Source organism: Pongo abelii, chromosome 1, assembly GCF_028885655.2.
Source record: "Pongo abelii isolate AG06213 chromosome 1, NHGRI_mPonAbe1-v2.0_pri, whole genome shotgun sequence".
NCBI lineage: Eukaryota > Metazoa > Chordata > Mammalia > Primates > Hominidae > Pongo > Pongo abelii.
The window spans coordinates 213,680,398-213,894,679 of NC_071985.2; the positions used below are offsets into that span (position 1 = coordinate 213,680,398).

At 47.6% G+C, this 214,282-nt stretch overlaps 3 protein-coding genes across 23 annotated transcripts; 2 read left to right on the forward strand and 1 right to left on the reverse strand.

Moving 5' to 3' along the window:
• The first annotated feature begins 59,205 nt into the window (after positions 1-59,205).
• RNF186 (ring finger protein 186) lies at positions 59,206-60,459 on the forward strand. The gene has a single exon (XM_002811361.4). The coding sequence runs from the start codon at positions 59,388-59,390 to the stop codon at positions 60,069-60,071; it is 684 nt and encodes a 227-aa protein (XP_002811407.2). The 5' UTR covers positions 59,206-59,387; the 3' UTR covers positions 60,072-60,459.
• Positions 60,460-74,521: 14,062 nt separating this feature from the next.
• On the forward strand, positions 74,522-195,854 carry TMCO4 (transmembrane and coiled-coil domains 4). 21 transcript variants are annotated; one of them, XM_054540536.2, is made up of 17 exons: positions 74,640-74,711; positions 76,677-76,755; positions 87,560-87,664; positions 93,904-94,090; positions 103,137-103,311; positions 104,053-104,080; positions 114,169-114,402; positions 120,383-120,515; positions 128,926-129,023; positions 129,587-129,730; positions 130,534-130,653; positions 135,202-135,366; positions 136,183-136,319; positions 140,455-140,539; positions 177,062-177,179; positions 183,401-183,518; positions 194,626-195,854. In XM_054540536.2, the coding sequence occupies exons 4-17, from the start codon at positions 93,912-93,914 to the stop codon at positions 195,028-195,030; spliced, it is 2,139 nt and encodes a 712-aa protein (XP_054396511.1). In that variant the 5' UTR covers positions 74,640-74,711; positions 76,677-76,755; positions 87,560-87,664; positions 93,904-93,911; the 3' UTR covers positions 195,031-195,854. The 21 variants fall into 21 exon arrangements, with proteins under 21 accessions (XP_063570689.1, XP_054396548.1, XP_063570685.1 ...); XM_054540547.2 differs by lacking the exon at positions 74,640-74,711 and adding an exon at positions 74,748-74,765; XM_054540540.2 differs by lacking the exon at positions 74,640-74,711 and adding an exon at positions 74,968-75,058.
• Positions 195,855-197,092: 1,238 nt separating this feature from the next.
• HTR6 (5-hydroxytryptamine receptor 6) lies at positions 197,093-213,192 on the reverse strand. The gene is made up of 3 exons (XM_003775783.3): positions 211,589-213,192; positions 199,360-199,518; positions 197,093-199,168 (listed from the first exon to the last, which is right to left on the reverse strand). Exons 1-3 carry the CDS (start codon positions 212,300-212,302, stop codon positions 198,719-198,721), a joined length of 1,323 nt encoding a protein of 440 aa, XP_003775831.3. The 5' UTR covers positions 212,303-213,192; the 3' UTR covers positions 197,093-198,718.
• Positions 213,193-214,282: the final 1,090 nt, after the last annotated feature.

A 214,282-nucleotide genomic window follows, 5' to 3' on the forward strand; every position in this document is an offset into this window, starting at 1 on the left:
AGTATCCTAATAGGGCACAGGGAAGAATGTAACTCAACGAAAGTCTTTTTTTCCCTCTTTCACTCACCCTGTGTTTCTGCTTCTGCTTAGATGGTGGTGGTGGTGATGGTGGTGGTGGTGGTGATGGTGGTGGTGGTGATGGTGGTGGTGATGATAGTAATAGTGACGTTGAGGGCATGTGTGTGTTTGCATATACGCGCACACACGTGTGGAATTCTCTGACCCGTTTTTCTCTCTCTCGCTCTTTTTTTTTTGAGATGGTGTCTTGCTCTGTCACCCACTCTGGAGTGCAGTGGTGCAATCTTGACTCACCACAACCTTCGCCTCCCGGGCTCAAGCGATTCTTCTGCCTCAGCCTCCCAAGTAGCTGGGACTATAGGCACGTGCCACCACGCCTGGCTAATTTGTATGTATTTTTAGTAGAGATGGAATTTCACCATGTTAGCCAGCCTGGTCTTGAACTCCTGACCTCAGATAATCCACTTGCCTTGACCTCCCAAAGTGCTGGGATTACAGGCATGAGCCACCGCGCCCAGCCTCCCCTGTCTCTTTCTGCTAGCAGTTCCCGTTCTTGATGGCCATGGGTCATCCTCCGTGTGCCTCTGCCTGTCCCACTTTCCCTCTCCAACTTCGTCCTCTTCCTCTGCATTTCCAGTGCTCCTTTTATCTCACTCACTTAGCATAGGGTGGACCAAAATAAAAAATAAAACAACCAGTTTTGGAGTGGTCAGACAGAACTGAGTCCAGTTCCCACTTCTTACAAGCTGTGTGGCCAGCATTGTTTTCCATAATCATTCTGAGCTCTAGTTTCTTCGTGTGGAAAAATGAGAGTAGTCGGGGCTTCTTCTCTGGGTTGTTCTGAGGTATTGATATCACAACTCCAGCAAAGTCCCTGGCACCATAAGTGTTAGTTTCCCTCCTCCTCTTTCCCTTAATTTCTGGGCTTTTTTTTTTTTTTTCCTTCCTCACCACTGCCCATTCTCTCTACTTTCTCCTAAATGGCTGTAAGACCAAACTATATTATGTATACTAAATTATTCATACGTGTGAAATGAAGGGTTTAATATCCTTCATTATTCCTTTTCCTAGCCACTAGAAATTGCTGGAAACCTGGCCAGGTACTGTGGCTCACGCCTGTAATCCCAGCACTTTGGGAGGCTGAAGCAGGTGGATCACGACGTCAGGAGTTCAAGACAAGCCTGGCCAAGATGGTGGAACCCCGTCTCTACTAAAATACAAAAATTAGCTGGGCATAGTGGCGGCCGCCTGTGATCTCAGCTACTTAGGAAGCTGAGGCAGAGAGTTGCTTGAACTCAGGAGGCAGAGGTTGCATTAAGCCGACATCATGCCACTGCACTCCAGCCTAGGCGACAGAGCGTGACTCCGTCTCAAAAAAAAAAAAAAAGAAAGAAAGAAAGAAAGAAATAGAACATTCTGCATTTCTCTCAAGGACAATAAAACATCAGCTATTGTTTGTATGTGACCCTCACTTGATCCATTTCATCAGTGGCCCTTAATGGGGAAAATATGGTTATGGGGTGGCAGTGGAGGACTCCTCTTCCTCATGCTCATTCAGTGAACTTGCTGGGACCTCGAGCTGTGGGATTTATCTTTTACAGCTCCATAGCAATGTCTTTGTTTGGTGTCTGTGCCAGAGATCCTAATGGCCCACAGTATTTGCAATCATCGTCATCCTGTGTAAACTCATTACTTACAACTGCATCATCAGCACCTGTGCCAGGACCCCACCCTGGGGCACAAATGAACTAACCAGGGAGGTGACGGGAAGTGGAAGCCTGTTCCGCAGGCCACACGAGGGGGCAGCAGAAAGACATATTTTGTGATGTGGAGATGAACCGCTGTCAACTCAACTTTCCCCCACATCTAAGGGAATAGACTTGGCATAAAGCAAAAAAGGTTTATAGAACAGAAAAGCACATTGGAAATGATCCTTTTCCAACTTTGCTGTTTTATAGATGGAGAGATTGAGGCCCCAAGAAGGTAAAGTGGATCTGTTGGTCACATTAGCTGGTTACTAGCAGAGCAGGAACTGGAACACAACCTTCTCTCCCCTCATCATCCCACACTGCCAGGCATGAAGTCCCGTCCCCAAGGTGGGCCCAACAACTTTCTCTTTTCTCTCAATATACATGGATATTTTTCTGATATGAAAAATACATGTCAGCCGGGAGTGGTGGCTCATGCCTATAATCCCAGCACTTTGGGAGGCCGAGGTGGGTGGATCAACTGAGGTCAGGAGTTCAAGACCAGCCTGGGCAACATGGTGAAACCCTGTCTCTACTAAAAATTCAAAAATTAGCCAGGCGTTGTGGCACGCACCTGTAGTTCCAGCTACTTGGGAGGCTGAAGCAGAAGAATCACTTAAACCTGGGAGGCGTAGGTTGTAGTGAGCTGAGGTCACGCCATTGACCTCCAGCCTGGGCATCAGAGCAAGACTCCGTCTCAAAAAAAAAAAAAAAAAAAAAAAGAGAGAGAGAGAGAAATACATGTTCATGATAGAAAACCAAAAAAGACATTAAAAATTTAAAAGAAAACAAAATCACCCATACTTACACTCTCAGAAATAATGATTGTTGCCATTTTGATGTATGAGGTTGAACCATATGAAATTGCTGATATTTGACCATTTTCAACCTACAAAAATGACAATTTCATATGGTTTAACCTAATATTTCCTCCCACCTTTTCTCCATGACAAACATAAAACCGTTTTAAACTATAAAACGAGGATGTGACTACATGTGTATATTTGTGTGTATTTCTTTAGAGCCTACCTTTTTTTTTTTTTTTTTTTTTTGGAGATGCAGTCTTACTCTGTCACCCAGGCTGGAGTGCAGTGGCATGATCTCTGCTCACTACAACCTCCGCCTCCTGAGTTCAAGAGATTCTCTCCTGCCTCAGCCTCCCGAGTAGCTGGGATTACAAGCATGTGCCACCCTGCCCGGCTAATTTTTTGTATTTTTAGTAGAGACGGGTTTCACTATATTGGCTAGGCTGGTCTTGAACTCCTGACCTTGTGATCCACCCGCCTCGGCCTCCCAAAGTTCTGAGATTACAGGCGTGATCCACCATGCCTGGCCTACAGCCTATCTTTTAAAGTGAAATATTAGCAATTACAAATATATAAAGAGAATAATGCCACATGCACTCACATGTCTCCCACTCTTCCCCTGAGAAATAAGATGTCACATATACAATTGAAGCCCGCTATCCACCTTTCCCCAACAGGAGTTCCTCCCTATCACCTTGAGGTAACCACAATCATCACTTTGGTATTTATCACACATAGGTTTGTATCACTAAATCATATGCAGTATTGTTTAGCGTTTTTAACTTTATATAAATGAGACCAAGGTAGATGTATCTTCCATGACTTTTATTGTTTATAAAGGATTATATGTATGTGTGTATATATATATATATTTTTTTTTTTTGTGAGACAAAGTCTTACTCTGTTGCCCAGGCTGGAGTGCAGTGTTGTGATCTTTGCCCACTACAACCTCTGCCTCCCAGGTTCAAGCGATTCTCCTGCCTCAGCCTCCCAAATAGCTGGGATTACAGGCACATGCCACCATGCCCTGCTAATTTTTGTATTTTTAGTAGAGACGGTGTTTCGCCATGTTGGCCAGGCTGGTCTCGAACTCCTAACCTCAGGTGATCCACCCACCTTGGCCTCCCAAAGTGCTGGGATTACAGGCCTGAACCACCACACCCAGCTGAATTTTATGTTTTTGAAACTTATCCATGTTGATGATACATGTAGCTTTTGTTCACTCACTTTCAATTTTTTGCTATTAAATATTCAGATTTACTATCTGCCTGCCTCCACTAGACAGGAATCTTCCGCGGTGGAGACTCTGTCTTAGTTATCCATGGCACCCAGGAGGCCCCAGAAATGGCCATTGAGTGGAATGGACAGATGCAGGAAGTGAAAAGCTGAAAATCACTTTGCCAGATAAGCCCAGACTCATCTGTTGAGCACTCAAGGCAGACAGCACTGAGAAGAAGGCCCTTGTATCTGGAAGAGGCAGACGTCAAAGCTGAACATTTCTTTATGATGCCTCTCTCAAGTGACAGATTTAGAGTTCTAAGGCATCTGATCCAGAACTGGAGGGGAGGACGGGAGCATCAGGAAAAGCTCCCAGACAGCCCAGAGCTCATTCCTGAAGGATGAATAGGTTCCTCTCTTCATGGCAACCAGAACCAGAAGCCCAAATTTATTTTTTATTCTTTATTTTTTTTAGAGAGACAAGCTCTCATTCTGCTACCCAGGCTGGGTTCAGTGGCATGATCATAGCTCATTATAACTTTGAGTTCCTGGGCTCAAGCAATCCTCCCACTTCAGTCCCCCAAATAGCTGGGACTACAGGCACACACCATTATGCCTGGCTAATTTTTTAATTTTTTTGTAGATAAAGGGTCTCACTATGTTGCCCAGGTTGGTCTCAAACACCTGGCCTCAAGCCATCCTCCCACCTCAGCTTCCCAAAGCACTGGGATTACAGGTGTGAGTCATCGCCCCCAGCCCACATTTTTAGATAAAGGCATTTACTTATATGTCCTCAGGATTCTTTGGTTATAGGCATAAAACCAAGTTTTTCAGACCATTAACATGTATGATTGGTAGAAAAATGGCATTGCTGGAGCCATAAAACACAGACAACGAAAAATAACAATTCCTTTGTCAAAATCTACCCACCTCTGATGAGTTCAAAGTTACAGGAATAGTAACAAGTCACAGTGGCAATGAGGCATAGAGGCAAGAGTTTAGGGGCTCTGGAATCAGATGGAGCTAAATCAGAATCCTGGCTCATCCACTTCCTAAATGTGTGACCCTGGGCAAGTCATTCACCTCATTCAGTTTCTATCTCTTCATCTGCAAAATAGAGATGCAAATGTCTACCTTGCAAGTTGATGGATGTAACCTGCCTGGCATATAGTGTGTATCCTATAAATGGGAGGAAATCCTACGATCAAACTGGGTTGGCAGAGAACTGCCTTTGACTATTGAAGGTGGTCATGGTTGATGAGAGAGTAAACGCCTCACAGCCATGAAAACCCTGCATCTCGCTGTGACTGCCGATACAAGCCTCTGGTCCTGTAGAGTAGCTGGGAATCATTCTCAGCCCTCCTCAAGAACACGCCTGTCCTGTGAAGAAGATACATCTAGGCTGGATGCAGTGGCTTACACCTGTAATCCCAGCACTTTGGGAGGCCAAGGTGGGTAGATCACCTAAGGTCAGGAGTTTGAAACCAGCCTGGCCAACATGGTGAAACACCATCTCTATTAAAAATACAAAAATTAGCCAGGCGTGGTGGCAGGTTCATGTAATCTCAGCTACTCAGGAGGCTGAGGCAGGAGAATCACTTGAACCTGGGAGACAGAGATTGCAGTGAGCCAAGATTGGGCCACTGCACTCCAGCATGGGTGACAGAGCAAGAGTCCATCTCAAAAAAAAAAGAAGACACATCTGCTGATAGCCCAAGAAGCTGCTTCCTTTGGCTCTGTGTGCATTTCTCTTCTTGGAGAAGATGAAAGGAATAAACAGGTATGTATTATATCGGTAAAGTCTAGGAGAGACCCAGTCCTAGAGAGAGGATCTCTCAAATAAAGCAGAAGATTTCCAAGCCCACTTAAAAGTTTGCAAAAATTTTCGCATGCAAAAGCATAAACCTAAGCATCCTGAAAGGAGGGGAAATCCGGTGTTTCCACTACCTACTACTTCCCAGGTGAATATCTCTATTGTTTTCCATTAGAAGAAAGAATTGCAGTCAAAATGACCCCCTTGCAGTAGATCTATTCAAAGAAAAGAACATTTAATTTTTGTATTTACAGCTAATCATAATATCACGCTCAGTCTCTCCACTCACACACACTTTAAATTAACCTTTATTTCAATTTGCACAGCTGGAACTACTAGAGTTTCTCCATTTTGCTGGTGAAAAAAAAAAAATGCCACGATTTAAAAGGTGCACACCAGGCCGGGCATGATGGCTCACACCTGTAGTCCCAGCACTTCGGGAGGCCAAAGCAGGCAGATCACTTGAGGCCAGGAGTTCAAGACCAGCCTGGCCAACATGGTGAAACCCCATCTCTACAAAAAATACAAAAATTAGTTGGGGGTGGTGGGACATGCCTGTAATGCCAGGTACTCGGGCTGCTGAGGCACAAGAATCACTTGAACCTGGGAGGCAGAGGTTGCAGTGAGCCAAGATCATGGTATTGCACTCCAGCCAGGGCAACAGAGCAAGATTCTGTCTCAAAAAAAATTAAATTAAATTAAAGCTCCACACCATTTGACTCAATACCTAGCCTCAGAAATAATCATTCAGGCGTGTATTTTCATGGGAAAGATGACAAGCAACTTAAAGGCCTACCCCATAGGGGCTTTTTCAAATAAACAAGGAATTCCGCCATATCATAGAATAATCAGTAACCAATGAAAATAGTCTCATAGACAATGATGGATCAAATGAAATGAAACGGTGTATGCAATGTGTTATTGGGTGAAAACAGAAGTTTGCAAAGAGGTGAGGCTCCCATTTTTGGAAAAAGACACACACGTACATACATGCAGGGAGAGAGAGAGAGAATGAAAGAATAGGCATCAAATTAAGTTGATTACCTCTGGGCTCTTAGAAATGGACATGACTTTTACTTTGTTTTGTTTGCATTTTTTGCATGTTTGTATTTTTCTAAATTTCAGACATTAAAATTTTGTTACAGTGTTTTTTTTTTAAATAAAAAGCATCCCAAAGAAGATGTGAACAACTTTTGGAACACCTGGCCATTTGCTCTAAGCCTGTTCTCTAAGCTTTCGTCAGCACCAGACCGCAACAATTCCAGGGCTGGAGCAGCCTCTCATAGGAAAAGATCAACTATTTCATTCTCCAGCAGCCAACCCTAACTTTGATTCTGTCAGGTATGTCATTCATGACATTATATAAGCATATTTATTGGTACCAGGAATTGACGTAGCTGCCATACTCATTGGCTTGACTTGTCCAAAAAGAAAACTGGAGAATACAACTCAGATTTTTAAGAAACACATTGAGTACTGTTCCTTGGGGACACCCCACTCAGGCTTACAGCTGTGACATTGGCATTGCTGTAGCATCAGGAATTTGAGATGGGCTGACCGTCACATGGGTGGCTGAGTCACTTAATTATAGACTAACAAAAGCTACCAGCACTTTGCTATGAAGCTAGAACCCGCCCTTGCTCCCCTCTGAGACAGAAATGACCAGCCCACTTTGTGCCATGGTGAATCTATTACGTAATCCTTAGATTCTTTATAACATTCAAGAGCTTTGCAGTTATAAAATGGTAGCCAGGCTGGTTTTCTTCCCAACAACGGTAGTTTACAAAGGTAGTGAGAGCAATGCATTTGGGAACAGATCAAGTGAAAATGTAAAAGTGTCCAAAGAATTAATATGACACCCCTTTCCCCAACCCAAAAATACTCCCTCCAGCTCTAACATCAACACCTACAGGAAGCCTGTCAGGGTTTCCCAAGCTACTCTTAGACCAAGAACTATCATCTCTTTGTCCCCAGATGAGGCCCTGACTTTTGAGAGTCTACAGATGAATGAATGAATGAATGAGTATGTGACTCTGCAAGTACATGAGAGAATGAATATGAGAATGAGTAAGTGAATGTATCTGCTTCAGCAGCATTTGGTAGATATATCTGCTCATTTATTTCACAAAAATCAATCAAGGATTTACTCTATGCCAGATTCTATGATGGGTACTGGGATACTAACAAGATAGACAGGTCCCTGCTTTCAGAGAGTTTATATTCTAGCTGGGGAGATAGTCGACACACAAAGAAACAAATGTGTGTGTGATTTCAGATGGTGATAGCACTATGAAGAAAACACATGGGGGTATATGAGACAGAGTGCCTGGGGGTGCTGAATGGCTAGAAGATAAGGGCAGCAGGGAAGTCTTCCTTTTGAAGGTGGAATCTAAGCTCTGACTTAGAATGACTGTGTAAGCACTTCTTATGGGCATGTGTGACAATACCTTTTTCCTGGGGGGCTCTGGGGAGAATGACTACATCTTATTCATCATTGCATGCTATCAGGTTACAGTAGCAAGCACATGGGATTTGCAACCAGACTACCTGAGTTCAAATTCTGCTTCTACCACTTACTAGCTATGGACCTTGGGTAAGTTACCTAAACATTGAAATCTCAGTTTCCCCACCCAAAGGGGTAGGGAATGATGATTATTATGATGATGATAATGATAATACATTTCTAAAAGATATTGCTGTCTGCCCAAAACTCATGCCTCCCCTTCCATAGTGTGAAGTTGTTGCTGAAAAGCAGCTGCCCAAACCTGGGTTCCATTTTCCAGTCCTCTTGCACCCAGATGCAGCCATGGGACAAATTTCTGCCACGGGGACATGAACAGAAGTGACGTGTGTCATCATCCAGGCCTGGATCCCTGAGTCACCATATGGAGGAAAACTACCCATTGACCAATAACAACTTCATTGGACTAAGTGAGAGAAAAATGAACTTCTATTGTGTTAAACCTCTGAAATTTTAGGGCTTCTGAAACTTTAGCATCTAGTATAACACAAATTAACACAACCTTTAAGTGCTGTAAAAATCAAATGGGTGTGTCACACAATGCCTACACAAAATGGGCACCAGAGGTTGCTGGCATAAAACAACCGAGGACAGGGCTTTGGGTCCTTTCAAATCAGCCTCATGAGATTTTGACCATGCACCCCTTCTTGTCTTTCTAGAAGGGGATGTTTTTTACTGAACTGGATATTTATTTCTGGGAAGGTTACTGATTATAGGAAGAGTAACATTAGGCCAGAATTACTAACAATCCCTATGGCCTTACGGCTTTGCAGACTTTTGCATCATCCAGAAAAATGTTTTAATTGACTGAGCATACAAGAGGTAATCCTGCTCAACAAAATCATCGCTCTCTACTTCAGCCCAGAGCTTGGAGCAGAGCTTGAAAATCAAGAGCTTCCCCCAGGATATAAAACATTTTTTCTCTTTCTCCTTCCTCTTCCTCCAGGACAGTTCTTCTATGATGAGGTCTCTGTAAGACTTTTGGTTCTCAGGCATCTAAGAGTGAAGAAAAGAATTATATGCTTCATGTTTTCATCTACTTGAAAATGAGATAATGAATATAAATCTCCTAACACAGCCAATTACACATCATAGGAATTCAACAAATGGGCATCCTTTTAGTTCATTTAACCCTCACTGTCAACTGTGACATGCTTGATATCTTGTCTCGGCCCATAATAAAAATGACCCAATGGGTATTATTGTCTCCATTTGACAAATAAAAAAACAGAGGCTTAGGGAGTTCAACTATATAGCATTACTGTGTCAAGAAATGTCTGGTACACCAGTTTCATCTGATTTAATTCTCACAATCATGTAGAGAATGCATGAGATTGGTATTATTGTCCCCATTTTGTGGATGAGAAAACTGAGGCTCAAATAATTTAGATAACTTTAATTCTTGGACAAACATTTTCCAGTACTTTTCTGCGTGCCAGGCTGTGTGCTGAGATGCTAGGGAACCACAATAAAGACATATTCCCTACCCTCCTAGAGCTCACAGTCTGGTGTTAAGAGTTAAGATAAAGAGGCAATGTCGGGCCAGGCGCCGTGTCTCATGCCGATAATCCCAGCACTTTGGGAGGCCGAGGAGGGTGGATCACGAGGTCAGGAGTTCAAGACCAAGCTGGCCAACATGGTGAAACTCCGTCTCTACTAAAAATCGTGCGCCTGTAATCCCACCTACTCGGGAGCCTGAAGCAGGAGAATTGCTTGAACCCGGGAGGCAGAGGTTGCAGTGAGCCAAGATCACGCCACTGCACTCCAGCCTGGGCAACAGAGAAAGACTACGTCTCAGGAAAAAAAAAAAAAAAAAAAAAAGAGGCAATGTCAAGTATGATTTGCTAGAAAATCCAAGTAAGCCTAGGATGTTTTGGGAATAAAGAGGAGGGTCCACCTAACTCAGAACTGGGGAGAGGAGGAGAAACATGAAGTATTTTAGTTTACATTAGATGTAAGATAAGATGTGCCCTTGGATAAGATTTAGCTAGAAAGGTCATTGTGAAAGACTGTTCCAAGAATAGGAATCACTGGGGCAGTTTCATCATTAGGTGTGGATTTCTTCCTGTTTATTCTTGGGCTTCTTTAAACAAAAGGGAATTGTTGGGCTTCTTGTGTCTGTGAAGAAATGTATTGTCATCTCTGGCACCTTTTTTTTTTTTTAGACGGAGTTTCGCTCTTGTTGCCCAGGCTGGAGTGCAATGGTGCGATCTCAGCTCACCGCAACCTCCGCCTCCCGGGTTCAAGCGATTCTCATGCCTCAGCTTCCCGAGTAGCTGGGATTACAGGCATGTGCCACCACGCCCAGCTAATTTTGTATTTTTAGTAGGGATGGGATTTCTCCATGTTGGCCAGGCTGGTTTCGAACTCTTAACTTCAGGTGATCCGCCCGCCTCAGCCACCCAAAGTGCTGGGATTACAGGTGTGAGCCACTGCGTCTGGCCTCTGGCACTTTTTTAGTCATTATTTTCAAACATAACCTGTGCTCCATTGTCTTTTTCCTTCTGAGACTCTAATTAAGTTAGACATTTCATGTCATTTACTTCTTCTATATTTCCTGCCTTTTTAATTCCCCATACTGTATTTTAAAAGATTGTCTTTTGACCTGTTTTGACCTTTACAGTTCGTTGCTATTTTTTCTTTAGCTGTGTCTAATCTAACACTAAAACCATCCATTGCATTCTTAGTTTTGGTTCTTATATTTTTCAGTTATGAAATTTCTATTGGTTCTTTTTCAAATATGCTATCACTTTTTATCACTTTCCCGTTTTCTGACAACATCTTCCAACTTGTATCTCCTTGAATGTAGTAAGCATGGTTGTTTTCTGATTGGTCTCTGTTAATTCCATCAACAGTAGTTCCTGTGGATCTGTTTCTGCTGTCAGTTGTTTCTCTTGACTCTCGTTCATGGTGTCTCGTCTTTTTTTTGAGATGGAGTCTTGCTCTGTTGCCCAGGCTGGAGTGCAATGGCATGATCTTGGCTCACTGCAACCTCCACCTCCCGGGTTCAAGAGATTCTCCTGCCTTAGCCTCCCCAGTAGCTGGGAATACAGGCATGCGCCACCAGCCCTGGCTAATTTTTTTTTATTTTTAGTAAAGATGGGGTTTTACCATGTTGACCAGGCTGGTCTCAAATCCCTGACCTCAAGTGATCCTCCCACCTCAGCCTCCCAAAGTGCTGGGATTACATCCATGTGCCACCACACCTGGCTAATTTTTGTATTTTTACTAAAGATGGGGTTTTACTATGTTGGTCAGGCTGGTCTCAAACTCCTGACCTCAGGTGATCTGCCAGCCTCAGCCTCCCCAGTAGCTGGGATTACAGGCATGCGTTACCATGCCCAGCTAATTTTTGTATTTTTAGTAAAGATGGGGTTTCACCATGTTGGTCAGGCTGGTCTTGAACTTCTGACCTTGTGATCTGCCCGCCTTGGCCTCCCGAAGTGCTGGGATTACAGGCGTGAAAAGGCAATGTCTTGTCTTTTCATGAGCCTAGATATCTTTCGTTGCTTATTGGATACTGTATTTTAAAACATAATTATTAAAATAATTTGAGGCCAAGGATGATGTTCTGTTCTTCCAAAGGGGATTGTCATTAGCTTCTGTCAAACACCTGAGGCTACTGTCTTAGATGATTTAATCAAATTCAAAACATTGAGATTTTCTGGGCCACCCTGATGACTCAAAGACCAGCTACAGTTCAAGCTAGAGTTGGTTTACTTCCATTTCACCCTTTCTCCTGAAGTATGGGCTTTCTGGACCTCAGCTAAAAATTAGAATGGTTTACCAGAATCCCTACCCTTTACGGGATTCAAAATCCTACTCTAGTTCCCTCTCAGATCTCTACAGGCTGACAAAATTACAGCTCAATCATTTAGTGCCTATTCAACATCAGCCAATGTTCCTGGACAAAAGCAGCCTGGAGTATTGGGCTCACCTCTCTGAGATCCTGTCTTTTCCCAGATCTCAGCCAGTCTTCCTCAGTGTCTTGTTAGCTCTTTGACACTTTAAAGATGTTGTTGTATTTTATACAGCTTATTTAGGTATCATCATCTTTCAGCCATTAGATACAGAAACTGAGGGACAGTATGTGCAAAGGCCCAGAGGTCACAAAACTTCTGAGTAGTCAGGCATGATTGGAACTCAGGGTGTAACTGTTTCAAATCCCAGATTCTTACTTCTACACAGCACTGCTCAGTCCATATCATGATGATATACATGGATAAGCTGATGTATAGATGGATAAAAGCTAATACTTACTTACCAAGCCTTTGGCTATGTCAAACACTCTGTAAGCTTTAGATTTTTAAAACTCATTTAATACTGAAAACAATCGTATGAGTTAGGTATTGTCATTACTTCTATTTTACATATAAGGAAACTGAGGCTCAGAAAGATTAGCAAACTGGCCCAAGGTCACACAGCTAGCAACAGTTGAGCTGGAATTCAAACCTGAGAGTCCAGCTCAGAGCCTGTGCCCTGACCACAGAGTTTTGAATAAAAGTTCCTTGTTGCCAAGGGTCTGAGAATCATTTATCCTACCACATAGATTCAGGTACAAATACTAACCTTAGGACCATTGGTTCTCCAAGATTGACCTTCCCAGGTAGTACTATACTATTTGTACCTACACTTGCCTGAGTCCAGACATAACAAAGTCTTCAATTCCACGTATTGGGAAGCGTTGCTTTGAAATCTTCAGTTCTGAAAACTGTAACCATCCTCACTGCCTCCATCAGATGTTTTTCTCCAAGGGAGACCAGAACAGTTTACAAGCTAATCAGTTCCTGCCAGACTCATAAATTGGGAGACAAGGGAGGGGCAGTGAAGGGGGAAATGCTTTATTATCCCCATTTTGCAAAGGCAAGTTCCAAGCCAAAGCAGGTGAGTCATCCACAGAGATCAGAATCCAACACCCATTCTGTTCCACCCCCTGAATTCCCCCCTGGAGTAGAGGACTTTACCCCACAGATAAAGCCACTTCTCTTCTCTGCTAGGAAATATGCAAAGTAGACTGTGGTCCCCCCAGGGAGCCAGTGGTGGGAGACAGGTGCATGCCAGGTCCACGAGCCTCCCTAAGAATTGATTGGTCTTATATCCTGAATTTTTGGGGCATGAATAATGATCCAAGCTACTATTAATTAAGCATTTACCACTGTGCTAAAGCATTTTCAAGAGTGATTTCATTTAATCCTCCCACAACCCTCTGAAGATTCTATCGTTACCCTCACTTTCAGATTAACAAACTGAAGCCTGGGAAGGTAAAGCATTTGCCATGGCCACCTACTTAGGAAGCAACAGGTCTTTGGGTTGACATTTTGAAGTCATTCATCTGACATTCCTTCCCACTGTCTTTCCTTCCCACCTACAGATGTGCTTCTAAACACTAAGAGAAAGGGTCCAGGACAGAGGATTTCTGTGGGATCTGTGCTCACTCAAAGTCATGGTCGAGGAAGCTAAATCCCAGAGCAAAGGACACCAGGAAGAGGAGAGGGTTTCTCTGCAAACAGCAGGGTAGGTGCAGGCTGACGTGCTTATTGACATGGCAACCTGAACACACCTGGAGACACCTGCTCCACCACCCAGATGGCCACGAATGGGGCAAGTTCTTCCCACTGTTGCTCTCTTCTCTTTTCTGCAAAGTTACACAAGGGTCAAGTCCCATCAAGGGTCCCATCTCCATCTTATCTCAAGATGAAGCTGGAAGTCATCTTGCCACAGGGATCCACCCTTTGGAAAGACCTCTGCCCGGACAAGGAAAGTGCTGCCTCAATTGCATGATTTGAGTGACTTTGGGAGGGTATTCCTGTCCCCAAATAGACCTCCTCTCCTGACATGTCACACTGGCCGAAATTCCACTATTAGAGCTGTTCTTTTCAGGTAAAAAGAAATGAAACCTCTTTCTAAATATAAACACTCCCAGAAAGGGTACTTGATGATTGTCATTTGTAATTTTTTCTCACATAAAGATGTTTTTTCCCAGACTTTTAGAATTTCCTTCCATCTGTCTGCTGAGTCTGACTCATTAAAAAAACCCAATAAATATAGTATCTGTTGAATGCTCAAAAAGGACTACACAAATAAACAAGTAGCAGCCCCACATTAGAGAGAAAAGGCAAAGAAAGCCATGCTTAGTCTAACCTGTTTTCTAAACTGAGTTGAACACAGATGTGACATCGTTGCATTAACTTGTTCTTTGTTTTGTTTTTGTTTTTGTTTTTGTCTGAGATGGAGTCTTGCTTTGTCACCCAGGCTGGAGTGCAGTGACACGATCTCGGCTCACTGCAACCTCTGCCTCCTGGGTTCAAGCGATTCTCCTGCCTCAGCCTCCCGAGTAGCTGGGACTACAGGCACATCCTACCATGCCCGGCTAATTTTTTGTATTTTCAGTAAAGATGGGGTTTCACCATGTTAGCCAGGATGGCCTCGATCTCCTGACCTCATGATCTGCTCATCTTGGCCTCCCAAAGTGCTGGGATTACAGGCATGAGGCACTGCACTCAACCTGCTAGATGGCTTTTTTTTTTTTGAGACGGAGTGTCACTCTTGTTGCCCAGGCTGGTGTGCAATGGTGTGATCTCGGCTCATGGCAACCTCTGCCTTCCAGGTTCAAGTGATTCCCCTGCCTCAGCCTCCCAAGTAGCTGGGATTATAGGCACACACCACCACGCCCAGCTAATTTTGTATTTTTAGTAGAGACAGTGTTTCTCCATGTTGGTCAGGCTGGTCTTGAACTCCTGACCTCGGGTGATCTACCCGCCTCGGCCTCCCAAAGTGCTAGGATTACAGGTGTGAGCCACCATGCCCAACCCTGCTAGATGGTTTTTAATGCCTCTTTCTAGTGCTCTGTAAGAGAAGAATAGTAAAGAGGAAAGAAAGAGAGCATATGATGGGGAGGAACAATCTGAAAGCCTAAATGGAGATACCAAGCCCATTGGGGCTATTTTGCTTATCTCATGTATTGTATGAGGTCTACAGATTTTACAACACAGAAAGCAGAAGCAAGAACAGTGACCATAAAGACATCATCCTGTCATCTCAGCCTGCACTTCCTGCTATAGCCTTGTCTGTTCAGGGTCTATGCCAAGCAGCCAACACAGTTCCCAGGACATGGTAGCTGTCCTACAAATGTGTGTTGGTTCAAACATAATTATGCTTTCATCTTTGAAAATGTGGGGGAAATACAAACAAGTATAAAGAAAAAATAACCATTATTCATGATCCCACCTCAAGAAACAGTAACAGAAAATGATAACTAACAGTTATTGAGTGAATATCACGCACTAAGCACTTTACAAGATCTCTCTCATTTACTATTTATATAACCACTGTCAACATTTTAGATTTCCTTCCAGGGTTTTTCTTCTATACATGCCACATATGTATTTTTTCTATACATGCTACATATATATGTATATATGTATGTATGTATACATATATGTGTGCGTATATATGTAGCATGTACAGAAAAATATATATATTCAGTAGTTGTACTGTGCCCTGTACATATACTTTCTTTTTATTCTTCTCATTTTTTCTGATTATCCTCACAAGAGACTTTTGAAATATTGACTTTTTTCCTCCCATTTTACAGATGAAAACACAGAAGCTCAGGAGATAAATTGCCTAAGGTCAGACAGCTAATAAATGGCAGAGCTGGGATTTGATCCAAAGCCAGACTGGCAATAATGCCTGTGATTTCACCCCTCACCTACTCTCACCCTTCTTTTCCCAGGTGCTCTTCAGTGTATTGCATAATTGAGAGGTGATGGGCTGCATTTCCCAGGGCATCCTAAAGACTGGTCTTTAACACAGGGCAGGGTGTGGTAATTGCTGTAAATGGCCCAAGAGACCCTTGATTCATACTGCCCTTCTGATGAGGAGACAGCCTGTTGATATCCAGGGACCCAATCGGACCATGAGCAGTGCCAGGGTTCATCCAGGGCTGCTATGATGGGAAGCAGGACCAAACTAGCAATAACTATGATCTGATGAGCATCACTCTTATGACCACCTGGACAGCTCAGCCAGGCAGAGGAGAGAACTTGCCAAGGTCATGAGTCTAGGGCTGGCAGATAAAATCCAGGAGGACACCCAGTTAAATTTGAATTTAGTCACTTGTTTAACCACTGTCAATATTATAGACATATGTCTAAGTATGGTGACATGCTTATACTAAAATGCTATCTGTTCTTTATCTGATATTCAAATTTAACTTGGAGTCCTATATTTTTATTTGCTAAACATGGCAACCAGAGTAAATGATCCCCCTTTTGCTTTATTTTATTTTTTCCTCTTCCCCTTCACCCTCCATTTCCACTTCTGTCCTTCTTCCCCACCATAAATACTCAAACTGATTCTGTTTAACCTAGGTCCATCTAACTTATCTTCCATTTGTCTATTTTGATATATGTGTAACTCTTTTCACTGTATGGTATTGATTTTTTTTTTAATTCACACAAATAGAACCACACTATAAATCTCATTTTGTTCCTACTTTTTTCCTCAACACTTTCTTCTTGAGATCTATTCATGTTGTGATATGTAAATCTGGATCATGAGTTCTAGATTTTACAAAACAGTTCATCGAATATATAGGCCAGGTTTTACTTAACAGTTCCCCAGTGGTAGACACCTAGGTAGCCTCCATCTTCTTGTTCCAGACAATTCTGGGTTAAAGTGTGTGCACATCTGATGGGTGTCAGGTCAATCTCTCATTATTGTAGTTATTTATATTTATCTGGTTATCTTACAGATGTGTGTGAAACACTTTCTCTAGGGTACATTCTCAGAAGTGGGATAGCTGTTTCATAGGGTATATGTGTGTGATATTCAAAATATTTAACAACTGGCTAGGTGCAGAGGCTCACACCTATAATCCCAGCATTTTAGGAGGCCGAGGGGGGCGGATCACCTTAGGTTGGGAGTTCGAGACCAGCCTGGCCAACATGGCAAAACACTAAAAATACAAAAATTAGCCAGGTGTGGTGGAGCATGCCTGTAATCCCAGCTACTCAGGAGGCTAAGGCAAGAGAATCGCTTGAACCCGGGAGGCAGAGGTTGCAGTGAGTTGAGATCGCACCACTGCACTCCAGACTGGGCAGCAAGAGCAAGACTCTGTCTCAAAAAATAAATAAATAAAAATGTTAACATCCATCAACGTGCAGCACTGACCACTTGGAACAGGCGTTGCTGGTGTGCCGTACTGGTATACACCTACCGAATATCTGCCTTGCATACACACAAACATAGTTTCATTGGTACAACTGGAATTACTCAGGAATGGCTTTGCCGGTCTAGGGTCCCATCAGCATTGCATGAAGATCCTCTTTTTTTCACATGCTTGTTACCATTTGAAAGTATATTTAAGTTTTGCCAATGTGTTGGCTGCCAAATAAATCTCATCATTGCATTTGTTTATAGTCCTCTGAGTATTTATGAGATTGAATATTTTTCATATACTTATTAGCTATTTAGGTTTCCCCTTTTGTGAATCATCTGTTAATACATTTTGTCCATTTCCCTCTTGCATTTCCATTTTTTCCTTCTGGCAGATATTTAGGAGTTTCTTATATAGCCTGAAACAGTGCTATCCAACAGAAATATAATGTGAGCCACATATGTAATAACAAATGTTCTAATAGCCATAGTTACAACGTAAAAAGAAACATACAATTAATTTTAACGATATATTTTGGCCAGGCATGGTGATTCGCGCCTGTAATCCTATTACTTTTGGAGTTCGAGGCAGGTGGGTTGCTTGAGGTCAGGAGTTCAAGACCAGCTTGGGCAACATGTCACTACAAAAAATACAAAAATTAGCCAGGCATGGTAGCTCGCATCTGTAGTCCCGGCTACATGGTGGAGCTGAGGCAGGAGGATTGCTTGAGCCCAAGAAGTGGAGGTTGCAGTGAGCTGAGATTGCAACACTGAACTCCAGCCTAGGCAACAGAGTGAGAACTTACCTCAAAAAAAAAAAATATATATATATATATATTTCACCTAACATAATGTGTCTAATCTATCATTTCAACATATAGTCAATACAAAAAATTATTAAGCTACATTACAGTCCTTTGTGCATGCTAAGACATTGAAATTTGGTTATATATTTTACACTTCAGCACATCTCAATTTTGATTATCAGTTGCTCAATACTACATATGGCTGGTAGCAACCATATTGAACAGTGCAGGCCTAGAATCTAAACTCTAGATATTAATTCCCTATTGGTTTTAGGTTGAAAATATCTTCTCTGGTCCATCCATCTGTTAATTTTGCTATGGTATCCTTTGTTTAAAACACATGTTAATTTTTAGGCTGGGCACGGTGGTTCACGCCTGTAATCTCAGCACTTTGGGAGGCCGAGGCAGGCAGATCACAAGTTCAGGAGTTTGAGACTATCCTGGCCAACATGGCAAACCCCGTTTCTACTAAAAATACAAAAAAGTAGCCAGGCGTGGTGGCAGGCACTTGTGATCACAGCTACTTGGAAGGCTGAGCCAGGAGAATTGCTTGAACCCAGGAGGCAGAGGTTGCAGTGAGCTGAGATCACGACATTGCACTCCAGCCGGGGTGACACAGTGAGACTCCACCTCAAAAAAAAAAAAAAAAAAAAGCTAATGTTTAATGTAGCTGAGTCCATTAATTTTTCCCCTAAAATTTGTGTTTTGGACTCCTGTTTTTAAAATTCATACTTATGTCAAAATGTCCAAGATATGATCTTACATTTTTCTTCTATTAGTTTTATAGTTTTTATCTTTCTTGGGTAGGTCTTTAAGCTATTTAAGGACTTTTTTTTCATATTGTAGGAATTAGGGTTCCAACTTTTTCTCTTATAGAGTGAGTTGGTTTCCCCAGCACCATCTACTAAATAACCAACCTGTCCTTTCTCTACTCATTTGTGAAGCCACTTCTATCATATATTAGTCTCTCATAGAAACAAGTCTGCTTCTGAGTTCTGTATTTAATATTTAATGCATTATTATATTAATATATTAATGTATTATAATATTAATTTAATATTTAATCATCATAGTAACCCTTGTTTTGTGAATACGATTAAATTGCAGAGAATTTGGATAATTTGCCCAAAGTCACCCAAATAGTAAGTGTTAGAGTCATGATTTGAACCCAGGTATGACTGATGCTGTACCAGTTCAGATTGTACTTGGCTCCACGTTACAGAAATCAGACTATAGTGGCTAGAACAAAGGGGCTTATTTTTCTCACATAACAAGAATTCTGGAAATAGGCCATTCAGTACAGGTATGGTGGCCCCATAATGCCACCCACCCGGGATCCATGCGCCTTTTATCTTTCCGATAAACCATATTAACCTGTGGCTTTTGTCCTCATGGTACCAAGATGGCTGCCATCTCCTGGAATCTGTCGTCATTCCAAGAAAGGAGAAAGGGAAAGAGCAAAGGCAAAGGAGAGTTCCAGGGGAGCCTGTCCCTCTTAATCGGGGAAACATTTGTTTTTCTATAAGTTGTAATAGACTTCATTAACATTGAGTGGACCAGAAGTAGGTCATTTGGCCATGTCTCACTGCAAGAGAACCCAGGAAATGGAGGGCTATTTATTATTATTTTAAAGCTGGAAACAGTGCCACCCAAATAAAATTTGTGTTCTATTAAGAATTAAGCAGTGGGGAATGGGTATTGGGTAAGCGTTAGAGTAGGTTTACTGAAAAGCTAATGAAGCTCAAGCTTCGGGGCATCTTGCTTGTCAGGCCCCCTTCCAGTGCCTTATATCTAATTGGTTTTTTTGTTCATTTGTTTTGTTTTTGTTTTGAGAAGGAGTCTTGCTCTATCTCCCAGGCTGCAGTGCAGTGGTACAATCTTGGCTCACTACAACCTCCGCCTCCCGGGTTCAAGCAATTCGCCTGCCTCGGCCTCCCGAGTAGCTGGGATTACAGGCACACACCACCACACCTGGCTAATTTTTGTATTTTTTTCGTAGAGACAGGGTTTCACCATGTTAGCCAGGCTGGTCTTGAACTCCTGACCTTGTGATCCACCCACCTCGGACTCCCAAAGTGCTGGGATTACAGGTGTGAGCCACTGTGCCCAGCCTTATATCTAATTGTATATACTTAGTTGTATATTATTTTTCTCCACCCACCCACCCAAAAATGCATAAATTTCAGGTTCCACAAAACCTGGATTTTACCCCAGGTGGGCATCTAGCAGTGCCTGCCACACAGGCCGAAGCCCACATTCTCCATTTTGCTATGGATTTTTCTGGTTGTAGTGGGAGACAAAGTGTATGGTCAGGTTGCCAAGTTAAGTGCACATTTTCAACTCATTCCCTTAAGATCTACATTTATGGTTTTTTTGACCAGGACAAGGGCCTGTCCAGGAGTGTTCGTCTAAGAAAATAATATAGTAATAATAATAACTGTCCATTTTTGAGTGCCAACTACATGCCAGACACTGTGCTAGGAGCTTTCCCATATGTTTCTTTTTTTTTTTTTTTTTTTGAGACAGAGTCTTGCTCTGTCGCCCAGGCTGGAGTGCAGTGGTGCGATCTTGGCTCACTGCAAGCTCCACCTCCCAGGTTCACGCCATTCTCCTGCCTCAGCCTCCCGAGTAGCTGGGACCACAGGCGCCTGCCACCACGCCCAGCTAATTTTTTGTATTTTTAGTAGAGACAGGGTTTCACTGTGTTAGTCAGGATGGTCTCGATCTCCTGACCTTGTGATCCACCCGCCTCGGCCTCCCAAAGTGCTGGGATTACAGGCGTGAGCCACCGTGCCTGGCCTCCATATGTTTCAATTAATTTTTATTACAACTCTTTGTGGCTCAGAGTTGTTAAGTAACTTGTCCAAGGTCACAAAGTCTGTAAGTGGCCAAATTAGAATGTTAACCTAATATCAAAACGTTTTGCCTGGGTGCAGTGGCTCACACCTGTGAGCACTTTGGGAGGCTGAGGTGGGAGGATCACTTGTGGCCAGGAGATTGAGACCAGCCTAGGCAACACAGCAAAACCCTGTCTCTACAAAAAAAAAAAAAATAGCTTATGTGGTGGTGCATGCCTGTGGTCCCAGTTACTCAGGAGGCTGAGGAGGGAGGATCTCTTGAGCCTGGGAGGTTGAGGCTGTAGTGAGCCATGATCACACCACTACACTGCAGCCTGGGAAACAAAGTGAGATCCTGTCTCAAACAAAACAAAACAAAAAAGCAAAGAAAAAAAAACCTTTTCCGTGCTTTTCACTATACCATGGTTAAATTTTTCCTAAGGGCTTTGGACCCATGTAGGACTGTAAGCTTCAGCAAATAAAAATACAGATAAGAAATGAATAGTTTTTTAGTATAAGCATTATTTGTTGCTTATCTGAAATTTAAATTTAACTGGCCACCCTAGATTTCATCTGGCAACCCTTCTTTTACAGACAGTTGCTAGTTCCATGAAATGAAGAGTACAGAAACTCTGTGTATACATATTTCTTAAAAGTTAAGCAAGATAGTCGGGCACGGTGGCTCACGCCTATAATCCCAGCACTTTAGGAGGCCGAGGCAGGTGGATCACCTGAGGTCAGGAGTTCAAGACCAGCCTGGCCAAAATGGCAAAGTCCCGTCTCTACTAAAAATAAAAAAAATTAGCCAGGTGTGGTGACGGGCGCCTGTAATCCCAGCTACTCATGAGGCTGAGGCAGGAGAATCTCTTGCACCTAGGAAGCAGGGGTTGCAGTGAGCTGAGATTGTGCCACTGCACTCCAGCCTGGGCGACAGAGCAGAACTCCGTCTCAAAAAAAAAGAAAAAAGAACAAAAGTTAAACAAGATAAAGTTTGTAAAGTTTCTGGATTTCACTGAAGCTTAACCCCTTGGTACTGGGCCTTAAGAAGGGGTTGTAGCTGTAGCTGGGTGAGTAGGACAAGCCATTTTCTCTCCCTGGGTTCAGTTTCCCCTTCTATACGAAGCTCCAGCCCTCTCTCAGGATCCTGAATCTGCATTGTCCTATGGCAGCCTGTCAACTCCATCATCTCCACTTATGAAGAAAGGGACTTTTCCTGTTGGGAAGGGTGTATCAGCTTAGTTTTCCCTTTGGCTGCTTTCAGAGACCAGGATTACCCTGGTGGTGGTCAGCAACCATGTGGTGAAAAGCTGGAATGTCTTCAGCTGTAATGAAACCACAGATGAGTTTCTGAAAACTTTCTGCTTCCACTTAGCTATGGAAGATGCTCTGCCTAAAAGGGGAAGAGGAGGTTCTATGATCAAATAAGTTTGGGAAACAATATAATACACATTGACCCCACATGCTCCTTGGCAATTCAAATGCATGTGTTTGTGTAAGAAGAAATGTGGTAGCAAATCCTGTTACAGGGTCATTTCCCGGGCTTTTCCCACAGAATCTCTTGTTTGCAAAACATCTCCTGCAATGGTTGTTCCAAGGGACTCACTCTAGGAGACTGAGCTGCAAGAAGTAGTGTCAGAGGCATGTGAACCAGCACAACTCCATCTTAAATAGGAGCTGGGTAAAATGAGGCTGAAACCTACTGGGCTGCATTCCCATACGGTCAAGGCATTCTAAATCACAGAATAAGATAGGAGGTCACCACAAAATACAAGTCATAAAGACCTTGCTGATAAAACAGGTGACAGTAAAGGAACCGGCCAAAACCCACCAAAACCAAAATGGCGATGAGACTGACCTCTGGTCATCCTCACTGCTACACTCCCACCAGTGCCCTGACAGTTTACAAATGCCATGGCAACGTCAGGAAGTTACCCTATATGGTCTAAAAAGGGGAGGTATGCCGGGTACGGTGGCTCACGCCTGTAATCCCAGCACTTTGGGAGGCCAAGGCTGGTGGATCACGAGGTCAGCAGTTCGAGACCAGCCTGACCAACATGATGAAACCCTGTCTCTACTTAAAATACAAAAAAATTAGCTGGGCGTGGTGGCAGGCACCTGTAATCTCAGCAACCTGGGAGGCTGAGGCAGGAGAATCGCTTGAAACCAGAAAGTGGAGGTTGCAGTGAGCCAAGATTGTGCCACTGCACTCTAGCTGGGCAATAAGAGCAAAACTCCATCTCACAAAAAAAAAAAAAAAAAAAAAAAAAAAAGGAGACATGAATAATCCACCTCTTGTTTAGCATATTATCAAAAAATACCCAGAAAAATGGCAAACAGTGGCCCTCGGGGCTGCTCTGTCTATGGAACAGCCATTCTTTTATTCCTTTACTTTCTAAATAAACTTGCTTTCACTTTGCACTGCGGACTCGCCCTGAATTCTTTCTTGCACAAGATCCAAGAACCCTCTCTTGGAATGTGAATCAGGACCCCTTTCCTGTAACATATATCTGGCGACCGCAACTATAGTGCAGAAACCCTGACCCAACAGCTACCTTTGGGCAAGTGTTGGGGTCCTGTAACATATACTAAAGCGAGCCCCCAACCCAAAGGAGATAGACTGGAGCACTGGTTGTACAACTTTGGGTAAGTAACGGGGTACCCGGGTAAAAAATGAGATTGGGTTAAAGGCCCAACTTAGAGGAGTTAGAGTCTCTCCTAAGACAGAGTGGGTTAGAGGGCCCTCTTAATAAAAGGCAAGATTGTTTGACCGACCTCAGGTTAGGGGCCCAACTTAGGAGGGTTAGAGTCCCTTCTAAAATTTAGGGGGTTAGAGGCCCCCCTTGGTAAAGTCCCTTTAAGAACAGTTTTGCCACTACAGGGTGTTAACTGTTATTCTCTTTGGAGTCATCTGCCTTGTACTCTTTGCTAATGGCTGTGGGTGACAGGATTAGGCAGGTACAGAATCGTGGGACATGGGGAGCTTTTTCCTCCCTAAAAGGGAAAACTTGAAAGTGAATGGGATGGCTGGAAAAGATCCCTTTGCTACCGAGAAGCAGCCGCAGCTGCCTGAACTGTGGTTGCAATGGGTGGGTCTTTCTCTGGCCTCCCTGATCATTTCGCCTTCCCCACCCTGCCTCAGGCAATACTTTTCTCTCTCTCCTTTCCTTTTTTTTTTTTTCAATCTTTTCTGTTACTCAGGGTAACCATCTTGCCCAGAGACCACATGTTGAAACTCCAAGTGGGAGGTTGGATTAAAGATGATGGGGCCCATCTGGGGGCAAATTTAAGACTTGCCAGTTTAATATTGGGTACTAAGCAAAGTGGCAAATGTCTATATTTTATCACACTATTTTGCTCTGGCTAGAAGGAAAAAAAAAAAACAAAACTTTCCTTTATAATGCGGCTTGGCCCCCAGGACGATGGTGCGGCAAGCCGGATCACTAGGGCCTCTCAAAGAAAGGGAACCCAGAACCCTGGAATGCCAGCAAAAGGGTAAGAATTTCTTACCAGTCAAATTTCTGGCTCCTTTCTGTCTGGGCAAATGGTTGAATGAATGTTAAAAAATAAAATAAAATAAAAATAAAAAATAAATAAATCAGTGTTTATCTCCTCTGTAAAGTTTTAATTAATGTGAAAAAGAATTCTAAGGCTAGTCTTAAGCTGGTGTATTTTGTGCTATAAATTCGTTTTTCAGTGTCGAGGGGTACTTCAAGATAAAACATGGGCTTAGAACACCTGTAAGCCCACTTTTCAAGACAACCCAGCAAGTTGGTCAGTAACAAACTTGGCTGCAGTTCCTTGAAACAAACAAGAAACTGCATGAAGTCTCCACGTTGTTTTATGCCCTTGGAAGCTTGACCTTTTAACCACGTGGCAGGACTTTCTTTTGGTCTCTGCTTCAGGGAACAATAATTCTAGGGTTCATATCATATTTAGCTCTAAAAATCATAATAAATAGTTAAAAGCCTTTGCAAGCTCAAAATTAAGTACTCTAGACCTCTTCTGGGAAACAATATGAGAACTGTCCCATCCTGTAGCTCAATACCCAAAGTTTTGCACTTTCAGAGTGGCGGTCCAGGTTCAATTCCCCACCCAGAAAGTAAGTTGTTTCTGGTTTAATATCTGTGTGACCTTGTCTTTTCTCTTCTCCATGGACTGTCTTTTTTTTTTTCCTTTCTTTTTTCCTTTCTCTAAGCACCTAGGAGGTTACCTTTGGTACAGTTCAAAAGCTAAGAATATTGGCCGCTTGGCAAGGCTAAAGTCAGGTAAGAAGAAATCTAAAAGGATTTATTTTTTAAAGAGCACTATGGTTTAAAGTCAGCTTAATTAAAAGTGAATTAAAAAGCTATAAAGATACTTAAAAGGCCTCTGTTTTTCTCTTCTTGGAACTTGTTTTTCTGAAAAAAAGTTTTTTCTTCTCAATCAACTAAATCATTTTTCTCCATTTTTTTTTCTTGCCACTTTTGTTTTTTTGGGTTTTTTGAGACGGAGTTTCACTCTTTTTGCCCAGGCTAGAGTGCAACGGCACGATCTCGGCTCTTCACGAGCTCCGCCTCCCGGGTTCAAGCGATTCTCCTGCTTCAACCTCCTGAGTAGCTTGGATTACAAGCATGCGCCACCACGCCTGGCTAATTTTGTATTTTTAGTAGAGATGGAGTTTCTCCGTGTTGGTCAGGCTGGTCTCGAACTCCCGACCTCAAGTGATCCGCTGGCCTCGGCCTCCCAAAGTGCTGGGATTACAGGCGTGAGCCACCGCACCCGGCCTTCTTGCCACTCTTAATGCACACATGAAAGGCCTTACAATAACTTCTGGTAGCCTGGGACTCCTTAGGAAAAACAGAGGAGGCACCCCAGACCCCGTTTTGGAAAAAAAGCCTCTGTTTTCCTCATGAAACCCCAGGAATTAAAAGCAGATACATCCCTCTCAAAATCAAAGGCTCTGTTCTGTTTTGTGTTGTGTTATCTGATGGTTTTGAGTTTTGGGGGAATCAAAATTTACTTCGCATTATAAGAGAGCTTTGGTATATAATAACCAGATAAGAAATATACTTTAAGGGATGGCTAATAGTAGTTACGGAGGGAGACTTGACTCTTTGCACACTTAAATCAGAGAAGCATGCTCTTAGCCACCTGAAAGATAAGGAAACATTCTTACCTCCAATGGGAGATAAAACTCCCACGAGGAATGGGCTGATTACAAAATGGGCTAATTGGCTTTGAGTTGCTTTGCAGTGCAATGCAAAGAAGGACTGCACTGTCTTATCCCATAGTATTTCCCTCCTTCTGGGGATCCAGGATCCAGTATAAAATGGCATCCTTAATTTTAAGACTCTGTCTTTGCCTTCAGCTGCTTATTTGCAGCTTATTTGGCCCTAGAAACCAAGCTTTCCCAGCCTTGTTCCTCCAAGGGCTCCACCCTGAAGCCACTCATCCAATTAAGAAACTGGCAAATGAAAAATCTTACAAGTGCTGAATCTTCTGTCTGTGTATTTATATGTGTTGTATGTTTATATATAAAAAGCTCTAATTAATTGGGTTAAAAAATAAGCACTTAAATATTTTGTCAAAAAAATAGAAACTTTAATGCCTTTTTGTTCATGTGACTTTAGGAATCTCAAAAATAAAGACAGTTTTTTAAATTACTGGTAAAATAAAATGTCTTTAAAATATAAACATTAGTCTAAATTAAGGTCAAACATCAGATTTGCTAAATGCTTTAAGGTCAAACTATTTCTTTAACTTTTATTTTATTTTATTTATTTAAGACAGGGTCTCACTCTGTCACCCAGGCTGGAGTGCAGTGGCACTCCAGGTAACATCAGGAAGTTACCCTATATGGTCTAAAAAGAGGCGGCATGAATAATCCACCCCTTGTTTAGCATATTATCAAAAAAAACCCATAAAAATGGGCAACCAGCCGCCCTCGGGGCTGCTCTGTCTATGGAGTAGCCATTCTTTTATTCCTTTACTTTATTAATAAACTTGCTTTCGTTTTCCACTGCGGACTAACCCTGAATTCTTTCTTGCACGAGATCCAAGAACCCTCTCTTGGGGTCTGGATCCAGACCCCTTTCCGGTAACCCTAGGGCTGCTCTTCTAATAATGTATCTAAGATAACAGTCAAAACTGAGTTCTTACTCCTGGAGTGACTTTAAGTCAGGGCAGATAGCAACATGCAACTTGGGATTCAGAGAAATGCAGCATAGCTTTTCTTTTAACATTGACCTTATTTTCTGCTTGGAATGGATGGAGAACCTGGAAACTGTGTAAGGCAACCCAGTGGAGTTAGGCACAGAGCAGAGACTTGGACTCAGAGAAGGAAAGTGTGAATCCCTGTACTCCCACTTCCTAGCTGGGTGATGTTGGGAGCATTCCTTAACCTTCCTGAACCTTAGGTTCCACATCTAAAAACCAGGCACAGTTATACCTCTTACATAAGAGTAATGAGGGACTGGATGAGAATGCCTTGCACATACCTGACACATGGGAGATGCTCATTCTATGTTTTTTAATCTGAACAAGTTGAAACAAAGAAAGGAGTGTCCTCATATTGAAAAGATTATAATTGACTGGGATCATAGCCAAGCATGGAGTATTGATGGAGAACAGACACAGGGTTCCCTTGTATGCACAAGGCAAGGCTGATCAAAGCAATGGGAGTTACAGAGTCAAAATTTTGGCAAAGGTTAGGCCAGAAGTGCTGGTAGCCAAACTTAGGGTTGAATGGGATAACGTGGGACCCAACCAAGGGCTCCCAAGACACAGGAAAGAGGCATGAAAGACCCATTCATGGCTCAGCTTTCCTCTGAGCTTCAGCAAATTAGACAATATGAACCTTATTCACTGTCAAAGCATGATGTGAGGATAAAATGAGGTTTTATGTGTGAAAGGGCTTTATTGGACTCTTTTAAAGTATTAAATGGAATACACCCATACAAATAAAATTTGAAAGTAGAAGGTGCATAAAAATTGTTATGTGGATCAAAGTTGGTGTTTATATAATGGGTGTGCATTGAATTCCTTCACCATCAGGTATAAGAAAATGCTCATTTTCTGTAAGAGCTAACGAGCCCCACCTCCCTGGTTGTTGGAAAATTCCAACTCAGTCACATTTCGGGAGGCACTACTTTCTCTAGGGTTGTGCAAAAGTCCTCCGAAGCCTGTGCTGAGACCCTACCATCAGCAGCCTGCACTGGACCATTGTCCCAGCCTACCTTGAAGGTGGTATTTATGCTGCCTTGGAGCCAAACTGGAGCACAGGAGGTCTTTGCCCAAGCCAGAGATCTCTGTGCCTGGGATCAGAACTCCCTCAGCTCAGCCCACAATCATCCCCATCAGAGGTTCTGCTAGCTCCACTTTTCTCTCTGTTCTACGTTTCCTATTTTCTGGTGAGCTTTCCCAAATTTCTCCTCTCCCCCTTCTCTACTAAGGGATTTTATCGGCTTGTTCCATCTTTTCCAACCCTTGAAGCCCTGCTCCCTCTCACACAATCCCACTCTGGCCACCCAGGGGAACCCAACTCCTAGGCATGGGTAGGGGAGGGCTTTGATTTGAGGGGTCCTAGAAACTCCTGCTTCTGGCTACCTGCTTGGGATGAAGGAGGGGAGACCACCATTATGAGAATAAAAATACAACTTAATATCTCAGTAAGCTATACAAGTAGTATGCTCATTGTAGAGCATTCAATAAGTAGTAGGTTCTTCACACTCCTTAAGCAAAGTATAATTTAAGGTTAGTTTAGATTGAGTTCTACTTGATTTTTTTTTTTTTTGGAGATAGAGTCTTGCTCTTTCACCCAGGCTGGGGTGCAGTGACGCAATCTCAGCTCACAGCAACCTCCTCCTCCTGGGTTCAAGTGATTCTCCTGCCTCAGCCTCTCATGTAGCTGGGACTATAGGCATGTGCCACCACGCCCGGCTAATTTTTGTATTTTTAGTAGAGACAGGATTTCACCATGTTGGCCAGGCTGGTCTTGGTCTCATGACCCCAGGCTATTCACCTGTCTCGGCCTCCCAAACTGCTAGGATTACAGGCATGAGCCACAGCACCCAGCCTATTTTAGTTCTGTGTTCTTACTACAAATGAGAGATCCATTCGTTTTTCAAGCAAATCGTGTTTTTGGCAGAAAGCCGATACTACCAACCATGAGCTCTGACCTAGGTCTCAGCTCTCACTGGAGGAAGGTCTCTCTGTTGCCGACTCAGTTGTTTCAGGAAACAAATGTCTTGGAGATGAATGGGTAATACTGACTTTATAGAGTAAAGACAGTCCCCTTTCTTTGATTAACAAAGAAAGGAAAATATTCCAAGCTCTACCCCTCACTCCCTCACCCTCTCATCCTCTCACCCTTGAATTCTGTATCACATTTGGAAAACATTGTGTCTTTCTTTCCTCCCCTTTTCAGTCATGGTTGTTTATTTTAGAGCACGAGGTCACTGTCAAGGAAAAACTGAACAACTGCGGGTTTTTTTTTTTTTTTTTTTTCTGTAACACGGGGCCGAAGCTGGAGCCAAGACTACAGCCTAGGACTTTACTCTGGGATGGAAATAAATCTCCAGAGGCCTCTGTGCAGAGGAGGGTGGTTCGATTGCCAGTGAAACAACTTTGTGTATTTTTTATGAAAGAGGGAAGAAAAAATCAAGGTCAACAATCTGAGGATAGAAGAAAGGGAGAAGGTGGTGGAGCTCACTCCCAGGGAAAATGCTAATGCTCGGGATTGTCACAGCTGGCCATGAACTTGCCATCAGTGTGGTTTAGAGCAAAACAAAAATGCGTAGAAAAAGGCCTGGAGGAGAACACTGGACTGATGAGGAAGGCTGCTCATGTAGAGGGGACTGAGACTGGGCCCTTGGAGAAGTGGGTACACGTAATAAAGGATAAATTAGGCTTCTCTTCAGTGCGTTAATTTTTTTTTTTTTTTTTTTTAGAGAGACAGGGTCTCACCATGTTGCCCAGGCTGGTCTCAAACTCCTGAGCTCAAACCTCTCAAAGTGCTGAGATTATAGGCATGAGCCACTGCACCTGGCCTATTGTGTTAAATTTATTTATTTATTTATTTTTGAGACAGAGTCTTGCTCTGTTACCCAGGCTAGAGTGCAGTGGCGTAATCTCAGCTCACTGCAACCTCCGCCTCCCGCGTTCAAGCAATTCTCTGCCTCAGCCTCCCGAGTAGCTGGGATTACCAGTGCCGGCCACCATGCCCGGCTAATTTTTAGTACAGATGGGGTTGCATCATCTTGGCCAGGCTGGTCTTGAATTCCTGACCTCGTGATCTACCCACCTCAGCCTCCCAGAGTGCTGGGATTACAGGCGTGAGCCACTGCACCTGGCCTACTGTGTTACATTTTATGATTGAATATATATTCATGCAGTACTTGTGTGATTAAAACTAATATTTAAAAGTTTATCTTAAAAAAGCAAGTACATGAGATTTAGAGTCATAAATTCTGGGTATGAGATTTGCCTTTTCCACTTGGAGATGGTCAGCCATCATTTATTGAGCAACTATCACATGCCAAGGAATATGCCAGGAAATTTATCCAAGTCTCCATTTACTTGTCTCTACAAGGGGTGTGATAATTTCAACTTCACAGGATTATCAAGAATAGGGCTGGGCACAGTAGCTCACGCCTGTAATCCCAGCACTTTGGGACGCCGAGGTGGGCATATCACTTGAGGTCAGGAGTTCAAGTAGCCTGGCCAACATGGTGAAACCCTGTCTCTACTAAAAATACAAAAAATTAGCCAGGCATGGTGGCACGTGTCTGTAATCCCAGCTATTCAAGAGGCTGAAGCAGGAGAATGGCTTGAACCTGGGAGGTGGAGGTTGGTGTGAGCCAAGGTTGTGCCACTGCGCTCCAGCCTGGGCGATAAAGCAAGACTCCGTCTCAAAAAAAAAAAAAGAGAGAATATTAAGTGAAAGCATAGAGTTAGGTTAAAACACAAATGCCTGTTATACATTTATTGTAAGCCTTGCTCAAAAGAAGGTTTAAAGCGGTACTTATTAACTTCTTTCTATTTTTTTAGTTTAATATATTTTTAACAGAGACAGGGTCTCACTATGTTGGCCAAGCTGGTCTTGATCTCCTGGCCTCAATCAATCCTCCTGCCTCGGCCTCCCAAAGTGCTAGGATTACAGGCATGAACCACCATGCTTGGCCAAGTTAATAATTTTTTGAAACAATCACAAATTTATTAAAAATCTGGAAAGATGGTACAAAGAACAGTGTGCTGGTGAATGTTAAACAATTGGCTGTCCAGAGGGAAAAAAGACTGGAGTTGTAATATTTGCCAATTTCCATGGTGTAAATACTCCCACTACAGGCAATTTCATGCTGCCAACATGAGGTCACTGCACGCAGAGTTGGAAAGATGTTGAGCATAACCGACTTTAGTGCACTACTGACACACATAACTTTCTTCCTTGAACCATTTGAGAATAAGTTACCAACCTGATACATCACTCCCAAATACTAGAGTATGTAGTTCCTACAAACACAGACATTCCACAATTCCATACAACCACAAGGAACCCTGAAAAATCAGGAAATTAACATGAACACCATCTAATCCAGAGGCCTCATGCAAGTTTCACCAACTGTCCCAACAACGTCCTTGATAGTAAAAAAAAATCCAGTTCAGCATCTCATGTTGTGTTTCACGGTAAAGTCTCCCTAGACTCCCCTTAAACCTGGAGCAGTTCCTCAGTTTGTCCTTGACTTGCACGGACATGACATTTTTGAAGATGGCATGTCAGTTAATTTATAGAAAGTCCCTCAATTTGGGTTTGACTGATATTTCCTTATGATTTTATTGAGGTTTTGCATCATTGGCAGGAATGCCACAGAAGCAAGGTTGAGTTCTTCTCCTTGCATCCTCTTAGAAGAAGTAATTTTTTTTTTTTTTTTGAGATGGAGTCTAGCTCTGTCACCCAAGCTGGCATGCAGTGGTGCAAAACTGGCTCACTGCAACCTCCGCCTCCTGGGTTCAAGCGATTCTCCTGCCTCAGCCTCCCGAGTAGCTGGGATTACAGGTGCCCGCCACCAAGCCCAGCTAATTTTTGTATTTTTAGTAGAGACGGAGTTTCACTGTGTTGGCCAGGGTGGTCTTGATCTGCCTGCCTCGTCCTCCCAAAGTGCTGGGATTACAAGCGTGAGCCACTGCGCCTGGCCTAGGTAGAGTAGTTTTTAGATCCATCCCGTTATTTATGATGTTCTTTATTATTAAGTTTCTGTCTGCCTGACTTTTCCACTATAATGTTATTCTTTTTCCTTTTGTAATTAGTAAGTATTGTGTAAAGAAGTACTTTGAAACTGTGTAAATACCCTATTCCTCCTGACATTTGTAAATTTTTTTTTAAGACGGAGTTTCACTCTTGTTGCCCAGGCTGGAGTGCAGTGGCATAGTCTTGGCTCACTGCAACCTCCGTCTCCCAGGTTCAAGTGATTCTCCTGCCTCGGCCTCCCGAGTAGCTGGGATTACAGGCATGCGTCACCATGCCTGGCTAATTTTGTATTTTAGGAGAGACAGGGTTTCGCCATGTTGGTCAGGCTGGTCTCAAACTCCTGACCTCAGGTGATCCACCACCTCGGCCTCCCAAAGTGCTGGGATTACAGGGGTGAGCCACCACGCCCAGCCCCTCCTGACATTTTCAATGTATTATTTTATTGACTTACATATGTATAGACTCATGGTTTTCTACTTTATTCCATTAGTTTGAATCCATTATTATCATTGCTTATTTTGATACCAAATTGTCTCTGATTTGAACAGTGGGACGGAATTCTTTGAGTACTTCCTTACTTTGTAGCACAACATGTTTCAGATTCATCATGCACTGTCTCCACTCTAGCCTTGGAATCAGCCATTTTTCTGAGTTGTCCTGGTTCCTTGGACTCCTTATTAGAATCCTCGGTAGAGAATGGAATTTATTTATTTATTTATTTTTATTTTTTTTTTCTTGAGACGGAGTCTCACTCTGTCACCTAGGCTCGAATGCAGTGGTGCAATCTCAGCTCACTGCAGCTTCCACCTCCCGGATTCAAGCGATTCTTCTGCCTCAGCCCTGCAAGTAGCTGGGACCACAGGCACGTGCCACCATGCCCGGCTAATTTTTTTGTATTTTTAGTAGCAATGAGGTTTTGCCATGTTGGCCAGGCTGGTCTCAAACTCCTGGCCTCAAGTGATCCGCCTGCCTCGGCCTGCCAAATTGCTGGGATTATAGGCATGAGCCACCGTGCCCAGCCAAGAATGTAATTTAGAAACCAAGTTCTGTGCTCATTTCTGATGTCACTGTTCCCAGGCCCCCGTGGACAGTGATAAGGAATGTACACACACTTGCATGCACACATTTAAATCTATCTTTATTTCCATATTTATCCATCTATGTCTATTGAAAGCCACAAGTTCACGCACAAATCTCCAATTTCAATTCAGAACCAGAGTTTCTTAGTGATTTCTCCCTTTCCATACTTGTCTCTTCCTTCTCCAATAGTGAGGAATTAGGCCCATTTTAAAATTAAGACATAATTCACATACCGTAAAAGTCGCCTGTTTAAATTATACTGTATGGTGTTTTTCAGTATATTTGCAAGATTGTACAACCATCATCACTATCTAATTCCAGAATATTTCCATCACCCCAAAAAGAAACCCCAAACCCATTAGCAACAACTCCCCACATCTCTCCAGCCTAATTCACTAATCCCCCAGGAACCACCAATCTACTTCCTGACTCTATGTATTTGCCTGTTCTGGACACTATAAATGGGATCATATATGTGGGTCTTTTACGTCTGCCTTCTGTTAGTTAGTATAATGTTTTCAAGGTTTATCCATGTTATAGCCCGTGTCCATACTTCATTCATTTTATAGCTGAATAATATTCCATTGTATTGATAGATGACATTTTGTTTATCCATTCATCAGTTGATAGACATTTGGGTTGTTCCCACTTTCCAGCTATTATGAATAATGATACTATGAGCATTCATGTATGAGTTTTTATATGAACATGTTTTCAATTCTCTTGAGTATATACCTAGGAATGGAATTGCTGAGTCATATGAGAATTCCATTTTTAGCTTTCTGAGGAGATGACAAAATGTTTTCCAAATCATGTGGTTGAATAATTTTACTTTCTCACCAATAATGTATGATATGAGGGTTCCAATTTCTCCACATTTCCCCCAACACCTGTTATTGTCTGTCTTTCTGATAATAGTTATTCTGGTGGGTGGGAAATGATATCTCATTGTGGTTTGGGTTTGCACCTTTTCACCTGCTTATTGGTCCTTTACATATCTTCTTGGGAGAAATGTCTGTTCAAATTCTTTGCCCATTTTTAAATTGAGCTATTTGTATTTTACTGTTAAATTGTAAGAGTTTATTACATATTCTGAATCTGGACTCTTTCAGTTATAGAATTTGCAAATATTTTCTTTCATTCTGTGGGTTTTTTTTTCACTTTTGTGATAGTGCCTTTGGAACAGAAACTTTTTATTTATTTATTTATTTTTGAGACAGAGTCTCACTCTGTCATTCAGGTTGGAGGGGAATGGTGTGGTCACGGCTCACTGCAGCCTTTGCCTCACAGGAGCAAGCCATCCTCCCACCTTAGCCTCGAGTAGCTGGGACCATAGGCACACGCCACCATGCCCAGATAATTTTTTGTGTTTCTTGTGGTAGAAACAGGGTTTCACTATGTTGCCCCAGCTGGTCTCAAACTCCTGAACTCATGCGATCCATCCACCTCGGCCTCCCAAAGTGCTAGGATTATAGGTGTTAGCCACTGCTCCCAAAAAGATTTTTAATCTTGATGAAGTCATTTTATTTTTTTTCAGTTGCTTGTGCTTTGTGTGTGACATCTGAGTAGCCGCTGATTATTCCAAGGTCATAAAGATTTACACCTATGTTTTCTTCTAAGAATGTTACACTTTTAGCTCTTACATTTAGGTCTTTGATGCATTTTGAGCTAATTTTGGTAAATTATGTCCAACTTCTTTCTTCTAAATGTGGATATCCAGCTATTCCAGCACCATTTGTTGAAAAGACTATTCTTTCCCTCATTGAATTGTGTTAGCATCACTGTTGAAAATCAATTCACAAATGTATGAGTTTATTTCTGGGCTTCCAACTCTATTCAGTTTATCTATACATCTATTCTTATACCAGTGCCTCATGGTCTTGACTACTACAGCTCCTTGTGGTAAGTTTTGAAACTGGGAAGTGTGAGTTCTCCTATTCGAAATTGTTTTTGCTATTCTGGATCCCTTGAATTTCCATATAAATTTTAAGATTAACTTGTCAATTTCTGCAAAAATAAAGCCAGGTAGGTTTTCTATAGGAATTGCATTGAATTGGTAGATTAATTTGGGGTGTGTGGCTATTTTAACAATATTAAGACTTACAATCCATAAACATAGGATATCTTTCCATTCATTTAGGTGTTCTTTAATTTCCTTCAACAACGTTTTGTAGTTTTTAGAGTATGTATTTTGCACTTCTTCTGCTAAATGTATTCATATTTCATTTTTGTGATGCTATTACAAATGGAATTTTTTAAATTTCATTTTGGAGTTGTTAATTTCTAATGTATAAAAATAGAATTGATTTCGTATATTGATCTTGTATCCTCAGTCTTGCTGAACCTATTTATTAGCTATAATAATATATATGTGGGAGTGTCTGGGAATGTATTCCTTAGGATATTTTATATAAAAGATCATGTAATATGCAAATAGAAATAGTTTTACTTCTTCCTTTTCAATCTACATGACTTTCTTTGCCTTTCCTCTCCTTTCCTTTCCTTCCTCTTTCCTCTCTTTCTTTCTTCCTTTCTTCCTTTTTTTCTTTTTCCTAACTGCTCTGTCTAGAACTTCCACAATTATGTTAATAGAAATTGCAATAATGTGGCTGGGCACGGTGGCTCACTCCTGTAATCCCAGCACTTTGGGAGGCCGAGGCAGATGGATCACTTGAGGCCAGGAGTTCGAGACCAGTCTGGCCAACATGGTGAAAACCTGTCTCTACTAAAAATACAAAAATTAGCCGGGCATGGTGGTGGGTGCCTGTAATCCTAGCTACTTGGGAGGCTGAGGCAGGAGAATCTCTTGAACCTAGGAGGTTGAGATTGCAGTGAGCCAAGGTCGTGCCATTGCACTCCAGCTTGGGTGACAGAGTGGAAAAAAAAAAAGAAGAAAGAAAAAGAAAGGAAGGAAGGAGAAGGAAGGAGTGGGCAATAATGAACATGCTTGTCTTGTTCCTCATGTTAGGGAGAACACTTTCAGTCTTTCACTATTATGCTCTTAGCTCTGGCTTTTTTTTTTTTTTTTTTTTTTTTTTTTTGGTAGGTGCTCTTTATCAGATTTAGGAAGTTCCCTTCTAGTTCCCTAGTTTCCTGAATGTTTTGTTTGTTTGTGTTTGTTTTTGTTTTGTCGAGGCAGAGTCTCCATATGTTGCCCAAGCTGAACTTGAACCCCTGGGCTCAAGCAATCCTTTCATCTCAGCCTCCTGAGTAGTTGGTACTACAAGCACGTGCCACCGTGCCTGGCATCTTGAGTGTTTTTTATCTTGAAAATGTGTTGGATTTTGCTACTTTCTCTGTAGCTATTGAGATGATCATACAGTTTTTGTCTTTTTCTATTAAAATAGTGTATCACATTAATTGAGTTTTGATATGTTGAACCAACTTTGCATTCCTGGAATACACCACACCTGATTGTGGTGCATAATCCTTTTTATATATTGCTGGATTTGGTTTGCTGGCTTTTTGTTCAGGAATTTTGCATCTATATTCATCAGGAATATTGGTCTATTTTGTTTCGTTTTTCTTGTGATATCTTGGTCTGGTTTCGGTATTAGGGTAATACTGGCCTCAAAATATGAGTTAGGAAGTATTCTCTTCCCTTCTATTTTTTGGAAGAGTTTGTGAAGAGTTGTTGTTAATTCTTCTTTAAACATTTGATAGAATTCATCAGTGAAGCCATCTGCTCCTGTATTTTTTTTATAAGAAATATTTTAAAGTATTAATTCAATATCCTTACTTGTTATAGATCTATTCAGATTTTTTATTTCTTATTGAGTCAGTTTAATAATATGTGTCTTCCTAGGAGATTGTCCATTTCATTTAGATTATCTAATTTGTTGGTATACAGTTGTTCATAATATTCCCTCATATTACTTTTATTTCTGTAAGGTCAGTAATAATGCTTTTTCATTCATTGTTTTAGTAATTTAGGTCTTCTTTCTTTTTCTCTTGGTCAATCTAGACAAAGGTTTGTCAATTATGTTGATGTTTACAAAGAGGCATCTTTTAATTTCATTAATTTTTCTCTATTATTTTATAGCCTCAATTTTACTTATTTCTACTACAATCTTTATGATTTCCTTCCTTCTGCTTTCTTTGGATTTAGTTTCTCCTCCTCCTTCTCTTTCTTCCTCTTCCTCCTTTGTTTTCTTGAAGTGGAAGTTTAGGTCATTGACATGAGATTTTTCTTCATGTTTAACGTATACACTTACACCTATAAATGTCCTTCTAATCAACTGCTTTAGCTGCATACCATTAGTTTTAGTGTGTTGTGATTTTGTTTTCTTTCATCTCAAGGTATTTCCTAATTTCCTCTGTGATTTCTTTTTTGACTCATTGGCTATTTCAGAATTCATTGCTTAATTACCACATATTTGCGAATGTCCCAAATTTTCTTCTATTATTGATTTTTAATTTTCTTCCTTTGTGGTCAGAGAACATAACTTGTGATTTCAAACCTCTTACACTTATTGTGACTTTTTTTTTTTTTTTTTTTTTTTTGAGACAGAGTCTTGCTCTGTTGTCCAGGCCAGAGTGCAGTGGCGTGATCTTGGCTCATCACAACCTCTGCCTCCCAGGTTCAAGCAATTCTCCTGCCTCAGCCTCCCGAGTAGGTGGGACTACAGGTGTGTGCCACCATGTCCGCTAATTTTTGTATTTTTAGTAGAGACGGGGTTTCACTATGTTGGCCAGGCTGGTCTCAAACTCCTGACCTCATGATCCACCCGCCTCGGCCACCCAAAGTGCTGGGATTACAGGCATGAGCCACCACGCCCAGCCTTTTCTTTTCTTTTGTTTTTTGTTTGTCATTTACAGACAGGATCTTGCCCTGTCACACAGGCTAGAATACAGTGGCATGATCATAGCTCACTACAGCCTCAAACTCCTGGGCTTAAGCAGTTTCAACCTCCTGAGTGTCTAGGATTACAGGCACACACCACCACACCTGGCTAGATTTCTTTTTTTTTTTTTTTTGAGATGGAGTCTCGCTCTTGTTGCCCAGGCTGGAATGCAATGGCATGATCTTGGCTCACTACAACCTCCACCTCCCAGGTTCAAGCGATTCTCCTGCCTCAGCCTCCCAAGTAGCTGGGATTACAGGCACCTGCCACCACGCCTGGCTAATTTTTGTATTTTTAGTAGAGATGGGGTTTCACCATGTTGGCCAGGCTGGTCTGGAACTCCTGACCTCAGGTGATCCACCCCCTCGGCCTCCCAAAGTGTTGGGATTACAGGTGTGAGCCACTGCGACCAGCCTAAATTTTTTAAAAAAATTTTTGTGTAGATAGGGTCTCACTATAGGCTTCAAGCGGTCCTCCCACTTTGCCGTCTCAAAGTGGTGACTTGTCTTATGGCCTAACGTGTGGTCTATTCTGGAATGTGTCTTACGTGCCCTTGAGAAGAATTTATATTCTGCAGTTGTTGGGTGGAGGCTTCTACAGGTGTCTGTTTGGTCTAATTTGCTTTGTAGTGTTATTCAAGTCATCTGTTTCCTTGTTGATCCTCTAATTATTCTATCCATTGTTTAAAGTGGGGCTTTGAAGTCTTCAACTATTACTTTTGAATTGTCTATTTCTCCCTTCAATCTGGCAGCTGTTGCTTCACATATTTGGGGTCTCCGTTGTTAATGCATGTATGTCTATAATTGATAGATCTTCTTAATGGATTGACTCTTTTCTCATTATAAAATGTCCTTTGTCTCTAATAATGATTGTTGTCTTAAAGTCTGTTTGGTTAGATATTAGTGTAGCCATTCCAGCTCTCCTTTAGTTACTATTTCATGGTAGATAGTTTTTTCCACCCTTTTACTTTTAACTTGTTTGTGCTCTTGAATCTAAATTGTATCTCTTATAGATAGCATATAGTTGAATCATATTTTTATCCAATCTTCCAATCTCTGCTTTTTAATTAGAGTAGTTAATCAATTTATATTTATTGTAGTTGCCAGTAACATAGGCTTTACATCTGCCATTTTGCTATTTGTTTTTTATACATCATGTCTTTTTTGTTCCTCTACTCTACTACTGTCTTCTTTTGTGTTAACCAGATATTTTCTTTTTTGTTTGTTTGTTTGTTTGTTTGTTATGAGACAGAGTCTCGCTCCGTCGCCCAGGCTGGAGTGCAGTGGCACGATCTTGGCTCACTGCGACCTCCACCACCCAGGTTCAAGCGATTCTCCTGCCTCAGCTTCCTGAGTAGCTGGGATTGCAGGCACCTGCCACTACAGCCGGCTAATTTTTGTATTTTTAGTAGAGACGGGGTTTCACCATGTTGGGCAAGCTGGTCTCGAACTCCTGACCTCAGGTGATCCACCTGCCTTGGCCTCCCAAAGTGCTGGGATTATAGGCGTGAGCCACCACGCCCAGCCTAAACAGATATTTTCTAGTGTTCTATTTTAATTCCCTTGTCATTTTTTGCACTACATTTATTTTTAGTGTTTGATTTATTTATTTATTTTTTAATTTTTTTGAGGTGGAATTTTGCTCTTATTGCCCAGGCTGGAGTGCAATGGCGCGATCTTGGCTCACTGCAACCTCTGCCTTACAGGTTCAAGAGATTCTCCTGCCTCGGCCCACCGAGTAGCTGGGATTACAGGCGCCCGCCACCATGCCTGGCTAATTTTTTTATCTTTAGTAGAGATGAGGTTTCACCATGTTGGCCAGACTGATCTCCAACTTCTGACCTTGTGATCCGCCCACCTTGGCCTCCCAAAGTGCTGATATTACAGAAATGAGCCACTGCGCCCAGCCAATTTTTAGTTATTTTCTTAGTGGTTGTCCTGATGATTACATTTAACATTTCAATTTATCATTATGTAGGTAAGATTAATTCTAACTTAATTTCAATAGTATACAAAAACTTTTCTCCATATAACTCCATTTCATTCCCTCCCCTTTCTGCTGTTATTGCCATATAAATTATATCTGTATTCATTTTATGCCCATCAACACATATTTATAATTATTTTTATGAGGTTGTCTTCTAACTCAGGAGAAAAAAGGGTTACAAACACAAAATACAATTATATTGTTTTTTATATTTACCTATGTTACTATTTTTACTAGTGCTCTTTATTTCTTCTTGTAGATCTAGGTTACTAGACAGTGTCTAGTGTTTAGTGTCTAGTGTACTTTCATTTTAGCTTGAAGGATTCCCTTTAGTATCTTTGTAAGGCAAGTCTATAAGTGATGAATTCTCTGAGTTTTTGTTTGTTTGTTTATCTGAAAGTGCCTTAATTTCTTTTTTTTCTTTCTTTTTTTGAGACAGAGTTTTGCTCTTGTTGCCCAGACTGGAGTGCAATGGCTCAATCTAGGCTCACCACAACCTCAACCTCCCAGGTTCAAGCAATTCTCCTGCCTCAGCCTCTTGAGTAGCTGGGATTACAGGCATGCGCTACCACGTCCGGCTAATTTTGTATTTTTAGTAGAGACGGGGTTTCTCCATGTTGGTCAGGCTGGTCTCAAACTCCCGACCTCATGTGATCTGCCCGCCTTGGCCTCCCAAAGTGCTGGGATTACAGGCATGAGGCACCACACCTGGCCTTTTTCTCTTTCTCCCTTTTTTTTTTTTTTTTTTTTTTTTTGAGATAGAGTCTCGCTGTGTCGCCCAGGCTGGAGTGCACCAGTGTGATCTTGGCTCATTGCAACCTCTGCCCCCCGAGTTCAAGTGACTCTCCTGCCTTAGCCTCCTGAGTAGTTGAGACTATAGGCGCCTGTCACCACAGCCGGCTAATTTTTTTATTTTTAGTAGAGACGGGGTTTCACCATGTTGGCCAGGCTGGTCTTGAACTCCTGACCTCAGGATCCACCCACCTTGGCCTCCCAAAGTGCTAGGATTACAGGCATGAGCCACCATGCCTGGCCGAGAGTGATTTAATTTCACCTTCAATTTTGAATGATAGTTGTGCTAGATACAGAGTTATTGGTTGACAAGTCTTTTTTCTCCTTGTACTTTAAATGTTCTGTACATTACATTACCTTCTAACCTCCATGATTTGTGATGAGATATCAGCTGTTAAATTTGTTGAAGATCCATTGTACATGATGAGTAACTTATCTCTTGCTGCTTTCAATATTTTTCTTCTTGTCTTTTAAAAGTTTGATTATGATGTGTGTAGATGTGGAACTCCTTGAGTTTCTCCTTCTTGGAGTTGATTGAACTTCTTAGATATGTAGATTCTAGTTTTTCATCAAATTTGGGAAGTTTTCAGTCATTTTTCTTCAAATATTTTATCTGCTGTTTTTTTTCTCCTACTTGGACCCTCATTATTCATATATTGGTACATGTGATAGTGTCTCATTGCCCTCTGAGGCTCTGTTCATTTTTCTTCATTTTTTTCTTTCTGTTCCTCCAAATGGATAATCTCAATTGATCTATCATCAGGGTCACTAATTCTTTCTTCCACCTGCTCAAATCTGCTATTGAGCATCCCTCATTGATTTTTAACTTCTGTTATTATACTTTTTGGTTCCTTCTCTTATTATTTCTATCTTTATATTAATAATCTCTACTTGGTGAGACATTGTTCTCATACTTTCCTTTATTTCTTTTTTTCTGAGACAGAGTCTTGCTGTGTCACCCAGGCTGGAGTGCAGTGGCACAATCTCAGGTCACTGCAAGCTCCACTTCCTAGATTCATGCCATTCTCCTGCCTCAGCCTCCTGAGTAGCTGGGAATACAGGCACCTGCCACCACACCCGGCTAATTTTTTTGTATTTTTTTAGTACAGATGGAGTTTCACTGTGTTAGCCAGGATAGTTTCGATCTCCTGACCTTGTGATCCACCCGCCTCGGCCTCCCAAAGCGCTGGGATTGCAGGCGTGAGCCCCCGCGCCTGGCCCATACTTTCCTTTATTTCTATAGACTTATTTTCCTTTAGTTCTTTGAACATATTTTAAAAAGTTGATTTAAAGTCTTTGTCTATTAAGTTCAGCATCTGGGGTTTTCCTCAGGGAAGAATTCTAGTGATTGCCTTTTTCCTGTGTATGGGCCGTACTTTACTGTCTCTTTGTATGTCTCATAAATTAATGTTTAAAACTGGACATTTTAAGCAATATAATGTGGCAATTCTGGGCATGAGATTTCTCCTCCCTCCTGAGGATTTGTTGGTGGTGCTGTCTGTTGTTATTGCAGTTGTTGCCTATTTCATGACTTTTCTGAACTAATTCTGTAAAGCCTTATTCTTTGTTGTGTGTAGTCACTAAAGCCTTTCCTTGGTAAGCTTAGCGATCTGTCAGTCATTGGACAGAGATTTTCTTAATCACCAAGAACTTATAAGTTCTCCAATCTTTGTCAAGGGGCTCTGTGTGTGTGTGCTGGGGCATTCTTTCAACATTCAGCCAGATTGCTAAAAACTCTGCCTTAGTCTTCACTTCCTACTTGTGCAGAGCCTCAAGGCCAAACAGAGTTAAGAGCGTAGGGTCTTCCTACGTTTTTCCTGAGTACATGCATAGCCCTTGGCATACTCACAGCTGTGTGCATACATGTGGTTTTCTAGGTTCTCAGGTATATGTCAGAGTTTTTCATAGCCCCTGTGAATACCTTATTTCCTGTATTTTTTTTCCTTTCAAGCATTTCAAATAGCCTATTGCTCACACCAACAGTTACCCACTATTTCAGGCAACCACAAAGTTAAATAATTTCTTCTAAATGTTTCTGCCAAACACCTCTGGGAAAAAGGCTTTAAACATTGGATAAGCTCCAAGTCAAGACAAATAAAGGGAGTGTTGCAAAGAGGGTCTTCCAGTGAACCACCACACAAATCAAATAATGACAATTCTCTGAGAACGGCATTTTGAAGAAGCTCCAACCCCAGCTTCCCCTTCTTGTGGCTGTCTGGCTGCTGGTTTTTACCATCATTGTGGGCTGTTGATTTTCATGACTACCCCAGCATTAGAGAGAGGGTAATGAAAATAGTGCAAGTTAAAATACCATAGAGCTTGCTTTTATCATTAAGATTCAGCTATTTTTCTTGAATAAACACTTCCCATATTGCTGCACGCCTTTGGTTAATTTCCAAAGTTCTGAAGAGTTGATTCTGACATATTTTTGCCTATTTTATTCTTGCTTTTATGGAGGAGAGAATTTTCAAACATCTTTACTTCCATTTTTAAATCATTGCTGTTTAATGTCTGGTGAGTTGAGAATATGTAGGGGGACAAGGGTGGTAGCAAGAGGGCCTATCAGGGGGCTATCACCAATAATCCAGGAGTGAGATGATGGTGGCTTCAACAAGGGTAGTAGCAGTGGCAATGGTGAGAAGTAATTAGATTCAGGATATATATTGAAGATAGAGCCAATTAGATTTCTGACCAATTGGCTATAGAGCGTGAAAGGCAGAGAAGAATCAAAAACAACTCCAAGGTTTTCCATCTGAGCAACTTGAAGAATGGACTTGTCATCAACTGAAAAGGGGAAAAGTTGAAATGAATCTAGACACAGACCTTATATCTATCACAAAAACTGACTCAAAATAGAACATAAATCTAAAAATAAAATGCAAAACTATAAAACTCCTAGAAAATAATATAGGAGAAAACCTAAATAACCTTGGGTATGATGATGGCTTTTTAGATAGAACAGAGTCACAATCAGTGAAACAAATAATGATAAGCTGGACATCATTAAAATTAAAAAAAAAAAAAAAAGCAGGGCGTAGTGACTCACGCCTATAATTCCAGCACTTTGGGAGGCTGAGGCAGGTAGATTACCTGAGGTCGGGGGTTCAAGACCAGCCTGACCAACATGGCAAAACCCTGTCTCTACTAAAAATACAAAAATTAGCCAGATGTGGTGGCGCACACCTGTAATTCCAGCTACTCGGGAGGCTGAGGCAGGAGAATCACTTGAACCCAAGAGGCAGAGGTTGCAGTGAGCTGAGATCGCACCACTGCACTCGAGCCTGGGCAACAAAGTGAGACTCCATCTCAAAAAACAAAAACAAATGAACAAACAAAAATTTTTTAAAATCTGCCCTATGGAAGACATTGTCAAGAGAATGAGAAGACAAACATGGACTGGGGGAAGAAAAACAAAAGACATAGCTGACAGAGGACTGTTATCCAAAATATATAAAGAATCCTTAAAACTCACCAATAAGAAAACAAACAGCCTGATTTTAAAATGGGCCAAATGGCTGGGTGCAGTGGCTCATGCCTGTAATCCCAGCACTTTGGGAGGCCGAGATGTGTGGCTCACTTGAGGTCAGGAGTTCAAGACCAGCCTGGCCAACATGGTGAAATCCTGTCTCTACTAAAAACACAAAAAATTAACCAGGCATGGTGGCATACATCTGTAATCCCAGTTAATAGGGAGGCTGAGGCAGGAGAGTAGCTTGAACCCAGGGAGGCGGAGGTTGCAGGGAGGCGGAGGTTGCAATGAGCCGAGATTGCACCACCTCACCCCAGCCTGGGCAACAAGCAAGACTCCATCTCAAAAATTAAATAAATAAATAAATAAATAAATAAAGGCCAAAGACTTTAACAGATACCTCATCAAAGAAGATATACAGATGGCAAATAAGCATATAAAAAGATACTCCATACCACATGGCGTCAGGGAAATACAAATTAAAACACGCGATATTACTACACATCTATTAGAATGGCCAAAATCTGAAACACTCACAACACCAAAAGCTGACAAGGATGTGAAGCAACAGGAACTCTCACTCATGGCTGGTAGGAAGGCAAAATGATACAACCACTTTGGAAGATGGTTTGGCAGTTTCTTACAAAACTAAACATACTCTTACTACATGATCCAGAAACCATGTTGCTTAGTATTTATTCAAAGGAGTTGAAAACTTATGTCCACACAAAAACCTGCACACAAGTGTTTTTTGCAGCTTTATTCATAATTGCCAAAAGTTGGTAGCAACCAAGATGTCCTTTAGTAGGTGAATGGATAAACAAACTGTGGTACATCCAGACAATGAAATATTATTCAGTGCTAAAAAGGAATGCACTATCAAGCCACGAAAAGACATGCAGAAACCTAAAATGCATATTACCAAGTGAAGGAAGTCAGACTGAAAAGGTTGCAGAGTGTGTGATTCCAACTCTATTACATTCTGGAAAAGGCAAAACTACGATTACGGTAAAAAGATCAGAGGTTGCCAAGGTTGATGGGTGGGGTGGGGAGGGTGGTCAGAAAGCAATGAATCATTAAGCACCAATCATTAAGGAAATGTAAATCAAAACTACAGTGAGATACCACCTCACACCCATTAGGATGGTGGCTATCAAAAAAAAAAAAACCGGAAACAGCTTGTTAGTGAGGATATAGACAAATTAGACCTTTGAGCACTGTTGGTAGGAATGTACAATGATACAACTGCTGTGGAAAACAGTATGGAGTTTCCTTTGAAAAAAATTAAGAATAGAATTACTGCCGGGCATGGTGACTCACATCTGTAATCTCAACAACTTGGGAGGCTGAGGAGGGTTGCTTGCTTGAGTCCAGGAGTTTAAGATTGCAGTAAGCTATGATTGTGCAACTGCACTCCAGCCTGGGTGACAGGTGAGAGAGCAAGACCCTGAATCTAAAAAAAAAAAAGAAAAAAAGAAAAGAAAAGAAATAGAATTACCATGTGATCCAGCAATCCCATGTCTGGGTATACACTCAAAAGAATTGAAAGCCGGGTCTTGCAGAGATACTTGTACACCCATGTTCATAGCAGCATTATTCATAATAGCTAAAATGTAGAGGCAACCTAAGTGTCCATCAGATGAATAGAGAAGCAAAATGTGGTATATCCATACAGCGGAATGTTACTCAGCCTCAAAAAGGAAGAAAATTCTGCAATATGCTGCAACATGGATGAAACTTGAGGATATTACGCTAAATGAATAAGCCAGTCACAAAAAGATAAATACTGTATGGTTTCGTATATATAAGGCACTTAGAATAGTCAAAATCATGGACAGAAAGTAAAGTGGTGGTTCCAGGGGTTGGGAGGAGAGGGGAATGGGGAGTTATTGTTTAATGGGTGTAGAATTTCAGTTTTGCAAGATGAAGAGTATGGAGATGGATGGTGGTGAGGGTTGCACAGCATTATGAAAGTATTTAATACCACTGAATTATCCACTGAAAAATGGTTAAAATGGGCTGGCCATGGTGGCTCACGCCTGTAATCCCAGCACTTTGGGAGGCCAAGATGGGCAGATCACCTGAGGTCGGGAGTTCGAGATCAGCCTGACCAACATGGTGAAACCCCGTCTCTACTAAAAATACAAAATTAGCCAGGTGTGGTGGCACACGCCTGTAATCCCAGCTACTCAGGAGGCTGAGGCAGGAGAATCGCTTGAACTCAGGAGGTGGAGGTTGCAGGGAGCCAAGATCGTGCCATTGCACTCCAGTCTGGGCAACAAGAGCAAAACTCCATCTCAAAAAAAAAAAAAAAGGTTAAAATGATAAATTTTCTGTTATATATATTTTATCATAATGAAAAAGGAGAAAAATACTGTAAAGGTGAAAGAATTCTGGCCAGGTGTGGTGGCTCACACCTGTAATCCTAGCACTTTGGGAGGCCAAGATGGGCAGATCACCTGAGGTCAGGAGTTCGAGACCAGCCTGGACAACATGGTGAAAACCCATCTCTACTAAAAATACAAAAATTAGCCAGGCATGGTGGCGCATGCCTGTAATCCTAGCTACTCGGGAGGCTGAGGCAGGGGAATCGCTTGAACCCAGGAAGCAGAGGTTGCAGTAAGCCGAGATCGTACCACTGCACTTTAGCCTGCTCCATGGAGTGAGACTGTGTATTAAAAAAAAAAAAAAAAGAAGACGAAGAAGTTTATGGTGCATACCACTATATCCACTGCCTAGATTCTACCATCAATATTGTATTATACTTGCTTCATTGCTTATCTAATCATCCTTCTAACCATTCATCAACTCATCTTATTTTTTTATGCAATTCAAAGTAAATTGCAGATGCCAATACACTTCTCCTTAAATTTTTTAGTATGCGTGTCATTATCTATTATACAATATTTGTTTACATTTCTTTTCTTTTGAGGCAAAATTTACATACAATGAAATGCACAAATTCTGGGTATATATTCCTCTTCTCTTAAAATTATTAAATCAGGCTTTCCCACCATTCCACCAATGACCTCCATGTTAAATTCAATGGGCAAATCTTTAGCCCTTGATTTACTTATGCAATAGAAGCAGCATTTGTCCTGGTTGATCACTCCCTCCTTTCTTTCTTTCTTTGACTCCCAGAACACCATCTTTTTCTCTTATCTCATGGGTTACTTCTCAGGGGTTGGGCTTTGAGGAGCGAGCAGAGGGTGTGAAAAAACAAAGTGGAGAAGGGACAGTGAATGGTCTAGGAACATAGTGGGTACTTGCCTAGCAGCATTGAAGGCTCATTGGAAGATCCCAGTTGAAATTTTAAAGTGAGGCCAAGCCGGGCGCAGTGGTTCATGTCTATCATCCTAAAACTTTGGGTGGCAGAGGTGGGAGGTGGAGGCCAGCAGTTCAAGACCAGCCTGAGCAACATAGTGAGACTCTGTCTCCATGAAAAAAATAAAAATAAAAAAAACTGGGCACAGAGGTGTACCTGCAGTCCCAGCTACTCCGGAGGCGGAGATGGGAGGATCGCTTAAGCCCAGAAAGTGGAGGCTGCAGTGAGCTATGATCCATCACTGCACTCCAGCCTGGACAATAGAAGAAGATCTTGTCTCAAAATATATATACCTAATATAATAAATATAACCCTCTCTCAAAAATAATAAATAAAGTGTGGAGAATTGGCTTGTATCAAAGAGTTGGTGATTGTAATAATTGGGATTATTAAATATTGGAGAAGGCAAGGCATGAGGACATTGAGGGTTGGGGGGCCATGAAACTCTCACAGGAACACTGGGGGTGCCAATGTCCAAGGATTGTCAGAGTTCGAGGACTAAAGAGAATGGGCTAGAAAGATAGGAAATGGCAGGTAGAGAGCTGGATGCATGAAGCTGATACTACGACTTATCAGTAAAAACAAAATATGCTCATTGGAGCAAGGGGCTGAGGTGGAGTGGAGGTTGAGATCACTGGGGGAGCGATGGGGAAGAACTGAAGGCCTGGGGTTTGGAGATCACCCACATGTGAAATCATCATGAATTAAGGCTGGAGTCGGGGGAGAAAGCATCGGTGAGCTGGGAGCCCAGACCATGGAAGAAAGAGGGAGAATGAGCGAGAAGTCAGCAGAAGACAAGGACAAAGGCCAGGTGCAGTGGCTTACACCTGTAATCTCAGCACTTTGGAAGGGCAAGGCGGACGGATCATTTGCAGTCAGGAGTTCAAGACCAGCCTAGCCAACATGGCGAAACCCTTGTCTGTACTAAAAATACAAAAAAAATTGCCGGGCATGGTGGTGCATACCTGTAATCCCAGCTACTCGGGAGACTGAGGCAGGAGAATCGCTTGAACCTGGAAGGCAAAGGTTGCAGTGAGCCTAGATTGTACCACTGAACTCCAGCCTGGGTGATGACAGAGTGAGACTTCGTCTCAAAAAAAAAAAAAAAAAAGACAAGGACAAGGAGGAGTGGGGGAATGTGTCATCTGATGACACGAGGGTCAAGCGGAGTGGTTTTAGGATAAGGGGAGAGAGAAGGGTCTATACATGGCAGTAAGGGAGCAAGGAAGGCACCTGCCCCGCCTGCAGGCCCAGCAGTGCCAGCGCTGTGAGAGGAAAAGCAGCCTCTGCTGGAGAGGGCAGCAGGCCAGAGTCCCAGAGGGGCTGGGCTTCTGTGAAAGCCAGAGAGTGATAGGAACTGAGAGAAGTCAGCATGTCAGGATTCTTGCTGATAATCGAGGTGAACTCCAGAGGGCAGCGTGGAAGGTTGGCAGGGAGGGGTGGGGAAGGGGACTGAATAGAATGTGACAGAGCCTTTTGAAGATTCACAAGCCCCATGTGAAGAGTGACCTGCAAGTCTGGGGTCCTGAGGTTATTGTGAGCCAGGAGTATTGGGAGTAGCAAGGGCTGGGTGTCTGGGGCTCCCTCTACCCCTGAGGGCACATGATCACGCTCATGGCTTGTGGCTAAAGGAGAAGTGAGCTCAGGGTGCTGTCCTCCATGCAGACCCCTATTGAGAACGTTGCTTCTGGGAGGCACTGTGACACTAAGCATGGTCCCCTCTTCACCCAAGATGACAAGGGTAGAAGACCTAGGGCAGGGAGGTCTCTGTCGTCCCTCAAGGTTTCTTCTTGATCCTGAATAATACAGAAACTTTGCATTGACTGAGAAACTCTTACGCTCCGAGCACTATGTTCGGTGCTTTTTCCACACATTATCTCCAAGCCTCATGCAATTCTATAAGGTAGACAATACTATCCCCTTCCTACAGATAAAAAAATCAAGGCAGGAAAGAAAACAACAGAAGAGCCACAGGAAGTCGCCTCTCACCAAGGAGGAGTAAATGACTAACCCAAGAAGCACTCAACAATTGGCAGCTCTTGCGAGAGCCACGTGGTCAAAATCCACCCAAAGCTAAACCACCTCCGGACTTCTCAGTCACATGAGCCAAGAAATGCCCTTTCTTTGTGGATTCTGCCAGCTTGAGTGGAATTTCCGACTTTTAAAACCAAAATAAGATTCCTGACACAAACACTATTTTGATCTCCATTAGGCAGATGAAGAAACAAAATAAGTTGGTTGTTGGAAGACACACAGCTAAGATTTGAAGAGAGGTCTGTCCAACATGCTAGTCTATTCAAAAACAGCCTCCCATCCTCCACTCAAAGCCCATTCGCTCAGGACCCTCTCTTATTTTGAGTTGAGTGTCTTCCTCCCAGGAGGACTCTGGAAAGGCCAAGACTGGACATTTTGGGAAAAAAAGAGGGGCCAGTTTGGCAACCTCGTGTGCTTGGGCTGATTTCACCATGGATAGCAGTTTAATGGATCACAGACCATGCTTGGGATGATTAATTTTTACATGGTCCAGTGGTCCAGACCCCGGGTCTGTGCTCCCTGGAATGTGACGAGCAGAGGACAGACAGGTGGAGAAGTGTTCCCAGAAAGGCACATGCTGTCTCCAAGCTTTCAGAATCCAGGACAGCAAGAGTCGAAAGAGGCAAAAGGCCAGGGGTTTAATCTTGAGAAAACCAGAGGATGCCAGCTTACACACCTACACTCTCCCCCTAACTCTGCCTGCTGTCCTATAGTTGCCAATTCTTTCTCTGAGTTTCTTTTTCTTTTTTTTTTTTTTTGAGACAGAGTCTTACTCTTTTGCCCAGGCTGGAGTGCAGTGGCACTATCTGGACTCACTGCAACCTCCGCCTCCTGGGTTCAAGCGATTCTTCTGCCTCAGCCTCCCGAGTAGCTGAAATTACAGGTGTGTGCCACTACACCCAGCTAATTTTTGTATTTTTAGTAGAGACAGGGTTTCGCCATGTTGGCCAGGCTGGTCTCAAACTCCTAACCTCAGGTAATCCACCTGCCTCGGCCTCCCAAAGTGCTGGGATTACAGGCGTGAGCCACCGCACCCGGCCTTCTTTATTTATTTTCTTCTTCTTTTTCTACCTTTCCTCTTTCCACAATTGTTTATAAGAAATATACACAAGTGAGGCCAGGTGTGGTGGCTCACGCCTGTAATCCCAGCACATTAGGAGGCCAAGGCAGGCAGATGAATTGAAGCCAGGAGCTTGAGATCAGCCTGGCCAACATGGCGAAATCCCGTCTCTACTAGAAATACAAAAATGAGCCAAGTGTGGTGGTGGGCACCTATAATCTCAGCTACTTGAGAGGCTGAGGCGCAACAATCACTTGAACCCAGGAGGTGGAGGTTACAGTGAGCTGAGATCGTGCCACTGCACTCCAGCCTGGGTGACAGAGAGAAACTCTGTCTTAAAAAAATAAAAAGAAATATATTCAAGTGAAATATAAATACAAAAATCAAACATCAGGCACCAGGAGAGGGTAAACTATAAACTAAGATACAAAGTATAGACTAAGAGGATGGAGATGGAATGCAGCATCACATGCATTTCATACTGTGACATTTCACAGTAGCTATGGTTGAGCTTCCTGGTGGCCAAAGCAAAAATGGAAAACAGAGTCAATTATGTAGTTCAGAATATCTGAGTAGTGAGGACAGACACAATTTGCAGTCAGAGGAAGCAAAAAGCTTTTTCCAATACTTAGCCCCAAAAGAAAATTTTCACATGCTCTGTATAGGTGATACTGAATACTGTCATATAGTGTCCCAGGCCACATCCCGAATGCAAATGCAGTAACAGTTTTCTTAACCCTATTTCCTGATGCATCCTTTGAAGGAAGCTAACGGAATAGTCCCAAAATACAACTCAATGAGAGTGTTTAGAAGGTCCAGAGTCAAATGCCACTTTCTAATGGCTTAGCTTGATCCCTCGGCATTTCCTAAACTGTGTCTCTCAGAACCCCAGAGTTGTACACAGCATTAAAAAGTGTTTTGTATGAAAAGAGTTCCACAGGCAAATTAGTCAAAGTCAGGATTAAACAAAATCAAGCAGGTGTTTTAACTGCTGGATTTCTAAAAGCTTTTAATGCTCTAATATCCATTGTGAAATCTCCAAGGTCAAGTGAAGGATGCCTTATTTCTCAAACTGATTTGTCTATGGAACCCTCTTTTATACCCACTCCCAGATTTTTTCAGAAGTACCTTTTAGAAGCTCACAGAAAACTGGAGATGCATGAACCACAGTTTGAGAAATACTGATCTGGAGGAACAGACGAGCTAAATTCCTCCAGATAAAAATGCCTCTCCACCAGGTGTTTGATTAGGGTTGATCATCTATGGTTTAAGGCAGTAGTGCCTGACAAGGCCCAGACTTCAGACATTTTGATTTGTCAGCCAAAGACATATCATGCATCTTATTCATGCGTCTATTCCCATGAATAAGTAAGAACAACTCTTCCCAAAACTCTTCTCTTCCAGGATTCCCATTCTTAATCCAAACAATGGAGGATGAGGGAAAGAGGTTATGGAGGGTAAAGACAAGAACATCTCACAACAGGTGAGATGATCCATCTCTCTGCCAAGTGGGAGCCTGCTGTCCCACTGGAGCCTGGGCCAAGTGCAAAGGTGGGATTCCCTTTGTCCACTAGCTTAGCCTTAAGCTTAGATCCAAGTTTGGCCCCTGCACCACTGCCGAAAAGGCAGAGAGAGAAGATGACATACATATAACAGTGTTGAAAGGGCCAGGGGTTAGGGCTGTGTCAGGGTTAGGGTCAGGATCATAGAACTGAGGGAACAGTTAAGAATGGAACTTCAAGACAGGCCAGATGTGTCCCAGGAGATGGTCAGAAACTAAGAGAACAATCAGAAAGAGATCACAGATAAGGGTGGGAGGGATGAGAAAGTTTAGAAATGGCAGTGGGAAATGGGTCCAGACCCTAGAATTATTCCAAACTCAGAGAACATGTAGTCCTAGAGGTTCGTTGTCTCATTTCTATAACCTCCGGGGTAGGTACACTGTAATAATTCTGAGCTGGACAAAAATTTTTTTTCTGTTGCTGCTTAGCTAATAGTTCCAACCTTCTGGCTTAAACCAGGTTCATAAACAGGTCAGCACAGATCCAAGTTTTAAGACCTGAACCACTGTCCAAAAGGCAGAGAAAGAAGATAACATACATAATACAATCTTGAAAAGGCCAAAAATGAAAAGTGCACGTCTAAGGATGCCCATCACAGGACTGTTGATAGCAGTGAAAAATGGAAACAGTCTAAATATTTAACTCATGGGAATTGATGAATTAAAATATGGTACATTCACATGATGGAATACTATACAACCTTCAGGAATGATTTGAAATGTATTTATTAATATGGAAAGAGATGTACTGATAATCTATTAAGTAAAAATATAAATTACTAAACTGTAAATAGTAGATTCCCATTTTGGTGGGGACAGGGGTGTACGGGGGAAGTCTGTAGAGGTATACACAGAAAGTAATCTAGGCCGGGCGTGGTGGCTCACGCCTGTAATACCAGCACTTTGTGAGGCTGAGGCAAGCAGATCACCTGAGGTCAGGAGTTCGAGACCAGCCTGGCCAACATGGTGAAACCCTGTCTCTACTAAAAATACAAAAAATTAGCCGGGCGTTGTGGCGGACACCTGTAACCCCAGCGACTCGGGAGGCTGAGACAGGAGAATCACTTGAACCCGGGAGGCGGAGGTTGCCGTGAGCTGAGATCTTGCCATTGCACTCCAGCCTGGGCAACTACAGTGAAACTTTGTCTAAAAAAAAAAAACAAACAAACAAACAAGAAAGAAACAAGCAGTCTAAAAGGAAATATTCAGAATTAACTCTCCTTCTCTGTGGGCTGTAAGATTACTGATTACTGATGTCTTTTTCTTTTTGTTCATCAGTAATCCCATTCTTTTTTACAATCAACATGTATTTTTTAACATAATTATTTTTAAACAACAGAAAAAAAAAGATTGTTTAGGCTGGGCGCGATGGCTCACGCCTGTAATCCTAACACTTTGGGTGGCTGAGGTGGATGGATCACCTGAGGTCAGGAGTTCGAGACCAACCTGGACAACATGGTGAAACACCGTCTCCACTAAAAATACAAAAAAAATTAGCTGGGCATGGTGGCACGTGCCTGTAGTCCCAGGTACTCAAGCAGCTGAGGCAGGAGAATCACTTGAACCCAGGAGGTGGAGGTTGCAGTGAGCCACGATTGCGCCATTGCACTCCAGCCTGGGCAACAAGAGCAAAACTGCATCTCAAAAAAAAAAAAAAAGACAGATGGAAGATTTGAGTCCAGGGAGTGAGGTCAGTAGTAGTAATGGCCTCCTTGCCCCATTCACAAGCCTCTGTCATTTCATTGGCTCCCCAGTAAGGAGACAGGGCAGGTGTCCATTTCACAGATGGAGAAAACTGAGGCCTAGGGAGGTTAAGCGACTTGGCCACTGACTGCCTGTCGGTGGTGAGTTCAGAGCTCTAGCCCAGTGAGTGCCCTCCATCTCAAAAAAAAAAAAGACAGTGTAGTTTTCCAACTTCCTGCAGTTTCTGCCTGAGGCATCCACTATCTCTGTTACATTGTCTTTCTCTTTATATGTTCATCATTTTCTCATTATTGACATTTTGGTTCCAGATCCCATTCTTCTGTCTACTTGGCAATCTATCCTCACGCACACAGATTCTTTGTGGGGGGTGGGGGCGGGTGGGAGGTGGGCTGCGAATAGGGACGGAGCCTGCCGTGCTCTAAGGAGCACAGAGGCGGGAATTCTGGGACAAGAGTGTGAGCTGAGATGGTTGCCAGTCAGCCCAAGGCAAGGAGGAGTGGAGAGCAATGTGGCATTTGGCTGGGACCTGGCTCCCTGTGTTCACTGGAGTGTGGGGTGAGGGTGAGCTGATCAGGACAGAGGCCAAGGATGAGTGGACAGTTTGATCTTAGGACAGTGCTGCCATCTGACTCCTTTCTGACTTGATGGGAGGCCTAAAATTCAGATCAGACATGTCTTTGCAAATGTACATGGGTGTGTGGTTCCTTGCATATGTGATTTCCAAGATGATCTTCCTCAACAGGACCGGCTCTGGCTCCCCAGCCTGCAGCTACGCGTGAAATTTCACCCCAACATGAGACTGTGTTTCTCACAATGGAGTGCGTATGACCCCAGGGCTGTGAGAAGCCATAAGATGGAAGAAACTGCATTTCAAATGAAAAAAGAAAAAAAAAGCTTTACTCAAGATTAATGAGTTCATATTTGTACAGCAATTAAAACAAACAAATATGTTTTATTTGGAGATTTGGAAGGATTCATGCATGCTTCGGGATTCTAATGTTGCGGTAAACACAAATATAACATGGAGAAGAATGTGAAACCTAGATGAATTTAACATTTTAAGTCTCCGGAGACACTTTTTAATTCCCCTGGGGTAGATCTGCTTCAGGCTACACCTCAGACTCTGCCCATATTCACTCCTCTTCAAGAAGACCTGGCTGAATAGGTCACCAAAGTGTCTTATCTCATGTCCCTGGAAGAGATCAATTTCACCCAGGTCAGTTACAACCCAAAGTACATAAATTACTAAGCCTCCTGTGAGCAGGTTGTAGTCAGGGGTGGAAGGCTTAAATAATCTTCCATAATTTCCTCAAGCATTAATGTCTCCATTTTGTTTTATTTTATTTTATTTACTTTTTTTTAAATACAGAGTGTCACTCTGTCACCCAGGCTGGAGTGCCGTGGCACGATCTTGGCTCACGCAACTGCCACCTCCCAGGCCCAAGCTGTCCTCCTGCCTCTGCCTCCCGAGTAGCTGGGACTACAGGTATGCACCACCAGGCCTGGCTATTTTTTGTATTTTTAGTAGAGACAGGGTTGCGCCTCATTGCCCAGGCCAGTCTTGAACTCCTGAGCTCAAGCGATCCACTCGCCTCTGCTTCCCAAAGTGCTGGGATTACAGGCATGAGCCACCTTGTCCGGCCTACATTTTATCAAATTTTAAAACTGAACTGCAGTGAAGTTGAAATTCTTGCCCAAGGTCACATAGCTGGTAGTGACAGGAGCCACATTTCCAGCTATAGTCAGTGCTGATGACAGTTAAGGCAAAAGGCGCTTTTGAGAAACAAAGTTGTTCCTAAGCCGAGATGGTAGGGGGAGGACAACAGGAAGGAATGTTCTGTTAACAGTGGTCATTTCTCAGGGGTTGCAGTAAGATGAAGTTTCACATTCTACTTTATCTATTTCTGTAATACTTGGGTTGTTACAGCGAATATGTTATCTTAATGGTGGTTGCCCAGTGATGTCAAAAGTTTACTTTTCAGGCTCTAACCCCCAAATAACTTCCCTTGGTCTGATTTTAACCTCACTCAGCTACCTTCTGACAATTTGATTTCCCATTAGGCTGGCTAGAGAGAGGGGCACTGGCCAGCCGGGTGAAGTGGCTCACGCCTGTAATCCCAGCACTTTGGGAGGCTAAGGCAGGTGGATCACCTGAGGTCAGGAGTTCAAGACCAATCTGGCCAACATGGTGAAAGCCCATCTCCACTAAAAATACAATATTAGCCGGGTGTGGTGGCACACGCCTGTAGTCCTAGCTACTCGGGAGGCTGAGACAGGAGAATCGCTTGAACCTGGGAGGCAGAGGTTACAGTGAACCAAGATAGTGCCACTGCACTCCAGCCTAGGCAAGACAGAGTGAGACTCCATCTCAAAAAAAAAAAAAAAAAGATGGACACTGGCCAAGCTAACATCACTGTGTGGCCCACCTGATTTTCTATTCTTATTATAAATGAATGTGGCTCAACACATTTTTCTCCTCTCATCCCTAACCCATCCTAGGGTCTCACAAACAGAAAAGAACATTATGCAATGCAAGTCAAAGCAGAGAAAACACAGAATCTCTTCTAGCATCATAACACGCAGGCATTAGGTCACTCTTGTCCGTGTACAAAGTCTGGTTGTCTCATCAATGCCTGACCCTTTGTCAGAGAGCAAGTAAAGGCTTCTTTTCTTCATCCATTGCTGTGTTACATAGAGGTCCTTCACTTGCAAGGGACAGAAGTCCAATTTGAACTGACTCAAGAATAAAAATCAGGGTAGATTTTATAGGTTGATATCCTTGAAAAAATCCAATGCTAGGTGTCCCGCTTCAGGTATGGCTGGATCTAGGTGTTCAAATAACATCATCAGGCCTTTGTCTGATTCTTTTCTCATTTTTCATTTGTGCTGACCTTACTGTTGAGCAGGTTCTCTGCACGCTGTGGTCCTGGCAGCTCCAGGGTTCCATCCTCTAACTTGGAAACCGAGCAGAAAGAGAAACTTCTCAAGAGTTCCAACAGAAGTCTCAGAATTGAATCTCATTGGCTTGGCTTCTATTACATGCCTATGCTCAAATCAGTGGCTGCAGCCGGCAGAGCAGAGCGTGCCAACTGGCCTGTCCTGAATCGTATCAGGGCCCCACTTCCAGAGAGCTGGAGCCAGACATCACCCTCTCCGTGAGCACAGAATGACGGTGGGAAGCAGTGGTTGCCCAAAGTGAAAACAGAGAACAGTTACCCAAAAAAGGGGAAAGAATGCTAGGCATGGGGGGAAAACATGCCTAGATCCAAGGCTCCCTTCAGCTTGATCTGGGGGAAAACGTGATATAGATGTGTATCTATACCTTAGTATCTGAGACAGGTCTCAGTTAATTTAGAAAGTTCATTTTGCCAAGGTTGACACAGCCTCAGGAGGTCCTGACGACACGTGCCCAAGGTGGACAGAGCACAGCTTGGTTTTATACATTTTAGAGGGAAATGAGACATCAATCAACATATGTAAAATGAACATTGATTCCATCTGGAAAGGTGGGGCAACTTGAAGCAAAGGCAGGAAGACTTGAAGTGGGGAAGGGGCTTCCAGGTCATAGGTGGATAAGAATGGTTGCATTCTTTTAAGTTTCTGATTAGCGTCTCCAAAGGAGGCAATTAGATATGCATTTGTCTCAGTGAGCAGAGGGGTGACTTTGAATAGAATGGGAGGCAGGTTGGCCCTAAGCAGTTTCCAGCTTGACTTTCCCCTGTGGCTTAGTGATTTTGGGGCCCCACGATTTATTTTCCTTTCACAGAGATAACTGATGGTCTAGCTACAGGTTGAGAAGAAATGGGACGGAATGGTGAGAGACTTGGATTTCAGAGACAGAGGGCCCAGGGGGAGTAGGGAGACAGTTGTTACCGATCCCACAAGGGAGGGAACCTCTTTGGGGCTGGCAACTCCAGGACACAGAGGGTGGCCTGCAGTGCCAGCTACTGAGGTAAGGGAAAGAGCTGAATCAGAGGCATGGGACTCTGTGTGGCCCTTGGCAGGTGACATGAGCACCAAAGGATCCTTCACATGGGCTTCTGAGTTCAGAGTGGCCTGAATGAAACATTTGTTTGAGGGAGTGCACGTGCCACCCCACCATCTGCCCTTCAGGGCGAAATAAGGAAATCACGTTTTCCTAACTGCTGTGTTACTAATATCTGCCTGTCTCACATGAGTCCTGTTAGCCTACGCCACCTGGCTGGGGCCAGTTGTGTCCAAATGAACCAATGAAATTGATTCAACCAGACCTTGGACGCTGGTAGATTCCACAAGGTCCTGCCCCATGGAAGGCCCCTTGGCAGGCAGCCAGTGGCCTACCCTGACCACACCCTGCCCTTGTTTCCCAGCCTTCCCTACAAGGCTGTATCAGGGTTCTGGGAAATGGGGGCTGGGGACCCCAGGCACAGGGTTTGGCTTAGAGTAGGCCCAAATAAATGGCAGCTGTTCTTAGTACTACTGGATACGCAGCATGCCTAGCACGCAACAGGACACCTGTGATTAGGCATGTGAAGTGTGCAGCAGGGCACCGATGGGAAGTTCATACACCCGTAACTGTGAATACAACAGCTGTGACTCTAAGGAAATGAATACAGTAGCAGGTGCCAAACACCTGTGCGCTGTATGTGGTTTTGTTTTTCTGCGTTGGGTTGGGCTTTGTCCTCCTTCCACTCACTTTTCTTACCTCTCCCCTCCTCTTTCCAAGGCCATCTGCCTGTAAATGTGCTCCAAGTGCAAACAAACTTTTTCCGCTCATCCTGACATCCAAAAGTTTGTGTCTGAGAAAGCAGTGTCCCCCAATCCACCTATGTCCGGCTCACAGGGCTGTCTGTTTATTGTGCAGATTTGTAAATGCCAGTGAGCCGAGATGGCACCACTGCACTCCAACCTGAGTGAGAGAATGAGACTCCATCTCAAAACAACAACAACAACAACAACAACAACAAAAGTTAAATTTAAAAAAAAAGGTTCAAGGACCTGGGAAGTGGGGGTGAGAGAGTTGGATTCTGATGCCTTCCAAAGCTTGAGCCGCAGTTCTGTGGGCACCCACCAGGTACTTGGCCCCAACAGGAAAGTCCTGATTCACTAGACCCTGCCCACTTTGCCCTCCTATCAGGCAATTCAAAGTCTCCAGACCCGCAAGTTACTGATTAACCCTAGGTTCTGAGAAAATAAATAATAATAACTGAAGGGACAACGTAAGCCAAGAAACAAGCTGGGCAGCTCTGGCAGAGAGGAGTGTCAGACAGCTGTTGTCAACAGGCACCTGGCCAGAGTGAAAAGGAGGAGCAGATTCCATCCAAGTCCCAGCGGCGCCAGCTGACACTCTCTGCCAATGCCCAGGTGCTGAGCGACAGTGTCCCACCGGTCCCTGTGCCCAGAATGGCCTGCACCAAGACCCTGCAGCAGTCCCAGCCCATCTCCGCAGGAGCCACCACAGCCACCACCGCTGTGGCCCCTGCTGGGGGTCATTGTGGCTCCACAGGATGTGACCTGGAGTGTCTGGTGTGCCGGGAGCCCTACAGCTGTCCCCGGTTGCCCAAGCTGCTGGCCTGCCAGCATGCCTTCTGCGCCATCTGCCTGAAGCTCCTGCTGTGCGTGCAGGACAACACCTGGTCCATCACCTGCCCGCTGTGCCGCAAGGTCACCGCCGTCCCCGGGGGCCTCATCTGCAGCCTGCGAGACCATGAAGCAGTGGTGGGGCAGTTGGCCCAGCCATGCACAGAGGTATCGCTCTGTCCTCAGGGGCTGGCGGATCCTGCCGACTTGGCAGCAGGACACCCCAGCTTGGTGGGAGAGGATGGACAGGATGAAGTAAGTGCAAACCACGTGGCAGCCCGGCGCCTGGCCGCACACCTACTCCTGCTGGCCTTGCTCATTATCCTCATCGGGCCCTTCATCTACCCGGGTGTCTTACGATGGGTGCTCACCTTCATCATCGCCCTGGCCCTGCTGATGTCCACCCTCTTCTGCTGTCTCCCCAGCACCCGGGGCAGCTGCTGGCCCTCCTCCAGGACTCTCTTCTGCAGAGAGCAGAAACACAGCCACATCTCTTCCATTGCCTGAGTGCCCTCTGATGAGGCTGTCCTTGCAGCCCTTTCTGCCCTTGGGTCCCCAGACTTCCATGATGAACAGGGTAAGGGGTTACGGACTAAGACTGGCTCCTTTGGGAAATCACATGCCCGCGGGACTTGCAAGCCACAACCGAGATGGCCAGCCTGGGTCAAGAATTACACGCTTGGATGACAGGCTTGCACTTGCCCTTGGGCTAGCACAGCTAAATTGTTGGGGGCTAGGGGAGCAGACACAAACTACTTGAACACAACAAGATGGGGGAAGCTCCTGTTCCTCTTATTCCAATGTTCCTGGTTTTTATTTATATAACTTGATGAAAGTATTGCAGTAGTGATGCTATTGTAGAATAGAACTGGAATTCCATTTTTTTTGCAATTTATGTAGCTGGTTTTGTTTTCTTGTTTTCCTTTGTTTTTTTGTGTTTGGGGCAGCAGTTGGTTCACATTTCCCCTTGTTACACATTTTCCCTCCTGGGAGCTTGGAGTCCACGGGGAGGTCCCACTGTGCTTCCTCTAACACTGTGCATCTCGTGTCCAGCCTAGCCTCAGCAAGTGTCCTCCTGGTTGTTTGGGTCTCCCATGGAGTCGACCCTAGGGTTGGGGAGATAAAACATGTGTGAAGGGATGGTGTTTCTGAAGCTGCAGGGGGAGTCCCACATTTAGCTGGCAGAGTTGGGGAGGGGAGGAGAGGGCAGGGTTTGGGAATTGCTCCCAGCATCCTCACTAGGAGTTCCCCACTCTGTGCCACCAGGCCCTGACTTAGCAGCAAATCTCAGGGTTACAAGGACTGCAGTCCACATACAGCAGGGCCAGCCTCCCATCTATTGCACAGTCCCACACGGTAGAACTAGATCTTTATGGATGTTACTGTCTTTGTTATTGCATCTCAAGTACTAGTTGAGCTTTTGTCATAAAGATAAGAGGCCCCATAAATGCAACGGTCCTCACCAATAACCTTACTTTTCCCACCTCACCCTGCTAGTCGCAAGCTTTTTTTGTGCCTTCTTTCCACCATGTCTGCTTCTTAACACAGGGGAGGCATTGGCTGGGGGAAATGACTTTCCATGATTGCCAGGGGCAGGCCTTAGCCGGGGGTTTATGTGGGAGTGCAGATGAGCAGAGGATGGGAGGAGACATACTATTTCCTTCCAAAAGCCGCATAAATGGGAAACATTCTTGAAACCTCAGAGGAGTGCTGTTGTCTTAGGGCAAGTCTGACACCCATGCCATTGGCCCTAGTGGCGACTGGTGCTGAGAGAGTATGAGTGTGCGTGGCCATGCACAGACCCATGGCTTTAAGCCAGACCAAGTGGGCCTGAAGAACACCATGTCTCCCAAGCTGAAGAGGGTCACTGGGCATTTCCTGAGCTGGCCCCAGGCATGTCAGTTTGGGATGGCTGCCAGTGGGATAGGCAAGGAACATTCCCTCCCAACTCACTTCTCCACTTCTATTCGATCTGTAATATTTCTCAGACCCTTCACCAAGATCAAAACCTCCCCCCAAGGTTTCAGTTGCTAATGACACCATTTCTACCATAATAATGGTGGGTACTTGTTTATCCAGTACTTACTCTGTGCCAAGTACTGCAATAACTGCTTTCCATGCACTAGTTAATCTTCTCAATAACCTTATGAAGTACAGGCCATTATTATCTCTCTCTTGCAGAGGAGGAGCTTGAGGATCACAGAAGTGAATTCGCCTACCTAAGGTTGCACAGTCAATGCCTGAGCTCCCTCGAGATAACCCAGGGCTCCTTCTGCCTCATGATGCTGCTTCCTTTGTGTGCAACTCCAAAATAAGTGGGGATCTGGTCACCACTTGAAGTGCATGGAGAACAGGAAACTAATTTCAGGAGCCTCCAAATTCCAGCAGTCAGCTGCTCAGAGAGGCCGGAGAATTTTAGAATCTGTCATCCATGCTAAAGAAAAGAAAAGAGAATGATAGGCCAGGCATGGTGGCTCATGCCTGTAATCCCAACACTTTGGGAGGCTGAGGCGGGCGGATCACTTGAGGTCAGGGGTTCAAGACCAGCCTGGCCAACATGGTGAAACCCCATCTCTACTGAAAATACAAAAAAGTTAACCGGACATGGTGGCGGGCACCTGTAATCCCAGCTACCCAGGAGGCTGAGGCAGGAGAATTACTTGAGCCCAGGAGGTGGAGGTTGCAGTGATTGAGATAGTCCCATTGCACTCCAGCCTGGGTGACAAAGCAAGACTCCATCTCAAAAAAAGAAATTTAAAAATAAAAAAATAAAAAAGAGAATGATAAAAATAGAATGGCTCTCCTGTAGACTTCTACCACCCAGCTCTAGCCTCCTCTGCAGTGAGTTAGGCCGACAGGAACATTAGAGTCCCAGGTTTGAGACCTCACCTGCCCCATCGTTGCCCTTAAGCAGGTCTCTTTAATTCCCTGAATCTCACATTGTGAAAATCAGAAAATAGTGAGATTTGTAATAGTGATTCATAATAGCGAGATTTCCTGTCCTTATTCCTGGCATGTGGTAGGCCCCCAACATGTCCGTCCCCCTGGGCAAAGGTGTTCAGACACTGCTATCACCAGCCTTTTAGAAGCTCAGCTGGTCTCAGTCATCCTCTGGCCTTGGCAGCATGGGAACAGAGAGCACCAGACACCAGAATCAACCCAGGCCGCCCTGGAAGAGAGCAGAGGAAATAGACACAGAGGAGGAAATAGACATCCTGCAAAAGAATATGACTGGAAGAAACCAGAGAGCCAGCCCTGGGCTCAAAGCCAAGCTCTGACCCGGTGTGCGACAGGAGGGAGTTACAGAACTTCTCCGAGCTTTAGTTTGGTCACCTGTAAAGTGGCAGGTGGGGGATATACTCTTCCCAGGGCCTCCGTGAGGATTCAGGGTGCTGCTGGATGAGCAGCCACTGTCTAATGGACTTTTTGTCGGCCACCATTGGCCTCCTTGGGTAAACGGGTTTCTTGGGGCTTTTTCAGCTTGACAGCCAGCATGGGGCAGCCAGACGAGTGTGGAGTGTTGTCCAGGGCAGGCCAGTCTGGCAGTGAAGTCTGAGCCTAGGTCCTAGGGGGAGGTCCTACCGATGAAAAGAAATTATGGGGAGAGGCCAAATTTCATTCCCATCAGGTCCATCTCCCCATGCAGCAGCCTTGGAGGCAGACATAACTGGCTTGAATTCCAGTTCTCCACTTACAAGTCCCTTCGTCTCTCTGCGTCTCAGGTTCTTACCTGTGAAACTGAGGTTATGATACATACCTGCTAGGCTTGCTGGAGAATCAGTGAAATAATCCATAGTTGAGCACTAAGGAGATAAGGGAAGGGAAGACAGAGAGAGACAGAGAGATGGGATTGAGTTCTAGAAATCCCTAGTGGGAATGATGAGAACAGACATTTAATAAACCTGGGCACTAGAATTCACCTTTTCCATGATCATCCTCAGCACCAGCAGCATCCTCAACAATATGATAATTGTTGACATTATCTAAATGCACCCTGCAAAGTGTATTGCATATACTATCACATATGCTATAAAGGAGGTACTATTGTTGTTCTCAAATTATCAGTGAGGACTTTGAGGCACAGAGAGGTGAAGGAACATGCCCAAGATCACACAGTGAGACAGTGGTGGGGCCAAGGGTAGACTGTAGGAGTTTAACTCCAGAGTTTGGGCTTTGAGTCACTTTGCTGTACCAGATGGAACATTCCAGCACATCATAAGTGATCAAGTTATGTGGGTCCCCTGCCCCTAAGACTGAAGAATTAAGAAGCACTGGCATCCTCTCATTCAGTGACAACTTCCTGATTTAGTGGGTGCCTGGGACAGAGGGTTGTGGAAATCTACCTGTCCCATCTCCCAGAGCCACTTCCTTGCCTCACCTGATTTATTGCTGGGAACTCCTGTTCATTGTTGGAACCCCTTTTCAAATGACTGGAGGAAGTTTTTCAAGCTTTCTTAAAACAAATAATTCTTTATCTGTGGCAAAGCAGAGCTGTTCTGGGAAGGAAGGACTTTCCTGCAATTTCTCTGGCTGTGGGAAAAGCATCAAGCTCATTAAAAACAGAAGTCAGATCCAAGCTCTTGAATGTGCCTGGAGGTGTTCCCATGAACTTTATATTTTTGTTAGAGTATCTTGAAATCACTTTTTTAAAGTGGGGGAGGGTGTATCTCTGGGAGCACTCCACAGAGTAGAGAACTCTATGGAGAATTCAAAACACCATGGAGGCCAGGCACAGTGGCTCACGCTTGTAATCCCAGCACTTTGGGAGGCCAAGGTGGGCAGAACACCTGAGGTCAGGGGTTCAAGACCAGCCTGGCCAACATGGTGAAACCCTGTCTCTACTAAAAATACAAAAATCAGCCAGGCATGGTGGCATGAGCCTGTAATCTGAGCTACTCGGGAGGCTGAAGCAGGAGAATCGCTTGAACCCAGGAGGCGGAGGTTATAGTGAGCCGAGATCGTGCCACTGCACTCCAGCCTGGGCAACGGAGCAAGACTCAGTCTCAAACAAACAAACAAATGAACAACAACAACAAAAAACCCACCCCATAGAATGTAGAATCCATCCGCTCTTTTATTCAACAAATACTTCTTGAGGTTCTGCTGTGTGCCAGGTCCTGAGCAGGATATGCAATCTTAGTTGATGAGGTAGGGAAATTAATAGATGCTGAGCATTAGATTCTCATAAGGAGTGCACAGTCTAGATCCCTCATATGCACAGTTCACAGTAGGGTTCATGCTCCTATGAGAATCTAATGCAGCCGCTGATCTGACAGGAGGCAGAGCTCAGGTGGTAATGTGAGCAATGGGGAGTGGCTGTAAATACAGATGAAGCTTCACTCGCTTGCCTGCCACTCACCTCCTGCTGTGCAGCCGGGTTCCCAATTATTAACCCCTGATCCAAGTTATTCCAGTCGGATGCTCTTTTCCAGAATTTTGAATCTGGAGCTGGTGATGCAAGGAGAAATGACTGTTTGAAAGTGGCTGCAGCAGCTGCTGCAGCAAACCAGATCATCCCCACATCTGGTGCTTCCCCTCTGGTTGATTCACTGAAGTCTCAGGTTCCTTCTCTACAATTCACTTTTTTTCTTCTGATAGCCTGAATCAGTTTCTATTGCTTGCAACCAATATCCCTGACTGAATACAGGAGCTGTCCAGGATCCCGGCTGCTGAAAAATCCCACCATAGGCCTCAGCCCCGCCAAAGGCCGGGGGAGAAGCAATGCCACAGGCCAGGTGGTCGGGAACCTTCCTACCACACGTTCCCACCTAAGAGCCAGTCTGACCTTGTGGGGAGGCTGCCCTGATGTCAGGCCCCAGAGGGTGGTGCCCACATTAGCTCTGCCTACAAGTGGGGTCAGACAGGAAACATGGAGTGGAGCTCAGGCCACCACTGTTAGAGAAGGCCAGCCTCCACTCCATTGGCCTCATGATCCCCAGAAGAAACAAGCTCTAGTTCTCCAGACACCCAGCCAGAGCCCTTCACTGGAGTCAGTCTGCAGAAGAAAACAGTCTGCAAAGTCTCTGTAGATGCAGCAATTTCAAAGCAACTGCAGCTCAGTGCACACCCGTGAATGTGAGGGAAAGGGAAAAGAACAACAATATTAGTGGCCAATGCTCATGAGTGATTCCCCCCTGCAGGTTCTGTTCTAAAAGCTTCATGAACTAAACTTAACTCTTGTATTCTTCACAACAACCCCATGAGGTAAGTGTGATGATTTATTGCGCTGGGCATTTTACACGTCTTCTCATAGAATCAACACAAAACCCCTATTCAGGCAGGAAACTGAGGCATAGAGAAGGTCAGAGAAGGTCAGCAATGTGTCTGAGGGACAGGGCTGGGATATGAAGTCAGGCAGGCCAGTCCGGCTCTAAAGCCCCCTCTTAGTCCCCGTACCTACCATCCCCCTGCCACCCCGCGTCATTCCCATCCTTCCTCACCTTCCCCTAACCCCATCAGAACAAGCCAAGGAAAGAACAGGGCCCTCAGTCAAGACAGACCTGGGTTCAAAACTAACTTCTAGGGCCAGATGCAGTGGCTCACACCTGTAATCCCAGCACTTTGGGAGGTCGATGCGGGTGGATCACCTGAGGTCAGGAGTTCAAGACCAGCCCAGCCAACATGGCAAAATCCCCTCTCTATTAAAAATACATACAAAAAAAATTAGCTGGGCATGGTGGCAGGCACCTGTAATCCCAGTTATTTGGGAGGCTGAGGCAGGAGAATAGCTTGAACACAGGAGGCAGAGGTTGCAGTGAGCCAAGATCATGCCAGTGCATTCCAGGTTGGGCGACAGAGTGAGACTTTGTCTCAAAAAAACAAAACAAAACAAAAACCAACATCTACCATTTATGCTCTGTGTGACCTTGCGTATGGTATGTGCTTTCCCTGAATTGGGAAATGTAGGCTCATATTTTTTTATGGCAATCTGATTAGATTTTATGGCAATCTGATTAGATGACATATACAATACCTGCACTGTTCTCAACACAGAGTGGGTGCCCTCCTGTCCCATCAGGCTATCAGGTGCCTGGGAAGGTGTACAATTTAAGGGACACTCCTGACCACCCCCACCCCCATCACCATCACACAACCTGGGGAAACAAGATCTACACATATTTACTAAAGTGAAAAGGCTGAATGAAACTTTAATAATAATAGAAGAGAGTATCTCTGGAGGAGAAGGAGGTTCTGACTAGGGAGAGGCTTCTGGGACACTGGTAATGTTGGTAATGTTCTATTTTTTTTCTTTGAGATAGGGTATTGCTTTGTCACCCAGGCTGGAGTGCAGTGGTGTGATCATAGCTCACTGCATCCCTGAAATCCCAGGCTCAAGAGATCTTCCTGCCTTACCCTCCCAAGTAGCTGGGTCTATGGGCACACACCACCACACCCAACTAATTTTGTTGATTTTTTTTTTTTAAGGTCTTGCTGTGTTGTCCAGGTTGGTCTTGAACTCCTGGGCTGAAGGGATTCTCCTGCCTCAGTCTCTCAAAATGCTGGGATTACAGGCATGAGCTACTGCACTGGCCTGTTCTATTTTTTGACTTAGGTGGTAGTTATACAGGTGGGTGTTTACTGTTAAATTATTTGTAAACAGTGCTTACATCCTCTATGTGCTTTTTCTGTACATACATCATAGCTTTTAAAAAGTAACACTGAATATAATAATACTATAGGGTCTAAGAGCTTGGTCTGAGACTCTGGTGTCTGGTTCAATCTTTTTTTTTTTTTTAAGACAGAGTCTCGCTCTGTCACCAGGCTGGAGAGCAGTGACATGATCTCAGCTCACTGCAACCTCCACCTCCTGGATTCAAGCAATTCTTCTGCCCCAGCCTCCCAAGTAGCTGGGACTACAGGTGCACGCTACCAATCCCAGCTAATTTTTGTATTTTTAGTAGAGATGGGGTTTCACCATGTTGGCCAGGATGGTCTCGATCTCTTGACCTCGTGATCCACCCACCTTGGCCTCCCAAAGTGTTGAGCCACCGCACCCGGCCTGGTTCAGTCTTATGCTGAGATGCCTGCTCTGTCCACACTTGCTGCGCTGAGGGTTTCAGAGCTTTGTGAATTGCCCTGGAAAGAAAGCCTTCATCTGGCTCTGTTGGTCACTACTCCCTCCAGCATTGCCCTGCAGTAAGTTCATTCTCTACACTGCAGCCAGAAAGGGGCCTTCAGAAAAGAACAAATTTCAGCCTTGTTTAAAACTGGTGGTTCTTCCTTGCCCTCAAGGTAAATTACACCCTCCTTAGCAAGGCTTCCAGCACCTGGCTTCTCCTTAATACTGGGCCTGATTTCTCCCTGCTTGCCCCCAGCATTCCTTAATAAAGTCATGCTGGCCAGACATGATGGGTCACATCTGTAATCCCAACACTTTGAGAGGCTAAGATGGGAAGATCACTTGAGTCCAGAAGTTTGAGACCAGCCTTGGCAAACCTAGTGAGACTCTGTCTCTACAAAAAAAATAATAATTAGCTGGTGTGGTGGTGCACACCTGTAGTCCCAGCTGCTCAGGAGGCTGAGGCAGGAGGAGCATTTGAGCCCAGGAGGTAGAGGCTGCAGTGAGCCATGATTGTGCCACTGCACTCCACCCTGGGCAACAGAGGAAGACCCTGTCTCAATAAATAAATAAATAAATAATACTGAATGCAATGTGGTGTCTTAGATTGGATTCTGGAACAGTAAAAGGACATTAATGGAAAACCGATAAATTCCATACTTTAGTTAACAGTAAGTACCAATACCCAATACCAGTTTGTTTGTCTTGACAAATGTACCATATGTTTATGTAAGATGCTAACACTGGGGAAAAACAGGGTGAAAGGTATATGGTTCTTAGATAAGAACTCTGTAACTCTCTTTGCAGTCAATCTAAAATCCTTCCAAAATAAAAAGTTTACTAAATAAATAAACAACATAATTAAATCCTAACTCAATATTTTAGATAGCTGTGAGGCTGTCTAAAGCTAGGCTTTGAGCTGAGGCCTATTTTCCTTCATTAAAAGGGAAAGATTAGCAAATGTTAGAGAAGTTTTAAAGATTCAATAGCATCAAACAATCCCAACAGAACAAGGATCAAAGGGAATTGCTTTCTTACTGTGTGATTCAAGGTGATTTAATGCAAGTTCATGTACCAGCTAGAGGCACCTCATGTACCACCAGTGATATGGGTCTCACACATTAGAAAATATCAGACCAGGGGCAAGTGCAAAGCATTCTTAGATAAGAAGCAGGTAGAGGTCATGACCCAAGCCTCTGTGTAAGAGATATGGCAGGAGACTATGAAATTATTACCTAACACATGAAAACAGTGAGGGGTGGCCAGGCGTAGTGGCTCACACCTGTAATCCCAGCACTTTGGAAGGCCAAGGTGAGCAGATCATTTGAGGTCAGGAGTTCGAGACCAGTCTGGCCAACATGGCAAAAACCCACCTCTACTAAAAATACAAAAATTAGCCGAGCGTGGTGGCGTGTGCCTGTAATCTCAGCTACTCAGAAGGCTGAGGCAGGAGAATCAGTTGAACCCAGGAGGCAGAGATTGCAGTGAGTCAAGATGGCGCCACTGCACTCCAGCCTGGGTGAAAAAGCGAGACTTCATCTCAAAAAAAGAAAAAAGAAAACAGTGAGGGGAATTATTAACCCAAATGGCTTTGACTCCAAATCCCCAACACTTAGCTCTGCCAATTCCAGTTGATGGTCCAATTAACATAAAGTTATTCAGTTCTTTGGGTCAAAGATGGCTTGGAAACACAAACAAGAGATTGCTCAGCAATGTCACATCCATGGTAACCACACATCGTCCGAAGTTACCTCCACGCTGGCCTTCCTCTAAGGGAGTGTCCAATCCCTCCCCAGGGGAGCTCAGATTATTTCTGAGTGTGGTAAGGAAAGAAGTGACCATAAATGGCCTTCTGGCTCATTCAGTCTCAAGTTCAGCACAACAGCATCATAGGGATCTTCTATGGGAAAGAATATGGGCTGCCCTCAGTGAAATCATCCCTAGAATTCAGTTCCACTCAACAAACACCCAGGCCAGGCCAGCCCTCACGTCGGTCCTAGGAGGAGAGACATCAACGGGACATAGCAAAGGAGGCTTCCCCCATTGAGGGTTCATTATCCATAACTCATCTAAATATCTTTGAACCTGTATTGATATTTAGGCGTAAATATCAAGGGCAGGATAGCAGAATCAGCCAGACCTAGGTTCAAATCCTGACTCTGCCACCTTGTAGCTCGGTGATCCTGGCCAAGTTATTCCTCTCTGAGCCTCAGTTCCTTCCTCTGAGAAATAGGGCTAATAATCAAATATACTGCATAGGGTTGAAGGATAGAAGGTATATATGGAAGGCACATGGAGCCAGCAATAAGGATAGTGCTCCCTAAGCAGTATTCATGGTGATTTCTAGAAATTCCAGGAAAATTACAGCCCGTAATTTAGTTGTTCCAAACCTGACAGATCATCAGAATCACCAGGGGAGCGTGTTAAAAATACAAATTCCTAGGCTCCCACATCCCTGAGAAATTCTAAACAGGGTAGGGCCAAGGGAGGACTCAGTAACCTCTGTTTCCATTATATGTTCTTGTGCCTAGCCATAGTAGGTGCTCAACAAATACAGGCCTCTTTCTGGCCTGGACTATTGCAATAGCTTCCTAACCAGCTTCCTCTGTCCACTCTTGTCTCTCTGCCCTCCACACAGCAGCCAATGGGATCTTTTTAAAAGGTGAGGTCATGTCAATTCACTGCCCCCAACCCTCTACAACTCTCCATCCACACCCCTAACTGAGTAGACAAGACCCTACATCAGTGGCTCCTAGCCCTGCCCACATATTTGAAATACCTGTGAGCCACTAGCAAAGACATAGAATCAACCTAAATGCCCATCAATGACAGATTGGATAAAGAAAATGTGTTACATGTATACCAATGAAATACTATGCAGTCATAAAAAAGAATGAGATCACTTCTTCTGCAGGAATATGGATGTAGCTGGAGGCTATTATCCTTAGCAAACTAATGCAGGAACAGAAAACCAAATACCTCATGTTCTCACTTATAAGTGGGAGCTAAATGATGAGAACTCATGAACACAGAAAAGGGAACGATAGATGCTGGGACCTATTTGAGGGTGGAGGTTGGGAGGAAGGACAGGAGCAGAAAAAACAACTATTTGGTACTAGGCTTAATACCTAGGTGATGAAATAATCTCTACAACAGACCCCCTGTGACACAAGTTTACCTATATAACAAACCTGCACATGTACCCCAAACCTAAAACCTTTTTTTAAAGTTTTTTAAAAATTAAAAAAAAATTTTTTTTGAGTCAGAGTCTTGCTTTGTTGCCCAGGCTGGAGTGCAGCAGTACCATCACGGCTCACTGCAACCTCCGCCTCTCAGGTTCAGGAGATTTTCCTGCCTCAGCCTCCCCGATAGCTGGGACTACAGGCACCTGCAACCACACCCGGCTATTTTTTTTTTTTTTTTTTTTTTGTATTTTTGGTAGAGACGGGGTTTTGCCATGTTGGCCAGGCTGTTCTTGAACTATTGACCTCAGGTGAGCCACCCACCTTAGCCTCCCAAAGTGTTGGGATTACTGGCGTGAGCCACCACTCCTGGGCAGGTTTTTTGTTGTTGTTGTTTTTTGTTTAAAAAAAAAAAAAGAAAAGAAAAGAAATACCTGTGGGCTTCTGAACAACACCTATGGGATCTCGCCAGATCCCAGACCAATGGAATCAGAATCTCTGAGAGTGGGGCCCAAATAGGGTTACCAGATAAAATATAGGACACCCAGCTATACTTAAATTTCAGATACACAATAAGTAATTGTTTAATATAAGTATATCCTGTGCAGTATTGGGACATATTCATATTAAACAATTATCCATTGTCTATCTGAAATTGAAATAAAACAGAGAGTCCTCTATTTTCATTTGCTAAATCTGGCAACCCTAGCCTAAGCATCAGCAAATATATATATGTATTTTTTTTTTTTTTTTAATTTTGAGACAGTTTCCCTCTGTCGCCCAGGCTAGAGTCCAGTGGTGCAAACATGGCTCACTGCAACCTCCGCCCTCCACAGAGCTGGGACTACAGGCTTGCCCTACTATGCCTGGCTAATTTTTGTATTTTTAGTAGAGATGGGGGTCTCACCATGTTGCCCAGGCTGGTCTCAAACTCCTAGGCTAAAGTGACTCACCCGTCTTGGCCTCCCAAAGTCTTGAGATTACAGGTGTGAGCCACCGCACCCAGCCCTCATCAGCATTTCTAAAAAGCTCACAGTGATATGACCCCCACTACCTGTCTGATCTCATCTCATCCAGGACTCTCCCCCAGCACTCCCCATTCTCCTGTCACACCGTTTTCTTATAAGGGCCAACTACACTCCCACCTCAAGACCTTTGCAGTTGCTGGGTCTACCTTGGATGCTGTCCCCTGTAACCTGATAGCCTCCTCAAAGTTCGCCTGCGGGGGTTCCCTGACTGCTTCATCTTCTATAGCGTGACCTCCCTGCTTTACTTTTTCTGTAAAACAGATTAAAATCAGTTTGTTTGCCAGGTGCGGTGGCCCACGCCTATGATCCCAGCACTTTGAGAGGTCAAGTTCAAGAGTTCAAGACCAGCCTGGCCAACATGGTAAAACCCCGTCTCTACTAAAAATACAAAAAAATTAGCCAGGCATGGTGGTGCACGCCTGTAGACCCAGCTACTCAGGAGGCTGAGGCGTGAGAATTGCTTGAACCCAGGTGGTGGAGGTTGCAGTGAGCTGAGATTGTGCCATTGCACTCCAGCCTAGGCAACAGAGCGAGGCTCCGTCTCAATAAAAAATAAAATATAATAATAAAATAAAATAAAATCAGTTGGTTTATTGTCCATCTCTCTCCACCCATCCCCCAAACCAGAATGTAAGCTCCATGATTTTGCTGGAAACACCTTGATTCTCCTGCTATACCCTCAACATCTAGAACCCCACCAGTCACTCCACACATCCTGGTTGAATTAGTCAATGGTTCATTAGAAGGCTTCCCCTTCCACAACTCCCTAAACATTCCTTTGGGGAAGAGTTACTTAGAGGAAACAAAATTCTTCAACGTCCAATACCAAACCTAAAAAAATCTCAAAAGCATACACCAAAAGGGGTAAACATATTTTCTCCATCTTTCCCACCCATAGCCTCAATGATGGGATTAGGGCCTGTGTGCAGTGGGGGTGACTAGGGTGAGGGTTGGGTGCTGGGCAATGGCTGAACAGGGTCCGATACCCAAAGACAAGTGTGTTCAATACAAGGTCTCTAACCAAATTAGAGACAGGGCAAAGCAGGGGAGTGCAGAGTGGTGCCTGGTCCCACAAAGCTGATCTGCTGGAAGGGGCTGCCAGACATTGAGAGGAGGGCTGGCTGAAGTTCTCAATCTTGACAAAGCTCACACGCTCAGATATAACCCCTTATTCCCCTAAAGCCTGCACATGATTGACCCATTTGACCCTCACAATAACTTCATGGGTGGGTAGAACTGCCCTTCTTGGTCTTGATTGCCCAGTGGGGAGATGAGAAGATGAAGGAAGGAACATTTCACAAGGTGCGTGAGTCCCAGGCTCTGAGCTGGGTGGGATGCTGGTCTCTGACCCCCGTCGGTACCTTTTCCTCCCATAACCCTAGACTGTCTTCACTGGGAGTAAGGGCAACAGCTTCTGAGGCCACGATGACTCATGCTCTAGCTCTCGCACTCATTAGCTCTGTGGCTTCTTCACTGTCTGGACCTGAGCCTCGGTTTCCTCTCCTTCAGAGTGGGTGTGATGAAATTCCACAGGGTTGCTAGGGGAAAGAGATTCATTCATTAAGTGCTTCTTTTGAGCACCTACAAGTGCTAGGCACAGTCCCTGTGGCTGGGCACACAGCGGAGAGCATGGCAGCCTAAACCTGCCCACCTCCAGGGCTTTTAAAGTCTAGTTGGGGCTGCGTGGTGGCTCATGCCCGTAATCCCAGCACTTTGGGAGACCGAGGCGGGCGGATCACCTGAGGTCAGGAGTTCGAGACCAGCCTGGCCAATATGGTGAAACCCCATCTCCACTAAAAATACAAAAATTAGCCGGGCATGATGGCTGGTGCTTGTAATCCCAGCTACTTGGGAGGCTGAGGCAGGAGAATCGCTTGAACCCGGGAGGCGGAGGTTGCAGTGAGCCAAGACCGAGCCATTGCACTCCAGCCTGGGCAACAAGAGCAAAACTCTATCTCAAAAAAAAAAAAAAAAAAAAAAAGTCGGAGAGGCAGAACATAAAGTAGCAAACAGAAAAATGAACAAAATAATTTCAGAGTGATAAATACTACGATTAAAATAGAACAGGACTGGAAGCCTGGTGCGTGATTCCACAGCCTTTAGAACTGTAGCTGGTGCGGGCTGGGGGCAGTAGCTCACGCCTGTAATCCCAACACTTTGGGAGGCCGAGGCGGGTGGGTCACCTGAGGTCAGGAGTTCGAGACCAGCCTGGCCAACATGGCAAAACCCCGTCTCTACTTAAAATACAAAAATTAGCCGAGTATGGTGGTACGCGCCTGTAGTCCCAGCTACCAGGGAGCCTGAGGCAGGAGAATCGCTTAAACCCGGAAGGCGGAGGTTGCAGTGAGCTGAGATTGGGCCACTGCACTCCAGCCTGGGTGACAGTGCCAGACTCTATTTCAAACAAACAAACAAACAAACAAAATTATTCCTGGCGCGTAGTAGGTGCTCAGTAAACTTGTTCAATGACTGAATGTGCTGGGTGGTCAGGGAAGACTCTCAGATCCCATCCCGAGAGACCAGAATGGAAAGCAGGAAATGGACTGGGGGAAAGGGAGGTCTGAAGGCAGAACGGGAGCCTCCAGGCAGAGGCCCTGAGACACGACCAAACTTAGCGTTAGGGAAAATGAAAGTAGAATCAGGAAGAACCTAGATATCTGAACACTTTGCAAACTACAAAGTGCTGCATACACGTGCGGGAAGGCGGTTTCTGTGGCTGGTTCTTTGTTTACATTATACATTTTTGAAGACTTTGTCTTCAAAATGTGGCTTTGGGGCATGCCACTCTCGGGGCCGAGTCCTTCGCGGGCCGTTTCTGCAAAGTCCAACCTCGCAGGGCCCTTCTCCCCCGCCGCGCTGTCTCGCTGCTTCCTGGAGGGTAAATGGACCCATACACAGATGTGGCGCCGCGGGCTGGCCGGTCACCTGCAGGGTCCGGCACCCCTGTCTCGATGGGTGGTGGAGGTGGGGCAGAGGTGGGACGAGCCAGGTCGGGACCCGCAGCTGGCGAGTCAGAGCCTGGAAGGCCCCGCGCCCCCGCGCCGCGCTCCCGAGTGCTCCGCCCGGCCGGCGGCGACCAGGCGCGCTCGGGGCAGGCGGCGGGACGGGCCGGGACCCGGGACGGGACGCGGCGGGGAGGGGAGGGGAGGGGAGGGGAGGGGCCGGGCGGGAGGAGCCGCTCGCGGGTTTCGCCGCCTCCGCCTTCGCCTTTGCAGCCGACTCCAGGTAAGGGGGCCCCGGAGGAGCCGCCAGGCCACGGTGGCGCGCACCTCGCTGGGCCACTCCCCGCCGGCCCCACGCGGGGCCCTCGGAGCCCGGCCCAGCCCCGGGGCCCTTTGCCCTGCGCCCCGCCCTCCACCCCGGGGACACTGGACCCACCAGGGAGCGGCCGCGCGCTCCCTGGCGCTGCCTGCCCTAAGCCCAGGCCGCCTGCTGGTGGTTGGTTTGTTTTCAGAGCCGGAAGTGCTTTTAGAAATCTTGTGGGGTGGCAGAGGAGGAAACTGAGGCTGGGAGGTGCACTCGGGCGACTCCGGCCTCGGCCTCCGAGTTCTTAGAGGTCACCCAGCCGCTCCCTTGACAAAGAGGACGCTGGTCAAGGTCAGAGAGGAAGGGGGCTTGCCCAAGGTCACAAGAGGTCCCTGTGCTTCCCCTTGCCCCACGTGGCCCCTCCACGCCCCCGTCAGGAAGGCCTCTAGGACTCCCTCGCCTCCTGTCTCCCTGTCCCCCCGCAGACTCTCAAACAGAGAATTCCAGGGGGGCTTGGGGAGCCTCTGGAGAAAAACCAGGCTCCTCATGTTACAAGGAGGCCATGTCTTCTGGTGCCCATGCCTGAAGTTACAGGAGGGAAGAATTACTGCTGCTGACTTTCGAGTGGATTTTACAGCTGGGTAAACTGAGGCTCAGAGAGGTGAAGTAACTTCCCCAAGACTACACAGCTAGGAAGCAAGGGATAAAAAAAGTGGGCTACCTGCCTGGAGAGCCTGACCCAGTGCTTCGCACAGAGTTGGCCTCCACAATGCCTTTGCCCTGACAGCCTGGCCCTTCCCAGGGGTCGCACTGGGAATTAGGAGCAGGGCCAGGCTAGAATCCCAGACTACTACCTAACTCGAAGTAGGAGTCAGCACATGAGCCCCCTTTTTCCTAACTCAGTGTTTATTTCATTGCAGAAAATATGAAACTCTTTTAAGCTTTGGGAACATCCATTTGTTCATTCACCAAATATTTGTTGAGAACCTACTGTGTGCATTGTTTAGGCACTGAGGATAGAGCAGTGAACAAAACGAGCTCTGCCCTCAGGAGGTACACTCCAGAGGGTGGAATAAAGCCCTGCCCTTCAGCCTGGGGAGACCACTGGTGTTTCCCCAACTGTGAAGCACATGAAGACAGCAGAAGAGATCCGTATTAGAGTGGCCTCAAGCTCTTCTGTGCAGCATCAGACAGAGATGGGCTCAGGTGCTAGCTTTGCAGCTTTGTAACTGAGTGATCAGGCAAGTTAAATGACCTGTCTCCAAGGTTGTTGTGAAAATTAAAGGAGCTGAAGCCACAAAAGGCCCAGTGCAGTGTCTGACACTTTGGGAGACTTTATACTTTTTAGTCCTAAGGCCCAAGGAGGAGTTGGACAGGAGGAGTTGATCGATTAGGTTGTCATAGCTCAGCATGTAGCTCCCATAAAGGCTGGGGTCTGGAGAGTTCCTCATAAGGCTCAAGCCATCTCTCTCTACTCTGGTACCACTGGGCTACAAAGGCTGGATCAGCCACCAGGGCTGGCTAATGTGGGACCTAAGAAATGTCAGTGGGTGGTTTCTCATTGTGTTCTCTTTTGGCCTGTGTGTTTTGTAAACAGTGTTGTACATTATAAACCGGGGCTGCTGATGAGGAGTGGGGAACTGGCTCTCTGGAACGTCTGACAGCAGGCAGAAGGGGTGAGAGTGAAATCCAGTCCATTTTCCATTTAGCCGACCTCCGCTTCAAGCTGCCCTGACATTGTACCACCCTCTGCCTAAAACCCGGCTCTGGCTTCCCATTTTCTTTCTTTCCCTCCCTCCCTCCCTTCCTTCCTTCCTTTTTCTTTTTCTTTTTCTTTTTTTTTTTTTTTTTTTTGAGACAGAGTCACACTCTGTCACCCAGGCTGGAGTGCAGTGACGCGATTTTGGCTCACTGCAGCCTCCGCCTCCTAGATGCAAGCGATTCTCCTGCCTCAGGCTTCTGAGTAGCTGGGACTACAGGCGCCCACCACCATGCCCGGCTGATTTTTGCATTTTAGTGGAGATGGGGTTTCACCATATTGGACAGCCTCGTGACCTCGTGATCCGCCCGCCTCAGCTTTCCAAAGTACTGGGATTACAGGCATGAGCCACCACGCCTGGCCTTGGCTTCCCATTTTCTTAGGGAAAAGAGCAAAAACCTTTTACATGGACCAGAAGGCTATGCACCCCTGTCCCCTGGCCTACACCTCCAGCCACATCTCAGACCGCTTATCAACAGCCCTCTGTGCCCAGGCATGCCACCCCTCCCTCCTTGGGACCTTTGCACCTGCTCTTCCAGGCCACTTCTACCCCCTGCCTCCCTTTTCCCAGGTAACATCTTCTCATTCTTCACATTTTAGCCCTAGCCAGACTTGTACTCCAAATGCCCCAGGCCACAAGACTTCTACTGGTATGTCAGAGGTTAAGTTCATGGTGGAATTATACACTCATTGCTGGGATTAATTCCTGCCTGTACCCTGTACACCACCCTGACTGTATCCCCTGTGACCTCCAGGACCAGGGCTAAGTTTGCTTAGTAGGTGCTCAGTAATGACATCCACCTATACGGAGGCCCTCTTGAGCACATTGGGGACCTCACTTTATATAAAACGATATTGTCCTTCAAAAAAATCTGCTGAAGTCATTTTTCAGTTGCAGGTTGTTTCATTCAGCACACAGGGATTGAACCCCTGCTCTGCCAGGTGCTGCCCTAGAATATATCAGGGAACATGATGCAAAAGCCACTGCCTTTCTGAGCTTCCTCTAGTGAGGGAGATAGACCATAAATAAACCTATAATACATTGTCAGGTGGTGATCAATTTGATAAAGAAAAATCACAGGCCAGGCGTGGTGGCTCACACCTGTAATCCCAGGATTTTGGGAGGCCAAGGAGGGCAGATTACGAGGTCAAGAGATCGAGACCATCCTGGCCAACATGGTGAAACCCTATCTCTACTAAAAACACAAAAATTAGCTGGGCATGGTGGCATTCACCTGTAGTCCCAGCTACTCGGGAGGCTGAGGCAGGAGAATCGCTTGAATCCGGGAGGCGGAGGTTGCAGTGAGCCGAGATTGAGCTACTGCACTCCAGCCTGGCGACAGAGCAAGACTCCATCTCAAAAAAATAAAATTAAATGAAAAAATCACAAAGGGTCGGGTTGGAGGCGGGAGTGGAGGGGCCAGCTGTCTTACACTGAAATGAATAACCAAATTATTAATTGGGAATCCCTGGTGCCCTGGGCTTCATCCACTCTCACCCTGACCCTCCTGGTCAGGGAGACAGACACATTAGCAACCGGCCATTATGTCCAAGAAGAGGTGGAGGGGCCCACCCCTGACCCCCACCTTAGTAAAGTGGAGAAGGACTTGGGGTTTGAGGTCACACAGGCCTGGAAGGAGCATCCTAGGACTTGCCAGCTGTGTGACCTCCGCTTCTGTGAGTCTCAGTTTTCTCATCTGTAAAATGGGGACAGCGATTGTCTCTTCTTCATAAGGTTGTTGGGAAGCTGAAGTGGGATCATGGAAGTAGGCCCCCAAAAATCTAAACTGATTTTATTATTAAACTGTGCTTTTGGAAAAGGGCACCATTTGGACAGGGGGACCCAGATGGAGAGAACAGCATGAGCTGAGGCCGGAGCTTCCAGCGTGGGCTGGAAGCAGGGGAGTGCAGTTGAGCTGAGGATGAGCTGGAAGCAGGGAGTGAAAGAAAACAAAGCAGGAAAGGCAGGTTAGGCCCGTCCACAGGTGCTTGGGGCTCAGAAGTGGGATGTGAGCCTGTGGATAGATGGGAGCTCATCGGATTCATCCAATTTGCTGGTTTTCAAATTGTGTTGGAAATCTTTGGCCAGGGTGTAAACCAGACCGAAGAGAGGTAGAGTAGCCTCATTGTGAAGATGGCTGCCTGTGGCCTAAGACCCAGGCACAAGTTTAAATACCACATGACTTGTCCAGTGACCTTGACCTTCAATTCTCAGGGCCTCTCTGTCCCCATCTGTGGAAGGGTGATAATAGCACCCACCTTGTAGGATTGTTGAGAGAAAATGAGACGATATGTAGAAAGAGATGACATGTGGCTAACATTTGCCAAGCATTTACTATTGTGATTTTTAAATGTTTAAATTTTTTTTATTTTTATTTTTTTAATTTTTAATTTATTTTTTCTTTATTTCCTTTTTGAGACAGAGTTTTGCTCTTATCACCCAGGCTGGAGTGCAATGGCGCAATCTCGGCTCACTGCAACCTCTGCCTCCTGGATTCAAGTGATTCTTCTGCCTCAGCCTCCTGAGTAGCTCTCACGACGCCCAGCTAATTTTTGTGTATTTTTAGTAGAGACAGGGTTTCACCATGTTGTCTAGGCTAGTCTCGAACTCCTGACCTCAGGTGATCCACCCGCCTCAGCCTCCCAGAGTGCTGGGATTACAGGCGTGAGCCACTGTGTCCGGTCCCTTTTTTTTTTTTTTAATGTAAAAATGGCGATAAAATACACATACCATGAAATTTACCATCGTAACCATTTTAAGTGTGTAGTTCAGTAATGTCGAGTATATTGACATCATTGTGCAACAAATCTCTAGAACTTTCCAACTGGCAGATCTGAAACTCCACACCCATTAAACAACCACCTCCCTCCCCTGTTCCTCCTCCCCACAGCCCCTGGCAACCACCATTCATTCCACTTTCTGTCTCTATGAATTTGACTACTCCTCATACCTCACATAAGTGGAATTGTACAGCATTTTTTCTTTTTGTGACTGGCTTATTTCATAACTTCTCAAGGTTCATTCATGTTGTAACATGTGTCAGAATTTCCTTCCTTCTTTAAGACTGAATAATGTTCCACTATGTGTATATATCATATTTTGTTGATCTATTCATCTGTAGATGGGCATTTGGGTTGCTTCCAACTCTCGGCTATTGTGAATAATTCTGTACACATGGGTGTACAAATATCTTTTTGAGACCCAGCTTTCAATTATTTTGCATATATACCCAGAAGTGGTATTGCTGGAACATGTGCTGTTATAATTTGAAGGTGGGGTATTGAGGGTTCCCCCCTGTGTCTCATCTTGCCCATCACTCTGGGGCTCTGGGGGGCAGTTTGAAAACCAGTGGGTCAAATGGACTATTAGAAACTTTGCCATTTCTCCCACTTCCTTCTCAGGCACATTTGTTGCTGTAATTATTTTTTAATTATCCCAAGTGGAAACCACCACTCAGTCAACAAATGTTGCTGAGTTCCCACTGTGCTTAACTGTGAGCAGAGGGAGATAGAAGATAAGCAATCAATATAAACAAGATACAGAATTGGGAGGCTGGTGTGTGTGCTGTGGACAAAGTGGAGCAGCTGGGTAAAGGGGCTAGGATGGGCAGTGGGCAGGGTGGCTGCACTGAAGTGTGAGATTTGAGCACAGACAGAAGGAGGTGAGGGAGTTGGCTGTGTCCTTATCTGGGGGATGAGCATTCTCAGCCGTGGGAACGGCCATTGCAAAGGTTGTGTGAGGTGGGAGCATGCCTGGTGGGGTCCAGGAGCTGCAGGGAGGAGGGTATGGCTACAGCAGCATGGGAGAGGCAGCGGGGGTGAGGGGCAGAGAGGCCACTCTGGCCAGATTGCAGCGGCCCCATCACCATTGTAAGGACCCTGACTTTGAGAAGGGAGTCTTGGAGGGTTTGGAGCAGAGGAGGGGCGTGGCCTGACTCTGAGATGGCACTCTCTGGGTGCTGTGCGTGAACAGCTGGGGTGAGGGCAGAAAAAAGCAGATGTGTGGAGAGGCGTGACCCAGTAAGAGGTGACGGTGGTTAATACCAGGCAGGAGAAGGAAGAGAGCAGTGGTAAATGTGGGCGCACATCACAGGGCCTGGGTGTCCACCCCAATGGCACTGTCACCCCACCCCACCCTCCTGCCCGTCCTCCAGACTGCTGAAGCGAGGGTGGGAGTGGAGCTTTCCTTCCATGCCAGCATCTCTGTTTTCTTCTTGTCTGCAGTGTGATTGTCCAAAACCCTCTGGGTTCTTTTACGTTGGAACTGTTGCCATGGAGACCTCCTGAGATGCCTCACTGACCTCTAGCTTCCAATCTGACTTCAGATAGAGGTGTAGAATCAATGGGTGTCTCTTCTAAATGGCTGCAGAGGGTGCTGACCTGGGCCTGCCTAGATTCTGCCCTTCTAGGAGCATCTCAAGATTGTCTTATTTTGGGTGTGGTGTGTATGTGTATTGTAACCTTCAACTATGATCTTTGGCATTTCTGGCCTAAGGATGGTGCTGTAGCTTTATGTGTTGTAAATTATTTCTTAGCCAAATGCTTTTCTTTCTCCTTGGCCCCAGAATAATTAGTCTTCAGCCTTCCCATGATGCTGTAGCTATCTCCCTATTAATGCTTATTTTATTGCACTGCAGAATCATTTAAAAACTCAACTGTGATCAGAAAAAGGAGAGAGAGAGAAAGCCTGGTGGGGTCCAGGAGCTGCAAGGAGGAGGGTATGACTGGAGCAGCATGGGAGCGGTGGCACACTAATATAGTCACTTACCTACACTAATATAGTCACATCAAATTTGACATTGAGGCCAGGCATGGTGGCTCACGCCTGTAATCCCAGAACTTTGGGAGGCCGAGGTGACAGGATCACTTGAGCCAGGTGTTCAAGACCAGCCTGGCCAACATGGTGAAACCCTGTCTCTACTAAAGATACAAAACTTGGCCAGGCATCATGGTGTGCACCTGTAATCCTAGCTACTTGGGTGGCTGAGACAGGAGAACTGCTTGAACCCACGAAGTGGAGGTTGCAGTGAGCCCAGATTGCGCCACTGCACTCCAGCTTGGGAAACAGAACAAGACTTTGTCTAAAAAAAAAAAAATTGACTTTGACCTTCACTGACTGCTCCAAGGGGGGGTGAAAAAGGCCATAGCTGGCTGGCATGTAAAGAAAAAACAAAAGTTCATTCTTGCATGTGATCTTCTAAAGGTCCAGGTCATGGAATTTTAAGGACAATTTAAAGGATTTTCAAAGATGGTATTGACCGTATTTGATTTTCTCCTTGGTGCTAACTTTAGAATTTTTCACCTCTCCAAGAAGAAATCCAATGGTATTGTTTATGGCGTCAGTCAACAGATATTCAGAGTGCCCACTGTGGGTGCTTGTGGAGCTGAGGTCAGATATTTATGGAATGTCTCTCTGCCCCCACTATTGACAAAATGACCCAGTCAGCATTTTCTTTGGTGGCAGATCATGTGACTGGCTAGACAAAAGTCATAATCGTAGCATATCAAAACGAGGTCCCATTCCAGAAGGACCCCTGTCCACCCCGGGTCTGGGCTGTGCAGCCAAGCTGTAGGCATGGGTTTGCCCTGTTATTCTCACTCTATAACTGTTGTTTCCCTGGGGAGCGCATCCTCTTCTAGGTCAAGTATGGGTCTTTCTTGGAGTTCCTTGGTGTATTAGTCCATTTTCATGCTGCTGATGAAGACATACCCGAGACTGGGTAATTTATAAAGAAAAAGATGTTTAATGGATGCATAGTTCCATGTGATTGGGGAGGCCTCACAATCATGGCAGAAGGTGAAAGGCACGTCTTACATGATGGCAGACAAGAGAGAAGTGAGAACCCAGTGAAAAATCATCAGATCTCCTGAGACTTATTCACTCTCACGAGAACAGCACAGGAAAGACCCACCCCCATGATTCAGTTGCCTCCCACCAAGTCCCTCCCACGACATGTGGGAATTGTGGGAGCTATAATTCAAGGTGAGATTTAGGTGGAGACACAGCCAAACTATATCATTTGGTGTCTTCACCGTACCCGGGACAAGAACCTCAGGAGGCTACCGGGAGCTGGGAGCTCCTCCTTCCGTCAGTGACTCCTGAGCCCCAAGGCGCTGCTGGACCAGCCCTGTGTGTCTTAGGTGACCCCAGGGCACAGAGGTACTGCTGGTCCTGACGGAAGGGGCTTTTTCTCGTCGCAGGAATCCAGCACTCTCTTGGAATCAGTGTAACTTCTCAGACACACTTGAGATCCAGTTTTGTTTTGGGCTGGATCCTGATCCCAAATCAGATCAAGGGGTGGAGGCCCCCAAGAACCAGTATACGTAGCATGTGGTGCATCTCCCACACTACAGCTGCCCCCACGCTTGTGCAGCTGGAAGAGTTTGGGGTCCCAGCCTGTCCAGTTAGACAATCCATAGAGTTGGAACCATGGGCTCCCCCATTCCAGCATCATGGAGAGCTGAGAAGCTGAGAATTGCCCTGTCTGTCCCACCAACCCTTGTTCTTTTCCTTTTTTTTTAATTTTAATTTTAAGTTCTGGGATACATGTACAGGATGTGCAGTTTTGTTACATAGGTAAACATGTGCCATGATGGTTTGCTGCACTTAGCAGCCCATCACTTAGGTATTGAGCCCAGCATGCGTTAGCTGTTTTTCCTAATGCTCTCTCTCCTCACATCCCACCCGCTGACAGGCCCCAGTGTGTGTTCTCCTTCCTGTGTCCATGTGTCCTCATTGTTCAGCTCCCACTTATAAGTGAGAACATGTGGTGTTTGGTTTTCTGTTACTGAATTAGTTTGCTGAGGATAATGGCTCCCAGCTCCATCCATATCCCTGCAAAGGATATTATCTCATTCCTTTTTATGGCTGCATAGTATTCCATGGTGTATATGTACCACATTTTCTTTGTCCAGTCTATCATCGATGGGCATTTGGGCTGATTCCATGTCTTTGCTATTGTGAATAGTGCTGCAATGAACATACACGTGCAGGTATCTTTGTAATAGAATGATTTATATTCCTTTGGGTATGTACCCAGTAGTGAGATTGCTGGGTCAAATGGTATTTCCGGTTCTAGATCTTTGAGGAATCGCCACACCATCTTCGATAATGGTTGAACTAATTTACATTCCCACCAACAGTGTAAGAGTGTTCCTATTTCTCTGCAGCCTCGCCAGCATCTGTTGTTTCCTGACTTTTTAATAATTGCCGTTCTGACTGGCATGAGATGGTATCTCATTGTGGTTTTGATTTGCATGTCTGTAATGATCAGTGATGTTGAGATTTTTTTTTCGTATGTTTCTTGGCAACATGAATGTCTTTTGAGAATTGTCTGTTCGTGTCCTTTGCCCACTTTTTAATGGGGTTGTTTGTTTTTTTCTTGTAAATTTGCTTAAGTTCCTTGTAGAGTCTTGATGTTAGACATTTATCAGATGGATAGATTGCAAAAACTTTCTCCCACTCTGTAGGTTGCCTGTTCATTCTGATGATAAGTTTCTTTTGCTGTGCAGAAGCTCTTTAGTTTAATCAGATCCCATTTGTCAGTTTTTGGTGATTTCGTCGTAACATCTGCGCCCGTGACTATGTCCTGAATGGTATTGCCTAGATGTTCTTCTAGGATTTTTATAGTTTTAGGTTTTAAGTCTTTAATCCATCTTCAGTTAATTTTTGTATACGGTATAAGGAAGGGGTCTAGTTTCAATTTTCTGCATATGGCTAGCCAGTTCTCCCAGCATCATTTACTAAATAGGGAATCTCTTTTTTTTTTTTTTTTCTGAGGCAGAGTCTCACTCTGTTGTCACCCAGGCTGGAGTCCAGTGGCAGGATCTCAGCTCACTGCAGCCTCGATCCCCAAGACTCAAGTGATTCTCCCACCTCACCCTCCCGATTAGCTGGGACTGCAGGTACTCACCATCATGCCTGGCTAATTTTTGTATTTGTTGTAGAGATGGGGTTTTGCCATGTTGCCCAGGCTGGTCTTGAACTCCTGGGCTCAAGAGATCCACCTGCCATGGCCTCCCAAAGTGTTGGGATTACAGGTGTGAGCCACTGCACCTGGCCTCTTTTTCTTACTGACAAGACCTATTGGTCAAATGTATGGGACTTAACTGTGGACTCACCCCCACTGGCTTGGCTGGGCCACATGGGCCCAGGGCTTTCTGAGATAAAACAGATTCCCCTTCTAAGGATCAAGAGGCAGAATTAGTTCTAATTAAAAGGTTTTTTTTTTCTACATTATAAAAGCACCAATAAGCTCATGACGGAAATGCTAAAAATATAGAAAAATAGAACAGAAACCAATCACCTCTAGTCCCTCAGCCCCACCAACCAAGAGACAATGATCATAAACATTTTGATGTATTTCCTTCTGATCTTTTTGCTCTGTGAAAGATGTTTTATTATTTATTTATTTATTTGAGGCAGAGTCTCACTGTGTCACCTAGGCTGAAGTAGAGTGCATTCAAGAGCATACTTGGCTCACTGCATTCTCTGCCTCCTGGGTTCTAGCAATTCTGCTGCCTCAGCCTCCTGAGTAGCAGGGGTTACAGGCGTGCACCACCACACCCAGCTGATTTTTGTATTTTTAGTAGAGACAGGGTTTCGCCACGTTGGCCAGGCTGGTCTCGAGCTCCTGAACTCAGATGATCCGCCTGCCTCAGCCTCCCAAAGTGCTGGGATTACACCTGGCTGAAACATGTTTTTTTGTATTTTTGTTTTTTGTTTTTTAATTTAATTTTTTTTTTTGAGATGGAGTCTCGCTCTGTCGCCCAGGCTGGAGTGCAGTGGTGCGATCTCAGCTCACTGCAAGCTCCGCCTCCTGGGTTCACGCCATTCTCCTGCCTCAGCCTCCCGAGTAGCTGGGACTATAGGCGCCCACCACCACGCCCGGCTGATTTGTTGTATTTTTAGTAGAGACGGGGTTTCACCGTGTTAGCCAGGATGGTCTCGATCTCCTGACCTCCTGATCCACCTGCCTCGGCCTCCCAAAATGCTGGGATTACAGGCATGAGCTACCGCACCCGGCTGAAACACGTTTTAAAAACATAACTAGAGTCATTGTATATTCAGTCGAATTCTGTTCTACTACCTCTCTAGAATAAAATTATCCCTGATTTGTAGCATTTGCCAATTTCTGTAATGTAAATATTCCCAACTTGCCAATTTCGGGCTGCCAGTGTCACTGGACACAGGGTTGCAAGGAGAAGCACAGAACTGATTGTCACCAGCTGGTATGAGCTGGCTCCAGTGCAGCATGTTGTAATTAAAAATTTTTTTTTTCTGATCTCAAAATCGACACTTATTGTTAATAATTCATAAAACACAGATATATAAAAAAAATTTAAATCATCCAGAATCCCATCCGGGTCCCTGCCTGCCTGGAGTTAGCCACTGCCAGCATCCTGGTGCATATCCTAACAGTACCCTCTCTATGGATAGAAACCTACACAAAATAACTTTCTAGAGAGTTCAGAAGCGACGCAAATTTATGGCAGAAAATTTGGGGGAAATACAGAAAAGTCTCTGATATCTCTGAATGGCAATTCAGAGATAATTTTGGAGGATGTTCTTCCAGTCATTTTTCTCCTCTCCATTGCTTTAACATGATTGGACTCATGGTGTGAATATTCAGTTTTTAGGCACAGTACAGGTACATTCTCATGCCGGGGAGGAAGGCAACATCCAGGAGAAGGGCATTCCCACTGATAACTTAATAAAAACCCCACTGAAGCTTAAAGAGGTAAAAAGTATTGTTTTCACTAGCATTGAAAATGTCACTGAGGGCCGGGTGCAGTGGCTCACGCCTGTAATCCTAGCACTTTGGGAGGCTGAGATGGGCAGATTGCCTGAGCTCAAGAGTTCCAGACCAGCCTGGGCAACATGGCAAAACCCTGTCTCTACTAAAAATATGAAAAATTCGCCAGGCATGGTGGTGCGTGCCTGTAATCCCAGCTACTCAGGAGGCTAAGGCACAAGAATCACTTGAACCTGGGAGGCGGAGGTTGCAGTGAGCTGAGATTGCACCACTGCACTCCAGCCTGGGCGACAGAGCAAAACTGTCTCAAAAAGAAAGAAAGAAAAGAAAAAGAAAATGGCACTAAGGATGAAGCTCAAATTAGTTGAAGTTTTGGTTTTGAAGTTTTGGTTTGTAGTTGAGGTTTTGGGTCCTGAGACCTCCTTTGGGTAATTCCAGATGCTTGGCCCTTCCTCCATCTCCCTTCCCCATCTGATGCTCCATTGGCATGTGAGAACGAGAGTGCCTTTAGGGAGAAAAATAGGAAAATCTAGCTCTTGCTTAAGCCTAAAAGCTAGTTCATTCCTCGGTTCATGTAACTGGCATTTTCTGAGTGCTCACTCTGTGGTTAGGCACCAGGTACAGATGTGGAGGCGACAGGGTGCCCGCCGAGGAGCTGGATGCAGTGACCACGGCTCAGGGTACAAAGAGTTGAACAAGGACATTAAATGAGACAATCCATGGAAAGTGGCAGGGCCGTGCCCAGCACATGGTGAGTGCTCAGCAGTGGTAGTTGCCTGCCCTACCACCCTATTGAGAAGAGCACCCCACGTCCAGAAACGTGCAGGGCAAGGGCCCAGGGGAGCGACGGTGCAGTGCCAGGCTCCCCTGAGCTTTAACTGACCAGCCAGCTCCCTCTGCTGTAGTCTCCCCCAGATCCCACACTCTGTGGACCTACTGGCTGGTTTTTCTGGTTTTCTCCCACAGGGCAATTTGCATATTTCTCCGAAGAACCATCCAGAACCTGAACAGCCTGTCTTCAGACAGACAGAGGCCCACGTCTGTTTCTTGAAATCTGGATAAGTATTGAAGGTTTCTTTTCCTTCAGAAGCCCTTTGTTATTATTTAAAATGGTCTTCTTTCTGAGTTTACATTTTCTGTCTCCCTCTCTAGGATATAATCTCCCCAGTGGGGGGGTCTTTATATGCCTGTCCTAGTCGCCACTGTAGTAGGGCTAATACGTGTTTATTAGATTCATTAACCCGTTAAGAGGTCAATATTCATTTATATTTTACTTTTGCCTCAAGAAAAGGTTTTTAAAATTCTATAGAGATGTTCGAGTACTTTTTTAAAAAACTTTTTATTTTAAAATAATTATAGGCTCACAGGAAGTTGCAAATATAGTACCAAGAGGTTCCATGCACCCTCATTCAGCCTCCCGCATGGCCGTTGCCTTTACAAGGAAGCCTAATTCCTTAGTGAGATGAACTTGGCCCTGCCTGGGGCAGCCCTTGGCAGCTTCCACTCCCAGCTTATTTCTTCACACCCACCCATTGTCCAAGCCCTGGCTGCACCAAACATCTTTTTGGTTCTTCAAAAGCGTTTCTCCTCCACCTCTGGGTCTTGACACATGCTTTTCCCTTTGTCAAAGATGTGCCCACACCACCCCTGTCTGATTCACTCCTTGTTCAGGTCTCACTCAGCTTTACCATCACCTTCTCTAGGGAGCCAGTGCTGAGTTCAGGGTCCCCGTCTTGGGATCCCTCTGTTTCTCGTGTTTACCCTGTCACGATGTTTATAAGATGGGTTGTCGTCTGTTTTATCTGTTTGTTTTGGTTTGTTTTTCTTTGAGAGACAGGGTCTTGCTCTGTCACCAGGCTGGAGTGTAATAGTGTGATCACGGCTCACTGCAGCCTCAAATTCCTCAGACTCCTGGGCTTAAGTGATCCTCCTGCCTCAGCCTCTTGAGTAGCTGGGACCACAGGTATGCTCCACCATGCCTGGCTAATTTTTAAATTATTATTATTATTCTTATTATTTTTGTAGAGACAGGGTCTCACTTTGTTGCCCAGGCTCCTGTAGTCCTCCTGCCTCAGCCTCCGAAAGCTCTGGGATTACAGGCGTGAGCCACTGTGCCAAGCCACCATTGTCTGTGTATTTGTCTGTCTCTACCACCATTCTGTTTCCTCTGAGGAATACCTCTCCACCCAGCCTGTGACTTCTGCAGGCCTCTGCTGGAATGACACCTTTCATCTACATATAGTAGCCAGCCCTGCTTCACCCCATCACTTCCTATCCCCTCACCCTGCCTCACTGTTCCTCCCTCTGACCACTTCCTGAAGGAATGCTTAGCTATGTGTTGAGTGGGCTGCTGAGGGCATGGATTCTGCAGCCAGACCTTCTGAGTGCGTGTCTTGGTTCTACCGCTTATTAGCTCTGTGACCTTGACCAACTTAGGTCGCTTTGTCATTATGTATTGGCATATTATTGCCTGTCTCCCACCAGAATGTAAGCCCCTTAAGAGCAGGGAACTTGTCAGTTTCATCCTCTGATCTGCCCTAAGGCCCAGAACAGGGCTTCCCACATCCTAGCCCCTTCTTCATTCATCCAGCAAGTATTTCCTGAATGCCTACAGTGATCCAGGGCCTGTCCAGAAAGCTAGGGGTGTGGCAGTGAAAAAACAACCAGGGAACTGCCTCATATACACAGGCAAACAAGTAAAACAAAACAAAACAAACAAACAAAAACATTATTTTAGATAAGAATGAGTAGTATAAAAATAGAACAGAGTGCTGAGAGAGAAGACAGAGATATTAGGTTGGTGCAAAGTAATTGTGGGTCTTGCTGTTAAATTGCAAAAACCACAGTTACTTTTGCACCAACCTAATACTGTAGCCTGGGTGGTCAGGGAAGGTCTCTCAGAGGAGGGGACATCTGAGCTGAGGCCAGATGATGTGATGGTCAGGGAAGGGTGGTCCCAGCAAGGAGAATGGCAGGTGCAAGGGCCTGGAGGGAACGAGCAGAAAGACAGCCAGTGTGGCTGTAGCATAGTGAACAAGACCGGTGTGAGGGCGTGGGATGGAGTTCAGCGGCAGGCAGCAACCGGATTGCACAGGACGTTTAAGCTTGTCCAATCTTCGGCCTGTGGGCCACATACAGCCCGGGACAGCTTTGAATGCAGCCCAACACAAATTAGTAAACTTTCTTAAAACGTTATGAGGTTTTCTTGCGAATTTTTTTTTTTTTTAGTGCATCAGCTATCATTAGTGTTAGTGTATTTTATGTGTGGCCCAAACCAATTCTTCCAGTGTGGCCCAGGGAAGCCAAAATATTGGACACCCCTCTTAGGCCATCATACCAAGATTGGAATTTATCCTGATGTGATGGGAGGCCTTTGCAGGCTTTTAAGCAACCTAGTGACATGATTGGTCTATGTGACAAAAAGGTCACTGAGGCCACTATGTAGAGAATGCACTGTAGTACATCAGGAGAAATTGTGTTGAATGAATAAATGAATTTGGTCTGAGTTTACCTTTATTATTATTATTATTTTGTTAGATGGAGTCTCGCTCTGTTGCCCAGGCTGGAGTGCAGTGGCACAATGTCAGCTCACTGCAACCTCTGCCTCCCAGATTCAGGTGATTCTCCTGCCTCAGCCTCCCGAGTAGCTGGGATTACAGGCACACCCAACCATGCACAGTTAATTTTTGTATTTTTAGCAGAGACGGGGTTTCACCATGTTGGCCAGGCTGGTCTCAAACTCTTGACCTCAAGTGATCCACCCACCTCGGCCTCCCAAAGTGCTGGGATTACAGGCGTGAGCTACCGCGCCCAGCCTGAGCTTAGCCTTTTGTACTCTAGACACATCCTCATACCTCTGTGGTTAGAAGCAGGCCAGCTCACCCTTCTCTGATCAGAAAGCTGTTTATTATTGAGCTAAGAACTGGCGTGGGGCTTCCCAGATACCAGTCCAGTAAAATACTACCTTGGGCTCCTCTGAGTAATAGGTGCGATCAATATAGCCTCCAAGTGGCACGTGGAGTTGATTAAATGTAGTGGAAATTGCTGACCTGCTGACATCAGGCTAGTGCTGCCCTCGGCACTGCCCTTAGTTCGTGGTTTATGCCGTTGCCCCTGTTTCCACCACCATGGTCTGAGCTGACCCTCTGAGCCAGGGAAATTTGCTGGGAATCTCAAACGTGGGTTCCTAGAGCAACCACTGAGGCCAGTCTTGCTGCGTGACTTTTGGCAAGGTCTTAACCTCTCTGGGCCTTCGTTTCTCCATCTGAAACTGGGACAGAAGATCCCTGTGCTGGTGTAGAGGAAAGAGCTCAAGGTTTGGAGTCAAAAGTTTGGTTTGGATCTCATCACTTACTGTGTAACTCTGGGGAAATTGCTTGGTCTTTCTGAGCCTGTTCCTCGGTTGTAAGAGGGAATCATAATGGTTCATGTCCTACTTAACTTTACATGGTAGTTGTAAGAATTAAGCAAATTGGAAAATGCTTTGCAAACAGTTATGTGCTATAAAAGTGTTGGTTTGTTGCTTTGAACTACCTCAGGGTTGTTTTGAAAACAAATGAAATATTAGTTGTAGACAGACTTTTAAATAACTCCTCTACATAAGTAATATTTTGAGAACAAAATTTTTTATTGCTCGGCTAGATGGAAACAAACTTATGAACGAAGAACTGTATGGAGTGTGGTTATTAGACTAGAAGGCTCCTGGCCATGTGATGAATATTTAAAACAGAGTTAGTGGCCAACAGTTCTGTCTTTGGGCCCTATCTGTCTGCCATTCACTGGCTGTATGAGGGGAGCCCAGTTACTTCTCTGAGCCTGTTTCCTAATTTGCAAACTGAACATTACAGTCCTACCCGCCTCATAGAGTCTGCTGAGACAATGCATGTTAAAATTGCAACCCCAGTGCCCTACACCCAGTAATAACTCAGTAATGTTAGGTCTTGTTATTATTAAACCTTTGCTATGTGCCAGGCACCATGCCAAGCATTTTACGTATTCGTTTGTTGATCATTTTGTGCATTTATTTTTTAAACAAGCATTTATGTAGCACGAACCTGTGCCAGGCTCCATTCTAAGCACTTTACGAGTACTAAGCCACATGGGCTGTGTCCTTTACTAATGACACAGCTCTTCTAGGTAGATACTGTATGGTCCCATCTGTAGGTGAATAAATCTAAGTACAGAGAGGTTGAGTTGCCTAGGGTCCCATATCTACTAAGTGGCAGTGCTTGTTTTCACACCCAGGTCTGTCTGGTCCTGAGCCTGCATTCATATCCTTGATCCCCTGTAGTAGAGGCTGGCACCCTTCCCTGTACCCCTCCTGGTGGCTCCCAGGGTTGTTTCTGCTTCTTGGATTCCTTCTTGGCATGTTCCCTCTCTCCTTTTCTCTCCCTCCTCTTCTTACTCTTCTCCTCCCTTTCTCCTCTCCCCCTGGGAAGGAAGGAAAGAATGGAGGGGAGGAAAAGAAGGAGGGAGAACAAAGAGGAGACCTTCCTCCCTTTTTTCCTTCTTCCTTCCTTCCTTTGAGGTATACCATACACAAAGTGCATAGATATTAACTATACAGTTCAGGGAATTTTTAAATATATTTATACCCATATAATGACCACCCAGGTCAAGACAGATCATTTCCTTCACCCAGAAACCTCCTTTGTACCCATTCTGAGCCAATACTCCCTCCCACATGTAACCCCTCATCTGACTTCCATCACCGTACATTGGGTTTAGCATTCTTCAGTTTCATATAAAGGGAATCCCATGGTAGGTATTCTCTCGTGAATGGCTTTCTGTGTATCGTTTTGTCTGAGATTCATTCATGTTTGCTGTAGTTCATTCCTTTTTCATTGCCGTGTAATGTTTCACAGTGTGAATATGACCATTTATCCATTCTACTGGGATAGACGTGTGGGTTGTTGCCAGTTTGGGACTATTGTGAATGAAGTTGCTGTGAGCATTCACGTATGTGTCTTTTGGTGACATAAGTCCTCATTTCTCAGGAGTGGAATTGCCAGAACATAGGGAAGACATATGTTTAGCTTTAGTGGATATTGTCAAACCATTTTCCAAATAGTTATACCAATGTACACTCCCACCAGCAGTGTATGAAAGTTCTGTTTGTGGCCGGGCGTGGTGGCTCACACCTGTAATCCCAGCACTTTGGGAGGCTGAGGCGGGCAGATCACGAGGTCAGGAGATCGAGACCATCCTGGCTAACACAGTGAAACCCCATCTCTACTAAAAATACAAAAAGTTAGCCAGGCATGGTGGTGGGCGCCTGTAGTCCCAGCTACGCGGGAGGCTGAGGCAGGAGAATGGTGTGCCTCATTCCATTCCAAAGCTCCTCATTCCAAAGCTCCCAGGAGACGGAGCTTGCAGTGAGCCGAGATCGTACCACTGCACTCCAGCCTGGGTGACATAGCGAGACTCCATCTCAAAAGAAAAAAAAAAAGAAAGTTCTGTTTGCTCTTCATCCTCACCAGCACTTGGTATTCTCAGTCTTTTTAGTTTTAGCTATTCTGATAGGTGAGAGTTAGTGTTTCATTGGGATTTTAATTTCCATTTCTCTGATGACTAACAATGTTGAATATCTTTTCATACTTATTGGCTATTGGGATTTTTTTTTTAAGAGACAGGCTTTCATTCTGTAGCCTAGGCTGGAGTGCAATGATCATAGCTCATTGCAGCCTTAAACTCCTAGGCTCAAGCGATCCTCTCACCTTAGCTTCCTAAGTAGCTGGAACTACAGGCGTGTGCCACCATGCCCAGCTAATTATTTTATTTTATTTTTCTGTAGAGGTGGAGTCTCACTATGTTGCCCAGGCTGGTCTTGAACTCCTGGGCTCAATCAGTCCTCCTACCTCGGCTTCCAAAAGTGCTGGGATTAGAGGCATGAGCTACCATACCTGGCCTGAGGAATATCTTTTTTTTTTTTTGAGATGGAGTCTCACTCTGTCAGCCAGGCTGGAGTGCAGTGGCACGATCTCGGCTCACTGTGGAATATCTTTTATGAAGTATCTATTCAAGTCTTTTGCCCATTTTTAAATTTGCTTCGTTTCTTTTTCTTAATGACTTACTGGAGTTAGTTGTTTGGATACTGTGTATAGACCTTTGTGGATAGACATATTGAAGATCCCTCCCTCCATCCCGGTCTGTAGTGTGTGTTTTCACTCTCCTAAAGGTGATGAAAAGAAGTTCTTCATTTTAATGATGCCTGCTTTATCAGCCTTTTATGGTTTGTAAGTTCTGTGTCGTGCTTAAGTAACCTTGGCTTACCTCTGGAAGCATTTCTCACTGGGAATTTTCTCTTGCAGGGCTGGGAATGGCCACATGGAACAGGCCATGCCAGAGGCTGCCTCAGCGGCCTCTGGTAGCTGAGCCCACTGCAGAGGGGGAGCCACACCTGCCCACGGGCCGGGAGCTGACTGAGGCCAACCGCTTCGCCTATGCTGCCCTCTGTGGCATCTCCCTGTCCCAGCTATTTCCTGAACCCGAACACAGGTGAGTTCTTCTGTCTCGCAGAGGGAAGGTCATGCTTCATCAGGGGAATAATTACGGACAGCCAAACAGCTTGCCAGGCATGATGAGGCAATGCAGAGAGGGGCAAGTCATTGTCCTTGCCTCTAAGGCAGGGGTCTCTAACTGCCAGGCTGTGGACCAGTACTGGTCTGTAGCCTGTTAGGAACCTGGCCACACAGCAGGAGGTGAGCGGTGGGCGAACAAGAGTTACTGCCTGACCTCTGCCTCCTGTTCGAAGCATTTTACCAATACTAAGCCACATGGGCTGTGTCCTTTACTACTGACACAGCTCTTCCAGGTACATACTGTATGGTCCCATCTGTAGATGAAGAAATCTAAGTGCAGAGAGGTTGAGTTGCGGCAGCATTAGATTCTCATAGAAGCTCAAACCCTATGATGAACTGCACATACGAGGGATCTAGGTTGCACGCTTCTTATGAGAATCTAACTAACGCCTGATGATCTGAGGTGGAACAGTTTCATCCTGAACCCTACCTGCACCGGGTCCCTGGAAAAATTGTCTTGCCTGAAACCAGTCCCTGGTGCCAAAAAGGTTGGGGACTGCTGCTCTAAGGAACTCACAATTTGGTGGGGGGATAAGACATCCCCTCATTCAGTTATTCACTCATTTGTACCTTCACCAAGCATTTTTTGAGCACCTATTTTATTCCAGGTATGATTTGAAGTACATGGAGGGTAAATGTGAATGAGACAGATACCATCTCCCAATCAAGTAGGACACCATCCAGGAAGGGATAAGATATTAATATTTATTCATTTATGAAACGTGCATTTGTTGAGCCCCTACTATGTGCTGGGTGTAGCACATGGCCCTGTGGAGGAAACAAAGACAAGCAAGGCCCAGCTTCTGCCCTCAAGGTGCTTACATCTAGGTGGGGGTGCCCAGGTGGCTGATTGTAACAGAGGACAGATACAGATGAGTGAGTGCTGTGATGAGTTTAAACAGGGGGTCGTGGGAGCAAAAGAATAACATTGTTATATTTCATCTCTATCATTGACAGTATCTCCCGTATGTGTGTTTAAATCACATATTTGGAGTCAGAATAGCAGAACTGTTAAGAGCATGGACTTTGACCTTAAAAAATTCTAGAGGGGAGAGTATGGAGGCAGGAGGGGGCCAGTTAGGAGGCCAACGGAGTCATCCAGGGGAATGAGGACAATGACCGAGTGGTGGACAGAGGACACAGATGGGACAGGTTTTTCTCAGGGAGAATGGAGTTGACTTGGGAAGAGGTTGAGTGTTATGGGTGAGGCAGAGGCAGGAGCTCACTATGGCTCCAAAGGTTCAGAGGGGGAAGAGAGCGTAGGAGCACTGAGATACCGTTACTAGGACAGGGAGCACAAGACTGGGGCCAGGAGATGGTGAGAAGCTCTTGCATCTGCAGTGTTTTCAAGACACGGCCCCCATATACACTCAGTGGTCCCCCATGAGTAAACTTCCTTCATGCCTTGGATATTAGCTGTTTGGGGTTTTTGTTTTTCTGTCTTTGTCTCTCCACTGGACTGAACAGTTGAACATACTCAACTCCTTGGGGGTCACCACCAGGAAGCCTTCCTTTATCTGTCCTCCATACCAGGGCATTGTTCCACCTATATGCCCGGGGACCCATCTCTGCAACCACCACACTGCGCAGGAACTCTCCATACCTGCTATCCCTCCAGTCTGAGCTCGGGAGGGCAGGGGCTACCTTGTTCATCTCAGAGTTCCCAGTGCCTTGCGCACAGCTCAGTATAGCAAAGATACCTGGTAAAGGTTCGTGAAAAGAAGAGGTAGGTTAATGCTGGCTTTGTGAGCAAGGAGATGGTCCATAGGCTCTGGACTCAGATCTGGGTTCAAATCCTAACTCTGCCACTTTCCAGTCACATGTGACCTCAAGCAGTTTATTTAACTTCCCTAAGCCTCAGTTTATTTATCCATACCATGGGGCTAATGATACCCATGCTGCAGGGTGATTGCAGGAATTAAGTGAGATGATGTAGCTGGTGCAGTGGCTCACGCCTATAATCCTACCACTTTTGGCAGGTGGATCGCCTGTGCTCAGGAGTTTGAGACCAGCCTGGTTAACATGGTGAAACCCCATCTCTACTAAAAATACAAAAATTAGCCAGGCATGGTGGTGCACACCTGTGGTCCCAGCTACTCAGGAGGCTGAGGCAGGAGAATTGCTTGAACCCGGGAGGCAGAGGTTGCAATGAGCCAAGATCTCGCCACTGCTCTCCAGCCTGGGCAACAGAGCAAGACTCTGTCTCAAAAATAAATAAATAAATAAATAAATATAAATAATGAGATGATGTAGACAAAGCACACAGCATAGTGCCTAGCACATAGTAGGCACTCAATAAATGGTAGTGGTTGCTTGCTGACTCTGTGAGTTACTTTCTTTGCCCTAGTTTCTTCATCCAGAAAATGAAGATAATACCACACTTACTCCTACCACTCAGGATATTTTTGTGGTTTTTTGGTTGTTTAGTTTTTGTTTTTTAGAGATGGGGTCTCAGTCACCCAGGCTGGAGTACAGTGGTACAGACATAGCTCACTGTAACCTCAAACTCCTGGGCCCAAGCGGTCTTCCCCCACCCCAGCCTTCTGAGTAGCTGGGACTACAGATGCATGCCACCATGCCTGGCTAACTTTTTATTCTTCTAGAGACAGAGTCTCACAATGCTGCCCAGGCTGGCCTCAAGCAATCCTCCCATCTTAGCCTCCCAAGTAGCTGAGATTACAGGCTCAAGCCACTATGCCCAGCAGTCAGGCTACAAGTAATAGAACACAGTACTAAGAGAGATTTAAACAACAGGAGATTTTTTTTTCACTTAACAAGAAATCCCAAGGTTCCAGGGTTGATTCAGTGCCTCAAAAGGTTTTTGGAGCTGGGCGCAGTGGCTCACGCTGTAATCCCAACACTTTGGGAGGCTGAGGCATGTAGATCACATGAGGCCAAGAGTTCAAGACCAGCCTGGCCAACATGGCAAAACTCCGAATCTATTAAAAATATAAAAATTAGCCAGACGTGAGTGGTACACACCGACAATCCCAGCTACTTGGTAGGATGAGGCACAAGAATCACTTGAACCTGGGAAGCAGAGGTTGCAGTGAGCTGTGATCGTGCCACTGCACTCCTGCCTGGGTGACAGAGTGAGACTCTGTCTCAAAAAAAAAAAAAAAAGGCCTTTGGGTTGGCTTCTGAACAGTTCTGTTGGCCTTCCCCTCCTGATCACAAAATAGCTGCTGCAGCTCCATACATCACACCCTCACAGGACAAGGCCCAAGGCAGGAAGGAAGAGGGCAGGGATTATCCCCAAGTCTGCCGTCAGGGAGGACATCTTTCCCAAAATACCCCGAGAAGCCAAGAAGCCTTCCTTTGGTGTTATTGGCTAGATCCTGTCACGTGCCCAACCTGCAGGTACAGGGAAGCCTGGGAACAAATAAAGGCTTTTGCTGTTTTCTTTTCCTTTTCTGGTTTTTTTTTTTTTTTTTTTTTTTTGAGACAGTCTCGTTCTGTGGTCCGGGCTGGAGTGCAGTGGTGTGATTTTGGCTCACTGCAACCTCTGTCTCCTGGATTCAAGCAATTCTCCTGCCTCAGCTTCTGGAATAGCTGGGATTACAGGCACATGCCACCATGCCTGGCTAATTTTTGTATTTTCAGTACAGACAGGGTTTCACCATGTTGGCCAGGCTAGTCTCAAACTCCTGACTTCAAGTGATCTGCCCACCTCGGCCCCGCAAAGTGCTGGGATTACAGGCGTGAGCCACCGCGGCCGGCTGGCTTTTGCTGTTTTCAACCTCCATCATGGGAGATGAGTTCTGCCAGCCAGGAAGAAGGGGCTGGGGAATTACTGTTTTAGAGAAGCTGTTGGCAACACCATCCAAGAGGGTGATTGTAAGGAGGGTATGTGTTAATGGCCCTTGCAGAACCTGACACCAATCTACTACCAAGCAAATGTTGGTTGGTCTTGTTGTTAATAATGAAACTCCTACCTGATAAACCAGTACCTAGCCAAGGAAGAGCTTTGTGTACTTTGTTTCCATGAACAAATATTTATGAATCTGGACTGTGTGCCAGGCCTATACTAGGTGCTACTTAGGAGGGCACATAAGGCAGCGAGTTACTGTCCTGTGTCTCCCACCCCCACTCCACAATATCCAAGCAAGCACAGGTGGCTGTTGCCTGGCCATAAGCATTTGCCGTGGAGTGTTTCCTTCTCAAATGTTTCCCGTTCAGCATGCCGGTTGTTTCCACGTGGTTGCTCTGTTTTCTGATGCACAAAACATGTTTTTTAAAAACTTCAATATTGGCCAGGTGTGGTGGTTCATGCCTGTAATCCCAGCACTCTGGGATGCCGAGGCGGGCAGATCACTTGAGGTTAGGAGCTCAAGACCAGCCTGGCCCACATGGTGAAACCCTGTCTTTACTAAAAATACAAAGATTAGCCGGATGTGGTGGTATATGCCTGTAATCCTAGCTACTTGGGTGGCTTGAATCCGGAAGGTGGGGGTTGCAGTGAGCCGAGATCGTGCCACTGCACCCCAGCCTGGGCGACAGAGCGATACTCCATCTCAAAAAATAAAACTAATAAATAAATAAATAAATAACTCAATATTTTTAAAGCCCAGATATGCTCTTGGTTTCAATAATCTTTAGAAAACACTGTGTGGCAGTTCTTGTCCCCACGGGATATAAAAGCAACCCTCTAAAACATTTATTTCTTCTCCATGCTGTGAACATCACAGATTCTGTTCTCTTTAATTAATTCCATTTATCAAACATAGAGAAATTAATGGGATACAGCAGAGATGGACAGACTTATTCTGCCAAGCGCCAGTTATTTTAGGCATGCAGGCCTGGCAGTCTCTGTCAGTTACTCATACCTTTGCTGTGATAGCACAAAAGCAGCCACAGACAGTAGGTGAAATAATGCATGTGGCTGTGTTTCAATAAAACTTTATTCACAAATAAGGGCTGCAGGCAAGATATGGCTGGTTAGCTGTAGTTTTCTAAGCCCTGGTGAGTGGGAGAAGCTTTGGACTAGGAATCAGGAAGCCTGGATGCCAGGGGAGGCTTTGTCCTGTCCCTGCTGTAAGAACTTTGAGAAGACATTTAACCAGCAGTCCTGGCCAGGTGCGGTGGCTCATGCCTGTAGTCCCAGCACTTTGGGAGGCTGAGGCGGGTGGATCACCTGAGGTCAGGAGTTCAAGACCAGCCTGGCCAACATGGTGAAACCTCGTCTCTATTAAAATTATAAAATTAGATGGGCGTGGTGGTGCATATCTGTAATCCCAGCTACTTGGGAGGCTGAGGCAGGAGAATCACTTGAACCTGGGAGGCAGAGGATGCAGTGAGCCAAGATCGTGCGTGCCGTTACACTCCAGCCTGGGCAACAAGAGTGAAACTCTGTCTCAAAAACAAACAAACAAACCAAACCCAGCAGGCCAGGTGCGCCCTGTGTGAGATGGGGTAGGATGAAAGGGGATGTTTGATGCCCTTGCTCAGTGAGTGGCCCGTGCATGGTGGGTGCTCAGGGACATAACCACTGGAGTGGGGTAACCTCTGCAGCGGGTATGCATAGCCTCTGGGGTCCCAGAGATGTAGGTGTGAATCTGGAGCTGTCACTTAACCTCTCTGGATCTAGGATTCCTTATCTCTAGAGTAGGGTAAACTAGTACCTCCCTTAACTAGTACCTCCCTTCCTCATGAGGTCATGGTGAGAATTAAGTAACTCAAGGTGTATGAAGCTCTCAGCACAGGGACTGATGGACAGTTGCTCTACAATTGTTATCTGCATCATTGTTGCTGTTGATTTTCCTGTATTTCCATCAGACCAACAAACACATTAGTAGCAATTATCAAGGCCCCGCCGATCTAAAATGTTACTTGTTATTTGGTAAATTGCTGTGCTGGCACTTTGCATATATATATATATTTTTAATTCGTTTGTCCATGGAAAGAAACACATTACTCTCTAGTGCTTTGTAGGTGCCAGGTATTGTTCTAAGCACATGACAAATACTTAGTTAATCCTTTCAACAACCCTATGAAATACATTTCATCATCTCCACTGTTTTACAGATAAGGAAACTAAGGCCCAGAGAGGTGAAGTTACTTCTCCAAGATCACACAGCTCATGGTAGAGCTGGGATTTGAACCAGTCTGTGCTCTTTACCCCTGTACTCTTGTTAAGAGTTACTTCTCCATATCCAAAACTTTCTTCGTGGACAGCAGGGCCAGGCCGTGCTGTAGTCCTTGGCCCAGAGCCCTTTCTGTATATAAATTTGCCTCTAAGTAATGTTCGGTTCACTTAGCCATCCCCTCCCCAAATACATACCTCATTACCACCCCAAGGTAATCCCAGTAAATTGCAGTGCGGCAAATTATAATCACTGTGATAGCAGTAGCTAACATTTATCCAGGGTTCACTGGTGCCAGACAGTGTTACCATGCCATTTAATCTGTCCAACTCACCTATGAGGCAGGTCCTGTTATTATCCACATGTTATCTCAGAGGGAAATGAAGCTGAGAGGTAAAGTGAGGACACAAAGCCAATTTCCAGGGGAACCAGGACTCCCCCAGGTGGTTGGACTTCAGAGTCTGACTCTTAACCCCATCCTCCACTGCCTCCCTCCGCCACCTTGTAAATCAAAATAACGATGCTAGCTAATATCGTTTTTAGTCTCATGTAGTTGAGCCTCTACTACACGCCAGGCTCACTTTCGGCACTTTATATTTATCATCTCACTTCATCCTCAACCAACCTTATGAAGTTGGTCTCTTGAACCCATTTTGCAGATAAGGACACTGAGGCACAGAGAGGCCATTACACTTTCCCAAAATGCTCTCTGCTAAGATTCCTCTTCAAGAATGAAGGCCTTTCACCCCCAGCTGCTGGCAAGGTTGCCAGCACAGCCCTGAGCTGTCTGTACCTTTTTGGGCCTGCCTCAGCTGAAGGGAGCCATGTTGCCCGAGGTTCTGTCTCCTCCCTGGGGCACCTGCATCCGGTAACGGGCTGATGCACAGCTGTAAAGGCCTGGCCCTCTCACCCCACTGGGGACAGTTCTGAAGTGTCATCCCATCTTTAGAACTCCCTGCAGGGGCTGCTGAGACCTCCCTTGAGACTGTATCATAGCTCAGCTGCCTCCTCTGCCCAGCCCTGCTTCCTCCCTTCCCTCCCCAAAGTGTTGATCCCAAGGGGAGCCCTAATCATCTCCATTTCAGGGCAGCTTCCCAGGAACCCGACCTTAACAGTGGTGAGGCCAGGATTTAGGGTTTTTTTTTATTTTTATTTATTTTTGAGACAGAGTCTCACTCTGTCACCCAGGCTGGAGTGCAGTGGTGTGATGTCAGCTCACTGCAACCGCCGCCCCTGGGTTCAAGTGATTCTCGTGCCTCAGCCTCCTGAATATATGGGACTACAGGTACATGCCACCACGCCCAGCTAATTTTTGTACTTTCAGTAGACAGGATTTCACCATGTTGGCCAGGCTGGTCTCGAACTCCTGACCTCAAGTGATCCACCCGGCCCCACTTCCCAAAGCGTTGGGATTACAGGCGTGAGCCACTGCGCCCGGCCGAGGCTAGGATTTAAACCCAAGTTCCTCACAACTCCCATCAAGGTCCCAGTCCCACTCTAAGGAATGTGATAGCTGGGCCATGTGGTGCAAGGGCAAGGGGCTCCTGACATTGCCTCTACCACCCAGGAGCTCTGCTTGTTTCTGAGAGGCCTGAGTGCAGCCTCTGCCCTACGGGGCAGAACCCAGTGTTGGAGTCCCAAGGCAATGCGGTTTGAGGCAGGCTGGGACTCCGATTTTGGAGACAGACGTGGCTTCTGGGTGTCAGCCCTTTCCTGGGGGTGGTATAATCACCTTCTAAGTGACTCTCCTGGCCCACATTCCCTGGCCCACCTGCCACCCGGCTCACACCTGCTCCACAGAGGTGGCTGTGTCAGAAGTCTGGTGTGGACTCTGCCATCATCCCCCCAAATGCTCTGGGCTCCCCACCTCTGTGTCTCAGCTCAAAGGCTTCCTTCTCCCCTAGAGCGGCCCCATCCCATCCTCCCCTGTGTGCTCCTGTAGGACCGCACTCAAATGCCTGCTATGGACAGAAACCGGCAGTGGCAGTGCATGTGGAGGGCACTCTTCCCTTCATTTCTTCCACTTCTGCAGCAGCCAGCATTTTCCAGAAAGCACATCCTTGGCAGCATCCAGGAGAGCAGATGGCTTTCTCTGGGAAGCCTTTTCTGGTGGCTGCCGTCACTTCTGCAGGTGGATCCGGGGCTCCCTCTGTGGGCTGCATTGAACTGATCTCCACTTCTGTCCTAGGGTACCACGTGGCGCTAGGGTCACTTGGTTACCTGAGTGTCCACCCTGCTGTGAGCTTCCTGAGATACCAGGTTTTGTCACCTTTATTCCTCAGCCCTTGGCACAGCCCAGGCCCAAAGCATGCAACCAGTCACCATCCATTGCTCTCATTGCTGTGGCTTATCAGCCTCTTTGATAAACGTTTTGGTGAAAGAAGAAACCAAAATCCACATCACCCAGGCTGGGCACAGTGTCTCACGCTTGTAATCCCAGCACTTTGGGAGGCCAGGGCGGGTGGATCACCTGAGGTCAGGAGTTCGAGACCAGCCTGGCCAACATGGTGAAATCCTGTCTCTACTAAAAATACAAAAAATAGCCGGGCGTGGTGGTGGGCACCTGTAGTCCCAGCTACTCGGGAGGCTAAGGCAGGAGAATCACTTGAACCCGGGAGGCAGAGGTTGGGGTGAGCCAAGATCGCACCACTGAACTCCAGCCTGGGCAACAAGAGTGAAACTCCATCTCAAAACAAAAACAAAAAACAAAATTCACATCACCCAAGATGAGGTCTTTGACTGCCTCTGTATTTGAGGGATCACAGTCACTAAGTTGTGCACGTGCCAGCCGTTCACATCCGTGACCACAACTAATCTATACTTCCCAGTGGAGGCTGAGCTCTGAGGATCCTGGGGAACTAAGCCATGTCTGCCTTTCAGTTCCTTCTGCACAGAGTTCATGGCGGGCCTGGTGAAGTGGCTGGAGTTGTCCGAAGCTGTCTTGCCAACCATGACTGCTTTTGCGAGCGGCCTGGGAGGTGAAGGAACAGATGTGTTTGTTCAAATTTTACTGAAGGACCCCATCTTGAAGGACGACCCGACGGTGATCATCCAGGTACACCCAACACCTGGTGGTGGCTGCTGGGGACAGTAGAACAAATCATTTTCTTTCAATGTTAGCCTAAAAAATCACTTCTAGTGGGGTGGAGCAGTTGGAAGATAAAATATGTCATCATGATATCATATCATGATCATAGCTGATGTTGAATTATCATTATTGAATATTTACTCTTGACTTAATGCTTATTATGTGCGGGTACCTTTTTAAAAACTAACTCATCTAATTCTCGAAGTGACTTTATGAGGTAAGTGGTAGGGCCATCACCATTTCATAGTTGAGAAAACTGAGACACAGAGGGGTTAAGTAACTTGCCCAAGGTCACACAGCTGATAAGTGGTGGAGCCAGGATTTGAACCTTGGTAGTCTGACTCCAGAGCCGGCATTCTTCTAAGCTGTGGTGCCTCTTTTCAGAAGAAGAAGCTTCGCTGTGTGCCCTTGAGCATGTCACTCACCAGCTATGCCTGCAGTTAAAACAGATAGAAGCTTGTGACACAGACTGTGGGTGGGGAAAGTACGTGGATTTAAAATAGCCCCTTCCCTCCTTATCTCACTACCTGAAGTCCTCATGTATTTCTTTCTTCGCTCGCCTGTTTATCATCTGGCTCACCTCTAGAATCTAGGGCACTGGCTTTTTGTCTGTCTTGTTCTGCCACTTGGTAGGAGTCAATATTTGTCAAATGAACGGGCTGATCATATATCAGCTTTGTCATTGATGCCTGTTGTCTTCTCCCTCAGGACCTTCTGAGCTTCTCACTCAAGGATGGTAAGTTGATTTTCTAAGCTCTGTAAATGGTGGGTACCCATCTGCACCCTTGGCTAGCAAAGCCAGTGAGAGGTGCCACTACCTGGGGCCGGGTCCCCCGTGGCCTTTTGATTTCAGGAAGGAAAGGAACCTGATGTCATTGGTGAGCTGGTGAGCCCTTCATTCATGCCAGGACTGTGTGGTGCTTCTCAGAGTTTATTTCACTTATTCCTCACAATAGGCCTGTGGTTTTACCTCCTAAGTAACTCTTGAATCTGGCTCCTTCCCCTCTCCACCCAGGCCCTTGGTCTGAGCCACTGTCGCCCCTCCTGGATAACAGCAGGACCTTCTCACTGGCCTTCCTGCCACCACTCTGGCCAGCAGTTTTCTCCCCACTGCAGCTAGAGTGTTCTTTTCAAAGGCCCACATGACCACACCACCTCCCTGCTAAGTGCCTCGAAGTGGCTCCCTCTGCACTCAGGAGAAAAAAATCAGCCCCTCTGGTGTGGCTCTCAGGCCCTAGTGGGCTGACCCTCATCCTGCTCCAGCCTCACCTCTGCTTTCAGTCCCCCTGCAGTGGGGCTTCAGCCACGCCGGCCTCTGGCAGCTCCCTGAGCACGTGTGCTTTGCGGCTTTGCACACACCCCTGAGCACGTGTGCTCTGTGGCTTTGCACGCACCCCTGAGCATGTGTGCAAAGTGCGGCTTTGCGCGCACCCCAGGGCACGTATGCTTTGCGGCTTTGCATGCACCCCTGGGCACGTGTGCTTTGTGTACAGCGGCATCTTTGCACACACCCTTCCTCTGGCTGGAAATCTCTTGCCCCCCTTTGCCTACTTACTTTTGACCTTTCCTTCATCTCTTTGCTCAGTCATCACCTCCCAAGGGAAGCCTTCTGGGTCTCCTGACTTGCACGCTCCCAGCACCACATCAACCATGGTCACAGCTGTGTCGCTAGTTACATGATTCTTGGATTGGTAACTGGCTTCCCGCAAGACCACAAGGTGCCTTTTAGGCAGGGTCTGTGTCTGGTTTTGTTCACTTCCAGGGCTTGACCCAGCACCTGGCATATCACACACACTTCGTAAATATCTGTTGAATGAATTAATGAAATAGATCTTACGGCCCCATCTTATGGATCAGGAAGTCAGTTCAAAGAGGTTAGGCAATTTACCCAAGGTTGCTCAGTACACGGCAGTGCGGGACTCCCTGTATTGGCTCCTTAGGACTGCTGTAACAAATTCCCGCAAACCGGGCAGCTTAAAGCAACAGGAATCTCTTCCCTCACAGCGCTCTTGGCCAGGAGTCTGGAATCAAGGCATCAGCGGATGACACCCCCTCTGAAGGCTGCAGGGGAGAATCCACTGTGCCTCTTCCAGCTTCTGTTGACTCCAGGTGTGCCTGGTTTGTGGCTCCCTCACTTCAGTCTTTGCATTCTTCTTCCTATGGCCTCGTCCTTCCCCCTTTCCTCTCCTCTGTGTGTCTTTTATGAGAAGTCTTGTGTAGGGTAATCTCGTTTAGAGATTTTTAACTTAATTATATCTGCAAAGACTCTCTTTCCAAATAAGGTCACATACATAGGTTCTGGGACACAGATGTGTCTTTTTTGTGGTGGTTAAGGGGTGTGTGGTGCGCTGTTTAGCCCTTTATACCAGGATTCCCCAACCCCCCAGGCCACGGACTGGTACCAGTTCATGGACTGTTAGAAACTGAGCCACAAAAGCAGGAAGTGAGCAGTGGGCAAGCGAATGAAGCGTCATCTGTATTTTCAGCCGCTCCCCATTGCTGGCGTGGCTGCCTAAGCTCCACCTCCAGATCAGCGGCGGCATTAGATTCTCACAGGATCGCGAACTCTATTGTAAACTGCACACGCAAGGGATCTAGGTTGCGTGCTCCTTATGAAAGTCTAATACCTGATGATCTGTCACTGTCTCCCATCACCCCCACATGGGACCGTCTAGTTGCAGGAAAACAAGCTCAGGGCTCCCGCTGATTCTACATTTTGGTCAGTTGTATAATTATTTCATTATATATTACAGTGTAATAATAATAGAAATAAAGTGCACGATAAATGTAATGCACTTGAATCATCCTGAAACCATCCCCCTGGCCCCTGCAGTGGTCCATGGTAAAACTGTCTTCCCAAAAACTGGTCGCTAGTGCCAAAAAGGTTGAGGATCACTGCTCTCTACCACTCCAGGATGCCTGCATTAAGCCACTGTGCAGGCTGCCTCCTGAGCCCCTCCCCAGCCCCACAGCTCCCGTCCAACTTCTTCCCACCAGCTCCTCTCTGCCAGGGCTCCCCTATTATTGCATAAGTGGCCTCTTCTGTTCTCTAAACTGGGGAGAAGCTTTGATGCAGTGACCTCTGATGTTTATTCTGATGGCAAGCAGGGAGGAAACACAACATAGAAGAAATCCCCAGCGTCCTCCAAACCCTGTAATAGGGAAACTTTTGCCTGCTCCCCACTGGAACCCTCCTAGTGGAAGGAGGAGGAGGAAGAGCAGAATTTCATAGTGGGAAGGAGCTGCAGGGGAAGGTCAGCAGGGTAGCAGTGCAGTGGGCGGGCTTTGGGCCAGTTGGAAGCCTGAGGAGGGAGAGTGGGATGGATTTCACCTGGGCAGGTGTGCAGATGGCCGGCCTCAGCAAGGAAAGCAGAGAGAGGAGGGGTGAGGGGCTGCCCCCGGAACCATTCTTCATGCTGCAGAACTGCTGCAGACCAGGTACAGAGAACTGAAGGGAGAGGGCTCAGAAGTGACGTCTCAGCCCTCGGATTCTGGTGGTCTGGTGCCAGCTGCAAGGGGACTGGGACTCTGTCTCAGGAATCCTGGCGTTTGTCTCCAGGGACCCTTTCAGGGCAGGTGGTAGTCAGGGACCCTAAAAGAGGAGGGTGCTGAGGCTTGCTGAAGCCCACGCAGCAGGGCGGATGAGCTGCTTTCTCACGTGTGCTTGGCCATGCACGTGTGTTTAGTGCAGTCAGTGCCTGCCAGGGTGGCAGGACATGTAGGTCACCCTACCTTGGGGATTCTTGTTATGAGCATAATAAATTTTCTTTACTGTTTTTTAAAAAAGACCTCTAAGTCCTTGCTACTCTCAGTGTGGTCCATGGACCCAGCAGCATCGGCACTGCTGGGAGGTTTGTGAGAAATACAGAGTCTCAGCCCCCACCCAGACCCGCTGATTGGGATCTGCGTGGAATCCAGGCAATTCCCGAGTGCTTTCTACTTAGAGGAGCGCTGCTCTAAGGCTCCAAAGAGTGTGTTTGGGCCTAGTGTATCCAAATCATTTTAATTCCATATCATGGAGCTGAAAGGGCTCTCCACGGGTGACCGGGTCAGCCTCTGCTTTCAGGCAGGCGAGGCCTTCAGTAATACTTTATGTAACAGAGACAGCCAGGCGGCCCCCAAGGGAGTGGCAGGGTTGGCCTTAGAACATTGCTTCGGTCACTGGACTCTGAGTTTGGGGAATTTTCTGTCTGCACCCCCTGGAGCTTACATTCCCAGGGCCAGGTAGTCTCAGGAGTTGTCATATATTTCATTACAGAGCGATTGTGTCACTTTATTTTTTTAACAGAAGTGAGTGAAGAATAATAGTATCTGGTCCTCCTGGACTCCCTTGGAGGGAAAGGCTGGGTTGCATGGTGGTGTGAGACTCGGGCTGCTGGAGATCAGGGCAGCAGCTCAGCACATAGAATCTAATATTGGAATCAGTGTAATGGCAAAGCCGCCATGTGCCAAGTCCTAGCTGCGCGGCAGGCATGGCGCTAAGGGCTTATGCTGGCATTTCATCTCTCGTCCTCCAGTGAGGTGGTTAAGGCTGTTGCCCCCATCTTGCAGATCTGAATCTCACATATCAGGGTCAACTTGGATGATCCTCTCTCTCTTTTTTTTTTTTTTTTTTTTTTTAAGTTGAAGTTTCGCTCTTGTCCCCCAGGCTGGAGTACAGGTGGCATGATCTTAGCTCACTGCAACCTCTGCCTCCCGGGTTCAAGCGATTCTCCTGTCTCAGCCTCCTGAGTAGCTGGGATTACAGACATGTGCCATCACGCCTGGCTAATTTTTGTATTTTTAGTAGAGACGGGGTTTCACCATGTCGGCCAGGCTGGTCTCGCACTCCTGACCACAAGTGATCTGCCCACCTCGGCCTCCCAAAGTGTTGAGATTACAGGCATGAGCCACCATGCCTGGCGATCCTCTCATTTTCACAGGTGGAGAGACTGAGGCCCAGAGAGAGGAAGGGGCTTCCTTGCAGACACACAGCGGCAGAGGTAGACTGGGAGTCAGAAGCAGTTCTCCAGCCTCCTGGGTCAGCCCTTCCTTTCTCTCATTGCCTCTTCATCAAGTAGAAAGAGAAGCAGCCTTGGCCCCAGAATCTAACTTTCCCTCTTTCCTCACCCAGAGAGAGTCATATGCATCCCACCACCTCTTTCTGCACCCCACCCCTGCAAACCCCAAACCATCTTGGGCACCTAAGACATCTCCACTGACTCTTCTCTGCTGTTTGTGACCTTGGAGCTGGCTCTGGCAGAAGAATTGAGTGGGTTTAAAACAGCCTGTCTTATGTCATTGCCTGGTGCTTCATGCCTACCCAGGCATATTCTCATTATAGGCAACATCTAAACCAGCATTGCCCTTAAAATTTCCATTGAGAATAACTACCACTTATTCAGCACCTGTTAAATGCTGGTGACCTTACCTGGCTCTTGTCAATCACTGTTTCATTTCATCCTCACAGCCCTCCTTTAAATGTAGGCATTCCCACTTTACATATGAGCAAACCGAGGCCCGTAGAAGTGAAGTAATTACCTAAGCTAGTAAGTGGCAGAGCTGGACACTCTAAAACAACTGCTGTTAGTCAAAACCTTGGCAGATTTTACCCTCAGGAATTAGGGAATTGAGGCATCCCCATGGGAATATAATAATACCTCATATCTTAAATAATACCAGGCTTTGATAATGCCTGGGAGGTGCCTTTGGTTTATCTGATAGCCTCAACAGGTGCCAGCAGGTAAGAGGAACAGCTTCAGTGGCACACTGGGACCCCATGGGAGCAGGTGCTAGGGCTCCAAAGGTCCCCAGAGGTCAGAGGTAGGTGGACCCTCAAATCACCTAGACCACCCTCTTATGTAGATGGGGAAACTGAGGCCTAGAAGGGGGAGTGGTTTGCTGATGTTGTCATGTCTGACCTCTTTATCTGTTCTAACAAATAACCAAGAATGGGGAGTATTTTGGGGGTTGATTGTATTACAGTTCAAGCCCCACCTTGGCAAGTTACTGAATGTCTCTGTGCCTTGGTTTCCCCAGGTGTCCAAGGGAGTAACAGTAGTCTCTACCTAATAGGGTGGTGGTGAGGATTACATGAGCGAATCCATGTAGAGTGCCCAGCATGGAGCTGGCAGGCAGGGCACGGGCTGTGAGTATTCCTGGGGTGATGGTGGCCATGGTGAAATGGGAAAACTCTGGAGTCAGGGAACCTGGATTTTCATCCTGTCTCTTGAGACTCTTGCGTGTGACCTTGATCAAGTCGCTTAACCTCTCTGAACTGCAATTTCAAGTACAAATAAGGGGCAAGAGCCAAATGTTCCATAAAAACACGGTTTTTAAAAACTGTCTTGGGTTCTAAGAACATGATCTTGTAAATCATGTCAAGATCCTTACAAGGATCCTGTAAGGAAAAGGTTGGTGTTGTGGATGGGCCAGTTGTCCAGGTCCTTCCTCATGAGCTCCATGAGGGCAGTGCCCTTGCTGGGCCTGTTTACCTTTGCATCCCAGCAAGTGCAACATGGATGGACGCATGGTGGGCATTAGTATTTGTTGGATGGAGGGAAAAAAGGAAGGTGCAATAGAAGGATGGGTGGGCGACCCTTCTTTGGAGAATGAGCTTAGATGCTGAGCAGTGTGGTTTGCTGAATGTCTTCTGACGGATGCATGGTGGACACTTAGTACTTGTTGGATGGAGAGAAGGAGGGAGGGAGCAATAGAAGGATGGGTGGGTGACCCTTCTTTGGAGAATGAGCTTAGATGCTGAGCAATGTGGTTTTCTGAATGTCTTCTGATGGATGTATGGTGGACACTTAGTACTTGTTGGATGGAGAGAAGGAGGGAGGGAGCAATAGAAGGATGGGTGGGCGACCCTTCTTTGGAGAATGAGCTTAGATGCTGAGCAGCATGATTTGCTAAATGTCTTCCTTCTACAGAGATTGATGCGGGCAGAGGAGGAGGCTGTCTGTGCTGCAGGATTTCTCCCTGGGTGTGAGACGGGCTGATTAGTCACGGAGTCAGCCCAGGAAATTAGCATGAAAAGCTGCATTTCTCAGAACTTCCTGGAAGGTTGACCTTTACTGAGAGTTTTGGGATCTTAGTCACCGAACGAGGCCATATTGGCAGCTGGGCAGAATTTTTTGTGCGTGCTAATCATTTCCTCCTCCTCATCTAGGAGCAACCCACGAAGCGCTTTGCCCACACAACCGAAAAAATAAGTCTTTTACATGATGAAAGTTAAACTAAATCTGAGCTGATAACTCTCAACCTCCACACAATTGATGTTTGAGGCTGGATCATTCTGTTGTCGGGGGCTATCCTGTGTGCTGTGGGCTGCTTAGCCGCATCCCTGGCCTCTACCCACTAGGTGCCAGTAGACATTCCTGAGCTGCGATAACCAAAAATGTCTCCAGACATTGCCAATTGTCCTCTAGGAGGCAAAACTGAAAATACGGCCATCTCAGATGGGGCTAGTTTACTTGCATTTGGTAATCTTCCTAAGTTCTTCTAGTTGCTCTTCTAGGCCGCTTACATAGATTCTGAGTTATTACAGAGTAGATGATCGTCAGATCTGCTGCTGAGACTGGTACTGTTAACCTGCTCTTACAGAGGAGAAAATGAAGGTTCTGCAGGTTAAGTGAGTAGCCTAGGATTACATTTCAAAGTAAGTTTCAAAACTCCATTTAAGGCCAAGTGAATCTCACCATGAACTCTGTATTGGTCCCTGAGAGACTTAAACTGCGTCATGATTTTTGCCCTCTGATCTCTGAATCCAAAGGGAGGATCACCTCTAGGCCCTGAAACTGCAGGAGGCACACACACTTGAGCCACAGCACTCTCTACCGCAGACGTGGCTCTGCTTTCTGGCCTGGTATTTATTACTGGATTGCAAACCCTGTCTCCCTGATGAATCAGAAAGGCTTGAGATGTTAGTCTTGGGTTGTGGTAAAATGCAAATATTGTCACCTGGCTGCTGGGTTCTCCATCAACATCCTTTTTTTTTTTTTTTTTTCTTTCTTTGAGACAGAGTTTCACTCTTGAGTGTGCAATGGAGCAATCTTGGCTCACTGCAACCTCCACCTCCCGGGTTCAAGCAATTCTCCTGCCTCAGCCTCCTGAGTAGCCAGGATTACAAGCATGTGCCACCACGCCTGGCTAATTTTTGTGTATTTTTAGTAGAGACAGGGTTTCTCCATGTTGGTCAGGCTGGTCTGGAACTCCCGACCTGCCTGCCTCGGCCTCCCAAAGTGCTGGGATTACAGGTGTGAGCCACCACCATGCCTAGCCCAACATCCTTGAGATTCATACAGTTTATAATCCATATCCACAGCCTGGTCCATCTATTCCGCAAATAAGAACTGACACCTGCTGTGTATGCCCGGCCCCGTGTGAAGCACTGAGAGTAACTCTAATAGCAGATGCTCACTGAGTGCCTACTGTATGCCTGGCTCTGAGCTAAGTGCTTTCTTTATAGGAACCAATTCATTGAAACCCCACAATGACCCTTGGAGGTAGATGCTGTTACTGTTCCCATTTTACAGCAGAGGAAGCTGCAGCGCAGAGAATGAAATGCCTGCCCAAGCTGGAAAGTGAGGAGTTAGGATTCTAGCCAGGCCTTGGGGCTCCTGAGTCCACCTCTTACCTGCTGTTCCACCTCCCACATGGAGATAAGTGGAAACCTCACCCCTGAAGCTGACTTTAAGAGGGTTGGATGAGGCCTGAATGAAGGGCGGGTGCCCATGCGGCAGGAACCAGAGGAGCTGCTTCTCTTACTGATCCTGCATCTGAGAAGGCGGAGATGGGAGGGTCTCAGAAGCAAGCCCTCCTCTCTCCCCTCTGCTCCAAGACCACTGGTCTTGAAGTAAGCTTGTCGCCGCCTTAATGCCCTTAATCGTCCTAAGCCGTGAGGACAAAAGGCAAGAATCATCCCCAAGATGTCCTGAGTTAGACTTGCCCTGTGAGGGCTCTGCAGCCAGGCTCAGCCTTTCAAAGTGGGGACCCTGGGCACACAACGGGGCTTCAACCCAGTGCTCAGCAATGGACAGGGTATATGGGACTGCAATACTGTGCAGTTTCTTCTTTATATGGAAAATAATTCATTTAAGGTAAAAATGAGGCTACATAATAAATATTCTAGAAAAAGTATGTAATTAGAAAAGTTGGTGAATCAAGGGATAGTAGGGTGGTGGGTGAGGTTAGCAGTTATATGAGTGTGACCTGTGAGGTGTGTCCTCGGACCCAGGGAGAAGAGAGACAAAGGGCCTCTGCCCTGGCACAGCATCAGGCAGCCCACAGCCTCACCCTGGCACCCTGGCTCAGAGAGTGGCTTCTTAACAGGTACAAGATGGAGGAAATATGACAATTTCCCATAAAGTAATATCAGCCACCCTGTATTGGGCACTTACTGTGTCCCAGGTGCCAGCCAAGCTCACACATCCATCCTCTTATTGCCGCTCAACAAAAGCCAGCCAGAAAGATATTCTTAGCCGGGCGTGGTGGCTCACGCCTGTAACAATCTCAGCACTTGGGAGGCTGAGGCAGGCAGATCACTTGAGGTCAGGAGTTCGAGACCAGCCTGGGCAACATGGTGAAACCCCATCACTACTAAAAATACAAAAATTAACCATGCATGGTGGTGGGTGCCTGTGATCTCAGCTACTCGAGAGGCTGAGGCACAAGAATCGCTTGAACCCTGGAGACGGAGATTACAGTGAGCCAAGATTGTGCCACTGCCCTCCAGCCTGGGTGACAGAGTGAAACTCCATCTCAAAAAAAAAAAAGAAAGAAGAAAAGAAAAAGATATTCTTATTCCCCTTTTGCAGATGAAGAAACTGAGACTCAGAGAGGTTAAGAGACTTACTGAAGCCATTCACATAGTAGGAACTCAGATCAAGATTTAAACCCAGGTCTGTTTGACAAAGGCTGAAGTTTCTGCCTCTGGGTTCCTTCGCTTTGGTCTGGAGGGCAGCCCCCAAAGGGTGGGGATTGACCATGATCTCTTCCCAAAGGTGTGGGCTCTCCCAGCAGGTACGAGGTCAGCCCCGACCCACCATCCCTGCCTCCATGCTCAGAGATGGAGCCATTACTGGGAACAGGCTGGTTCAATGCCTTACAACAGGAGGCTGTCCTGCCCCCTGCTCCTGATTTGGGGGATTTGGAAATGTGGGGAGAGTCAGGATTGTTATCACAACTTACGGGTGCAACTGGCATTTAGGGCCAAGTTCCCGGGGTGCTGCTATCCTTTGATACATGAGAGAGTTAGATAATGAAGTACGAAACGCAGCTGCTTCTGTATTGAGAAATGCTGGTGGGCGAAGGAGTCCCATCATGAACACACAGCCTGGCTCTGGACATGCCCGTTGCTCTTGTTGAAGCAGGGGGACCAGTTGGCTCCAGGGGCTCCCACAGTATGTGGTTGTGTGTTTGGGGTGGGCACCAGGGCTAATCCCGCAGTTCTGGGTGTCTGGCACACTTCTGCCCTCTGGTGGCAGAGCTGAGATTCCTCGGTCACCCTCCCCAATCCCCCATCTTTCCAAAGAACTGTTATCCTGTGATACGTAACTTTTAGGTGTGCCTGTGGCCCATGACCTAGGGCTGCCCCTGAGATCGTATGTATACCCCATGTTCGTAGAATATAGGATTCACAGCTGGCCAAACGAGATTATCCTAGGACACCAAACTCACTCAAGAGTAAGGGATTTGCCTTTAAAAGGCAGTCATAGTGGAATGAGCAGAAATGTTGGCATCATATAATTTGGATTATAATCCAAGCTCCAGCACCCTCTAAACTGTGTGGCTTTGAGAAAGTTTCTTATCCACTCTGAACCTGTTCTTTCCTCATTTGCAAAGTGCGGCATCATAGTGACAACCTCCTAGGACCATTGGGAAGATCAGCAATCACAAATGCAAGCTCCTGCCATGATGCCTGCTGCTTAGGAGCAGGCCAAGGATGCTGGGTTCCCTTCCCTGCAGAGGTGGCAGGAGGAGCATCACGCTCTACCTCCAGGCATGAACACATCCAGACCATCTCAGACTGGGAGGAGCTCATTTGCAAGAGGGGAGCCCACTGCTCTCTTTCCTGGGGTAGGAATCATCTGTTTCAGAATCACTGGGAGTGGGGAGTGTTGTTAAAAGTACAGATTCCTAAGCCCTACCCCAGATCTCCTGCATGTGGGACCGAGGAAGCTGAAATTCCACAAGCTCTCTGGGACCTTGATGTTCCCTAAACTCTAAGAACCACTGTCCCGCTGTGACTCTCAAGTCTCCACATGACCCTGTTGCTGTTGGGCTGTTTCAAGTCCATTTGACTTTGGGCTTTAAAGGTCTGTCCTTGTGAGGAGGAACAGGTACCCTGAGGCTGACCCTCAGATCTGAGCTCGAAAGGACCTCTGGATACCAGCTCCTTCGGTCCTTCTGGCAGGATCCAAAAGCCTGGGCCTGGGCACTGGACTGGAGTCTGCACATCTATCAGGAGCAACACGGGGGATGTTGCAGCACCCATTGATCATGGGCTGATTTAGAAGGACGCCATGAGGAAGGAGTGCAGGCTGGAAGCATGGGCGGGCTTGGGAGAGAGGTGTGTGGCTGGAAGACAGTGTTCTGCTAGCTCGTGGCCCTCCTTCCCACTTCACTGTGCGGGGAAGGAGTGGCGGTCGGGTGCACAGCCTCTGCAGCCAGGCTGCCACTTTACTACTCACTGGCTGGGTGGACCTGGGCCACTGTCCTAACCTCTCTGCAACTCACTTTCCTCTTTGAGAAGATGGAGTTTCTATAGTACCCGCCACTTCAGAGGGTCATAAGGATTCAATAAGCCAATACATGCAGAGAGTGTAGTGCAGAATCTGATCTAGATGAGTAGGTGATAAATGAAGCTTCCAGATTAATAGGATTATTGGTCATAGGATGTTTCTGCCAAAAGGGGATATACATCTCATCCAGCAGAACTGTCCCCCGCATTTGGATCTCTCCCAACAGAGTTCCACCCACTCAGTCATTCATTCATTTCTACAAATATTCCATTCCTCTTACGTACAAAGATTATTAAACTTCTGCTTTGTATTTGGCATGGGCCGAGGTACTAGGGATGCACAATGGATTTGGAGCTTATATTTTATATTCTAGAAGAAGAGGAGACAAAATAAACAAGTAAGCAAATAAAATATATATAAAATTGTTTTAAATGGTGATAAGAAGAAATGGCTGGTCACAGTGGCTCATGCCTTTAATCCCACCACGCACTTTGGGAGGCAAAGGTGGGTGGATTGCTGGAGATATATATATTATCAGAGCATGGAAGCACATGCCTGTAGTCCCAACTACTCAAGAGGCTGAGGTGGGGGCTAACTTGAACCCAGGAGGTTGAGGCTGCAGTGAGACAAGATCATACCACTGCACTCCAGCCTGGGTGACAGTGAGACCCTGTCTCAAAAAAAAAAAAAGAAAAAAGATACGCAGAAATAACTCATGGTAAGAGACTAGGAAGCAGTGGACTGGGTCAGGGAGGGCTTCTCCGAGAAGGTGACATTTGAGGAAGGAACTGAGTGTTCCAGGCATGGCCAAGCCTCTGACGTTTGTGGCATGTGCCTGTAGTCCCAGCTACTTGGGAGGCCAAGGTGGGAGGATTGCTTGAGGCTAGGAGTTTGAGACCAGCCTGGGCAACATAGCAAGATCCCCATCTCTTAAAAAAGAAAAAAAAAAAGACTATGACATTTAAGAATAATTCACCACTGTAAGAGAAGACCCCACTGAGAGGAGGAGAGAGGCCTTAACCTATTAATCCACTCTCCCCTAGTCCCCTGGGGGAGCAGGACTCGGAGGGTACTAGAGAGGGAGAGGGAGTCTCAGTGGAGGTGGGAGGCAGAGAAAGGTCTATTTTGCTGCCTGGGGCAGGTGGCCACAGCACAGAACCCTGGCAGGCAAGAGAGAACTTTGGTCAGCTAATGACTCAACACATCTTAACTATGCACCTACTAACTGCCAGGCATTGTCCCAAGCACTGGGAGAACAGCAAGGTACAAAGTAAAGGTCGCTGCCCTTGTGGGACAGACATTCTGATGGGGAAAGCCAGACAATAAACCTATACAGGGAAATGGGGTAATGGAGATGGGATGACTGGGGGCTGAGCTGTTCTGATTCGGGAGCCACTGGCTTCTCTAAGGAAGTGATATTTAAGTGGAGACCTGACTGATGGGAAAGGGCAGCCGAGCAGAGATCTGGGGCAGGAACTTCCCAGATATCAAGAACAGCAAGTGCAAAGGCCCTGAGGCAGCCGTGAGCTTGGCTTCTTGAGCTGCTGGTGCCTGAAGCAGGGCCAGGTAGAAGGTGAGGTGGGAGAGGATGGCAGGAAGGGGCTGGATAATGTGCAGTCTTGCAGACCATGGAAAGAAATGTGGACTTTATTCTAAGTGCACTGGGGAGCTGTCAGAGAGCTCTAAGCGAGGGAGAGAACACGACTGGATTAATGATTTTAGAGAAGCTCAGTGGCTGCTGTTTGGCAAATGGAGTGCAGAGGCAAGAGTGAAAGATGAGAGCAGTGAGGCGGCTGGTGGTTGGAGAGCAATGGCTGTGGTGGTGGCAGTGGAGATGGAGTGAAGTGGTCAGACCCAGGATATGTTTTGCAGGTGCAGCTGTCAGCATCAGCTGGTGGGTTGGATGTCGGGACAGGGAAACAAGAACTAAGAACAATGCCCAGGCTTGTGATCTGAGCCCCAGGGTATATGGGGCACTTTTTTTTTTTTTTTTTTTTTTTGAGACCGAGTCTCCCTCTGTTGCCCAGGCTGGAGTGCAGTGGCATGATCTTGGCTCACTACAACCTCTGCCTCCCAGGTTCAAGCAATTCTCCTGCCTCAGCCTCCCGAGTAGCTGGGATTACAAACGTGTGCCACCATACCCGGCTAATTTTTGTATTTTTTAGTAGAGAAGGGGTTTCACCATGTTGGCCATGCTGGTCTTGAACTCCTGACCTCAAGTGATTGGCCTGCCTCGGCCTCCCAAAGTGCTAGAATTACAGGCACAGGCGTGAGCCGCCGCGCCTGGCCTGTGGGGCACCTTTTATTGGGACAGGCTCTCAAGGAGCAAGTTGGCCCCCTGGCAAGTTGGCAGTAGAGCCTGGGCCAGAGAATGCCAATATCCTGGGTAGCCCAGGACTCTGCCCCTCCCTACTGCCTTCTAGACGAGGAGATTTGCTCCTAGAGCTTCCAGAAGGAACATGCCTTAAACTACGAACCCTGGCTCCAAGACCAGCATCACTGCCACTAAGTCCTTGAAATGACCTATACACAAGGCTAAGATACAAAGCCCCGTGCCTGAGATTACCACAGGAATGTTAATCACACATGCACCCGGCAGCCTGCATGCTAGAAGGTGAATCACTGCAGCCTCGACCAGTGGAGTATGTATTAGCAACTAATTATCATTGCCACCAATTAATCATCACGGCCAAAGCTTGGTTTCTACAACCCGATTATCACATGGGCACAGTAGTCTTTGCTCCTATGGGGGAAGGAAGGAGCTCCTTTTTTCCATGGAAGTTTACTGAATCTAATAACCCTAAGCCACAGCATGTGGTGTCTGTCCCCAGCACGTAGACAGCTCCTCATCCCAGGAGACAGCAGGGCAGCCCCGAGAGACCCTGTTTCACTCTGGGGACCCTGGGTCAAGGAAGGAACTGATTTCTTTTGCAGAAGCCGAAACCTCAAACGTCAAGACTTCAGGGACTGCGTCATGATAAATGGTCCCTCACATGGAAACGTGAGGCCAGGGAAAGGAGGGTCCCCTATACCAGAACTCAGGAAACCCTATTTTTGGCAAGCTTCTCAGGTCATGCTGATAGTCAGCTGGACTGGGGAATTAGCGTTTTAGACAACTCGTGTCTTCACAGGGCCGGGGCACACAGGGAAGGTGAGTGCAGAGTAGCTGAATGCCAGGTCCTTGTGACTTTCTCTGTCAAAAACATTCAATTTGGAAGCATGTCATTGTACTTGAGTCACAAAGAATTTGACCTAAAATTCGGAAGAGTTTATTCATTGGTTCATTCACTGCATAAACATTTTTTGAGTTCTTATTGTCACACCCCAGGTAGGTACAGGGGTTGGAAAAACAGATGACTAAGCTTACAGTCTAGTAAGATATGATGAGTGCGATCAAATGGGGAAGATCCTGAGAGAGAGGTCTGTGTAAGCGATCACAGACCCCCCAAAGGAAGGAGTGATGCAGAGAGGGTTCAGAGAGGAGGTGATGGTTGAGCCAGGTCAAGGGTTAAGTGATAGAATAATGGCCCCCAAAGGTGTTCACATCCTAATCCCTGGCAACTGTGAATATGTTACCCTACATGGCAAAAGGGACTTTTTTGTGTGATTACATTAAGAATCTTGGGATGGGGAGACTATCCTGGGCTTTCCAGATAGGCCTAATGCAATCACAAGGTCTTCATAAAAGGGAGACAGGAGGATCTAAGTCAGAGCAGGAGATGTGACCATGAGAGCAGAGGCTGGAGTGACTGGAGGGAGGGTCCACAAGCCAAGGAAAGCAGGCTGGGAAAAGCAAGAAAACAGATTCTCTCCTTGCTAACACTGTGATTTTAGAATATCCGACCTTCAGAACCGTCAGATGCTAAATTTGAATTGTCAGCCAGGCGCAGTGGCTCACGCGTCAGCCTCCCAAGTTGCTGGAAATTACAGGCGCCCCCCACCACACCTGGCTAATTTTTGTATTTTTAGTAGAGATGGAGTTTCACCATGTTGGCCAGGCTGGTCTCGAACTCCTGGCTTCCAGTGATCTGCCCACCTCAGCGTCCCAAAGTGCTGGGATTACAGGCGCCCGATCTCCTTCACTTTTTTTTCCTGTGCGGTATTTGTTTTTTGTTTTGTTTCTTAGTTGGGACCACATGACATATTATCAAGTCACTCTTCTATGCATTAAAAATTTTGTTTCATTATATAAGCATTTATTTTCCCTTTTTTCTTTATTTATAATATCCAAACAGAACTGTCTCTTTTTTATTCCTTTTTTCAATTATTGAGATGGGATCTTGCTGTGTTGCCCAGGCTGATCTCAAGCTCCTGAGCTCAAGTGATCCTCCCGCATCAACTTCCAAAGTAGCTGGGATTATAGGCACGCACCACCACTTAGCCATAAATACTCTTAGCCATAAATTCTTCTGGGTAAGAACTTATCTTTGAAAGTTATTACATACTTTTCTTAGGAATCATTTTTTATGGCCCCATGGTTTTCGGCTGGATGGGTGTGGGTTATTTAACTAATTTCCTGATGTTGGAAATCTCCAGGTTGCTTTCAATTTCATATTATAAATACAGCATAGTGCCTTTATTTACTAAATATCATCTGCATTTACGGTTGTTTTCTTAAGATTACAATTCCAGAAATGGAATTCCTGGGGCAAAGGGGATGTATTTTTTTTTAAGTTGTTGATACGTATTGTCCAGTTGCCCTCCAGAAAGTTTATACCAGTGCATACTTCCACCAGCAATGTCTTTGGGCATCCATTTTTGTCATCTCCTTCACAGCTCTGAAATTTTAAAAACTGTTCTTTGCGCATTTGACTGGTGAGAAATACCACCTTCCTTTTTTCTTTTTTGAGACAGGGTCTCACTCTGTCGCCCAGGCTGGAGTGCAGTGACGCGATCACAGCTCACTGCAGCCTCAGCCTCCTAGGCTCATGATCCTCCTGCATCAGCCCCCTGAGTAGCTAGGACCCCAGGGACGCACCACAGTGCCTGGCTAATTTTTGTAATTTTTTGTCTCACTATGTTGCCCAGGCTGGTCTTGAACTCATGGACTCAAGCGATCTGCCTGCCTCAGCCCCCCGAAGTGCCGGGATTACAGGAGTGAGCCACCGGACCCAGCCCCACCTTGCTTTTGCTGAATATTTTAATAGTTGTGTAGTATTCTGTCCAGGCAACTGCGTCATTTTTTTCATTGACTGGCTCCCATGGGGTTGTACGTTTAGGCTGTTTCCAGTGTGGGTTTTATCAGTTACACTGCTACCATCACTGTTCTTAAAACCTAAACTGATTCTTTTCCGGTGTTGTTTCTGTCTTTTGAGGGCACTATGATGCCCGGGCCAGAGTCCTCGTTTGCCACATGACCTCCCTGCTCCAAGTCCCCTTGGAGGAGCTGGATGTCCTTGAAGAGACGTTCCTGGAGAGCCTGAAGGAAATCAAAGAGGAGGAATCTGAGTAAGAGAGCCCCGCGACCCCCATCAGGATCCAAGGATTTCCACTTCAGTGTACTTTGCAGATAACAGAGTCCCCTTCTCCCTTTAAGAGATGGTGTAGTGAGGTGGAAGGAGCCCTGGACAGAGTCCCAGCTGTAGCCCTGACTTGCTGTGTGTGGCCTTAGCAAGCTACTTGCCCTCCCTGGGCCTCTGACTTCATTTGCAAGAAGAAGAGATGAAATGGGCCAGGCACGGTGGCTTACGCCTGTAATCCCAGCACTCTGCAGGCGGATCACTTGAGGTCAGGAGTTAGAGACCAGCCTGGCCAACATGAGAAAACCCCATCTCTACTAAAAATACAAAAATCAGCTGGGCATGGTGGCGTGTGCCTGTAATCCCAGCTACTCGGGAGGCTGAGCCAGGAGAATCACTTGAACCATGGAGGCGGAGGCTGCAGTGAGCCAAGATTGTGCCACTGCGCTCCAGTGTGGGTGACAGAGTGAGACTCTTGTCTCAAAAAAAGTAAAGAAAAGAAAAGATGGAATGAATGATTGCTAAGGGCCTTGAATCTGTGACTTTAACATCCTGGGGCCCTGACACCCTGTTCCACCTCAGGCTCTTGTGGCACCTGGTTCACAGGCACAATTGACCTGGATTCAATTCCCGTTTCTGATACCTGTCCACTGCTTGACATTGGGCGGGTGGCCTTGCTTTTCTAAGCTGCAGTGTTCTTATCTGTGAAACAGGAATAAGGATAGTGCCCTCCCAGGATCATTAGGAAGAATGAATGTCTGCACATTATAAAATGCCAGGCCCAGGGCTGGCACACAGCAAGTGCTTGGTAGATGTGAGTCCTCCCCTTCCCCGACATGTCCCAGACCCATCAATTGTAGAGTTGCTTTGCTGTCTATATATGGTCAAGAGTGTGTAGAAGGAAATAATCCTGGTAACTTGGCTGGTGCTCAGCTCTTTGCAGAACGCTTTACACAGGATCTAATCCCAGAGCAATAAATCAATTTCAGTCACAGCCTAATCCCAGGTTCCTGGCACCAGGCACGTCTCCCAGGTCTGGGTTTTTTTTAGCTGCCGTGGTGTTCTTTGACCAGCCAGGTTACACGAGGTCAGCCCACCTGGGAATTTAATCCTAAAGCCAAATTGAGACCCAGAGCCACCCTCATGCCACAGTTAGTGGAGCAAAGAAAAGGGGTATTTCCTTGAGAAAGAGGGAAACTTGGTTTGTTGAAATAACCTGTAGACATACTAGCTTTGACTCCCAGAGTTGTGTCAGTATAGAAATACCTGGATCCATGCCAGTTACCATAATCATGAGGGCATCCTAGGTTCTTTGGATATGTCGGGAATTTATAGGATCTTATATGCCTTGAAATTAAGGAACCTCTCAGTTATTATTTGGAAATCTTATTATCAGAGAGAAATGTATTACCCGGAGCGATTTGTTCTGATAATACCAGTAATGCCAGGTCAGGGAAGATATAAACCAGAAGGTCTAATACAGGCCAGTTCTGCCACTTACCAGCCATGTGAATCTGGGCATTATTTAACTTCTCTGAGCTTCAACTTCGTCACCTGTAAAATGGGGATAATAGTAGTGCCTTCCTCACAGAGTTCCTGTGGGGCCCAAATGAGTTCATATATATGTGAAGTGTTTCAAGTGAGCCTGGGACAGAGTAACTAGTCCATAAATATTATTTGCTGTTGTTAACAATACTGTTCTAATTGTGTTATTATAGACCCTTTTATAAACTATTATAGACCCTATTGTAGTCTATGTGTAGACTCTTTCCCCAGAAAAAGGCTTCGCACATGTAATTGTTTATGCAACATTAGGGACTCTCGGATTCTGTGGTCTCTGGAAGGATCTGAGACCCGGGGAAGCCATAGCAACTGTTCAGCCAGGAGACCCAGCTCTCAGTTTGATTCTGCTGCTAACCATCTGTGTGGCCTTGGGCATGTGTCTTTCCCTCCCTGGACACCAGCACACATTTTCTTTTTTTACCTGTACAATTAAGGGATTGAATGATATGTAGATTTATTTTGACTGTAAGGTTTTGTGTTTCTGGGAGGTGAGTTCATCACTGGGCCGACCAAGGTGACTCTTTGCAGCTGAGGTCTAGAGTGTGACGTACCACCCATCCCACCCCTCTGCTCCTGGGTCCCTGCCTGAGCCCTAAGGCCACCCGGCTTCCCTCACTTGTTTAGTGACTTCACCTCTCCTCTCTGTGCCTCGTTTCTTCATCTCTTACGTGAGGTTAATGGTAGTATTGCTGTCATAGCGTTGTTGAGAGGATTAAATTACTTAACACATATCAAAAGCTGGGACCCGTGCTTGGCACCTAGTAGAGTCTCAGCAGATGTGAGCTCCTGAGCTGCTCGGGTTGATACTGCTCACATAGGCCAGGCACGGTGGCTCACACCACTTTGGGAGGCCAAGGCGGGTGGATCACCAGAGGTCAGGAGTTTGAGACCAGCCTGACCAACGTGGTGAAACCCCGTCTCTACTAAAAATACAACAATTAGCTGGGTGTGATGGCATATGCCTGTAATCCTAGCTACTTGGGAGGCTGAGGCAGGAGAATCGCTTGAACCCAGGAGGCGGAGGTTGCAGTGAGCCGAGATCATGCCATTGCACTCCAGCCTGGGCAACAAGAGTGAAACTCCATCTCAAAAAAAAAAAAAAAAAAAAAATTACAATTAAAAAGAAAGAAAGATACCGCTCACATCATAAGAATGTTGCCAGCATCAGATTTTTCCTGAATGCCTGCTAGATGCAGGCACAAGATGCCATCTCACTCGATCCCATAACAGCCCCCTAAGTGTTTCACAAATAAAGAAATAAAGTCAGAGGGGTGGCATAACTCAGCCAAGGTCACATGGCTGGCCAGCAGCATCTGATTCGACCACCATGTCCAGTCTGAATGGCTCTCACTGTGTCCCTCAACGCCTGGCTGGCAGTGGCAGGGTTTCTCCTTAATTCTGAAGAAAACAAGAAAGATAATGATTTTATGGGACCAGCCAGGCCTTTACTAGGAAAGTGTCTGTAGACCTCTCAGTGATAAGCTCTCTCTATCTGTCAGCACAAAAAAGTGATTTAAAAACAGACGGTGGTGGTGAGGATAAGGACAGAAAACACCCTCTTATGGGAGATAAGATGACAGAGAGTAAGACTGATTTGTGGATCTATGAGATGGGCAGTGCGGGCATCTTGCTCTTCAGGAGGTATCTCTGGCTTCAGCCTGGGATTTGGCCCAAATCTGCATGTGGTTTCAGCCTTTGTCTTTGGGCAGCTGACATGGAAACGGCAACTCAGGTTCGCTTCTGCCTTTTCAGCATGACCGTGACTGTACGACGGTGTGGGTTGCTGTCATATCTAATCAGCAGGCAGTCAGTGATGAGAGCAAGGCTGTCATTCGGATTTAGTGTTGTTCTCTGAGTGTTCACTCCCAAGGAAAGGGAAGGAAGCATTGTAAATGTGACTCAGAGCAAACATTTCCCCTTTGCTTTCAGTGTTGAGATTCAATCAGACAATTGAAGTAATTGCAAGAGTATAGTGCTGCAATAATGAACGATGTCTGGGAAAGCTATTTTATACAAAAAAAAAATTTTTTTTTTTTTTTGAGACAAAGTCTCACTGTGTCACCCAGGCTAGAGTGCAGTGGCGCGATCTCGGCTCACTGCAAGCTCCGCCTTCTAGGTTCACGCCATTCTCCTGCCTCAGCCTCCCAAGTAGCTGGGACTACAGATGCCCGCCACCACGCCCGGCTAATTTTTTGTATTTTTAGTAGAGATGGGGTTTCACTGTGTTAGCCAGGATGGTCTTGATCTCCTGACCTCGTGATCCTCCCGCCTTGGCCTCCCAAAGTGCTGGGACCACAGGCGCGAGCCACCATGCCCGGCCCCCAGAACAATTATTAAGAACATGCAAATACTTAAACAGGGAAATAGATTGGCCATTCCGCTGAACGTTAGGAGAGAGTGCCTTAGCCAAGTAATTTTAGGAAAAAATATCTTCTTTTCAAATCAACAAATGCTTACAAACTTTTTGTGAGGGAGATGGGGGAGACAGTCTTACTCTGTCACCCAGACTGGAGTGCAGTGGCATGATCACTGCAGCAGAGGCTCACTGCAGCCTCGACCTCGCAGGCTCAAGCGATCCTCCCACCTCAGCCTTCCAAGTAGCATGGATCACAGGTGTGCACCACCATGCCTGGCTAATTTTTTTTTTTTTTTTTTTTTGTAGGGACAGGATTTCACCCTGTTGCCCAGGCTGTTCTGGAACTCCTGGGCTCAAGGGATCTTCCCACCACCGCCTCCCAAAGTGCTAGGATTACAGGCATGAGCCACCATGCCCAGACTATATATTTTTATTTAGCCAACATGTCCATCCTGTACCTCTCTGGTTTTCAGAGATATGGACAGTGAGTAGGGGAGTATATCACCGCAGCAAGGTGGTCACCTCCAATCCTTGTTGGAATAATTAGGCTCTTTACAAGAAAGATTTCCTGAGTACCCTCCAGTTTCCAAGCCCAGGGCAAGCTGCTGAGGATGGGGAGTTGGAAATGGCTTGGTCCGTGCTGTGAGAGCTTAGCTCAGCAATTTTCAAACTTGAGTTACAGCAGAATCCCTGGAGGAGGAACTTGTTACCAATACAGAATCTTTGTCCTTAGACCCAGAGATTCTGCCCCAGGAAGCTGTGTTTTTAACAGGTACCCCCTGGTGATTCTGGTGCCCACCCTCTGAAAAATCACTGGTGTAGAATTCCAGGATAATGTGGCACAGAGGGTTAAGGGGCCCAGAGTCAGGGCATCTCAGCAACCTTGGGGTTTTGGCCAGTCTTCCTGGAGGATATGTCCCACCTCGGCTGACTCCTGAAGGCTGAGTAATGTTGAACTAGTCACAGGAAGGTGGGAAGGTCCTTGATGGCCAGGGGCCAGAAGGTGACTGGGGGCCGCTCAGCATTTCCCGAGGGTGATGTGTCAGTGAGGAAGTGATGACTGTTAGAGGGGGAGAGAGGGATCAGGACACAGAGGGCGTAAGTGTCACGTCGGGGAGAGATGACAGTGTCCTGAAGGCAGCCAGGCAGGCAAGGAGGGAAGAGGAGAGAGAAGCAGGTAGTCATGGTTATATTTTTCTATTAATACTTGGCATTGGCCGCTGCAGTGGTGCTGTCTCATCATCTGTCCATGGGTCATTTGGCAGTTACATTTCCTAAGCGAGAAAATCAACACTCAGAAAAATTAGATGATCCAGCAAGTTCATGGCAGAGCTGAGCTCAAACACCTCTTCCCCAAATTTCCAGACTATTTCCAGGCCGTGTTTGTTGAATCAAGATGCCGCTGACTCAGCGCCACATCGCTTGTCTAGTTGCACGTTCCCATCGTGTATCGTCAGCAACTTGAATGTTTTCTTCGGCCTTGAACTCTGCCCAAAGTCAGTAATCTTCAGCCTTCCACTTGGAACTGACTTAAGAGTTATCAATTAAGGGTCAAGGCAGTTCAGGGTCAAAGTATATCTCCAGCCTGTGTTGAGGAGGAAATTATTACAATAATAATGAAAAGAGTGATAATAGCAATAAACATATGGAATAATTACAGGATGGTAGTCACTATGTCTCAGTGTCTCTGTCTCATTTAGTCCTCACAATACCCCTGGAAATTCAGTACTGTTGTTATCCCCATTTGTTGGTTGAGGAAACTCAGATGTGACAAATAATTTGTGCATAGTCACAAAGTTATTAAGTGGTTCTGTCCATTGTGGGGATAGGCTAGGTTTTGCTGCCATAACAAGTGACCCCCAAATAAGTCTCAGCAGCTTACAGGATTAAAGGTGTATTTCTTGTTCATACTTTTTCTCCATTGCAGGTTGGCTGTAGCTTGAATTCACATTGTACTGGTTCTGGGTCCCAGGCTGACAGAGTGACCCTATCTAGGTTATCGCTGGTTTTGGGGCAGAGAGAAAGAAGATGAATCACTTTCCTGCACTGGCTTTAAAGATTCTGCCAGTTGTCCCGGCACGGTGGCTTACACCTCTAGTCCCAGCACTTTGGGAGGCTGAGGCAGGTGGATCACTTGAGCCCAGAAGTTTGAGACCAGCCTGGGCAACTTGGCAAAACCCCATGTCTACAAAAAGTACAAAAATTACCCAAGCGTGGTGGTGCATATCTATAATCCCAGCTACCTGGGAGGCTGAGGTGGGAGGACCACTTGAACCTGAGAGATGAAGGTTGCAGTGAGCCAAGATCCCACCAGTGCACTCCAGCTTGGGTGACAGAGCCAGACCTTGTCTCAAAAAAAGAAAGGAAAAAAAAAAATGATTCTGCCAGAAGGGACACATATCACCTCCACCTACATTTGGCTAAAGCTGGTCATATGACCACTCAGTTCGACAGGGCAGGGATGCATAATCTTTCTGTAGAGAGGGATAACTGAATATGTGGTGAATGGTGATGCAGCTACCACAACAGCAGAGCTAGGCTTCATGCCTACATCCACAGAGTTTGAATCCTGACATTAGAACCCTCAATCTTAATGGCCTCCTGCCTCCCACTATACTAGATGCACATGGTTCAGCCTCATCCCACACCACTGATGACATGAATTTCAGTTGTGGAAAACCAGCATCATGATATGCACAGATATTTTTACTGTTGGTTTCTGCTTCTGTGTAATGAAGTGACTGAGAAGCACTGGGCTTTACACCCAGGAGATGCTTAGGAAAAAAACCTGCTGAGGTGAACTGGCAGGGAATCAAAAAGCACAGCAGGTCCCCAGATGCCCAACTGAAATCCCATTTTGTTTATTTATGTATTTTATTTCATTCATTCATTCATTCATTCATTCATTCATTCATTTTGAGACAGGGTCTCACTCTGTTCCCAAGCTGGAGTGCAGTGGTGGGATCTCAGCTCTCTGCAACCTCCTCCTCCCGGGTTCAAGTAATTCTCCTGCCTCAGCCTCCTGAGTAGCTGGAATTACAGGCACCTGCCCCCACGCCTGGCTAATTTTTGTGTTTTTAGTAGAGATGGGGTTTCACCATATTGGCCAGGCTGGTCTCAAACTCCTGACCTCAGGTGATCCACCTGCCTTGGCCTCCCAAAGTGCTGGGGTTACAGGTGTGAGCCACCATACCTGGCCAAATCCCATTTCTTTTAGATGACTGGAGAAGGAGCTATTTCTCAATAAAATGTATGGTTCACAAGGAGGGAGATGGGAAGGAAACAGGTACTGGTTGAGCACATACATTTTTCTGCTCACAGAGATGCAAAAACACAGCACGTCATCCATTCTCAGTATAACTTTATTGACTGAATGGACGAAGAAGGAATGAATTTAATCCTTACGAGCCAACAACTTTATGAGGTAGAAATTAGTGTCCGACTTTTTACAAAAGAGGAAACTGAGGCTTGGGGAGATGTAGCATCGTGATGACATCAGCCCCAGTTGTGCTGAGCACTTGCAGTGTGCCTGACGCCGAGCTAAATGCTTTACAGATTATCTATTTCTGGATCCTCATAGTTCATGGGGAGGTAGTGACTGTTATCCCTTAATTCATCTATAATATGGGTACAATAACCATACTGCTTCTTAGGATAAGATTAACCCTGTGAAGTGCAAAGCCCAGTGGCTGAGATATAAGAAGCCCTCGGTAAAGATTAACCATTTTTCTTCTTTGATTATCACCATGCTTTGCTATCACTCCACACTGAGTTATTGTTCAGACTCCAACCTCAGTTCAGAGTTCCTACTTAATAACCTCTCCATCCCAGCCACAGCAAAGGGGCTGAGAGCTGAATGTCCAATAAGAAAATTGGGCTTCCTGACTCTTGAGTGCTCACAACAGCAGTTCTCAGGGCTCACCTGACCCCAATTCACTCTAAATGTTTTCCTTTTGCTAGATTTTCTAGCATTTCCATTTCAAGTCTGAACAAGTCTAGCTACTGCTCCAAGGCCAAGGTCTCCCATCTTCAAAATGATCATTTTGGAGGAAATTGGTTTCCAAATATCCCAGAGGGAGGTGGGATCAGATGGCAGGTTGGGGAAGAAGGGAGGGGAGGAGGGAGGTGATGGAGTCTGTGATTATCTATTTTGTGCTTCTTCTGGGTCCATCTGTTTAAAGTTCTTTTTTGTGCTTCTCTTGCTATTATTTTTTTTGTCTTTTTATTATTCAAATTGCAACCCTGTTAGGATGGATCCATTGGGTAAGTAGTACATCCCATACACTGAGATTCCCCGGCTGGGTTTTAGAATGTTTTCAGCTTTTTAAACCATCAGTGGGCTCAGGGTGACTTTGGTGCCGTACTCTGAGTGGCAGAGTAGCTACCCAGCATTGGCCCCTGTTTGAGGGCTGGTATGGTGGGGATGTCTCAAGGGATCCTGGGCACAGCTGACCCTAAAGACCAGCCTCTTTTCCCTCAGAATGGCCGAGGCATCCCGGAAGAAGAAAGAAAACCGGAGGAAATGGAAGCGTTATCTCCTGATAGGCCTGGCGACTGTCGGTGGCGGAACGGTGATCGGTGAGTCCAGCTAGAGATGGTGGCACAGGTCTGGGTTTTGTAGACAGAGAAATGATGCCAGGCTGCGGGTGAGAGTGGAGAGTGTAGGGGCTCAGCTGGGAGGTGGCCCCTGGCACGTGGTAGGTAGTCAGTGAGTAGTCGCTGTGCTCATCAGCACTGTCAGAAGCTTCCATGGGAGGCAGTAGGTAGCTGAGGGGTAAAAACTCATCGAGCCACTTTTTTTTTTTTTTTTTTTTTTTCGAGACAGTGTCTTGCTCTGTCGCCCAGGCTGGAGTGCAGTGGCGCGATCTCGGCTCACTGCAAGCTCCGCCTCCCGGCTTCACACCATTCTCCTGCCTCAGTCTCCTGAGTAGCTGGGACTACAGGCGCCTGCCACCATGCCTGGCTAATTTTTTGTATTTTTAGTAGAGATGAGGTTTCACCGTGTTAGCCAGGATAGTCTTGATCTCCTGACTTCGTGATCTGCCCACCTCAGCCTCCCAAAGTGGTGGGATTACAGGCGTGAGCCACCGTGCCCAGCCACCACATTTTTACTCCCACTTGAAACTGCGCTTTTCCCACAGGTGTGACTGGAGGTCTAGCTGCACCCCTTGTTGCCGCTGGAGCAGCGACGATTATTGGCAGTGCCGGGGCAGCGGCTCTGGGCTCAGCAGCCGGTATAGCCATCATGACCTCGCTGTTTGGTGCAGCTGGAGCTGGCCTGACAGGTAAGGTTCAAAAGGAATGATGGGTTCAGAGGAATTTTCAGCCAGGGTGGCCCAGTTCCTAAAAGGACATGCCTGGACCCTCACCAGCAGTGGCTCCCTGGGAGACGGAGGAGACGTGGCTTTTCTCACTCTGGGTCCCAGCCTTCCCAGAGCTCGCGTGGGTCAGGGTAAGGGCCGAGTTTGAGAAGCTGGCTTTTTCCCCATGCACCTTGTGTGTAGTTCCTGAGAAAGGCCCCAATTGAACCTGCTTCCACCATCCAGAAGTTTCCATGCTTGGGCTTCCTCATGTTTGGAGAGAACATGGCTGCCCTTCCCTGAGCAGCATCACCTGGGGGAATTTTTCCAATGATATCTGTCAGCAGCAGCCCCCCTCCCACTCCTCCAACCCCGTCATGCACAGACATTCCTGTTCAACTCCCCAAGAAGAGTTTGCTCCCCTGCTGAGACTCTTGGTCCATTTGATTCACTGTTACTAAGTGGAGCGTGTTCTACCGCTGCGGTGTGTGGACAGGAGAAAAGAAACAGAACCAGGGCAGAGCAATGGGTAAGAGCCTGGGCTCTGAGGTCCAAACCAGCTCTACTGCTCGGGAGCTGGCCAGCCTCAGAAGCAGCTTCTTGCTTTCGTCTGTAATCAGGGACAATAGTGGCACCTACCTTAATGAGTTCAAACACAAAATGTGTTTTTCCAGGGTCAGGGCACACAGACGGTGCTCACTGTGTGCATGTGTGGGAACATACAGCCACCCTGATGTTCCCCGGGGCCCCAGTCACCTCCATTCTTTTTCTCGGATCTGGGTCTTTAGGATACAAGATGAAGAAGCGAGTGGGAGCCATTGAAGAGTTCACGTTTCTGCCTCTGACGGAGGGCAGGCAGCTGCACATCACCATCGCCATCACGGGGTGGCTCGCATCTGGCAAATACCGTGAGGACCAGGAGGACCAGAAGTGGAGGGGGGTGGGCAGTGGCTGGCCTGGGCCAGACCCTGGGCAAGGTTTTTACCTGTGCTAGGGAGCAGGTATAGGGAGCCTCATTTTGCAGAGGAAGAAACTGAGGCTCAGAGAGGTGAGGCAACTTCATCTCACATCCGTACACCTGCCCATCATCTCGCCATCCATCTATCCACCTACCCAACCACCTACCCACCTGTCCATCCACCCACCCACCCACCCTTCTACCTGTTCACCCATCTGTCCACCCACCTGTTCACCCATCTACCCACCCATTTAACCACCCTTCTATCCATCCATCCATCTACTCTTCTACCTGTCTACCTGTCCGCCTACTCACCTGTCTACCCACCCATGAACCCAGGCATCCATCCACACTTCTACCTATCTATCCATGCACCCACCCATCCATTCATCCATCCACCCTTCTACCTGTCCACCCATCCACCCACCCACCTGTCTGTCCATTCACCCACCCATCCGCCCACCCATCTGTTCATCCATCCACCCATCCACCTATCTGTCCATGTAGCAGTATTTATAAAGTGCTGTACTTACTATGTGTCATGTACTGAACCAGGTCTTAGGAATTCAGTGGTGAGCAGCATAGCTATGGCCTCTACTCCCACAGAACATACAGCCCAAGATAGAAGACAGACCGAGTAACTAAATGGGAGCTTTATGGATGGCACAATAGGGGAAGCACAGGGTGTTTCTGGGGAAGGTTCTGAAGGAAGGGACATTAGGCTAAGAGCTAGCTGGGAGTTAGCCCGATAAACCAGGAGCAGAAAGTGTATTCCAAGCAAAGGGACAGCAGGTGCAAAGGCCCAGTGGTTTGAAAGAAACAAAAGAGCACAGGATGGCTGCAGCAGGGAAGCAGAAGGCAGGAATGTGGGTGGAGCCAGACCACACAGGAGCATGTGAGCTGTGGCAAGAAGTTTGAATTTGTCCTCAGAGCAAGTGGAAGATAGCAGAGGACTTTAAGCATGTGAGTGAGAGATCAGTATGTGTTGGCTACATGACCTCAGCAAGTTACGTAACTTCTCTGTATCTCAGCTACTTCATTTGTAAAGTGGAACAAATTATTGCCACCTTTTCAGGATGCTGCAAAGATTAAGTGAGGAACATAGCATGGTTTCTAGTTGGCATGACGCAAACATTAGTTCCCTTTGCTGTTCTAATTTGAACATGCATATTTTGGGGGATTCTAGCCAGGGTGGCATTGAGGACTCACACCGTGGCCCACTTGTTACTTGACCCCTGCAAGTGCCCAGCGAGAGGCTCAACAAACAACAAACAGTGCATCCCTTAGAGAAAGAGCAGGGTGGGTGCAGGAATCCTAAACGTCCCAACTTGACCACTCAGGCACACCTGCCAAGAGCCTCCTGGGTTCCCAAGTCTCTGACCTGAGGGCAGAAGTCACAGATCTACCAAACCACACAGAAGAAAGCCAGCGAGAAACATTTAGAGGTGTCACCAGGCGCCAGGGTCTTATTGGTGTGTGACTGCCAGGCCTCACCCATGCACAGAGGTCACTAGCGTTCAGTGAGTGCCTCATTCACACCTACCCTGAGTCTGGCATTTTACCAGCACAGTAGGAACTTGGTATGGTTAGCTGCTAGAAACCTCACTTCACCCTCTAAGGTGGGGCTGTTCTAACCCTGATCTATAGGAAGAGGAACCCTGGCAGGGGAATAGCAGATGCAGAATTCAAACCCAGGTCTCCTGATCTAATGCCCAGGGTTTTTCATTTGTTTTCATTTTATCATGCTACAGGAAGGAGCAAGAACAAGAACTCAGGTAAAGGAATTTGCAAGTCTGGCCGGCATGGAAAGCAAACTCCTTTCTTCATTTTGCCCCCATTTGTTCAGTTTGCCTCGGGTTAAATGTCAAGTTCATTTGGGGATGAGGAAAGTCTTCATTGATCTCCAGCTGTCTAGTGTGGGACACTCAGGGAAAGGGCTGGTTAAAAGAAATACAACCAAGCTAGAGAAAGTTTCAGAAGGAAAAAGTATCACGTATTCCTACCTCCTCGAGAGCCAGGAAAAGAAGCCTTATCATCACACGATTGCTTTTTCCATGTGATAGGAATGACCGGACTTTCTTTGGCCCACCCCTTTATTAATCTTGATTATGTACAATAAAGATAAAAACTTTGTAGCCAACCACCAAGCCCTTCCTATGCAGTGGCTGATTTAGCTCCTCACTTCAGTCCAGGGAAGTGGCTGTCATTCGCACTCCCCTTTTCCAGATGAGGAAACTGAGGCTTATAAGGGGTGCCCAGGGTCACCCAGCTAGTCAGGGGCAGGGGCAGGATTCACCCCCATTCTATCTGGCTCCACAGCCCATATTCTGGCCATAGGACAGCACAATGCAGTAGAGCACTTTACAGTTTGTACAACACCTTTTTATTTTATTTTTATTTATTTTTATTTTTTTTGAGTCTTGCTCTATCACCAGGCTGGAGTGCAGTGGCGCGATCTTGGCTCACTGCAACCTCCGCCTCCTGGGTTCCAGCGATTCTCCTGCCTCAGCCTCCCGAGTAGCTGGGATTACAGGCATGTGCCACCACGCCCAGCTAGTTTTTGTATTTTTAGTAGAGATGGGGTTTCACCATGTTGGCCAGGATGGTCTTAATCTCTTCACCTCGTGATCCACCCGCCTCGGCCTCGCAAAGTATACAACGCCTTTTACGCAGCATCTCATGTGATCCCCACCACACCTGAGTCAGGTGTTATTATTCCATCCTTACAAATGTGGAAACCACGGGTCAAAGGGCATGGTGCCTCGCTGTGAGTCACACCAGTGGAAGCCATCGAGCTTGGTTCGGAACCCAGGCTGACATCAAGCCTGTGCTCCTCGCTGTCCTGTGCCCATCTCCTCTCTCAGGGCTATCACTTATCCATAATTAGAGGCAGTTGATCCCCAAGTTGTTGCAGAGCTGAGACAGGGTCCCCTCAGAGGGAGGGGAGCAGCTGCAGGGTTGTCCTTGTACGGATGTGGCACCCTGCAGGTAAGGATGAGCTTTGGAGCAGGTAGGTAGAGGCCTGAGGTTGATGCTCAGAACCTGCAGGCTGCCCCGGGAAGTTATCTCCACCCCTCCATTCCCACATGGTGTTTCATGAGCACTTACTGTACATCACATCACCAGGCTTTGGGAATATAGTGTTTGGCAAAGCAGACTGTAGGAGAGGCACATGTCAAACAGGATGCATAAATAGCGAATAATTACAGACTGTGATAAGAACTTATGGGGAAAAGTGGAGGGTGCATTTGGTTTGTCAGAGGAGCTGGGAAGGCTTCCCCATGGAAGTGGCGATTGGACTGGAATCTCAAGGGCAAGTGGTAGTGATCTAGGGGAACTGATGTACGATCTGGGAGCTCATGAAGGGTTTTAGGCAGGAGTGGGAGAAGATTTGTGTTTTGAAAAAGTCACTTGCGCCAGGTGCAGTGGTTCACGCCTATAATTCCAGCACTTTGGGAGGCCAAGGCGGGTGAATCACTTGAGGTCAGGAGTTCGAGACCAGCCTGGCCAATATGATGAAACCCCATCTCTATTAAAAATACACAAAAATTAGCCAGGTGTGGTGGTGGGTGCCTGTAATCCCAGCTACTCAGGAGGCTGAGGCAGGAGAATCGCTTGAACCCAGGAGGCAGAGGTTGCAGTGAGCCGAGATCGTGCCACTACACTCCAACCTGGAAAACAAAGCAAAACTCTGTCTCAAAAGAAAAGAAAAGAACAGCCACTTGGGCCAAAAGCAGAAATGCATGGGGGCCAGATTAGGGGCCCCTCCGTGCTCCTATCCTGAAGGCAGCCAGGTGGGCAAGGAAGGAGGGGATGAGGGAGGCAGGTGTCACAGTTATACTTTCCGACCTGGCGTCGGCCACTACAGTGGTGCCGTCTCATTCTCCTTCCATGGGTCATTTGACATTTATATTTCCTCAGTGAGAAAATTGAGGCTCAGAAAAATTGGATGACCCGGCAAGATCATAACAGAGTCAGGCTCAAACACCTCTTCCCCAAATTTCTAGCTGTCTCCCAGGCCGTTTGTCAAATCAAGATGCCACAGACTCACAGCGCCGCGCTGCTTGTCCCATTGTGTGCTTTCGTTGTATGTCATTAGCAGCTTAATGCCAGAATTATTTCAGCATGAGAGAAAAAAACCCTTTACATGTATCGTAGTTCAAACACACTTCATTCTTATACCTACCCTATGAAGGGAGATAAACCATCTCCCCACTTCACATAGAAGCAAAGTGAGGCACAAGGTGGGATAGTGATGTGCCCAGGGTCACCCGGCTTCTAGTGAATGCAGGGGCTGGGATTCGAGCCCAGCCTGCTGACTCACTGGGCTGCACAGAGCTCCGCTAGCTCTGCTGACAGCCGCCACTCATTGGCAGGGGGTGGGCCTCTTGTCTTCCACACAAGGGTGAGTGATCCTGGTGCTCCTTGTCTGGGGTAGTAGGGTGGGGCATCCTCTGCCGTAGACAAGAGAGACTTCACCTACCTGTGATCTCCCCAGGCACCTTCAGTGCCCCATGGGCCGCCCTGGCCCACAGCCGTGAGCAGTACTGCCTGGCCTGGGAAGCCAAGTACCTGATGGAGCTCGGCAACGCCCTGGAGACCATCCTCAGTGGTCTCGCCAACATGGTGGCCCAGGAGGCCCTAAAGTACACAGTGTTGTCTGGTAAGTGCCCCCACCTGCCCCCCAACAACAGCATGCCCACTGCCTTCATTCCACCACAGTGGTACCATAGTTTTGCATGCCCAAAGCCCCCAGGGCAGGCACCGTGCTGGACCCTAGGAACACAGAGAGGTTAAGGCCGCATTCCTGTCTGGGAGAAGTTTATGATCCCTATGGAGAGAAGACAGGTAAACAGCCAATCACATGATCTGTCCGTTAACTATTGCTGCATGACAAGCCACCCCAAAACTCCATGGGATGTTTACCGTAATAGCTCAGGAGCCAGGAGGCTGGAATTGGCGGATCTTAGCTAGGCCTGTGGGTCAGCCGACTGTCCACCGATCAATGCTGGGGCAACTCAGCTCTGCTCCATTTGTCTCTCATCATCCTCCTGGGATGAGCAGGCAAGCTCATGTCAATGATAGAAGCGCAAGAGGCTAGCCCTGATGCACAAGTCCATTTCAAGCCTCACATCTACTAATGTCTTTGGCAAAAGCAAGTCACATGGCTGAGTCTAGAGGGGATGGGCAGGGCAGGGGGCCCCATTGCAGAGTTATGAGGCAAAGTGGGAGGGTACAGGGTGTGGAGACGAATTGGGGCCATCTCACACGTGACAAGGGCTTGAACAGAAGGGATTGAGTCCATATGTCAGAAATTCATGAGTTTCAGATTTCTTTGCTCTTTAGCAGTTTGATTGGCAAACTTGCAGGTCCAAGTTAGAGACTGCATGCATTCATTTGAGCATCTGTTAGCCAGTCACTTCCCTAGTAGGACCCTAGGATGGGGGCCATTCCCTTCATCACTATCTCACCTCCCCAGGCATTGTGGCTGCCCTGACCTGGCCAGCCTCACTCCTCAGTGTCGCCAATGTCATCGACAACCCCTGGGGGGTGTGTCTCCATCGATCAGCAGAGGTTGGCAAGCACCTGGCCCACATCCTGCTCTCCCGGCAGCAGGTACCTGGGAATGGCTGTGTGGGCGTGGCATGGGGCAAGAGGGGAAGTCAGGGGCTGACTTGTTCACAGATATCAGGCAAGGATTAGAGGCAAGGCTACTTGGAGATCACTCAATGGTTTTGGGGGTGTGGGCAGTCCTTGCTGCCTCTCCAGTTCAAGTATGAATGTGTCCTAGGATGAACAGTAAGAATTATAGACTCTGCAGCTCTAGCAGGTATTTAGGTGAGGACTGAATAACAGGGACATCTGCAGGTAGGAACAAGTCTGGGGGACTCTGGCAGAAGGAAAAGTGGCTCCTGTGTATCAGTTCTTCATTCAAGTGTTTAGGATAATCGTTGGGCTCATTTGGGTGATATTTCAGTGGAAACCTCTGACTCAGTTTGCAGTGAAGCCAGTAAAGTGAATGAGACCAGGTGCCTTAGCTGGCCACCAGTGGAATTCCCACATGCTGGTGGCCTGGTGTTCCTTCCCAGAAGTGTAAAGCTACTTTGTGAGGTCATCTTCGGTGGTCTAAATACCATGTAAAATGGTTAGGAAGAAACATCATCATAATACTTTTAAAATTTGAATCTAGTAAAGATGTACTTACCAAGAGAATAAAACCATCCCCTTCAAAATAAAATTTGAGTAAATGGAGACAAAAGCTTGAGAAGCAGTACCAGAAATGACTGCATTGTCAGGATTTGTTTTGGCTGGAAGTGGGAGAAAACCCAAAATAACAGTGGCTTAAACAAGGTAGAAGTTTATTTTCCTAGAGAAGCCTAACAAGGTTGTCTAATAGCCTGCCATGGTGCAGAGGCCCAGGTTCCTGCTACCTTGTTGCTCTGTGGTCTTGACCTTGTAACCAAGATGGCATCATCTGAGCTCCAGGGAGCAGGAGAAAGGAAGAACTGAAGAAGAAACAGCAAAGCCTTACAACATTTCAGTTGGTGTCTTGCTGGCCAGAGCCTAGTCACATGACCATTCTTAGCTGCCACAGAAGCTAGGAAATATAGTACTTATTCTGAGTGATGATGAACCCAGCTGAAATTCAAGTACTATGGAAAAAAAGGGAGGATGGATATTGAGGGATGACAACTAGCAGTTTCTGCCATGCAGGTAAACTGCTTGAGAAACTGGCCACCCCCTTCAATCCCTGTGTCTTTGTCAAAAGAAACAGAAAAGTCCTTCGGCAGGCTTGACTCTAAGGCAAAGGCCAAAGTGGCATTGGCTTAGACAAGATAGAAGTTTGTTCTCTCCCAAGTAACAGTCTGGGTGTCAACATCTGGAGCAAGATGATGTGTTAGTTTCCTACTGCCACTGTTACAAATTACCACAAATTTACCAGCTGAAAACAAATGTACTATTTTAGGGCTCTGGAGGTCAAAAGGCGAAAATGCATGCCTTAGGGAGGATCCCCTTTCCTTGCCTTTGCCAGCTTCCAAAGCCCCTTGCTTCACCGTCAAAGCCAGCAGTGTAACACCTTGAAATCTCTGTTCCTTGGCTTCCATCGTCACATCACCTTCTGTCTAACTGATGCCTCCTGCCTCCCTCTTGTAGGGACCCTTGTGATGACCTTGGTTCCTCCCAGATAATCCAGAATCATCTCCCCATCTGAAGATCCTAAACTTAATCACATCTGCAAAAATCCTTTGTTGGCCTTGTGGGCGAGGTGGTTCACACCTATAATCCTAGCACTTTGGGAGGCCAACGTGGGCAGATTGCTTGAGCCCAAGAAAACAGCTTGGGCAACGTGATAAACCCTGTCTCCACAAAAAAATACAAAAATTAGCTGGGTGTGGTGGCTTATGCCTGTAGTCCCAGCTGTTTGGGAGGCTAAGGTGGGAGGATCACTGGAGCCCAGGAGGTGGAAGCTACAATAAGCTGTGATGGCATCACTGCACACCAGCCTGGATGACAGAGCGGGATCCTGTCTCAAATAAATAACAAAGGGCCGGCCGGGCACAGTGGCTCCTGCCTATAATCCCAGCACTTTGGAAGGCTGAGACAGGCAGATCACCTGAGGTCAGGAGTTCAAGACTAGTCTGGCCAACATAGTGAAACCCTGTCTCTACTAAAAATACAAAAATCAGCTGGGTGAGGTGGTGTGCACCTGTAATCCCATCTACTCAGGTGGCTGAGGCATAAGAATCACTTGAATCTGGGAGGCAGAGGTTGCAGTGATTCCAGATCGTGCCACGGCACTCCAGGCTGGGCGACAGAGTGAGACTCCATCTCAAAAATAAATAAATAGGCCAGGTGCAGTGGCTCACGCCTAATAATCCCAGCACTTTGGGAGTCCGAGGCGGGTGGATCACTTGAGGTCAGGAGTTGGAGACCAGCTTGGCCAATATGGTGAAACCCTGTCTCTACTAAAAATACAAAAAAAAAAAAAAAAAAAAATTAGCTGAGTGTGGTGGCATGTACCTGTAGTGCCAGCTACTCAGGAGGCTGAGGCAGGAGAATCTCTTGAGCTCGGGAGTTGGAGGTTTCACTGAGCCAAGATCGCACCACTGCACTTCATTCAGCCTGGGCAACAGAGCAAGACTGCATCTCAAAAAAAAATAATTAATTAAAAATAAAATAAATAATAAATAAATAAATAACAAAGGCCCTTTTCTGTATAAGGCAACATTCACAGGTTCCAGGGATTAGGATGATGACATCCATGGGAGGGCATGATTCTGTCTCCCATATGGGCAGCTTCATAATATCGGGAGTCCAGCCTTCTTCACTGTCATGGCCTCTCATCCTGAGCACTGGGCTTCTCTCTCTCTCTTTTTTTTTTTTTTAGATGGAGTCTCGCTCTGTCACCCAGGCTGGAGTACCAATAGCACGATCTCAGCTCACTGCAGCCTCCGCCTCCCAGGTCCACTGATTGTCCTGCCTCAGCCTCCCGAGTAGCTGGGCCTACAGGTGCCTCCCACCACGCCTGGCTAATTTTTGTATGCTTTTAGTAGAGATGCGGTTTCACCATGTTGGCCAGGCTGGTCTCAAACACCTGACCTCAAATGATCCACCCGCCTTGGCCTCCCAAAGTGCTGGGATTACAGGCATGAGCCACCGTGCCCAGCTGGGCTTCTCTCTTGTCCAAGACAGATCTTCCTGCATTACGTGTGTGTTTCAGACAGTGGGAGGTAGGGAAGTAGGGATGAGGAGTATGCCTAGAAGTCACAGCTTTTGCTTGCCTTCAGTCCCTTGGCTAAGTCTCAGCCCTGTGGCCACCTCAAGCTACGGAGGAGTCAGGAAAACTTCGTCTTTGGCTAGGTGGCCGCGTGCCCAGTCAAACTCAGGAGTAAAGGACAAAGGGGAGAATGTTATTGGGCAGTGGCCAGCAGGGTTGGCACAAAGCTCCTGCAGGATTTGAATACTGTTTAACAGAGGATTTTCTACTGTGGTAGTGGAGTGGTGTGGGGGTGTGGAATACGTGTATTGGCACAAAACCAAGGAAAAGGAATAGACTGGTAAAACCAGGCTGGGCCTCCAGAGCTCATCCACTCCCCTCCTCTCCTTCCATGTAAGCTTGTACCCAAACACCCCTAGATAACTTTCATTTTCTTTAGAGTCTTCACATAATCGGTTACCTTTTCTTACAAGTCCTTGAGTCAGAAAATTCCTCTTTCCATCTGACTTACTACCTTATCACTTAGAGCCAATATTTTGTGCTCCACCTTCCTATCTAGAAACTGAACTGTTGTCCCTCCCTTGTCACTCTTGCCTTTTTACCCCTCACACCTGGGGGTGCCTTCTGTCTAATCTCCCCAGCTCCAGAAGGGGTCCCACAGCACTGTAGCCATTTGCCGCAAGGCAGATCAGTGCAAGGGAAGTTGCTCTTGTAATTGACTAGCCCTGTCTCCTGGGGAAGATGAGATGGTGGCTGGATAATGGTTTGAGATGAAAGGGAATTAACCCAGCCGGGGGCTGCCTGTTGGCCTTGGAGGAAGCCAATTCCAGCAGCAGTTGCACTCCTGCATAAATGAGGGTCCTGACTCTGCTGATTAAGACATCAGAGCTCAGGGACCGGAACAGCACATGCATGATTCATTAGATGAGAATCAGGTGGTAAGGAATGTGCAAAGGCTGCCCTCCTCAGGCCTGATGTTTTGCTAGAACTGGCTGTATTCCCTCCAGACACCTGTGTCCTTTTTCCCTTCAGGGCCGACGACCTGTCACCTTGATTGGCTTCAGCCTGGGAGCCAGAGTCATCTACTTCTGTCTGCAAGAGATGGCTCAAGAGAAAGGTGAGCATGGGTTATTGTCACAGATGGAAACCCTTCATAAGCTTGTTCCCAGGGACAGAGGTTCTGGGCCAGGGGCCATGAGCCTTGCAAAATGTGTTCCCAGTTCTTAGAAATAATAGTTAAAAGTTAAAAATAGTTCAAAAATCAAGAAAAATCGTCATCAAACTTGGGGAAATGATTTTTTGTACATACATTAGAGTAGATGCAAGATGGACCGTCCTATAATAATGACACTGGCTTTTGTGTTCTAATGCACTTTCTCAAGTGGGAATGAAGGGGACAAGAAGTTCAAAATCAAGGTGTTGGCAGGCGCATGTTCCCTCTGAAAGCTCTAGTGGAGGATTTTTCCTGTCTCTTCCAACTTCTCGTGGCTGCCAGCAGTCCTTAGCATTCCTTGGCTTGTAGACATGTCATTCCAGTCTCTGCCTGTTGTCTTCTCTTCTCTCATAAGGACAGACAGAGTCATTGGATTTAGGGCCCACTCTCATCCAGGGTGATCCCATCTCAAGATCATTTACTTAATTATATCTGCAAAGACCCTTTTACCAGATGAGGTCGCATTCACAGGTTCTGGGTGGACATATCTTCTGGGGGTTCACCATTCAATCACACACAGACACCTTTGGGAGTGTGTCATGCCTCCAGTGTCATCCTTTCTGTGCAAGGCAGTGAAAAGCTTAAGGGCTGCAGCTCCTGGCCTTGGGTAGGTGAGGTCTCCAGGGCAGAATGCTGGTTTTGGACAGATCTGTCAGCAGGGGCTGCCTGTAGGAGGGGCTGGTTGGGAGAGTGAGTTGCCAAGCCTGGGGCACTTGGAGTGGTTCACTGCTCCTGGAACACGGGCTCACCTCCTGTCAGCGGAAGGTAGCAGCGGCAGGACTCTGAAGGCAAGAGAAGGAACTCAGAGAGAAATTGTTGAACCTGGGAGTGGAGGGTGGATGGGAGAGAAGGGTTTGGGGCTTAATATGATTTGGTTGTGTCCTCACCCAAATCTCATCTTGAATTGTGGCTCCCGTAATCCGCACGGGTCATGGGAGGGACCCAGTGGGAGGTCATTGAATCAGGGGGGTGGGTTTTCCCCATGCTGTTTCCATGATAGTGAATAAGTCTCATGAGATCTGATGGTTTTATAAAGGGCAGTTCCCCTGCACACATTCTCTTGCCTGCCACCACGTACGACGTGCCTTTGCTTCTACTTTGCCTTCCACCATGATTGTTATTTGTTGCTGCAAAACAGCCTCTCCAAACACGGTGGCCAAAAGCAGCAATAACTGATCATTTCTCACGATTCTATGAGTTGATAAGACCATTTGCCTTTCCTGCCTGGGCTTAATCATACAGTTGTAGTCAGAGCTGGAACACCCAGGAGGTCCAAGTTGACCTCATTTGTGTATCTGGCCATCGGTACTGGTTGTCGGCCAATGCAGACTCCTCCCTGCTCTCCAAATCTACTTCTCCCAGGGAAGTCTTTGAAAAGTTGCCATCCTCTCTGCTGTCATCATTTCGCTTCTTTCCTTGTCATGTTTCCCTCTCTGGCAGCAAACCGTCTATCTGCCAGGCTCATTACCTAGAGAGATGTAGTCTTATTAATAGAACCGATTCTTCATTCAGAGGGCATGTCTCTGCCTCCAGTTAGCATGAATGCTGTGTTAACTTAAGATCGTTAGTACAGCCAAGCCTTTAATTCCCCTGCCAAACAGATTGAATTAATTACCATGAACCATTTGGCTGTGGTAACCGGAAGTGAGGTCGACTATCAGCTGTCCCCAGAATGTGAGGCTGGAAACTGGGAAGAGGGAGGCAGGTGGCCTCTTGGTGACAGGGCTGGTTAGTGTGACACTGGGAAGTTCCTGCACTACAGCTTTTTGGGGGATGGTTCCCAAAGCAACTTCCTTCCAGCATCTTTCCTGCTCGCTGCTCCCACCCCTGGATCCTCATGGCCCATGGGTGAGATTTTGGGTTTTGATATTAGGCAGACCTGGATTTGGCTCCTAGCTTTGCCACTGACTGGCTGTCGGACCTTGGGCTAGTCACTTAACCTCTCTGGGCCTCAGCTTCCTCAAAGGATATGAGCTTCGTACACTTATCTCAAAGGATCATGGGGGGATGACGTAACGAATGTGAAAATTCCTGGCCCCAATTTGGGTACACTCAAGTAAATGTCCTCTGAATTCCAACCTGAGGACCTACTGCGCACAGGGAACCATGGTGAGTGTTGTGTAGATGTCAGAACTTGTCATTTTGTGTCCGCTCTCCAGCCTCACATTAGACGTGAAGTCCAGGTAGGCAGGGTCTGCCTTGAGCCCCGCCACCCCCCCAGTGCCCAGCACAGTGCCCAGTGCACAGTGCGTGGTCAGGAAGATTAAGGAGCTGGACTTTGGGCGAGGGAATCAGGCACATGCTGCTGTGCCCACGAGCTAGTACAGATCCACCGGGTGCCAGGCTGTGTTCCAGGCACTTGCAAGTGTGATCACATTCCTTCCTCACTGCAGCCACAGGAGGGAGGTTCCACCAGTCTCCCTGCTTCAGACGAGAAAACTGAGGCTGAGAGGTGAAGCCACAAGAATCCTAAATGCCAGAGCCAGGCTTCAGGCCCAGGGAGTCTGACCCTGGAGCCCTCACTCCTAACCACTATGCTGTATTTGGCAGACGGCAGCTGGACTAGGGCAGGGCATCCCAGAGGGTCGGCCAGCATGGGCAAAGGGGGGGCTCTCAGGGGTGTCTAGAAACGGTGGCATCTGGTGTTTCTGCAGCCCACGTAAGAGGCCCCCCAGGTGGGGTGGTGGGAAATGCTAACAGGTCAGGGTGGGAGCCTGGCACTGTGCCAGGCTAAGGAGTTGGAAACAACTGGTTCAACGCTGGGGAAAGATTGAGGTCTTTAAACTGTGGAGTGAATGGGTAACTGAGTGGATCCTGCCAAGGAGGACCTGGGGGCACTGGTGCTGGGCACCCTACAGTTCACACACATGCACACATATGCACACGCACACACACACCTGCACACATTCATACACGCATCTGCACACACTCACATGGCAGCAACTCGGCAAACCCCAAGGGCCTCTAATGCCCCCGCCGTTCTCTAGATCAGTGCAGATGTCCCAGCATGACTCACAGGGCCCCACTCATGATCTGCCTTCAGCACCTTCCCCCACCTCTCTCCACCTCACACGCCTGGCCCCAGCAGACCAATCTCTATTTCCATTGTTCCCTCTTGGTCCATCCTCTGTGTCTCCTTTTCTAGATAATTCCTACTCATTTCTCAGGTCTCACTGTGTCTGGAAGCTTTCCCTCCAATAATAATGATAATAATAGTAGTAGTAGTAACCGCAGCAGCACACACTTATGGAATACACTGCGTTTTCATGCACCAGACACAATTCTAAGCTCATCATATGTATTATTTCATGGAGTCCTTCCAACAGCTCTGTGAAGTAGGTACTATTATCACATCCATTTTACAGAGGAGGGAAGAGAAATGCAGAGTGTAGGGATTTGCCTGAATCACACAGCTAGGAGGTGGCAGAGCAGGCAGTCTGGCTGGAGATTGTGCGGTCTTCACCCTACACTAGACTGTCTCTCCAAGCCACACTCCATTCTTCCCAGAACATCTTTCCCAGTGCTGGCCTGTCTCCCTGTTGTACCTCCCTGCTTGCTCATCTGTCTTTCCAGTCCACCAGTAATTGTCACCTAGAGGTACACATCAGCACCACATGGGCAATTCTTTTCCCAAAATATGTATATGAGGCCCCTATATGGAACGGATTAGGCACCCCTATTTTGGAAATAGCTCCCCTGGGCAATTCCGGTGTGCAGCCCAGCCCACACACAGGGTGAAGGTGGGCAGGGGCCCTGTTTTTCCTTCTTGTCACTGTATCCCTAGCCTATCACAGTGCCTGGCACATACTAGGTGCTTGATGGACACATGACCCATGAGCCAAGTAAAGGAATCGATTCTGCATGTCAGGGGCAGTTCATGCCCTGCTCAGCCGTGTGTGTCCCCAGTGCTTGGCACAGATGTAGACAAACATTTGAGGGTAGAAGGGAGTCCTTTTAACATGGGCACCATAGGTCTTCAATATTTTATTTAGAAAAAAAATTTTTTTTTTTGAGACGGAGTTTCACTCTGTCACCCAGACTGGAGTGCAGTGGTGCCATCTCAGCTCACTACAACCTCTGCCTCCCGGGTTCAAGCAATTCTCCTGCCTTAGCCTCCCAAGTACCTGGGATTACAGGTGCCCGCCACGACGCCCAGCTAATTTTTTGTATTTTTAGTAGAGTTGGGGTTTCACCATGTTGGCTAGGCTGGTCCCAAACTCCTGACCTAAAGTGATCCACCCACCTCGGCCTCCCAAAGTGCTGGCATTACAGGTGTGAGCCACCGTGCCCGGCCTAGAAAACTTCTATATTGACAGATGAGTAGGTAGTCAGCAAAAAAGAAAAAAGAGAAGAAGGAAGGGAGGGAGGGAGGGAGAGAGGGAGGGAGGGAGGGAGGGAGGGAGGGAGGGAAAACCTCTACATTTTAAAGGAAGAAACTAGGATCCGAAGCCTTCCAAATGACAAGAATCTGATAGGAATCTGACTCCAAGATGAACTCGGTGGACAAAAGTGCAGCTGGCATTTTCCCCCTGTAGTCACCTTCAGAAAAAAGAACTTGGCCCAGAAAACTCTAAACACAGTCTTTATTTTTTTAAAGACAGGGTCTCCCTGTGTTGCCCAGGCTGGTCTTGAACTCCTGGTCTCAAGCGATCCTCCTGCCTCAGCTTCCCACAGCACTGGGATTATAGGCATGAGCCACCATGCCCGGCCCCCACCGTCTTTGTTATTAATTAGCCGGATAGTTTCCCTCCTTATTTCATAACATCCCATCCCTGCCTCATTCATCATCTAGACAGGAGGCGGGAAAGGATGCTGGTCATCCTCTGCCTTGACTTTGGTCAAGAACACACTGAGGCCAGGTCCAGTGCTCATGCCTGTAATCCCAACACTTTGGGAGGCTGAGGTGGGAGGATTGCTTGAGCCCAGGAGTTCAAGACCAGCCTGGGCAACATAATTTGCCTCTACAAAAAATTTTAAAATTAACCAGGCATGGTGGCACATGCGTGTAGCCCCATCTACTTGGGAAGCTGAGGCAGGAGGATCACTTGAGCCCAGGAGGTTGAAGATGCAGTGAGCCATGATCGTGCCACTGCACTCCAGCCTGGGTGACAGAGCAAAAGCCACACTGAGAGGGGTCTGCCCCTTAGTTAGCCATAGCTTATTCCAAATGTGAGCAGCAGGTGTGCGCACATTCACAGACATGTAGCCAGCTCTCTCTGTGGACAGAAGGCAGCTCCTCCCATGCAGGTGGGTGCACAGGCCCCGTTCAGTTTAAAACCCCCACTGCCCTGCCCCTGCCAGCCTTCACAGCAACTCCAGCTGGAAAGGAGATCTCTCTGATGCAAGATCTCAAAGCCATTTATATCCCCAGTTTTCCTTTTTTCTTTCCAGAGTGTAAGGGAACTCTTGATGGTTCATCGTGAGATGAAATGGGAGTTGAAATGGGGAGTTGAAAACGAAAGATCACCCACTGCAGAGGGGAACAGAAAGGTCCTGATCCCGAGAGCCAAGCACTCGAGTGTGACCTCCCTGCTTTGGGGACCTGAGGCCAAGGAAGCTGGTGGGGACAAGAGCAGAGCCCTTCTCACCAGACTGCTTTAACTCACCCCACAAAGCACAAAGCAGAACAAATCAAAACAGAGACATAGGGACATACTTGTGATCACAAAAATACATGCACACTCGGGGCCTGGCCCAGCACCGGGTGCTTGCAGGACGCGGCAAGGTACAGGCCTCTGCCGTCACAGATGACGGGGCACAGGGCTGTTCTCCGCTGTGAAGCTGCCAGCTTAGTTGCTACAAGTGTGTGAGCTCTGGAGTCAGGGCCTCTGGTTTGAATTCCAAACCCACCACACACCCAGTCATGTAACCTCTCTGAACTCCACTTATGTGAGACATAGCCAATAATAGTATCTACAACAGGTTTTTAAGAGGATTACATTATAGGCAATAATGCATATAAATGCTGGCCTATAATAAGAACCCAGAAGTACTCGCTGAGCATTGATAATTTCCTAGAAACAGTTAATAAATGGGAGTAGGCACGTCATATTATAGCAATCCCTCCCGATGGATGGCATGGACCCTGGACCTAGTTGAGGAATAATTGGCCTCCCACAGGGTCAGGGCCTCCAGTTTCCACTCCTTCCCATGGCCACAGGGCCTCCTACCCTCTTCCTCAACCATTCCCCTCCCAAGTCCTTGTCCTTGTATTACCAATGGGGCATCTTCACATCTCCAGATGGTCGAGATCGTCAATGAATTCTTCACCCTTTGCCCGGGGCTGCTGTTTCACATCTCATTCCTCCCAGCTCCACTGCCTGGTTTCAGGCAGCCCTGCTGTTTAACACCCAATTAATCTGCGCACTGAGAAGACCCTCTCCTAATTGCAGGATAGCTGTCATTATCTGAGTTAAGGGATATAAAAGAGGAACTACCCTAATGCATTTGAATCCACTAATTGTTTTCTGGAGTCCCCTGAGAGCTAGTAACAAAATGGAGCAGTAAATCCTAGAGTCACCCAGAGCACATAATCCTTCCACCAGCCTCCCCTCTCCACTGCCCCTAACAAAGCTTGTCCTTCCTTCCCCCTCCCCAGGAAAAGCTGCCTGTAGAATTAACTGTCTTCACAGCTTCCTCTCCCTTTTGGGGTGATTCTGCAAACACCAGGGGTGGCTCCTCTAGGGATCGCCACCCTTCCCAAGGTGCCCCTTACAGCCTGGACTGCCCTTCCCTCAAGCTCAGTGTGGTCAACTTCCTTTCAAATAAGTGTTGAGACTGCAAGCCCCTTGAGGGCAGGGATTATGTCTGACTCACCTCTGTGCCTCCTGTACCTGGAATAATGCCAACAGAGAGTACATGCTCTATAAGTAAATGGAACTTGAAGTTGAATGTTATCAGCATTCACAGTGTATCAGTCAGGACAGCCTAGGTTATGCCTCAGTGACAAACATCCCCAATATTGCAGAGATGTGGTACAGCAAAGGTTCATTTCTCACTCATCATGTCTGGGTACCCAGGGGAACTCTGGTTGTTGTAGATGCCCAGGTCGAGGGAGCTCCATATCAATGTATGGTTCCTCAGTAGGAGACAGAATGTGGTGACTTATGCACTGGCCCTTAAAGCACCTTCACCCAGAAGTAACACATGTGACTTTTACAAACGTTTCATTGGCCAAAGCAAGGCATGGAGACATTCCTCACATGAAGGAGGGGCCAGTAAATGTCTTCCTACCATATGGTCAGAGACAGAGAGCTAGAACCATTTGGTAAACAGCATACAGCTTATTCCTTTTTTTCTCTCTGTGCTAAACATTTTTACTGACATTATTTTGTTTAATTCTCACAAGAGCCCATGAAGTAGGCACTATTTTTTGCTTGTGGTTTTTGTGTGTATGTGTATGGGTACATAGTAGGCAAATATATTTATGGGATATGTGTGATATTTTGATACAGGCATGCAATGCATAATAATCACATCATGGAAAATGGGGTATCCATCACCTCAAGCTTTTATCCTTTGTGTTATGAACAATAAAATTATACTCTTATTTTTTATTTGTTTATTTATTTATTTTTTTTTTTGAGACAGAGTCTCACCCTGTCACCCTAGCTGGAGTGCAGTGGCGCAATCTCAGCTCACTGCAACCTCTACCTCCCGGTTCAAGCGATTCTCATACCTCAGCCTCCCAAATAGCTGGGATTACAGACGCACACCACCACACCCAGCTAATTTTTATATTTTTAGTAGAGACAGGGTTTCACCATGTTGTCCAGGCTGGTCTCGAACTCCTTACCTCAGGTGATCTGTCCATCTCAGCCTCCCAAAGTGCTGGGATTACAGGTGTGAGCCACTGTGCCAGGGCTTTTTTAGTTATTTCTAAATGTATAATTAAATTATTGGCTGGACACTGTGGCTCACACCTATAATCCCAGCACTTTGGGAGGCCAAGGTGGGCAGATAACTTGAGGCCAGGGAGTTTGAGACCAGCCTGGGCAACATGGCAAAACCCTGTCTCTACTAAAAATACAAAAATTAGCCAGGCATGGTGGCACGCCTGTATTCCCCGCTACTTGGGAGGCGGAGGCATGAGAATGGCTTGAACCCAGGAGGCAGAGGTTGCAGTGAGCCGAGATTGGGCCACTGTACTCTAGCCTGGGTGACACAGCAAGGTTCTGTCTCAAAAAAAACAAAATTATTATTGACTGTAGTCACCCTGTTGTGCTATCAAATACTGGGTCTTATTCACTCTAACTACTTCTTGTACCTAGTAACTATCCCCACAGCTTATTCTATATCCACTATGGGGGCCTCATGGTTCCCTAAGGATACCACTAAATGGCAGCTTCTATTTCCTGAACACATATTAGAACTTCACGGTCAATTAGCAGCCAGAAGGCCATAGCTGGATTCTGGCCTCTATAATTAATCTTCAGCTAAGATCTCAGCCAAGGCACCATTCTCACTGACCCTGTCTCCTTATCTGCAAAACAGGGACATTCCTCTCTTCCCCTAGTTTCCCTCGCATTACTGCTTGGAGGCTAGAAGTACATCTTGATGGAAAGGCATAGTGGGGCAGGCTCTGAGGGTGCTTGGGTGAGAACCCCAGTGTTGGATGGTGCCTGGGAGCCCAGGAGCTTTGCCAAGGGGCCTTCACGCAGACAGAGGTAGGAATGGCACCAAGCACGTTTCCCAGCAAAGCAACAGAGCCAAGGCCAGTACAGAGCCCTGGATCCAGCCAGGCAGGGAGCAGGGCCCAAGCAGATCTGGGCCAAAGCTCTGGGCTCCCTGACAGCAACTGGCCTCAGACCTTGCCCAGTGCCCGGAGAGTCAGAGGAGATGACCTGGTGAAAATGCCTTGAAACTCAGAGCTGCCCGTAAATGGGAATGACATAATAATCATAGTCACAGCAATAGCCACCATCTATGAAGGCCTAGCTCTCTACCCGGTTTTTACACAGTTTTATGTACATTCTCTTCCACCCTCACAACCACCCCATGGGGCCAGTAGTTCGGCCTCCAGTTTCAGATGAGAAGAGTGGATTTAGAGAAAGGTGGAGTAGCTCATCCTAGAATGAGGATTTTGACATATCTTTTTCCAACTCCAGAGCTCCTACTTAAAACCTTTTATTTTAGGTTCCGGGGTACATGTGCAGGCTTGTTATGTAGGTAAACTCATGTCATTGGGATTTGTTGTGCAGATTATTTCATCACCCAGCTACTAAGCCTAGTACAATAGTTACTGTTTCTGATCCTTTCCCTCCTCTCATCCTCCACCTTCAAGTAAGCACCAGTGTCTGTTGTTCCCCTTTGTGTTTATGCGTTCTCGTCATTTAGCTCCCACTTATAAATGAGAACGTGCGGTATTTGGTTTTCTGTACCTGCATTAGTTTGCTAAGGATAATGGCTTCCGGTTCCTTCCATGTTTCTGCAGAGGGCATGATCTCATTCATTTTTATGGCTGCATCATATTCCATGGTTTATATGTACCACATTTTCTTTATCCAGTCTACCATTGATGGGCATTTAGGTTGATTCCATGTCTTTGCTATTGTGAATAGTGCTGCAGTGAACATACAGATGTATGTATCTTTATAACGATTTATCTTCCTTTGGGTATATACCCTTTAATGGGATTAGTGGGTTGAATGGTAGTTCTATTTTTAGCAGAGCTCCTATTTTTATCTTACTATATTTCAGCCCCTCCTGGTTGGATGTTTTCAATCAAAGCAACATACCATATGAGACCTTCTAAAGAGAGAATTATTCAAAATCAGATTCACTCCACTAGCTCATATTTGTTAAGCACCTACTGTGTGCTAAGCACTAGACTAGGCTTTAGGGAGTTGACAGCTAATAGATATAGCACCAACCTCACAGAGCTCATGTTGAAGAAACTACCCTCCCAAAGACATGAGTTGGGTTTTGCAGAGTGGTGTGGGGATCAGCAGTGGTGTACATTAGTCATCCCACGGAGCACCTGGCACATAGTAGGTGCTTGGTAAAGGGAGCTCTTAATGCTCTTTCATGCCAGGTTCAAGGGCAGCCCCCTGGGTGGCGCTGACATCCCTTTGTCTGCACGTCCTGTCCTAACATGGAGACCATCTCTAGCACTCCAAGCCCGAGAGCATTTGGCTTAGGAAACAGAAGGAGTCGCAGAAGCCGGCCCACCAGGACATGGAGGCAGATGCTCAGCAAGCCTCCCAGCCTCCTCTGCTCCTCCCACGCCTCCAGGCAGGCAGTTTGGGTTTGCAGAAACCCATCCGGGGCTGAACGCAGCTCTACCATGCGTCATCCTAAAGATCTGTAAGGCGTCTGAGGAGATTTTCCCGACTGTTACTGAGATTCTCAGAGCAGTCCTGCCACATGTTCAGATGCGCCCCGCAGGAGGGGGAAGGGCTGATCTCCCGTGGGAATCCCTGGCCTTCTGGATGAGTATTTTAAATGCATCATGCAGCTGAGGAATCTTCTCTTCAGACACAAACGGGCCCAAATTCAGCTGGCATTTACTGAGATCCCTACTACCTGCTTGTAAGATCAACTGATTCCTTATCTTCATCCTCCTCCTCCTCTGGCCAGCTCACAATTATTGGTTTCTGCAAACCCAGACCGCCTGCGTGGAGGCGTGGGAGAAGCAGAGGAGGCTGGGAGCCTTGCTGAGCACTTACTGTGTGCCAGGCACAGTTAAACACTTCACATGCCTTATTTAATCCTCGCAATAATCCTCTGAGGTTTGAATTATCCCCATTTTCCAGATGAGGAAGCTAAGGCTTACAGAGGTGAAATAACTAGGGCGTGGTTACAGGACTAGCATGATGAAGCTAGAATGTGGAGCTACAGTGGCTGACCTGTGGTTTTTTTTTGGTTTTTTTTGTTTTTTTTTTAAGACAGAGTCTCGCTCTGTCCCCTAAGCTGGAGTGCAGTGGCGCGACCTCAGCTCACTGCAACCTCCACCTCCCAGGTTTAAGCTCAGAGAGCCAAAGGGATTTGCCCAGAGTCAGAGCTGGAAGGTGGCCGAGCCGGGCGTCACACCCAGGGCCCTCACCCAAACCTGGGTCACGGCACTGTGTCCAGCTGCCTCCCTGCTCCCTCTCGGTGCTTTGCCCATCTCTTTCCCAGCTCACCATGTTGGGTTACGATGCATCTGCCCGCAGGTCTCTCTCTCCTGCTAGAATGTGGCTGATGCTTAAAGAGAAAACACACACGATCACCAGGCACTGTCTGTTTTGTCCCGTCTGTGTCACCAGCTCCTGGCTCAGGCCTTGGCATGTAGACACTCATGAGGGACACAAAGGCAGCCGTGAAGTTTGCTGTGAGGGCTGCTTGCAGGGGACCATGCTTGAGACCTTTGGGTGCGGCAAGGCTCAAACTGCCTTGGCATAGTGGTCTCCTCAGCCCCCAAGGCCTCGGCCAGCTGGTTGATCTATTGCCCAAACTTCCCAGGGACCGTGCTGTGCTCAGCCCGCTCCATTCCAGACTGTCCATCAGGCTTGATCGGCTGGCACACACACACAGCCTGGGCAACGACTCTGCCCACTCAAAACCAAGACAAAACATGCACCTGCCAAATGATTGTGCCTTTGGGCAGGAAACCAGCACAGTCAGAATTCCTAGCAATGAACAATCCCCCTCTAGCAACAGTCCAAGTCCCAGCCTAGGGCATGAGTTTGCTTTGGGAGTGGCTGACCCCGTCCCCAAGGGTATTTCTGACCCCAGCGTGTGCCAAGGGCAAGGAGGCGGTACCTGCTGCCAGGAACGGCCAGCATCTGAGCACTCACTATGGGACCCTGGGCCCTGATCACAAGGGGGCATTCATCTTTTCTATATTTCTGGTTTTAAAAGTCTTTGAAAAATTAAGTAGTTGGGAAGCAAATTCAATTCCAACTGACTCGTAGTAGCTGGCTGAGCCAAGAAATGGCCATGGGAAATCAATTGCTACTTCAGGTTATTTATGCATTTATTCTCCTCTGCACCCAAAAGGCTTTGAAGGGAATTAATTCAACATATTGCATATTGCCTGCGCCCCGTGGGCCTGTCCATGCAGCTGACAAGACACCCTGAGCTGAGCCAGCCAGCCTCCCTGCAGGTGTCTTCATTCAGCACCGTGGAGCCTGCAGGACCTGCTTCACTCTGGGCACTTGGGTCCATTAGTCAATCCTGGCTCCCCCATCCCTTTGCCATCTGTGAGTGGGCTCAATTTGATCACTTTTCCTAGTGTCTTCAAGATGGAAGGATCATTGCAACCAGCTGAGAATGACATGAAAGAAGGTGCACTCATGCCTGTAATCCCAGCACTTTGGGAGGCCGAGGTGGGGGGATCACAAGGTCAGGAGATTGAGACCATCCTGGCCAACATAGTGAAACCCCGTCTCTACTAAAAATACAAAAATTAGCTGGGCGTTGTGGTGTGTGCCTGTAGTCCCAGCTACTCAGGAGGCTGAGGCAGGAGAATCGCTTGAACCTGGGAGGCGGAGGTTGCAGTGAGCAGAGATCGTGCCACTGCACTCCAGCCTGGGTGACAGAGCAAGACTCCATCTCAAAAAAGAAAAAAGAAAAACAAAAGAAGGAGCACTGGACTTAGAGTCTAGAAACAGTTCAAACCCAGACTCTACTAGTTACTGTCTGGGTACCCTTGGGCAAGTCACTTCACCTCTCTGGGCTTCAGACTAATTAGTAAAATTGGGATATTGATCCCTCTGGGGGTTATTCTAGGATTTAATAACTACCATTTATTGAACACCTACTATATGTCAAGTGATATGCTAAGGGCTTTGCCTGTTTTCTGTCATCTAATATACAAACAACTCTAAGATATAGTTATTGATTTTCCCATTTTGCCTATAAGGAGATTGATGGCAGGAACCTTGTCCATTTCGTTCTCCCCTCTGTCATTGGCATCTAGCATGGGACTTGGCACAGCAAAGAGCTGCAGCAATTTACAAATAGTGGACCTGGGTTCAACTCCAGCCTGTCCGACCACAAAGCTGGCCCTTTTATATGGTGGATGTAACAGCACAATGCTTGGCACATAGTAGACTCCCAATAAGTAAGTATTCCTTTCTTATTCTCCATTAGTTTATCCAAATGGATTTTTCCAAGGCTGTAGTACTCACTGCTTCTGAGCTCACTAATATAGCAGTAACATCTTTAGGCCAACTGGCAGCTCTCAGGGGAGGAGTGAGTTACAGAAGTGGGATTCATTTAATTTCTGCTTTAATCTAAACTAAAGGCCGACCAACCCCCAGGCTCTTTCCAAGACTCTTAGCCTGCCGACTCCCTTTGAAAGGCATTTGCTTCCCTCTGGGGATGCAGGCGCCCTTGACCTTAGCAGTTGCCACGAGCTAAAATGCATTTGATCTCACCTTGAATGTGGGTTTTCTCCATTATTTAAAGAAGGCAGGAATTTGGGGGCTTGCTCCAGCCTTGCCTCTGGGGTCAGACCTCTCTGCTTCACTGTTAACCCACAGGGCATTGTCACCAGGTGACCCGCTTCACCTTCCTCTCACAGATTCGCCGCCAGCCCCCATTATCTACTAGATAAATCCACTTAGCTTCCAGGGCCCCAGCTCAGAGCTGGAAGAGCCTCCAGAAATCACCATGTCCAACACCTTCAATTTACAGGTGAGGAAAGGAGACCAAGAGAGTCTGCGCCCTGAAACGCAGTGATGATTTGTGTTGGTGTTGGAAGTTGGATGCTGTGACTGGAGGAATCCAGGAATGCCCAAATACTAGCCTTGAAAATTACTTCCTTCTTCCCACAGGGTCCCTGAGAGAGATGAGCACGCAGACTCTAGCTACATGATGACCAGGGCACCCACCACTTCAACGCCACCTAGGCTAGGACCCAGTAACCCCCAGGGAAGAAGCTGTGCTGATCACACAGCAGGCTCAGCCACCCAAAAGCTCCAGCCCTGGATCTGGGGGCCTATGGGGTCCTGGCCAATGGCATCGAAGGAGAAAGGAGGCAGGAAGACAAAGAAGAGACTATCTCCCTATGAGATGAATACAGGTTGGGCATCCCAAATCCAAAAATTCAAAATCCAGAATGCTCCAAATTCCAAAACTTTTTGAGCAGCAACATGACACTCCGAGGAAATGCTCAATGGAGCATTTCGGATTTTCGGATTTGGGATGCTCAACCAATAAGAATAATGCAAATATTCCAAAATCTGAAATCCAAAATATTTCTGGTCCCATGCATTTCAGATAAGGGCCAGAGAGACAGAAGGTGGCCCTAACCTCCTCCAGTGACTTACCTTGCTCAGAGGAGGGAGGAGAGCCTGCAGTCCGGCTTCCTGATGTACAGCAACCTGCCCACTAGTACATGTGTCCCATCAGTGTTCTCACACTTGACTAATGAGGCCAGCACCCCCTCTTCCCATAGGAGCAATAGGAGGAGGCCTGGGAAGAAGGTGGGCAGAGAGAAACACAGGCACGGAAAGAGGAGAGGCTGAGGATCCCACTGTTCCTGCCACTGACACTGGATGCACCCCCAGCCCCCTTGCCCCGGGATCAGAGCTTGTGCCAGACATCCCACCACCTCCAGACCAGCAGCGCTCCCTTAGAACCAGGGAAGCCCTTGTACAAAAGTGCCCCAGGGGTTCTTTCTTCCAGGACCGTGTCTCCCTAGCCTGTCTTTCCTACCACCTGCTGTAGCCATTTGTAGACACACTTTCTACTCCTAAGCTATAAAGTATATGCAGAGTAAAGAGTTGGTTGCTCATAATTACCCAGAAGGCCACAATTCTCCATGCCGTGGGGTTAAGATCATGGGAACGGTATGACCCTGTGCTAGTCCCCTACATTCTTCAAGGCTTCCTTTTTATTAACATAGATCAAATGATACCCACCTCTTAAGGAAAATAAAATAGCGCATCTAAGCTCTTAGCACAGAGCCTGGCACATAGTACATACTAAGTGATTGGCTAAGACTGTTGTACGGTAGGTGGCTTGCAGCCTTGAGAGCATTGACTCCTGTAAAGGGCACTTAACACTCAGTTGAAGGATAATGATCCAGAAGGCACTGCTAGACCATCTTATCGGGGCTGATATGCTGGGCCTCATTTCATTCTTTCGTCCCATGAACATGCGATTGTGGACTCCTAGACTCAGGGTTCCAACAGACGTTTGAAATCATCTGGTTCAAACAAACCTCCACACTGTACAGGATCCCCTTGACATCATCCATCTGTCTACTAGCCTCTGCTTAGTTGCTTGTAGTAACAGGAAACTGACTATTCTGCCAAGGGTAGTAAGTCGGGAATTTAGAGGACTGATCAATTTAATCATGGAGTCAGTTGCTTGTAAATTGTGAAACATCAAGCCCTGCCCAGAGAATCTGTTAAGGCTATTGGTGTTTGAATGTGCAATGGGATGAGCCATGTCCAGGGAGGCCGCTGGCCCCTCAGGTAGAGTCCCAAGGTTAGTAGTACCTGGGGGGTCAGCATGTTTCCAGGTTTGGCCCTGGACTTTTCTAAAACATACATATGTGTGTGTGTGTGCGTGTGTGTGTGTGTGTGTGTTTTGTGTTTTGTTTTGTTTGAGACAGGGTCTCCCTCTGTCACCCAGGCTGGAGTGCAATGGCACGATTTCAGCTCACTGCAGCCTCTTTCCCCTGGGCCCAAGCCATCCTCCCACCTCAGCCTCCCAAGTAGCTGGGACTACAGGCATGTGCCACCATGCCTGGCTCATTTTTGCATTTTTTGTAGAGACAGGGTTTCGCCATGTTGCCTAGACTGGTCTCGAACTCCTGAGCTTGAGCGATCCACTCACCTCGGCCTCCCAAAGTGCTAGGATTACAGACATGAGCCCCCGCGCCTGGCCACTAAATATAATTTTATCTATTTTGCACCCAGAGCTGAGCAGTCCCATTAGGAAAACTCACAGGAGACAGTGTTGCAAACTGAATCCTGCTTTCTCAAGGTGCAGCAGTAACTGCCGCTCTCAAGCAGTGGAGCACGTGCCCACACTGTCTGCCTAAGCTCCAGGGAAACAAATTCTCTGCTGAAGTTTCTGTGGCAAGCACAGGTGTATGGAGAGAATAGTCTGCAGGAGTGTATCTTTTCCTGGCCCCCGTAGTGACCCTGATGGCTGTCTGAGTCTCAGAAGGAGATCCCGTCTCTGGGGACCATTCTCAGTCTCCTTCCCTCCCAGGCCTCCCCGCACTCAGAATTTTGCATAACCAGGTCCCATGCGTGAGTCTCAATCCATAACAACAACAGAAGAATCCAGACCCTCTGCAGCAAAGGAGCATTCCTCTGAGGTTGGAGAGAATTCCAACTGGAGAAGAAAACACCCCAAAGTCTCATTAACTTACATGTTAATTAATCATCTCAGTTCCCAGCACTCTGTAATGGAAACTGTTTTTTTTTCCCCTCGTATCTAAGATTCCCTGATCATTAAGCCTGCATTGTTAGTGTTGTCAAAACTTGTCTTTTAGAAAATTGCCAGACCTGTTTTGCAGAGCAGAAGATAAAAATGTTTCTGCCTGTGGGTCAGTGCATACTCAGTACCTGTGATTTAATGACAGACCCTGAGTTTTGGGGACCCTGTCTTTGCCACCCCAGCACAGGGTGTTCATGTGTGAACTCTGACCTTTCGGGTCTCTACTAGGCCTTCACCGTTCTTTATTTTTTCTATCTTTTGTTAACTCGTTTTCTTAGACACCTATTTATTTATTTATTTATTTATTTATTTATTTATTTATTTATTTATGCAAAGCCCCATCATTCTTCCCCCAAAAGATTTTCAAGCATTTCAGGAAATACAGCCACTAAAGCAACAACTTATGGGCAAATATAAAACATCAGGACCCAGCGAAAAACAAATAAGGGACAGGAGCTCTAAGCCCATTGGGAAGATCTAATGCAAGGGAGGCAGGCCTGGAGCAGAAGGCACCTGCAGCCAGGCCTGGATCTGAATTCCAGCTCAGCCAGTTACCAGCTGAGCAAACAGACCCCATGTACTTAGTCTCTACACCTCAGTCCTCTCACCTGAGAAATGGGTCTAGTAATACTTTCTTCATAGGACAATTGAAAGAATTAAGTGGAGCCAGGTGTGGTGGCTCACACATATAATCCTGGCACTTTGGAAGACCAAGGCGGGAGGACTGCTTGAGGTCAGAAGTTCGAGACCACCATGGCCAGCATAGCAAGACTCCTATCTCTATTAAATAAATAAATAAAATGTAAAAATTTAATCAGAGCCAGACCTGGTAGTCCATACCTGTAATCCCAGTGCCTTGGGAGGCCAAGGCAGGAGGATTGATCGCTTGAGCCTAGGAGTTTAAGACCAGCCTGGACAACAAAACAAGATGCCATCTCTACAAAAAAAAAAAAAATTATTTTCCTTTTTGAGAAGGAGTCTCTCTCTGTCGTCCAGGCTGGAGTGCAGTGGTATGATCTTGGCTCACTGCATCTCCACCTCCTGGGTTCAAACGATTCTCCTGCCTCAGCCTCCCAAGTAGCTGGGACTACAGGTGCCTACCACCAAGCCCGGCTAATTTTTGTAGTTTTAGTAGGGACAGGGTTTCGCCATGTTGGCCAGGCTGGTCTTGAACTCCTGACCTAAGTGATCCATCCACCTCAGCCTCCCAAAGTGCTGGGATTACGGTGTGAGCCACTGCACCCAGCCAAAAAAAATTTTTTTTTAATTAGCCAGACATGGTGGTACACATCTGTAGCCCCAGCTACTTGGGAGACTGAGTCCAGAGGATCATTTGAGCCCAGGAGCTCAAGGTTACAGCAAGCTATGATCACACCACTGTACTCTAGCCTGGGTGACAGAGGGAGACCCTGTCTCTAAATCAATCAATCAATAAAGCACTTAGCAGAATGGCTCACAAGTAATAGGCATTCAGTAGCCACTGTTTTATTACTGTTATGGTTATTATGTTTATCTGTTATTACCCAGTGCTGTAACTGAGCTATTAGCTTCCCAGCAATCAAAGCAAAAACAGAAAAAGTTGACTGCCTATTTCTCCTGTCTGTGAGGGGATATAGTGACGCCAGCTGCATCTGTAGTGAGACCTTCCATCTCAACCTGACTTCTTCTGTCTGAGAGTCGCACCCTTTCCTTTTGAGAACTGAACTCAGGTTCAGACGTAATTAGCCATCAGAGCCTCAGATGTCTCTGCCTTGCGCTAGCTGGAAAGGTCAGGGCTAGAGCTTACAAACCTGGACCATGAGGAGAATGCCATGTCTGGGAATAATCTTTATAAGGTGCCTGCCTGATTGAACAGAGATGTGTCAGGAAGGCTGCAGCAGCGACTTCTTCAGAACCCAGATTGGAGCTAATGATCTCTTCCGCTTTGATGAGCACTGGGGTACTTGGAAGTCGGAACTAGGTGGCGAGTCTCAAGTTGGGTTTTCGTTTGAGTGGTTTTACGTTGCGTGTATTTAGCAGTTGCTTCATGGGATTGTTGTTGTACCTGGATCTCAGGCTCAGGGAGCGATGAGAAGCATGATTTTTAGTTGGTGCCACCGCATTCCTCGGCAGAAATTTGATGGAGAACACCTGCTCCTCTCCAAAATAAGAAACACACCAGGGAGCTGGTGTGTATTGAGCACCTACTGTGTGCCAGACTGGAACAGAATCCATCTCATTCTTCTTCCCAGTCACCTTGGAAGGTGTGGGCATTATGACACTGGCAAACAGGTGTTGTATTTTCTCTCTCTCTCTCTCTTTTTTTAAGAGACGGTCTCATTCTGTCACCCAGGCTGGAGTGCAGTGGCACCATCATAGCTCACTGCAGTCTCAGACTCCTGGGCTCAAATGCCTCCCACTGCAGCCTCCCAAATAGCTGGGAATACAGGCACATGCCACCACACCTGGCTAATTTTTTAATTTTTTGTAGAAAGGGCTATGTTGCCCAGGCTAGTCTCAAAACTCCTGGCCTCAAGCGATCCTCCCACCTCGACCTCCCAAAGTGCTGGGATAAGAGATTGCACATGGCTTCATTTTCCATTTTTATTTTTATTAATTAATTAATTTATTTATTTTGAGATGGAATCTCACTCTATTGCCCAGGCTGGAGTGCAGTGGTGCGATCTTGGCTCACTGCAACCTCCACCTCCTGAGTTCAAGAGATTCTCCTGCCTCAGCCTCCCGAGTAGCTGGGATTACAGGTGCCCACCACCATGCCCAGTTACTTTTTTTGTATTTTTAGTAGAGACGGGGTTTCACCATGTTGGCCAGGCTGGTCTTGAACTCCTGACCTGAGGTGATCCACCCGCCTTAGCCTCCCAAAGTGCTACGATTATAGGCATGAGTCACTGCGCCTGGCCCATTTTCCATTTTTGAAAATGGGAAACCTGAAGCCCAGGGAGGTTAGGTGACTCTCCAAGGGCACCCAGCCAGTAATTAGCAAACCTGGGATTCTAATTCATGTATGTCCTTTTAACCCTTCTTTTATGCTGCCTTTTCCGACAAGCTCGCTGCCCTCAAAGAGCCTACAACCTAGTTAAGAAAATAAGATGCCAGGCTTAAAGCAGGTGAATAACAGAACCAAATGCTGCATCTCAAGGGCCTAGACTTTAAGGGCTGCAGCAGTTCAAAGGAGGAGCCTTTCTTTCCAGAAGGCAGGGAAGGCGCCAGGGAGGAGAGGGCAGGCTTTGAAAGACAGGTAAGCCTCGAGAGGCTTTGAGGCAGGCGGAAGGCCGGAGGGCCCAGGACTGGCAATACCCAAAGTCCAGAGGCAGGAAGGTGCATGCGCTGGGAAGGGCGAGTGACAGCAGCCAAGGTTTCTGCCAGGAAGTTGTGAGAAACAAGGCTGGAGAGATGAACAGGGTCCAAAATGCAGGGCTTGGCCCGTCCAGCAGAAAGCAGAGACCTGGACTCAGGCCCTGACTTGAACCTTTAGTAGTAGCATTTTCACTTGATGTAGTTAATTGATCTATCAGCCAGCAAATGTCTCCTGGAACCTAGGCCATGACATCCCAGGACCTGTGCAGGGCACAGAGGGAACAGCGATCAGGCAGACCCCATTCCCACCAGGTGTGATCTCAGAGGGGAAGGGACCTCCTCCTGAACACCCCATCCTTCAGCCAGTCCTCCCTGCAGCTGGGGAAGCCACACACCTTCTAGTCCTGGATTCCTCTTTTTAAAATTTTAATTTAATTAATTAATTTATTTATTTGAGATGGAGTTTCGCTCTTGTTGCCCAGGCTGGAGTGTAATGGCGCAATCTCGGCTCACTGCAACCTCTGCCTCCCAAGTTCAAGCAATTCTCCTGCCTCAGCCTCCCAAGTAGCTGGGATTACAGGCGCCTACCACCATGCCAGGCTGATTTTTGTATTTTTAGTAGAGATGGAGTTTCACCATGTTGGCCAGGCTGGTCTCGAACTCCTGGCCTTAGGTGATCCACCCGCCTCAGCCTCCCAACATGCTGGGATTATAGGCTTGAGCCACCGCGCCTGGCCCTGGATTCCTCTTTTCTCGCCCGCTCAGCTTCCTTGAGGCTGGTGGCTCCAGCGTGGATGCCCAGGGACAGGGCCTCCATGGATACCTGTTGAACTGCACCAAGAGAAGGATGAAGTACCATTTTCAGGTCGGTCCCTTTGCAAGTGGTGTCTCCTCCATCTGCACAGCCATCCTGGAGGGAGGACACCAGAACCGTCCCTGTTTTTCGAGAGAGCAGGTGGAGGGAGCCCAGGAGATTTATTCATGGTCACACAGCTTGTAAGTGATGGAGCCAAGGGAAGGCCCCTTACCTGTCTGACACCCACACCAGGGTTCTTTCTACTGACCCTTTATCCGTCCCTTTAATTAAAAAAAACAAAACAAAACAAAAAATTGGCCAGGTGCGGTGGCTCACGCCTGTAATCCCAGCACTTTGGGAGGCCGAGGAAGGCAGATCACAAGGTCAGAAGTTCAAGGCCAGGCTGGCCAACATAGTGAAACCCCATCTCTACTAAAAATGCAAAGAAAAAAAAAAGAAAAAAAAATAGCCGGGCGTGGTGGCAGGCACCTGTAATCTCAGCTACTAAGGAGGCTGAGGCAGGAGAATTGCTTGAGCCCGGGAGGCGGAGGTTGCAGTGAGCAGAGCTTGTGCCACTGCACTCCAGCCTGGACAACAGTGCGAGACTCCATCTCAAAAAAATAATAAAAATAATAATAATAATAATAAAATAAAAATAAAATAGAGAAGAGGTCTCACTATGTTGCCCAGGCTGGTCTCAAACCCCTGGGCTCAAGCAATCCTCCCACCTCGGCCTCCCATAATGCTGTGATTCCAGGCATGATCCAGTGCACCCGGCCTGTCCCTTTAATTCTATAGTTGAGGGTTTACCCAAATGGCCCTGCCCTCCAGGCAGGGCTAAGCCCAGAGTGCCACACTCATGGCTCCATCTCAGGGACTCCAGGGAGGGGTGAGTGCTCTAGGATGTGATCAGACCCCACTCCCAGGGCGCTCCCTCCCTCTCTAATGGGAATGGCATTGTAGGAAGCTCTTGGGGTAGGGTTCTGCCAGGGAGATGCCCGGGGCTTACATGGTCACCACAGCACCACCTGGTGGCAGCTCTCTGGTGTGCACACTTCACAGAGGAAAAGGCCACTTTACGGCCACTTCTGCAGCCATCCCTCTTCCAATCTCAGCCCAGGGGGAGTGTCCAGAGGGTGCTTGCTGGGGAGAGTTACCGACTGCCTTTCCTTGAGGGCTTGTGCAGAACTTGGCAGCTGCTCCTATATCCTGAGAAATTTTCATGTCGTCAGTTATATCCTTCTTGCTTTCATTTGACTTGATAAGCATTTATTAGGCACCAAATATACGAAGAGGGGAAGGAACTAATATTTATCAGATACTCGCTGTGACAGGTGATTCTAGACATCATCTCACAGAACCTTCCCAATGAAAACCAGTCTCTAAAAACAATTGTTTTTAATTAGCCATGCCTGGTAACCTGTACCTGTAATCCCAGCAACTTGGGAGGCTGAGGTGGAAGGATCACTTGAGCCCAGGAGTTCAAGGCTGCAGTGAGCTATGATTGTGCCACTGTACTCCAGCCTGGGTTATACAGTGAGACCCTGTCTCTAACATGAATAAGTAAGTACATAATTTGTTTTGAGACAGTCTCATTCTGTCACCCAGGATGGAGTACAGGGACACGAACACCACCCTCTGCAGCCTCGACCCCCTCCGGCCTGAAGTGATCCCACCTCAGCACCCCCAAGTAGCTGGGACTATAGGTGTGCCTGGCTAATTTTCAAATTCTTTTTGTAGAGGTGGGGACTTCCTATGTTGCCCAGGCTGGTCTCATGCTCCTGGCTCAAGTGATCCTGCCACCTCTGCCTCCAAAAGTGCTGGGGTTACATGCATGAGCCACTGCACCTGGCCATACTTTTTATTTTTATTTTTTTTTAGATGAAGTTTCACTCTTGTCACCCAGGCTGGAGTGCAGTGGCACGATCTGGGCTTACTGCACCCTCCACCTCCTGGGTTCAAGCGATTCTCCTCCCTCAGCTTCCTGAGTAACTGGGATTACAGGAGCCCACCACCACACCCAGCTAATTTTTGTATTTTTAATAGAGATGGGGTTTCACCATGTTGGTCAGGCTGGTCCCGAACTCCTGGCCTCAGGTGACCCGCTCACCTCGGCCGCCCAAAGTGGTGGGATTACAGGCATGAGCCACCGGACCCAGCCTAAATGATTTTTTAAAAGAGAAAACTGCTCTGGAGAAAATAGATCCTCAATCTAGGCCACACAGATTCCCATATATGAGCCGCTGTAAAGATGAGTTTTCAATCCAGTCCTATAAAACCCCCATGAAGAAAGGTTGCAGAAACAACACAATCAGAATTTAGACCATTAGTGCCCAGCAGAATGGGCTGAAGAAGCCCTCCCCACCCCCTAAGTATGTTACAGTTTTTAAAGACATAAATTTAAACTTTGAAAATAAGTGGAAGCAACAAGACATTAAAAAAAAAAAAGAATAGGGAGATCTGAAAATAAATCAAATGTAACTTCTAGAAATAAAAAAATAGAGTCATTACAATGAATACTGGATAAATTAAAGTGGTTTAGACAAAACTAAAGAGAAAAATAATGAACTGGATGGGTGTGGTGGCTCACACCTGTAATCCCAGCACTTTGGGAGGCCAAAGCGGGTGAATCAGTTGAGGCCAGGAGTTTGAGACCACTCTGGCCAACATGGTGAAAATCCATTTCTACTAAAAATATAAAAATTAGTTGGATGTGGTGGTGTATGCCTGTAATCCCAGCTACTTGGGAGGCTGAGGCACAAGAGTCACTTGAACCTGGGAGGTAGAAGTTGCAGTGAGCTGAGATCACACCACTGCACTCCAGTCTGGGTGACAGAGAGAGACTCTGTCTCAAAAATAGTAATAATAATAATAATAATAATAATAATAATGAACTGGAAGATTGATTTGAAGAAATTAACCACAGTGCATCATGAAGAGATAAAAAGAGGGAAAATAGGAAATAAATTAAAGTTTGACATTTGCTTATAGAAATCCCCAAGAAAAAGAGAATAGGGGAGAGAGATAATTTATTGAGAATTATCTGAGAATTTTCCAGAATTAATCTCTGAGCATGTTTTTTTTGTTGTTTTTTTTTTTGTTGTTGTTGATGTTTTTTTAGAGACAGGGTCTCACTCTGTCATCCAGGCTGGAGTGCAGTGGCACAACCATTGCTCACTACAGCCTTGAACTCCTGGGCTCAAGCCGTCCTCCTGCCTCAACCTCCTGAGTAGCTGGGACCACAGGTACACACCACCATGCCCACCTTGATCTTGCCTAAAGGATTCTGCCTGGGCTCACTCCTCCAGTTCTTTATGTGGATCCTGCCTTAGCCCAGGACTCCCAAAACCACATCCCCAAAAGCCAGCCACTTGCCCACAGCCTGGCATCATTCCCAGTGTTTTCCCCAGCCCTTCCCCTTCTTCCTGGGTGAGAATTTGAAGAAAGATTCATCCTGAACTAGTGTCTTAAGGGATTTAACCTGTTGCCCATTACACGTGAGCTATCAGTATGTTGCAGTGTTTCAGACATACTGTGTACATCTGTGGTAGACTGATGGCAAAAAATGGCCATAATTCCCATCCCTGCCTCTATCCACACACTTTACAATGTGACCTTGAAACCCCTCCCATGAAGAAGTGTAGCCTGTTTCCCCACCCCTTGAATCTGGGCTGGCCTTGTGACTTGCATTGGCCCATAGAAAGCACAGGAAATCACATCACGCCATTTTCAAACCTAGGCCTCAGGAGGCCTTGCACGTGAATTCCACTCTCTCCTAGAACCTCACCGTAAGAATGGGTCCAGGTTAGTTCCTGGGGGGATGAGAGACCCCACCGAGCAAAGCTGGCTCATCCCACCCAGCCTCAGCCTAGCCGCCAGCTGGCTGCAGACACATGAGTGCGCCCAGTGGGATCAGCCATGCCTGGATGATTTTAGCAGAATTGCCCGGCCAATTTGTAGGCTCATGGAAAATAATCACTGATTGTCTTAAGCCACTGAGTTCTGGGATGGTTTGTCACGTGCCAATAGCTAACTGATAGAAGACATATGGCCTTCTATGTCCCTGTGTCACATTTAGATAATTCTTGCAATATTTCAAACCTTTTCACTAGTGCACGTGCTCACTTTGAGCCTCTGTGACACATTTGGTAATTCTCACAATATTTCAAGCCTTTTCTTTTTTTTTTTCTTTCTTTTTTCTTTTTCTTTTTTTTTTTTTTTGGGACGGAGTCTCGCTCTGTTGCCCAGGCTGGAGTGCAGTGGCATGGTCTCAGCTCACTGCAACCTCTGCCTCCCAGGTTCAAGCGATTCTCCTGCCTCAGCCTCCCAAGTAGCTGGGATTACAGGCACCTGCCACCACACTTGGCTAATTTTTTGTATTTTTAGTAGAGACAGGGTTTCACCATGTTGGCCAGGCTGGTCTTGAACTCCTGACCTCATGATCCACCTGCCTCAGCCTCCCAAAGTGCTTGGATTACAGGTGTGAGCCATCGCACCCAGCCAAGCCTTTTCATTATTATTGTATCTGTTATGGTGATCAGTGATCTTTGATGTTACTATTGTAATTGTTTTGGGGCACCACAAACATGGTCCATATAAGACAGTGAACTTAGTAAATGTTGTGTGTGTTCTGATACTCCACCGACTGGCTGTTCCCCACCTCTGTCTCTCTCCTCCAGCCTTCCTATTCCCCGAGACACAACAATATTGAAATTAGGCCAATTAATAGCCCTACATGATGGATGGCTGGGCTCAGTGGCTCATGCCTGTAATCCCAGCGCTTTGGGATGCACAGGTGGGAGGATTGCTTGAGCCAAGGAGTGCAATACCAGCCTGGGCCACATGGTGAAACCCTGTCTCTACCAAAAAAACTAGCAAAAAATTTACCGGGCACCATGGCTCATGCCTGTAATCCCAGGACTTTTGGAGGCCAAGGTGGGTGGATCACCTGAGGTCGGAAGTTCGAGACCAGCCTGACCAACATGGAGAAACCCCATCTCTACTAAAAATACAAAATTAGCCAGGCATGGTGGCGCATGCCTGTAATCCCAGCTACTCAGGAGGCTGAGGCAGGAGAATCGCTTGAAACCAGGTAGAGGTTGCGGTGAGCTGAGATTGCGCCATTGCGATCCAGCCTGGGCAACAAGAGCAAAACTCCATCTCAAAAAAAAAAAAAAGCAAAAAATTAGCCCATCATGGTGGTGTGTGTCTGTAATCCCAGCTTCTCAGGAGGCTGAGGTGGGAGAATCACTTGAGCCTGGGAGGTCGAGGCTGCAGTGAGCCATGATTGCACCATTGCACTCCAGTCTGGGTGACAGAGTGAGACCCTGTCTGAAAAACAAGCAAATAAATCTCCCTACAATGACCTCTAAGTGTTCAAGTGAAAGGAAGCATCACACATTTCTCACTTTAAATCAAAAGCTAGAAATGATTAAGCTGAGTAAGAAAGGCATGTTGAAAGCGAGACAAACCAAAAGCCAGGCCTCTTGCATCAAACAGCCGAATTGTGAATGCAAAGGAAAGCTTCTTGTAGGAAATTAAAAGCGCTGCTCCAATGATCACAGAGTGTGGGAAAACAGCACCAACAGACTTAGTTGAAGCAGGGCTGCCACAAACCTTAAATTTGTAAAACACGTAATATCTGTGAAGTGCAGTAAAGCAAAATGCAATAAAATGAGGCATGTGCGGTACACGTAGAATGAAACTTCTTGTTCTCTACTGGCTCACCGCCTGCAGCTTACCAGCAGCTATATTTCTCAAAGTTCTATTGTTAACTCAAACTCATCTTTCTGATGGGAAAATTGAGTTCCCGTAGCAGGATGTGGGCCAATTGCCTAACTCTCCATCAAAGACTAGAAAGTGTATCGTGTTTCAATGGCCCCTGTTCTTCTTCATAGCAGTATCTGTTCACCCACCTCCGCTTTGGCACATGTGCTAGAGATTACCAAAGCAAAAGGCTACATGCCCTTGGCTGGGTCTATATATCAGGATATTAATCTTTTAGCACATTCTAGCCTGCTAGTGTGTCTATTGAATCAACAAAATCAGAAATGTTCACCTTCACAGGTGTGTGTGTTCTGACTTTCATACACAATTTTGAAAGATGTCAGGTGTCAGAAGACACATATTTTGGTTCGAGGTTTTATTTGATTGCAAAGGGAAGTGGGACAGGACAGTAGGAGGGAAAATGTAGGAATAACCGAATTCCACCGTGCCACTTACTTACTGTGTGACCTTGGACAAATTACTTGTCATGCCTCAGTCTAGGCTTCCCATCATTAAATGGAAGTGGTCATGCTTACCTCCTAGGATTGTTGTGAAGAGTAAAGGAAATTAATTGACGTATGAAGCACTTAGTCCTGAGCCTACCCTGAAATAAACTGAGATGATGATGATAAAGAAGAGGAAGAGGAGGACGAGGATTAAGAAATGGAATTCCAGCCGGGTGTGATGGAATCCCAGCACTTTGGGAGGCTGAGGCAGGCAGACTGCTTGAGCTCAGAAGTTCAATACCCACCTGGGCAACATAGTGAGATCCCATCTCTACTAAAAATCTAAAAAAAAAAAAAAATGGGGGCATGGTAACACACATCTGTAGTCCCACTTACTTGGGACACTGAGGCAGGAGGGTGGCTTGAGCCTGGGAGGTTGAGGCTGCAGTGAGCTGTGATCACACCACTTGCACTCCAGCCGGGGCAACTGAGCAAGACCTGGTCTCAAAATATAAAAAATAAAATAAAATTTAAAAAAATAGAATTCCAGGCTGGGCACAGTGGCTCACGCCTGTAATCCTAGCGCTTTGGGAGGCCAAGGCAGGTAGATCACCTGAGGTCGAGAGTTCAAGACCAGCTTGACCAACATGGAGAAACCCCGTCTCTACTAAAAATACAAAACTAACCACGCGTAATGGCGCATGCCTGTAATCCTAGCTACTCGGGAGGCTGAGGCAGGAGAATCGCTTGATCCCGGGAGGCAGAGGTTACAGTGAACCGAGATCACGCCATTGTACTCCAGCCTGGGCAACAAGAGCAAAACTCTGTCTAAAAAAAAAAAAAAAGAAAGAAAAGAAAAGAAACAAAAATAGAATTCCAGAGCTTTTTTTGTTTTTTTGTTTTGTTTTGTTTTAATAAACAAACAAACAAAACAGAAAAGAAAACCCTTGCAGCAAAATCTAGTTTCATTCCCTGCCCCTATGAAGTTAGGCCAACATTATTGCCCGTGATGTTTGCAAAATAAAACCAAAGCAAAAGAGTTTGTCAATGTGCTCACAAAGATACATTTAAACATCCTGACCCTTGAGTCCCCAGATTCTTACTTGGCTGAAAATTATGTCTGGGCCGTCACTAGATACCAGCTGAAATGCAGAACAGACTGTCACTCGGTCAGCTGGCTCTTTCATCTCCATGATAGCAGACAGCAGACATTACATTTGATGTGGTTTATTTCCCTTCCATGGATTGTATCCACCAGTTGCTTTATTCTCAGACAAACCCAGCTTTAGTCCCCCTGGGGCAGGGGGAGGGGAGAAGGAGGGGAGGTCAGGCAGTGCAGATTAATTTTTAGGGTCCCCCTCCATGGGATGTTAGTAATAGCCTTATCACTTTGCATGACCAAATAAAAGAGATGGGAATCAAAGAGGAGAGATGAAGGCTTAGTCATTCCCTTAAAGAATTCATCCCAAATCCTGGTATATGTCCAAACAGGCTCCTTTAAGCAATTCTTTCCAGTGTGAACCTCATTCCACTGCGGGGCTTGGGGGTACAGTCAAAGCCGCCCTTTCTCCTTTCTTGGTCCCCCTCCCTTCTGTGGCCTCTCTCTATGTGTCTATCATGCGCACGTGTGTATCTTTGGAATGGATTTCATTTGTGTTAGTGCAGTTCACAGTGTTTCCTTCAAGGTCTTTTTACTGGACCCGCAGTCAGGAGATAAGTTCCTCCTTGGTTTCCTACCTTATCACTCGCTGCACACACGAACCCCCACCAGGAGGGAGAAAATCCTTCTTTTTTGCTTCTTGAACTTGTGATTCTTTGGTCTTTGCAGCCCAGAAGAATCTCATTACTGACAGCATGACAGGCATGTGGGAGTGAGCGGTGCTGCCTTCCCAGCTGTTTGATGAGATTTCTGAGTGGCAGCTAAAGGAGCCGGCCCTAGGATAACAGAAAACTCTGCGAGGGTTTGCCTCACTTTAAGGAAGCTCACTGTGTGGAAAGGGGGAAATGACAAAGGTGAAGCTGGGACCTTCACCTGATTCCCACTGGCAAAGGCTTCACACTGTCCAAAAGTGTTCTCTGTGGGGCCCTTTGGAAGGGCTGGCCCCACTTGGTGCATTTTAAGAAAGTTTAGTTTCACAAAAAACTTAATTTAAACACAATTTTTGAGACCAAGGCTATAGTGTGAGCTGAAATTTCCTGCTGTGACGAAGCTGTCCATTCTCAGCTCTTGGGTTTTTTTAATTTATTTATTTATTTTTTATTTTTTTTGAAAAGCTAAGATAATTTCCAGACTTTTAGGGGTACCAAGTGGTAAAGCACCATCTCAGGAGTCCAGTGTGAGCTGCTGAAAACATGACAAGAGCAATTCACAAGATAGAAACTGAATTATCTAAATTCTGGGGGTCTTTGACCTTTGAACTTTCTTTTTCCTCTTCTGAGGATGCTGTCTGGAAGCATTCAGAATGGTTCAGCATGTGACAGTACCATTGTAGTCTTCCCTACAATAGCCTCTAACAAAACTAGGCTGTCCCGAACCCCCAGAGTAGAATTGTTTACCCTTATACAAGTGATATGGTTTGGCTCTGTGTCCCCACCCAAATCTTATGTGGCGTTGTAATCCCACTGTGTTGAAGGAGAGGCCTGGTGGGAGGCGATTGGTGATTGGATTATAGTGACAGATTTCTCCATGCTGTTCTCACGGTAGTGAGTTCTCACGAGATCTGATTGCTTAAAGGTGTGTCACACTTCCCCTTCACTCTCTCTCCTGCTCCACCATGGGAAGACAAGCTTGCTTCCCCTTCACCTTCCGCCATGATTGTAAGTTTACGGAGGCCTCCCAGTCATGCTTCCTGTTAAGCCTGTAGAACTGTGAGTCAAATAAACCTCTTTTCTTCATAAATTACCCAGTCTCAGGTAGGTCTTTCTAGCAGTGTGAAAATGGACTAATACAATCGAGAAGGCTGGGCATGCACCTAAACCTGCATGTGGCATGTGCTCAGGCAGACTTCGAGGGGTTATATATTTTTTGAGATAGAGTCTCGCTCTTGTTGCCCAGACTGGAGTACAGTAGTGCGATCTCGGCTCACTGCAACCTCCGCCTCCCAGGTTCAAGTGATTCTCCTGCCTCAGCCTCCCAAGAAGCTGAGATTACAGACATGTGCCACCACCCCAGGATAATTTTTGTGTTTTTAGTAGAGACTGGGTTTTGCCATGTTGGCCAGACTGATCTCAAACCGCTGGCCTCAAGCAATCCTCCCACCTTGGCCTCCCAAAGTGCTGGGAACACAGGTGTGAGTCACCGTGCCCAGCTGCCAGACTTTAAATAATCAGATCTTTCATGAACTAATAGACTGAGATCTCACCCATCACCAAGAGGAGGGTAGCAAGCCATTTATGAAGGATCCACCCCCATGACCCAAACACCTCCCACCAGGCCCCACATCACATTTCAGCATGAAATCTGGAGGGGACAAACATCCAAACCATTTCAAAGAGGGAACAGCAAGGCCAGTGTGGCTGGAGCACAGAGAACGAAGGGAAGGTCAGGCAGGGCTTCGAGGCTGTTGCAATGACTTTAACTTTGACTCCATGAGAGATGGGTCCCCTGGGAGGTTTTTAAGCATGAAGATGACATGATCTGACTTTACTGCAGTATAATTTATGTACCACAAGACCCACCCATTTTAAATGCACAATTTAATGATTTTTAGGACATATATAGAGCTGTGCAGTCATCACCAAACCCAATTTTAGAACATTTCCATCACCCTAAAAAGACATCTCATGCCTATGACTTACAATGTGAAGGGATCAGCTGGGCTCCTGTGTTAAAAATAGCAATAAGAGGTAGAAGCAAAGAAAGTGTTGGAAAGAAACATTTTTTTCACGGCACATGTGAATGACAATAAGTTCTAAGAGCTGAGGGATAAAGACATGACTGATGAAGCTTTTCCAACTACTGCAGGTTTGGAACTGCCTTAATGCCAAAGTTATAATAGGATGAAAGGACTTCAGCTCTCACAGTAAAAATAGGGTATTAATAACTTAGCGAGAACTGTTTAAAAATGAGAAATGCAAGCATAAACGCTCTACATGTCTATGACTCGACTCCTGAACTTGAAGTTAATCCCTGCCCTCTTTTACATAAAAAGTCTGAATATTTCTAAAGCTATATAGGGCTCTCTTAATGCCTTGAAAATTTACAAGAAGAAAAGCTGATGGTAGCAGTAGGAATAAATCCCAAACATGTTTCAACAAACACTCATTGTCCCTGCAGTAAAAGGGCAGTGAGGTCTTCTTATATCCATTATTATTGAAATGTTTAAATCCCAGTTTCTTTTGTCAGTCTTGAAAAAGGGAGGCATTCTACACTGAATCCGCATGATGAGCTGAAGGATTTTCTGTCCCTGTGGAAGGGACTTGCTTGACACTACAAGTGGTACCTGGGCCAGATGCGGTGGCTCGCTCCTGTAAATCCCAGCACTTTAGGAGGCTAAGGTGGGAGGATTACCTAAGTCCAGGAGTTTGAGACCAGCCTGGGCAACATAGCAAGACCTCATCTCTACTAAAATTTAAAAAATCAGCCAGGTGTGATGATGACAGACACCTGTAGTCCCAGCTACTTGGGAGGCAGAGGCAGGAGAATCACTTGAGCCTGTGAGGTCAAGGCTTTGCAGTGAGCCACAATTGCACCATAGCACTCCAGCCTGGGCAACAGAGGGAGACCCTGTCTCAAAAAAATTAAATTAAATTAAAAAGTGGTACCTGAGTGAGGATTTTCCTTAGTTTACCTAGAAGGCTGAATTCTTCTAGTATTATAAGGTTTTGAACCAAACAGTGATTTTGACTGTTTTTTTTTTCCAAACAGTGATTTTGACTGTTTTTTTTTTTCCTTTCCAGCAGCTATGACAGCAGCCAGTATCGTCTTTTTCCTAACCTAAATAGGTTTCCCCTCCTGCACCATCCCGTTCTAGGAACAGTCAGGTGGTAATGGGCTCTGACTGCCTATCCACATCTACCTTGGGTGGGTCTAAGGCCAGCTTGTCCAACCAGTGGCCTGCTGGCCACATGCCACCCAGGATGGCTTTGAATGCAGCTCAACACAAATTAGTAACGTTCTTAAAACATTATGAGTTTGTGGGTTTTTTTGCAATTTTTTTATCTCATCGACTATTGTTAGTGTTAATTTATTTTTATTTATTTGTTTATTTATTTATTTATTTATTTATTTTTGAGATGGAGTTGTCTCTGTCACCCAGGCTGGAGTGCAGTGGCGCCATCTTGGCTCACTGCAATCTCCGCCTCCTGGGTTCAAGCGATTCCCCTACCTCAGCCTCCCGAGTAGCTGGGACTACAGGCACCCACCACCACGCCTGGCTAATTTTTGTATTTTTAGTAGAGACGGGTTTTTGCCATGTTGGCCAGGCTGGTCTCAAACTCCTGACCTCAAGTGATCCACCTGCCTCAAAGTGCTGGGATTACAGGTGTGAGCCACGGTGCTTGCCTAGTGTTAGTGTATTTTATGTGTGGCTCAGGACAATTCTTCTTCCAGTGTGGCCCACGGAAGCCAAAAGATTGGACACCCCTGGTCTAAGGTGGTTCTTGCCAACCACCCTTAGCTAACACCATGCATTGCTGAGAGCCTGCCACGTAGCTTATCTCCAGGTCAGCAGCCACACAGAGAGCAAATCTTTAAAATCTAAGGATACATCTGGGCGTGGCAGTGGTCTAAGGAGGAAAGGGGGAGGGCCCCAGCTAGGCAGCTGCCAGCGCAGCTTCAGAGATGTGTAAATGTGTTGCCAGCTTGGTTTGGCTGTGCTCGGGACTATTTTATGGGGTTCAACTACGTGTCTCAGTTCAGGGTCACAGGCAGCTCCCTTTTTTAGGTTTTCCTGACAGCTGTCCGTGGATCCTGACTGGCTCAGGAATGCTGCTATTACCACCGCTGGCCACAAGGGGTCCCAGCCCTGCAAGCAGCCGCACCAAGGCTCGAAAAGCAGCCCCAGCTCTTAGCAGGGCAGACTCTGCCGGGCAGAGAAGGCGCCCTGAATGGCCGGCCCCCAGAGAAAGCTGCTGAGCTCATGGTTATCCCTGGGTCCACAACCATTTGGCACTGTGGGTGCAACGATAACCCGCATATGTTTGCTGTGCACACTGTTATTGCAGACAGCAGAGAGAAAGGCCCAGGGACCAGCAGCAATGCGTGCAGTCTGCGTTCTGGTCCCAGGCTTATTCTCATTGGCTGTGTGACCTTGGGCAAGCCCCATCCCCTCTCTGACCCTGTTTCCTCGTCTTCCAAGGGAAATCGCGTTGGTCTCTAAGGGCCTTTTCAGCAACAGCCTTGCCAACAACAAAAGCACCTGAAGTATCCTTTATGTTAGAGGGATATCTGAGCCATCCTTGCTATTCACCACAAACTGTCAGCTTACTGAAGCTTTAAATTCTTCTGCCAGATTATCATTGTCCTGGAAACAAAAGGAGCAAAATCAGAGTTCTGTGCTATGGAGTCTTTTAATCTCAGAGCCAGAGGGGAACTCAGAGAGCTTGGTACTACAAGGGTTTTCAAACTCTTATCAGCCTGGAACCCTGTATTCAGACAAACTCTGACATGGAAGCCCAAAAGGAAAACCACTGAAAGCACTCTGGTTAGAAACTGGAGCCCAGAGAGAGGGAGCTGTCTGTCCTGTGTCGCTCAGCAAAAGAGTAGCAGAGCTGGTCGAAGCTGTCCCAGCCGGGAACATTTCCCAGCAAGGAACTGAGTGTGCGGCTTCCTGGTGTGTGAGGGAACTCAGACCATAAGAAAGAGCTGGACGGGCGTGGTAGTTCAAGCCTGTAATCCCAGCACTTTGGGAGGCCGAGGCAGATGGATCACCTGAGGTCAGGAGTTTGAGACCAGCCTGGCCAACATGGCGAAACCCCATGTCTACTAAAAATGCAAAAATTAGCCAGGCGTGGTGGTGCCTGCCTGTAGTCCCAGCTACTTTGGAGGCTGAGGCAGGAGGATCGCTTGAACCTGGGAGGTGGAAGTTGCAGTGAGCCAAGATTGCACCACTGCACTGTAGCCTGGGTGAGAGTGAGACTCTGTCAAAAAAAAAAAGAAAAGAAAAAGAAAGAAAGAAAGAAAAGAAAAGAAGGAGGGAGGGAGAAAGGAAAGAAAGGAGGGAAGGAGGGAAGGAAGGAAGGGAAGGAAAGGGAAGGGAAGGGAAAAGGGAAGGGAAGGGAAGGGAGTGCCACAAGGGGGAGGCAAGGGGCCAGGCAGGCCAGTGGGGCGCACAAACTCCCACCATGTATTCACTATGCTGGGGTTTTTCCCATGTGACTTAATCCTCATAAAGACCCTGTAAGGCCAGCATCATCATCCTCTTTTAGGCTTGGAGAAGTTACATGATTTGGTTCAAGTCACATAGCTCAGAAGTGGCTAAGCTGGGATTTGAACCTGATGTCAAAGCCCGTAAACTGGTTTTCCTGATAGAGACAGACATTTATTCACTGATTCATTCATTCATTCAAATCTTTATTGAGCACCAAATCTGTAACCGGTGTTGTGAATAAGGCACTGGAGTGCCTGCCCTCATTGAACCTCCATGTTAGAGGAGGAGACAGGTGAGAAACAATAATGTGTGACAAGGAGAAAAATAAAGCAGAGGATGGGATATAGGCTGGGGGAGGGGTGCATTTGCACCTCTCGTTTGTCCAGAGCAGTGTTTCTCCGAGCCTGGTCCACATGCCCATCTGGGAACTACTGGTTTCCAATCTGCAGCAAGATTTTAAAAGACATGTTGCTTCTCTATTTCTGTACTTACAGAACAATTGGATTGCACTTTGGTGTTTGTTTGCTTGTTTGTTTTGATACAAGGTCTGGCTCTGTCACCCAGGCTGGTGTGCAGTGGTGTGATCATAGCTCACTGTGGCCTGAAACTCCTGGGCTCAAGCAATCTCCCTGCCTCAGCCTCCCAAGTAGGTGTAGCTGGGACTACAGTGTGCGCCACCACACCCAGCTAAATTTTCTTTCTTTTTGAGACAGAGTCTCAATCGGTGGCCCAGGCTGGAGTGCAGTGGCCCAATCTCAGCTCACTGCAACCTCTGCCTCCAGGCTCAAGCAATTTTCTCGCCTCAGCCTCCCAAATAGCTGGGATTACAGGCTTTTGCCACCACACCCAGCTAATTTTTGTATTTTTAGTAGAGACGGGATTTTGCCATGCTGGCAAGGCTAGTCTGTAAATCCTGGCCTTAAGTGATCCACCCACCTTGGCTTCCCAAAATGCTGGGATTACAGGCATAAGCGACTGTGCCGGGCCCTGACTTTTTTTTTTTTTTTTTTTTTTTTCGTAAAGACAAGAGTCTCGGCCAGGCGCGGTGGCTCACGCCTGTAATCCCAGCACTTTGGGAGGCTGAGGCGGGCGGATCACGAGGTCAGCAGATCGGAACCATCCTGGCTAACACGGTGAAACCCTGTCTCTACTAAAAATACAAAAGATTAGCTGGGTGTGGTGGCGGGCACCTGTAATCCCAGCTACTCGGGAGACTGAGGCAGGAGAATGGTGTGAACCCGGGAGGCGGAGCTTGCAGTGAGCAGAGATGGCGCCACTGCACTCCAGCCTGGGCTACAGATCGAGACTCTGTCTCAAAAAAATAAATAAATAAAAATAAATAAAAGACAAGGGTCTCACTATGTTGCCCAAGCTGGTCTTGAGCTCCTGGGCTGAAGCGATCCTTATGCGTCGACTTCCCAAAATGCTGAGATTACCAACACTAGGTGAACCACCGCCCGCAGCCCAGACTGCACTTTGAATAGCCCTGACCTGAAATATTTCCTGAATCATTAGATCGATGCAGCTGACGAGTGCACTCCCTGACCCCAGGACCTACTCACCCCATCTCCTCTTCACCCCCCTCTTCCCACCAGTCTGCACAGATCCCAGGGAACCTTTTGCAGGGGAAGATATTGGTGTCTCCCACCTGGCATGCAAGATGATGCGGGGCCCGTTAGTCTCTTCTAAAGGAAGACATCCATCCGTAGTCCATGGCTGGTGTGAGCTTCATGGGTGGTGGAGAGAGACCTGGGTTCCAACTCAGGCTGTGTTGGAACTTATTAGCCATGTGATCTTGCAGATATCTTTGGTTTTCCTAAACTCTAAAATGGGGAAAACGAGGCTGGCTGCAGTGGCTCACGCTCGTAATCCCAGTACTTTGGGAGGCCAAGGCTGGTGGATCACCTGAGGTCAGGAGTTCGAGACCAGACTGGCCAATATGGTAAAACCCCATCTCTACTAAAAATACAAAAAATTAGCCAGGCATGGTGGCACGTGCCTGTAATCCCAGCTACTTGGGAGACTGAGGCAGGAGAATTGCTTGAACCCAGAGGCAGAGGTTGCAGTGAGCTGAGATCGTGCTGCTGCACTCCAGCCTGGGCAACAGAGCGAGACTCCACCTCAAAAAATAAATAATTAATAAAATAAAATAAATAAAATGTTGTAATGATCCTTTGAAGGAATAGATTAGACATATAAGAGGCTTGATTCAGGTTCTAGAACTCAGTAGGTACAAGCCTCCATGCCTATCCATGCATGTGTTTGCATGTTTGCATGTGTGTACATGCACATTTGCACATGATTGTCCATGTTCACGTGTGTGCATGTGTATGTGTGTGACATTCATCTCCTCCACTGCTGTTGGAGTCCCTCCCAGCACCCACTGTGGCCAGGGACACTGACGGCCTTTTCTGGGGTCTTTTGCCAGATTGCCAAGGAATCATCGAGGACGTCGTCCTGCTGGGTGCGCCTGTGGAGGGAGAAGCCAAGCATTGGGAGCCTTTCCGGAAGGTGGTGTCCGGGAGGATCATCAATGGCTACTGCAGGTCTGTCCAAACCTCGTGCCAGCGGGGAAGTGACAATGCTTACTGAGCACTTAGTATGCCCAGGCTCTGTGTTGGGGACACATATTTGAGACCTAATCCCTGTCCTGGAAGATCCCAGGAACCGACCGGGCACCGTCCCTGTTAGGAGCAGGCCCAGGCCTGGTGATCTGATCTGGGAAGCGGCCCTCCAGTAGCATGATGGATAGCAGGGGGGATTCTGAGAAGATGTTTCTGTGTCAGGCCTGAGAGCAGCAGGATGACAGGAGAGGCTGGGGCGGCTTGGCCTGGTTGGAGCTGGGGGTAGGGATGTGGGCGAGTGGGACACAGACTGAAAAACAAAGATTGGGCCACAGGGAGGTCTTTGAACAAGGTCTAAGAGGCTTCTATGTTAGTCTTTGGCGGTGGAGGGAGGGGCTGGAGGGGCCTAGGCTGAGCTTTCTGACTGCTGCCTTGGAGGCAGGGCAGGGTGCTAGAACAGGAGACCGACGGCGTGCAGGAGCCTGTACCCAAACAGGGTGACAGACCCTCCAGCCAGAGGAGGGGGCCTGTGAAGGCTGGCGGCTGCGGGGCTAGAAAGGAAGCAACCCTTGTTTGGGGTTTGAGAAGGAGGACCTGCGGGGTTTCGGCCAAAGCTGTGATTCAGACTTTGGGGCAGGAGGGAAGATGAAACCCAAAACTGAGCCCTCTAAGATTGGCCTGAGAAGAAGCCCCATCCATCCAGCCTCTGGATGAAGCAAAGGTGTTTTCAGAGCAACAATGTTTAAGGCTCTTGATTTGGAAGCACACAGGCCTGGGTTCTAATGCCCGCCTTCGTTTCTCCATCAGTAAAAGAGGGATACTGGTAGCAACTGCTCTCAGAGTTGTGATGATGCTTGAAGGATTTACAGAGCTGTACGTGTGTGTATTTGTATGTATGTACATGCACATGTGCACATGATTGCCCATGTGCACATGTGTGTATGTGTGTGCATGGTAGATACATGCTTTGTGAATGACAGGCGATGTCACCATTTTTTTCATTCATCATCATCAATCACTTGGGATATTCATTCAGCAAATTCAGTGAGCACCAACCTTAGGCCAGGCAGCATGGTGGGAGGCTGAGGCAGGACAATCGTTTGAACCTGGGAGGCAGAGGTTGCAGTGAGCCAAGATCGCACCACTGTACTCCAGCCTGGGCAACAAGAGCAAGACTCCATCTCAAAAAATATATATATATAAATAAGAAAAAGATAAGGAATGGACAAAGCCTTTGATGCAAGACAGTCCTAGGTTAACATCTTCCCTCTGCCATTTACCTTTTGAATGGGTTTAGACAAACAACTTCCCTGAATTCAGTGTCCCCACCTATAAAATAGGAATAATAGTCCCTCCTGTACAGAGGTTCTGGGAAGATTAAATGACATTATGAAACAGAAGAACTGGCACTTAGTAGGTGCCCAATAAATGATAACAGTTATAATGTTTATTACTTGGCATACTTACATAGCACGTGACTTTTTTTTTTTTTTTTTTGAAATGGAGTCTCACATTGTCACCCAGGCTGGAGTGCAGTGTTGCAATCTCAGCTCACTGCAAGCTGCACTCCCCGGGTTCATTCCATTCTCCTACCTCAGCCTCCCGAGTAGCTGGGACTACAGGCACACGCCACCACGCCTGGCTAATTTATTGTATTTTTAGTAGAGACGGGGCTTCACCGTGTTAGCCAGGATGGTCTCAATCTCCTGACCTCGTGATCCACCCATCTCGGCCTCCCAAAGTGCTGGGATTACAGGCGTGAGCCACTGCACCCCGCCGCACATGATTTTTTAGTACTTTTTATAAACAGCAAAGGGAAAGAATTAAAATTGCATGTGTGCAGTGGGAACTCAGCAAAATCTTATTAAACCCATCTATTCTGTTGAGAATCTGAGACGCATACACTTGGTTTTCAATTATTTTGTGAGATCCTGGGCCATCTCTTTATGGAGAGAAAGGAGAAAGAGGAGAAGGGAGAAGAAAGGGAAGGAGGGAAGGGGGAGAGAGAGTGTAGATCAAAACAACTGTAGTTCTTTGGTTAAATTAAGCATCAGCCAGGAGTTCAGATTCTTGGCCTCCAAAGGCCTTTTAGTTGCTGAGAACATAAACATGGAGGGTGAGAGGGATGGGGATTCAGGCCAACCCTACCCAACTACACAAGTTTACTCATGTGTAAATTACATTAATAAAGCTCTTTGTAAATCCATTCCCTTACTTGGGCTATTCACGAACCTTCTGGAAGCTAGCTGGGGGGATAGCACTGCTGCCTGTCACATCCCTGAGGAAGTGAAGCTCAAAAAGGGGCAAGTGACTTGCCCAGGGTCCTACAGGCAGACCCAGGATATGAGCTCAGGCCTGTCTCACCCCACCGTGAGATGGCTACATTCTGAGTCCTCAGGCAGGCTCCTTGTAACCCAGGAAAAGAGGCCACCCTGTGGGCTCTGCCCCAGGTGCCGTGTGAGGAAGGGATGACTCACACGGCAGGAGCAGGGAGGACCCCTGCCCACAGGTGGCTCGAGGCCTGGTGAGTGAGCCATGTCTGCCTTCAGCAGGTGGCAGTTGTTCAGCCTGGGGCTTGCACATCAGCATTGGCTGGAGGGCCTGGGAGAGAGTGGCAGTGAGTTCCCGGTTCAGCTCAGGATACAGGGATGACTAAGGCACAGGCCTGCCCTCAGGGAGCTCTCTGCTTTTCTAGAAAAGGGGAAACACAGGAGGACGTGTGGCAAACATCATAAAAGGAACAAGTACCAGGTACACAAGGGGTGAATGATTAGTCATTTTGGATGGAGGACAGGCGCAGTGGCTCACACCTGTAATCCCTGCACTTTGGGAGGCCGAGGCAGGAGGATCACTTGAGCCCAGGAAGGAGTTCAAGACTAGCCTGAACAACATGGCAAAACCTGTCTCCACAAAAAAAAAAAAAAATACAAAAATTAGCCGGGCATGGTGGCGCACACCTGTAGTCCCAGCTACTTGGGAAGCTGAGGTGGGAGGATGGCTTGAGCCCAGGAGGCAGAGGCTGCAATGAGCCAAGATCGAGCCACTGCACTCCAGCCTGAGCAACAGAGCGAGACTATGTCTCAAAAGAAATACAAAAGTTAACCAGGCATGGTGGCTCACGCCTGTAGTCCCAGCTACTTGGGAGGCTGAGATGGGAGGATGGCTTGACCCTAGGAGGCAGAGGCTGCAGTGAGCCAAGATCGTGCCACTGCACTCCAGCCTGGGCAACAGAGCGAGGCTGTCTCAAAAACAAAAACAAAAACAAACAAAAAAATACAAAAATTAGCCAGGCATGGTGGCGCACACCTGTAGTCCCAGCTACTTGGGAGGCTGAGGTGGGAGGATGGCTTGAGCCCAGGAGGCAGAGGCTGCAATGAGCCAAGATTGTGCCACTGCACTCCAGCCTGAGCAACAGAGCAAGACCCTGTCTCAAAACATATATATATAGTAGTGGATGGAGAGGCCCAGGGGCACTCCCTGGAGGAGGGGATGTCCAAGGTGAATTTTGAAAGGATGGATATAGGAACCCATCAGAGACTGGAAGCACAAACTGAACCAGAGAGAGGCGGCACAGCACACACACGTCCAGCACAGGCGCTAATAGTCATGCCTGAGGCTCCCTGAGCACCTGTTTATACATGTCCCGCCTCAGTTAATGCTCCTGCCAATGCTGAGAGCTAAGATACCCTGAGGAGACTGAGGCTCAGAAAGGTCAAGCAACCTGTCCAAGGTCACACAGCTCATAATTGACAAGGCAGGAAATGAACCTGGCTCTGTGTGGTCCAGAGCCAGGTGGAGAAGGTCTTGAATGCCAGTGAAGGCCCATGGTTTGCTCAGCACAGTGAGAGGGTACAGAACCTTCTTATCTGTGTTCCTGCTCTGCCCCTACATGTGTATAAATACATGTAATTCATATTTTAACTAAAATGTTGTCATAATTACAACAGAAATAATTTTGGAGGAGTGATGCTGTCTTTGCTCATTTATACCCAGCTGTATTGGACACATTTCCTGACCATCCTCATATCCAGTATTTGATGCACTGGATTCTTATGAATAGTTCAATAAAATAACTTGAATTGATGTCCCTTTTCTCCCTGTAGCCATCCTTTTGTTTTGTTTTTTATTTTTTGAGACGAGGTCTCACTCTGTTGCCCAGGCTGAAGTGCAGTGGCACAACCATGGCTCACTGCAGCCTCAACTGCCTTGGGCTTAGATGATCCTCCTGCCTCAGCCTCCCAAGTAGCTGGGACCACAGGCACACACCATCACGCCCAGCTAATTTTTGTGTGTTTTGCAGAGATGGGATCTTCCTGTGTTGCCTAGGCTGGTCTCAAATGCCTGGGCCCAAGCAATCCTCCCACCTCAGCCTCCCAAAATGCTAGGATTACAGGCATGAGCCACCGCGCCCTGCAACCATCCGTTCTTAGACAGTGCTTCTTGGACCCTCAATATTAAGATAATCATCAGGACCTGAAAGCATTGCTCTCTGGAGGGACTGAAGGAATTGTCTAGATGAGAAAACTCACAGGCAATGGAGGGCCATGGTCTGCTTCTAAGGGAGCATGGTGGTCAGACGGGTGTTTTAGGAAGACTCCAGTGGCAATGGAGGGCCATGGTCTGCTTCTAAGGGAGCATGGTGGTCAGACGGGTGTTTTAGGAAGACTCCAGTGGCTCAAGGTATGTGAGGTCAGGAGCAGGGAGTGGGGTGAGGAGGCCATTGCATTCATCCATGGGGCGGGGAGGGAGGATTGCCTGCTCTCAGGGCTGGACTACAAGGGGCAGGTATTGGAGGGGAGAGGGGAGGAAGAATTGGGAGGACTCTGATACGTTGGCCATAGGAAGGAGGCACCCAAGACATTGGTTTCTACTTGAAGGACTGGGCAGATGACAGTGGGGAAGGAGTTAGGGACAGATGAGCTCACTTTGGGACATAGCAGGAGAGTCTGTAGAGGACCCCTCAGCTCAGAGACCCAGTTCTCCTGGGGGTTTTCAGAGTGGTACGCACTCACAAACCCACGTGCTCAGAGACCACAGAGGGTCAGAACTTGGAGGAGCCCAGAGAGCACCACCACACCCTGTGTCCCAGACAGGTGGGGGACTTGCCTGTGGTCACACAGCAGGGCACATAGACAGGGCCACCAGGATTCCAGCCCCGGCCTCCTATCTCTCAGCCATTCTTACCCCCCTACAGTGAGGGAGGGCCCTTCTTTCAGATCAAGAAGTATGCAAAAATAACGCCATGTATTTGGTCCACATAAAAGACAGCAGGATGGGCTGAGTTGGATCCGAGCCTGGGGTGCAGAGGGGAAAACAGAAGCTTGCCTGTGCACAGACTTGCTGGGCAGCAAGGCCCAAGGGCATGGCTCTGGGATGGCCCAGCTGCATCCCAGGACAGTTCAAGGGTTTGCAAGGGAAGGCTGCCTCAAGGGGCCCCTCAGACCATCTCCTCTGTAGACAGTGCTCATTGCATCTGAAGCAATGGGCAGCAGAGGGTCCAAGGTAATTTCTTCTGGATAGTGTAGGGGCAGTGTTTGGCTGGGGCCAGGTTCACGGAGTGGGGTCACAGCACCCCTGAAAGTAGAGGAATGTTCCTGGCACTGTGACTGCCTGGACAACCACCCTCGCCTCCTCTGCTGCCTGAGGGCAGGGAGGACCTGCAGCCTGGGCTGAGCCTGTCCTGGGAAGGCCAAGCTGGTCCCTCCAACTCACAGATAGGTCACCTAGACCCCAGAGCTCCTCCCCTCCTCACAGGTGGACCTTCTCTGCTTTTCTTTTTCCAGGGAGCCCTGGACAAGCCACCTTTCCCGAGCTGGGAGTAGCTCTCCTGAGTCACATGGTGACTTTTTGAGAACTTTATCCAGATTCCTCATTCATTCATTCATTCAGCAGATATTCCTGTATTGCATGCCAGACACTGTTCTTAGCTCTGGAGACCCAGCTGGGAACAAAGCAGACAGCCTTCATGGAGCTACCTGGTGCTTGTGCATAGCCCTGTGCACCATGCCTGGCACCCAGGCCAGGCTCCAAAAGCATCAGCTGTGGCTGCTTCATCTTGCATCTCCACCGTGCAATCAGGGGCCCTGTTTTCCCACAGAAGCTCCATTCCCACCTGGCTTCCCCAGGAGGCAGCCTGGCCCGTCCTGTCCTCGGGCTGTCCGAGGCTGGTGCTAACGTTCACACGCTTCTCTACCCTCCCACAGGGGAGACTGGCTGCTGAGTTTCGTGTACCGCACGTCCTCGGTGCAGCTCCGCGTCGCCGGCCTACAGCCCGTGCTGCTGCAGGACAGGAGGGTGGAGAACGTGGACCTGACCTCTGTGGTGAGTGTTGGCCTGTTCCTCCTGGGGCTTTGCGTTTGCTTAGTTGCTCCAGCCCAGCCACCCCTGTCCCCTGGAGACAGTGGCCCCAGCCTTTTCCACGCCACAGGAGAAAGATCATAAGAATTTATTTGGAGCAGGTGCAGTGGGTCATGCCTGTAATCCCGGCACTTTGGGAGGCCCAGGAGGGCAGATCCCTTGAGCCCAGAAATTCAAGACCAGCCTGGGCAACATGGCAAAAACCCTATCTCTATAAAAAGTTTTTAAATTAGCTGGGCGTGGTGGTGCGTGCCTGTAGTCCCAGCTTCTCGGGAGGCTGAGGTGGGAGGATCACTTGAGCCTAGGAGATTGAGGCTACAGTGAGCCGTGATCATGCCATTGCATTGCAGCCTGGGTATCAGAGCATAACCCTGTCTCTAAAAAGCAAAAACACACACAGATATACAACTAGCAATTAACAGGACCAGGATTGGATTTGAACTCCAGAACCCTCACTCTTGCTCCTGTATTACTGCCGTTCCCCACTCCTGAGTACCCCCCACCCAGGGATCCCCAGCAGCCCCATCTCTGCTCACTAGTCAGGACTGTATGTTTCTGCGAGAAGCAGCTGGAACAAGCAGGGGACACAGGTGGAGGGCTTTACGCTAGACCAAAAGCAGAAGCACCTGTCTGCCAGGCTGTGGAAAGATGGGATACAGAGCGGGACATCTGGGGAATCTTTAAAATGCAGAGCCCAGCGCCCCACTGCCCAAAACTTCTACATCAGTCTCTAGGGGCAGAGCCATGAGTCCACATTTTAAACATACTCCTAAGGGTTCCCATGCAGCTAAAACTAGGCTGGAGTCAGAAAGAATTCTTGCAGTGAATGGGGTGGGAGGGCACCTGCTGGGCAGCCACACAAACCCAACTTGAATTTCTTTTCTTTTTCTTTTTTTTTTTTTTGTTTGAGATGGAGTCTCACTCTGTTGCCCAGTCTGGAGTGCAATGGTGTGATCTCAGCTCACTGCAACCTCCGCCTCCCCGGTTCAAGCCATTCTCCTGCCTCAGTGTCCCGAGTAGCTGGGATTACAGGCGCCTGCCACTATGCCTGGCTAATTTTTGTATTTTTAGTAGAGATGGGGTTCCACCATGTTATTCAGGCTAGTCTTGAACTCCTGACCTCAGGTGATCTGCCTGCCTCAGCCTCCCAAAGTGCTGGGATTATAGGCATGAGCCACCATGCCTGGCCTGGCCTTTTTTTTTTTTTTTTTTTTTTTTTTTTTTTTTACATGGGGTCTCGCTCAGGCTGGAGTGCAGTGGCACAATCTCGGCTCACTGTACCCTCTGCTTCCCAGGCTCTAGTGATCCTCCTGCCCCAGCCTCCTGAGTAGCTGAGACCACAGGTGTGCACCACCACATCTAGCTAATTTTTTTGTAGTTTTGGTAGAAACGAGATTTCACCATGTTGCCCAGGCTGGTTTTGAACTCCTGAGCTCAAGCAATCCACCCACCTTGGCCTCCCAGAGTGCTGGGATTACAGGCATAAGCCACCGCGCCCAACCAACTTCAGTTTTTTTAGACTTGAAAGAACCTCGTTCATCTACCACATGCTATCCTAGGGAATTAATAGTTTCCCATGTGGACACTCACTCTATGCCTGGCTCCGCCCTAATCCTATTTATTTATTTATATTTTTGTGATGGAGTTTCACTCTTGTCGCCCAGGTTGGAGTGCAATGGCGCGATCTCGGCTCACTGCAACCTCCGCCTCCCGGGTTCAAGCAATTCTCCTGCCTCAGCCTCCCAAACAGCTGGGATTACAGGCACCTGCCACCATGTCCAGCTAATTCTTTTGTTTTGTTTTGTTTTGTTTTTGTACTTTTAATAGAGATAGGGTTTCGCCATGTTGGTCAGGCTGTTCTCAAACTCCTGACCTCAGGTGATCCACCTGCCTTGGCCTTCCAAAGTGCTGGGATTATAGGCATGAGCCACCACGCCCAGCCTGCCCTAAGCCTTTTACAGACATTACTGTCCCCATTGTACAGACAAGGTCACTGAGGCTTATAGACGTTCCAGGGTCACACTGCTGAAACATGGCAAAGCAGGACTCAAACCCAGGTCTGAAGCCAATAGATGTAGCCCCAGCCCAGGTAGATATGAGAAACAGTGGGAGAGGTGCTCCATAGTGGGAGGCGGGGAGGGGAGGAATAAGGAATAAGCTGTAACTACAAGCACAAGCCAACTTCAGCAATCAGGGGACCCTGAGAACAAAATCTTTGGTTTCTAGTTATTATGCTGTTGGCTGCCATTTATCAAGTGCCAAGTGCTTCCCACATGTAACCCAGTGTATTAGTCCATTGTCACGCTGCTGATAAAGACTGGGTAATTTATAAAGAAAAAGAAGTTTAATGGACTCAATTTCACATGGCTGGGGAGGCCTCACAATCATGGCGGAAGGTGAAAGGCACGTCTTACATGGCGGCAGGCAAGAGAGAGAATGAGAGCCAGGTGAAAGGGGTTTCCCCTTATAAAACCATCAGCTCTCAGAGACGTATTCACTACCATGAGAACAGGTTGGGGGAAACCACCCCCGTGATTCAGTTATCTCCCACTGGGTCCCTCCCACAACACATGGGATTTATGGGAGTACAATTCAAGATGAGATTCGGGTGGGGACGCAGTTAAACCATATCACCCAGTTTCCACTAATGGTCATTTGAGCAGCTCCTTCCTGCAGGCAGACTAGACTCCTTTCTGGGCATCTAAAAATCCCCAGACTTGAGGGGCACTCTGGCTTCCCCATTCAGCATCAGCAGCTGCCTGTTCTGACACTCTACCACTGTGTCTCAATGGCCGATGAAGCTAGGCCCTGGATCCACCCCTGGCACCGTAGTGTGGCTCACACTGGGCTGCATGTTTTTTGAGACTTGACTGAGCATTTGATAACATGGGGGAATTCTTGCACAAAAAAATCACCAGGTGCCACTGTCCATGAAGTCTGTCAGCCATGTCCCTGCCCAAAGGTCACCCAGGCCTCTCACCCGGCCTGACACCAGGTTGCTGGGGTCAGTTCATTCTCACTTGTATCTTCACCCCTAAACTCCCAGGGCCCTAAGACACAATTCCTAACCCACCAGAGGATCACAAATGAAGCCACCCTGTGCCTTCCTAACTGGGAGCTTTGGGGGCTGGGGTAGATTAAGAGTCATTTCTAGACTCATCCATTTATGAAACTGGTTGCTCCTAGTTAAAGAGCCTTCACAGGGGCCAGGCGCAGTGGCTCACGCCTGTAATCCCAGCACTTTGGGAGGCCGAGGCGGGCAGATCACGAGGTCAGGAGATCGAGACCATCCTGGCTAACACGGTGAAACCCCGTCTCTACTAAAAATACAAAAAATTAGCTGGGCATGGTGGCGGGTGCCTGTAGTCCCAGCTACACAGGAGGCTGAGGCAGGAGAATGGCATGAACCCAGCAGGCGGAGCTTGCAGTGAGCTGAGATGGTGCCACTGCACTCCAGCCTGGGTGACAGAGCGAGACTGTGTTTCAAAAAAAGAAAAAAAGGAATCTTCACAGATAGACTTGGCTCATATTCTGTAAACCTCACAACTCCCTAGAGGAGGTATTAAGCATCCCCAGATCACAGATTGGGAAACTGAGACCTGGGAGCATGGAGTCATAGCCAGAGTTGTAGGTCTGGACTCTGAACCCAGGTTGGAAGCTGTGCTGCCCACTTCCCTGTGGGAATGAGGTAAACTGAGTCACAAGACCAGCAAACCACAGTAACAGGAATTTTCTCTCGGCCCCTTTGCCACACTTGCAGCAGGGGTGCCCCGTCTGCTGAGTCCGCCACACTTGCAGCAGGGGTGCCCCGTCTGCTGAGTCCACCACACTTGCAGCAGGGGTGCCCCGTCTGCTGAGTCCGCCACACTCAGCCCCTTGCAGGAAGAAGCACATGAACAAGCGAGTGCGGGGTCTGGCTGACCTCTCCAAATGCTGACACAGGAGCAAGCTCCATGCAGGGCCTGTGGCCAGACCAGGCATGTTGCCTCAAGGGGAACGTGGCAGCACCCAGGCAGGGATACCCGTGACCCTGAAGCCCCAGAGGGGGCGTTAGTGTGCTAATTAGCAGTTTTAGTTCTGCCATCGACAGCCCAATGGACGGTGGTGTGTTAACAGCTCAGTCGGCCCCTGGCCCCATCACGTAGGGCAGCTGCCCTCCATTGGTGAGGGCAAAAGGCCAGTGTGACAGCCTTTCAGGGTACTCACACTCGGTGGGTCCTGAGCTCTTGTCCAGCATCCAAGCAGAATGAGGACATGCTGACAATTGAAGAGTGAGCAAGGTGGGGAGTTTTATTGAGTGATGAAACAGCTTTCCACAGAGAGAGGATGTCGGGGTGGTTCCCCTACCCAAAGGCAGGAAAGCTCCCACAATGTGGCTGAGTCTGGGGCTTTTATGGGCTCAGAATAGGGGAAGGGTGGGCAAACAGGAACAGAAGTTCTCACTCTGGGTCGCGGGTTTCATCTGGGACCAGCAGTCCGGTCTTTCAGCCTTCGGGCTGTTTTTTTGGTTTGAAGGTGGGGTTTCACCCGGGACCCGCCCCTGTCTGCCTAGGCATTTGGCTGCCTCCTGTCACTATCAACAGGACTCAGAGCTGATGCCTTCTGACCCGTGTCCAAGGCTCTCTGTCCTATTCAAGGTGCCTGCACCCTGAATGGAGTGAAAGGGAGCAGGGACTTTGTGCCTCAGCACCCCAGGAGTCTCCCTTTGCCAGAAGAATCAGAGATAAAAAGCATCTGCTGAAGAAAGTAGCTTTTAATGTGGCATAAGCCCTCACAAGATCTGATTTCTACTGGGAATGGGATATGGTAGGAAGAGCACAGCCTTTGGCACCAGAGAGGCATGGCTTAGAATCCTGGCGCTGCCACTGGTTTACTGGCTGTGTGACCTTGGGCCAGTTACTTAACCTCTCTGTGTCTCAGTGTCCTCATCTAGGAAATGGTGGAAATGCCTAACTTCCAGGGCAGCGCATGTAAGATGCTTGGTGCATAGTAGGCCCTCCTTTAATCCTAGTCCCTCCTGGCCTGCCCCTGCCACCACCCCAGGTTTTTTGCCTCTGGGACCAGCAGTTTTGGAGACTCCGCTCCCTCCTCAGACTGTCTTCGTGGCAGCTTCCCAGCTCCTGCCTAATAATAATTCTTTATCACATTAGGAGTACATCACAAAAAACAGTGCTTTCCTCTTCTGGGTAATTAGAGGTAATTAGCACTGCCTTTGTGCTGGCCTCCTGTTTTCCTTGAAAACGCTTTGCTAGAGAAGTTGCTGGCAAGGGAGGTTTCATTACTGCTGTTGGGGAAATGCTGGCCACCCTCTGCTCCCAACAGAGACCCACAGGACCTGTCTTCTCCCTGCTGGACCAACCACGCAGCAGGGCCCTTTGTGATCATCCCACTGGGCTGGGCCTGTCGCAGGCAGGGCGCATCTCTGGGGTGAATGAAGCTGCACTCCTGCCCCTCAGTCTCTCCTCACAGGGACAGGGTTACAGTGGATGGGGGATTTGCCACCCCAGGGACCAACTCATGAGGCTTCTGGGGTGCAGAGATCCAACCCACGGCAAGACTCAGCGGAAATGCCAGGTGGCCTAGAACTTAGCAAAAGGCTTGGCACAAAGTAGATACTCGATAATAACCACAGTAGCCAACAACTCACATGTTTTACGGGGATAAGTCATTTGATCCTCATAGAGGTCCTGCATAGTGGTAGTAACCCGTTGTACAGATGTGAAAACTGAGGCTGCAGGCGGTGCCACGGCACGTGAGTGGTAGAGCCGGATGAACCTGGGCTCTTCACCACTGCCTCGGTACTGCTTGCATTCACACATCTCTGTAGCTTCCGGTAGTGGCCTCTAACCCTGTGCCAATAAGCCTGTTACATGTATTATCTCATCAAAGCCACACAGCCAGCCCACGTGGTATAGGTCTCTTTATTAGCCTCATTTTATGCATGAGGAAATTGAGGTCCAAGAAGTGAAAGAACCCAAAGGGGCCTGATGGGCTTGGAAGGAGTCACTGGGGCAGGCAGAGGTGGGTGATGGCAGCCTCTGTTTGGGTAAGTTGGGGTGTCTTTTGAGGCAGGAAACAGGAAGGGCTGGGCCCCATTTGTACCTGCGGGGATCTGGTCCCCACCGAGCCCCCACGATGCGCAGGGCTGGCTGTGGGGCACAGAGGTGAGTGAGAAGTGGTCCCTGCTCCCCTGCGCTCACAGTTTATCAAGGAACGCAACCTCATGAGCATGTGACAATGACGGGTTATGAGTGCAGTCACAGGGTGTCCACAGAGGCCCCTGCCAGCCCGGGAAGCCACGGAAGTCTTCTGCACGTCAGTCACATCCAGCATGTATCCAGGCGGCTGGCAGATTCAATCAAGACAGCCTGGGAGATGTTCAGGGGCTGAATCTTCACCTAGTATTGGCTACACCAGAACTTTCTGGTGCTGAGAAGAGGCTCTTTCCCAACCCGCCTCACCCCTCTTCTCTCATCTCTCCAGCTAACTATAAAACCAGAGCTCTGCCCAGCAGCTGCTCCCCTGGGTCTTTGCAGAGGGGTGGCTCAGGGACTAGGGTTGCCTGAGACCCAGACCAACTTGTAGTCGAGGAGGGCCAGAGCTGTGTGTTCTAGGACAGCACTCAGTGGAATTTCCATCTGGTATCAGCTGCAGCCAGTGGGTACAAACACCTCGCTTCCTTCCTGGCCTGTTTCTACCCAGCACTGGCACCAGCCATCTACAACATTAAAAAGGTATAGGGAGTCAGTTATCACTTGTCCCTGTGGGTCTGAAGTTTCTGCTGGCTGGAATTCAGACGTGATGGCTGGAGCTTGAGCAGCCATCTTGGGCTCCCAAATGGATCAGCCGAGCTAACTCCCTACCCTCCATCCCCAACTTCTAGGAAACTAAGGTAAGGGAACTCATATTTACAGAGTAGCTCCTGGGGTGCCAGGCACTGTGCTTCATGGTTTGTATTATTTCTTCCCAGCAACTCCTTTAGGTAGGTATCACTGACTCAAATTGCATAATGTCTCTTTAAAAGTGTTTGGGGCAGGGCATGGTGGCTCATGCCTATAGTCTCAGCAATTTAGGAGGCTGAAGCAGGAGGATCTCTTGAGCCCAGGAGTTTGAGTCCAGCCTGGACAACATAAGAAGTCCCCATCTCTACATTTAAAATTTAAAAGGCCAGGTGCGGTGGCTCATGCCTGTAATCCCAGCACTTTGGAAGGCCAAGGAAGGCAGATCACCTGAGGTTGGGAGTCCGAGACCAGCCTGGCCAACATGGTGAAATACCGTCTCTACTAAAAATACAAAAATTAGCCGGGCGTGGTGGTGCACATCTGTAATCCCAGCTACTTGGGAGGCTGAGGCACGAAAATAGCTTGCACCTGGAAGGCAGAGGTTGCAGTGAGCCAAGATCATGCCATTGCATTCCAGCCTGGGTGACAAGACTCCGTCTCAAAAAAAAAATTTAAGAAAAACAAAAAGTGTTTTGGATCATGTAGGAACATAATATCAAAAGCTGGCATTCTCTGAGTTCCTGTGAAGTGCCAGGCCCTTGAACTCCTCACAGCAATCATTCAAGGTCATGACTCCATTTTACATATGGGGAAGCTGTGGTTCAGGAAATTGTGAGGACTGGCCCAGTTACTGGTAAGAGACAGAGCCAAGGCTGGTACCCCAGCTTTTCAGAGAGTCCAAACTTAGGTTCCTTCTCAGGCCCTGCAGCCACTAAACATGTGTCCTGCTGCAGAGGGGCACTGGCTGTGCCTTGATAGCCACCCTGAGCCCAGGGCCCTGAAAACCACTTAGATGTGTGAATACACGTGTGTATATTTTCCCTGGAATCTGTTTAAAAGCATTCGTGAGGAAAGGAACAAGAGGTGGGCAGATTCTAATGGTGAGAAAATAACAAAACTGTACAGGGAATTGTCTTTTCGTGATTTGAAAAATCATTTGAATAACGCAGTGTGATTTGCGATTCAAATGGAAATGCAGATGTTACCAGCAGTGTCTTTGTGCTGTTTTCTGAGATTCCCAACAACAGCCTCCCTGGTGTTTTTCCTGTCCTTTTTTTAAAAGAAAGCCTTCCCCTTCCGCCTTAAAGGAAAATCCGGTCTCGTGCGCATCTTTGGCACTAATGCAGGCCCCCTCGACTGGCTGGGGAGAACGTGAGGCTCCATCTCAGGGGCAGATCCAGGCTGAGCAGCTTCTGCAGGCAGCATCTCAGGCTCAGCACCAGACTTTGCTGTTCATACACTGTGTGTCATTAAGCAAACCGCCACCACTCTCTGGGCTTTGCTGCCCTTCTCTGTAAAGTGAGGATGATTTTTAACCTTCCTTCCTTCCCCAGCTGATTTTCTCTGAAGAGAACAGGCTTTAGAAACAGGCCTGGATGGCCGGGCGCAGTGGCTCACGCCTGTAATCCCAGCACTTTGGGAGGCTGAGGCGGGCGGATCACGAGGTCAGGAGATCAAGACCATCCTGACTAACATGGTGAAACCCTGTCTCTACTAAAAATACAAAAAAAATTAGCCAGGCATGGTAGGGGGAACCGTGGCGGGTGCCTGTAGTCCCTGCTACTCGGGAGGCTGAGACAGGACAATGGCATGAACCCAGGAGGCAGAGCTTGCAGTGAGCCAAGATCGCACTATTGCACTCCAGCCTGGGCGACAGAGCGAGACTCTGTCTCAAAAAAAAAAAAAAAAAAGAAACAGGCCTGGATTCAAATCCCAGCCCTGCCATGTTCTAGCTGTGTGACCTTGGGTAAGTCACTTTACCTCCCTGTGGCTTGGTTTCATCTACAGTGAGCAGCCGACACCTAGCAAAGGAGTATATCCAAGAAGCTTATTTGCTGCAATGTATTAAGGACCTACTACGTGTCAGGCATTGTCCATTATTACAACTAGGCATCAGGCATTTCAATCACACCCCTACTTGTCGCTCACCGACACATCCCAACACAAAAATGGGATGAACGTATGACTCTGATGAAGGGGGTGGCCACTTCTGAGTTCTTGGCCTTTGTCTTAGTTAAGATACAGGCCCATATAACAGAGGCCGTGCTAATGTTTTGTGTGTTTTGTTTGTTTGTTTGTTCTGGAGACAGGGTCTTGCTCTGTCGCCCAAACTGGAGTGCAGCGGCATAATCAGGGCTCACTGCAGCCTCAACCTCCCAGGCTCAAGCCATCCTCCCACCCCAGCCTACCTAGTCACTGGAATTACAGGCACACGCCACCATGCCCAGCTAATTTTTGTATTTTTTTGTAGAGACAGGGTTTCCCCATGTTGCCCAGGCTGGTCTCAAACTCCTGGGCTCAAGTGATTTTCCCACCTTGGCCTCCCAAAGTGCTGGGATTATAGAGATGAGCCACCGTGCCTGGCCTAACTGTCTTAAATACACTAGGGTTGATTCTGTCACATAAAAGAAATCAGAATAGGCCATTTAGGGCTGATGTGCCACTCCACAGTCTTCAAGGACCAAATTTCCCTCTTGCTGCTTGTTCTGCCTTCCTTAGTGGGCTGACTCATGGCCCAAGATGGCTGCTCAAGCTCTGGCCATCTTGTCTGAATTCCAGCCAGCAGAAAAGAGGACATGAGGAAAGAAGAGCACTCCTCCTCTTAAACAGAATTCCAAGGAACACCACATCACACTACTGCTTCGACTCATGGGCCAAAACTAGTCACAGTGCTATTCCTAGCTGCAAGGAAGCCTGGGGAGTGTGCCCAGCTGTAAATGTGAGTCCTTGTGACTAAAGAATAAATGGGAGAGTGAGTTGTAGCCAGCACCTTGCAGTCTATGCCATAGCTTTCTTTCCAATTTGAGGACTTTTCCAGGGAAAATCCTCACAGCCAACCTCTAGTGAAACTACCCTTGTGTTCCCCTTTTTACAGCGGAGGAAATTGAGAGCCAGAGGGGTAGAGGGGTAGAGGGGCCTGACCAAGATGTCACAACTAGTGAGCAGCAGAGCCCTTCTGGAGTAGCCTAGAGCTGCAGGCATCAGCTGGGCACAGTGCCTCAGGCCTGTAATCCCAGCACTTTGGGAGGCTGAGACAGCAGGATTTCTTGAGGCCAAGAATTCAAGACCTGGGCAACATAGGAGACTCCATCTCTACAAAACATTTAAAAATTAGCCAGGCATGGTAGCATGCACGTGTAATCCCAGCTACTCAGGAGGCTGAGGTGGGAGGCTCACTAGAGCCCAGGAGGTCAAGGCTGCAGTGAGCTATGGTTATACCACTGCACTCCAGCCTGGACGAGAGAGAGAGAACCCATATCTCTCTCTCTCTCTCTCTCTCTCACTCTGTCTCTCTGTTTTCATTTTTCTTTTTTCTCATGCTATTTTAACGAAAAGCCCATCCCTTAAAAAAAACAAAAAAAAAAAAGCTGCCGAGCACAGTGGCTCACGCCTGTAATCCCAACACTTTGGGAGGCTAAGGCCAGTGGATCACTTGAGGCCAGGAGTTCGAGACCAGCCTGGCCAATATGGTGAAACCCCTTCTCTACTAAAGATACAAAAAATTACTGGCATGGTGGCACAAGCCTATAATCCCAGCTACTCAGGAGGCTGAGGCAAGAAGATCACTTGTACCTGGGAGGTGGAGGTTGCAGTGAGCCAAGATTGCACCACGGCACTCCAGCCTGGGCAAGACCCTGTCTCAAAAAAAAAAAAAAAAAAAAAAAATGCTTCAGACAAAAAACGAGAGCTTCTACTACACCTTTCTGTCTATCAGGATATTCCTTCCTGCCCCCAAAGGATCCAGATTTTTTAGAGAAACATCCTTCATCTTTATTTAACAAATTCTAGAACAGCTTTGAACATAGAGCCTTCCCACCCACTCTGGATTTGAGAGCCACTGAGGGCTGGAGTCATGGGTTCGGTGATTGGTTGGCTGTGGATGCTCAGGGCAAGGCTGAGGCCCAGAAGTTTGGCCGGAGGTCCCTGGGGAGGGCTGGAGTCATGGGTTCGGTGATTGGTTGGCTGTGGATGCTCAGGGCAAGGCTGAGGCCCAGAAGTTTGGCCGGAGGTCCCTGGGGAAGGCTGGACTCTGCACACCCACCGTGGTGCTCACTCACTGTCTCCTGCAGGTCAGCGGCCACCTGGACTATGCCAAGCAGATGGATGCCATCCTGAAGGCCGTGGGCATCCGCACCAAGCCAGGCTGGGACGAGAAGGGGCTCTTGCTGGCCCCAGGCTGCCTGCCCTTGGAGGAGCCTCGCCAGGCAGCAGCCGCTGCCTCATCAGGCGAGACCCCCCACCAGGTTGGGCAAACCCAGGGTCCCACATCCGAAGACACCTCCAAATCGGCCATGTCCACAGACCACAGCCAAGCCCAGGTGCCGGTAGGGCTGGACCAATCTGAAGGGGCCTCCCTTCCTGCTGCTGCCAGCCCTGAAAGGCCCCCCATCTGCAGCCATGGCATGGACCCCAACCCACTGGGCTGCCCTGATTGTGCCTGCAAGACCCAGGGCCCCAGCACGGGGCTGGACTGACCACAGCAGGGGACCTGAGCCATCTTCCCCAATCTCCATATGCAGCTCTCTCTTATACCCTCGGGTTCCTCCCAGGAGCTCTGGAGGTGCAGGATTTCCACAGGTCTCTTTCCTAAATTGAAGGAATTGGAACTGAAAGGGAAAGGAAATGGAAGGAAGGGGAATTTGGAAGACAGAACACGCCCACCCTTGGGAAGCTGCCTGTCCCCAGAGGAGCCCCACCAGGGAGCAGCCACCCCCTCATCAGAGACCTGCAGAGTCAACCAAGCACAGGTTAGAGTCCACCAAGCACAGGTTAGAGTCCCAGGACTGGAAACTAACTGTGGGCTTTCTGTACTTCTTCTCATGGCTTTGGAGTCTGGCTGTCCATCAGGAGGTCCCGAGGGCTCTCTGGGGCCTGAGGCTCCCACACCAGCTCTCCGCTGGCCTCAATAAAACCAGGTGCATGCTTGCTCTTCCATCCACGCTCCAGGGCTGCCCACCAACTGACAGGCACCATCAACTGGCAGCAACAGAGCAGGCGCAGGTACAAAGAGGGCAGCTCACTCCTGCTCTTAGGAGATCCAATCAGGTCTGCCCTGTACAGCCATGTAGGCTGTGCACTGCACACCTCCAGGGACATGAGTCACACAGACACAATGTGAGTGTGCTCCCCCATCATGCAACAACTGGACACAACTAACAGAGCATGGTGAATACATGCTGAATTGCATTCAGTATGGCTGTGAACTAGGCCTGGGGACAAGAATAAATTTTACATGGAAAGAATTTCCTATAGCAGGAACAGAGGGGATAACAACAGCAATAAATAATAAGAAGAAGAAGAAGCTACTACTTCTTGAGCATGTACCACATACCAAGTGGTTGCCTGGGTTGTGTCAGTTGGCATTCACAGCAATCCTATGAGGTAGGGACTATTATTATCTTCATTTTATATTTGGGGAAACTGAGGCTCAGAGAGATCAGGTAACCTGCTGAAGGCCGAACAGCTGGTTAATGATGGAGCCAAGTTCCAGGCCCCTGTATGTCAGACTCCAATGCCCAAGTCCCAAGCCACTGGGTCAGCATCCGTGAGAGCCTTCCTCTTTGTTCCTCCCACAGTCCCTGAATGGCAGGGCCAGAGATAATGCACCCTTGTTGTGCAGATGGAGAAATCAAGGCCCAGGCAGAGGAAGGATTGACAAGCTCTGGGGGAGGTGGGAGGAGGGCAGCAGAAATTAGAGTCGTAGAACATAGGAGCCAGATGCCTGCTCAGGTGCATGTGTATTCATTTGTATTCATTTGTTCATTCAACACACATTTATGGCTCACGCCTGTAATCTCAGCACTTTGGGAGGCCAAAGTGGGAGGATTGCTTGAGGCCAGGAGTTGGAGATCTGCCTGGGCAACATAGCGAGACCCAGTCTCAACAAAAAATTAAAATAAAAAAATTAGCCACTGCCAACTACTCAGGAGGCTGAGGCAGGAGGATTACCTGAGCCCAGGAGCTCGAGGCTGCAGTGAGCTATGATTGTGCCACAGCACTCCAGCCTGGGTGACAGAGTGAGACTCCGACTCTTTTTTTTTTGAGATGGAGTCTTGTCACCAGGCTAGAGTGCAATGGCATGATCTCAGCTCACTGCAACCTCCACCTGCCGGGTTCAAGGGATTCTCCTGCCTCAGCCTCCTGAGTAGCTGGGATTAAGGCACCTGCCACCACGCCTAGCTAATTTTTTGTATTTTTAATAGAGATGGGGTTTCACCATATTGGCCAGACTGGCCTCCAACTCCTGACCTCAGATGATCCACCCGCCTCAGCTTCCCAAAGTGCTGGGATTACAGGCATGAGCCACCATGCCCAGCCAACTCCAACTCTTAAAACACAAAATTTAAAAACAAGTATTTATGCAATTCTTGTTGCTTTTAAACTAAACTGCTCATGTCATACATGGGAAATGGAGGCTCTGAAAGGGGAAAGAATTTTGCTGGGGTCCCAGATTGAAGGGGCAGAATCTGGACCACAACCCAGGACACCTACACCCAGGCCTCACCACGACACCAGCTGCTTCTCAAGCCCCGAGTGGCCCCTCAGTTGAATCCAGTCCACACCACAGCCACTGCCTTCAGCTAGAGTTTATTGAGAGTCCCCTTGGGCAGGCCTGGGGGATAGAGGAAGCCCCACAAGCACCGTGGCCCTTCAGTGGCCAGCGGCCGGGGCCAGAGTTGTGTCTCATCAGCACCAAGGAGAGGGCCAGGCCAGGCATGGAGGACCCCCGGGAGTTTGTGTTGATGGAACTTGGGGGAGGCAGGGCTGAAAAGGGACCTATGGCAGGTAAACTGGCGACCAAGAGTTCCCCAACCCCCTACCCCCAGAAACCAAGGCCCCTGTGCCGGAGTCCACCTGCCTGCCTCATGGGCCCCACCCCACACCAGCTCTTCGACTCTGCTCTGCTGACCCAAGTAGCTACCATTCCCATTTCTCTCACTGACCCCGGGGAAGCTCAGAGGGAGGTGGGCAAGGGGCTGGGTTTATCCCAATCAGTTGTTCCCTTCTAGGTTCAAGGACCCCCCAGGATCGAGGAAAACCAGTCCTGAGGCTGAAAAAGAAACTGCCACCTGCCCGTTTTGCCCCCAGGAGAGGCGATGCAGCAGCTTGAGAGCTGGGAGGGTCCCTGAGAGATGGGGTCCCCACCCAGGAGCCAGAACAGGGAGTTGGGGAACCAGAGTCAGGCTTTGGGAGGCCAGGCCGGGGCTGAAGAGGGGGAGGCAAATGGAAAGAGAACAACAGGAACAAAGAGCCCTTCCTGACACACAGCCGGAGAGGCCAGGGGGCTGGATAGCTGGGGGTCGTAACAACAGAACGTACCACTTAACTGACCATGTACTGGGTGCTGGGCACACATTGTCTTAATTCTCAAGACAACCCTGCAAGATAGGCATCATTTCTCTACCTTACACATGGGATAACTGAGACTCAGAGAGGTTAAGTAACTTGTGTCAGGCCCCAGAGCTCATAGGTGGTAGAGCAGAGGCCCACATGCATGCCTGCCTGCCTCCCAGGTGCAGCTGCTGCCACATATATACCAGGGAGGGGAGACTGGCAGGTCCAAAAACCCTCTAGCAAATCATTCTGAGGGTTAAAGATCATCTAAGGCAGCACATCTCAAACTGTAATGGGCACGTGATTCACCTGGGATCTTGGTAACATGCAGTTCTGACTCAGCAGGTCTGGGCAGGGGCAGAGATGTGCATTTTTCACAAACTCCCAAAGGTGATGGCAATGCTGATTGTCCATGGACTACACTGTGAGTAGCAAGGGGTTCAGCCCAGCATTAATCCATGCTTGCAGGTGGGGGCATTCCCTCCCGTCCAGCCTGACAGAATAGGCAAAGGTCATGATTGTTTTCATCCTAACCTGAACCAAGAGGTCCTTCTCCCCAACATCCAGAGTCCTCCAGCCCATCCTCTGCACACACAAGTTACACTCAACAGTGGAGCATCCTTCAGAACATGATATCTGAGTCAGCTATGATCCCTGCAGGTAAGGGGCCTGGAGATGGAAGCAGGGGCCAGCTCTGCGCACCCCTCTGGAGCTCAGAGGGCTCTTAGGAGACCTGCAGCCTCCTGGTCTTAGCCAAGAGCTGGCCCAAGGCCTCAGGGTCTGGGTTCTGCTCAATCCAGCTCCCCACTGGCCAGCGCCAAGCCCGGGTCAGTTCATGGGGGTGCCAAGTGGATGCGGCCGCAGCTCGGGCTCCGCGGGGTCGATGTTGAAGAAATTGACGGCAGCAGTGGCCCTGGTGGGCAGCGAGGGGTCCCGGGTGGCCTCGCCAGGAAGCAGCAGCTGGGCCGTGAGCTGCAGGCCTGAGGAGCCGCCTGAGCCTGCGTCTGAGTCCGAGTCTGAGTCCGGCGGCAGGGGCAGTGGCAGCACCTGCTGTAGGCTAAGGCCGGGCCGGGGGCCGCTGTGAGAGGTGCGCAGTGATGGCGAGGCCAGGCTGGCCTGGTGCTCCCGGGGACAGTGTGGACATGGCAGGAACCTGCCCAGCGCCCGCTTGAAGTCCCGCATAAAGAGTGGGTAGATGATGGGGTTCATGGTGCTGTTACAGTAACCCAGCCACGTGAGGACGTCGAAGAGGCCTGGGGAGATGCAGTCGCACACGGCCTGAGGGGAGGGGATGCATCATGCCTGGTCCCAGGGCAAGGACCCAGGCCACCCTTCCCAGCATGGATGGAGCAGACACACACACATGCAGCATGAGAGGCAGCCTGCCCTCGCCTGTCCCCATGCCTGGACTGGGATCCAGGGCCTCTCCTGCAAGGGCCGGATTCACCTGCCCCCCGCTGTGGCATTACCTGGACTATGTTGGCCACAAAGAAGGGCAACCAGGTCACAAAGAACATGCCCAGCAGGATGCCCAGCGTCAGGCTGGCCTTCAGGGCCTTCCTGCTATGCTTCGTGGCTAGACGCCTGCTGTCAGCAGACTCCACCCCTGGGCGTGGGGTCCTGGGCACCTGCGGAAAGGAAGGCCACATGAGTCAGTTGAGAAAGGGCCCCCATCTGACCCTGATCCTAGCCACAGACTGAGCTTCAATCCTAATTCTAGACTGAGCCTTAGTGCCAGGATTAAACTGAGCCCTGTTCCTTGACTGAGTCCCAACTAGAGTCCTAGACCGAGCCCTGACCCTGACTCCAGGCCAAACCCTGATGTCAGCAATAAACCAAGCCCTGACCTTGGTCCCCCACTGAACCCTGACACCTACCATAAAGCCCTACATAACCAAGTTCTCAAACCAAGCCTCAACCGTGGACCTAGACTGAGCCCTGATCCTGGTCCCACACTGAGCCCTGACCCTGACCCAGAATTTCATAAGGTGCTCTAGGAAGTGCAATGAGACAGAGCAATACCTGAAACACAAATCAGATGGTTCAGAACAACCATCCCTGCAAAGACAATACGTGACACAGGCCAACACACACATTACAATGAGCCCAGCACCTTCCAAAGCCTTTAGTGCTACAGAAATCAATTGCAATTGACTGGGCGCAGTGGCTCACGCCTGTAGTCCCAGCACTTTGGGAGGCTGAGGCAGGCAGATCACTTGAGGTCAGGAGTTTGAGACCAGCCTGGCCAACAGGGTGAAACCTTGCCTCTACGAAAAATACAAAAATTAGCCAGGAGTGATAGCAGGCACCTGTAATTCCAGCTACTCGGGAGACTGAGGCAGGAGAATTGCTTGATCCCAGGAGGTGGAGGTTGCAGTGAGCCAAGCTCACATCACTGCACTCCAAGCCTGGGTGACAGAGCGAGACTCTGTCACACACACACAGACACACACAAAATCAATTGCAATTGAACAGTACTTGAAAAAGAGGACCTGTTACTGTCCAGAGCTTGGCAATTGCTTTGTATGTGGATTCTCTTCACATTTGGGAGCAATAGTCTTGCCTGGGCAATTACTCTTGAGCCCCACAAAATAGAAAGGCTTTTTTGAGAATGTGTGCACAAAGCCAATGTTTGCAGCCAAATCTCTTATAGGTTCCTAAGGATGCTGGTGACCTTGGCATTTTCCAGCTCAATTATACTGCGAACTGGCAGGCATCTCCATTCTCAAAAGTGGACAGGAAGAGGAGGAGGGGGTAGGAGGGAGGAGGAGAAAGAAGCTACTTCCCAGCAGCCACTGAAAGGAAGGCATGGGCCCGGGGAGGTTAGACTTTGACTTTGCAAACTGGCCCCCACAGTCCCAAAGGGCTCTCTGAGCTGGACGATTCTTTAGCTCAGCAGTGCTCTTCACTTGTTAAACTTCATGAGCCCTTTGAAAAGCTAACGAAATCTACACACACACACACACACACACACACACACACACACAAACCTCTCCCCAGAAAATAAAAGGCTTGTAAATTTTTATACACACGTACAGACAAGAAAACAACGTTCCACACTTCCAGAAGGTTGAGATGACCTTGAAGTCTCTAAGTTTCCACCAGAAACCCCTAGGAGTCCGTGAAAGCTGGGATGTGAAGCCCTCCTCTAAACTATGTGTTTCTGTAATCAATGTGGATTTTCATATATTAGATTTACACAAAATTAGGCCCACCTCTATTTACTATTTAACGCCCGTGGGCAGTGGTGTGCACAGTTCATCATGAGCTACACAAAGGGAGTGTTTGCTGTCTGTGAACACATCTGGGCTTTGACAGCCAGGGATTTTCCCGGCACTGGGATTTGTCTAGTTCCTAAATTGTGTGAGAGCCCTGCTTAGTTCTCGAGGCCAGAGGTGGGTTGGATGTGGGGAGATGAGGTCAGAAGGAGGCAGGAGCAAAGCCACATTCCCAGGCAACCTTCCGCAGATGGAAAGGCGGAGGAGGCAAAGCCAAGATGTGTCAACTCCAGGGAGCACCAAAGCCAACACCCCACCCCACTCTGCTGCGCATGCCCTCGCCTCCAGCCCCTGCTCTTTCTAAGCCTCCAGAGTTGGTGTCTTGTCCATGGTGCTGAAACCCCAACTACATGCGGTCTTTTCATAGGAGCTGGAATTCTAATTCTGAAATGGCAAGGAGGTTGCTGGGGCAGGGAGACGAAGCACATTGTAATCCCCACCCCTCAACGTGTTTCTTCACATGAAATCTGGTTGTACAAATATCAAGGTTATACAAATTCACAACAGAGGCCTTGGTTTCTCCCTTCTGTCTTGGTGAGACAGCGTTGTACAGAGGCAAAAGCTGGGCTTTTAAGACAGGTGATCTGGCTTCAAATCATGCCTCTACCACTTACTCGCTCTGTGATCTTGAGAGAGCCTCTGTTTCCACATCTGCAAAATGGGAGAAATCATACTCAGCTTACGGCGTCGCTGTGAAGCTATGGATAATAAATGCATGCACAGTGTCTGACGTTGAGTAGGTGCTAAATAGCTGGTAGCCATGTTGCTGTTTCTGTGATATGTGTTGTGAGGTTGGGGTGATTTTGAGCACTGTTGGGGAGCCTGTCCTTCTACCAGCAGCTCTGGCCTCCCCAAAGCAGCACAGACACCAAGACAAATGCTCTGAGTCACCATGCTGCAGCTCAGATGCTACGACTAGAGGATGCTCTCCTCCGACTCCACCCCATCATACACAAGTCTGCTCCAAAGTCATTCCAAGTTAGCAAGGGAGTAAAAGAGGGTTTTACTCTCCTCCCTCCTCTTCTAGTTTTCTGTCCTCCAGAGTGGACTCTACATGGCTTTTGTGACCACACTATGGTCAGCCTGGAGGAAGAGAAGAGGCTCCTGCTTCCCCAAAAGAATCTCCTAAGACCTGCCACACCTTCAAATTGCTGCCATCAATGGGAATAGACAGCATGGAGAGGGATGAGACACTGTCTCATCCAGGCATCGCTCTGACCCTTAGTGACCTGAGGAGGGCAGGGGACAGGAGGCAGCCCTGATCTTATCAGAGCTCTAGGGCATGGGGGAAACTGAGGCACTAAGGGGACTATCTCAGGTCAATCACTGGGGAAGGAGCTCCAGAGAATGGGGTGGAGATGAACTGAGATTCCCTTTCTAGTCTCCCTGGGAACAACTGCAGGTTTTTCTTTCTCCTCTGCTTTCCAGAGAGTTGACTCAAGAACACAGGCAAGAGGAAAGAGAGAAGGAAACTGAGACTCAGAAAGGGTAGAGGACACTCTACCCTTCCCAAGGTTAACTGTTCCAGTACAAGGCCTCCAACCAAAACCTGAGTGGCCCTGAACAAATCAGCATTATCATCCCCATTTCTCGAGCACTTACTACACATCAGCATTTGATAGTCATTAGGTCGTTCAGTCTTTATGACCTAATCATCCCCATTTTGCAGATGAGACAACTGAGGCTCGGAGAGGCAAAATGACTTGCCAGAAGTCACACAGCAGTTAAGAGTTGAGTTAGGGATTCCATCATTTCTGGCCTCAGGAACTCCACTCTGCCCACTTCACCAAGCTGCTTCCACCTTTGGAGATGGCATCCATGGGCCCAGTCAGGGTGGGGTTACAGAAACCCCACCACTGTCAGCAAGAGGCCCTCATGGAGCAGAAGCCAATGGCAGCCACTAATCCACACCCCGGCATCTGGCTGATGCTGGCATCACCCTTCTGGATTCTCTCTCCCCCGTAAGCACCTCGCAGCCCCTTGGGCCATGTCCTGTTTTTTGCATCTCCCTTCTGTGTCAGTGTCAGAGGGCAGCTTCCTGAAGGACAATCCAGGGCCCTTCCAGCCAACAATCGCACGTACAGCTTCCAGCCAACACCTACATTCATGTCTACACGCTTGACATATCCAAGAATGTGTCCCACAGCACTACTTGTGATAGGAAAAAATTGGAAACAGCCTTAATGTCCATCAAAAGAAGAGTGGTTTAGGCTGGGCACAGTGGCTCATGCCTATAATCTCAGCCCTTTGGGAGGCCAAGGTGGGCAGATCACTTGAGGTCAGTAGTTCGAGACCAGCCTGGCCAACATGGCAAAACCCTGTCTCTACTAAAAATACAAAAATTAGCCAGGTATGGTGGTGCATGCCTGTAGTCCCAGCTACTCAGGAGGCTGAGGCAGGAGAATCACTTGAACCCAGGAGGTGGAGGCTGCAGTGAGCCGAGATCACGCCACCACACTCCGGCCTGGGTGACAGAGTGAGAGTTTGTCTCAAAAAAAAAAAAAAGAGAAGAGTGGCTTAAATAAACCACGGTGTATTCCCACTACAGAATACTACACCGATGTTTTAAAAGAATGAATCAATCAAATGAAAAGACCTCCATGATTATTAAATTATAATAGCAGGTTGCAAAGTAATAGATACAGCATGATCCTATTTGTTTAAAAAACAATATCCAACACAAAGCACCAAGTTTCTTTAGGTACCTGTATAAATACATAAGCACATAGAAAATGACCTGGAAGGGCCAGGTACAGTGGCTCACACCTGTAATCCCAGCACTTTGGGAGGCCGAGGCAGGTGGATTGCTTGAGTCCAGGAGTTCAAGACCAGCCTGGGCAACATGGTGAAACCCCATCTCTACAAAAAATACAAAAATTAGCCAGGCATGGTGATGTGCATCTGTAGCCCCAGCTACTTGGGAGGTTGAGGTGGGAGGATCACCTGAGTCAGAAGAGGTCAAGGCTGCAGTGAGCTGTGGTTGTACCACTGCACTCCAGCCTGGGTGACAGAGTGACACCCTGTCCTAACAGAAAAAAAAAAAAAGACCTAGAAGGACATATCCTAAATTGATGCATGTCCCTGGGAGTGAAAGGTGATTAGCTGGAATTTGGAGGTCTTTTCTTTCATCGCTATTGTTGAATTTTTAAAGTGTATTCATGTATTCCTTTATGCAATTAATTTTATTTATTTATTTATTTATTTTTTGAGATGAAGTCTCGCTCTTGTTCCCCAGGCTGGAGTGCAATGGCACGATCTCGGCTCACCACAACCTCTGCCTCGCGGGTTCAAGCAATTCTCCTGCCTCAGCCTCCCAAGTAGCTGGGACTACAGGTGTGCACCACCATGCCTATCTAATTTTGTACCTTAGTAGAGATGGGGTTTCTCCATGTTAGTCTCAAACTCCTGATCTCAGGTGATCCGCCCACCTCGGCCTCCCGAAGTGCTGGGATTACAGGCGTGAGCCAACACGTCCAGCCCACAATTAAATTTTTTTACCATCATCTGATCATAGTGTGAGAGTTACAAGACAGACTCTGGAGCCAGACTGCCTGGTTTCAAATCCTGGCTCTGTTACAAACTAGTGGAGTGACCTTAAGCAAGTTACTTCATCTATGCTTCCACTTTCTGTTCTGTAAAATGGCATTAAAACAGCATCTACCTCATAGGATTACAATAAGGATAAAATAAAATAATACACTGAAAGTTAGAACAGTGCTGGCACATAGGAAGTCCCATAGAAGTGTTGGCTATGGTTGTCGTTATTAGTCTCTGGCTCAGCTGTTTGATAATGATGGTGATGGTGCTGGTGACAGCAGTGATGTTTTTCCCTAGAAAGGGTCAAAGTGGTGAGCTCCCCAGAAACATATATTTTACCAACAACAGGAAAAGAGAGGCACGAACAACTACTGTTGTTGTTTTAAAGATGGGGTCTTGCTCTGTTGCCTGGGTTGGAATGCAGTGGCATGACCATACCTCACTGCAGCCTCAAACTCCTGGGCTCAAGCAATCCTCTCACCTCAGCCTCTTCGAATAGCTGTAACTACAGGTACATGCCACCAGGCCTGGCTAATTTTTTATATATATTTTTAGAGACAGGAGCTCGCTATGTTGCCCAGTCTGGTCTCGAACTCCTAGCTTCAAAGGATCCTCCTGCCTTGGCCTCCCAAAGTGTTGGGATTATAGTTGTGAGTCACTGCCTAGCTGAAATTTGTTGAGCACTTACTATGTGCCTGGTATTTTATGTATATTATCTTCAACAGACTTGTGTGATAGATGTCATGACCCCTGGAGCATAAGGAGGTAAAATGCCTTGCCCAAGTTCGTCCAGCTATGAGGGAAAAGAGGCGGGCTTAAACCCTGACCAGCGAGACCCCCAAGCTCGTGCTCCAGCCCTGGCTGCACCAGGCTGCCTGGCTCTGAGCAGCAGCCAAGCCTGCCATGCTCGGCAGTGTCACTCTGCCAGCCTCTCCCTGGCTCGGCCCCCTCCTCCCCCTCACAGATATTTCTGTGATCACAGCCTCATCCTCTGAGGAGGAGGAAAGACAGAGATGGAAGGGAAGATGGAGCACTAAGACAGAATGACGCTTAGTTGGGTGAGAGAGGGTGAAAAAAGGAGGGGGAGGAGGAAAAGCGGGAGAAATTGATGGGACAGGAAAAGGGGGAGGGGAAGACAGGGCACACAGAAGGAAGACATGGGAACTGAAGGAGAGAAGGGTGGGTAGGAGTGGGGAGGAAGGTGAGGTGTAGAGATGGGATGAGGTTATGGGCCACAGAGACCCAGAAATCCTGCCAGGAAGAGGAGGAGGCTGGGCCTCTCCTGCTGGTCTCTGCCTCAAGCCGATGGCCCATGCTGCATCTCTGAAACTATCCCTAACACCCTGGACCCTCCACAATCTCCCGAGGATGGCTCAGTGCCACCCACATCCAGGCCCCCACCTTCTACCCTGCTCCCAACACACACATTCCCCTGCCCTGGTAGCTCCTCACTCTGTCCCACGGCTCTTCCTCCATCCCCAGCCCACACTCCCAGCCCCAGTGCTAAGCAGGACCCCTTCCTCCCAGCCCTGAGGTGGTGGGAAGACCTGATGGAAACCACTGAGCCAACCAGTGGCCTTTTAAAAGCCCGTTTCCATAAATAGACATATGGAGAGGGGATGAAATGCTCAAGGCTGACCAGCTCCCATGTTCTGACCCCAGAGGAACTGGGGCCTCGAGACCTATGCCCAGCTCCTTTCCCTCTGCAGGGAAGCTAGAGACTGGAATGGGGCAGGAAGCCAAGGCTAAGTGGGGCTGGGCACCCACATCTGATTCATTCTCATCACTTCCTTTAGGTCCAAACATTGAGGGGGCCTTCACCTCCAGGCCAGCTCTGGTGGGAAGAAAGAGGCGGTGATCCAGGAGGGCCAAGTAGAGGCACAATCCCAGATGCAATTTCCCAAAGTGCAGGCCGTTCACCAGGCAATCAGGAAAACGGCCTGCAGGAGGCTTGCTTAGGAGCCGAGTGGATTTGAGAGCAGGAACAGAGGCAGAGTTTGCACACGTCACGTTCAAACCAAGAGAATGGGCTTTCCAGAAAGCGGGGGGATTAGAACAGACACATTTCTGGCTTGAGAGGCCCCTGAGTCACTCTGCCTTAGAAGTAAGGCGCTGGCCTAACCAACCCATGAAGACCCCTCCAGCCTTTCACTTTAGGGCTCGGTGTGAGTGCTTTGCTTTCATCTTCAAACACACACAGTGAATAATAGATTTTGAATGTTTGCCGGGTGAAGCACCCCTCTTATAAGCTCCATAATCCTCATCGTGGTACAGTTTGATGATTAATGTCTGTACCCTAACTAGAACAGATTTCAAGAGGGCAGGCACTGTTGGTCTCGTTCACCACCACATACACAGCCTAGAACAGCTGCTGTGCAAAGCAGGTGTCAATACATGTCACCAAGCAAATGAATTCACACGATAAAAAGCTCAGGATCATGACACTCAAGAAGTGACTCTGAAAGGCATGAGAAAACAGGCAACTGCACAAACAGGGCTGGAATACCAGGCTCCCTGAAGCACTGTGTTCACTGCATTCCTTCCATCAATACATACTGAGCACCCGCGATGTGCCAGGTGCCCCTAATTCCTGGGACCATGGGGGAAAACAGAAAGGCCAGGCACAGTAGCTCACACCTGTAATCCTAGCAGTTTGGAAAGCCAAGGTGGGTGGATTGCCTGAGCTCAGGGGTTCAAGACCAGCCTGGGCAACACAGTGAAACCCTATCTCTACTAAAATGCAAAAAATTAGCCCAGTATGGCGATGTGCACCTGTAGTCCCAGCTACTCGGGAGGCTGAGGCAGGAGAATTGCTTGAACCTGGGAAGCGGAGGTTGCAGTGGGCTGAGATCACGCCACTGCACTCCAGCCTGGGCGACAGAGTGAGACTCCATCTCAAAAAAGAAAAAAAAAGAAAACAGAAAAACAAGTTCCCCACCCTTATAGGCCTAAAGTCTAGAAGAAGGAAATAAACAGTAAATAAATAAAAATGGGTAGGTATAGAACGCGTCAGGTGGTAGGAGGTGCTGCTGAGAGAAATAACTTAGGAAATGAGGACTGGAGAGGACCTGGGGAGGGTGACAGGTGCTACTCTTGAGAGAGGGATTAGGGGAGGCAATTCAACAGAGGCTGGAAGGAAATGATGGAAATTGGGGAGAACAGGGTGGAGACCTGAAGAAAGGGCACTCCAAGCAGAAGGAACCGCAAGTGAGGCAGAATGGGCTTGGTGTGTTCAGTGAACAGCAAGGAGGCCAGTATGGCTGAAAGAGAAGAAACAAGCAGGATTACAGAAGGAAAGGAGGCCAGATAGGGTCAGAGGACCAGGTGATGTGAGACACAAGGCCACCAGAGCAGAGGAGTGATGCGGCAGGAACTGCATTGTAAAGGGGATCATTGGGGCCACTGCGGAAGGTTGAAAGGGAGAAGAATGGAATCAGGAAGTCAGTTAGGGCCAGGCGCAGTGGCTCATGCCTGTAATCCCAGCACTTTGGGAGGCCAAGGCTAGCAGATCACGTAAGGTCAGGAGTTTGAGACCAGCCTGGCCAACATGGTGAAACCCTGTCTCTACTAAAAATACAAAAATTAGCTGGGTGTGGCAGCACGTGCCTGTAAGCAGCCCAGGTAAGAAGTCATCAGCGTGCGGGTGGTATTTTCAGTTACGAGGCAAGATGAAGTCACTAACGGAGCAAATGTAGAAAAAGGACGAGATGCTCCGAGGACTGAGGACTAGGGATGCCATGGCTCGGGCGGATCAGGAGGACCCAACAGAGGAGACCAGAAGGCACAGAGAAGAAAAGGGGCAAGGTGTGGGGTCCCCAAGCAAAGCATTTCAAGAGTGTCATTGCCCACAGGCAGCACACCAGCACAGGGCGATGGCACCAGCCAGATCCGAGCTTAAACCTCACTTACCAACTGTGCAATCTTGGGCAAGTCCCCTCTCTCTCTGAGCCTCAGTTTCCCCACCTGTCTAACAGGGGTGCTGGTAGTACTTGACTCATTGGGTTTTTGGGGGATTAATAAGTTGAGCTCAGTGCCTGGTACAGAGTGAGTGCTCACAGATTGTGGGGCTGCAGCTGTTAGCACCTGGGAGACTCCTGCCCAGGTTCCAAGACCACAGACTCAGGTTCAATCCTAGTACCAGCCAGCGAGATTCATGGGAAGAAAATCTGTGTGGTACCGGCACCGCTGGAACTAGGAATCCTGATCTCTCCTGCCCCAACCTCACCCAGACCAGCCAACTTCTCACATCCTTAGTCACGAGAGCAGAGCTTCGTGAACTGTGGGAATGGAGATGATTTTAGATGGTAAAGGGACACCCCATAAAATGAGTGAATCACAGAGTGAGCACGTCAGCCCATTATAGCTGTCTTCCAGCTCTTCTAGGTGCATCAAGAGAAAGTCCCACGTTGATGCTACCATGTTTGTAATACCTTCTAGCACGCTACAAAGAGAAAGCAGGCCCTAGGCTCATCACCTCAACCACACAAAGCTGCATTTCAGTGATAGGGCTGGAGCTTCTTCAGTTTCACTGAAGTGGTGTTTGTGATCGCCTTCTATTTATGGCAAGGGATACAGATTTTCCATTTCTAGAGGAGATATGAGGTTTTCTTGCTACACAAATTCATGGAAGTAAAAAGATAAAAGAGATGATTTAAAGAAAATGCTAAGGATGCCAGGCACGGGGGCACGCACCTGTAATTCCAGCTACTCGGGAGGCCAAAGTGGGAGCTCAAGGCCAGCCTGGGCAACATAGTGAGACCCTGTGTCTAATAAGTAAATAAATAAAATGCCAAATGCATGTGAATTAAGTGGCTTGAGGTGTGGAGGTGGTGGTGGAAGAGGCATTAAGGAAGATATCCCCAGGCAGTTCTTGAATGCCTGAAGCTTGTGAAACACTCCTTTTCAAGAACCCAGGGATGCCTGTAACCCTAGCACTTTGGGAGGCCGAGACAGGAGGATCGCTTGAGCCCAAGAGTTCAGTGAGTTATGATCGTGCCAGTGCATTCCAGCTCTTCAGGCTGGAATGAGCTATGATCAATTCTAAGCTGCAGTGAGCTATAATCACACCACTACATTCCAGCCCTCCAGCCTGGGTGACAGAGCAAGACCCTGTCTCTTAAACAACAATAACAACAACAAAAAAAACAAGAACCCAGGGTATATGGCCCAAGGCAGCCATCCCACCCCTGAAGAAGCAAGTCAGAGTCCCAGCCACCTGCCAAGACTCAAGAATATTCTACAGGGAGCATGGATAGGGAGAAGGAGCAGGACGGCAGCCAGGACTCCCAGTCCATGTGGGGCCCTGCCCCCACCCCAGGTGATGGGCAGGGGCAACTTTGGGCCTCACCCACCGGGGTGGGACAGGCAAGCTTGTCTGGGGGACTGCCAAGAAGGGTGTTAGCCTCTGCCAAGTCTCCATGTGCCCAGTGACCTCCAACGCAACCCCCACCCTCCTAGAGCTTTCACCACCCAAGGCTACACCAAAACAGCCCAGCTGGGACTTTCCTCAAGACCTGCGACCTAAGTCACTGGGTCTCAGGCCTGGTCGGTCTACACTCCCACCCCTCCAGGGTGAACAATAGGAGTCAGGTGCACTGCAGCCTGGATGGCAAGAGCAGGCACTCACAGACAATGCAAGGCCTTGAGCTAAGAGCACCTACCCCATTCCCAGGCACTGAAACAAGATGGGACCTACTATGCACAGTGGGGATCAAAACTGACCTCAGTCAGGAGGTGAAGACCAGCCTGGCCAATATGGTGAAACCCCATGTCTACCAAAAATACAAAAGTTAGCCTGGCGTAGTGGTAGGTGCCTACAATCCCAGCTACTCAGGAGACTGAGGCAGAAGAATCGCTTAAACCCATGAGGAGGAGGTTGCAGTGAGCCAAGATCGCACCACTGCACTCCAGCCTGGGCGACAAAGTGAGTTCCGCCTCAAAAAAAAAAATTAAAAAACCAAAAAAACTGACCTTGATATGTGTGACCCTGCTGGAGCTTATATTCAAGTCAGGGAGGCAGAACGAGCAAGTCATTCTTATGACTTGTTCTTACGGAGAATAACAGGGATGGGGAGTACAGATGGGCCTGCAGACAGGGTGGTCAAAGATGGCCCCTGGGAAGAGGGCAGCCGGGGGACGAACATTCCAGACACAGGGAACAGCAAGCGCAAAGACCTGGGCACAGAAGTAAGCCCAGTGCCTTCTAGAACCGTGAGAAAGGCCACAAGGCTGTTGCAGAGTAAGAGAGAGGGAGAGGGGAGGTGACACTGGAGAAGCTGGCAGTGCCGGATCCTGAGGCCAGATCCTGAGACAGGTTTTCTTTATCTGGAGCACAGTGGGGAGCCTGAAGAGTCTGAAGCAGGGGAGCAACATGATCACTTTTAAGTGCTCCGGCTTCTATGCAGAAGATGGAGAGTACTGGGTCTGCGACAGAAGCAGGGGAGCTAGAAGTCTACGCAGCCTCCCCGGTAAGAAGTGGCAGGGGAGATGGCACCTGTTTAGAGCAGCACCAACAGGTCTCGCTAATGAATGGCATAAGAGTGAGGGAGAAAAGTATTCCTAAGTTCCTGGCATGTGATGCTGCAATGGTGCCATTTGCCATGATGGGGAAGACCAGGGAGGCAAAGATGGGGAGAGTTGGGCCACCATAAATTCCCTGTTGTACATGGTACCTGGGAGAAAGCTGCCCCCGAATCCTGACGGAGCTATCCTGTGGTGGGTGGGTCAGGCATTGGCTCTGGAGTTCAGAAGAAAGGTGGGCGCTCACAACAGCCACGCAGGGCCATGAGCAAATGTGTGCTAAGTGGGGATGCCCAGAGGGTCTCCAGGGGCTGCTCATTCCTCTCTATCCCACAGCCCGGGTCTCCCTGCGCACCCCGGGTACCTGCAGCGTCTCCGAGGCCTGACTGGCCATGCCGGTGGTGAGGGAGGCCACCTGCACGGCCTGCTTGCGGGCAGCCAGCAGGATCCTGCAGTAGGTGAAGCATATGGCACCCGAGGGCAGGAAGAAGGTGAGGCCCGACGCCACGAGGACAAAGGGCAGGCTGGCCAGCAGGCGGCACTGGCCCGGGACGGGTGGCCGTGCATGGCCCAGCTCGTGCCAGCCCAGCAGCAGGGGCAGGAAGGAGGCGAGGGAGGCGAGGCTCCAGGCGCCCAGGACTAGCGCCAGGGCACGCGGGGGCGTCATGCGCAGCTTGTAGCGCAGCGGCGAGAGGATGAGCAGGTAGCGGTCCAGGCTGATGAGGCAGAGGTTGAGGATGGAGGCGCTGCAGCACATCACGTCGAAGGCGGTCCAGAGCAGGCAGAGGCCGCGCGCCAGCACCCAGCGCCCGTACAGCGCGTTCAGCATGGCCGGCGGCATCACCACCAGCCCCACCATCAGGTCAGACGTGAAGAGCGACACCAGGAAGAAGTTGGACGTGTTGCGCAGCGCGGGCTGAGTGCAGATGAGCGCGATCAGCAGCGAGTTGGCCGCCGCCGTCAGCGCGATGACCACGCACAGCGCGGCGGCCACCCAGCCGCTGCCCCCCGGGGCCGACGGCGGCCCTGCCCCCCAGGCCGGGGTGCTATTGGCGGTGGGGCCCGGCTCTGGGACCATGAGGACCGAGGGTGGAGGGCAAGGGAGTGATAGGGTGGCGGGAAGGCAGATGAGGGCCCCGGCGAAGCGCAGGCTGGACGGGGACCGTCGGTGAGAACAGACCGCGACTCACCACGCCCCCCGGGGGAGGCGAGTGGCGGGACATGGGCGAGGGCGCTGGGTCGCGCTAGGTCAGGGGGCAGCGACTACCGGAGGACGCAGAGTGGCTATTTGAGCGCCCTCGGGGACGGGGCAGGGACTCCTGGAGCAAACGGGTTGGAAGTTTGGGGAGGGGCACCCGATGAGCCGAGGCCCCTAAAGGAAGCGGCGGGAAGTCAAGCAGAGGTCGGATGGGCGCCCTGGGGTGGGAGCAGAGCCCCCTGGAGGGGGCGGGCGGCAAGATAGGGGAGGGGCGTCCGGCCGGGTCAGAGTGCGAAGTGGGAATGCGGGGAGGTGGATGCAGGGGGTGAATGGGCGCTCTCGGGCCGGAGCAGCCTCCCCGCGGCCGGTGGGCGTGTGGGGTGCCAGGGCGGGGTCCGCAGGGCGGGGGCCTAGGGGCCGGAGCAAAGCCCCCCTTGGGAAAGGCAGGTCTCAGCTGGCGCGGAGACACCGGGATCGGGCGCACACGGCCTGTGCGGCGCAGGGGTTCGCCAGGGCCGCCAGGCCCCGCGGGAAGAGGAGGGCAGCGGCCGCGCGGCGCCCCCTCCCCACCCGGCCGCAGGGTCGCCTCCGTCTCCCGCCCGCACTGGTACCTGGGGCGCTCTGGCTGCTCCGCCGCCTGCGACTGCGGCAAGCGCCGCGGGGCTGCGAGAGGAAGAGGCGGCCGCGGGCCGGGCGGGCAGCGGGCCCGGGTCTCCCGAGCCCGGGAGGCGCCGCGAGGGGCCCGCACGCGCGGAGGAGAGGCCGGGTGCAGCCTGGAGCGCGCGGTCCCCGCGCCGCGGAGCGTGGGCCCCGCCTCGCGGTGGGCGGGGAGAGCCGAGCCCTGGCCCTGCAGGCGGGCGGGTTCCCGGCACCCCGGGCCTGTGGGCCGCAGATCAGAGCGCCCCAGCTGCGCGGGGTCACCTCCCGGGCTGTGGCAGCCCCCACACCCTCAGATGCTCCTCCTAACCCACACCTGGCGGCGGCGCAGGCGGAACTCGGAGAAGGGAGCTGTGACCTGCTTTTATCCAGGGGCTGCTCCCTAATGGGTGCCTGCCCACTCACAACGGGGTCACCGGGCTTTCAGGAGAGCCAGGAGTTGGGAAATATTGGACAAATCGCCTGACTCCCCTCTGGGCCTCAGTTGCCATATCTGTAAAATGGGTTAGTAATTCTGGGCATTCTTCACCCTTAGTTTGAGCAAGAAGCTAACCTTCCCCAGGGCCTTTCCCACAGAAACCATCCCGATCTCCAAAGGGGCCAGGTACTAAGAATGAAGTCCCTGAGCTGTTGGAGCTCCTAGTCTAACAGAGCGTTAACAGATTTGAGAATCCCCAGGCCAGGTGGGTTAGAGTCGCTGCAGGCAGAGGCGTGGGGTGTGGTTTCTCCTGCGTGTGACCTCCCTCTGCATCTGTCCCCTCTGGCTGAGAAAAGCCTCTGCCTAACACTGCTGTGCAGGTTAATACTGTTATTCATTCATTCATTTAATGGATATTTCAATGCATCTTTTAAGGCGCATCCACCAGATGTCAGGCACTGTTCTGACCCATCAGGACACTACAGTGGCCAAAACAAAGATCTGCATCTCCATGGAGTTTACATTCTCGTGGAAGGAGACAGACAATAAACAATAAGCATAATCAACATAGAAAGTGGGCCCGGCGCGGTGGCTCACGCTTGTAATCCCAGCACTTTGGGAGGCGGAGGCGGGCAGATCACCTGAGGTCAGGAGTTCGAGACCAGCCTGACCAACATGGTGAAACCCCGTCTCTATCAAAAATACAAAAATTAGCTGGGCGTGGTGGCGGGCGCCTGTAATCCCAGCTATTCCGGAGGCTGAGGCAGGAGAATCGCTTGAACCTG

Bases quoted from the DNA above. Each gene is read 5' to 3' on its own strand.
- HTR6 (XM_003775783.3), bottom strand. From the start codon at position 212,302: ATGGTCCCAGAGCCGGGCCCCACCGCCAATAGCACCCCGGCCTGGGGG. The intron at 199,519-211,588 runs GTACCCGGGGTG...TCCTTTCCGCAG, and splicing joins AGGCCTCGGAGACGCTGCAG to GTGCCCAGGACCCCACGCCC. The intron at 199,169-199,359 runs GTAATGCCACAG...CCCTCCCCTCAG, and splicing joins TTGTGGCCAACATAGTCCAG to GCCGTGTGCGACTGCATCTC.
- RNF186 (XM_002811361.4), top strand. From the start codon at position 59,388: ATGGCCTGCACCAAGACCCTGCAGCAGTCCCAGCCCATCTCCGCAGGA.
- TMCO4 (XM_054540573.2), top strand. From the start codon at position 93,912: ATGGCCACATGGAACAGGCCATGCCAGAGGCTGCCTCAGCGGCCTCTG. The intron at 120,516-128,925 runs GTAAGAGAGCCC...CTTTTCCCTCAG, and splicing joins ATCAAAGAGGAGGAATCTGA to AATGGCCGAGGCATCCCGGA. The intron at 129,024-129,586 runs GTGAGTCCAGCT...CTTTTCCCACAG, and splicing joins CGGTGGCGGAACGGTGATCG to GTGTGACTGGAGGTCTAGCT.